This window comes from Mytilus galloprovincialis, chromosome 7, assembly GCF_965363235.1.
Source record: "Mytilus galloprovincialis chromosome 7, xbMytGall1.hap1.1, whole genome shotgun sequence".
Classification (NCBI taxonomy): Eukaryota; Metazoa; Mollusca; class Bivalvia; order Mytilida; family Mytilidae; genus Mytilus; species Mytilus galloprovincialis.
The window spans coordinates 39,929,936-40,218,293 of NC_134844.1; the positions used below are offsets into that span (position 1 = coordinate 39,929,936).

The following is a 288,358-nucleotide window of genomic DNA, read 5'->3' on the forward strand; positions in this document are numbered from 1 at the left end:
CATACTGAGGTATAATAAATATATACACAAATATAAATACATGAGAAAATATGCAAACGACTTTTCAAAAAAATTGATGTGTTTGACATCTAACAAATGTCTGCCTCCACAAAAAGCCAACAGTGCTGAAAGAGCTGGTTAATAAAATACTAACAGTCAATCATCAAAACGCCTAGCTCTGTTCTTGATCCATAAAAACGCATCGGGCGCATGAAACTTATGAAGACTTAGTGTTGTTTCGATTATTTTTTTTTGACAGCACTGGGTTCATACCGCTGATGGTAGACTATAAAATATCCACCATGTTATTGTCAGGTTATTGTCATTCAAAAGAGAGTAGTTCTTATTTTTTAAACACTGGTAAACTATTGCTCCCTAAATTTTAAAATTAGTTGAGGTATTAATGTTAAGTTAATTGCACCTTTTTATTATCAATATGCTACGGTCATTGTAATAAATTTTTGGAATTCCTTGATACTAGAACCAATCATGTGAGCAAATTCTTACTGAGAAATTATTACCTCAATATGGATTTACTGATTCTTTCTTCAGTTCTTATAAAATACCAAAGATGTTTCCTGGTCTTCCCTGGTTTTTCAGAAATTAGAAGTCCATTTAAAAGTAAAATATGGAAAAAATGGATTTATTTTTTTACAAAATTTACTTCTGGATACTATCTTATGATCATAAACAAGCTTCTGTCCAAGTTTGGTACAAACCCAGGATAGTTTAAGAAAGTTATTAAATTTTTAAAAACTTTAACCACAGAGTGAATGTATGTTTCCCCGCAGAAAAACTAAGTCCATTTATAAGTAAAATACGGAAAAAAATTTTTACAAAATTTACTTCTGGATATTATCTTAGGATCATAAACAAGCTTCTGTCCAAATTAGATAGAAATCCAGTATAGTATAAGAAAGTTATTAAAATTTCAAAAACTTTAACCACAGAGTGAATATTTGTGGACGCCGCCGCCGACGACGACGACGACACCGACGACGACGGAATGTAGGATCGCTTAGTCTCGCTGTTTCGACTAAAATCGAAGGCTCGACAAAAATGAGTTTAAGATCAGATGACACCTGCCAGTTGGACATGTACACCTTACAATCATTCCATACACCTAATATAGTAGACCTATCGGATATAGTTTGAAATATTGACTTGTCCCCGAAAAACTTAACCTTGTTTACTGATCAATGAAATGAAATAGAGGTCATGTGAAATCTGCCTAACGGGCATGAGAACCTTGCAAGGTACTAAATACTAAAAAATTTAACTTTTTGAAGTAGTCACTGAACCATAACAACGAAATCAAAGACTATAAAGGATCCAGGTATTTCCTTCTGAAAAATTTAAAAGCTTTCAAGAAATATGTTTACACCGCCGCAGCCTCAGCCGCAGCAATTGTCGCCTGGATCACTATGTGGAGCTTTCTGCGACAGAAGTCGTAGGATCAACATGATCAACACTTATTATCTTGTTGCGTTATGTAAATGCTTGCAAAAGTATTTCTGTAGAACAGTTAATTGGTTTTTATGTGTGTTTTGTTGTTCGAAGGTTTATTTGTAGTAGTTTTCTTACAAATTATTAGAATTTAAGAGATGAAATTAAAACCAACTATAACCATGATAACATTAAGAACGTGGTATCTAAAATTAGCTAAATAAATTCTATCATTATGTTTATTTTTAGTTCACATGATTCAGGTAAATGACCTTTCTTTGTGTAAATTTTTCATATCAGGAAGTTTAAATAAGTAGAGAAAAGATGGAGTCCTTTGATAAATTGAAAAACGTTCTCAAGTCATTCAACAGAAAAGACTTTACCGAAGACGATATCGATCAAGCACTCATGCTATTGGATTCAATCCGTGCTTATACTAAAACTTTGTCTGCGGGAATAGTACGTTATATCAACGTAAATGATCTAGATCAAGAATGGACAGAGGTTGGATCTGGTCATTTTGGATACGTGTACGCTAGTAGATATGGGGGATCGAAGGTGGCAATTAAGATATTTAAAGAAGAACCAAAATCAAAGATGCGTGAGGGAAAGATACTGCATTCCCTGAGCCATGAAAATATTATAGCATTTCGAGGAATCGGATACATATCACAAACAAAAGCGAAAAAAATAGATATACAAGTAAGTGACGAGAACGAGGGTGAAATGATGTTTCTAGTCATGGAGTATATTGATCAAAATCTATTAAAGTACGTAGATGGGATGAGAGTCCATGAAAGGAAAGGACTTCGATACGATATGGTTTGGGATATTGGACAGCAGATCATTAGTGCATTGAACTATCTTCACAACTTCAAAATCGCGCATCGAGATCTCAAACCAGATAACATTCTTCTAGAGGTTGGACCAAGAAGAATTGTCGTAAAACTGGCAGACTTTGGGCTGGCAACGGACGGAAATCAAATAAACACCAATCCTCCTCGAGATAAAAAAATGAATGGGTCCAGTTCCAGCGTTGCAAATGTAAGATGGGGTGCACCTGAAGTATTTCAAGAAACGTTTGGTCGAGAATGGTCATTCGAAGATTATAAAAATGCAGATATATATTGCTTTGGAAATGTCTTAACTTTTATGCTAACCGGTGAGCGACCTTATTGTAAAATATCAACGGGAACACTGATCGACTACAATGATCCAACGGAAAACTTATCAAACCCAGATTTACCAAAAACTCTTACTGGTCATTTGAAAAACGTGATTTCTAAGTGCCACCTAAAGGATCCAACGGAGAGACCGACATCCGAGAACATTTTGAAAGATTTCTTCAGTTCGGAAAATAATCCATATATCTTGCAGACAAACCCGGTAACCGCAGCAGAATTCTTTAGTTGTGGTTTCATGGATAAGACAGACATATTTGTTGCTGACTCTTGTACTGACAAGGAGGCGTCACAAATGGGTTTTTACGAATCTGGAATAAGACCTACCGGATATGACCATTGTAATTTAATTTGTCAGATTGAAGTAGAAAAAGCTCCATATCGAGACAGACCAAATGAATGGTCACTTGAGATTGATTATAACGACAGTTCAGATGAATTCCATACAATGGCAAAGAATAAAGTAATAGATAATAACCCCACTGTAGCTTTGAAGGGATTGACATTTGCAAGAACAGGCGAAGAAGAAAATCAACTTATTGAATTCAAATTTAAAGAATCTGATTATGTTCATCACAGGGCTATGAGAAAAATATGGATTGATTTTTCAAATCAGCAGAAGATTGAGCAACTTCCTTCAAAGGCAGACGTGCATCCATATTTTAGTAACACGTTTGGTCTGCATGTGGCAGTCCTTACAGATGAAGGTCCTGGCAAAACTCAAAAATTTTTGTTTCCACGTCGTGCACAAAGAGAGGGAATGGCTGCTCCTGGAAAATTTACTTGCGGTGCCGTCGAAAGTGCATCTAAACCAGACTACAAGATTCAAAATGGTAAAACGTATGTTGATTTAGTCAATACTGCTGCACGTGGACTGAAAGAGGAACTCGGTCTTGAACTTGTGGGGCGAGACTTAGATGCAATATGCTTGACCACGGTATACTTAAAATTCGACACACATGAATGGGGACTGTGTGGTTTTGTCAATTTAAAAGATGAAAGAATACAACAAAAGCACAGACTTAGTGCCAATAGTTTGAAAGATATATTCAGCACTGGACCAAAAGACAAATTTGAACACCAAACGCTTACGTTTATTGATTTTGATTTAAAAACAATGGTTGCATTCGTTTTTAATAACCATGAAAACTTTGCAAGCTCTGCAAAACTAGTCGTTGTGAAAGTTTTGCAGGCATTCTATGGATGGCAACGAGTACAACAAGAGTTTGACTTTTTGCGCTATGGGAAATAGAAAGATAAATCTTATTATACATACTTCCGTTTGAGTGTAGACATAAACACTTAAATTATATATGTTAGTTGAAATATTTTAAAATCGAGAGTTGTTTATCTGTCAAATTCATTGTTAAAATTAGATATTTTTATTTATATGTTTAAAATAAAATTTTAGCAAGTTTACATTTGCCCTAAACATTGCAACAAGTAATCAAGTACACAATAATCAGAATGTTATTAAAAGTCACTTATATTATATTTTCAAGTACATATGTTAAATTAAATCCATTGTGAATAAAATATTGTTTAAACCAAACAGTGGGTGTACACATTTGACTTCTTTTCCATGAATAGACGTTTGTGCAATCCCTTATCACCAATTGTGATAATGTGTAATCATTTTGACATTCAATTTATTGTCAAATCAAATCAAATCAAGTATTGTATTATAATCTCATCTCTCTACATGTACAATATAAACACGAATACAAGTTGCTTTCTTTAAAAAAAGAAATGCAATCGTAAACCCAAAATGCATGTTTGGTATTAAATATTAGATATTTTTTAAGAAAAGAGTTGGTTTCTAGGCTTAATAACAAATTAATGATTTTGTGCTTATAAAAAAGAAATGCAATACGTGAAATTTAATAGCTGTTTTTATTGGAATTTGAGATACACAACAGCCAGTGTTTGATTTTGTTTTTTCCACCTGTCCACCCGTGGCCACTCTAGCTATAACCTCTTGTTTGTAAAAATATTGATTACAAATGCTTATCTGCTTTTTTTAAGTGATTGTAGTTGCATGTTTTTTTAGATTAAACAAAAGGAACTACATGCCCACTCATATGGGTGGGCAGAGTGTACAATGTAGAATTTTTGCCCACCCGGTGCCCACTCCTTTGGTGGGCCGGTAGACAAAGCAGAATCAACCTGAGCTGTAGTGTATGTTCATAGTTATTTGAACAAGGAAAATTCACAATTATGAAAATTGTAAGGTGTTCCTTTTATATTTGAACATGTTCTTTCATTAACTTTTAAAAAGTGTCTTTTACATGGTATAGTTACATTAATGTTTTATGGTATGTATGTAAGATTTTTTAAAACAGGTATATTCATAAGCACATGTTTTAGTCAGAAGCATGTTATTTGAATTGTTATAACAGTGTTTTTGGTAACCTTAGTAGGATGCAGTTCAAAGTGAGCCAAATATTGAAGGCTGTATTATAACCTGTTAGTCCTTGCTTTAACTACACTGTATCTTACTGGAGAGTTCTCTTTGGTATTCCTACCACTTCAAAAACACATTTTCTCTCTGACATTTGATTATTTCATTAGAATAATCTAAATATTTAAATTGAACTGAAGTAGCCTTGTAGGTTTCTTATATTGACCTATCCTTCTTCTCTTATACTAGTCTAGTCATTTGGGTGCACTGTATAACCTACTGATCACTGAGATGGTTTGTATTGAAAGAAAACAATGTAACCTGTAAATTTACGTTTTGCCTAATTGTACCACATTGTGTCTTGAAAGGGAGTTGTGTCAATGACATTCATACCACATCTTCTGAATTTTAAAGTGAATCTGTTTTGAATGAAAAATTAATTGATTTCCAATATTGACCTATAATGGTTTATTTTTTTAAATTGTCATTAGAATGGAGAGTTGTCTCATTGGCACTCTCACACCACATCTTCCTATATATTTTAAGTGAAAGAAAAAGTAAATGCAAAAAACAAAGCAATTTAATATCAATAATTTTATTTTAAACAAACATGGCAAGTTTATTTAAGATAATACAAAAGCTCTGGTATAACAAAATAATAAAGATTCATATAGCCTTTCAAAATTAAGAATCTATTGAAACTTTCAGACACATACAACGTATCAATTTATATGCAAAGATATTACTTGAACAAACTTTGATTTTGAAATTTAAAAATTAATTGGAAAAGTGTTTAAGTAAGAAATTGGCTAAGATATTGATTTTTTTAACCGGTTAAGAAATCCTTTTCTCTGACAAATTAATCATAATTAAGCAATAAACTTGTATTCTAATAATCTTAAACACTTGTGTCCTTGGTATTATTATAAAGTGCACTATAAAGTACAAAATATTAACACTCAACAATTAAAGTAAGGTTCAATTATATATTTACACTTATTTTATCAATACTTTAACCTTAAGGATTAGGTATGTTTTAGCATTTTATAATTTTTATCTTTATATATTTCTAGGATTAAGTGCTTGTGCATAATAAAACGGACTTATCTTTCTCGAAATCCAACTCCAACCTCATCGTTGGTGAGCTGGGGACTAATACTAACGGAATGAGAACTTATATTTGTTAATAATTTAACAAATTATAATTAAATAAGTATTATCATCTGTATTTTACCTGGGTTTACCTGTCAAAAAATGCGCGCAATTGTAATCAAAAGCTGCGCGCAAATGTAATGGTAATGCGCGCAAACGTAATGCATCGATCTGCATCTGTCATCACTCGGTATCTGAAAATAGACATTTGATATCTTATCGCTGACCCTATTAAGTCTACCGAAATTGCATGCATGATTAATTTTAAGATTTATGATTAAAGCGGCACTTTTAGGGTGCAATTGTTTCTAACTAAAGTTTTGAAAACGTTTTGAGGCGTTTGTTGTTATTTTCTAACTGCTACAGAAGTAGAAACAGCGTTTAATAATTCTTTTCTGACCCTAATTGAACTTTCAATAATTCATGCTCATGTTGTTGAAAAACATACTTTTATAAACGTAGAAACAAATAATCTTAAACAGGTTGAAGTTAGAAACAAATTAATGTTTGCACGTAATGCATTAACAAACGAAAAAACGAAAATTTGCATAGTCAAGTGTATTTTTTTTTAATATATTTTAGTTGTAGGTTTCCGTTTTATTTTATTTTTTCATATTCAATATCTATTTAATTACATTTTTAATAACCAATTTTTTTTTTTATTAAAGTCACAAAAAATCATATGCAAGAAAGACTTCCCTTTAATTTCAATATAAAAAAATAAATAGCTTGCTTTTTTACATCATGTACATCTTCCCTAAACTTAAAATCTAAAACAAAATGCTACTAATACTTTTTTTAAAGATTGTATTTTAAATTATTCTCGTTCAGAATATAAATCGCATTGGTTACATGAAATCTGATCTAAACACAGCTGGTTTCAACGTTTGACTCTAATTAAAATACACGCATGTAGGTTAATATTAGCAGCTTGTAATCGTGTGCAAGGAAATATTATATCATAATAAATTTCAGATCATACGTAAAATATCTCTATAGCAACTTAAGATGCTAATGCTTATTCAACAGATTAGTTAGCTATTGCGCATGTATTTGAAAGGTGGTCATAGAAGCTATTGCGCATGTATTTGAAAGGTGGTCATAGAAAGAACAGAAGTGTTCCGAATAACATCCGGTGTTCCGAAAGACTACAGATATCAGGGGTTTACGCAATAATATCTGCATAATGTTTTAATTAAAAGTACAAAATAAAACCATTCGAGAGCCACTCTCAAAAGAGTTATGAGAGACTTTTAAATAAAAATGGACAAATCGATAAAAATGAAAAACACTTTGTTTTAACTTAATAAAACATTCTTCTTTTGAATTAAAATATCATGGCAGATTTTGGCAGAATAAAAGCACAAATTTTCATCTGTAAATAGGAATATTACCAATTCTCAACAGATGATGGACATAAGCCCCAAATGAAAATTGCAAAACAGTTCAAACGAGAAAAACTAACAGCATTTAATATGTACAAAACGATCAACGAAAAACAAATATTTTGAAACAGACGAAAGCAATCGAACTACGAACTCTCTACATTTAATATTTACAAACAGAATGTGGCGAGGTTAAACTTGTTTGCGGGTGCCGAACCTTTCGCCTAACCTGGGGCAACGCATGCACTTGTGGGGGACAGTTACCGAAACATACCAAAATAACTAAAAGGTTTTATCAGAAATATTACAATTCAATACAATAATAAAAAGGTCAAGGTATTCATAACTTTATAGATAAATATTGCATACTTACATTAATTTTTGTTTTAGTTTAGATAAAAGACTTATCTGCAGGTAAATGTTTCATACAAGAAAATTGGATCACATGTGTGAAGTGGAAAATATGGAGTCGTTCGATAAATTGAAAAGAGTGATCGAGTCATTTAAAAGAAAAAATTTTACTGAAGAAGATATCGATCGATCACTAACACTACTGGATTCAATCCATGACTATACAAAAACGTTGGCGGAGGAAATTGTCCGTTATATCAACGTGGATGATCTGGATCCAATATGGGTAAAAGTTGGATGCGGCCATTTTGGACACGTATACGCTAGTAAATATGAAAAATCGAAGGTGGCTATTAAAATACTTAATGAAGGTTCCAGATCAAGGAGAAGTGAGGGAGGGTTACTGTATTCCTTGAGCCATGAAAATATCATAGCATTTCGAGGTTTAGGATACATAACGCACACAAAAGCGAAAGAACTAAATTTACAAGTGAGGAAAACAAACATGGTTGAAATGATGTTTTTAGTTATGGAGTATATCGATCAAAATCTTTTTAAATACGTAGAAGGGATGAAAGTTCATGAAATAAAAGGACTTAGCGATGATATGGTTTGGGATATTGGACAGCAGATCATTCGTGCATTGAACTATCTTCACAACAAGAATATTGCTCATCACGATCTTAAACCGGACAACATTCTTGTGGAAGTTGGACCGCGAAGAGTTATCGTAAAACTGACAGACTTTGGACTTTCAAATGCTGGTCATCAAATTAACACCAATCATCTTTCCGAATCAAGTATATCTTCTGTTGTTGGTGTTGCAAATAAGATATGGGATGCACCTGAAGTATTTCAAGTAAGATTAGGTTGTGAGTTGTCACTGGAAGATTATAAAAAAGCCGATATATACTGCTTTGGTAATGTATTAACATTCATGCTGACAGGTGAACAACCTTGTGAGAAGATATCAACAAAAACATTAGCACTCTCTCTGGATCTAACAGAAAAAATAGCAGATCTAGATTTGCCCAAAAATCTAACTGGTCACTTGAATGATTTGATTTTTAACTGTCGTCGAGTGGATCCAAAGTACAGGCCAACAGCCAAAAACATTTTGGATTTTTTCTTCTGTTTGGAAAAAAATCTACATCTCATGCAAGCAAACCAGAAGACTGAAGCAGATTTTTTTAGTTGTGGCTTTCTTGATAAGACCGACATATTTGTTGCTGACTCATGTACTAACAAAGAGGCGTCGCAAATTGGTTTCTACGAATCTGAAATGAGACCTACCGGATATGATCATTCAGATTTGAAATGTCTCGTTGAAGTTGAAAAGCTCGCATATCGAGACATACCAGATCAATGGACACTTGAAGCAGAATATAAGGACAATTTGGAAACATTTCAAGAAACAGACAAACATCAAACTGTAGCTTTGAAGGGGTTGTCATTTGCAAGAACGGGTGAGAAAGAGAATCAACTAATTGACCTTATTTTTAAGCAGTCTGATAGTGTTCATTACATGTCTATGAAAAAAATATGGAAAGATTTTTCAAGTCACCAGAAGATTGAAGAACTTCCCTCGAAAGCAGACGTACATCCCTATTTTAGTAACACATTTGACTTGCACGTGGCAGTCCTTACGAATGAAGGTCCTGACAATCCTCAGAAAATTGTATTTCCGCCTTGTGAGCAAAGAGATGATAGAACTGAACCAGGAATTATTTCATGTGGTGCCTTCGAAAGTGCATCGCACCTGGATTACAATGTACAAAATGGTAAAACCTATGTTGATTTAGTAAATACTGCAGCACGTGGACTAAAAGAAAAACTTGGACTTGAACTCTTAGGGAGTGACTTAAATGCTATTTGTTTGACAACGGTGTTCTTGAAATTCGATACCCATGAATGGGGACTATGTGGTTTTGTCGATTTGAAAGATGAAAGAATAAATCTAAAGCACAGAATGAGTGCTGATAGTTTGAAAGATATATTTAGCATCAGACCTAAATTTAAACATCAAACGCTTACGTTTGTAGATTTCGATTTAAAATCAATAGTCGAGTTCGTTTTCAATAACCATGAACACTTTGAAAGTTCTGATAAACTCGTTGTTGTGAAAGTTTTGCAAGCATTCTACGGATGGCAACTAGTACAAAAAGAGTTTGAAATTCTGCGCTATAGGAAATAGAAATATACTGTCGCTTTAACATACATTTAAATAGAAATATGTGGAAGAAATCTTCTGATAACACAAGTTATTTCTTTATGGAAATATCATCAAGTAGAGATTATCTTATCTGTAAAATAAATTGTTTACTCTAGATCGTTTTATTCATCTATTTCAACAGTATACTTCCCCTCCTTTTATTGTGTTTAATGTATTCTAGTAGACTTAACTAGACTGATTCTGTCTCTTTTATGTGTGCAATTTTTTTCTCGTCTGTCTATGTACTTAAAAGTCGTAAGGGTTCCACGGAACCCAGTGTCCCGCCTACTTTTGCTGCTGCCTATGCCTCAAGTGTGATAAAAGAATGCACATAATAGATTTACAGTTAATGAAATATGATCCAGGATGGTGTATGAATCTAATAAATGTTTAAAAACTTTAACTTTTATGAACCACATCAACAAACGACAACCACTGACCATCATGTTCATAAGAAAAATAAGATAAAAGATAAAACCATCATATATTCAAGGATTCAAATTCAGTACGCCAGGCATAGGTTTCGTCTACAAAGACTCATCAGTGACACCAGAATAAAAAGACTCTAAAATACCTTTGTCACTCATCTGTGCATCTTGATTTATTTGTTTATCCCACCTATCATTTAATGTGTTTTTCAAGTGTCTGTCATTTAAAATTCAGAAATTGTTGCCATTTTTTTGTCATATCAATTCATGTGATTCGGTAGGCAATGCATTCAATTACATATGTCTGTATGCAAATTTTATCGAACTTGCAATAATCAATCTTGCATTTTTGTCCATTCTTCCGAACTTATAAATCATTTCATAATTTCAATGTATTTCAAAATTGACAAGATATTATGCCAAAAAGCTAAAAAAAAAATGGTAAAAATTGCCATTGAAGAGCAAGATCTCTAATAAGTCAAGTGAAGATTTTGGCCATTTGTATTATTTGTTGTTTTTTATCTTGCTAATCATTTTATAATAGAAATTGTGTTTCTATTTATTATAGTTTTCAAGATAATAGGCAAAAACACTATAATTTGGTAAGAAGAGACAAAGGATATCAAAATGATATGCAAATAAAAATAAAATTCATCATTAAAGAGTGAGCAGTCATTGGATGATTTTAGTCATGTTGACTTATTTGTAAATATTGTCTTGCTGATAATTTTTGCTTATTTCAGTTTCTATCTATCTATCATAGTTTTTAGATATTTGGTAAAAAAAATTAATTAAAGGACAATAACGCAAATAACAATACCCAAATGATTATTGTGTCCAAGTTATGTTAAATTTCGCCTAGCAGTTTCAGAGAAGATTTTGTAGTAGTTTACTGATGACAACATATGTTGGATGCCAAATGATGAGAAAAGCTAAAAACCAATGTTACAATGATCTTTAATCATTTTAACTTTTTAAAGGGGCACAAGCTGTCAAATTCATGTTCATCGATTTTAATCAAATTCTCATATTTGATTTATAACAATGTAAAACATTTATCCAAACTATCAAAATTCTTAAATAAACAATTAACAGGCCACGAGCATAAAAATATGTAGCTTCGTTTTGCGTGTATTTTAGAGGCCATCTAATTAACTATCAAGTTGAGCTCTAAAGTCATCAGATGACCATATAAGCGATGTAAACATAAATATAGATATAAATAGATTAAGCAACATGTGCTTTTGGATTTATTTAATTTCATATTATAGATAAACAAGAGGCTGTCACAACGACAGCAAACCGGATTTATTAACATTTATTTGTGTCCTGGCAATATCACATTAACCATAACTGATGAACGGGGAAAGTGAAAATCGTCAAATTTGACCTGCATTTTGTTATCAGTATCAACATATTAAAATTTGAAAGAGCTTAGGTTGAATGGTTGAATGGTTCATGAGTAAATGCAATGAATGGAAACGCCATTTTTTTTATCTTTCAAGAACCATAACTCCTGAACGGTAAAAGTCAAAATCGACATTATTAAACTTGACCTCCATTTTGTCATCAGTAACAACATATTAAAATTTGAGAAGCTTTGATTGAACAGTTCATGCATAAATGAACGGACACGACTGGAAACACCATTTTTCCATCTTTCAAGAACCATAACTCCTGAACGGTAAAAGTCAAAATCGTCATTCTTGAACTTGACCTCCATTTTTTCATCAGTAACAACATATTAAAATTTGGGAAGCTTTGGTTGAACAGTTCATGCGTAAATGCACGGACACGACTGGAAACGTCATTTTTCAATCTTTCAAGAACCATAACTCCTGAACAGTAAAAGTCAAAATCGTCATTCTTGAACTTGACCTTCATTTTGTTGTCAGTAACAACATATTAAAATTTTAATAGCTTTGGATGAACAGTTCCTGAGTAAATGCACAGACATTTGGTTGACGCCCGCCCGCCCGCCCGCCGTACATCCCCAAATCAATAACCGACATTTTTGTCACAAAAATCCGGTTAAAAATAAATGTTTATCAACGTTTTTACCTGCATATGAAAGATTTTTTGTGGATCGAATCAATCAATCAAATGATTTACCTTTGTTTCACTTCAATGTTGACATTCTTTTTTCCTTTAAATAACTTTACACATACAATTCACATGTTATCAATCTCAAGCTTATGGGTTAAATTATTCACTTGCAAGTGAATAATTCATAATCATTATTTTTTAGCTTATTTTGATAGAATTAAACCATACTGGCTGCTAAAAGCGAATTATTATTTCACTATTTCAATTTCATTAATGATAGAGCAAAAAAAATAATATATTGATTTTTTTTATATATCTATTAGCTAGACTGCCCCTTTAACACTTGCTTAAAATAAAACGAAAAACAACAAAAACAATGATTCCATTCAATTTATTTGATTGAGAAAATCAAGTACCACAACCATGTGCAATACATCAATGACAATGTTATGTTCCTTCATAAACATGCTCTAAAACAAGGTAAAATTATAACATAAAATATAATTAATAAAAACTCTCTGCATGTTACTCAATTAAAAGTTGTTTTTATTCAGAACAGATTCAGAAATAAAGGCAGTTGGGGTTGGAGCACACTTTCTGATTTACCTCATCATGCAAAAAGAAGAATTTGATGTTTGAAATAGGATGTTAAGAAACAGAACTAATTTATCGAATTAGCACAAAACAATATTTGAACATCAGCAACTTGCTAACAAACATGAAAGTGTTATCCTTTAAAAATGAATACTTAAACCAGTATTTTTGCTTCTATTTGTCATTGCTTTATGGCATGGAAATAGGCAAACAGGAAACAGATTTGTCTGTCTAACTTTCTCATAAGGTCATCAGATCTGTGAAAAGGATTCAAATTATTTATCCATTATTTACATAACCAATCTGTGGTCAGCACAAACATGGCAAAAGATTACCCTAGACCAGATGATTTCTATAAACCGTGACATATTTTTGTTGTTGTTTACTACAACAACAACAATCATATATTCAAATTGTTATTGAGTGGTTCAACTTAATGATTATTTGATGATTTTTTTCAAAAGAAATTACCCTCGACTGAACATTTCTGAGAATCAGGACAAAAACTTGTGAATCTTTTAATAAACATAGAAATATTGAAATATATAACTAATTGAAAGTTAAACTTAAGCTATTTTCCTAATACTTGTAATTTAAATGTTTCGCTGGCTTGCCTGCTAATTTGCTTTGTTTGTATAAATGTTTGATGAAGGATTTTTAATAAAGATTGACATCTGCAATCTAAAGATAGGCATAGCTTCAGCTTGTATACATTATACTTAAAACATCTAATAACATCTATGAGTATAATGTATACAAGCTGTAGCCCTGCCTACCTATCAATTTCAGATGTCAATCTTAATTACAATGCTTGAGCAAATATTTATACAAACAAAGCAAGCCATCCAAACCTTAAAAATACAAACATTATGAAAATAACTCTAAAATACTCTACAATGCTGATTTCTTTCTCCTCCGTCAAAACATATGTATATACTAAACTAACAATTTTAGCTATTCTACTTCACTCTCTCTCTTTATCATTTTATTTTTCTGACAACAGGTTTACCATTTAGTTAAAATCTTTTAAAAACACTCACAAAAATAGCACTTAATTTGAGTTTTCTTTTCAATAGGGTAGCTTTGTCATGCTGGTTAATCTTTGTATAAAATCAATCCTTATAAACAAATTATCAATACTTTACAAATTACCATAAAAAATTTATAATTTATTGGTAGATTTCATTAAAATTTTTGATGTTAATTTTGATATCCTATCCAATAAATAGAAGACAAATATTAATTTTATATTTCCATTAAATAAAAAATAGCAGAAACTGTTTTTTTTTCAAATAAGAGTTCATTTGTGAAAAGTCAAACTGTCCAGAAACAGATGCAAAAATGAAACATTACATAAAAATATCATGAACAGTTATCCTTGATTTACTCCTTAAAAAGTAAACATATAAAACATTTCTATATAATTTTCTATAGTTACTACAATCTTTCTTTTTGTTTTATACTAACTAAGCCCCTTTAACAAATTATGACATTAATGCACCAAATCTAATAATCAGCCGTTTTCTAGAATTATACAATAACAAATAAACACTAAGTCTTTCATCCACACTGATATTCATACAGCTCCATCTATGTAAAGAGTAAACAATTGTATTTTTCATTACCCTAAACATGAATCTAAATTCAGCAAATGTTATACAGAAAATTCAGAAATTATTGCATGTTTTTATTAATGCAAATAAAGCAACTTGGTGATTTTCGCAATATTAAATAAGAACACAATAATTAATCTCCCATTTTAGATCCGTCTTCAGAAATATCATTAATAAATGCATACAATAATTTCTGATTTTACAGTATTTCCCAGCAGAAAACATGATATATGTATAATAATTTTCACATACAATCACAACAAAGAGCACCAAATATAAACTAACTAATGATGATCATCTATAATTAGATTGCAATGATTCTATTTATAGCATTTACAGCATGACAGGTTTTCCAATTTAATAGTTCAGTTACATAATTATACAGGTACTTTCCACCAAATAACATCAATATCAATGTACACCAAGAAGTTAAATTTTAACCTTGATGTTCTACTCTCCCTCCTTGGATTGTATCAACACTGTCAATCAAGGCTTTCAAAGTCTTGGTGATAAAGCTGACCTAAATTCAAACATTATGGGGAAGGAGTCTGTATGCCTACCTCAGTCATGGCAGAAATTCAGTATGTTGATTTGGCCATTATCCAGTTGAAACACTTTAACCAACTGATGTTATTTGATAGTTTCAACTTTATAAACATGCTGATTAAACATAGAAGGCCTATAAAGAATGCTGTAAAATTTTACAAAGTGTAGGACATATAACAGATACAGTGGCGGATCCAGAACTTTTCCTAAGGGGGGGCCCGCTGACTGACCTAAGGGGGAGCCCGCTCCAGTTATGCTTCAATGATTCCCTATATAATCAACCAAATTTTTCCCACGAAAGGGGGGCCCCGGGCCCCCCAGGGCCCCCTCCTGGATCCACCTATGAGATAATATGACATATCTAAGTAAACAAAACAAAATTGTGACTGTCCTTTGGAAGTACACAAGAAAAAATAATCTAATTTGTTAAACTAACTACATCACAAGCATCAACTAAATGTATATGCAATGTCATTCATACTCCTGAACTGTTTCAGGGATAAATATAGAGGATGGAATAAAATTATCTTAATTTAATCTAGATTTATACTATATCAAAAGTTAAACTCTTAAAACATGCTGTAAAATAAACTTCCATAGGAAGAATGTCACTCACAAAAGCATCTTCCGTGGATGTCTTCCTAGAACATCACATAGTTCTAAATCTAAATCACTAACAATTATTAATCAGCATAAAAATAAGAAGATGTGGTATGATTGCAGATGAGACAATGTTTAAGTTGATGTAAGCAGTTATAAGATCTTATAATCAAACTCATTAATAAGTTATGATTCATTAACATTTTTTTTCTAAAAGCAATATTTATTACAAGTATTTCATTACAAATTCAGACAATGTAATATCATTTATCCAACAGCAAAGTTATAACTGTACAAAAAGGCAAACTTCTAAACATCATTGTATATATATAAAATGAAAAAATCAATTTACATGGAAATCAATGGATGGACTAGATAATAACACAAAAATGTCTTTCTTGCAAAATTCCTGAATGACTGCCCTAGGTAAAAAAAAATCATTTCAAGAAATATAAAATTATTAAGTTTTATTTGTTGAATTTAGTCAATTTTGAAAGCATAGAATGATGAACCTGCTTTGATAAATAAAAGTTTAAAGTAAAAGATTGTTTCTAGGTCACTTACTTGAGGAAATCTGCTCTTAAATTAATAAAAGTGTTCATATATAAATGATTTTTGTGAATTATCTCCCCTAGTCGAGGGAGTTTTCTCATGGTATTGTATATACATTTTATAACCTAAATAGGTAACTAAGAATATTTTTGCACATTACTGCAAACTGTGGATATCTAATACAGAGAAAATGTTGGATAATTTTTAATGAGACAGCAAGACAGTGAACCATCAACAAAATTTCACAAACATTACATATGTAGATCTCAACATATAGTCTTCACCAATAGGATAGCTCCCATACCATATAGCAAGCTTCAATTTGCCTATATTCAAAACTGGTACACAGCATCTTAATAATCATACCAATATTTTTGGAAAAAAAGGAAATATATAGAGTTGCTATACACAGAAAAGGGAAATTAAGGATCCTTTGCATAGAAAAATGTTCTTATTAAAAATTCTGGACACAATCAAACCATTTCAAGGATATTTCCTTAATACATCTTCATATCATACATGAATAAAAGGAAACATGAAATAACTGTCTGAATAAGACAGCAAGTCAACAAAACAATACAAGTTAACCATAATAAACATACAGTTAATCAAAAGGTCTTCATAAATAAAAGTGACCACATAATATGGAAGATTCTAAATTCCCCAAAACATACAGAAAGAAGACACCATCAACCAAGTCTCTTACACAAACTTAATTTTTCAATAAATTAAAACAGGTACTACTGAATTCTAGATCTACTCTTGTGAGTTCTAAGACACTCATCCAAATGAACAATGTAAAATTTACACATGATTTAAAAATAAAAACAGTATATTAACTTCACAAATGATCTATTTTTGTTGTTTAAAGATTGTGATTAAAAGAAAACCTATCAAAAGAATAGCTATCCGGCATTTCAAGCTTAGATTCAAATTAGAATAATATGATTTGTATTTTTAAAAACTGACAATCCCTTTTTTAAATACTTGTTTTAGGTATGCCCAATGAAATAAAACTAGATTAGTTCATCTATAATATGACTAGTACCTGACAATTGAATTTGGTTTTACAACCGAGATCAAATTAAACAATGTTTGAATGAAGGATTATTTAAAAAAACATCACATGTTAAACATTTTTTACATAATAATTACAACCTGCAGACGGAATAAATCATTTAAAATACAATGCATTTATATACTATATCCTCATGATATTCCTGATATCTTCTTTTAGCTATATTCCTAAAGGACATATTCACACAAAGTGTTCAAAGTCTTCTAATAAAGCTTAGAAAATAATAAGGAATATCAATAATAAAAGTCAGATAAAATTCAGCAAAAAAAAAGAAGAAAAGAAAACAAGAAAGCAAATTAGATTCAATTTAGGGCTGTTCCATAAAAAAAACATACATGGGTCCAGAGAAGGCCCTTCAAAATCTCAACTATGGGTGGATGTCATCTATGATTTTACATAGTGGAAATGCAAGTGCAAAATTAATTTGCCTCTGTAGGTGGTTACTCTGTTTTTAAAGTGCCTTCCTGAGTACTATATATGTTTTAATGGAACAGCCCTTACAGTATCATATGTTTTAATGGAACAGCCCTTACAGTATTTATCATATGTTTTAATGGAACAGCCCTTACAGTATTTATCATATGTTTTAATGGAACAGCCCTTACAGTATTTATCATATGTTTTAATGGAACAGCCCTTACAGTATTTATCATCATTGATATATATTTTGTACTGATGGAAGAACAGTATTTGTTATCATTGAAACATAATTTGTACTGACAAAGATTTTTTTCATTTACTTACATTTGATTGTTTATACTATGACAATAGCTAAAATATAGACTAAAAAAACACTGTTTGTCAAAATGTGTAATGCCATGTTAAAACAAGCACCTGCTTTCATTTGTAAATTTAAAATACAATGTATTACCGATAAAAGCAACAAATCAATTTATTTCAGCTCCTAGTAAGTACATTTACTATAAACAAAACTTAAATTAAAAATGCCCTATGATTAAAATGAGTAATTTTATGAGCTAGTTGACCTCCATGTCTAATATTTTTAAATACATAACCATTACTGATCTAACCATAAAGTTATGTGTACTATAATTAAAAACATCTTTCCATAAAAGCAAGCAAGTATTGTTTCTCTGAAGGTATATCCCCTTGTAAATCATCATCTTCAATATGAAAACTTCAAATTACAGGTCATGTGACAAAAAATAACCATACATTGAAAAAAATTCTATACACAATGTCACATTCAAATAAACTGTAAGATTTTTGCTTAGATCTGTTCTTAATGAAAACAAGGTTTAGAAAGCACTGATAATAGACGGGAATCAAACAATTACTTGAAAGATCAACAATCCATAATTTCTAATTAAAATACATAAAAGACTGCTATTGATTGGTAAAATCACCAGTGTTTAACCTTGGCCTTGGTCTTTCACCAAAGATGTATCTTTCATCATTATGTATGCTCTGCGCCAAAGCTTGCATAGATGCTGCAATATTTTCTGGGTCAGTGGGGAGAGACTGAAATGATACACATACATAGATTTTTTATTTATTTAGATAGATTTGTAGAAATATATCTGTCATCAAAAAGTTCAAAATTTGTTTTGTTTTCAAATCAATGTGGAAGTTTTAAATCATAAATAAAATCATGGCTTTTCATTCCTATTTACAAAATACATTATACCTGAAATATAAATAACAAGTATATGTGATAATAAAATTGAGAAAGGAAAGCATAGAGCATCATGCCATGCTTGAAATATCATATTTTGAAGTTAAGTGACATTTTTATAGTGATTAATATTATAACATAATGTTCACTGCTGTACCATATTTTGGACATTTTTACCTACTATGTCTGCACACATTGTTGTAACTATAATGGACTTTTATGCAACTTTTATACAAGTGAAAGGTTCAACTAGCTATAAAACCAGTTTTACAAATGTTTATGCCCCAACTACGATAGTAGAGGGGCATTATGTTTTTATGCTCCACCTACAAAAGTAGAGGGGCATTATGTTTTCTGGTCTGTGACTCCGTTTAGGTTAAAGTTTTTGGTCAAGGTAGTTTTTAATGAAGCTGAAGTCCAATCAACTTGAAACTTAGTACACTTGTTGCTTATGATATGATCTTTCTAATTTTAAAGCCAAATTAGACTTTTGACCCCAATTTCATGGTCCACTGAACATAAAATATGAAAGGGGAGTTTCAGGTTAAAGGTTTTGGTCAAGGTAGTTTTTGATGAAGCTGAATTCCAATCAACTTGAAACTTAGTACACTTGTTGCTTATGATATGGTCTTTCTAATTTTGATGCCAAATTAGACTTTTGACCCCAATTTCACGGTCCACTGAACATAGAAATTTAAAGTTGGAGTTTCAGGTTAAAGTTTTTGGTCATGGTAGTTTTTGCTGAAATTGAAGTCCAATCAACTTGAAACTTAGTACATATGTTCCCTATAATATAATCTTTCTAATTTTAATGCCAAATTAGATTATTGCCCAATTTTTACAGTCCATGGAACGAGCAAAAGGATAGTGCAAGTGGGGCATCCGTGTACTTTGGACACATTCTTGTTTTAAATAAGGAAATGCGTGTTCTGAGTCAGGAATATGATTTATTTGATGTGTTTGAGCTTTTTATTTTGCCATTTGATGGTGGACATTCTGATTTGAATTTACCTTGGAGAAGTTGGAGTCTGGTATTTTTTTGTGTTTTACTTTTTGAAATCAGTTCTTAAATGTATTTAGTTTTTGTTTATCCTGTTACTGTGGAAATTAGACTTACTCCATCTTCATCAAACTCTTCAATGTCACCAGTATCCCTAATACCGGGGCACCAAGTGGGGACTGAGATTGGCACAGATGCTGAATATATTAACTTATTCTTTTTCATTGTTGAAGGAGCTTCTCTTTCACCTCTATCACCTGCAATAAAGTTGACTATATTAATATTGTTATTTAATCAATAGCATACTAGTAGCTTAGATATTTGTTACTCTGTATAAACTTCTAATAAATGTTCTAGTTGATTAGTTTTGAAATTGAACAGACCTTTATTGTATTGATTTTTGTCATGAATTAAACATCATATCTTTACTTGATCATTAAAAGAGCATTTCTTAAGATTTGTGCAAGCAAAACTTAATTGAACCTTTGCAAAAATCCCAATAGTTTTACAATAACAATTCCAAGTGATACGTTTTTGTATTTCTATATTTATCATCTGTATTTCTTCTTTAAGAACTTACTTCCTTCTTCAGATTCTGATTCATCGTCTGACTGATAAAATTGTTCCTCACTGTCAACATCACCTCCATCAAACATAAACATACCTATTAAAGGGAAGTAATTCTTATAATTTTATCCAGATTCTTATAAATTAATGAATTCTAAAGACATTCAGTTAGTTACTAATGTACACTAAAAAAACTTCCTCTATTATATAGAAAACATGTACGGTGCAGTCCGGTGTGTCCACACACCTAAGACTTATGACTTCTCTTCATTCATCTGATAAACCCAACAATTGGATAATAATGTGTGATCACATTCAAAACGAACTTTTATTTCAGAAAATCTTGGTTTCGTCCTCAGCTTTTGTGTAATGTGTGTCCAAAATTAGGGAAACTCCTGCTCTGAGAGTTTCTCAAATGTCCGGTGATTCTGTGCATGCCTTCCAAAAATAGCTTATTGTGAATAAAGGAAAGATTTTATACTTTGAAGTATAGTTGACTTTGAACTTAACACTGCCAAGGATACAGAACAAAAATTATTTCAATCTGATATATATTTGACTTAAATAAAAAAAATATTATCTGATGATGCAATTTTTTAATGGAAATTGGCCAAATATGGTAAATCATTTTATTTGTGTTACAGTGCTAATATGACGATATCTGCTAATGCACGATATTACCTGCAGCTAGGACACCAGGGACTCTACTGTACACCAAAGATTTAAAAAAATAAATAATATCCTATAAAGTTATGTGTTTGTGACAGATAAGCTTAATTTTCTTTATTTAAAGAAATTCTAATTTAAATGAATTACAAACCATCAGTATTTTGATCATAATCTTCCAATGATTGTCCTCTAGGGACTGGTGTTGATTTGGCCCGTGAAAGTGCAGTTTTCTGAAAAGAAATTAAAGAATCTCTTTTTATCTCTCTGTATCTGTGTCATAGACAGAAAAAGAAATTATCCTCTGATTGAAATTTTTTTTTTATTTTATTGTCAATGCTTGTCTTCCGTTACAAAAAATCTTTGGCTTTATGTATTTTTAACTGTGATCACTAAAGTGTTGCAATCCAAAATTCTACAATTTACTTGAGATTCACACCCTATTCCTCAAATTTAAAACTAAAGTGTTCATGCACTACAAATATTTTTTTTAAAATCTGCATTAATATCATTACAAGTAACTCTTTTTATATCAATATCTTGCAAAGTTTCTCTTTGAAACACAAATTTTTAATAGGACTCAATTTTCTAAAGATTCAAAAAGAGTCATCAACATTCTACTTTCCATTTGCTCACAGTTATTGTAGATGATATTCCATTAAAATAGACATGAAGGAAGAAAAAGACTTGCAAAACACTTACCAAACAATATCCTTTTGTTTAGTAATTCAAATTGATATACAACCAATAATGTAAAAAAAATCCCTTTTTATCTCCCCATTTTTTTAAAGCTTACTTAAAGCATACCGTGGATTCATCATTAATCTCTGGATAACAATTATTATGGATTTCAAAGTTCGAGGAAGTACAAGTTTTCAATAAGTTTCTATAGAGACTCTGGCTTAAATACTAGATAAAATATTTACAAAAATATGATTTTTGCTCAGTCCATAAACATTGGTACTCATGAAAATAATTTTATTTAACAGTATATCATTAGATTCATAGCTTTTTTTACTATTTTCATCTTTCCAGTATAAAATTATCATCACATTCCTAGACACCCTTTAAGATCTCACGTACATGTTACTGTAGACTGGCACACCAATTGTTTTGTTATTTATTCCATAAAAGTTTTTGACACCAAGACATACCTGTGACACACCTTTTGGCTTTAACCTTTCTGAAGTCTTTGAAACATTTTTTGACCCTAAAAAGTAATTAAATGTTAAAACATAGTAATAACTAATTTGAACTAAAACCAAAAGTTGCAAAAGGAGGTGAACCAACGCCTGGTGAATCTGTAGTACAATAGAGTCCCTAAAGTGGATACCTGGGGTATGCATGGTCGTTATGATAAAAAACATAAAATGTAGAAAGTCTATAACAAGTACACTTTAGGGACTGCTGCAGAAATTTATTGATCGACATGTTTCGGTGCCTAGGGCACTGTCATCAGGATAAAATTAAAACATAAAGTCATGCTGAAGTACAAAAATTTAAACGTCACAATGTTACTATGGTAAGTAATGTAATAAATAGCTACAGGGGTTTATCTGGGTATTTTGGGAAAAAGGACCCTGGCCAGTTTAGGGAATTTTTTAACGCGGTTTTCAATGAAATTGGGAAAAACAACCAATATACCAGATGTTAGTTTTAGTGTGATTAGTTCATAAAATTATTTGTTGTTGGTGAAAATAAAGTAAGGACTACACCTTCTTTGTTTTTTAAATATAACAACATGGCATTTCAGTTTATTTGAGTATCAAAATAATGAGTTCCAACTTCTTAAAGGATTGTTACATTTTTTTGATTTTGACATGAAAATTTGTGAAATAAAATATTTTAAGTTCTGTATAAAATATATCCTGTTTCTATTTTCTTTTTTATATATCTTTTAGTTTTCAATTTTAGTGTTGCTATGATAGCTGTCACATGTTTGGTTCTTTTCATTTTTTATTTACTGTATTTGATTGACAAACCCGGATTTATATACTTGTCCGTTTCCGGATTTGACCTGGTTTTAGTTTATTCCCACACTTCCTGTTTATTTATTTATGGCAGCCATTGTTTGTCAATGTGGTTTTCATTCAATATGTTTCAACTTGGATTTACAAATTACTTGTTGGCGATTTTTTTTTACATAAAGCTAGCGGTTGAATAAAAAAAACGTCTCTGTCAAGAATAATAAAGATTAAAATGAATTTTGTGATCATTTGGGAATTTTGCTGCCAAAATTGGGAAAAATGTAGGGTTTTTGCCATTGGGAATGGGTCCGAATACCGGACCCTGTGGAATGCTAGAAAAATCCATGTAGCTACTGAAAGTGAAAGTGAAAGTTCATTGTAAGTATGTAAGCAAACTATAAAAAGAAGTTTAAATATAATGTTTTTGTTGTAAAAATTTTTGTTAAAATTATTCTGCCAAAATTTGTTTGTCCTCTTGCACAGTGGAACAAATTATACAATAAGTTGTCAGGCTGTGTATAGGTTTTGTGTTCATTTTAACTTTTTCCCGAAAATAGACGACATTTTACTAGAAATTCCGTACCATTTTGACTGGCTTCCCTTGGCCAGAGGTACTGCTTCCAATCATGTCAGGAATGCTGTAAAATGTTTTGGCCACCAGGAATAAAGAACAAAGTATAAATATCCCTAGTCTATGCTGAATTTTAACTGTGTGAACTTTAGCCAATCAAAATAACACATTTCCATTGAAGACCCCAAAATATTATAAATCAAATAGTAATTTTGTCACCAAAAATGATTTTGTATTTACAAAGCCAGAATAGCTATAAAACTTTTCTGATCTGAAAAAACGTACCTGTATTATCACCAATACCTTTCATCTTTTGCTTTTGTGCTTCTAGGAGAACACTGTAATTACAAATATCAAAATGATAATATAGTGCCTTCAGTCACTTGATATGCTCTAAATGGTCAATACAGAATTTAAAATACTTATAATTTTCAATTCAGCAAAGTTCTCAAACAATCCATACAAATGCAACATTATTTGTGATTTTAGAAAAATGCTACATTATTTTAATTTTAGTTTCTTGTGTACAATTTGGAAATTAGTATGGCGTTCATTATCACTGAACTAGTATATATTTGTTTAGGGGCCAGCTGAAAGACGCCTCCAAGTGCGAGAATTTCTTGCTACATTGAAGTCCTGTTGGTGACCTTCTGCTGATGTTTTTTCTATGGTCGGATCGTTGTCTCTTTGACACATTCCCCATTACCATTCTCAATTTTACATAAAATAATGCTCAACTTCTTTTACTCAGTATATTTTGTTTACAGTTTGTACTTTACCTTATCATTTTTTTCTTGTCTTTCCTCAATTTCTCTTGCAGTTGCTGAAATAGTATTCTCTGCTCCTCTTCATAGTGTCTACAATACAAAACTTGCATAATATTTCTCTTTCCTTTTTATATTGAATGCATGACTCAAATTTGTTAAAGGAATTATTCTTTATTTTTTGTAGATGAACACTGGGTCTTTTGCAAATTATTACAATTCTCTCAAGATATCATTTTTTTTTAATGCATTATAAAGAGCAATCTTTTTAAACCAAAACCTAGATGTTGTTATATGGCATACAGCTATTTATGTCCAATAAATTTACATATTTATTAACAAAAATTCAAACTGATTGGCATGGAAAAGACAACGTTTTTTTTTAAAGGTGTAGTGTAAATTTTCTTGTGCAAGACATGATGTCATACATTTATGACTTACTGAATTGACAATATTAAATTTTGTCAACCAAACTAACTGAGTATGATTTAGAATCATAAATATAGCTCTTGTACATGACAGTAAGTCTTTGGTGATTTCAAGTGTCAGACATGAATTCTTGATTTGGAGAAGCCAAAATGTGAAATATTTTTCTAATATACAGGAGAAGGAAAATTGAGAATGTCTTAAATAATTTTGTAGAAAGATTCATAAGTGAAGGTAACTGGTAAGTGTATCCATAAAATAATACTTCAAAATCAGAATATTTTAATAGTAAGCTACGTTTTGTTAACAAATTTGAGCATTTTACAACATAGACCAAAGGTGATGAATTGATTTTAACCTCAACATCCAAGAAAAAATTTCAAGACCAGTATTCTATAAGATAAAAAGTCACAAAAATAAACTTCATTTTACTGTTACAACATGTACAAGTCTATCTATGATTATCAAAATAATTCTGATCTTTATAAAATGTTTTACTTGATTCTGTTTTCCATTTCAGTTTCCTCTTGTATTAGGTAGTTTGTCAACTGTTCCTGTACCATATTTATTTCACCCTGTAGAGATTCAAATTGTCCAGATGATCGATCTGAAAAAAAACCCTTAAAATAATTGTTGAAGAAAAATCACAAAAAATTTAAATATTATGCCAACAAAAACAACTTAGATTCAAAGAAATTTGCTTAATACTTTCTAACACAAGTAACAGGTACAAAACATAAATTTCATCTGTTCATTGATTCAATAATTCATCTTTAAATAAATGAGGAATGTGTCCCATGGACATAGATGATGCCACTGCTTGCATCTAACGTTAAAAAGGGACATAACTCTAGAACTGTAAAAGTGACACTATCCATTTTTTAATAGTATTTTGTATGTGTTTACCTCTTGTTTCACATGTGAATGTGACAGAGTGTTTTTAAATAAAGCATATTGTATTGTACTTGATCCATAAAACCAGTTTTGTTATTTATTGACATGACTTACGTATGTACCTTCATATAGGTGGACAAAGGTTAAACTAAATGCCCCCTATGGGCATAAAAATGAATTGAAATCTTATAAAATCTCCCTCTAAAATCATTATTAAAAAATTCAAACCTCCAAATGTGTTGATGGGTCTTACAACAAAGTAAAGTGAACAAAAGGTAAAGAGAACAAAAAAAATTACCAACATTATTCTTGACTTCTATATACATGAATGCAATGAACTCCCCTTTAAATTAAATCTAACTGAACTTAATTTCCATCTTTCAATCTTAAAGCCTTACCAGGTATAGTCTGAAATGGTGTATCTTTTTCTGGTAGCACTAGCTCAAATACATCAGAATAATTAGGGTGGTGATGTAATCTATCTATAACTGCAGGATCATACTGTAAAACAAAAAGTTGCCATTAAAGATCCCGTAGAATTATTGTTCTTTGTATAGAAAAGGCACCACATTATGTTACAAGTACTATTTTTTGAAAATTTGAGATATTACATTTAAAATTTTTACACTTGATTGATTTAGAATTGCCAATAGCTGTATCATAACACTTCAATAATGTCCACTATTTCTCATGGTAACAGGCTCTGGTATTTTGTAGGGGAAGGTCCTTATTGTCATGTTTGAATAAACATGATGTTAGAATGTTAACTGCCTTGCTATGCCACTACAAACAGTATGACAGGTTTCTTTTGTTCACAAAAACTATATATAAATATACTAGTTATATGATTCTTTAATTAAAAGTAATGCTTATCAGGACACTTTTCACCCTACAAGATATGTTATAAACATTGGCAGATTTGTGTTTTTAATTTCTGAAATCAAATGGACATCCAACACTATTAAAATTGATTACACATTTTCGGCAATGTCAAGTTGATCAGTCATTTACACATACCTGCACTTTTTGATTAATAAGTAATCTTGAAGATCTTGGTTTTGTTGCATAGACATCTAGCCCACAGTTCAAGCAGCTGTGAACAAGCCATTCTCCAATAGGCTGTCGATGAACAAGGTAATCTTGCTCCTTGAAAAAAAAATAATCATGACATTTAAAAATAAATGGGGAATGTGTACATGGGATGCCCCCACTTGCATATCATATAAAGCTATAAAGGGAGATAACTTTAGGATGGTTAAAGTGACTCCCTCAAAATTCAAATCTGTGTGTTATGGTATTAAACATTGTGTGTAAGTTTCACAACATTTGGTTGAGGCAAACTAAAGTTAGAGAACGGAGACCAACTTTGAGACGTACACCCATACAGATGTACAGGGTTAAAACATAATGCCAACTCTCCTATGGCCGGGGCATAAAAATGTAAGTGCTCTTTCCCCAAAAATTGAAATACTGCACATGGAAAGCCTACTTTATTGAAAGATAATTCATGCAATAGAATTTTTTGGTCATTAAACTTGAATGCATGCAAAATAAGATAATGTAGCATGCAATTCATAGGTATAACTAAATGTATTTTCCTGTAATTTTCTGAATATTAGTATTTCATTATAAGTTTTGAGGAAAGTTTTACCAGGAAAGTTTTACAATTATCATGATTACATACAGCTCAAACAAGTAGGATTCCTAATTATCCCATTCAATCATGTCTTGTCAGTGGTTTATGTCTCTATTAAAATAGCCAGGAATGTGTGCTGATTATAGAGTCCTTTGAGCAGATAGAGGAAGATCTGTAGTACAAACTCTATTCATCAATATAAATTGGGATCATTCTATAATCTTTTTTGATAATCTTACATTGTACAATTCCTTTAAAGAACTACTCTCAATTAAGAAATTATTGCATGCATTAATTATTGCAATTTATGAAAATTCTACATACAGATGCGTTTATCAGATATCAGAATTCAAATTCTAATCATTGCGATACTAACCCAACTATTTACATTAATAAAAATCTCACAGTAATTTCTGAATTTACAGTACATTTGTATGTCAATTTAACATTATATAAATTTTACAATTGGTGACATATGAATAGCTGGACATCCTTTCAAAATGTTTTAGTTCTGAGGAAAACTGATAATATACAAATACATGTATAAATTACACTAAACATGGTAATACAAAAATAAAATCAACGTTTATCTTATTTCATAATTCAAGCTTTTCATTATAAGGGAGGAAACCTAGACATTTCCCCCTAAAAATTAAAACAATGTTCACCATGATCACAGGGAACATTTATTATACAAAATATTATCCTGACTACTCTTAAATATTTCATCAGTGCTGTGTACTTACATATCACTTGACTATAAGATTAAATAAGTCTTACACTTACAATAGTAATTCCTGGGTCAATAACTTCTACTAGTAACACTTTATTTGGGTAAAATGGTGTGTTTTCTGATCCACTATCTGTAATATATGCATACAAATTTTATTAAACTGACCACTAATTTCCTAATAACATAGAAATGATAAACTTAATATGAAATACTGTATAATTTCCATAACATGTGTAAGATAATTATAATAATTCTACCTAAACGTTCACCAATACAGAATAAATTAAGAATTTTGCCATTGTGCCATCATTTACCAGCTTTCTATATTTACCAGTCAGGGAACTTACTTAAATGAGTGAATTTCTAAATCACTGATTCAAGTAACATTATGTTCATAAAGGTTGAAAGTAAGAGTTGTCTTTCTTTAATAATCACCTATTTAAGTACATTGAAGTACAAATTTATCACTAGACTAAGTGATTTAATTTTTAATAATATTCATTATACCTACCAGTGAAAATTGACATTTATTAAATTAGAATATAATTCGTGTTAACTAGTTCTCATCGCAAACATCTAGGTGATCTAGAAATAAAAACATCCCTAGGATGTCCGATCACCTTACCTGTGTAATACACCCCACTACAGGTAAATATACAGGTATTCTCATCAGTTTTAATTTTTGCGAGCTAGCGAACAGATGTTCTCGTCGCTGCAAAGTTTTCAACAAAATTAGAAATTTAGTTTTTTTCTATTGAAGACTTCTTTAGATAACAAAGTTTTAATAATATATCGTTTAAAAAAGGGATATACTTGGTGATATTCGCTCTGACAATGAGTCAGATAATGAGAGCGAAATTAGATTTGAGCAGTCAACAGGTAGTGTTGCTAGAAAAGGTGAAAGGTTTATGAAACATGTACAATTAAAATCTGTTTCAAATGATGTAAACAAAGATGTTGAGTTAAGCTCAGACAATATAACTAGACATAATGTTTTGTCAGAATTGTTTAGTGAGGATATTGCCTCAAACAATGATAAAGGTAGTGTTGGGTTGATTATGGATCAGGCACAAGTCACTATTTTGGAAAACTCCTGGCGGTGTCAGCACCCAGAGAAACTTTCCGCTCATAGAGAGGAATACAGGAGTTGTTTTCCTGTGCATGATAGTGCTGTAGAGTTCTTGCAAGTTCCTAGTCTGGACGACTTGCTAGAGCCAATGATGAGAAAGAATCATGGGCCAAAGGCAGTAAAGTCATGGGATACTGGCCATAGGCAATTATATACACAGCCTTTAAAACAAATTGAAAAGCTTTCATATCAAGGGCAAATGGCGTCTCGAATGAATGTGATTTCAGGCATGTATATGCAACAGACAATGGGTACTCTGCTTGGGAAGCTTGAAAATTCTCCGTCTTTAGAGCATGAGGAGAAAGAATCATGTTGTCAAATTGTGAAAGATTTGTTCTCAATGTCAACTAAGTCTTTGGACCAGTCGGGTAGGACTGGTGCATTCTTTCATTTAGTCAGACGTAAGGCTGCATCACATGAATCAGGTCTTGTGAATTTGTCTGATATAAAAGACAAAACTCAATATTTGCCTCTATCAGGAGAAGGTGTTTTTGGGAATGGTCTTAAGACATGCCTTGAAAAGCGCAAGGAACAAAAAGATCAATTGAATGATTTATTACCTGAACTAGGTCAGGGTAGGAAGAGAAGGGCAGATTTTGACAGAGATTGGCAAAATAAAACTCCCAAGTTCAATGTTGAGCATAATATTGTTAATGCCAATAAGACTAGAGGCTCAAATAACAATAGGTTCAATGTGCCTAAGACATCAAATAGTGGGAGACAGCCACAAAGAGACAGTCAAGGCTATAAGGGTCCTGCAAAAGAGTCAAATAAGGACAAGACCAACAAGACTGGTCAGAGTAGCTGGGGTTCTTTTCGGATCCCCAGAAAGAACAACAGTTGACTCAAAGGTAGGCTCATGTTTAATGATGTGTACAGAGATTCCGGTAGGGGGGCGTCTAAAATATTTTCTTCAAAATTGGAAAATGATAACAACAGATCAGTGGGTACTTTCTATAATAGAGGAAGGTTACAAACTGGAATTTCTTCAAAGACCTGCATGGACAGGCATCAAGAAAACAATACTATCTCACAAAAACGCAGATATATTTTTGGCAGAAATAAATTCTTTATTAGAAAAAGATGCTATAGAAAAAGTATTTTTTCCGGAATCTCTCACAGGTTTTTACAGTACACTATTTCTGGTGCCAAAGAAAAACGGGAAAATGAGACCTGTGACAAATTTAAAACCATTAAATGCACATCTAAAGAAAGTCCATTTCAAGATGGACACAATGAGCAAAGTCATAAATCTAGTGAAACCAAAAGATTGGGCAATTTCAATAGATCTGAGCGATGCATATTTCCATGTACCAATTTTTCAGAAACATCGTCCGTACACGAGGTTTTGCATAGCAAATCAATGTTATCAATGGAAAGCAATGTGCTTTGGCCCAACATGTGCTCCTCGAATTTTTACAAAACTGGTGTCAGTAGTAGCTGCATATCTGAGAACTCAAAATATCAGAATGTCAGTATATTTAGACGATTGGTTGATAGTCAATCAAAACCAACAGCAATTAGTTCAGGATTGCTGAAATGTCTCAATCTGTTGGTTTCACTAGGCTTTATGATAAACATAGACAAATCGAGCCTAGTTCCAAGTCAAGTGATAACTTACTTAGGGGGAGTTTTTCATTTAGACAAGGGCCTAGTTTATCCAACAATGGAAAGAATAGAAAAATTACAGATTTTACTAGAAAAAATGCTTTCAGGTCAGAATTTGGCTCTAGATTTTTTGAAAATTTTGGGGATGATGGCATCGTGCATCGAATTGATTCCCAATGCTCGTCTGTTTATGAGACCCATCCAACTTCATTTGTTAAGTTTTTGGAGACCAGTCAGCAAAAATATGTTGGCACATGTTCCATTGACACAACATCTGAAATCCCATCTTTTATGGTGGAAAAATTCAGCCGACACGCTGAAAGGCCGATATTTGCAATTGCCGAAAATCAATGTGACCATAACGACAGATGCTTCAATGAAAGGTTATGGGGGTCATATGGGAAAACAGATTTTTCAGGGAGTTTGGAACTCAGAACAGAAACTTTGGCACATAAATTGTTTGGAAATGAAAGCTGTAACTTTGACAGTTCAGCATTTTCTGAAAATTTTGAAGGGAAAATGTGTTCTGATAAGGAGCGACAACACAAGCGTAGTGCAATACATAAATCGTCAAGGGGGGACGAAGTCACCAAATTTATGTTACTTGACTTGGGAGCTATGGCAGATAGCAATTCAAAACAACATAGTATTGAAAGCAGCCCATATAATGGGCAAGAAGAATGTTTTGGCAGATCATTTGAGTCGGGAAAAGGTTTGTCCCACAGAATGGTCTCTGAACAAGTCAATAGTGCAGCAGATTTTTCAGATATGGGGAACTCCTTTGATAGATTTGTTTGCGTCATGGGAAAATCGCCAGACAGAAATCTTTTGCACTTGGATTCCTCATCCCAATGCTTTAGCCTTGGATGCTCTGACAATTCCTTGGGAGAACATGTACGCGTATGTGTTTCCCCCAATTTGTCTGATTCCAAGGATTTTGCAATATATGAGGCTGTTCCACTGTCAGATTATCTTGATTGCGCCCCAGTGGCCAAGGAGACACTGGTACACAGAGATTTTACAGTTACTGATAGCATGCCCAATAAGACTACCAGTAATGGACAATTTGTTGTCTCAGTCCAAAATGAAAATGTTTCATCCAAATCCAGAAATATTAAATCTGACAGCATGGCTTCTTTCGACAGACGTTTTAAAACAGAGGGATTTTCTGAATCAGCAAGAACATTGCTCTCAGCTTCATGGCGCGATGGTACAAAAAAGGACTATTCCTCAAAATTCGAAGTTTAATAGCTGGTGTGGTGAGAGACAAATTGATCCATATTCAGCAAATTTAAATCAGATTGCCGATTTTTTGGCTTATTTATTTCATTCTGGTTTGCAATATAGGACAATAGCAGGTTATCGATCTATGTTATCTGCAGTGTTACCTCCAGTGCAAAATTTTCCTGTCGGCCAACACCCTGACATAGTTAGAATTATCAAAGGTGTTTTTAATTCTAGACCTCCTAAGGTTAAAATTCTGCCTGAATGGAACTTAGAATTATTGTTACTGGCTCTTGAGAAGAAACCTTTTGAGCCTATGCAAGAAGTTGATTAAAAGCATGTAACTTTAAAAACAGTGTTTTTAGTTGCCATAACTACATTCAGAAGATGTAGTGATTTGCAAAGTCTCCGTATTGATGACAAGTCAATGAGAGTTCAAAGTAAGGGTATTACTTTTGTAAGACATGGCTTAGCCAAGCAAGATAGACAAAAACATTTTGGAGAAAAATTATTTGTTCCCAGTTTTCCAGAGAAAACTTTAATAGATCCAAAAAGAGCTCTTTCAGTTTATTTGGATAAAACTAAGAATTTTCGAGGAAAGTTGAGTGAATCAGAAAGAATTAAGCTTTTTCTGGGAATAAATGAACCGCACAAACCGGTATCAACAGCAACTATTTCAAGTTGGATTGTACAGGCTATTAGAATAGCATATAATGATGACAATATGAAAGTAAATGCACATTCCACACGTGCTATAGCTCCAAGTTGGGCTTTGTACAAGGGAGCTTCTTTGAAATCAATTCTAGATTCTGCCGACTGGGCAGTTGAATCAACATTCGCAAAGTTTTATTTGCGAGATTTTGATGCCACTAAAGTTTTAGAATAGGATATAAGCATACAAATTCATTTATTTGTATGATATTTTATTTGTATTTGCAGTATAACATGTAGCTGTATATAGATGTAAATAGTGGGTTTTTTTGTTATGGTGGTAGTATTTTATCCTGTTGGAAAGATATTTGTTTGTGGATTTTTTCTTGAAGAAAAGGAAATTCATCCACCACCGTTGAATGAATTCAACACTGCTTTGGAATCAGTATGTATTCTAATTTAATAAATGTCAATTTTCACTGGTAGGTATAATGAATATTATTAACTAGAGGCTCTAAAGAGCCTGTGTCGCTCACCTTGGTCTATGTGAATATTAACAAAGGACGCAGATGGATTCATGACAAAATTGTGTTTTGGTGATGGTGATGTGTTTGTACATCTTACTTTACTGAACATTCTTGCTGCTAACAATTATCTCTATCTATAATGAACTTGGCCCAGTAGTTTCAGAGGAGAAGACTTTTGTAAAAGATAACTAAGATTTACGAAAAATGGTTAAAAATTGACTATAAAGGGCAATAACTCCTAAAGGGGTCAACTGACATTTTCGGTCATGTTGACTTATTTGTAAATCTTACTTTGCTGAACATTATTGCTGTTTACAGTTTATCTCTATCTATAATAATATTCAAGATAATAACCAAAAACAGCAAAATTTCCTTAAAACTACCAATTCAAGGGCAGCAACCCAACAACAGATTGTCCGATTCATCTGAAAATTTTAGGGCAGATAGATCTTGACCTGATAATCAATTTTACTTCATATCAGATTTGCTCTAAATGCTTTGGGTTTTGAGTTATAAGCCAAAAACTGAATTTTACCCCTATGTTCTATTTTTAACTGTGGCAGCCATCTTGGTTGGTTGACCGGGTCATGCCACACATTTTTTAAACTAGATACCCCAATGATTATTGTGGCCAAGTTTGGTTTAATTTAGTCCAGTAGTTTCAGAGGAGAAGATTTTTGTAAAAGATTACTAAGATTTACGAAAAATGGTTAAAAATTGACTATAAAGGGCAACAACTCCTAAAGGGGTCAACTGACCATTTCGGACATTTGACTTATTTGTAAATCTTACTTTGCTGAACATTATTGCTGTTTGCAGTTTATCTTTATCTATAATAATATTCACGATAATAACCAAAAACAGCAAAATTTCCTTAAAACTACCAATTCAGGGGCAGCAACCCAACAACAGATTGTCCGATTCATATGAAAATTTCAGGGCAGATAGATCTTGACCTGATAATCAATTTTACTTCATGTCAGATTTTCTCTAAATGCTTTGGTTTTTGAGTTATAAACCAAAAACTGAATTTTACCCCTATGTTCTATTTTTAGCTGTGGCGGCCATTTTGGTTGGTTGGCCGGGTCACGCCACACATTTTTCAAACTAGATACCCCAATGATGATTGTGGCCAAGTTTGGTTTAATTTGGCCCAGTAGTTTCAGAGGAGAAGATTTTTGTAAAAGATTACTAAGATTGACGAAAAATGGTTAAAAATTGACTATAAAGGGCAATAACTCCTAAAGGGGTCAACTGACCATTTTGGTCATGTTGACTTATTTGTAAATCTTACTTTGCTGAACATTATTGCTGTTTACAGTTTATCTATATCTATAATAATATTCAAGATAATAACCAAAAACAGCAAAAATTCCCTCAAATTACCAGTTCAGGGGCAGCAACCCAACAACGGGTTGTCCGATTCATCTGAAAATTTCAGGGCAGATAGATCTTGACCTGATAAACAATTTTACCCATGTCAGATTTGCTCTGAATGCTTTGGTTTTTGAGTTATAAGCCAAAAACTGCATTTTACCCCATATGTTCTATTTTTAGCCATGGCGGCCATCTTGGTTGGTTGGCGGGGTCACGCCACACATTTTTTAAACTAGATACCCCAATGATGATTGTGGCCAAGTTTGGTTTAATTTGGCCCAGTAGTTTCAGAGGAGAAGATTTTTGTAAAAGTTAACGACGACGGACGACGACGGACGACGACGACGACGACAGACGCCGGACGCAAAGTGATGGGAAAAGCTCACTTGGCCCTTCGGGCCAGGTGAGCTAAAAATGGAACAATTTGTTCCCAAGTTGAGATTTTTAATAATAGAGTTATACCTACCAGTGAAGGGGCCACCACCATCCCCCAGATGAATTTCGAGATACATGTAAGTGTAGATTGAAGGAACATGACAAAAATCAAAACTGATGAGAATACCTGTATATTTACCTGTAGTGGGGTGTATTACACAGGTAAGGTGATCGGACATCCTAGGGATGTTTTTATTTCTAGATCACCTAGATGTTTGCGATGAGAACTAGTTAACACGAATTATATTCTAATTTAATAAATGTCAATTTTCACTGGTAGGTATAACTCTATTATTAAAAATCTCAACTTGGGAACAAATTGTTCCATTTTCAATGATTTTATTGTAGTTTTAAATATAGAATACTAATGATCCAGGGACTAATTATGTTTCTAAACTTATCAGAACCAACATCTGTGTTGTCTAGGATGACCAGGTCATGTCAGGTGATGACCTTGTACTGAATCTAGGATAATGATATAACAAGAGGCTGTCACAACAACAGCAAACCGGATTTATTAACATTTATTTGTGTCCTGGCAATATCACAAGAACCATTACTGATGAATGGTGAAAGTGAAAATCGTCAATATCAAATTTGACCTCCATTTTGTCATCAGTATCAACATATTAAAATTTGAAAAGCTTAGATTGAAAGGTTCATGAGTAAATGCAACAACGTGAATGGAAACGCCATTTTACGATCTTTCAAGAACCATAACTCCTGAACGGTAAAAGTCAAAATCGTCATTATTGAACTTGACCTCTATTTTGTCATCAGTAACATCATATTAAAATTTCAAAAGCTTTGGTTGAATGGTTCATGAGAAAATGCACGGACACGACGGGAAACACCATTTTTCAATCTTTCAAGAACCATAACTCCTGAACGGTGAAAGTCAAAATCGTCATTATTGAACTTGACCTCCATTTTGTCATCAGTAACAGCATATTAAAATTTCGGAAGCTTTGGTAGAACAGTTCATGCATAAATGCACGGACATGACTGGAAACTCCATTTTTCAATCTTTCAAGAACCACAACTCCTGAACGGTAAAAGTCAAAATCGTCATTATTGAACTTGACCTCCATTCTGTCATCAGTAACAACATATTAAAATTTGGGAAGCTTTGGTAGAACAGTTCATGCGTAAATGCACAAACACAACTGGAAACTCCATTTTTCAATCTTTCAAGAACCATAACTCCTGAACGGTAAAAGTCAAAATCGCCATTATTGAACTTGACCTTCGTATAGTTGTCAGTAATAACATATTAAAATTTTAAAAGCTTTGGTTGAACGGTTCATGAGTTAATGCACGGACAAGATTTGATTGCCGACCGCCCGCCCGCCCGACCACCCGGCCGCCCGCCGTACATCCCCAAATCAATAACCGACATTTTTGTCACAAAAATCCGGTTAAAAATCACTTGTTTAAGTATCATACCTCAATTTCCTTCCAAAAAATCACTTCTTTAAGTATCATTATTCTGACAACCCAGTCTAATTTCAACACCCCCGAACAGTGAAATTTTGATGGCGAACAGTAGAATTTTATTATATAATCTGAAAGATGAAACCTTGAACTTTACAGGAAAAACACTTCCAATGCTGGGAAAAATCTGTTAAGAAAGTATCAGTTCATTAAGTTAAGCCATTATTATAGCATTTTTTCCAATAAATAGAATTTACAGCTAAATGATAGCATCAAAGGCATACATTGTTGTAAACCTTGCTACTCAAAAGTGGAAAAAAGTTCATTTTTTTCAATTTTACTAATGAAAAGATATTATCTAAACCTATGTGTTTAAAATTTTAGTAAAACTACAAAATCACAATTTATGACAAAATTTCAAATTTGCTACTTAAGGTAACACGATACCGAATGACGTTACGCCATGAGTTATCGTTCTTGACGTTATCGAATAACGTTCACACATATAAGCCAATGCAGCAGGTTTTGTGTAGCATTTTCAACAGTAACTTTCCCTAGATGCAGAGTGCCAAGAGTTTTTATGCAATACGTAGCGGTTATTTGACATAGATTGTTTTATCGTTTTCCGGCAATCATTCTGCTCATTGTTAATCTTTAAAAAGTATTACTTTACTTTTTAAATATTCTGTTTCTTTGATATTTAAGCATCTGCACACTTTATCTATACATGTTCTTATGCATAACAGACACACTTTTATCACTTTATTTTTATCCTTGGTATAGATATAGGAAGATGTGGTGTGAGTGCCAATGAGACAACTCTCCATCCAAAAAACAATTTATAAAAGTAAACCTTGGTTTATTTTTTGCAATAAGTACTTATTCATGATTCACACCGTATCCCCATGAAATTTTGTTTTGAAAGTAGAAATGTAATTCATAGAAGCTTAGGATGATGTGTGAAAAAAACGGGGAATTTTACAACTATTAATTCGTTTTAAAATGGTCATCAAAAACACCGCTCGGACAAAATTGAAATTTATTTGGATGAGAATACAGATATAATTAGGGGGGAAAGCACAATACAAGCAGACGTTGAAAATCATACAGAAAATAGTTTGTTTGTATGGAATGTAAAAAAGTGGTTATTTAGCCGAATAACTTTTCCTGTGTTCCATGTGTAAACAGTCTCTGAAATTCATTGGTCTGTACAGAGTAAATTCGATATAGTTTTGGAAATATTTTAAAATACATCGCCAGCTTTGTAATCGTTTAAACCACGTCTACTCAGGATGGACAGCAACATTGGAATGAAGCATTAGAAAGTTAACGAAGGCTGAGAAATACATGTGCACTTGATTCGGCAGAAATAAAATAACAAAATTTAGGTTCCGGTACAGTCTAAATAAAGCCAGCCCCCAAGTATCCACTTGCGTCTACAAACACAAGTTGATAATTGGGGCTGGCTGTAGTCAGACAGGTTCCGTGTTCCCTGATTCCGGTATAATTTTTTTCTCGAAATTTACATGCAAACGGCTGACTTTTTATCATTCAAACGGCAAGATTGTATAAAAGCTAGATCTTGAATTCATTTAGATTTTATATTCGTGTTAATTTATGCTTGCATGGGTATTCGGTGTTTTTTTAGTTTTGAGTTTGAAGTAATGTACATGTACAAGTTGGGAGACAAAACGACTGAAAGAAAATTAACAAAGTTACCTTTTAGGGCTCTGCGGGCCATACTGCTCGCATAATAGGCGTCGGAAAAGGCCCGGAAAGTTTCTTTCTTAAAATTAGTTTTTAGAACAAGTATACAAGTATATATATACATGTATAGCGTCAGTTTAAATTTTCCCGACCATCATCGCGGATGCCCTGACTCTATTGCAAAACCTAACTATTGTATTTATTGTTAACTAGTTCTCGTCCTGAACATGCATGAATTATTTCCACTGGACGTTAACCAACCAATAATCAAAGCAATCAATCCTACAATTTCCCCCCGTCACTTGGAACTTTAGTTGTTAAAATTTAAATCATTGCCTCTAATTTTTTCAAAAAATTTGACAAAGTTTAAACGCAAACCGCGAGGAAGACCAAAATTGAACAGTTACGCAAAACTAAATATCTACGTTACCGCTTGCTCATTTTGGAAGTGGGGTAACATGAGACTTTATTTGTAAAAGTACAAGTACAAATAAAAAAAAAAATGGTGTACATGTACATGTTATTTGTACAAAGTTGGCTGATAGAATGATAAATGGAGATATGTGATATGCAATTTATAAGATAGCAACAGCTGGGCATTAATTAATTGACATCAACACCTTGAAGACATCAAGAAAATCGTGACTAATGCTAATTGGAATAGTATCTTTACACTTCTTATTTGTAGTTTTAGTAAAAGTTGGAAAATTTTGAGTATGTGTAGTATAATTGTCACAGTAACATTTCAGTTTCTTGGTAAATATTAGTTTAAGTCTTAAAACTTTTGCTCTTCTCTAGAAAATTCAAACCATTATGAAATATTATATAAGGAGATGCGGTTAAATTTCCAATTAGTCAAGTTTCCACCAAAGACGAAATGTCGGAAATGCTATCCTTCTTACATTGCTACTACATTTCAGATCTCCAAATTACCATTCCATTATATGAACTGCATATTCAAAAATATGCATTGTCACCAAATTACTTATAGAGCACGTATCATCATATTGTTTTACATTTGTCCGTTCGACCGTTAATCCCGCACTTAGTGTATATATATAGTTAATTCGGCTAATTATTTAGAACTACAGTAGTTTTGCTTCAGCTTTAAAACTATGTACCTGGTGTTACTACTCATATTATAGGTGCGCATATCGTCTGGAGTTTCTTTTTTGTTTCATGACAGGCTGCTGGATTAGGCATTTTGATAAAAATACAAAGCACACAGAGTACAGACTCCGGTTTACATCTGATACAGGTTGAATTTCAAGCTGGAACTTTTAAATTTCGCAGTTGTTTTACTTATATAAAGAATGCATATATGATCTCAAGATTTGTTATGTAAATAATTTTTCACAAATGACAGAATTTGTGAAATTTTGCATACAGTTTGCTAACCCGAATAATTCAGTCCCTCCCCGTAATCGATCTCTCCTACTTACGTAATGTAGTAAGCGGAATCCTATAACGACTGAATTATTCTGGTTAACAGTTTGCAAGTTTGTCCGACTTGCTGAGCAAACAAGTAACACATTTACACAACGCAGAGTACACTATACTACATGTATTGTATGTACCAAGTCAAAAATATGACAGCTGTTTATCATTCTTTTGATGTTTTTCAGCTTTTGATTTTGTCATTTGATAAGGGTTTATTCGTTTTTATTTTTTCTTGGAGTTTTGTTATTTTATTTTTTGGAATGTGTATTTTATCATGATTATTATTTTTCCTCATAATTTCTACAAAATCTTTCTTGACTGGTGCATCAAATGTGTCTTTTATAAACAACTGTATTCAAAATTGTATTGTATCGTCCCGAACATGCATGAACTATTTGCCACTGAACGTTAAACAACCATCAAACCGAACAATTTAAAAACTGTTAAATGAATCAATTTTTTTAAAATACTATATTTCTGCATCACAGGATGAAGTGATGATACCACCATTGTCTAATATGATGGAGTTAAAAATCAGTAATTCGGATGAATCTCACGTGAAATGATTCATTTAATTTTCACGAAAACTTAACAAAAATCTGAAGGTATTTTTTATGGTTTTAATCAAATTTTAGAATAAATATATTATTTAAATAATTTTATTTCAAATATTTACGTGAATTTAACGTGTACAAAATTCCGGTGATTTATGCATGAACTATTATCATAAGATTCACATGGAACCTGTTCACGCAAGTTTCAAGTCATGATATGCTCGTTTGATGTGAAAATCGGACGATATTGATATTAATTCATATGAGTGAAATTCCATGTGCAGGACGAAATAACATTATATCTGATTCAGTAGAATTTTATATTGCATTACTAGGAACCAAGGGTCCGGAAACGGTCATATTTGCCAGTCATGTCCTAAACTGAAACTATAATGTCCTAAACTTTTAATTGGGATTTAGGTCAAATTTTATTTTTCAACCGTAATAATTTCGGTCATTTCGTTGAGATCGACTTTCAAAATCGCCATTTTGAACATATTTTTGTTTTGTTATCGACTTCCTGTAATTAAACTGCCACTTCATTAAAGTGTTATAATCCTGAGGGCCCTCCTAATAACTATATTAATGCCTCGGGGAGCTATTGGCTAATGATTGCTAATCTCTTTACCTGTGTTTTTAATTCACACCTGGCAATTAATCACAAGCTCCAAACTATTATTATAAAGAAATAAAAATTCCATACCAACTGGCTTCATTATTTAATTACTCAACAGGTCAGACAATTGTCAATTATGATTTAAAATTAAATTAAAACTTGGTTTAATTTCATAGAAAAAAATATTTTTTTACTTCTAACACACGTGCTTTGTTTACTATGTAATACGCATGTTTGAAATTCTCTTCCACAGATTTAGACAATTAATTGTAAATATAAAATAATTTCATCCTAAATAAAGCTAGTGCAACTATTTTAATTAATATTCTTACACTATTAAAGGTAAAATATTAAAAAGCCTATGATTTCCTGTGATTTGGATAAACAAAACTAATCCCGGAAATGAGTCCGGAATTGTTCGTTTTAGTATTGTCGCAGTACATCCGGTTTGAATTTTGACTTCAGAATCAAAGGAAACGTAAGCAATAACTGAGAATATTATCGTTTTGAGTCATTAAAATCATTTTATTTATAAACTGTTGCCTTCCCTTAATTGCTCTTGAACGATTTTTGGAAAATGGTAGGACAAATCATGAAGTAAATGCGATGCAACAGTGAAACAAGTTTGTTGATGCTACGAACATGACGATCGAGTATGAGCATACTCATAATGAGTCTCATGCAGTAATGTGATTTTGACAATCATTTTTTGAAAAGGGGCATCAACTTTTAAGTTGTATGAAAATGACCGAAATTAGGTGAAAAAATTTCCGGATCCTTGCTAAATCACTTATTTCAGTAAGTCCCCTGACTGTTTACATGAATAGAATATGACAAAACATGTACTATACTTATTTTTAAGTGAAAATAAATGGTGTTAAATGTCCAGTAGCAAATTTATATCACTGGCACCTCAAGATAAAACTAGATAATATGATATGAATATACATTGTAAGTTTTGCTTTGCTCTACATGTAGATCAATATATGGTGAGTCAGATTTTTAAGGGGATACTTCACAAGGTGTATTTGATGGAAGACAAGTCTCACTATCATGACTAGTTTCAGGCAGTGTTCTCCCCAGGGTCTTTTAGCATCATGGTATTAAATGTGACGCTATATTAATCCTAAATGTGATGCTATCTGAAGTGGTGTTCTTATAGATTATGTTACAGATGTGATGCTATAATTTTGAGAAACAAGATGGTATTTCAATTTCCCCTGTTTACCAGGATGCTAAATGAAATATCTAGGGAAAACACTGATCAGGGCACATTATTCCGTCTTTGAGCTGAGCAGGTTTTGCTCTTACTTTTGCATGTTGCAGGCTTTCAGAGGGTTTCAAGTGTAAAAATAAAGTTACCTGTCAAGAATTCAAATACAGCTGTGTTTGGGTTTTGTTTGCTGCTCAGTTTAACATTCAAACAGTTACATGTAATCACAACCATCTAAAATAAAAGTAAAAGAATAAAATATCGCTGCCAAGCAGTTTCTGACATAATCATGATTATATATATTCAAAACTTTAAAGCATATTATTTTTTAATCAGAACTAAATGTTTGTATATTTATTACTGTCACAGACTCATGAGACTGTATGAGTTTCAGAGCATTTGGTTGAGGCAAACTAAACATGCTTAAGCTACAGAAACAACAGATTTAGCATGTTTTTATTTATAAAGGAGCATAACTCATGAACTGTAAAAGTGAAACCACCCAATTTACAACTAGAACTGTGCTTTGTAATAACAATTAAGCATTGTGTTTAAGTTTTATATTGGCAACCCAATTTCAAACTTGATCTACATGGTGTTTTTGTGGTAATAAGCATTGTGTAAAAAAATTAACATATCTGTGTCAGAGGCAAACTATAGTAAGAGAATAGAAACACAACATAAAGCATTTTTTATGTTAATAAAGGGGCATAACTGATGAACTGTAAAAGTGAAGTCACTCAATTTCTGACTTGATCTGTGTTTTTTTGGTAATTTGCATTGTGTATAAGCAATGATAAGTTTTTTACTTTAAGTTGATACAAGCTTAAGTAAAAGAAAGGACGGAAACGAAAAATTCAGCAATATTTATGTTTTTACAGGGGCATACTCATGAATGGTTAAAAAGATCACACCCAATTTCCATCTTAATCTGTGTTTTTTGTTCATAAATCTATGTATATAGATATAAATAAGAAGATGTGGTATGATTGCCAATGAGACAACTCTCCCCAAGAGACCATGGCCAAATGACACAGTAATTAACAATTATAGGTTACCATATGCATTGTGTGCATAGTGTATAAGTTTTATAATATTTGATTCAGGCAATCTAAAGTTAAAGAATTGAAAACAATTTTGGGGATGTTTGGGATAGACAGATGGGACAAATAGACAGTGTAAAACTTAATGCTCCTTTGTTACAGCAGGGGCATAAAAATTAACACCCCCCCCCCCACATGCTACATGTAAATGCAGACTAAATAAATGCTCTGGTAAGTAGGTAAAGTAAGTAGTGTCTTTATATTTAGAGTTTAAAACTAATCTTCCCCAAGGCCATCTCACAAATCAATTCAAAACACAATGTATATCATGATGAAATATATAAAAGACACACTAAAGTACAAATACAAAAATTTTTGACCAATCATAATGTCTGTGCTCAATGTGTAATTCAAAACAACAAGATTTTTTAAATGACCTTGTCTACCCATGAGGGACTTGCACTGCTAAGGAATTAATGTGGTAAGACATTACAATGATACAAGTTAACTTGCTTCCCAATTTTGTACAGAGGCCTTAAAAGTGGCACTGTACCCAGATCTGAGAGTTTAATTATTAGTAATAGCATGAATAGCGGCACCATACAATAATCACATTTGTCGAAGAACTATATGGTAGCATATAAATGCCTATTTTGGTCCAAAAAATAATTGTGTTGCCACTGGAAAATTCATAAGATCAGCAGACAATATAAAAATAACTTCAAAAACTAAAAAATAGACCAACAGGCATGACAGGTAAGCTAATTAACACCATGATTGGATTTATTTTAGATGAAATAACTTACAATGAAAACTAGTCCTCCGCATAACCAATTCTGTAAATTATGACCATTCCCATAACTCAGACATGAAAAGTTTGCAGTAGAAATAATATCATGTAAATGTCTATATCCTGAGGTCAGAATCTAAGTTAAGGACTCTTACAGAATTATATAACATGTACATATCTATATATAAGTGCAATCGTAATATGATGATCGTTAACACAAACCTTTTTATGCATCAATTCGAATATCAGCTGATATAAAGTACATGTTTATGTATTTCTATACCGATAAAATAACTGTTTTGTTTGTTGCCCTACTTTTTATTTGTGTGCCTGTTGTCACATATATATATATATCATCTGTGCATAATTTCGTCATTCACAACTGTGCACTTACTATTTGGCTAAATTGCCGATAGAAGAATCTTAAGCCTTCAAACTGTTCCTATTTTGATTCGATGCCGTTTGACATGATCTAAAAAATCTCGGTTAAAGTCATCAATCAACTGCGGTCAGGTCAAAGCACATGACCCCTTTCGGAACTTTTCCAAACAGGTACTCGGTAGTTTCGCATTTCATTCATTGTAAATTTTGTAGTAAACATGACAACGAGACAAACAGATTGTAAGGTATTATTTAGAAAACATAAAATTCAAATATGAATTTCAAAGGCGGATAAAAAAGTAAATAGATTCTCTAGATTCGAAAACAATTCGTCTGCTCGGTGTCTCACTAATTAGCGACAAGAAGAATTTTAGCGACAAGAAGCGACAGAAGCGTGAAGAAGCGACAGAAGCGTGAAGAAGCGACAAGAAGAATGAATTAAAAAAAAATATTATTAAGATGAATATATTAAAAAATATGCATTGACATTTTTATTTTAATATACGGGCATTAACAAAGTGATTTTCTTCCTTTTTTTGCATTATGCATTATTCGTGAATAAGTGTCCAGAAAAGAAAATGTTATTAAAACATGAATATTTTATTTTGTGTATTGACTTATTAAACGATATTTATCATGTTTATGCTGTATCGCTAAAATAACTAAATCGCAAGTTAGACCAGAGATAGAAGCTGGTAAATCAGTCAATTTTTTTATTGTTGATAACTTTGACTCTGAAATCAGCAACGTTACTCAAAATATGTTCAGCACGTTAATTATTATATATATATATAAATAATTTAAGAAAAATCCTTTAAACAAACAAAATATTGCTGATGGATGATGCAAACTGTCATCACTATTAATTCTGCCAAACATCCTTTTTTTGAAAGAAATTGTTCAGACCACAGCCGACAAACCACCAAGTGTTACCTTGACTCATTAATTCATACCTTTGACTTTGCAGAAAACAGTGCATACATGATCTTAAACATATTTTATTTAATAAAAACTATAAAATTCCTTTCTTCTTCACGATGCTTAATTGTATTTCTATTAATATAAAAAAAATAACTGTAATACTGCCCGTATATTAAAGAGGGGGCGTAAAGGGGAGTACATTTATCCTTTCTCCCACCCCTTCTCTCCTTTCTCCCGCCCCTCTTCTCCTTTCTCCCACCCCTCCTCTCCTTTCTCCCAACCCCTTTCTCTTGTCTCCCACCCTGCATCATGACAAAATAGTCTACAGGATGCTAATTTTTAAAGAAATCGATCAAATGTCTTATTTTTATGGTTCCCGGTCCACGTCTTGTCCTCTCACAAGATAGAAGTGTTGTCTTGCTGCTTCAAGAACCTCTATTACTTTTTACTGACTGTGAAGCTGTCTGTTTGCGTTGAATTTGTAACTCTGATGCATCACGCAATTTCCCGGCGATGATTTTTTTAAAAGTATAAATCCAAACTATAGAAACGCAGGATAATATGTTAAAATACGGGGAATTTTTGTAACACTTTTAGTGCAATTTCGTTAAGAAACCAATTCGTTTAAAATGGTTGCCGAAAAACGCTGCTTGCAAAATTCTTTTGGAAAATAATACAGATATAATTTATCAAAAATACATAGTACTAGCAGTCGTTGAAAATCAGGCAGAAAATGATTTTTAGAATTAAAGCTATTTTGGCGCACAACTTTCCCTATATGTTCCAAGTGTAAGCATTTTTTGAAATATTATTGGACTGTACAGAAAATATGGTTCCGGAAGCTTGTAAGAAATAGATTGTCAATACTGTAATCATATAAGCGCAGTTTACACAGGACAGCAACATCGAAATGAGGAAAAAGTTAACAAAGGCCTGTCATTTTGGGATGTCAACACTTAATTAATGCACACCCGTTGGGACGAAATAAAATTAGATCATTCAAACCCCGTTACATATTTTTTCACTCAATTCCGTATTTCAAAACAAATCATTTCTTGAAATTTACAATCCAACGATTCATCAAATAAAACCCAGTGGCCAACAATAAATGAATAATCGGTGTTTTGATGAATTAAGTTAAACCCAGAAAAGCGCTCTGAACGCAAAAAAAAAAAACAAAATAAAGAGATATGATTGTTTGGCTATATTTCTTCAAATGCAGAAACCAACTGAAAAAAAATTACATTTAAACATCATTTTGGTTCATGTTAATTTACACTTGGATATACAGGGATGGGTGTGTTTTGTTGTTGAGTTTGACATGATGTACAATTGATGATTTCCGAACTATATTCCACTATGAACTACTTATTCAAAAATAAATGTTGTCACCAAATGCTTTGAAAAAAAGAACACAAATACAATCATAAACGCTTATTATATGTTTTGTTCCCTCACAAAATGACGCGATCATACTGTTTTGCCCGTGTCCATTTGGCCGCCTGTCCCTCACTTAATCGGTATAAACATAGGCGGATCTAGGGGGCCCTGAGGGGCCCGGCACCCCCTTTCGTGGGAAAAATTTGGTTGATTATATAGGGAATCATTGAAGCATGACTGTAGCCCCCCCCCCCTTTAGGTCAGTCAGCGCCCCCCCCCTTTTAGGAAAGGTTCTGGATCCGCCACTGATAAAGGATGAAGCTAAGGGTTTATACAACTTATTTCGGAGTGCTATATTTTTTTATGTCAACTTTAGTATAAATATATATACCAAAAGCCCGCATATTCAGCCAAGACTTTTTTTAAAATTTTGTTGTATTTTGAAAATATATAAAGGCACGCAGAGTCCGACTTCCTCATCTACAGTGTACAATTTCAAGGTGGAACTTTTATAATGCATCGAGTGTTTTACTTATAGAGGATAGATATAGGAAGATGTGGTGTGAGTGCCAATGAGACAACTCTCCATCCAAATAACAATTTAAAAAAAGTAAACCATTATAGGTCAATGTACGTCCTTCAACACGGAGCCTTAATTGGCTCACACCGAACAACAAGCTATAAAGGGCCCCAAAATTACTAGTGTAAAACCATTCAAACGGGAAAACCAACGGTCTAATCTATATAAGATAAAAAAAAAAAAAAAAAAAAAAAAAAAAAAAAACGAGAAACGAGAAACACGTATAAATAACATAAACAAACGACAACTACTGTACATCAGATTCCTTTTACATCTGACAGGATGTTTTATTAGTAACCTTTTTGATGGCTGCATTAGACACATTAAAATTTCAAATTGTAATGTATCGTCCTGAACATGCCTGAACTATTTGCCACCGGACATTTTTCAACCTCAAATCAATCAATTCATATTGTATTTAAAAATCACTGTTCACTCAATCAACTTTCTGAAGCTGAATGTGTACCCTGTTAGTTGGAAATAAAACTAAAGTTAATGTGAATCGAATTCGAATTACGTGTGAACTCAGCATTTATAATAGGAAATTTACGAAAACCAGATAGGTTAAAACAAAATAACAAACACCATTCAGATCCCGTTACATATTTTTCAATACCTCTCAGTCAAAAAAAAAAAAATGTTACTCTATATATTAAGTAATGTCATAATTTTTCTGCCAAATTCTATGCATATCGGTCATCTTTGAAGCACTTTATCTAAAAAAAAAACAACAAGGATGGTGACATGTCACGGTCTCTATACATGCACGCAGGCTCACAATAAAATCCAGGAAATTGTTAGTTTTTAGTCTTTCTCCATATATAAGAGATCGTAATGAATTATAGTGACGACGTTCGGAATATTTTTTTTTGTTACTATGCCATTTGGGGAATTTTCTGCGACTGTCCCAAGTGAGCCTGAGGTTCGGCTAGCCATAAAACCCGGTTCAATTCACCATTTTCTACATAAGAAAATGCCTGTACGATTCGGAATATAACAGTTGTTATCCATTTGTTTGATTTTGCCGTTTGATTTCGGACTTTCCGTTTTTTAATTTCCTTGGAGTCGTTTTTTTTGTTGTTGGTTATTTTACTTTTTATTAGCACTTTCTTTAATCTTTTGCTTAACTCATGTATTAAATAATTGTTTTCCTGCTAAATTTTAATAATTTAAATATACATTTTTGTCTCCTTTTTTACCCCTTTTCTCCTTTCTCCCGCCCCCTTTCTCCAGGCTCCCACCCCCTCTCTCCCTGTCTCCCTTTACCCTTTCCGCCCTCTCATTAAAATAACAATGTCAATGCATTTTTTTTAAATATTTTTATTTTAATAATATTTTTTTCAAGTTTTCTTGTCGCTAAATAGTCTTCTAATCTTGTCGATAAATTTATTCTTCTTGTCGCTTTTTGACGCTTCTTGTCGCTTCTTGACGCTTCTTGTCGCTAATTAGTGAGCCCCGTCTGCTCTCACGAGGTAAACATTGGGTCCGTAGTTTAGCCTGGATACCTGGCAGTGGGAAAGCCAGTGACATTGAAGAGCTACTTCCGGTGGTCACGCGGGAAAGGGGAGATAATCTAAAAATTTTGAGGTGGCGCTGTAACCAGCGTGTAAACAAAAACATAGCCTGTGCTTCAGACAATAAATTTATTAAAACAACTAAACATCCATCAGTATTTGAGGTTAATTTTTCATTAGAATAGATTTTGTCACACGACTGCCAAAATAGGTATTAAAATAAGTGCTGCGTTACTGAAATATGATAAATCAAAAGACGTCCTCCGTAGATTTCAAAAAAACCGCGGGTAATCCCCCTGTTTGTTAGGAACTGACACAAATGCATCCTAAAGCTTTTCATTGGTCGAGATATAAATAAATGTGACCCAGAAACATATGGGCACATGACTATGTATAGGATTCCCCGTCACTCTGAGTCTTGTTTACATAATAAATACTTCAACCGGAGGTCAAAATTCAACACTTTTCTTACGTTTTTGGAGTTATTTCGGCGCAAAATTAAGCAAATTATGTCATATTTTACAGTTTTTAACCACGAAACTGATTGAGACAATGAAGGGTGATGATGATTCCAGGATTTTAAATATATTTTACTTAAAAATGATGATCGGTTGAAGGCTTTAGGCAGCAACCATTTGATTTTCTGGGGGGGGGGCTATGGGTTTTTTTTCTGGACAAATTTTTTTTTTCGCCTGCGGCGAAAAACAATCTATTTTTTCCGCGACAAGTCGAAAACAATTTTTTTCTTTCAATTTTAGCATTACATATAGTGGCAGCTGAGGGTGAAACAAACAATTTTTTTTTCTCAGAATCAAAAACAAATTATTTTTTTCTCCAAAAACTGGAAACAAACTTTTTTTTCCAAAAAAAACCATAGCCCCCCCAGAAAATCAAATGGTTGCTGCCTTACACCATCATTTGTTGATGTTTTTCATGTTGCTCAGACTGCTCAAACTACATTTTCTGTAGTTATTTAATTGTGCTGCAGTGTGTAACAGATGTATGTAGTACATTGAAACTAGGTTAATCTATGAACGAATTTGTCCATATAAATGACTTAAGTTGTCTGGAAGAACCCCCTTTTTTTCCCCAACTTTTCAAAAATTTCAGCTGAAGGGGTAGACAAAAGTTATTGTCTGGATAAAAATCCTACGCATGTGCAAAGTGTAAGCACTCAGTTTATCTTTGTTTTAAGCCATTTTTTGTAGGGTAATGGTTAGTCATTCTTTGATTCAGTAAATATTAATCTGAAATTAACTTGTCAATTAAAAAAAGTACCAATCAACAAATATTAATCTGATGTATCTATAATTTTCACTTGATTTTAAGTATTCGTTCTTGTTGTTTATATAAAAAAAACTAAGCAAGTTGGAAGTTGACACTCACACATGTTTATAACTTGATGTCTGTCCTGTCCTTATCATGCATATCAAGCAACATGGTGTACACTAACCATTCATGTTTGAGTGTGTCTGGGTCGTGGGGCATGTTTAACTCTTGAGAACTTGAGATTAACATTCAATAGGAATGCACAATGCCTAGTACATCCAATTCTTAATACATGTCAGAGCTATATGACAATTTAAAGCATTAACAAAATGCTGTATCACTTCTAAGGTCTACTTTGAAATTTGCATATGAAAGTCTCACTCTGATTTTGGGGGATCCTGTTTTGTTGCATTGATATTAATGCTTGACCCACATTTTTATTTTACACCAATCTACAAGAAAACAAAGCTTGGACACAGGATCTATAGTTTAATCAGAATCATACCATTCCTATATCTGTGTGCTGATTTTTATGCAATATAATACTTTTTCACACATTTTTCTCCATTCTTAAAAAGCACACAATTGCAATAATTTGCAAAATCATGTGATAACATATAGGAAAAGAGCACCAGGACATCTCATTCCTAATACTACACAAGGAGCAGGATCTACTTACTCTTCCAGAACACCTGATATCAATTGTATGTTATGGGTTCAAGTTGCTCAGTTTTCTTTTTTTTAATTTGAATATTAGTTTAGACTTTTCATAAAAAAAAGTATGAAAAAAAGAGAGACTACTGAAAATGATTTATTTAGGTGCAGGGGTTACCACACTTCAGAAAAACAGTGAAAAGTCGTCATGATAGGCCATTTAAGAGACCTCAAGGATACCTCACTATGTCTAGGAGAACTGAACAATTTTAAAACCTTTCTATTTCAGTCCTTCACACCTAATCAATCATTAAAGACCATCAAGTTTACATTTTATATCTTTGATTTTTTTATGTCTCAAATACTACAGTACATACATGTATATGCCTGATATCAGTGACGGATCCAGAACTTTTTCTAGGGGGCTGCTGACTGACTTAAGAGGGGCCCGCTCCAGTGATTCCCTATTTAATCAACCACAAAAGGGACCCCTATGAATATGCTAGCTTTGCATCTATGAATAAGTTTTATTGTATTGCAACCATGGCAACAGCATTATTGTCTCATGTACATTTACCCCACGTTATCAATATAAAATGGTTGAGTGTTTCACATTGTATATTTAAAAATATAAAAATGTTTAGAAATAAACGTTTATTAAATGATAAATAAATACAGTCATAAAAATAATGTTAAAATGAAACATACGTATAAAATATTTTAAATAATTTAAGAGTATTATTGTTAAAAAGTCCAAGTTAAAAGTAAAATCAAGTCAAATAGTCCTCTGTCCCATACATGTAAATCCTCAAAATAGAAATCCTGCTCTTCTTATTCCTATTGTTATCTGAAAATATATAATATATGCAGATGATATTATCAAATGAAAATAATTTCGAACTTTTCTACAGTTGTTATATGAAATTATAATATATTTTAATTGTCTACAAATTTCTATGTGGTCCAAGAATGAGAAGGTTCACATTTAAATTGGAATTGAATGCTTTTTATTTGAATTTTACTAATGGAAAATTAATCAGATGTGAATAATTGCCAATGAGACAACTATCCCAAAATACTCATTTGGAGTGGATATATAGGCATTTTTTTGCTACATGAAAGCCTTTAAACATGAGAAAATCTCATAATGTATATACTATGATTGTTTTCAGATGTGTGTTATCATTTCATTTAAATTGAAATCTTTCTTATTTTAATCTTAAATAATCAAAAGGAGGTTTATATGATTCAAGAAAAATAAAGAAATTATTTTAGACTTTTGATGTAAATAATTGATATATTTTTACTGACTTTATATTATATGTCAAAGGAGGTGGGGATGTTGCAGGGGTCCTGATCCCAAAATCCCGGGCTAAAAACATGATCTTCTGAGGTCCCAAATTTAAAAAAAAAAATCACGAAAGAAAATCCTGAGCTTAAAAACACTCAATCCAAACGTCCCGAAAAAGTCCTGCCCTCCATCAAGAAAAGTTAATAATCATATACAGCAACACAAATTTTCTGTTTATTTATTCATTTACTTCAATATCTTAAATCCATCAACATAATAACATATCAATCTTTTTAATAGGTATATTAAATAATGTTTAAATAAAGTATTACTTAATATGCAACATTAAATTATCTTACATATGTATCTGTTATTTAATAAAAGGTAACTTTTCATTCAATCATTCATATCTTAAATTCTTCATACCAGTAATAGATATTAAATGTATCCACCACCAATAAAACCTGGCCACAACACCTAGCCAATACTGAATGGGGCAATAAAATTCAACAATAAATCACATAATTTTTTTTTTTTGCATGGAAGGAGGGACAGAATTTATACTGTCCTACTGGTTAATATTTCATATACCTGAAATCTTTAAAAGATATTTTACATAGATATAGGAAGATGTGGTGTTAGTGCCAATGAGACAACTCTCCATCCAAATAACAAATTATAAAAGTAAACCAATATAGGTCAATGTACGGCCTTCAACACGGAGCCTTGGCTCACACCGAACAACAAGCTAAAAAGGGCCCTAAAATTACTACTGTAAAACCATTCAAATGGGAAATGCCTATATGCACTATTCAGCAAAAAAAATAGTTCTGTTGTTCAGATAAACAAGGGTCTGGATGGGGTGTTTTCCATTACTTTATCATTTATTCTTTACGCTCATTTGTCTCTAATTTTTTTTATACTTTTTGTCCATCATTTCTCTTTTCTCAATATATAAATTAGCACATCAATAGTTCAAATAATATTATGACGTCTGGCTAGGATGTTTTATAATTTTTTTCTGGGATGCGTAGGAAGGCGTCCTAGATAAAAAAAAATAAAATAGCCTTGTCAGACGTCATATTATTTTGACTAGCATGTCATTTGCTCTATTCCCTTATTACAGTCAATTTTCTCTATTCTTTGTTCCTTTAGTCATAGTTCTCCAATTTTTTTTTATACTTTTAGCCATAGTTCCCAGTGGCATATCCAGGGATAGGGTTCCGGGATTGGAATCTCCTCTTTTTATGGACAATCAATGCTTTTGAAAGGGGACATTTAGTTGGAACCCCCCTTTATCCTGGGTAGGGAACCCCTTTTCAAAATGGCTGCATCCACCCCTGGTTCCCTATTTTGTGAACCCTCACCCTGTACTATCTGTAAGAAATGATGGATAGAGGTTTAGGATAAAATTAAACTATACTTATGCAGTTGTTATATTTTTCCTATAATTTTATTTTGTTTGTTTTTGTTTTTGTCACACACTTTTTGGGTTCAAAAATAATAATATAAAACCATTTAATTAACCTTTATACTATTCGAGACAACCAAACAAATCAGCACAATTGCTTAACACAACCGTAATAATTTAATTAAAATTATAAAGCTAACATTGACATGCCAAAATTCAAGTTTTAATCAAAATTGAAGTCTCGGGCTGAAAAAGGGGCGTTTATTTCGTGTGGTCTGGGGGAATTTAATGGATTTCAGCATCCTAAAAGAGGCAAACATATAGCCATAACCCGATCTGATCAATGACTTATGTTATGGATAATGTTGATATCTTTCTACTAACCATTAAAAGTAAAAATAGTAGGATTTCGTGAGCTCAGAAACCTTAATCTGTTGAAAATGGCGTCGATTTATGTGCTTCCTTTTCGCAGCCTCAGTTACAATTTTATAAGGAGTGATGGGTATTTATGCAAATATTTAGGGACTCCTATCATCATAGATACTATTTTTGGTCATTTTATATTTAAATAGCCAATAGGATGCGAATGTGTCAGTTATTTTCAGAAGCGGAAAACACCCGCCATATTTTTATCTTCCAAAATAACAACGTGTCTTGCCAGTTTCAGATGTTTGTTTCTTGTAAAATAAAATCTCCTAAGAAGAAAATATAGCATAGTCACCTGTAAAACGTACCTATATAACTAATTAATGATGAAATGACACAAGTTTAATTGTCTTTAATAGTAAATTTCTTGAAAAATCACACGTACACGATGTAAACAAATTACCGAGATGGCGCGATACTGTCGCCGTCTATGTAAAAATCGCGATTGTCGCCCTTGATTTTTTGGCCGTTACGTCATATGGAAGGAGGCGCAGAACTGATCTGTGGCTTTCCCACTGTGGCCCAATCGTAGTTGTGATTTTTATGTAAGGTATTCTAAGAAATTGTAATTTAATAGACTTTTGTCGATTGGTAAGATAGTCTATGTCAATTGATGTAAACTCTGCGTATGGGATTAAGGTTTTGGGACTTTTTATTGTAAGGTTCAAGAAAGCTTGTCAAAGTTCGAGGTCGAGGTAATTTAAAGGTTAGGTAAGGTTGGGGTTAAGGATAGTTAAGTATAGCTCTCAGGGTTTGAAATTAGCAGGGCCCACTCGCCAATGGCCCCTAAAATTTGGTGTGGGCTCCTAAAGTTTCTGCTTTTCGTGTATAGACATGCATATTGGTCAAGAAAATAAGCTGTGGGCTACCATTGCCCAAACCTTAACTTCAATACCTGGCTCTATATGGGATGGGACCCCTAAAGGAAAAAAAAGAAGGCCCTTTTAACATGTTTAATTGCCATATATCCATTGTTTGAATATACCCCTATCTTTTTAGCTTAGGGCGTCCGTTGTCTATCGTCGTTAACTTTTACAAAAATCTTCTCTTCTGAAACTACTGGGCCAAATTCAACCAAACTTGGCCACAATCATCACTAGGATACCTAGTTAAAAAAAAATGTGTCCGGTGATACAGCCAACCAAACCAAGATGGCCACCATGGCTAAAAATAGAATATATGGGTAAAATGTAGATTTTGGCTTATAACTCTGAAACCAAAGCATTTTAAGCAAATCTGACTTGGGTTAAAATTGTTTATCAGGTCAACATCTATAGATCTGCTTTGAAATTTTCAGATGAATCGAACAACCGGTTGTTGGGTTGCTGCCCCTGAATTGGTATTTTTTAGGAAATTTTGCCGTTTTGGTTATTATCTAGAATATTTTATTTTAGATGGAGATAAACTGTAAACAGCAATAATGTTCAGCAAAGTAAGATCTACAAATAAGTCAGACATGACCAAAATGGTCAGTTGACCCCTTAAGTTTTCGTAAATTTTTGTTATCTATTATAAAATCTTCTCCTCTGAAACTTTCTCCCTGAAATTTTCAGATGAATCAGACAACCAGTTGTTGGGTTGCTGCCCCTGTTATTTTTTTTGTTTTTGCTTTACTCAGAAAAGGGGTTGTTTCGGTGTTGACAAATAGAAAAAGAAAAACGAAAATTATAACATGAGAACTCTCATTTTGTTACTCTGCTTACACCTACAATTCTCATTGGATCAGTGAAATGAAATTTATTTCAAAAAATTTAAATCAGCAATATCTTAAACAAAATGAAAGTGATAGATAAATTTCCAGTATATGGACCTGACCGAGACCTGACCATGGGCTTCTTGCCAGTTTTTAATTGGCAATTGTGTTCTTAATTTTTGAAATCTTAAGGTTAAAAACTAAATAGAAGACCTAATTTTCAAAATAATAACAACTTGCTAGATGTATAATATATTTCAAGTATCTTAATAGGTGAAAATCATTAGATAAGAAAGTTAATTTATTATTATTTTAAAGTTTGTCAGGGGTTAAGAAATCCACTAGCCCGACGCCCGGGACTACAACATTTAGACCTCGGGCAACCAAAACTTGTAACCCAAAATGCCCGACGGACTAGTAACAAAAAATTCTTGGAGTTTCTAAAATTGAAAGGGGAAAATCCCCTCAACACTTTTCTATCTTATCCAATCAGATTCAAGTACGTCATCCAGGATTCCCAGAATTTGAACTGATTTTGTACAAGTTTTAAAATAGAACAAATAACTCAGGGTGGATCTTGTACTTTCAATATCGATGTGTCAGTACAGACTACAGGGGCGGTATTGTACATTGCTTATGCAACCTGATTTTACCTCCTTCTGATTAATTTATTGCAATATAAATGTGAATCCCTTTTGGCAGCAGAAACCTGACTTTTGTCAGATATAAATTTGAAACATGTGCTGATAATTCTTTTACACAACCGTGATGATGCTATTGTATCTGATAAAACCCCCTCCAATCCTTTTACATACCCACGTATAGCAGTGGTCAAGACTTGCATCATCCTCGGATTTGGTCAACTCAATATATCAGAATTTTCAGTGAATATTCAATTATCGATTTATTGAATATATATGCTAATGGAATATTTTTTGCTGATATAAGTTTTGAATATCCAATTTGCAAAAATCTACTGTACAATGCTGTGAATAGATAACAATTGTTAAGTTTTAAGAATTCATTGTTATTGCAGCAAACTCTGAATTTGTAAGGCATACTAGGGCTAGCAGGTCAGTTTTGTTGGGCAAGTAGTTCTTCCAACAGGGCTAGTAAAATCTTGCAACCAATTAGCCCTGGGCTAGTGAGCTATAACAAAATTTCTTAACCCCTGTTTGTTGTATTGGTTTTACTGCAAGGTAATTAATATCATGAATAAACTATGCAAATAGAGATGAGTATCTTTATCATATCAATAATAAAGTACATTGTAGTTTAATTTTCTAAATGGATTTTTAAAATCTCTGAATAAGTCTGTCTTTATGTAGTTTAATGGGTATTTAGAGTAATCAATGCAGCTTTTATTCCAATGTGTAATTAGAATATTGAATTATCTATTGGTCCCAGGTAAATACAAAACCAAATATTTTCTAAAGATCATTAGATAATTAATCATGTTAATAGATTACTTTAAAAAGTCATGAAAGTTGGACACTCTGTTATATGCTGGATGAAAGTATAAATAATTAATTTTAAATATGCTGAACTCCTAGATTCAAGGTTGCAAAATTTAAACAGCAAATACATTACCTTTGTTTTGTTGTATAACTTTAAGTCATGTTCCTTTGCAGAATCTGGCTATACCATATATATAGAACATTCATGCAGTCTATGTGTTAATGATATAAGTGAGTGCTTATTTATCAATTATTTATGTAATTTCTCTGACAGTATGTCACATGGTTCATCAATTTAAGCAGTAATGACTTGTTTACTTAGTAATTAAATTTGTCTAAATGAAATCATAATCATGATTATGTTATTCTGAATGAGATCAAAAGGAAACAATATAGCGTTTGGTAAACAATTATAATCCTTTCACTTGATTTGCAGAAAAAAACTTTCAGCAGTAAAGCCTGCAGGCATGTCATTCATTTAATGACAATTTAATTTAATCAGATTTTTTTTTAACATTAACTCATAAATTGCTTACTTTTGATCTTATTTATTACTTATAAACTTGCATAAACAATAGTCATTTAATAGGATGTGAAATGATTTTTTAAATTGAATGATAAAACAGTAATTTTGTTGGTTGAGATTTTATGAATGAAAGAAAGAAAAGTATATGTGGAGGTCAATGTTTGAATCAATTAAGCTTATACAGTTGGAATAGAAATTGAAACATATACATTAAAGTTAATCTTTCAGTCTTTTAGTCTTTTGATTTTTTAAGCCATCTTCCGTCTCGTCTTCCGTCTCTTCTCTTAAAAATTCTAGCCTTCTTTTTTGTCGAGCCTGCAACTTTGGTCGCAATAGTTAGACATAGCGATCCAACATTCTGTTGGCTGCGTCCACAAATATTCACTCTGTGGTTAAATTAAAAGGCTGAAAATGTTTAAATATCAACTTGTGAATTATGACAACTCTGTCTCATGTTTGCATCAAGTACAATTTACTTCAATATGTTTATTCCAGTTGCTACATACCTTAAAATATTAACTAAATCAAATGAAGAAAAAGTATTTATTTCTCTCTGACTTGATCTTTTGTATTTCAGTATTACCAGCAGATGAGGAAGTGTCTACGGACAAGACACTTGTACATAACAAGTATTAAATTCAATAATTTGTCTGCTTTGGAACTTAAATCTTATTTATAGGTGATGAATGTTATCTATTCAAATTAAAACTCATTATTTTCAACTTAAATATAGTCACAATTAATTCTAACAGATTGTTTTTTCAACTGAAATTTTCTTGTCCATAGACATTACCACAATTAATGTGTATCCAATTTCCTTGAGTTCAGCCTAATTTGATAGATAAAATGTATGTTATTTTTTCAAGAGAAAGCATTCAACTATGTCAAAATTGAGTTTAATAATAGTTTGATTGTTTTAAACAGTCAGATATATATGGATTTCAGTTAAAAGAATCTTCATTTTGGCTTAATCAATAAATTATTGAGATATGTCATTGTATGTAAAGAACTGGTACATTTTTATATTTTGCAGAATCTGAAAAACACAGCTTAAAATTTAATTGGTAACTTTAAACATGTTAAATCTTAACTTTAACAATCGTTTTTGAAAGCATTTAATTAAAAATCAATAAAATGTCTTGTCCGTAGACATTATCACAATGTATTTGTTTCCATTTTCCTCCAAGTTCAGCATCATTTGATAGATAAACCTGTTAAAATGTATGTTTTATTTTCAAGAGAACATGACTTTCAACTATGTCAAAATTAGGTTTTAATAATGCATTTCATTAAATATAAATACAATGTCTTGTCTGTAGACAAAACATACAAATTGTATTGCTAAGTTTGATTGTTTATCAAGTTTATTGTAAGAATATGCAACAAGTTATTTTAATGTTCTATACCCCAAAAGAAAGGTTTTTTTTGGAAGTTTTGTTATTTAAGATTAGTTTAGGTATAGTTTGATCAGATAAGATTAATGATCAAAGAAAGCTACTGTTGTTTGAAATAACTGTGAGTTGAACATGTTCTTGTTATTTATTTTTCAATTAAAATGTTTGATATCCAATAATTCTAAACATATTTAGTTGTCTCTGTCATTGACCAAAAATCTGAGACCATGTCTTGAAGGCAACCATTAAAGAAAACTAGACAGTTTTTAAACACCATTTATTTTTAAAAATATTTCTTCCAAAAACTGCATGTAATTATATAAATGCTTCCAGTGTTAGTCTAACGATGGCTATTTTTCATAATTTAAACCATTTCTGTTCCAAAATATCAAAAGAGTTTTTTCCTAATTGTGATATTCATTTTTGACTTCATGTGAAACACAAAATGTACATCTGGTTGTGGCTAGGCTGAACATTGGTTTCAACATGGCAAATCATTAAGAATTTTTCATGTTTTATGTACTTTCAGAATGCTGAAAGATGCAGTGCTGCAGTAAAGGTCACCATTTTTACTTTGTATGTGAACTTACAAGACAGTTTAGGAGTCATATAAAATTTCAATGTAGAAATCTATTAACTTCAAGCAGACTTGAGAATCAATCTAATAAACTGCTTCATCAGCCAGAAAATATTGTTCATAACAAACTAACACTTCCTGTAAAATTCAAGTCAACAGATCCACATAAAGTAGAAGATATTGCTGTTCAATTAAATGTACAGACCATATCCAGACATGATGCATCCCCAAGTGATCCGGTTGTCTTAGCATTACATGGTATGCCAGGTGATGGTGGTGACTTTCACAATCTGTCATTACAGTTAGCTCAACATGGTATGAAATGTATTGCACCAGATTTTCCAGGTAAGATTTCAAGTTAGAACAAAATTTGATGCCCATAGTTTGAGCGTCATTATGTCTGTTCTCATTTTTCTCTATTAGCCAATCATTTGGTCTGTTTGTCCCATATCAGGTTAAAGTATGGGTTGGTACCAAACACTTTGACTAAATTGATTTGGCTTGTTAATTTTCATAAAATTTTGACAAAATATTAACTTTGACCAATTGACATGATTGACAACACATATTAAAATATCACAAAACTTGAACCACACACTTATCAGATAAATGTCATCGGATATATAGCAGTTTGACAAACACTAATTTTGATCAATCAGAAGCTTAATGTTTTCTTAACAACATAATAGGATTTAGAAACATTTGAAACATTTTATTTCACTAAAGGCCTCACATGAGGCATGATAGTACAACAATATAACAAATAAGATATAATGCATGAACAAACATATTTACAAATGCATGAATAAATGGGAAGGTAAATATCATTTGTAAATTGACATTACAATTTTACAGAACTTGGCTAAGCCACTTGAACAAATTTATCTTTGCTGTTCATTAAATTAGAGAAACTCATAGTATTTTTAACTTTACAAATATCTGCAGGCAAAAATTTCAGCCTTTCAGCATTAAAGAAAGTACAATCATATATATAATGAAATTCATCTCCTAGCACATTGCTGTTACATAAATCACATATTCTTTCTGATCTATCAATGCTATAAAATCTACCACATTCAATAGGTAACCTATGACTACTGCACCTATACTTACACAAATTAATTCTTAGATCAAAAGGCAATGTCGTTAAATAATCTTCAAAACCAAACTCAGACTTGTACATTCTATAATTTAAACATTTTGAGGTATTAAATATCTGAGCCTTCCATTCATTTACAAACAAGAGAGAGGACGTCTCTAATGTTGTTATAACTTGTGTCCAATCCCTTTTGCTACATTTGCAAATAAAATATGTTTAAACTTAAACAAACAAATTGTGGTAATACTGTTTCACATTTTTAGACAACTGACAATTAGTATCTATATATTGATCATTCCAGGCATTAATAAAACCACATTCAGATTATATAATATCTTTTACACAATTCAACCACTTAGAGAGGTAAACATTACCAGAATCAAGTTTATATAGCATTTCATACAATGTACGAGAAATTTTCTTTTTTTTGCCAGTAACAATACGTTTCCAAAAACCAACCATTCTTGCTTTAATATTAACAGACATTGGTACTCTACCTAGTTCACCATATACAATGCATTTAGGTGTACATTTTTTAACTTTCATTATATATTTACAAAATTTTAAGTGCAATGATTCAATAACATCATTTTTCTCATACCCCCACACTTCTGCACCGTACAGAACTTTCAGCTGATTTTTACAGAGTTATCTCCCTGTAGTGTCATGTACCACCTTAAGATTATTACAGAGTTATCTCCCTGTAGTGTTATGTACCACCTTAAGATTATTACAGAGTTATCTCCCTGTAGTGTCATGTACCACCTTAAGATTATTACAGAGTTATCTCCCTGTAGTGTCATGTACCGCCTTTGAGTATTTAAACATGAAGTTGAGGTCACATCCTAGAAGGAGTACACATGCTCGTTATGAATAAAACTTCTAAATATAATTGTCAATGTAGATGGTTGCCATTACCATTGGTTGCTGACTGTCATATTTGTTTTTCCTTTATTGTTTAATCATAAGTCAGGCTTCTGAAAATTTGTACAATTTGTCATATAGGCCAATATAGGGCCTTTTATGGCTTACTCAGAGACAAAACTTAAAGGGAGCCCAGTCAACCATTGCTCCTAGATTTTTAGCTGGGCCCCTAAACTTTCAGGTAAATTTTAGTTAAACATATATATAGAAACTAATTATGAAATATCTGGTCTGGGCTCCCAGCTTGAAGTTTTCAAGTTTAGTCCCTGTATATTGATAATACTATGTATACAGAGCACCTATACTTGATATGGGTTTTGTTCATTGTTGAAGTTGGAATAGTGACATGTCCATCTCATTTAGTCTCCATCCAATAGTTGTCTCATTGGCAATATGCTTGAGTTAATCAGGTTAAGTTTTGGTACAATGTATGAGGTAATTTACCATAATTGTGTGGTCACATTGTAAGCATAGTATACATGTTCCGTATGATGTGAAATTTTTATAATATGCCCTAAAATTTGGTAACTCATATACTTACATAATAATTAAGATTTTTAATATCTGAATAATCTTTTGAATTATCTAAATAGCATAATATCTCTCAATAGGTTGTGGTGAAAGTAGGCTACCAGCAAATGAAGTTTATAGTATTGATTATAGTCCCACAGGAAAAGCAGATATGCTTGATAGGATTTTGGATGAACTAAAACTTGAAAGGTTTGTATATAGATGTAAAGAGATGTGGTACGTTGTAAAGGGCCCCAAAAATGACTAGTGTAAAACCATTCAAACATGAAAACCAATGGTCTAATCTATTTAAAAAACGAGAAATGAGAAACACTTATAAACCACATCAACAAACAACAACTGCTAAACATCAGATTCCTGATTTAGGACAAGTGCAAACAAATGCAGCAGGTTTAAACGTTTTAATAGGTACCAACCTTCACCCTTACCTGAAACAATAGTGTAACATCACAACATAGGCATTATACATGTTATATTATTATAATTTAAAATTATAGTTTGTCAAATTATTACCTTTAGCTTTATTTGAACTGTATACAAGTAATTATTAAAGGATTTAGAACCAAGCAATGACGATCAATTGCAAACAGCTATTGTCTCTCTGTCCATCTGTCTGACTGTCGGTCAATAAATTTTGTAAGCAGGATGACTCCAAAAGTATGGATACACCTACATTTTTATTTCAGGGTAGACATTCTTATCTCACACAGTGCTGGATCATTTCTAGGATTTAGAGCTGCAGCTGAAAATGATAGAATAAAATCTGCAGTCTTCTTAAATTTTTTAGGAGGTAAACCACACAGGTAAACTATCATACATACATTATTTTAATATTGGTGAATGAATATAAATTTTTGAATTGTTGCAATGGATTTGAATATTTTCTGTCAGTTCATCTGATTTCATTTGATCATTTTAATTGCAGTCATTGAACTTTGACCATTGCGACACAATGACACTTTGTGCATCCTCTGTAACAAATTTCAAATTTGGTAGAATTAGTTTTTGATACAAAAAAAAGTCATGTATGTGTAGTTTATCGTGATTTTGTTTAGACGCTTTTTATTGGAGTAATGGAAATTTGTGTCTTTGTTTGTTTCTATTTTACCACAATGACACCTCTCTTTGATAAATTTTTGTCAGAGACCTTTCAATGTGAGAATGTGTCAGAGAGAACAACTCGCCAAAGATAAGAAAATAGCACAAGGCCACCATTTGCGAGTATGGTCTTGAGAAACAATGATAGTCAGTCAGAAGGGGATGATAAATGGCTGACCAAGGTTAAGACAGAGCCATATCTCTTGCACGTTAAAGATACCCTTGCAGATTACAAAAAAGAGTAGGCTAATGCTGCTACAAGGCCATAAAGTGATGAGGGATTAATATAAGTTGCAATAACTTGTTTCCAAATCCACTATAAATAAGTATGTTTAAACTAAGGCCACCAATGTGTCTTCTACACAGCAAGAAAATTCAGAAACGAAGAGGCGCTTTAACCTGGACCCTAAACAATTATGTGTATAATGGATAATGGATGTCACTCTGAACTCAAAAACTTATAAATATACTAAAATTAAAAAAAAAAATACAATACTAACAAAGGCCAGAGACGTCTGACTTGGGACATAGTCACTGTTAATTGTATGTTTTGACTGAGCCTACTATATTGTTAGCTGTATACTTCTTTGTTTTTGTAGATATGCCAGACCACACAATGTTATACAGTTCTTTTCAAGGCTTCTGAAGAATCCAAGATTACAGTCATTTTATTCACCTCTGTTGCCAAAGTTTTATGAATTAATTGGTAAAAACATCTTTATATTTCTAGTAACATTTTATAATGTTTAGCATGGTTTAATAAGGTAATGTTTAAAAAAGGCTACCGGTACTTTAGATTTGATGTCATAATGATAAGCAACCATCACATCATTTTGGATTTACCAGTTTATTGCATGAGACAATTAAAACCAAATTTGGTTTAAATTTAATTATTCAAATACATGTACAGCCTGACTCAAAGTTGAATAAAACCACCAACTAATGGAGAAAATAATTTTAAATAGCATTACATTTAGAAATAACTATAAACAAAATGCACTGCAATATGAGGCCTTTTTTTAGCTCACCTGGCCGAAAGGCCAAGTGAGCTTTTCTCATCACTTGGCGTCCGGTGTCCGGCGTCGTCCGTCGTCGTCCTGCGTTAACTTTTACAAAAATCTTCTCCTCTGAAACTACTGGGCCAAATTTAACCAAACTTGGCCACAATCATCATTGGGGTATTAAGTTTAAACTAGAGGCTCTAAAGAGCCTGTGTCGCTCACCTTGGTCTATGTGAATATTAAACAAAGGACGCAGATGGATTCATGACAAAATTGTGTTTTGCTGATGGTGATGTGTTTGTAAATCTTACTTTACTGAACATTCTTGCTGCTTACAATTATCTCAATCTATAATGAACTTGGCCCAGTAGTTTCAGAGGAGAAGATTTTTGTAAAAGATAACTAAGATTTACGAAAAATGGTTCAAAATTGACTATAAAGGGCAATAACTCCTAAAGGGATCAACTGACCATTTCAGTCATGTTGACTTATTTGTAAATCTTACTTTGCTGAACATTATTGCTGTTTACAGTTTATCTCTATCTATAATAATATTCAAGATAATAACCAAAAACAGCAAAATTTCCTTAAAATTACCAATTCAGGGGCAGCAACCCAACAAAGGTCGTCCGGTTCATCTGAAAATTTCAGGGCAGATAGATCTTGACCTGATAATCAATTTTACTACATGTTAGATTTGCTCTAAATGCTTTGGTTTTTGAGTTATAAGCCAAAAACTGAATTTTACCCCTATGTTCTATTTTTAGCCGTGGCGGCCATCTTGGTTGGTTGACCAGGTCACGCCACACATTTTTTAAACTAGATACCCCAATGATGATTGTGGCCAAGTTTGGTTTAATTTTGCCCAGTGGTTTCAGAGGAGAAGATTTTTGTAATAGATTACTAAGATTTACGAAAAATGGTTAAAAATTGACTATAAAGGGCAATAACTCCTAAAGGGGTCAACTGACCATTTCAGTCATGTTGACTTATTTGTAAATCTTACTTTGCTGAACATTATTGATGTTTACAGTTTATCTTTATCTATAATAATATTCAAGATAAATAACCAAAAACAGCAAAATTTCCTTAAAATTACCAATTCAGGGGCAGCAACCCAACAACAGGTTGTCCAATTCATCTGTAAATTTCAGGGCAGATAGATCTTGACCTGATAATCAATTTTACTACATGTCAGATTTGCTCTAAATGCTTTGATTTTTGAGTTATAAGCCAAAAACTGCATTTTACCCCTATGTTCTATTTTTAGCCATGGCGGCCATCTTGGTTGGTTGGCCGGGTCACGCCACACATTTTTTAAACTAGATACCCCAATGATGATTGTGACCAAGTTTGGTTTAATTTGGCCCAGTAGTTTCAGAGGAGAAGATTTTTGTAAAAGTTAACGACGACGGACGACGACGACGGACGACGGACGACGACGGACGACGGACGCCGGACGCCGGACGCAAAGTGATGGGAAAAGCTCACTTGGCCCTTCGGGCCAGGTGAGCTAAAAATATGTCCGGTGACCGGGCCAACCAACCAAGATGGCCGCCATGGCTAAAAATAGAACATAGGGGTAAAATGCAGTTTTTGGCTTATAACTCAAAAACCAAAGCATTTAGAGCAAATCTGACATGGGGTAATATTGTTCATCAGGTCAAGATCTATCGGCCCTGAAATTTTCAGATGAATCGGACATTTCGTTGTTGGGTTGCTGCCCCTGAAATGGTAATTTTAAGGAAATTTTGCTGTTTTTGGTTATTGTCTTGAATATTATTATAGATAGAGATAAACTGTAAACAGCAATAATGTTCAGCAAAGTAAGATTTACAAATAAGTCAACATGACCGAAATGGTCAATTGACCCCTAAGGAGTTATTGTCCTTTATACTCAATTTTCAACAATTTTTATAAAATTTGTAAATTTTTACTAACATTTTCCACTGAAACTACTGGGCCAAGTTCATAAGTAAGATGTACAAACACATCACCATCACCAAAATACAATTTTGTCATGAATCCATCTGCTTCCTTTGTTTAATAGTCACATAGACCAAGGTGAGCGACACAGGCTCTTTAGAGCTCTAGTTTTAGGTTTTATTAACTTAGCGATTAGTAGCATTTGTCTATCAAACAATATTAGTATTTGTCTTTCAGGTTTTGCCAGGTATGATGTTCAACCATTACAAGTGGCTGTTGAAAATGTTGCTACTGCTGAATTTGAGAAGGTGATTACTCTATACAATTTTCGATTTTTCTACAGTATGATCATTGTAGGATCTTTTATCAAGTCCAAATGTACCAATATGTGCACTTTTACATTGTATTTTGATCAGACCTTTATAATGGCCTCTTTTAATTTTCCAAAGGTACATTTTAAATAAAGGTTGTGCTATAACTAGTTCTTTTTTCTTTGACATGATTCTAGTTATATTCTGCACTATTTGTAGAGCGGCCATATTAGTTCTATTAGAACCATCATGTGATCATTTCCAAAATTAAAAGTTATTAAAATTTTTTAAACTGATGGGAAAATAGTGTTGCTTTTAAAGTCTATAACTGATTTACATGAAATTATATTAGGCAAGTTGAGTGTCTATACTACTTACATATGGTAAAAAAAATACATATCAAATTCAGAGACATGAAACTGAAAGGCAGCTGAAATCAGATTCAGTAAGTCTGTTAAATATGCAATGAGTTGAATTTTTGAATAAAAGTACATTTATTTCTCAGAGAGAGTGTGCATTATAGCAAACTTAAACAAGTTTGGTTTTTATATTTCAGATATTAGATCATGTTGAAACAATTAAAAACAAGAAAAAGCCAGCCATGTTTTGCTTTGCCACAACAGATAAATTAGTTGAACTAGACATTCCATACAACATCCTAAATCATGTCGGCATTAAGGAATCTGACATCATAAATCTATGTAGAGAAAACAGCATTAAAGAACCACCAAGGGAAATAACTGCAGAAATTGGTATGTTAATATGTAAAAAAAAAAAAAAAAAAAAAAAAGAACCACAAATAAATGTTACGGCCTACAATTTTTTTTAACAAAATGGAGGTGTTCTCAATAATGTGCAAGGGAGACAATATTACTTTATAAATTGTAGTTCACACATTTAATTCTGACAGCTGCAATGATTTTGAATTTGTGGCAATTCCCAAAATGCTATATAGCAAATGTTTGTTTTTGCCTTTTTTTAATAGTTTCTAAATTACATTTTTTAGCTCACCTGGCCTAAAAGGCCATGCGAGCTTTTCTCATCACTTGGCGTCCGGCGTCGGCGTCGTTAACTTTTACAAAAATCTTCTCCACTGAAACTACTGGGCCAAATCAAACCAAACTTGGCCACAATCATCATTGGGGTATCTTGTTTAAAAAATTTGTCCGGTGACCCTGCCAACCAACCAAGATGGCCGCCATGGCTAAAAATAGAACATAGGGGTAAAATGCAGTTTTTGGCTTATAACTCAAAAACCAAAGCATTTAGAGCAAATCTGACAGGGGTAAAATTGTTTATCAGGTCAAGATCTATCTGCCCTGAAATTTTCAGATGAATCGGACAACCCGTTGTTGGGTTGCTGCCCCTAAATTGACAATTTTAAGGAAATTTTACTGTTTTTGGTTATTATCTTGAATATTATTATAGATAGAGATAAACTGTAAACAGCAATAATGTTCAGCAAAGTAAGATTTACAAAAAGGTCAACATGACCGAAATGGTCAGTTGACCCCTTTAGGAGTTATTGCCCTTTATAGTCAATTTTTAACCATTTTTCGTAAATCTTAGTTATCTTTTACAAAAATCTTCTTCTCTGAAACTACTGGGCCAAATTAATCCAAACTTGGCCAAAATCATCATTGGGGTATCTAGTTAAAAAAATGTGTGGCATGACCCTGCCAACCAACCAAAATGGCCGCCATGGCTAAAAATAGAACATAGGGGTAAAATGTAGATTTTGGCTTATATCTCTGAAACCAAAGTATTTAGAGCAAATCTGACAGAGATAAATTGTTTATCAGGTCAAGATCTATCTGCCCTGAAATTTTCAGACAAAACAGACACCCTGTTGTTGGATTGCTGCCCCAGAATTAGTAATTTTTAAGAAAATTTTGCAGTTTTTGGTTATTATCTTGAATATTATAATAGATAGAGATAAACTGTAAACAGCAATAATGTTCAGCAAAGTAAGATCTACAAATAAGTCAACATGACCAAAATTGTCAAGTTACCCCTTAAGGAATTATTGCCCTTTATAGTCATTTTTTAACAATTTTCATAAATTTTTGTAAAGTAGAATATATTTTCCACTGTAATTACTGGGCCAAGTTCATTATAGATTGAGATAACTGTAGCAAGAAGAATGTCCAGTAAAGTAAGATCTACAAACACATCACATCACCAAAACACAATTTTGTCATGAATTTATCTGTGTCCATTGTTTAATATGCACATAGACCAAGGTGTGCGACACAGGCTCTTGAGAGCCTCTAGTTATTGTTTTCTAATCTACTAATTATATAAGTACTTTAAATGCAGAAATTATTGTGATTTCTGGAAAATTATTGAATTGTTGCATTAATTTCTGAAAAAAACATAGTTTAATTCAACACTGGAGATTGTTTTTGATTACACAGTTTTGGAAAATTGTTGCCTTTAAGGATGTACTTAGGTGAGGTAAGGTAAAAATTATAAAATCAAGAATTTAAAATTGATAGTATAAGCTGGTAAAGCATTTGTTAAGGATAAAAATAAGCTAAAAATATTGATAGGTCATGGACCTCTTTTTCGAGATATTAGTAATTTAAAATATGGCGGGAAAAGGCTGACTCAGACTTTTACCTTATATTTGCATTGGTATTATTTGGGTCTCAAAACAAAAGAAAGAAAATCAAGAATCTTCAAAAATTTTGGTAAATGATGTTTCATGAGCTATTTAGTCTAATATGAAAAAAAAATGGGTGTTATGGGGCAAAATATTTTACATTGTGTTGTATGGAAAAACACCAAGGAGTCCGAACATTTGACACAAATTCCAAAACCTCACCTAAGTACATCCTTAAAATAGCAAAACCCATGATGTTAGGTAATCAATTTCTATTAAAATTATTGTCATATTTTTCATAACTTTTTTCTGATATTCTTCCTTTGTACTATGTTTTCAAAGTAATAATATATGTATCAAAACTATTTACAGACAAATTACTTCCAGAATGGTACTACAAAGCTGTACAGTTTGATAGAGGTGGACATTTGTTACAAAAGACACAGATTCCTGAATTGACAAAACATATAATAGATTTACTCAAATATGTGCATAGATAATGTTTTTAAATAGATAAAAGATTTTAGGACATAACTTATAGAATTTATTTGAATTCATAAAATTAACAAGACAACAAAATAAAAGGTCTTTAGAATGAAATCCCTAAGATGATGCAAGAAATTTGTCTGTCAGATATGAGTTATAAAATGTTCACTTTAACTTCTGTCATTTATTAATTTGAAATTGTAAGAATTGTCAATTTGCATTGGAACTTTTAGATGTTTACATAAATATTCAAATATTAGCAACGGTTTTACTACAAAATTTGTATGGGAATATTTTATTGCCTGTAAAATATGTTTGATAATTTGTTTTACAAAAAATCTATATGTAAAATGGTCAATAGGTCATATTTGTCGAATGGACAACTTTATGATTTCTCAGTGACAGAAAGATTTTTCAACAGCCCATACTATCAGCTGATTCGTTTATTAATAATATTAAGATGGGGTAGGACCTTTATCGGGACTCTGGGAATGAGTGTTTTTAAGCTCAGGATTTTGTGATTGATCATTTCATGATTCTGGAATTTTTTTTTTAATTTTGGGAGGTCAAGATTTAAATTTGGGACCTCATGATTCCATGTTGAAGCTCAGGATTTTGGGATCAGGACCCCTCCAACCCCCTCATTAAGATAACTGTGAAACGATGGGTAATTTTACTATTTTTTTTATTCCCATTTCTATTTTAAGGAAAGCTATTGGTAATGGCTTTTACCAAATTTATCTTCTCCTTGGAGGTTTACCAAAGATGATAAACACATGTAACCAAATACTGAAAACAAAGGACAATCAAATTATTGTGATCTCATATTAATTGTAGTGTTATATCAGTTTCAATATATATTAGTTTTAGTAGAAATCAGTTTCAGTAGATTTTTTTTCTTATATTTTTAATCAGAATGTACATCAGCATTAAGGTGTGAAAGTAGATGTGATAACAATATAATCTAACTGGTAAGAGTATTAGCTTAAGATTTTCTGATACAATTTATTTTATGTGTTGTGATAGTTGAATCAGTTTGATATATATCATATACTGAACCTTGTTTAAATTATAGTGATATCCAGGATTGTCAAAATTAAGTATTAATTTTCCTGCTGTTGTTCTCTCTGGGACTCTGATCTCCTCCATTAATCAAGACTGCTGCCATGAAATTGCCAAGAGTGCTGACAGTGGCATTAATCACAAACAATCAATCAATCAATCAAAATGAAGTTAGTGGCTGAATCATCATAGGTAAATGCAATGTATGTTGTTTACCAGGTACCTTCATTTACTTTAAACTAATTATAAGTCAAGAGTAGGAGTAGTAAAAAGTGGGAGGGGGGACCAAATGCCTCACCTCATTTTCATTTTTCATTAGATACCCCTGATAAGTAAATTCTCAAAGTATTCTCCACTTATAGCAGAATCTGTTAATTCTTGTGATGTACCTCCTGAAGATTGACAGTTTAATGTACAATTTAGATGTAGATGTGTGTGTTCACAATAATATGATATATTCTATTTACCGGTGATATATTCTACTCTAAAATAATTTTTAGTTGGTCTTTCTGATTGAATTAGGGGAAAAAAATTATACCATAAAAAATATTCTTTCTATATATTTATTTTGTAAGTTATTGATTGTTGAAGTTTTTATGAAGATTATTTATAAATAAAGATTTATCATAATATATGCTTTTGATTGTGATAAAAAGTATGGATATATTAACATAAGAAAACAACTCGAGGCATAGTAAAATGTGTTACTAAAAATATTCAAAGGAGAAGACACCATCAAGTTCCTGTATATTCTAGTAATGTGTTGACATATAATGAAAGCAATATGCAGGAGAGATCTAAGTTTAACATTTTTGAGGAAGTTGGAACCCTAAGTTTTTTTTAAATTTCAAAATCTTTCACATTTATTATTCACATCAAGTGATAACAGTAAACATAACATGTAAAGAACATCACCAACAAACAACGTAGAACACTAATTATATTGGTCCTGATAGTGAATTTGATACTCTGAGTGAGGCACAAAATGTGGTTGGATTAAACAAGTGTTAGATGTGCACAAACCTCCCTTTGCCTGAACTGAACCAAACGATTTAAAAGTTAAACCCACATTAAAACTTGCAGAGTGCAGCTTCTAGCAGTATGGCCTGCATAGATATAAGAATATGAACAAGGACATAAAATATGTTGGTTTTTTTCAGAAAGCAAGATAAAAATATATAATATATTAAGTAGATGTGTTACTATGCCATATGATTGCTCATGAGACAGCTATCCTTCATGATTCAAATAAAGTTGATATATTTAAGCACCTACAGATCACAGAATGAACTTCAATAATGAGCAAAACACATTACCATATAGTCAGTTCTAAAAGGTCATGACTAGAAAAATATGTTTACTGCAACAGGAATCTAGTAAAAGGTAACCACAGCAAGCACTAGTATTTGTCAAAAGAAAAGACCTCACAGTGTTGAATTGAGCACTAAAGAATAAGAGGATAACAGTTGACCTGTAATGGTATTAAGACCTGTGGTAATAGATCAATATACATATATGAATTTTAGCATATTGAAAAAGTCTTAATTTAAATTGTTTGAATGCTGCTTCATAAAAAAGAAAGTGTTTATAAACACCAAAACTTTGGAAAGGCAATGATGCATTCATCAATATACTTAATTTATATATTCAAAATTGTATTTTAAAAGAATAAAAGAAATATCTAGAAGCTGAGCTTGCCTTGTGAATTGCAAATTTTATTTTTTGTAAAAGAAATTCTGGAAATTATTTGTTTATAATGTATAATAATTCAAAATATTTTACAAATATAGTTAATGTCATAATGCCAAAGCACTGCATGCATGACCACTGAGTAGACATCTGCATGAACATTTTTGATACTAAAATTTTTGGAAAATGAAATATTTGGCAATGGAAAAAACAAAACAAAACAAAAATCCTTACAGCCAAAATAAATATAGATTGAAAATTTAAGGTATCAGGTCTTTTTGAACCCCTCATTGATCAGTCCCAAAAAATACCTAAAAATATTCTGCAGTTTCAATTATAGAATTTTGATTTAAAATATAATGTTTAATATCCATTTTACTTATGAGAAACTTATAATGGTCAGTCCAAAAGTCAAAGAGCATGCAGATAATGACTAACTGTTCAAATGAAAATACATATGTATGCTATAATTTATCCTGTTTAAAATAGCTAATTTCTTTCTTTATATTGTATAATTTATTGTTATTTTCTTTTCATTAAAATATTAAAAAGTTTTTTGTAGGTTAAACTAACTGTCAAGAACAATATTAATTGAACTACCGCAAATTTACAATAAAACTTATTTTAGTTCGTGTTAGTTTATCTACTGCAATCTGTATTTTTGGTTATCAACTAAACTTTTAAAATTTTGCAACATACTTGAACTTTTTATTATGCATTTATAAATTAAATATTAAATTATCCCTGTGAATATTTTTATTCTAAGGTCAACTTAAATCGGACGTTCTAAAATTTTAGTTTAAACAAAGTCATAAATCATTCATACCATAAACCGTTCTCCTTAGGGATGTAAACAATGGCGACTAAAGCAAGTGCTTTTACGTTCAGCACGTACAAAAACGGTAAGTTAGTGTATTTTAGCTGAAAGTGTTACTTTGTATATTTGTATATTAGAAAATAGTGGTTATGCAGTGGAAATCGGTTATTATACAGAAAAGGAGGTTGAAGATGTAAACGAGATATAAAATTTAATATCATTTTATTTATGAGAAACTTATTCTCAGATCCGGACATCCTGGCATTTAAATTTTTCAAGGGGTGATGCAGATAGGATTCCTCTAGATTTTTCATCTATTTGAAGGTGTTCAACAATGAGCAAAGCCCATACCGCATAGTGAGCTATAAATGGCCCCCATAAGACAATGTAAAACAATTCAAACGAGAAAACTAACGGCCTTATTTATATAAAAAAATGAACAGAAAACAAATATGTTACACATAAACATATAAACAAAGGACAACCACTGAATTACAGGCTCCTGACTTGGGACAGGCACATACTTAAATAATGTGGCGGGGTTAAACATGTTAGTATACCTGAATTCATTGAAGTTTGCATGTCTTTCCTAGAACTTAGAAATAAATGCATGTTATAAGTCTTCGAGCTTAACCCCACAAGTCCTACAGCATTGGCTTGTAAAACTGCTTTCAGGATTGTAAAATTCTTCTCTACAGCTAACAGAATAGACCAGTCCTGGGATTTGGTTTTCAGACAAATCTGTCGTGTGACTTCCATCACCACGTGACAAAAATGTATGCATTGTCATTTCCAACACATGTTGAGCAAACGGGGGAAAAGTTTGATTTTATACTGCACCAAATATTTGGGAAATAAAAATTTAATCAGATGGTCACCCTCCCTCAGTTGTACAGGGATCAGGATTATGTACTTACGGAACATGTATTATTTCTATACTACCCTACAGAATGATGATTATGAAAGTTCTTGAAATTTTAAATGGAGCAGGAATACAGGTGTGCCTTCTATCTGCTAAATGATGTCATAAAGGTGTGCGAAATTGATGATCTTTTCCACTGAAAGACATGATTCCAAAAATGACGTATCCAACTTAATTTTTTTTTTAATTTGAGCTTCTGGCTTGTTGACTCAAAAGTTAAGGGAGTTCGTTTCTCAATTTCAAAGTAATTAACTTTTCAAAACACTAGTTTATATTGATAAGGAATTAATAAAGGAATCCAAAGAGCAAAAAAGATATATAGGTCACCGTGCTTGTTTTCGAGATAAGAGCCATTGAAATTTTGGCGGGAAAATATTCTCTCTTGACTTTTCATAGCTTTATCATTGACAAGTTAAAGTTCTCAAAAACTGTTAAAAAGTAATTAAAATTTTATAAGACTTTTACAGATGGCTTATCATTATACATGTTAAAGAATTTCAAAAAGAAAAATGGGGGTCACCGGGCAAATTTTTTCAAGGCATTCAAATGGATAAAACCAGAGGATTCCGAAAATCTGACAAAAAATCCAAAACATGACAAGCCAGCTTCCTTAAGCACAAAGGCTGTGTTATTTAATTGTGAATTTTAATATATTTGTTTCCCTAATCAAAGAATTGGGTACACAGGTAAACATTTGTGGGACAAGGTCTGTCAATGCATGCACTCCCATAGAAATGTAATCATGTCCTTCAAAATACATGTACACATAGTATGTGTATGTCAGGGAGGTGGGGGAGGGGGTGCAAAAGGCACAGAACTTTTTCTTATAATGTTTAGAATTAAAGTATTTTGATATGACTAATACTATATATTTTTATTTTTCACATATAAAGGAGATCCACAAGATGATGATGACAGACCAAATGCTATGGGCAAATCACCACTTGGTTTAGCATGTACATATGGGCAGTTAGAAGAGGTTGAAAAACAACTAAAAGTAAAAATTTTACATCATGTGAATACCAAAAAAAAAATGTCTGAAAATCAAAGAATTTAGGCCAATATCAGTGGCTAAAGAAAAATATCAAGTTACTGTTTAACAATAACAACCTATTATCCAAAGCAAAACTATAATAAAAAAAACAATATACCAAACTCCCCAAAAATTTAAAAACTGAAAGTCCTGATAAAAAATGGCAAATTCAAAATCTCAAACACATCAAACAAATGGATAATATTTTTCACATTCCTGACTTGGTACCAGAATTGTAAAAAATAGTGGATGAAACCCAGTTTTATAGCTAGCTTAACCTCTCACTTGTATGACAGTTGCATAAAATTCCATAACTAATGTAAAAGTATATGTTGAATAACTTGTATCCTGATCACAATGAACTATAATTCTGTAACTCTTTTTTATTCTAAGTGAGACTTACTTTAAATACATGTATCATGTGTATTGTTATGAAATACTTTTAATATTACCTTCAGAAAAAAATAATTCTTCCATCTTTTTTATGCACCCACTGTTAGTTAGACCCTTGTCCCTCTATATGTATGTCCCAAAAAGAGCTTCCGTTCTCTAAAATTCGCAGTCAAATTAGTAGATTGATTGTTTTTTATTGATTTATCTACTGTAATTGGGGACTTTGTTTGCATATAACTAGTTTATATGGTGTAAAAAATTGTTGAATTTATTAAGCTTGAAGCATCAGACCATCCATGAAAAGTTGCCCCACATTTTCATAAGTAAAAAATAAATATTTTTCCTCCATTAACCAAAATTGGTATCCACAAAAAATAATTTAATTTTGGATGTAACGCGTCTTCTGATTGGCTGACGTTATTTTGTTATCAGCCCATAGACATAATTTAGTCATGTGACCATGACGTCATCAACGTTTTTCATGGTTTTCTACGGTTTAAAATGGAATTTAGAATTAAATTATAAGCAATGATTGTAATATTTTCCCTATCTATTCGAAATAACATAAAAAATGTGGTGAACACTGTTAATTAACCCGCTACGCGTGTTATTCAGTGTGCACCAAATTTTTTTATGTTATTTCTTCATAGACAGAAAAAATATTACAGTCATTCCTTAAATAAAATCCACAGTAATAATCTAATAAAAATGAATGATCTATCTGTGTATCCCATTTTTTCAGGCAGGAGCTAATCCTTTAGATAAGAGTGTAAATGGTAGAACAGCTCTACATGATGTTGTTGTTGGAGGATATAAAGACTGTTTAAAACTCCTGCTAGACTACACAGCAGAGGTCAATATCAGGGACAGGGATGGAATGACACCAGGACATGTGGCAGCTTTTAATGGAGAACTTGGATGTATCAAAATTTTACAAGATAGAGGTAAATAAAGCTACTGTTGAAAATGTTTTTTAGTTTTATGAAATTGTACAGTACATGTAAGGTACCATATTCTTGGAAAGAGGAGGAGGGCAATTTTTTTCCAGTTTGAAGATGATGTTGCTATGCTTGTTTATTTTTTCCAACCTTTTGCTGCATGCAATTTATTTTTGCTGTTGATTCCATCATTTGGTGTTGCAGAATATTTCTTTTGATCCTGTCTTGTGCAATGTTATTTACTCTTGGTTCCAGAAAACAAATTGTCATCCACCACTTTGTCCACTTACACCCTGTTAACACATCATTTTAAACATTTGGATTATGTTTGTTGAGATTAAGATTTATACTAATTACATTGTTTCCCTATGACTAAAATTTCATTCTGTTTCAAAATGTAAGTAATTTAAATATATTGCAGGTGGCAGTTTAGTATCAGAAGATAGGAAGGGGAGACAAATAGCCCATTATGCTTCCATGAGAAACCATAAAAAGATTCTACAGTATTTATTTGATCAGCGAGTAGACTTAGATTGTCGTTGTCATCTAGATAAAACTCCAGTTCATTATGCTGCCCAACATGGTGGTATGTTTTAATTGACATTTCATATACAAAAAAATGCCTTGTCATATGCTTTAGAACATTTTTATATCTACAGTAAACAAGTATATAAAGGTAGCCATCAATACCACTGACAACTGATCTTATGAGAGAAATAATGGTTCAAAGTGCATTGGTTTTATTATAGTGAAAAAAGAACAGGTTGATAGTAAGAAAGGTTTTTTGCTAAATAGAAGTGACTTTACAATAGGTTTGACAGTAACCCATTGGGAGACTCAGAGTGACATTTAGATTTACTGTGAGCTACATGTATCAACATGTCTGTTGTTCCATCTGTTCAATGTAAACATGGCACATGTTATATTTAAGTATATCAGATTTCATTTATAACAATAAGGAGATGTGGAATGATTGCCAAAAAGATACCCATATTGTATAGTCTGCTATAAAAGGCCCTGACATGAAAAGTATGATAATTAATTAACAATAACAAGTCTGATTATCCTGTACAATTTTGATACTTTATTATTTATATTGTTGTTCAAAAGATTAGGTCTTTGAAACGGTGACAGTCATAAATATGTTATTTACTTACTGTAGCATGTACTTCTTTGAAATTTTATAGATGATACGAATATTTGAAAATTTCTATACTTTGTGAAGCGTTATACTGTTGTTCTTTGAGACTTAAATTTGACTTTGACTGCTCCAATATTCTTGAAGAATGAAGAAAAAGGCTGACCAATTTTCTGTATCTTTTTTTTTATTATTCATAAGATTTGAGAGTTTCTCTTGTTAGGGAATAATTAATCATATGTTGGTAAATTAAAAAAAAAAAATGTTAAGGGAAATTTATTATTTGTCTGTTTGTCCTTTTCATTTTTAGCCATGGTGTTGTCAGTTTATTTTCAATTTATGAGTTTGACTGTCCCTCTGGTATCTTTCGTTCCTCTTTTATTTCTTATTTTGTTGTATTTGACTCATAAGTATGGCTAGATTTTAAACTTTTTGAAATTAAAATTAATAATATACAATGTAATCTGATTAAAATATTAAAAAAATTGTGACCTGCTTTACATAGAATGTTTTCAATAAAATCATACACAATGCATAATAATTAGAAATGAACAAATAATTTAGAAATGTTTTTTTTGGCAAACCAATTCAGAGAATTATTATATTCTTTTCATGTTTTAGCTTTGGATTCAGTGATTTTATTAGTACAGAGAGATTGTGATATCACTATAGCAGATAATAATGGATACTTGCCAGCCCACCATGCAGCTAAACATAATAAAGTAGACTGTTTACGATTCTTAGTTAAACAGGGAACACCATTAGAGGCTACACAATCTGATGGAAAAAGTCTTGCACATGTGGTAAGTCTAACATTCAGATAAACACCAGTACTTATGCTGATAAATAATTGGTGGAATTTTAAAAATTTGATGGCTGAAGGAAGGCATCCTCCATTCTATTACAAAAGGATCAGATTCTTATTTATCTAAATTTGACCAGACAATGCTTTCAGTTGAAAGACTTTGTCAGCATTCTTTTACTTAAGGGAACTTATTATTCTTGAATTATGGTCCATTTTAAGTTATACTTACATGTAAGTCGAAGAAAGGTTCAAGTTTTTTTTTTAGAATGAATTTAGTAAATATGGGAGGCAAACTTATGCACTTTGAAATCCATTATACAAAAAGAGTTAAAACTTCTCAATTTTATACTGTATTACATCCTCATTTCAATATTATAAATTTAGTTTACAGTTCCTGTACAATAAATTTATTAGAAATTGTATTTTTTGCTATTTTTTACAGGCAGCCCAGTTTGGAGCATTAGATGTTGTACATTGGTTGTTTGATAAAGGAGCAAACCCAAATCAGCAAGATCGTAAGTTTTGGAAGTGAGCTAAAAATGAACTTTTCTGTATTGCCATCCTTTATTTTTAGTGCATACAAAAATTTACAAATTAAATCAAATAATAGTAATTTATATGAAATGGCTTTTTTTCCTTCTGAATTAATTTTTCTCTAATTTTTGTGCTTTTTCACATTTCTTGAGCGGTGTGAGCAAAATATTTCTCCTCACTAGTCTGGAAATGTCTGTTCTCTGCAAATGATTAGTTGAAACTTTATGATTTCGTCTGCATTTTCCTATTGGGAAGTCATGAAAAAAGGCAACCATGCCTGATGACGTTGCCTATAAAAAACACAACTTTCTGAAAATCTTTGAAAAATTAGGAAAAAATCAATAGAGAAACAGATTTCGACAGTGACTTAAATAAATAAATTGTGTTAGTTTTAATTATTTAAAAATCTCCGCAAGCCTAGCGCTTTAAATAATAAAATTTAACTGTCTCAAGTGGAGAAATATCGTAACACACTTGTTGCAGTGTGGGAATCTATATGATCACACTTACATTATGGAAATATTGGAATTGTCACATTGCTGTCAGTTTTTAATTTTAAAAGGTTGTTAAGAATGTCATATAGTAATAAAAGTTACTTTTTGAAATTTACTAACAACATTGAACTAAAGCCTGCTAAATCTTTAGAATGATAGAATCTCTAAATTGGATACCTTGGGTATGCAGGGTTGTTATGATAAAAACACAAAATTTTAAAGTAATAAGTTATAAAGACAACACAAATTTATATAAAAAAACTGTTTTATTCAATTTGATTAAATGTAACTGTTTAACTGTTCTGAAATTACAAATGACATTATTTTATTCTATTAATTTTTTTAATAGATTTTGGTAATACACCTGGTCACTATGCCTGTGAGGGAGGAAAACCTGAATGTTTAAGTTGTTACATTTTCCATGGAGGTGAAATAGACATACAAAATATAAAAGGAGACACACCCCTTGATTCTGCTAAAAAGTCTGGTCATCCATTACTAATGGAGAAAGCATGTAAGATAATAATAGGTTCTAAACTCCAAATATTTATGCTACTAATTTTGAGATTTTGTAATTAAAAAAGAGAAGTGCTATTTCTAAATACTTATTTTGTTACAGTAGAAAATTTTGTCCATATAAATAATATTAAAATAAATAGGGATATGTGGTGTGATTGCATAAGACAACTTTCCATCAAAGTCAGGATGGCTGAAATGTAAGCAGCTATAACTATATCTCATTTCATTTGCCCATTTGATACACAGAATTTATTTACAGTGTACACTTAGAAAGATAAATTATATAAAACATTAATTTCAGAAAAAAATGAAACAAAAGTTTGAGTGTAGAAAGAACAGTAAAATTGCCTGTGAAAAAATATCACTGTTGATTATTAGCTATATTAAGGCTTTTGATAGTGAACAGGAGAAAACATAATTTATATACCCTACTATCCAATACCCCATAAAAAAGAATGGGGAATAAATCACCAAGGTCAAAATTTGACACAAAGAACTCTTCATGTTAAAAAGTTCCTGAAATCATCATTAATCAACACAATAGTTGAAAATGAAAGGATACAGTATATATATATATATATATTTCCTGGTAAATCAATGTCCCTCCATATACAAACACACAGATTAAATTTGTTGTTATTTAATTTATTCTAGTGACAAGAGAGAAGCCCTGTGATACATGTTACAAGAAGCATAAAAAAGTAGAATGGGATAGATCACATCCTCTGGCTCCAGTAGAGAGACAACTAACCACAGCAAAATCTGTAGCATATAAAAATCCTGTTCCAAACCAAGAGTAAGTGACACCACAATATACTCAATGTCCTCTCATATACTTTGTTTTAATTATTATTCGTGGCATATCAATTTTGGTTGATATCTTGGGTATAAATATGTTCTAATTGACACAATTTGTGCAAGAGATACTTCCCTTTAGTTTTGTTGCATGTTGGAAGTATAAGTGTACATTTTCATTCATAGGTCAGCCATATTCAATTTGTTTAACTCTGACTGCAAGAATTTAGAATCTGTTGTATTCTGAACAATTTGAATTTCTTTTAGCCTAATGCTCTCGCTTGATTCAATCTTATAAGGGTATTTTATTCAAATTCTTTGTATGACATGTTTTAATTTGTTTCGTTAAATAAGAAAATCAACCATTTGTTTTGATGAAAAGGGCCAGTATATGAGCTTTAGCAGTATTTTGTTATATTTAATCTATTTAGGATGTAAGGAATTGTACAATTATTTTAAGAATTTTTAAACAGTGCATTTTTTTTTTTAATGTTCCTATAGAAGTTCTTTTATTTATCAATTCAAATTAAAATAAATATCTTCTATCAATTAGGAGAGAACCTACACAGCTACAGATCAACTTAAAGAAAAGAGAGAAAAGATTAGAGAAGTTACTTCCTAAAAAGACAGGTCCTGAACGTGATGTGGGAGCTAAGTATTTTGGAGAATTTTTAGATCCACTTGATGTGTTCGCCTATAAATCAACAGAGGATGCCATTAGATTTTAACCTGCGAATTATACAAATTGATCTTTCCACATGCTCCAAAACTTCATCTTAAGACATATCTTTTGTATAGCATGCATGCTTTATACCTTAATTTGAAGGGAAAAAGTTGAGATATTAGTTGCAGGTAATAATATATCATAAATCTTTTTCAACTATGAAATTCTGCTAAAATCAATTCATTTCTGTTATTTGTGCCTAGAATTCACGGAAAGTTTATCATTGATGTTATAGTGACCGTTAATCTACTGAAATCTAATCATTTCTGTTATCTGTACCTAGAAAACTATAAAGGACTCATCCTTGGTATTATAGTGACTGTCACAGTTGTTTTGTGTACATTTTGCATGTAAATGAGTGTTGATCACAATTTGTTGTGAATGTTCACTGAAAAAGGTTGTAAATTGTTTAACTTTATTGAAAAACCTTATCATTTGTCATAAAAATTTACTCATTATTATTTTTTAACCATATTATCAAGATTCATATTCATTATTATTTGTTATTTTATATAAATGTGATAATTTTATTACTCTATTGTCAATAATAATTTTCTACAAATGTGATATTTTTTGTTATAATTAACCAATGCCATTTTATGTTTTACACAACTGCTGACTTTTTTATTTATTTTAATAACTATCAAGTAAATATAAAAGTTATGTACATCCATGTCAATTGGTCACTCATTGTCAATATCCAATTTTTATAGAAATTATCAGCTATGTTAAAATTCATTTTTGAAATTAATTAGAAAAGCATGTCTTCATGTGTATGAACAAATGGAGGTATATATATAAAATGGATAGACAGTTTTATGCCAGGCCACTTTCAACTCTCTTTCATCTTTTTAGATTATCAACATGTTAAAATGCAATCATTATTAATTTACAATTCAAAACTTCAATTTCTAAAAGTCTTTTGAGAAAATAACAAAAAAGACAGGACTTAGTTCTAAATCATGCTGAACACAACTTTTTTGAGATTTTCTTCCAAATTATTTCCCCTGAAGTCAATTTAAAAATTTAAGTTTACTTTGCATATATTTGTATCTGCATATTATTCTTATAATATATGTTATTTTGTTTATCACTTTGTTGTTGTATTTTGAATAAAATATTTTTATTACATGTATTTCATTTGTTTATTTATAATCTCTTAGATGGGTTATATAGGCTTGTCTTTTGTGATGGAAACATACTTCGCCCCATCAATATCTAGTTGAAGAAGCAGTCATTATTCTGCTTTTGATAATACAAGAGTACCAAGGAAACTGAGAGCTTTATTAAACATGAAAAATCTCAGCACTTACCTGTATCCATCGATCTGAAAAAAAGAAAATATCCAATTAAACGGATTACGTTAGTTTGTTGACTTATTTTAGGATGTTACTGCTTGAATGCAAAGTACATGTAGCTGCCAGAAATTATGCCTGCTTTATTTTTAGAATTCCATCCCATTCTAAGTGATCATTATTTTACTTGTGAATATTTTATGTGATTTTAGGAGTGAATTTTAGGTATACCCTTACAAATGTTTAAATGAATTTAAACATGTGTGTGAAAGCATCTTTTTTTGTTACAGTCACTATATAGACATATATATTTGATACATTGGCATGTTGACCTGAAATTTTAGATTTTTATAACTCAACTGCCAAGGACTTGTTGACCTTCATGGAGGAGCCTTGTCGGCCGAGTGATCTAAGTAGTCTAACTACTATATCACTAGCCTGTCAACACTGAGGTTGTGAGTATGAATCTCACAAGGGGCAGGTGTGCTAGACTCAAATCTTGATTAACTAGGATTGTCAGTTTTTAAACCAAAGGTCATGGTTCTTTCTCTCTTGGTACCATGGCTTCCTCCACCAAAACAATTTTAACTGCCATGAAATAGCACAAGGGTATTGAAAGTGGTATTAAATACCAAACAATCAAATGAAATCCCTTATTGTTAAATTTTCCTTGAAATCTAATTCATCAGCACTGACTTGACTTTGTTCTGTATACACATGAAATATTTGCCATCTGACATTACATAACCAATAATATTTACATTACTGTTTGACCAGCATCTTTAAATGGATAATCAAATTTATTATATCCAAATATATGTAATATATAAAGATAATCAACACTTGCTTGAGACAATTGCTTTGCTCATTGTTGAAGGCCATAGGGTGATCTATAATTTCTGTGTTATTTGGTCTCTTGTGAAGATTTGTTTCATTGGCGATCAAACCACATCTTTTTTGTCGAGCCTGTGACTTTTGTCCCAGAAAGCTCAACAAAGGTATAGTGATGCGGCAGCGTTGGCGGCATTAGCTAACTTCTCAAAAGCTCTATATTTTAGAAGGTGGAAGATCTGGATGCTTCATACTTTGTATATGGTGCCTTATGTTACAAAGTTTCCATCAGTCACATGTTCAATGTCCTTGACCTCATTTTCATGGTTCAGTGACTATTTAAAAAAAAAGTTGTTTTTGTAATGTTAAATTCTCTCTTATTATAAGTAATAGGTATTTTAGAAATATATCCTTATATATAAACAAGAGTGCACTCTCTGAAATGTCGTGCCTTTTCTACTAACCATTGACATTATGTTGATAGTTCTTAATATAAAGCTTTTAATACTACAACTATTACATTAACTTAACATAATCCAAGAAAATGAGATGAAGGTCATATAAACCAAACAAGAAATACATGTACATCTTACAATCATTCAATACACTAAATATAGTTAACCTATTGCTTGTAGTTTCTAAGAGACAGACCTAACCAAGAAAATTAAACATTGACATGGCCAATGACCATTAAAATGAGATCAATGTCAGATGAACCATGCCAGGCAGACATGTACAGCTTACAATCCTTTCATACAACAAATATAGTTGACTTATTGCTTATAGTTTGAGAAAAAACAGACCTAAACACAAAAACTAAATACTGAGCAATGAACCCTAAAATGAGTTCAAGGTCAAATAAAACCTGTGAGACCGACATAAACATCATAAAATGCTTTCATACACCAAATGTAGTTGACCTATTGCAAAAAGTATTAGAAAAAAAAAGTCCAAAACTCAAAAACTTAGCTTTGACCATTGAACCACGAAAATGAGGTCAAGTTCAGATGACACCTGCCAGTTGGACATGTACATCTTGCAATCATTCCATACACCAAATATAGTAGACCTATTGCATACAGTAAAAGAAAAACGCGCCAAAACACAAAAATTCAACTATAACCACTGAACCATGAAAATGAGGTCAAGGTCAGATGACACCTACCAGTTGGACATGTACACCTTACAATCCGTTCATACACCAAATATACTAGCCACATTGCTTATAGTATCTGAGATATGGACTTGGGTACCAAAACTTAACCTTTTCACTGATCCATGAAAAGTAGTCGAGGTCAAGTGAAAATGTATGATGGGCATGAGGACCTTGCAAGGTACGCACATACAAAATATAGTTATCCTATTCCAGGGTATGATAATTTGACCAAATATACTATACCAGGATTACTTCATATTCTTTTAGAAATCAGTAGTTCATACAAGAGGAGATAGCTGTAATTTCCCTCTGCATTTACTGTGCCTATCCAATAACCTTTGTGGTAGTGAATTACCTATTGCATGACCAGTTTAAAAAATTGTCAATACAATTTTTCCATTTAAATTTTACAACAGGTATTGTGAGAGCTATTATTAACAGGTGGTCATTTAACTACCTGTAGATTTACCTGGTTTGTCTTTGACAGAGCTAATTTAAATGAATGATACATGTAGCTAGCTTGCTTTCCTCATGTTCAATGTCCTGAATGGACATTTTACATTTAATACACTATTTGTTCTTTCTAATAAAGATATTTATTGTAAATTTATTTATTTTGCTTACAATCACAAATAAATCATTGCTGGTAGATCCCACTTTTATAATGAAGAATAAAGCACTGAAATTTCTATTCACTAAGCCATTTGTACTTTTTTTGATATATTTAAAATAAATTTTTAACAGTAATTCCAATTGAAGTAGATCCTGAATATTAAATGAAACTTAGCATCACTACTATTCCATTTCAGGAATCGTAATATAACATGAAAAGATATCCCATTAGAAAACACCAAGCCACACATAATTCATCTTGTAGAATTATTCACAATTAGATGGGCTATCAAAAAAAAAAAATCCATTTCACAAACACTTTAACTCCATATCAGGCAGGAATCAGAAACTTAAAATACATCCCACATTAAAAACACCATGAAGCAAACATATATCTACTTTTTTTATAAACTAAATTCCCTGTGTGAAATTTCCATCTTGACTATTTAGAGACACACAAAAAAATGGCTTAAAATGCCCCATATCTAAATAGAATAGTCTATTCGGGACATTGATCATGATACATGAGGAAAGCAAGCTAGCTATCAGTCACATAAATTTTACCTTTTAGGAATAGTGAAGATTTTTTACTGGGCAGTTAAATGACCATCTGTTGACGAGCTCTCACAATACCTATTGTACAATTTAAATGGACAAATTGTGTTGACAATTTTTTATACTGGTCAGGCAATAGGTATTTAAATACCTCAAAGGTGATTGGATAATGACAGTAAAAAGGAGGAAATCTTGAACTAGAAGATAACAATTTTTTTCACAGATAAAGATTCCTTATCTTCTAAACCATGACAGTCCTATTTTGTTCAGTAATGTTGAACATTTGTGACTCAGTGAGCATATGAAAATAACCTTGGATATACTATTCTGGATCATAAGCTGCTCAAGGGATACCAGTTGATGTAGAATAACCTTGACCTTCAAGTCGATTCGGTGCTGTTTCAAGTGTCATTGCAATGACTACAGGATACAGAATCGTCAGGAATGGAATCACATTGAGCAAGTTCTCATAAGTAAATCATACCGGGGTAAACAAAAATTACTACTTCAAATTAAAACGTGGGAATTTATTAAAAAAAACAAAAACAAAACAAATAAATTTATATAACATGTTTGTTAAGGTATTTACTTAACAAGGGGTATCTTAGTTATGTGAAAGTATGGACAAAACTCTATGGAGCATGATAAAAACAACTTCTATATTTTCTCAGTTTAATCTTTTTTTTTCAAAATGCTTTTTATATATTAAAATCTGATCAAAACAATGAAAATAACAAAACAATAAATAAATAAATATATACATAAATTCATTACAAATTCAACAAAATACATAATGTAGATACTGCGATAAAAAAAAGTATGACTCATGACTTAAAAATAAAATAATAATTGTGACTGAAACATTTATTAAAGTTAGGAATGTCTGTTATAATATTTTTTTTAAAATGAAATGAGATCTGATTTATGGACATTTGTTATAACATTATTTTTTGTTATCACAACTCTGTACAATAACCTTGTTTATCTTTTTAATTTGACTAGTGAATGCAGGTACGTACAATCTTGTTTCTATTATTCTTAAACAATTTATTCTTTACCCAACTTCAGTTATTGTAAGTGTGTTTTGTTTGATCTCAGTTCTTCAAATTTTCTTACTTTCTTTTAAATTTCCTACTGTTATTTTGAAGTCGGGGAAAAATGCAACCATGTCTGATGATGTAGCATAGAAAGAACACATCTTTTTGCAGATCATTGGAAAAGAAGGAATAAGTTTGTCTGCATATCTGCTAAAAATCGTTAGAGAAACAGATTCTACCACCAAATCTCATGCAACTTGATATTTCTCCACTCTAAAAAGTTGAATTTTCTATATTCTAAACCCTTGGTGAGCCTCAGGACAGAAATATTGCATCACACTCAATGCAGTGGTATGATCTATATTTACATTTTTATCAAGTAGGCATGAGAGAATATAATGTGTGTACTCTTTAAGAGTCATGAAATATACACAATCTGCTGTTTTTGTAAGTACAGTTTATGTTCTTCACAACACTATGAAAACATCCAAAAAGGATATGTAAATGAAAACAGATGTACAAGTGTTTTGCAGCCATAGTTTGTAATTAAAAATACACAAAATATGACTTCAATATAACAAGTACCCTTTGTTATGCATAAGGAGCAAAAAATTTGTTGCAAGTTTCAAAGGTGAAAAAGAGAATGAGTGAGTTTTATACACATCAAAAGATGGTAAGTTAAATTATTAAAACTTCATATGAAATTCTTACTTTCAAAATGTGAAGATGTATCTTTGTTGCTATTTCATGTCTCAAGAATTTTGGAAATGAAAAAACACACAATTTTGATTTATCATGATAATCTGTTTCAAAGAATTGGTATTCAATTGCAAATTTAATAATACTGATTTTTTTTAATTTTCCAGTTGGCTATCTTGGCAGATTATCCATCATAATTATCCTGATTTTCACAGACTTTGTAATTTCAAAGATATGATACTTTTAAACTGTTTTGATTGTTTGCAGCACAACATAACATAGAGATTAATACATGGCCTTTTCCATATCAGCCTGGGTATCATCCCGAGAACCCCATATCAGCCCGAGACGGAGTCGAGGTGCTGAAATGGGTCGAGGGATGATACCCAGGCTGATATGGAAAAGGCCATGTATTAATCGCTTTATCGTATACTTCCGACAATAGTTTTGTGTAGGGCAAATAAATAAATGCAATAACTAAAACAGTCAAAAACTTTATAAAGAAGTTAAATTATGAATCAAATATACTATACTTGTCAAACAACAGCATCACTACCTCCATATATATGTATGGTAACATTTCCTATAGAGGCATTTTGGAAGATTGAAAATTTGGAAGAGTTTTATGATCATTATTACTCCATGTTTGTTGTACTATAAAATGATTCATAATTGTCCACGGCATTTGTTAGAAAGTACTAAACTATCCCCACAAACGTTCCCGTAAATTTTTACGTCGTCATAAAAAATATCTGACGTCACAATTGAAAAGTAAACAACCGATACCGGAAACACCGGAAGTTACTTGCACGAGAGGCACTATTATGGGTTTTGTGCACGAGATGCACCTGATATGGGTTATCAGCCCGGGTGGGAAATTATGGCTTGTGTACTTCCGCTCATTACACATATGCAAAAGCTATCATATCAATGCTAAGTGTATGATAAATTAAATTAAAATATACATCATACATGTAATTCAGGTCATATTTAAGATATGGAATGTGTTACCTAACAATTGACCAAAATGAGACATGTATTAAAACAAATGAAATTGTGTTATCTGGTTATCATAGGTGCACATAGAAATCAAACATGGAGAAAAGACTTTGTTTTCCTGATTAAAAAAATGTTTTGGCATAGAACAGAACAATGTTATAAAGTCACAAAGAAAAGAAGTGAGTATATTTATATATGAAATATTGAATGCACTTTCAGCCCCAAAAAAATCTGTAAATGCATTAAATTGCATGCAAAATCAGACAAATATAATTTAACATGTTTCTTTAAATGTAGATTTAAAAAAAATCTTTGCTTTTAAATCAAAGCAATGAAATTGCTATATTTTCCCTCCAAAATGATCTGGATTTACAGTTTTCAAGTTTTAATCCCATTATTAAATCACACAATTTTTAAAAGCTTTCTGCCTATATAGATAAAGTTATTCTGTTAGATACAAAAATAATATTGAGAGGTTACTAAATAATAAATAAATTATCAAATCATTGCACTAGATATATTTCAATAGCACCTTCTTTTAATATGCATTAAAACAAAAAATTAAAAAAAAAACACAAATATGTATACATAAATAACATTTCAAATTAGTACCTCATAAAATGCTCCATATAACATTCATATAACAACAAATGGATTTCAGTGAAAAGCAAAGATAGCCAAATAAAAAGCATTGCACAAATACAACATCTTGAAATAAATATAATACATGGTCCCTTATATTTTTAAATCAAAAAGTCTCTGTTTATATTGTACAAATCAATTATAGAAATATGTTTATTCTAAGATAAAACTTAAAAAGTTAAAATCTTTAAAGAATTTACTATCATTGTTATCAGTGTTTTGCATGTACCAATCATTATAAACAAAATACACAAAAAACATACATTAATTAAGAGGGTCTATAGATAAACAACCAACCCTACTCCCTCCCTCCTTCCTCCAAAAAATATAAAGGATTAACTTGATAGCAAGAGAATATCCCATAAACAAAAGGGACATTGATAATGTACTCAAACCAATATAAATTCTAGCAGTTCAGGATATCATTTGAAGATTTAGGCAAATGGTAATTCAAATTTGAGCAGACAACCTAAAGCAATCTCATAACTTATTTTATACATAAAAAGATCTTTCAAAATCACTGAAATAAAATCTTTAGATATTGATGAATAAGATTTCAAACCTTTTTCACACAGCCATATCTTGTTTTTTAAAAACTTACACATTTCTTAAACCAGATGCTCCGCAGGGTGTAGCTTTATACGACCGCAGAGGTTGAACCCTGAACGGTTGGGGCAAGTATGGACACAACATTCAAGCTGGATTCAGCTCTAAATTTGGATTGTGATTAAATAGTTGACACAGCATAGGTTTCTGACACAGAATGAATGTGTTCTAATGAACTTAAAATTTTTGTTTTCTTTTAGAGCAATTCACTATGCTGTTGAATATTAATCCTCTCAAAAAAATGTTTGAAGAAATTTTCTTTTTTATTTATGAAATTTCAAATGAGAAAAATTGAACCCAATTTTTTTAATCACATCCCCCTTTCCCTTATTCCAAAACTAATCTCAATTAAAATTTCTAATGGAGTTTGCAACAATAACTACTCATTTAAATACATCATAAAATATTAAGATGTAAACCAGGTGCTCCGCAGGGCGCAGCTTTATACGACCGCAGAGGTCGAACCCTGAACAGTTGGGGCAAGTATGGACAAAACATTCAAGCGTGATACAGCTCTGAATTTGGATTGTGATCAAATTTTTGACATTACATGGGTTTTTTTTACACAAAACAAATGTCAAGATTTTACAAATCAATTAAAAATTTCTTCTTCAAACTTTTTAAATCTAAAATTAAATAGTTGACACAGCATAGGTTTCTGACACAGAATGAATGTGGTTTAATGAACTTAAAAGTTTTTTTTGCCTTTGAGCAATTCACTATGCTGTTGAATATTAATCCTCTCAAAAAAATGTTTGAAGAAATTTTCTTTTTATTTATGAAATCTGAAATGACAAAAATTAAACCCCCCCTCCTTTTTTTCACATCCCCGTTTCCCTTTTTCCAAAACTGATATCAATTCAAATTTCTAATGGAGTTTGCAACAATAACTACTCTTTTAAATACATCATAAAATATTAAAATGTAAAATAAAGTGCTTGTTATCACTGAATGGTAAAGATTGGTTGGTAGTAAAAGTGAATATACATTGTTTATTGTATAAAACAATAAAAAAAACTTCATCAGCAACATTTTATATTGGCAAATTTCCAATGAAGTTATTTACATAAAGTTATTGGCAAATAAAAATAGAAAATGACATCATAGTCATGTCTGGCAAATGTCCAACATACATTATCTAAAAACATTTTAGATAAGATAAGGAAAAAAAGCTTCATCAGCAACATTTTATATTGGCAAATTTCCAATGGAGTTATTTACATAAAGTTATTGGCAAATGAAAATATAAAATGACATCATAGTTATGTCTGGCAAATTTCCAACATATATTATCAACTACTATTCTATACAAAGAAAGATAACTCCAATTGAAAATTAACTGCTATTGCACAATATTGTGCAATTAGATATTTCTTGCTATTGTGCAATACTGTGCAATTGAAAATTTCTTGCTATTGCACAATACTTGATATGGAATCCTGATTTGGACCAAATTGAAAACTGGGCCCATAATCAAAAATCAAAGTACATATTTAGATAAAGCATATCAAATAAGCCCAAGAATTTAATTTTTGTTAAAATCAAACTTAGTTTAATTTTGGACCCTTTGGACCTTAATGTAGACCAATTTGAAAACTGGACCAAAAATTAAGAATCTACATACACAGTTAGATTTGGCATATCAAAGAACCCATTTATTCAATTTTTGATGAAATCAAACAAAGTTTAATTTTGGACCCCCATTTGGACCAACTTGAAAACTAGGCCAATAATTAAAAATCTAAGTACATTTTTAAATTCAGCATATCAAAGAACCTAACTGATTCATTTTTTGTCAAAATCAAACTTAGTTTAATTTTGGACCCTTTGGACCTTAATGTAGACCAATTTGAAAACGGGACCAAAAGTTAAGAATCTACATACACAGTCATGACAGTTAGATTCGGCATATCAAAGAACCCCAATTATTCAATTTGGATGAAATCAAACAAAGTTTAATTTTGGACCCTTTGGGCCCCTTATTCTGTTGTGACCAAAACTCCCAAAATCAATACCAACCTTCCTTTTATGGTCATAAACCTTGTGTTTAAATTTCATAGATTTCTATTTACTTATACTAACGTTATGGTGCGAAAACCAAGAAAAATGCTTATTTGGGTCCCTTTTTGGCCCCTAATTCCTAAACTGTTGGGACCTAAACTCCCAAAATCAATACCAACCTTCCTTTTGTAGTCATTAACATTGTGTTTAAATTTCATTGATTTCTATTTACTTAAACTAAAGTTATTGTGCGAAAACCAAGAATAATGCTAATTTGGGCCCTTTTTTGGCCCCTAATTCCTAAACTGTTGAAACCAAAACTCCCAAAATCAATCCCAACCGTTCTTTTGTGGTCATAAACCTTGTGTCAAAATTTCATAGATATCTATTAACTTAAACTAAAGTTATAGTGCGAAAACCAAGAAAATGCTTATTTGGGCCCTTTTTGGCCCCTAATTCCTAAAATGTTGGGACCAAAACTCCCAAAATCAATACCAATCTTCCTTTTGTGGTCATAAACCTTGTGTTAAAATTTCATAGATTTCCATTCACTTTTACTAAAGTTAGAGTGCGAAAACTAAAAGTATTCGGACGCAGGACGACGACGACGACGACGACGACGACGACGACGACGACGACGACGCTGACGCCGACGTGATAGCAATATACGACGAAAAATTTTTCAAATTTTGCGGTCGTATAAAAAACTGCTTGTTATCACTGAATGGTAAAGATTATTTTAATTTATCAGTTGGTAGTAAAAAGTGAATATACATTGTATATTGTATATAACAAAGATTTAAGTTGATTCTGGACAAAGAAAGATAACTCCAATTAAAAAAAAATCTTGCTATTGCACAATATTTTGCAATTAGATATTTCTTGCTTACTATTCTGGACAAAGAAAGATAACTCTAACTAAAAAAAAATTTGCTATTTCACAATATTGTGCAATTAGATATTTCTTGCCATTGCGCAATACTGTGCAATTGAAAAGACTTGCTATTGCACAATACTTAATATAATAATTTTAGATCCTGATTTGGACCAACTTGAAAACTGGGCCCATAATAAAAAATCTAAGTACATTTTTGGATTCAGCATATCAAAGAACCCCAAGATTTCAATTTTTGTTAAAATCAGACTAAGTTTAATTTTGGACCCTTTGGACTTTAGTGTAGACCAATTTGAAAACAGGACCAAAAATGAAGAATCTATATACACAGTTAGATTTGGTATATCAAAGAACCCCATTTATTCAATTTTTGATGAAATCAAACAAAGTTTAATTTTGGACCCCGATTTGGACCAACTTGAAAACTGGGCCAATAATCAAGAATCTAAGTACATTTTTAGATTCAGCATATCAAAGAACCTAACTGATTCATTTTTTGTCAAAATCAAACTAAGTTTAATTTTGGACCCTTTGGACCTTAATGTAGACCAATTTGAAAACGGGACCAAAAGTTAAGAATCTACATACACAGTCATGACAGTTAGATTCGGCATATCAAAGAACCCCAATTATTCAATTTTGATGAAATCAAACAAAGTTTAATTTTGGACCCTTTGGGCCCCTTATTCTGTTGGGACCAAAACTCCCAAAATCAATACCAACCTTCCTTTTATGGTCATAAACCTTGTGTTTAAATTTCATAGATTTCTATTTACTTATACTAACGTTATGGTGCGAAAACCAAGAAAAATGCTTATTTGGGTCCCTTTTTGGCCCCTAATTCCTAAACTGTTGGGACCTAAACTCCCAAAATCAATACCAACCTTCCTTTTGTAGTCATTAACATTGTGTTTAAATTTCATTGATTTCTATTTACTTTAACTAAAGTTATTGTGCGAAAACCAAGAATAATGCTTATTTGGGCCCTTTTTTGGCCCCTAATTCCTAAACTGTTGAAACCAAAACTCCCAAAATCAATCCCAACCGTTCTTTTATGGTCATAAACCTTGTGTCAAAATTTCATAGATTTCTATTAACTTATACTTAAGTTATAGTGCGAAAACCAAGAAAATGCTTATTTGGGCCCTTTTTGGCCCCTAATTCCTCAAATGTTGGGACCAAAACTCCCAAAATCAATACCAACCTTCCTTTTGTGGTCATAAACCTTGTGTTAAAATTTCATAGATTTCCATTCACTTTTACTAAAGTTAGAGTGCGAAAACTAAAAGTATTCGGACGACGATGACGACGACGCCAACGTGATAGCAATATACGTTGAAAAATTTTTCAAATTTTGCGGTCGTATAAAAAATGATTGTTTTTTAATAAAAAAATCTGTTGCACTGCTAACCATAAAGCTGCCATATCAATGTTTTTTGTTGTCCTATTCTTTCTTCTTTCTTTTTATCTAATATACACATTCATAGTCATTTACAGGGCACTTTGTCTCACATGCAGTCATGTAGAAAATCCCTGATGATCTGTGATATTAAAAAGACATGGAACTTTCAACTTGAAATTGATAATACACTGTTGTTTCTAAGAGTTAGAACACTAGAACTGGCTGTTGTCGTACATCTAAAACATCTAAAATATAGAAAAAATAATGTATAAATATGTATTCATGTTCATATTCATGGTTGTTGTTTGTTGATGTGGTTCATATTAAAGTGTTTCTCATTTTCTTATATAGATTTTTTCCTGTTTGAATGGTTTAACAATAGTCACTTTTGAGGCCCTTTATAGCTTGCTGTTCTGTGTGAGCCAAGGCTTTGCATTTATTAAACATGTTTAAGATCGTACTTTGACCTATAATAGTTTAATTTTACAAATTACGACTTGGATGAAGAGTTGTCTCATTGGCACTCACACCACATCTTCTTATATCTATCTAGAACCGGGCAGATTGACACGTTGTAAAGTCAGTAAAGACATTTTACTGTTGAAGACATCTTTTGACAGTCATTAAACATTTGTTGAGAAATTACTGTGTCATTGAATTAAACTTCATTCCCCACATCTCCTTTGATCCATATTTTCTTTCCAACAATTGCATCCTAAACCAAATATATAATAGATTGATTATAAATACCTTTTATTCAAACAAATGGGTACCAATCTCAAATCATTATTTTTTCTATGGCATCTTTAATTTCATCTTTTTATTTTTTATATCACAGAAATTGGTAATTTTGTCATGCTACTGATTTTGATGTGTACCACTTCATTATTAACAACAAAGCCTTAACTTACCACCTATTATTCTATACCAGGGTAAAGTCACATATGTCAGATATGCATTTAATGCCACACTGTTAGCTCTTTTTCTTTCTTTAAATAAATGCCATGCTTGTCCAAATGTCCTTCCTATAAATCCAACACTTTCTTCACCATTTTCTAATTCTGAAATACATCATTAATTAGTTAAAAGTCCATGTGTTTAAACAAAAAATTATTTAACAAGTTCTTAAACTTTTATGACTTCAACAGAACATACTTTGTTATACATTTGCAAATAATTAGTGTTCAATTGAATGAAGTAACAATTACCAAGTTTCAATTTTAAGTGATGAGTTTTCTCCCCTCTGAATTTACAATGCCTCCTTTCTATACTATTAAACGAGAAGACCTCATTTTGTGTGTCGCTTCTTTTCCATCCACAATAAATTAATCATCATGCCTCTGTGTTCTTTAGGTAACATGCATAGTCGCATTTGTCATCCATTCTTATGATTATTCAGATTTAGTTATTTTGGAAGAAAATTGTTTCCGTTATCAGACTGACTTTTAGTCATAATTAGGACTTCCTGTTTTGAACATGCACAAGAACAACCAATCGTATGATAGATTACAAATAAATAAGCCAATCAGAGCGTTCTCCATATCATGGTCTTTAGATCGCAAGAACCACAACTATTATACCTCATTAGAGTCAATTATGTTTTCGCGTTTATCAACCTGTAAACTACGATTATACTACTATAATATACAGAGACTCGCTGTATTCTGTCTACATTTTTCTGAAATATTTACTATCTAAGGGGTCATACCAGTTGCATATATATATATTGAAATTAGTAAAACATGTGGAAAAAAGAATGTGTCCATAGTATACGGATGCCAAATCAGCAATATCATTTACTATATGTTTAGTGGACCGTGAAATGGGGTAAAATCTCTCATTTGGCATTAAAATTAGAACGATCATATCACAGGGAACATATTTACTAAGTTTCGAGTTGGTTGGACTTCAATTTCATCAATAAGTTACTCGACAAAAACTTTAACCTGAAGCTGGAAAGACGGACGAACCAATGAACAGACGAACAGACTAGAAAACATAATTCCCATAAATGGGGCATACACATTTATTGTTGGAAGTGAAAACTTTAGCCTGGATCCGGACAGAAGGACGGACAAACAACGAACAGACTAGAAAACATAATTCCCATAAATGGGGCATAAAAATTATTGTTGAAAGTGAAAGTAGGGTAGAGATTAGAGGGAGGCGGGACTTATTCGGGATGTCAGGATCAGGTGTTTTTTAAACTCGGGATTTCGGGATTGATCTTTACGGGATGCGAGAATATTTTTTTTTTAATTTCGGGATGTCTGGATATGAATTTCGTTAAAATACGCACCTCGGGATTTCATGTTTTTAAGCCCGGGATTTCGGTATCAGGGCCTGTCCAAATTTAAGTGACAAAATAGATATGAAATACTTTTGTCGTTTTGAAAACCATTTAGTAAATTATGAAAATCATGAGCGCTAGGAAAATCACTGATTAATTGCTATATAATTCTAAGAAATCCCAACAGATTGGTACATATATATAGAATCAATTTTCATACAATTTTGTCACTTCTTGATTTACACTTTATAGTGGCATCTACATGTTATCTTATGCCTGATCTTACATGTCAAAGGTTTAAGTTGTACCCTTTTCTCTTCCCTCAATACATCACTCAGAAAATAAACAAGTATCAAATATACCTACCATCATGTACAGAGCTAGCCTCTACTTCATGAAAGCCGTCTGTCATGTCATTATTTATCCTTTCAGCTTCTGACCTTGACTTTTTCAAACTTAATCTTTTTATACCACCTCTGACAAGAGAGCCAAAAGAAGCATTTGGATCACTCATTCTTCTCTGTGTATACTGGTTTTCCTGTTAAAAAGATAGTACATGTAATGTAAATTAATACTTGCAATATCAGAAACACCATGAATTTAAAGTTATCTAATAAACTTATCATAATCAATGTGTAATGATGAAATCCATACTTCAATAATATTTAAACCAATGAATAAATAGAGAATGTTTCCATGCGACAAAGATGATGCCCCTAACTAGCATATATCTTTATGAAGGGACATAAATAGAAATTTTAAAAGTAATGCCACCCAAATTTGAACTGATAACAGGCATAGTGTTGAATATTTTATAACATTTTATTGAGGCAAAATAAAGCTAGAGAACAGAAAAGAAAAATTCAGCAATTTTTCCATTTATAAAGGGGCATAACTTGCGAACAGTAAAAGTGACACCTCCTAAATTTGACCTTGATCTGTTTTGTGGTTATAAGTATTGTGTATCAGTTTCATAATATTTGGTTGAGTTAAACTTAAAGTCCAAATAGCCTATTATTTATGCGCATCAACTAACGCAACTTGGTAGTGACATAAAAGCTCTATGACGTTGTTTCTAGCAATGAAAAAACGTCAAATAATAACGTCCTATTTCGCGTTTTTCACGGATTCTAACATGGTGTACGCTTAAAAATATGTCTCTCAAGAAAAGAGGAACTAAGCGTCGCGCTAATATCTTGTCGAAAATGGACACAAAAGGTACTACACTATATTCAACCATCGTCCTAATAAAAATAATAAACAAGAATGTGTCCATAGTACACGGATGCCCCACTCGCACTATCATTTTACATGTTCACTGGACCGTGAAATTGGGGTCAATACTTTAATTTGGCATTAAAATTAGAAAGATCATATCATAGTTAACATGTGTACTAAGTTTCAAGTTGATTGGACTTCAACTTCATCAAAAACTACCTTGACCAAAAACTTTAACCTGAGCTTCACACTATCTTCTTCTTTGTTCAGTGGACCATGAAATTGGGGGTCAAAACTATAATTTGGCATTAAAATTAGAAAGATCATATCATGGGGAACATGTGTACTAAGTTTCAAGTTGATTGGACTTCAACTTCTTCAAAAACTACCTTGACCAAAAACTTTAACCTGAAGCGAATGGACGAACGAACGAACGAATGAACGGAGGCACAGACCAGAAAACATAATGCCCCTCTACTATCGTAGGTGGGGCATAAATATGAATTTTGATCTCGACTTTTTGCATGTGCGCCGATCTGCATTTCATTTTTTTCTTTCACATGCGTAGATTTTACCTTATACTTTCGCCGATCTGCATTTCATTTTTCTTATTCTTTCTCTTGCGTAGATTTTGTCTTTCATTTGTGCCGATTGTGTACATGTTAATTAGATAGGTGAAAGTTATTTTTATGCCCAATATATGGGCATTATGTTTTCTGGTCTGTGCCTCCGTTCGTCCGTTCGTTAGTCCATCTGTCCCGCTACAGGGTACATACATGTACCTATATATGAAGATGTCAATTTTAATTTCAAAGCTTGAATAAACATTTATACAAACAAAACAAGGAAGCCAACCAAAGTTTTACTCTACGTGCATTAGGAAATTAGCTGTAAGGCAAAACAAATTAATAAAATTAATACTCAGCGAATGTGAATTAAAAATTTTCGGTGTTTAAAACTAAATTGTTGATAATTTAACTTATGTCAAAAACAATTGCTCCAAGAATAATATCAAACATAAGATTTAGCTACAACTATGACCGGAAAGATTGAAAGTAAATTCTGATTTCAATGCCGGCAACATTCTTGTCTCTGTTTTAATTTCCAGAATGAGCAACTTAGATTTACAATATTTTATCCTGTTGAAGAAATCTTACTATGTAGTTTTCAAATGAAAATTATTTCTAAATTAATTTTTGAATTTAAAACTTTTTGTATTTTTTATTTACGGTCTCGTTTATTCAAAACACATGAGTTAGTAATAACAGGGATTGCATTTTATGATAGATGTTTAACGTTTTAGAATCAAATACTTTACCTATAATTTTGATTTCCTTAAATCTTAAATATTCAGAAATAATGAATTCACAAACTAGATGGAATAATTTCTATATGTCGTAGTCGGGTAAAATAATAATAAAAAGAAGTACGTCCATGCTTTTGTATGTCCGTCTGTCAACAGCAGCGAATGCGTCGTTACGGCAAACTTCTGAAATGGACGCGAAAAAAAAAACACACATCTAGTCTGATATAGTCCAATACTCTGTAATTAAGCCAGTGCCATCTTTTATTTTTTATTATTTTCAAAAATTTTGCTAATGAGGGGCAGAGGCAGAAAACAGACTTTCCTAACAAAAGTGGCGTGAAAGGTTATTTCAAACAATTTTCCATTCCGACGGATGGGTGTTTCTAAAGGTTAATATTGTACGGCAAAAGATCATAAGATCTGAGACTGATACTGGTACATGCGTTTAATCTCTTGTATTACCAGACAATATAAAGAAGTTGAAATAATTCCCTATAGTTATAATTCTGGGAAATTAAGATGTGGGTTTCAAACGTCCAGTTTGCGATTTTTTGTAAATAGTGCGCCAGCAAGGAAAGTTTGTACTATGACGTCAGATACAATGTTCTGAAGAAAGACAACTCTTTTCTTCAAAACGAACGAGAAAAAAACATGAAAATCACTCATAACTTTTTTGAGAGGTCGGTGACATACACTTTTTATTGCTTTATTTTGAATAGTACACATGGCACTTTCCGTCTTGAAATTTTTATGAAGAAATCACTGGTAGATATTTTTTTAAACACTGGTAACGTTTTTCATTTTTACGTTTATTTTTGGCGGGAACGAAATAAATCATACTTTAAAAGATCAAAACTATACGAGTCTTACACTTTTGAACCTGTATTTGATAGATAAAAATCTACTGTTTGACATGAAACAAGAATTATGCTTGTAGGTTTGATATAAAGGAATTTTTTTTTAGAGTTTGGATAATCAGCAAATATTATGTTAATATTCGGGAAAACACCAAATTGAGGTTGCTATAGTGACAAAACAAAGTCGGTGACCCCCAATTTTTTTCATCATATTTTGTTCCTCAAATCATAAAATACCTTCACACAAAATTTTGAGGAAAAAATCACTGGTAGAAATGAATAGGCTGTTTGGTCTTTAAGTTTATAGAGAATAGAAACTAATATGAGGACGTAGGTATGGATAGATAAGGGTAATACTTAATGCTATCTCTGATGCAATAAGATCCAATCAACATGTTTTTCCTTCAGCTATCAAAAGCATTATCAATATTTTGTTCTATAATTTTTTAGGCAAAAATAACCATGCAAATCTGAGTTTGTTTTTTGTTGTTTTTAAGCTGCTGTCACATTGACAAAATACCAAATCTCTAGGTCCTCTCAAATAATGCTGTCCGAACATATGATGTATTCAAGCTAGCACCTGAATCATATTTTTACCGTAGAAAGGGTTGTATAGTCCACGTTTTTTTCCTCCAAAATTGGACCTTCCAGAAGGGGTGCGGACTATAGAGTACAATAAGCAAGAAATAAGAGAACAAGTTCAATTTCGTGGTCGAGGTGGTTTGTTTACATTCCGCCATCTTTGTTATTGATATTGTAGAGGGCGCTCTCATCATTTTTCGAACTAATAATTTTAACTCATCCATATTAATAAGTTATTTCTATTCAATATCAAATTAATACTGATAAATATAAAAACCAAACCTTTCATTACAAATTTCATGTTTCTTTTCAATGCATTGGTAAAAATAAATTGATATCTGATTAATTGAAACGATACAAACATAGTAAAAAAGACAACCATAAACCAGCTTAGAATTTGTAAACTACAAAACGTAGTCGGTTAATGTTTATTCCGTTTTGGTGTTTCATACTGACTAATATGGTTTGTATTAGCTTAAGACCCTTCAAGCATTAATGTGATAGGTATATTAAAGACTGTTTTACAAAAGGATGGAACTGTTTTACTTTCAAAGTCGTATTATAGTGATATCTGTCATGTACGGATTTCGACTCTCACCGGTTAATTTCTTCTTTTACACGTGCTTTTTAAACTTCCTGTTTAAACATACACAAGTTTCTAAATTGTTTTTTAAGTGAATTAAACTTATATTTACAATCATGAAGCGTTCTAGAATCATTTACAAGAAGTTTCAGCTTCTGTTTGATGATGGAAAACAGGTTTTCCCAAGAAAATACTGCAAACGATCGCACAGGATTTGAAATTACTGGAGTTTCATCAGACCTTTTCTAACAGTTACAAAAAGTTTTTTTACCTAAAATTTCGTGGTGAGAAGGGGGTGCGGACTATGTACCAGTGCGAACTATACAAGCCTTTCTACGGTACTATTAGTCCTTTACCTCTTGTTGACTGTCTAAGTCTTCAAAATCATTGACTGGGAAGTTTTCAATGTCTGGTGTTTCTGGTCCTGACCCCTTTACTCTACTGACAGCCATCTCAGCATGACCTTTACTATGTGGACCCCTCATTCTTACAAACTCTACTCTCTTGTGGGACTTTGTCAACCAGCCTAAGGACATGGACTGCACCACTTTGGATGTAAGGCTTGCCTGTAACAAGATATAGTATTTACTGGTTTATGGATTATTTTAAAGATTTTTTTAACATTTATGAATCTTATATTGTACAAGTAATGGGGTAAATGCCAATAGGAAAAGACAATTTCTGATATATGTGTTATGGACCGACTGATTGTTGGTGACACTGATGTCAACAATGATAATGCAAATTGACTACAGTAACATAACAAATTCATATTCAATTAGAAGTTGATTTATTATAATTATTATTTCAGAATGCAAACAGCATTTCTATGAGATTTATATAGAAAAGTAAGCATAGTTATATGCTTGTTCATTCAATTTTAATGTTTCGTGTCTTTGGGTATCTCACCAGTAGCTGTCTCACAAATCACTTCAATGATAACTTTGTAACAATAGTTTTGGGGAAATTCAAAACCACCAACAATTTGCAGAAAACAAAAAGTAGCTAAACAACAGACGTCTCATAGTACTGTAAGACTTAACAGTATAAAACTCTAGAACTAATAGGAAACAAGTAAGACTGTAAGCAACTGCTCACTGATGATAACCCTGCTGCAACTGGATAATTTTAATTGTGTAAAAATATGCAAGTGTTTGGTAAACAGGAAGCTGTTGAGTGATGAATCTGAAAAAAAACATCACACGATATAGCTGACTCAAATTAACCATGCAACCAAATTTCAGAAATCCTTGAAATGTAATTCCTGAGAAAAATGTGACAGGAAATTTCAACATTGATGTGATGTGTAAAATGATGTAAGTGTTCGGTAAACAGGAAGTTGTTGAGTGATGAATCTGAAAACTCATCACAAGGAATAGCTGACTCATATAAACCCTGAAACCAAATTTCATAAATCCTTGAAAAGTAGTTTCTGAAAAAAGATGTCTAAAGAGGTCTAATTGGCACTCACATCACATCTTCCTATATTTAATGATAGATTTAAAATTAATTATACAGTTTAGCTTGGCTTGGTTTAGCAACAATCATTCCTTAATATGGAGCAGAGTAATACTTACAAGATTTTCAGTAAAGCATAAATGATGAATGCAGTATTTGTTTGCCAAAAAATTACAAACTTCTTGGCAAATAATACGATAAAACTCTGAAATCATATGCAAAAACAAAGAATAAAGTTTCCCTTTTACAATTCATATTCATTTAGTAATTTCCTACTAGAATACAAGTACTCACTCTGGCATCATAAACCTTTTTTAAGGATTCATATCTTATAGAACCAAGAAAGATAACTCCTTGAAAAACACCAGTTCTATCAGCAGCTTTTAATTCTACACAAACCATTTCACTATCTCTTACAATGATATCTGTAAAGGCCTGGAAAATAAATATAGTCTGAAAATACAGCTTAAATAGCTCAAACACTGAGCAGAATAAATAAAATAGGTTAGCAAGTTTCAATTAAGTCTGCAAAATTGTTAAGGATATTTGCAAACTTATTAATAGAGTTTTGATATAGCGTTTGTATTGTATCAATTTTGCTCTTTTATTTGTTACATTGTCATTTTGCCAATAGTCATAAAATTTACCACTGTCAATATTAGTGACTCATTTTATCAAAATTCACACAAGAAATTACTGAAAAGTCAGTCTTAAGAATTTTAGTGAACTGGTGAATTCATGGATGAGGGACAAACCTTGTTGCACTAATTAACATTTTCAGAACAAAATGAAGGATACCATTATTATTTTTCCCCAAATCAGTGACATTCACATCACAAATATTTTCTAACTTACATCATCAAAATTATCAACAGTAAAATATATATTTGGGTAGGCAATTTCTTCATGTGTTCCTTTACTATCCATCTGTCTTTTACTTGGTGAAGGATATACACGCTGAAATAAAGATATTGCAAAAGTATTAATTATCTTTTTTTTCATTAGGGGTAAAATATAAGATTTTTTTTTAGAAGTATAAAATAAATGAATAGATAGATGCTACAATAAATGTTATTTGTTTTTTTGTAAATTGTTTTGTTAAAAATAAGGCAGTTACCGGTAGTTATTTTGGTTTGAATTGTTTCACTTTTTATGTTGTGGCTTTTTATAGCTGACTATATAGTATGATTTTTTTTATTGTTCAAGGCCGTACAGTGACTATATTTGTTTACTACCACTACATTTTTAACTATGATGGATAGTTGTTTCATTGGCAATAATATAACATCGCCTCATTTTTATACACGTAAAATATAAATAAAGATAAAGTTTTTATGACAAATCAATGGAAAAACTTTACTATACTATACAAGAGGATTGTAGCAATTAAACATCACTGACATACCATCAATACTTCTAATCACAAACAAAAGAAATGTATTATTAAGTGACCACAGGTTTACAGAAATGTTTATTGTAAACTATTGCTATATTAATCTGGTTATTTTTAATCAAACATACCTGTGAAAATTTCTTCAAAATCTGCAACTCTTTGTTACTAGTTCTTGTACACACTGCACATGTAATTGTGTACTCAAACTAAAATTGAAATAAAACTTAATATTTTATTATCATTTTTTTGCTGAAGCAAAGATAATTAAGAAATAATTGATGCAAGCTGTACTTTATTGTAGTTTTAACATGGGTAGGCATTATATTCGTGATTATTTTTGCCTGAGCGATAGCTTGCATCAATTATTTCGATTCTGATAAGGACAATTAAGGTAATTTCTATGTCCGATGTGATTAGGTGTAAAGCGTTTGTCTACATCTATTTAGTTTATGTTATACCTGGTGTAAAATGATATTGAGGTAAACTGTTTCTTCCCAGTCCACACTTTCATCTTGTAGTGATGGCTTCAACTTGGAATCTTTTCTGTAAACTTCAATCTCTGGCTACAATAATCATCAATATTGATAATAATTTTTTAATCAAATTAGAAAATGATAAGATCAACATATGATAAAAAAAAATTCAACAAACACTGACTGGTGGATGCTGAATATCCAGCAACTAACATTACATGCATATTCAAGATGGTTACATATTAATATTCCATGTGTTCCCTTTTATTTTAGTATCATCAATTCATTATATTGAATTTTCTAATCAAGTATCAAGTCTGAAAGTTGACAACTGAGCTGGAAAGATATTGATTGAAATATTGATTGTTGTTTGCAAATAGTCTATTGGCACATTTATCTGCATATCCAAGCAGTTGAAAAAATATCATAAAATGATTCAATTACTTGCAATGTGTGCACATTTTCTTTTTTAGTTTAAGCATATTGGAATGGTTTAAATATCTATAAAATAATATGATTTTTCCCCCAAACAATTAAGTTTAAAAAGACTTACTAACCTTTAAGAAAGACTTGTTTTTCAAGTCTGGTGACTTTCTAATATAAAATAACATATCATCTCTACCGTCATCACTTCCAAGTGAACTCTTCAAGAAATATTTGGAAAACAGTTCAGTCCAGAATTTTGATACCTCGTTTGTAATCAACTCAAAATCTGAAGAAGAAAAAAACACAAATCAGAAAATTGAATAAATCAAATAAATGAAAGTGTTATAAGCACCGTCAGCTAGAATTCACAATGATTAATTTTTGAAGATTAGATGCATGCAAAAATCTCTGAAATACTGACACATCAACATATGTTTGACAATAAACAAACTACCCATCTTATAAAAAAATCTGGAGTAGGAATTTTTCGCATGCAAACTAAGATGACCTATAGTTTTTAATTTCTGTGTCAACTAGTTTTGTTAAGAAACAAGGGTCAGCCAAGACAACCAAATTCTTCAAATGTGGAATCTTTGGCCATTTGGTCGTTTCGTCCATGTACCATTTGGGCAATGTAATAAAATTATAGTTACAGTCATAATATATTATTTAAGATCAAAAGAGTTGTTGTTGTATACACAGTATATGCGTGGGTGTTTCTAAAATACTAAGCCTAAGGTCGACGGTTTTATTCAATTCGGACTCATTTACCACCACTTATGGAAAAACTTGGCTTTGATCGTTCTTTCGTTATTGAATCAAGCATTTGTTGCAGTGAACTGCTCTGTTTCATTTCGCTGTTAGTCACATTTCCACGATTTGGTTCCTCATCGTCGTCTGCCATTTTGAATACTGTTTACTTCCGACGAATGGGTCATTCCAATATACAGGAGAGAAGTTTTGTAAATTAAAATGACAATCTATTTATTTATTCTTAAGACTGATTTATTATACTTCTGCTTTGAATTTTGTTACTTTTTTCATCTTAAAACCATTAAATTCCTTGAAAGTGAACATTTATTCAAATATGTGAAGAAAGAATAGTATCCTTTCCTCCTAAAATAATAATGGAAGCGTCTTCAAAACATCACATGACACAGTAAAGTAAAAATAACACGTGATACGATATCTACTATATTTAGCTCCCTTTTTTTGCAGCTCTGATGGTTTTCACATTTCTTACCTTCTAAGTGAAATGACAACCAATATGGATTGTTGAAAATAGATTCCACTCATGTTATCACCAACAATGGATGCAAAAATATCTTTAGAACTTGATAATTGTATAGTATGTCCAGTGTGTTCTACCAGGTAAGCCTATATATAATTTCCATTCTCTCTATCATTCTGCTGTCTGCAGCTGTAAATAATGAGAAGAAAAAAACCTGGTTGGAAGATATATTTTTTCTTGTGGTAGTCGTTTTGTTTAGTCATAAGCTTAAAACATTTGTATATTCCACTACAGTGGTCTTGTGGGTATACTGGGACCCTTATCTTTCTTCTTCTTCTTCTTCAAGGTAAGGAACCTCTGAATGTTATTGGTTCTGTGGGAAACTTTGCACAGTTTCAGGCTACACAAAGTTCTCTCTTGGCTATTTACATTTACAGACGTTTACAATATAATACAATTAATACCCCTCACCTTCCAAAGAGGGTTGTAACTTAATGGGATACCTTCATCACAAATAATGGTAAAAATTTTTGTCAAACGATGTTATTAATTAAACAGTAATTTTTGGTTCACAACAATAAAATGTACACTTTCTTTTAAAAGAAAAAAAGATCAACTGATTTTGAAAAATCACAGTAAGATTTTAACCAATTTGATCAGGTTGGGAACAAACCCTCTGTATGGTGATTATACCTGTATCCTCTAGAGGGATTATCTTTCTATAGAGGGATAAAATTATCCCTCTATAGAGGGGTATTTTTGTTTAGACTGGATTTATATCAAAATAGGGCAGAATGGCATGTTCTACTTATTATGGCAGTAACCTGCAACAGTTGATGCACCAATTGGTGTACTTAATTTAATATGCACATGCCCAGTTTGCTGCTTATCAGACTAAATATACAAACTATTATTCACCATGATTGAAAGCTGTGATGATCAGGTAAACTCCACTCACTTATGCCTCACTGAACAGAATTTCTATGATTAGATTTAACATGAAATTTAAAGGTCAACTATTCCTTTTGTTGTTGATCAGGCATTTTGTCAGATGTTCAGACAGGTATACAATAGATTTCAAGTTTTGTCACTTTAGCAGAAAACTGGTTATCCTAATTTTTAGTAAAGTGCATACATGTATGTTGCTGTTTGTTCCCAACCTGTTGATTGTGACGACCATTGTCCTCCTCTAATCTTATTGAGGCACGCTTCCCTTTCTTTGGGCGTTTTCTCCTAATATTACACTCAGTGCAACTAGGGACATATGCCCTAACGTCAGACTGTATACCAGGCCAATAGTAAGACTGACATATCATCTCTCGAGTCTTATGCGTACCTAAGTGACCAGCATACTCTGTCTCATGGCAGTATTCTGATACTTGCTTGCGCTCCAACATTGGAATACTGCATGTAATTTCACAATGTTCCGTTCCCGATTGTCGTGTCGTCTGACTGCTACATCACTGTGGACCTCTAAACAACCAAACTGACTTCATAATCATGATAATGACCTATTGTACAATATAATTATAATTACGATGCAGTTGTTGGAAAGAATATTATAAAAAAAGAAGTTACACATGAATCTACTATAATTACTTAATTTGAGAAAAACAAATGCTATTTCAATTTAATGATCATGCAGTATGAAAATGATGGTGAACTCTTATATATGAATGTATTTTTTTAATAGGCATCTTTGTGGAAAAGATCAGACAAACGATGGAGTTTTTGCAGGCAACTGTGAAGGTTGTGGATATTTTTTCAAGTTTCGTGTGAAGTCTGATATTAATTCAGAAATCTCTATAACTATAAATGGACAGAAATATACAGGTATTTAAAAATAAAATAGTGTGAAAGTTCAATGCTTGCAAGTTAAAAACTTCAAATATTTGATTGCACAGCATTATAATGATGAATGTCTCGTCTACATACCATGCATACAGAATTTACTCATTTTTTTAAAAACTGCAGCTTATGTAAAAAAAATTTTTTTATAAAAAACACAAATTCTGTTTATGAATAATTTAAAATAACAAAATATGCTAACTGCTACTATTTAACTTGGGGATTAAACATGAAAAACAAATAAAACACCCTGATTATAAAATTGAGTTAAATTTATCCACCTTGCAGTATTGATATGTAAATTACTGGTAAGCTAATTTTCTTATATTAAAGTTGGAAATGAATACCCACCATGGACTTCACTGAACTCATATCTAAGAAAAGAGAGGATATCTGTTGGTACAAAGGTCATGTGCCGTGAAGGAGGATGTGGTATTTGTATGGTGGAGGCCAAGTTATATGAACCCATATCAGATACCATGAAAAGTTATCCAGTTAATTCTGTAAGAACTGATGTATCAATGTAAATTTGCCTTGTTTCAGATCTATATGAAAATGTTTGAATGCAATTCTTATCTTTATGTCATTATCATGATTAAGATAACAAGTTCTTGTAATTTTTTGAACTTCTTAATTTAGTGAATACAGAAAAAAACCCACTTGAAACAAACAAGCTGCTGGATGTACAGTATAAACTATTGGAATTATTTTTATAATTTTATGCAGAGTTAGTATGAATGGATGCTTGATATAGGGATAGCAAAGGACATACAATTTAGAATATATTGTTAATAGCAATGAGTGCCTAGTCTGAGATGGATGTTTTCACATAAATACATTTATTGATGTCTCACAATAAGAATTTTAAGTCCTGAAAAAGATTGTCAGAGACAATTATTTCACATATCATGGTAAAGTGAACAAATAGGATTACACATTTATTATTTCTGTTTGTATAGTGCCTATGTCCATTGTTTATGTGTGATGGGATGGAAATTACTACTATAGAAGGTGTTAATGATGTCATACCAAAACGACTGGCCAAGTATAATGGTTCTCAGTGTGGATATTGCAGTCCAGCCCAGGTCATGAATATGCATGCGTAAGTATGATATTTTTAAATCAACTTTTGTTTGTTATCTCCCCTTTTGACATTATTTTATCATTTTTCATTGTCTTGAACAGAAGGAACTAAAACGTAAATTCATACCAAAATATTAATCATTGTTTAAATTATTATTCAATTTGTTTAATATGCAATCTTCAGAGCTAAATTTCTTCCATTCAGGGTTATTATTACAAGCCTTTTTGTGATCTTTTATTCATGTGTAATGAAAAAGTTGTGCTTTTCAGTTTACTAGATTTCAAAAAAGGATCAGTATCAATGAAGGAGGTAGAAGATGCTTTTGATGATGTTATTTGTAGATGTACAGGTAGGTAGAAGATATGCAAGTAATCAGATACATGTGTTTTAGTTATTTGATGATGCAATTTGTAGAAGTAATAATACATTTGCTGATATTTTGATGCACCACATTTATAAAGTGTTATTCTCATTTCTAATAATATTCCTGCTGGTGGACTGCTAGTTGCCAAGTATTTTTAGCTCACCTGGCCTAAAAGGCCAAGTGAGCTTTTCTCATCACTTGGCGTCCGGCGTCCGGCGTCGTCGTCCGGCGTCGTTAACTTTTACAAAAATCTTCTCCTCTGAAACTACTGGGCCAAATTTAACAAAACTTACCCACAATCATCATTGGGGTATTTAGTTTAAAAAATGTGTCCGGTGACCCGGCCAATCAATCAAGATGGCTGCCATGGCTAAAAATAGAACATAGGGGTAAAATGCAGTTTTTGGCTTATAACTCAAAAACCAAAGCATTTAGAGCAAATCTGACATGGGGTAAAATTGTTTATCAGGTCAAGATCTATCTGCCCTGAAATTTTCAGATGAATCGGACAACCCGTTGTTAGGTTGCTGTCCCTGAATTGGTAATTTTAAGGAAATTTGGCTGTTTTTGGTTATTATCTTGAATATTATTATAGATAGAGATAAACTGTAAACAGCAATAATGTTCAGCAAAGTAAGATCTACAAATAAGTCAACATGACCGAAATGGGCAGTTGACCCCTTAAGGAGTTATTGCCCTTTATAGACTATTTTTAACCATTTTTCGTAAATCTTAGTAATCTTTTAGAAAAATCTTCTCCTCTGAAACTACTGGGCCAAATTAAACCAAACTTGGCCACAGTCATCATTGGGGTATCTAGTTAAAAAAATGTGTCCGGTGACCCGGCCAACCAATCAAGATGGCTGCCATGGCTAAAAATAGTACATAGGGGTAAAATGCAGTTTTTGGCTTATAACTCAAAAACCAAAGCATTTAGAGCAAATTTGACATGGGGTAAAATTGTTTATCAGGTCAAGATCTATCTGCTGCTAAATTTTCAGATGAATAGGACAACCCGTTGTTTGGTATCTGCCCCTGAATTGGTAATTTTAAGGAAATTTGGCTGTTTTTGGTTTTTATCTTGAATATTATTATAGATAGAGATAAACTGTAAACAGCAATAATGTTCAGCAAAGTAAGATCTACAAATAAGTCAACATGACCGAAATGGTCAGTTCATCCCCTAAGGAGTTATTGCCCTTTATAGTCAATTTTTAACCATTTTTCGTAAATCTTAGTAATCTTTTAGAAAAATCTTCTACTCTGAAACTACTGGGCCAAATTAAACCAAACTTGGCCACAATCATCATTGGATTATCTAGTTTAAAAAATGTGTCCGGTAACTCGGCCAAGCAACCAAGATGGCTGCCATGGCTAAAATTGGAACATAGGTGTAAAATGCAGTTTTTGGCTTCTAACTCAAAAACCAAAGCATTTAGAGCAAATCCCCCTAAGGAGTAATTGCCCTTCATAGTCAATTTTAACAATTTTCCGATAAAACTTGTAGATTTTCACTAACATTTTCCACTGAAACTACTGGGCCAAGTTCATTATAGATAGAGATTATTGTAAGCAGCAAGAATGTTAAGTAAAGTAAGATCTACAAACACATCACCATCACCAAAACACAATTATGTCATGAATTTATCTGTGTCCATTGTTTAATATGCACATTGACCAAGGTGAGCGACACAGGCTCTTGAGAGCCTCTAGTTATTGATTCTAAAACTTTAAATGGCTTAATTTGTTAAGTTGTATTATTAAAACCTTTGATAAAAATTAAACAGATAATTGGTATGATAATCAATTATTATGATTTCTGGAAAGGTTGTGTTCAAATTATGCCATCAAAAGTTGAAACGGAAGTTTTTATTTTTGCTAAACCCATTGCATAGCAATTTCTGAAATAAATTGAAGCTATGAAAACATCTGAATTTACTTTTCATGTATATTTTCAGTTTTATGTATTCATGTACATCATATATTGCATTTTCCTAGTAAATGGTGTTTAAGATTTTACAGTAAACTATGAGATCTTTGATTTTCGATTTCCAATTCCTTTTTAAGGGAACTAAGATCAAATGAAGTGGTTTTTATTTTTTTACCATTCTTAGTATCTTACGTTGATGCTTATAACGTTAATATTTGATCTCCGACTAATTTTGATCTTTCTGTAACATGGATACACACAAAATCTTGTACTTCTAGCATGTCTAGTTCACAAGGGTATAAAAGATGGGACATTATGTTTTTCTATTTTTTCTATCTAGGTTACAGACCAATATTAGATGCCATGAAATCATTTGCGACTGATTCTTCATGTAGAAGTAAGACAAGCATTGCAGATATTGAGGTAAGATTATATACTTTTTGTTTGTTTGTTTAATTGTTTGTGTTTAATAAACACCAGTTTCAGAGGTAATATCATAGCAGCAAATGTTTATTGGAGGGAGCCAGAGTGCCTGGTGAGAAACACTGACCTTCAGACGTTAAACTGTATTGAGTTGTATATTGTCTATATAGAATTTAGGTTATAGATACCCTCATATGTCATATAAATTTGTACTATGCATGCTTTTTCAATGGAAATTGTAAGGTCACAATGCATTCTAAATATAACGAAAACCTATAATCTGAGGATATGATTGTCAATGAAAAAATATCAAGCAAAGACTAAAGGTTGTGGAAATGGATAAAAACATACAAAGGTCATTGCATAACTTAACAATAAACATTTTTAGCATAAATTTACAAACTGACTTTTTTTCATTTTCTCAAAGGAATTAGGAAAGACTTTTTGTCCTAAAACAGGTCAGCGTTGCCATGGTAAATGTCACCCTCAGATGGGACAACAACTACAGGTGATTGGTGCTGATACTGTGTGGTACAGACCAGCGACCTTAGATCAATTATTTAAGATTGTTTCAGACAATCCAGGAAAGAAAGTTAGATTTGTATTTGGCAATACTGGCTCAGGTATCTATAACATATGATACTTATTTATTTTCTAGTTTGATTGCAATATGGGTAAATGTATTTAAGGTAACCATATAGAAAAAAAATACTTTGTTAAAACAAGTAGTCTTTATGTTATGTGTTTCAGTGTATGTGTTTGCAAAATTTCTCATTTTGCCTGAATCCCCACTTTTCCTATTAACAGGTATTTTTAAAAATCGAAATGGAACAAAATTTAGATTTAAATTAGGGTGTGTCTTTGCCTTCATAATATTTTTTAATTTTCAGAGATGAGCTTTATTAGATGATAAAAAATGTACAAATATTTCTTGGTTTTGCAGTATAAACTACTCATGATACTAAAATGATATAATTTAAGATCTAAGCATATTTTAAATGCAAATAAACATAAAAATATGTTCCTGTAAAGATCTATGCCAGCTTTATATTTGTAGGTGTATATTACAGAGATCTTGGTCTGGCAAACTTTGACATACTAATAGACCTCAGGGGAATCAAGGAATTATATGGTGTTGATGTAAGTGTTATATTTATCCATTGAGGAAGTACTCTGGATTCATTTATTTTTTTCATAGATTGAGGAAAAATTGCCTTTTAGTAGATATTTGATTTTTTTGTTTTCCAAAAGTTTGCTTATAACCCTAAAGAAAATGTGTACTGATACTTCTTAGAACATTTAAATTGTTACTTTACCTATACATTGTGTACTAAAAAATTCCAGGAGAATTGATATCCAACATATAATTGTTAATCCATAGAAATCATGCTGAAACTTTTGATTGCTGTTTGTTATGGAATACCGATAGCATTATATATGTATTGAAGCAAAATGGACTTTCTTTATTTGATTTGACCATGTTGGAGCAACAGTTATCAATATGTTTTTAATTTGCAAAATGGATTTTGCCATATTTATTCAAATATGTCAAAATTTTTATTATGAACTTTATTAGCTGTATTTCTTGTTTATTAATTATGTCTCCTATGTGTTGAAATAACCTTGACCAATTTCTACTTTTACAGCACATAATTCACTTCCATTAAAACTCATTAGATATTTTTGTAGGTTGACTCAACAATAATCTTAGGAGGTAACCTGTCTATCACTCAGCTGATTGAGGTTTTCACAAGATTCAAGCTGGCATCATCATACGCATACTTCACACAGCTCATAAATATGTTACAGAAAGTTGCTACTAGATCTGTACGCAGTGTGAGTTATTTAAATGTTTTCTTTATGCTCTTAGTTTGCCAATATTAGATTCTATAAAAGTAAATATTTCATAGGCTTTGAAGCTTTAAAAATGGGAAAAATTGTTTATTAACATTGAAAAGCTCTAGAATCATACTGTTTTTTTTAAAGTGAAAATTTTTTGCTGATGATCTATTTTGTTGTTTAAGGTATTTGATGTTAATGGCAGATCTTTGATACCAATAGTCTCTATAAAATTCATTTTCCACCAGTGATTTAAAAGTCATATGAAACGAGTGAGTGGTGAAAAATTATGTTTATCCAATTCTTGAACCAATGCAAGAATATATAATAAACTTAGTCTTCTGTACACGATTTTCTCATTTTTTACGCAAATATATCGTATAATCGTCAATTTTTTTTCTCTCTTTCTGTTATGATTTAACAAATATGGCTGCTCATTAATTACCGTGTTTTGAAGCCGAGGTTTACCGATTGTCACCTTATAGCAAACAAATAACAAAAAACATATGAATTGAGCATGTGTTTAACATGTACAATCAGATAATTGTTTATTTTAATGACAGATCCATGCGTATTGTAATCATTGGATTTTTACGAGGAGGGTTACGCTCAGGTCACTATGCATATGGAAAATATGTCGGCGAATTGCTTCCAGAAGGAAGCAATTAAAAATAAGTAAACTTTTTCTAAATGTGGACAAATTAAAGAATTTTCCTCAGAAAAAAGTATATGTACATAAGTTGTATAATGAAAACTATCCATTTAGTTATAAAAAACATATGCATATTTTTTTTTAATTAGAGGTTTCTTATGACTTTAACAAACAATTGTGCCACCAAAAATTGCCCTAAGTCTGTAGTTAAATCTTCAAATAACAGACTTTCACCATATATTCAATCATATTAAGTAAAGTAGACTGTGAAATCTTGTCATTTAATATCAGATCTCTAAAATGTTCTGATGTCTCATGTATTTGACAGCTTGGATGCTGGGCTGGTAATCTGATGTTAAAACATCTACATCCAGAATTCCAGTCAGATATCTATGTTTCTCTAGAAGCTGCTAATGTAGGACTTATGATTGGTGAGTAAATGTTTTGTTGTTTGGAATGATAATGATTTTATATGAGTTAAATCTACTTCAAAAGTTTGTGTGTAGTTTAAGCACTATGTCAACTATATAAAAGATAAGAAGATGTGGAATGATTGCCAAATAGACAACTCTCCACAAGAGACTAAATGACACAGAAATTAACAACTATGGTTTGTTTTCAGATTTATGTATGGTGTTCATGCCTATCAGGCATTGGTTCATTTAACCATGGCCTGCTTTTAATGGTTCATTCATCAACATTTAGTTTTCCATAGTATATGTCTGTTTCTCAGATGCCATAAGCAATAATCGGGTAGTCAACTATTTTGGGGAAATTAACTGATTGTTAGGTGTACATGTCTAATTGGCTGGGTTCATGGTTATGACTTTATTTTCATGGAACATTGACAATGGCAAATTTATTTGAAATCTGTTGTAAAACCTTCAACTTAAAGATTTTAGTGTTTTGACCCAGATTTCATGACTCACTGAACATTGAAATGTGATTTTGTGAGTGAGTCATGAGGGGTCATATGAACACATACTTTTGTTTACTATGATAGTTTGACATGATAACCCTTTTCACAGCTGACAAAACAGGATCTACCCAAGTACCTATTGGACAGTTTCTGAAGACAGATATGACCAACAAAGTTATAGTAGCCATGATATTACATTCCATGAGTGATGACCACTTTATAAGGATGTACAAAGTGGCACAAAGAGCAGAGGTTAGCTTTACTTGGATTTACACTAATGATTAAAATTTGTAATAGGAAAATACAATGACTGTCTTAAACATGTAATCTACTTTTAAATGTTTATTAAGATCATGGATTCCATTTTAAGGTTATCTTTTTATTTTTGTGTTTTGTGACATAATAAATAGTTGTAGTCATAATAATTGTGGAAGTTGATAAAAAAAGTTACATTTAGATCCTGAATGAATTGGTTTAAAAACCCTTCCTCAAATCTTACTTCAGAGATTTTTTTTCATGTAAAACCTACAAATTTGTCTTGAATTCAGCCTTTCGAAGATGGAACACTTATACCACCTCTGTCCTGTCTGTCCTTTACAAACACAGACACTCGCACATTTTGTTAAGTGAAAGATAATGCCAGCTTGCATCTTTACAGCCAATTGCATTGAGCGTGTAGGTAAAGGTCATATCTTTGGTTAGCTTGCTTGCTTGCTGAACTGTGAATTCATTATTAGGTTAGGTAAACTACCCTACACACTTAATGCAATCGGCTGTAAATGAAAATATTAAAAAGTCATCTGGAACATTAACAGCATATTGAAATTAATATACTCCTGAAAGAATTTTATTTGACTCTCTGAAAACTTCTTGTCCACTGCATATGAAATATTTAAGGGATCTATTAGGTATTCATATATTTACTTTTTATCTTTCAGAATTCACATTCATTTGTAAATGCTGGAATAAGAATGAAAATTGACAAGATTAACAAGTTTGTTGTGAAAGAAAAACCATGTATTATTTTCTCAGGAATATCTAAAGATTTTGTAAGTAAAAGTCTGAACTATTATTTTCCATATAACTGCTAAATGGTTATATAGCAATATGACGATACATGTGAAATCCTTAGGTTATTAATAGAAGGAAAAATGCTTTGTTTTTAACTTTGCCTTTTTTAGGAAAATGATTGTTGAATGAACTTTAGTTGAAATGGATTTGAATAATAAGTCAACACAAATTGTAAGCCGAGGAATAAAAAAAAAGATTGTCTATGTAAAAGAGAAGGCAGGAGAGGCAAACAGTATTTTATTCTTAATAAACACATAATATACAGAACAGTAGGAATATCAGGAACAAGCATTTTAGATTTATATTATTCTATCTGACTTGCTTATTTTGATTATGGGAATATTTTAATCCAGCTATTATCTTATATAAAGTACAAGGATTCCAAATTTTATATATGAGCTTTGTTTTTCTCATTTCAAGTTTTACTCTTCCACAGGTTCATGCTGTACAAACAGAGAATTATTTACAAGGAAAGGAACTCAATGATTTGAAAGTTATTCAAGGTTTGTTGCAATTTATTTATGATTTCAGTACATCTAAAATAATCACATTAGACGTCACGTCAATGAAATAATGCTTCTTTAATACTGTTACTTTGTTTTTTATGTGGAAGAAGACTTCAAGTCTTCTGAAGACCTATGGTGCCGACTTTAAAATCATTGAACCTCTGTATGCCGCATTCGTTTCTGTGCAGTACAATTTCATAACAACTTCCGATTCTTGACACCGATTTTTACACATGATTAAGCATCTGAATCATTTAATTTGTAAATAAGGATAGAAAAAACAATCACTATCGTAAATATATACCCTTTTATTTATGTAAATTATTAGATTTCATCTCATCTACATGAACGTTGTTTGTTTACTTGTAACTGGATGTTTTTAATGTAGATATTTGTAGTACGCATGCATGAATTTGGTATCGGGTCGACTCGCCCTGTTTACATGTTTGCCCTTGGTCTGTTCGTCCTGAGTTCTTTCGACCATATAGTACGTTCGCCCTGTGTTCCTTCTCTTCACTCTTATCAAGGACGTTTATAATACGTCCTTGCATTTATTAAAAAATATTGATATTAAGGGTATCGTTAAAAAACCCCTCTAAAACACGATTTAGTGAAAATCATCTGTTCCCTATTTTGTTCACAAGGTAAAACAATCGTGTTCAGCCCATCAAATTCTGTGTTTCTCATGATCAAATTAATAAGCCAATCAAAAACGTTTTCTCTGAAGATTATTCTAACATGCTAGATTTTGAACTTTGTTGAACTTTTGAACATGTTAGAACACATGAAAACGTGAATATGGCACTGCCGCAGGTGAATTTTCATCTGCAAAGAGTGTTCTTACACAGCTTAAGGATAAAAGCATGGCTGATTGACAAAATTCAATGATGCAGTACCACGATAAAGATAATACTGAATAGTATTTTTTTCACTAATTTATTGACATAATACGTCATTTTTGTATTCAATTAAATCATTTAAATCACAATGTACTATTCTTTTTTCACAAAGACCAACAAACAGGTCCCCCCCCCCCAATTATGAGTGGTGTCCCTATATATGAATATAAAGGTGCTAATTTTTTATAGTGGGTTGTTATACACCGGTTAAAATTTTGACGGGATGTATTATGGTATACAAATGTCCGGTGTCTGTCCGTCTGTCTGTCAGGCGTAAACATGTTGCACCGTAACTTGAGAACGACTTATCCAAATTTCATGAAACTTAATATAGTTGTTTCTTATAATGGTCAAATGATCTGTATACTTTTTGGTGAAAATAAGATTTAAAGTTTTTGAGTTACGGCACTTTGTAACTAAAACAGGGGTGTGGTTTTTGTCGAGCCTGCAACTTTTGTTGCAGAAAGCTCGACATAGGGATAGTGATCCGGCGGCGGCTACGGCGGCTACGGCGGCGGCGGCATTAGCTAACTTCTTAAAAGCTTTATATTTTAGAAGGTGGAAGACCTGGATGCTTCATACTTTGTATATAGATGCCTCATGTTACGAAGTTTCCGTCAGTCACATGTCCAATGTCCTTGACCTCATTTTCATGGTTCAGTGACCACTTGAAAAAAAAGTTCAAATTTTTTGTAATGTTGAATTCTCTCTTATTATAAGTAATAGGATAACTATATTTGATATGTGCGTACCTTGCAAGGTCCTCATGTCTGTTAGACAGTTTTCACTTGACCTCGACCTCATTTCATGGATCAGTGAACAAGGTTAAGTTTTGGTGGTCAAGTCCATATCTCAAATACTATAAGCAATAGGGCTAGTATATTCGGTGTATGGAAGGACTGTAAGGTGTACATGTCCAACTGGCAGGTGTCATCTGACCTTGACCTCATTTTCATGGTTCAGTGGTTAAAGTTAAATTTTTGTGTTTTGGTCTGTTGTTCTCATACTATATGCAATAGATCTACTATATTTGTTGTATGGAAGGATTGTAAGGTGTACATGTCTAGCAGGCAGATGTCATGTGACCTTGACCTCATTTTCATGGTTCAGTGGTCAAAGTTAAGTTTTTGAGTTTTGGTCTTTTTATCTAATACTATATGCCATAGGTCAACTATATTTGGTGTATGGAAATATTTTATGATCTTTATGTCAGTCGCGCAGGTTTTATTTGACCGTTACCTCATTTTCATGGTTCATTGCACAGTGTTAAGTTTTTGTGTTTTGGTCTATTTTTCTTAAACTATAAGTAATAGGTCAACTATATATGTTGTATAGAAGCATTGTTAGCTGTACATGTCTGCCTGGCATGGTTCATCTGACCTTGACCTCATTTTCAAGGTTCATTGGTCTTTGTTTAGTTATCTTGGTTAATGTTAAGTTTATGGTACAGATGTTATAAAGCTTAGCTTTATACTTAGGACTATCAACATAATATCAATGATTAGTATAGAAGGCGAGACATTTCAGCGTGTGCACTCTTGTTTTCACATGTCGCACCGTATCTCAAAAACGATTCTTTATTATTGCTTAAAACTTTACACACTTCTTAGTTATATTAATCTTAATTATCGTATACTTTTTGGTGATGATTCAAAATTTCATTTTTGAGTTCTTGAGTATTTTGTAAAAAAGGGAGGGTTTTTATTCGCCTGTCAAAATTTTGACGGGACGTATTATGGTATACAAATGTCCGTGTTGAATGTCTGGAAGTACCTATCAGCCACGTTTGCCTATTCTCCAGGACCCAACACATCGTGTTTCTGCAGTACAGAATAGGACAAACTCTATAATATTCCGTGGCTCATATGAAGGGTGGGTGCTTCATCAGGGGTCCTGACCCAATCCTTTATATTGTACTAAGCTTTGACTACCGATCTAGTCAGTATTTCTTTTAAGTTCCGATGTCTACTATACGCCACCATTGGTGGTTTTGGAAATAGCTCCCTACATTTCGCATTGCGAACTAGTTTTTTATAATGTTTTCGTAAAGCTTTATTTATATTTCCTAACGAGAAGTGATATTTAGTTACAAATACTAGTGGTTTCTGCTTGTCAGATTCTTGTTTAAAGCGGAGTAACTCTGGTCGTTCGATATTGAGAGCCGATTCACAGTTACGAAGTATTTCAAGGTCCTCATATCCCCTTTGCTTAAGATGGCCTTTGAATTTACAAAGAGTATCTTTTAAATTTTGCGTGTTGCTGTTGTTTCGGTGGTGGCGAATAGCTTCCCCTTTTATAAATCCGGAGAAGACTGTTGGGTTATGCATAGACGTCCTATCTAAATATTGAAACGTATTTGTAGGTTTGGATTAGCTCTTAATATCAAGGATACTGGTGTTCCTGAACCTCAACCCTTTATGTACGACTGTATCGAGAAAGATAATTTCTTCGTTTGAAATTTCAAACGTAAACTTTAACTAGAGGCTCTAAAGAGCCTGTGTCGCTCACCTTGGTCTATGTGAATATTAAAAACAGGACGCAGATGGATTCATGACAAAATTTTGTTTTGGTGTTTGTACATCTTACTTTACTGAACATTCTTGCTGCTTACAATTATCTCTATCTATAATGAACTTGGCCCAGTAGTTTCAGAGAAGAAGATTATTGTAAAAGATTACTAAGATTTACGAAAAATGGTTAAAAATTGACTATAAAGGGCAATAACTCCTAAAGGGGTCAACTGACCATTTCGGTCATGTTGACTTATTTGTAGATCTTACTTTGCTGACATTTATTGCTTTTTGCTTTTTACAGTTTATCTCTATCTATAATAATATTCAAGATAATAACCAAAAACAGCAAAATTTCCTTAAAATTACCAATTCAGGGGCAGCAACCCAACAACGGGTTGTCCGATTCATCTGAAAACCTCAGGGCAGATAGATCTTGACCTGATAAACAATTTTACTACTGTCAGATTTACTTTAAATGCTTTGGTTTTCGAGTTATAAGCCAAATACTGCATTTTACCCCTATGTTCTATTTTTGGCCATGGCGGCCATCTTGGTTGGTTGACCGGGTCATCGGACACATTTTTTAAACTAGATACCCCAATGATGATTGTGGCCAAGTTTGGATTAATTTGGCCCAGTAGTTTCAGAGGAGAAGATTTTTGTAAAAGATTACTAAGATTTACGAAAAATGGTTAAAAATTGACTATAAAGGGCAATAACTCCTAAAGGGGTCAACTGACCATTTTGGTCATGTTGACCTATTTGGAAATCTTACTTTGCTGAACATTATTGCTGTTTACAGTTTATCTCTATCTATAATAATATTCAAGATAATAACCAAAAACAGCAAAAATTACCTAAAATCACCAATTCAGGGGCAGCAACCCAACAACGGGTTGTCGGATTCATCTGAAAATTTCAGGGCAGATAGATCTTGACCTGATAAACAATTTTACCCCATGTCAGATTTGCTCTAAATGCTTTGGTTTTTGAGTTATAAGCCGAAAACTGCATTTTACCCCTATGTTCTATTTTTAGCCATGGCGGCCATCTTGGTTGGTTGGCCGGGTCACGCCACACATTTTTTAAACTAGATACCCCAATGATGATTGTGGCCAAGTTTGGTTTAATTTGGCCCAGTAGTTTCAGAGGAGAAGATTTTTGTAAAAGTTAACGACGACGGACGACGACGACGACGACGGACGACGGACGACGGACGACGGACGCCAAGTGATGAGAAAAGCTCACTTGGCCCTTTGGGCCAGGTGAGCTAATAAAGGGTGATGATCCGTCCGTCTGTCTGTCCATCTGTCCGTCGTGCCGTCTGTCCGTCTGTCCGGCGTAAACATGTTGCACCGTAACTTGAGAACGACTTATCCAAATTTCATGAAACTTAATATAGTTGTTTCTTATGATGGTCAAATGATCTGTATACTTTTTGGTGAAAATAAGATTTAAACTTTTTGAGTTAGGCACTTTATGACTAAAACAGGGGGGGTGTTTTTTTCACATGTCGCACTGTATCTCAAAAACGATTCTTGATTATGACTTAAAACTTTACACACTTTTTAGCTCACCTGGCCCGAAGGGCCAAGTGAGCTATTCCCATCACTTTGCGTCCGGCGTCCGTCGTCGTCGTCCGTCGTCCGTCGTCCGTCGTCGTTAACTTTTACAAAAATCTTCTCCTCTGAAACTACTGGGCCAAATTTAACCAAACTTGACCAAAATCATCATTGGGGTATCTAGTTTAAAAAATGTGTGGCGTGACCCGGCCAACCAACCAAGATGGCCGCCATGCCTAAAAATAGAACATAGGGGTAAAATGCAGTTTTTGGGTTATAACTCAAAAACCAAAGCATTTAGAGCAAATCTGACAGGGGTAAAATTGGTTATCAGGTCAAGATCTATCTGCCCTGAAATTTTCAGATGAATCGGACAACCCGTTGTTGGGTTGCTGCCCCTGAATTGATAATTTTAAGGAAATTTTGCTGTTTTTGGTTATTATCTTGAATATTATTATAGATAGAGATAAACTGTTAACAGCAATAATGTTCAGCAAAGTAAGATTTACAAATAAGTCAACGGGACCGAAATGGTCAGTTGACCCCTTTAGGAGTTATTGCCCTTTTTAGTCCATTTTTAACCATTTTTCGTAAATCTTAGTTATCTTTTACAAAAATCTTCTCCTCTGAAACTACTGGGACAAATTAATCCAAACTTGGCCACAATCATCATTGGGGTATCTAGTTTAAAAAATGTGTGGCGTGACCCATCCAACCAACTAAGATGGCCGCCATGGCTAAAAATAGAACATAGGGGTAAAATGCAGTTTTTGGCTTATAACTAAAACACCAGAGCATTTAGAGCAAATCTGACATGGAGTAAAATTGTTCATCAGGTCAAGATCTATCTGCCCTGAAATTTTCAGATGAATCAAACAACCCGTTGTTGGGTTGCTGCCCCTGAATTGATAATTTTAAGGAAATTTTGCTGTTTTTGGTTATTATCTTGAATATTATTATAGATAGAGATAAACTGTAAACAGCAATAATGTTCAGCAAAGTAAGATCTACAAATAAGTTAACATGACCAAAATGGTCAGTTGACCACTTTAGGAGTTATTGCCCTTTATAGTCAATTTTTAACAATTTTTCTTAAATCTTAGTAATCTTTTAGAAAAATCTTCTTCTCTGAAACTACTGGGCCAAATTTAACCAAACTTGGCCATAATCATTATTGGCCTATCTAGTTAAAAAAATGTGTCCAGTGACCCGGCCAACCAACCAAGATGGCCGCCATGGCTAAAAATAGAACATAGGGGTAAAATGCAGTTTTTGGCTTATAACTCAAAAACCAAAGCATTTAGAGCAAATCTTAGTAATCTTTTAGAAAAATCTTCTCCTCTGAAACTACTGGGCCAAATTTAACCAAACTTAGCCATAATTGGGGTATCTAGTTAAAAAAATGTGTCCGGTAACTCGGCCAACAAACCAAGATGGCCGCCATGGCTAAAAATAGAACATGGGGGTAAAATGCAGTTTTTGGTTTATAACTCAAAAACCAAAGCATTTGGCAGGAAGTAAAATTGTTGATCAGGTCACGATCTATCTGCCCTGGAATTTTCAGATGAATTGGATAATCGGTTGTTAGGTTGCTGCCCCTGAATTGGTAATTTTGAGGAAATTTTGCTGTTTTTTTTGTTATCTTGAATATTATTATAGATAGAGATAAACTGTAAACAGCAATACTGTACAGCAAAGTAAGAACTAAAAATAAGTCACTATGACCAAAATAGTCAATTGACCCCCTAAGGAGTTATTGCCCTTCATAGTCAATTTTTAACAATTTTCTTAAAATTTGAAGATTTTCAATAACATTTTCCACAGAAAGTACTGTTATAGATAGAGATAATTGTCAGCAGCAAGAATGTTTAGTAAAGTAAGATCTACAAACACATCACCATCACCAAAACACAATTTTTTCATGAATCCATCTGTGTCCATTGTTTAATATTCACATTGACCAAGGTGAGCGACACAGGCTCTTTAGAGCCTCTAGTTAGTTATATTAATCTCAATATCTGTATACTTTTTGGTGATGATTCAAAATTTCATTTTTGAGTTATTGAGTATTTTGTAAAAAAGGGTGAGGTTTTTTTTACATGTCGCACTGTATCTCAAAAACGATTTATGATTATTGCTTAAAACTTTACACATGTTTTTGTTATATTAATCTAAAAATCTGTATACTTTTTGGTGATGATTTAAAATTTTATTTTTGAATTATTGAGTATTTTGTGAAACAGGGGAGGGTTTTTTTACATGTCTCGCCGTATCTCAAAAATAATTTATGATTATTGCTTTAAACTTTACACACTTCTTTGTTATATTAATCTAAAGATCTGTATACTTTTTGGTTTTGATTTAAATTTTATTTTAGTAATATTTAGTTTTTTGTAAAAAAAAAACAGGGTTGGAGGTTTCACATGTCCCGCCGTGTCTCAAAAACAATATATGGTTATTGCTTAAAACTTTCTCAGAAACTATTTATGATTATTGCATAAGACTTCCACGCAAGATGTTGGGCGTATCATGCGCTTATGGCGCAGCTGTTTATTTTACATGTCGCGCTGTATCTCAAAAACGATATATAATTATTGCTTAAAACTTTACACACTTCTTTGTTATATTAATCTAATGATCTGTATACTTTTTGGTGATGATTCAAAATTTCATTTTTGAGTTATTGAGTATTTTGTAAAAAAGGGGGAGGGGTTTTTTACATGTCGTGCCGTATCTCAAAAACGATTTATGATTATTGCTTAAAACTTTACACACCTTTTTGTTATATTAATCTAAAGATCTGTATACTTTTTGGTGATGACTCAAAATTTTATTTTTGAGTTATTGAGTATTTTGTAAAAAAGGGAATGGTTTTTTAGCTCACCTGGCCCGAAGGGCCAAGTGAGCTTTTCCCATCACTTTGCGTCCGGCGTCCGGCGTCCGTCGTCCGTCGTCGTCGTCCGTCGTCGTTAACTTTTACAAAAATCTTCTCCTCTGAAACAGTACTGGGCCAAATTAAACCAAACTTGGCCACAATCATCATTGGGGTATCTAGTTTAAAAAATGTGTGGCGTGACCAGGCCAACCAACCAAGATGGCCGCCATGGCTAAAAATAGAACATAGGGGTAAAATGCAGTTTTTGGCTTGTAACTCAAAAACCAAAGCATTTAGAGCAAATCTGACAGGGGTAAAATTGTTTATCAGGTCAGGATCTATCTGCCCTGAAATTTTCAGATGAATCGGACAACCCGTTGTTGGGTTGCTGCCCCTGAATTGATAATTTTAAGGAAATTTTGCTGTTTTTTGGTTATTATCTTGAATATTATTATAGATAGAGATAAACTGTAAACAGCAATAATGTTCACCAAAGTTAAATTTACAAATAAGTCAACGTGACCGAAATGGTCAGTTGACCCCTTTAGGAGTTATTGCCCTTTTTAGTCCATTTTTAACCATTTTTCGTAAATCTTAGTTATCTTTTACAAAAATCTTCTCCTCTGAAACTACTGGGACAAATTAATCCAAACTTGGCCACAATCATCATTGGGGTATCTAGTGTAAAAAATGTGTGGCGTGACCCGGCCAACCAACCAAGATGGCCGCCATGGCTAAAAATAGAACATAGGGGTAAAATGCAGTTTTTGGCTTATAACTCAAAAACCAAAGCATTTAGAGCAAATCTGACAGTAGTAAAATTGTTCATCAGGTCAGGATCTATCTGTCCTGAAATTTTCAGATGAATCGAACAACCCGTTGTTGGGTTGCTGCCCCTGAATTGATAATTTTAAGGAAATTTTGCTGTTTTTTGTTATTATCTTGAATATTATTATAGATAGAGATAAACTGTAAACAGCAATAATGTTCAGCAAAGTAAGATCTACAAATAAGTCAGCATGACCAAAATGGTCAGTTGACCACTTTAGGAGTTATTGCCCTTTATAGTCAATTTTTAACCATTTTTCTTAAATCTTAGTAATCTTTTAGAAAAATCTTCTCCTCTGAAACTACTGGGCCAAATTTAACCAAACTTAGCCATAATTGGGGTATCTAGTTAAAAAAATGTGTCCGGTAACTCGGCCAACAAACCAAGATGGCTGCCATGGCTAAAAATAGAACATGGGGGTAAAATGAAGTTTTTGGCTTACTCAAAAACCAAAGCATTAAGAGCAAATCTGACAGGAAGTAAAATTGTTGATCAGGTCACGATCTATCTGTCCTGAAATTTTCAGATGAATCGAACAACCCTTTGTTGGGTTGCTGCCCCTGAATTGATAATTTTAAGGAAATTTTGCTGTTTTTTGTTATTATCTTGAATATTATTATAGATAGAGATAAACTGTTAACAGCAATAATGTACAGCAAAGTAAGAACTAAAAATAAGTCACTATGACATTTTCCACATTTTCCACAGAAAGTACTGTTATAGATAGAGATAATTGTAAGCAGCAAGAATGTTTAGTAAAGTAAGATCTACAAACACATCACCATCACCAAAACACAATTTTGTCATGAATCCATCTGTGTCCATTGTTTAATATTCACATAGACCAAGGTGAGCGACACAGGCTCTTTAGAGCCTCTAGTTTTACATGTCGCGCCATATCTCAAAAACAATTTATGATTATTGCTTGAAACTGTACACACTTCTTTGTTATATTAATTTAAAGATCTGTATACTATTTTGGTTTGATTCAAAATTTTATTTTAGTGATATTTAGTTGGTTTTTTTTAAAACAGGGGGGGGGGTTCACATGTCCTGCTGTGTCTCAAAAACAATAAATGGTTATTGCTTAAATCTTTCTCAGAAACTATTGATGATTATTGCATAAAACTTCTACACAAGACGTCGGGCGTATTATGCGCTCATGGCACAGCTGTTTATTATGTTCTTCCAATGAGGGTTACCCTAGTCCAAATAATTATGACGTCTGGGCGTCCCAAATTTTTTTTTAAAAAAGCCTTGTCAGACTTCATAATTATTTGGACTAGGGTTACCCCTCATTTGGAGTTTTGTTCACAACCTGTAAAAGGTCCATCTTCGTGCATAATTCAAAATTTGAAATTTCAACAAGCATTATATATTCTTACACAAGAAAATAAACCCTGGTCTGCTAGCTACATAATCATCTTTTCTACTGATTTAATAACTAGAATCATGCAAACAGACTTAAGAAAAAGGCATGTAAGCTCATCATACAAATATGACACTTTTTCTAGACAATCCAGATTGTGCAAAATACTTTGCTAAAAATTGTTGTTGTGCACTAAAAAAACCCATGGGAACTTTCAAAAGTTGGCAGGTATGTAACAAGTCTTCCTATTTTTATGCCCCATTTATGGGCATAATGTTTTCTGATCTGTCAATCCGTCCTGCTTCAGGTTAAAGTTTATGGTCGAGGTAGTTTTTGATGAAGTTGAAATTCAATAAACTTGAAACTTAGTTCACACCCTTATGATATGATCTTTCTAATTTTACTGCCAAATTAAAGATTTTACCTAATTTTCACGGTCCACTGAACATGGAAAATGATTGTACGGATGGGAAATCCATGTACTTATGACACATTCTTGTTTGAAGAAAAAAAATATGTCATAACGATAATGGAACAAAGCAGGCTGGGTTAGTGGGGCTGCTTTTATGGTAATTCAAGTTACCTTTAATTCACATTCTTCCACCTCAGAGCTATCAGCTCTTTGATTAAATTACACAATGTATAGAGGGCATTTCAATACAGCAGTATCTTAATAAGAGCAATGTCACTATGTTTCATAGAATTAAGGCAAATTATACGGAGGAGATTATTTGCTTGTGTATGTGAGCAAAAAATGTATGATGCAATTTGTAGCGATTTATAGACTGTGTTATTTTTTTTAAATTGTACAATATTTTGTAGGAGCTTTAACAACTCTAGCATCAGAACTGAATCCTGACCCAAACATTGACTCTGTGGAACCAAGTGCTGGATACAGAAAAAATGTTGCCATTGGATTCCTGTACAGTGTATGTCTTTTTTTCTATTTATAGTCATCACACTTGCTTTATCCATGTAAATATGTAGTTTAATTTAAAATTATCTTTACTTATCTATATAGCAATAAAGGATTTGGAAATACAAGGTTTTAGCATATATGTCCAGCTGTTTTAATTTTTTTTACTGATTTTAGATAAACTAACTTTGATATATCTTTTAATTTTAGGAACACATAAAGAATGTGCTCTTACCGACTTTTCTATATTACCTTTTGTCAACTCCATTTCCAGTGGTCATTGTCTCTTTAAGGGCAGCTTGATATTCAATATTAAGGCAGTTATGGTAGTAGTTTCATGATAACTTTTTATTAATAATCAGTTTCACAATGAACAGTAATTTATTATTAACATATATTCTAGTCATTGTAAGCCATATTATTGTAGTTGTTTTATATTTTTTTCAGTACTTTTTAGAGGTACTAGGTGATAATGTTGCATCTAAATTAAGAAGTGGTGCTATGCCGCTACAAAGACCCCTATCTTCAGGACAGCAGTCATATGATACTAAACCAATGGAGTGGCCCCTTACTGAACCCCTGATGAAAGTAGAGGCCATGAATCAGGTAATGTAGATTTTAAAACACAGTTAGATTTAGTTTTTTTCACAGTGAAAGTAAAATGTCCGGCAAATCCTAAATTAAATTTTATATATAAAAAAGAAGATGTGGTATGATTGCCAATGAGACAACTGTCCACAATAGACCAAAATGACACAGACATTAACAACAATAGGTCACCGTACGGCCTTCAACAATGAGCAAAGCCCATACTGCATAGTCAGCTATAAAAGGCCGTGATTAGACAATGTAAAACAATTTAAATGAGAAAACTAACGGCCTTATTTATAGTATATTAAATATATAGAGAGAAAAGGTAACGTGCAATTCACTGTGTACCAAGTCTGTGTAAACATGATTCTAGAAAAATGAATGAGTGACTGTCAATTATCTATTAACTGAGGGGGGTAGGAGGGGTCCTGATCCCGAAATCCCGGGCTTAAAAACACGAAATCCTGAGGTCCTGAATTTAAATAATTTAAATCCCGAAATTGGAAAAAAGGATTCTCGGATCACGAAAGGGTCAATCCCGAAATCCTGAGCTTAAAAACACCCCATCCCTGAGTCCCGATAAAAGTCCTACCCCCCTCTTAACTGATATCATTATTTACAGTTTTATAAACTCAAAACTTGTTGAGGATTAAAAAAAATCTGCTTTCTAAGACCATGATCATGAAATGAAATACCTAATGTACAGTTTTAAAGTTCTATTGCATTGTTTTATGAAAAAAAAATACAGGAAAATTAATTTAAACCATCAAAAGCATTTACCACCAATCATAACATTAGCATCCTTTATTATTTTGTTTTCCAGGATTGAAAGGGTAAAAATCTGTCCTTTATTTATCTTAGTCTAAACATGATATAGTTAATTTCAGACAACTGGTAAAGCCCAGTATATAAATGACATACCTCTACATAAACCGCTGTATGCTGCATTTGTTACTAGCACTGTTGGTAATGCTAAATTACAGAGTATGGACCCTTCAAAAGCTCTGGTATGTTGGATTACATTATTTTACCCTTTATTTTATTGTATTTTTAAGGGTTATTGGTAATTTGAATGATTGATTGTTATAATATAAAGAAATGTGGTTTGATTGACAGTGAAACAACTATCTGCCAGAGTCAGAATGTTGTAGATGGAAGCAAGCATAGGTCACAATGCAGCATTTGGCAATAAACATAACCCATACATATATTCAGATATAAAAGTTTCTAACATGACAAAATGTGAAACAATTGTAACAAAAAAACCCAACAACCTGAATTATGACAAAACAAAAAACAAATATGGCAGGAAGCAACCAGGTTTTGTAATGTCCAGTGGCAAATATTTAATACATATTCAGCTAGATACGAACAAATTCAAAAGAAAACTAATTTTATTAAAGTAGGTTCTGCACAGTGGGGATGAGGGGTGGGAATTGAAGACTGCCCGTGAACAAAATGTTTGCCTTGCAACATCCTATCTAGAGATTTTGTTTCTAGAGTCTTTTTTGGTTACACAAATGTCTCCATAAGTTTTTCATAATTGTAATTATAAATGTTTATTCTATCAGTAACAGATTTGATATAGATAAGTTATTTTCCGAAATTTATGAACTTATTGATAGACAGAGATACTTTTATATCATTCTTTGACAAAATGTCAAGTCTACTTTATCTTCATATTATGACATTATATGATATTCATAGAATTTCAAAATAAGTTTTAAAATTGTCTTTTCCAGAATTTGCCAGGAGTTTTAAAGTTTATTACAGTGAAAGATATACATGGAGAAAATAACTGTTTTCCAAATTCTATGGCAGAAGAGGTAAGTTGTTCTTTTTAAAGTGATGCGATTTGAAATGCAAATATAGAAAAAAAATCTGGTTAGTCCTCTTTATACAGCTTTTTTCTTATACCCTTTTCAGAAAGGGGATAATCAGTTCCTTCTGATGCATCTATATTACCATAGCTGTAATGATGAGGGCACTATAAAAAACAATATCTTCATTGGCTCATTATATCACATAGATTGTTGCTAAAAATCTGAATTCCTACAAATTTAAGATTAATTATTGTTTAAATAGTGTTGCTGGGAAGCTTTCTCATTTACCCAAATTGGTTTAATATACCAGAAAATGTCTTATTTGTATTAAATTATTTTCAGAATTGCTGTTAGAGATAGTTCTTGACTTTCATTATTCAACATGGTAAATTATCAAATCATTCTATTTATTAAGTATAACTTTTTTATTAATATCATACTCAAAATAATAAGATATCTGTTTTTGAGGAAAAAATGTTATAAAGAAAGCAGCTAAAAGAAAGTAAGGTATGCATGTATGCACCAATGGGTCACTTAACTTATTGTATCAACTATAAAATGATTTAAAGAGCATACAGTACTTTTGATCATTAAATGGTATATTTGTATTCATCTTTATCTTGTAAACTATATTTAATTTTGTAGGTTCTATGTAGTGGTGATGTGGTGTATGCAGGACAGGCCTTGGGGATAATAGTTGCTGGTGTGTATTTTCATAAAATTAAAAAAAAAATGATCATTAAAAATTATTATCAATTTTGTACTTTGAGGACAGAGTACAATTTTATGAACAAGGTGAGATCTTTTTTTTATAATAATGTATCAATTCTATTGTGAACCAATTTTCAATATGATTTAACCATAGAACTTATAAAGGCAAAGTCAAAGACCATATGCCTAATTTTCAATTCAGATGTTTGTTGACTGCATATAATAAGATGTTTGATCATTTTCATAATATAAAAGAGTGGCGAAAGATACCAAAGTGACATTCAAACTCATATAAGTCGAAAATAAAAGAACAAAGCCATAACAAGTAGACAAACAACAGTTTACTAAATTAAAACACAGCATAAAAAACTAAAAACTGAGCATCACGATCTCCACCAACTTCTTGGACTGATGGGTTGATGTTTTTTAGTGAAGATTCAGCTATGAATGAAGATTGGTTTTCAATTAAAATTGCATGAATGTAAGACTAGTACCCAGCCGTAGTTGATAATCTTGACAATATTTATATATTCAGAAAGCATACTGAATACTTTACAGAGGGAACCAAACTACATGAATGTAAAATTGATTTTTTAAAGTATTAACTGAAAACTATAGATAGATGTTTCATTAAAATATACCACTGTTTGAATATATAGATGATGAGGAAACAGCAAACAGAGCTGCAGGACAAGTGGAGGTGACATACTCAGACCAACAACAACCAATTCTTACTATAGAGGATGGTATTAAAGCTAAATCTTTCTTCCCAAATCCTGGAGATGTGGTTACAGCTGGGGATGCTGATGGTCGGTATAAACTAGAACAGAAAATTATGACTGAAATATATTTGTTTAAACAGTTCTTTAATAAATATCAGAACTTATATATGAAAACTTGACTTTCATTGTCATATCCAACAATTATAATGATATAATAAAAATAGACAATCTCTTAATAACAATATTCAGAGGTGCGATTCCCAACTAGTCAAGATAAGTAATTATTATTCCACATCTGCATAATAACTATATATTCATTGGACAAAAACTGAAATGTATTATCTTTCTACTGGTAAGTGACATTGTTAGATACTTGCAAAAGGTAGCTAGTTTACCTTGGGTAACCCAGTTTTCTGTAGTACTAAAACTAAATAGTTTGTTCTTGTACAAAGATGATCTCATCTCTTGGTGTTTATTCCTTCAATATAGTATTAGGGCTTAAAAGTATGAAATGTCTAAGTTTTATTCATTTTTTAAAAATTCATTCCAGCTGCCATTGCAAATAGTCCCAAAAAAATAACAGGGAGTATTAGTTTTGGAGAACAACAACATTTCCAGATGGAAACTCAGGTAAATATTAAAATTAACTTAAAAAAGGATGAGTTATGAAGAAATACTTTTCCAGTTAGTTACAACAATAAATTTGAAAAAGGGTCATTATTTGTTTAGTTTTATCATTTCCAAATTGATTTAATAAATATTTTTTTTAAAGATGAAGTATCAGTTTATGAAACCAACAAATATCCAGAAAACTGTGGAAAAGCAAAAACTGTTTTGTTAGATACTTTTAAAGAGCTTATTGTGTTGAAGTGGCCTTAAATTTAGTTGTACAACCTAATTCAGATCAGATGTTCAAACTTACGTACGATCCTACACAGTATAGTTTGATTTAAGGATGCATCTAAAGGAGTAAAATAGCACCCATAAAATCTCCAACACAATTAAGGAATGACTGTAATATTTTTTTGTCTATGAAGAAATAACATAAAAAATGTGGTGCACACTGAATAAGGCGTGTAGCGGGTTATTTTAAAGAGTGCACCACATTTTTTATGTTATTTGAATAAGACAGATAAAATATTACAGTTATTTCTTATAATTTAATTCTTTATTCCATTTAAACCAGGGTAAACCATGAAAAAACGTTGATGACGTCACGGTCACATGACTAAATTATGTCTATGATAAACTAATCAACGTCTGTCAATCAGAAGCCGCATTACATCCAAAATTAAATTATTTTAGTTTAGATCCAACTTCTCAAAATATTATATTAGGATGTACCTGCAGGAGAGTAAAAGTTCCCAATAGAAATAAGTCATCCCTGACTTAATTTCAGCTTCACTGACTTATATTTATAGACTATCGTTGATCATCTCAACGAGATTGATTTTTCTCGCTTGAGCTGGTACTTCGAAAGCGAGAAAAGCAATCGAGTTGTGATGACCAATGATAATCTGTTTATTGCTATTTTACCTATGACGACGATGTCAATTTTATGTTAATTTCCTTAGCAACGCCACGTGCCTCCTTAGTTTCTAGCGATAATTCTATCTCAAGCGAGTAGCATGATATGAAAAATTATCACAAAAAAAGATCAAAGGAAAAATGCACAAAATAGCGATAATATGCTTTACAGCCAAGTTAATGGAAACTTCATGACCCACATTCTTGTCTTCTTAACTTTGAAGTTGAATTTCTATGACATATTAAAATGTTTGAATTATGACATAAGTTTTAAAAACACTTTTTGGAAACAAGGCAACATTTGTAGTCAAAGATAAACCTATGTGCAATTGGCATATTTTTTCAGAACAATGTATCTTTGAGTTTTAGATTATTTCGTCTTGTGATTAAATTTTACATACATGATTAAGTTATTTATGATGCAATGTATAATGATTACAGATCAGTATTTGTACTCCAACTGAGGATGGTATGGATGTTGAAGCTTCTACACAGTGGATAGACTTAACTCAACAGTCTACTGCCATGGTTCTTGGGGTACCAGAAAGCAGGTATATAGTCTTCAGTAGTTTAATATGAGTTGTCCCAGTCTGAAAATGAATATTGAAAAGTTACAAGGGTGTATTTGAAATGTAATATATTTTTTATATAATTCAATTTAAACCACTAACATATTGTTCACTTTTTAGCTCACCTGGCCCGAAGGGCCAAGTGAGCTTTTCTCATCACTTGGCGTCCGGCGTCCGGCGTCCGTCGTCCGTCGTCGTCCGTCGTTAGCTTTTACAAAAATCTTCTCCTCTGAAACTACTGGGCCAATTTTTACCAAACTTGGCCACAATCATCATTGGGGTATCTAGTTTAAAAATTGTGTCCGGTGACCCGGCCAACCAACCAAGATGGCCGCCATGGCTAAAAATAGAACATAGGGGTAAAATGCAGTTTTTGGCTTATAACTCAAAAACCAAAGCATTTAGAGCAAATCTGACATGTGGTAAAATTGTTAATCAGGTCAAGATCTATCTGCCCTGAAATTTTGAGATGAATCGGACAACCCGTTGATAGGTTGCTGCCCCTGAATTGGTAATTTTAAGGAAATTTTGCTGTTTTTGGTTATTATCTTGAATATTATTATAGATAGAGATAAACTGTAACAGCAAAAATGTTCATCAAAGTAAGATCTACAAATAAGTCAACATGACCAAAATGGTCTGTTGACCCCTTTAGGAGTTATTGCCCTTTATAGTCAATTTTTAACCATTTTTCGTAAATCTTAGTTATCTTTTACAAAAATCTTCTCCTCTGAAACCACTGGACCAAATTAAACCAAACTTGGCCACAATCATCATTCGGGTATCTAGTTTAAAAATTGTGTCCGGTGACCTGGCCAACTAACCAAGATGGCTGCCATGGCTAAAAATAGAACATAGGGGTAAAATGCAGTTTTTGGCTTATCACTCAAAAACCAAAGCATTTAGAGCAAATCTGACATGGGGGTAAAATTGTTTATCAGGTCAAGATCTATCTGCCCTGAATTTTTGAGATGAATCGGACAACCCGTTGATAGGTTGCTGCCCCTGAATTGGTAATTTTAAGGAAATTTTGCTGCTTTTGGTTATTATCTTGAATATTATTATAGATAGAGATAAATTGTAAACAGCTAAAATGTTCAGCAAAGTAAGATCTACAAATAAGTCAACATGACCAAAATGGTCTGTTGACCCCTTTAGGAGTTATTGACCTTTATAGTCAATTTTTAACCATTTTTCGTAAATCTTAGTTATCTTTTACAAAAATCTTCTCCTCTGTAACTAATGGGCCAAATTAAACCAAACTTGGCCACAATCATCATTCGGGTATCTAGTTTAAAAATTGTGTCCGGTGACCTGCCCAACCAACCAAGATGGACTCCATGGCTAAAAATAGAACATAGGGGTAAAATGCAGTTTTTGGCTTATCACTCAAAAACCAAAGCATTTAGAGCAAATCTGACATGTGGTAAAATTGTTTATCAGGTCAAGATCTATCTGCAACAACAAAAGAGATTTTTTAACGACCTCAGCTGGCTATACAACCCTTGCACAATCAACTGAATTTTGCAGAAATCATTAATAGGATAGATTGCCCTTATATGATAATTTTTTATTACCTTTTTGTTTTTTTTGGCAAAGGGGGAGCAGGGGGTTGCACAACAACAAAACAACTTCACAACTTTCTCATTACTTTGCATTTCTCGTTAGATAAATTTTACAAAATTCTCCCTTGAAACAACTGTCAAATTTAAACAAACTTGGTTTAAATCACCACTAGGATATCCAGGGACCACTGTGTATGATGACCCTGCCTGCCCACATGGCTGAAATAAAACAGGTTTCAAATGCACTTTTTAGTATTATATCTCTGAAACTAAACGACAGTACAACAGTTGCATTTATCATGCATCAATTGTAAATAAAAATATCAGGTGAGCGACACAGGGTCCTTGGACCCTCTAGTTATGTAATAGAATACATCATTTTAAGAGAGGTCTGTGTAATACATTAGCATTAAAAGAAGCTGTAAAATAGGGGCTGTTGTATTTACAAACATTCATTAAATGTTTTAAGCATTATGCATAACATCTTTATATTGACATAAAAATGTTAATTTTCAGTATAAATGTCAGAGTGAAGAGACTTGGTGGAGCTTATGGCAGTAAGATTACTAGGAATTTAATTGTGTCAGCTGGCTGTGCTATTGCTGCTCAAATCATGAAAAGGTATGAGTTTTTACATCCATATGTTTTCAACCAGAATAAGCAATAAGCATCTTATTCCAACTTCAAGCATGTATCTATAAGATTACATACACATTTAGTGTAACTATGAATTTTGAAGTTATTACATATTTCTTAAATTTTTCAATATAATTTTGGGAGGATTTGCTGTTTGGGGCATAAGCATAGAAATGTAAAGGTACAATACAAAATTTGTAAATTTTTCCATCTCTCATGGATGCCAATTCAGTGTATAGTCAAGGAAATGCACAGAATTGTAGGAAGTTATGGCTGTGGCAGGATATAGATGGACTTGATATTTAAGACAGTTATATTTATTACAGTAGAAAATATACTGTAAATTCAGAAATTATTGCGTGCATTTATTATTGCAATTTTGTCATTTAAGACTAATATGCGATTTTATCTTTACGATATTTATAAAAATCCTGTTTATTCATATACATTTTGTACAAAATTTATAAATGCAAGTTTAAATTTTTGTGATTCTCACCCTGTCACATTTTTTGCAATAATAAAAGCTTCTCAATAATTTCTGAATTTACAGTACCCACTCCAGCACTCCACCAAAGCACTAAACATAATCCTAATAGGTTTGATTCATATAATTTCCATTACCAGAAATACTCACACTTTACGCTAATTTTTCACGTCATTTTAACATTTTATGAGCTAACTGGATCCCTGTATAATTGAACTGATAAAGCATTTGTGACAGCTTGACATTTTTCAAACACCAGTCTCAATTCATGTGTACATAATCAAACCCACATAATGAAATATATGCATTCTATAATTTAAAACCAGTTATTGAAGCAGTCATGATAAAGGTATCCCCATTAGAGTATTCATCCCTTAGCTCTATGTACTGATGTAGATTTTATGCCCAACAAACTTACAAATGACATCAAATAACGTGAACTAAAACAGAACACTTTGACGGAAGAGTAATGCTTCAAAATCAAGTGTATAATGTAGCTAGTTGATCTCTTTTAAGAACTTTCATTTTAATTTAAGGACTGTGAAGTTAAATATGGAATTTCACACCAACATGAAAATGGTTGGAAGACGATTTTCTTACAGAGCAGACTACACAGTATGTAATGACATAAGCTTTTATTCAATACTTAATCATAACATTCAATTAGTCTTTACACTAAAAACATAACATATAGTCATGCTTTCTTCATTTAGCTTGCAATTATTTTGCAATTATTCAAGTATTTTACCTGCAATACTTTACTAAAAGTTATAACAGTGTTGTCCCAAGTCAGGAGCCTCTGGCCTTTGTTAGTCTTGTATTATTTTAATTTTAGTTTCTTGTGTACAATTTGGAAATTAGTATGGCGTTCATTATCACTGGATTAGTATATATTTGTTTAGGGGCCAGCTGAAGGACGCCTCCGGGTGCGGGAATTTCTCGCTACATTGAAGACCTGTTGGTGACCCTCTGCTGTTGTTTTTTATTTGGGCGGGTTGTTGTCTCTTTGACACATTCCCCATTTCCATTCTCAATTTTATTGAAGGTAAAACAAAAATCAACAGCAGTTATTTGTTTGTTTCATTTGATTTTTTGCAGAAGTGTTAATTCTTATTGCATTGAAAATTCTTTGCTTTTAGCATACCAATCTTACATTCTATGCAGTGTCATTAACAATCTAAGCTACGGTAAATTTAGAAATTATTGTATGCATATATTATTGTGATTTTGTCAATATAGATTAATATGCAATTTTAATTTTTGCGATATTGAGAAAAATTTTGTTTAATTAAAAAAAAAATTTTAATTTGAGTTTGAATTATTGCAATTATAACCTAGTCAAATTTTTTAGCAATAATAAAAACATCGCAATAATTTCTTAATTTACAGTTACATAAATCAGCCAAAGCTGATTTTACTTACGTTTAATCAATCCTTTAAAATATCATACTACTTAACAATGGAAACATGTCTTTTGAAATATTTTAACAAACTGAAGTTAAATAAGTATGACATTTTGTTTTAAGGTTTCAGTGTACAAAATGTTTTATCAATTCTTTAATTAATATGATATTTTGTTGTAGGTTGGTTGTATGCAAGTTGGTAAATTGAACGGAATAAAGATTCAGTTGTATTCTGATTTGGGATGTTTACCTAATGACAACAACCTCCCTGTGGCATTCACGTTCATAGATAATGGTAAAAGGCCTGTATTAAAGAATTATAAATCATATAATTCTTTTTTAAAAAAATAATTGAGCATGGAGTAACAGTGTCATTATTTTAAAACTTTGAACAGATTTTAATAGTAAGATAAAATGAATTTCTGTTAAAGTTATAATGGTAAAAAAATTATAAAAAAAAAAAAACATACATGTAGATTATTCATCTGAAGAGTGAGGGAGTTTCTCTGTTATAATCTCATGGAAGGGCCTTAGTCCTGAAATGAGAGGAGCAGAGAAACTTTCTTGAGTTTTTAAATATCATAGATAATCTGTTTGTGGCTTATTTTCATAGGCAATGTCACTGACCAATTATCACACAGAAAAATCAAAGATATATTTTTAAAAAAGATAAACATGTTTATCAGTGAATATATCTAAATAACTGTAGTGAAATGTATTGCACTGCATTGTTTTGTAATTATTTTTCTACGACTGCAAAAATTAAAAAAAATTTGGTTGCATATTGGTATCTCGTAGTCGTCATCTGCATCGTCGCCGTTGTCAGCGTCATCCAAAGACGGATGATTTCCGGATAATAACTTTATTATAAGTAAATAGAAGTCAATAAGATTTTAACACAAGGTTTATAACCACTAAAGGAAGGTTGGGATTGATTTGGCGGTTTAAGTCCCAACAGTTTAGGAACAAGTGGCCCAAAAGGGGTTAAAATAAGTATTTTTCTAGTTTTCAGACAATAACGTGTGTGTAAGTGTATTGATCTTTCTGAATTTGTACCACAAGGTTCCATTCCAAAAAAAAGGAAGGTTGAGATTGATTTTGGAGGTTATGGCCCAAACTGGTTAGGAATTAGGGGCCAAAAACAATACTTTTCTAAAACTTTGTATAAATTGCTTATTTCTTGACCAATTTCAATGGGGTTTTATTCTTGAATTCATGGGGTTCTTAGATATGCTAAATCTAACCGTGTACTTAGTTTTTGGAATTTGGTCCCCATTTTTAAATTGGTCCACATGAGATCCAAAGGGTCCAAAGTTAAACTTTTTGTTGGATTTCATCAAAAATTGAATTATTGAGGTTCTTTTATTATGCCGAATCTATCCATTTATTCATTTTTTTTTAATTTTGGGTCCCGTTTTCAAATTGGTCTACATTATGGTCCAAAGGGTCCAAAATAAAACTTAGTTTGATTTTAACAAAAATTGAATTCTTGGGGTTCATTGATATGCTGAATCTAAAAATGTATTTAGATTTTTGATTATGGGCCCAGTTTTCAAGTTGGTCTAAATTGGGGTCCAAAATCAAAGTTTGTTTGATTTCAACAAAAATTGAATATATGAGGTTCTTGATTTGCTAAATCTAACCATGTAATTAGATTTTTGATTTTGGGGCTTTTTTGGTCCACATTGAGGTAAAAAAGGTCTAAAATTAAACTTTGTTTGAATTCATCAAAAAAAACAAATTATTGGGGTTCTTTGATATGCCAATTCTTACTGTGTTTTTAGATTTTAAGTTTTTGGTCCCGTTTTCAAAAGGGTCAAAAACTGAATTCTTGGGGTTCTTTGAAATGCTGAATCTAAACATGTATTAGATTTATGATTATGGGCCCATTTTGACCATAATAGGTAAATTTAAATTTAAGTTCATTAGACCACATTCGTTTTGTGTCAGAAACCTATGCTGTACGTGTCAACTATTTAATCACAATCCAAATTCAGAGCTGTATCAAGCTTGAATGTTGTGTCCATACTTGCCCCAACTGTTTAGGGTTTGATCTCTGCGAACATATAAAACTGCGCCCTGCGGAGCATCTAGTTTTTGTGTATTAAATAAGATCCAGATATTTTAGACAGATTATATATATCTGTTTAAATCATTTCAGCTTATTATTGTGAAAACTGGAAGCTAACACCAGTAGCAGTGAAGACAAATAAACCAATGAATACATATTGCAGAGCACCAGGTATAAACTTGAACAGAATCATCCCTCCTCCCTAACATATGTTCATGAAAACAAACATCTATTATTTACTAGATACATTTTCCCCTAAATTATGAATTACACTTAGTGTATTCATTTGAAATATGAAATACTCTTTACATTTATAAGTGTAAAAATGCACTTTATTGTCAGGTGTCAAATGGTCATTATATAGATACCAGATTTTATCGTGATTCATCAAAATATCCTTATTGTGATCCATCAGGGGTCTACAAAATAATCAGTTACTGTTATTTTTGGAAAGAATTTAACATGATTCGACAAATTGAGTAATTTTTTTTATCGTCAAAAAGAAAATGTACATTTTATCGTAATGCACCAAAATTTATTGTTAATGTCATATGGCAAGATATTTTACCATTATTCATCATGAAGGTACCACCATTATGACCCTCATTTATGAGTTGATGCACTTTTAACATCACTGATAAATTCAGCATAACTAAAGCAATTTATATTGGGTCTTATTTTTTTGATATCATTAATATAGAAATAAGAAAAATTTAGTCTTTATAGCATAATTTATATAGATCTTAGATACATTAGAAAGATGTTTTGGAAAATGACCTTGAAAAGTTTACTTCTGATTGAATAGGTTCTACCCCAGGAATTTTTGTGATGGAATCAATCATGGAGCATGTTGCTAAGGAACTTCATCTTGATCCTACATATCTCAGAACTGTCAATCTGTACAAAAAAGGACAGGTATTTATAAATATTTTTTACTCCATTTTGCATTAATTTTTCTAATTATTGAATTCTTCATTTTATAGCACAGTGCACAATAAATTTTTTCATATAAATTACTAGTATATAGATATGTGTTTTGTTTAATATGAGCAGCAACTGTCCGTTTGCTAACATGCAAAAAAGAAGGTCATTTGGGTATAAAATAACCAAGAAAACTTATTTACTTTATATACACATACTCTCATAAAATTAGAATAAACCAAAACCTAAAGCAGTTGCTGAAACCCAAATTAATTAGCATGTATTGAAACATCTAGAGAAAGACTCATTACTTGTTTGTATTTTTTCCTCATTTGATCATTTGAATTTTTCATAATTTGCCATTGAAAATCTACATTTATGGCAAAGGTTTCAGGTTTTTTTTAGGTTGTTTTTTTTTGCTTCTAAAAGGTGCAAGAAAATGTATTATGAGTTGAAATGGTTTTTTCTTCTATTCATATTAAATTTTCACAATTTTTTTAAGTTCCATAAGTTGTGTCTAGATATTAATTGTGTTTTGATATTTTTTTCCAACAGAAAACCCCTTTAGGTGGTACATTGAAGTATTGTAACATCATAGAACTTGTAAATGATCTTGCGACTTCATCTGATTTTGGAAAGAGACAGATGACTGTTGAGGAGTTTAATAAGGTATGTTCTATAAATACACTTTACTTGCAATCTTTTAGTTTCTTTATACAAAATGAAAGCTTGCTAATGAAGTTCACTATTAACATTTTTATACCCAACCTACAATAGTAGAGGGGCATTATGTTTTCTGGTCAGTGTGTCTGTTCATTCATTCGTCTGTTTGTTTGTCCGTCCGTCTGTCTGTCCCGCTTCAGGTTAAAGTTTTTGGTCAAGGTAGTTTTGGATGAAGTTAAAGTCTAATCAACTTGAAACTTAATATACATGTTCCTTTTGATATGACCTTTCTAATTTTAATTAAGAGTTCTGACCCCATTTTCACGGTCCACTGAACATAGAAAATGATAGTGCGAGTTAGGCATCCGTGTACTATGGACACATTCTTTTTCTGATAGTTTTGGCTCTAGATAAATAAAATTGTCAGCTTCTGAAATTCAAAGTTAAAAGTGATTTGAAAGGTTCCTGGAAGAATCACAGATTTTGGGTAGCATTCTGTATGAATTTCATTTATATTTTTTCTTCAATAAGGCAAATAGATGGAAGAAGAAAGGTCTGTCAATTGTTCCTATGAAGTTTGCCCTGACCTATGTTGGAGTACATTTTAATGCCATTGTAAACATCTATGCTGGAGATGGCAGTATATCTATATCACATGGTGGCATTGAAACTGGACAGGGGATCAACACTAAGGTAAATATATAAATATATAGGGATTAAAATTACTAACTAGGAATGATCCTCATGAATAGTTGGGAAAGTTAAGTTTACCAACTTAGAATATAATGATTAAACAGTTTCTGATGGAGAAAGCAGATGATACAAATCTCTTAACTTCCCTAGGGATATAGCATATTTGAAGACTGTTCAAATTGAAAACCGTTAGGACTCTAAATTTGTATGTATTGGACCAGATTTATGTTTTAATTGGTTGAAATTATACAGTATTAATTGGTTGTCCTGGTATATTATTTCAGAGAAAACAGGTTTCTACTTTACATGGGATTTGTGTAAAAACGGTTTCACTTCATGTCAAACACTGATATAAGGCAAAATTGCATGAAAGGAAATATTGGGTATATGTCAAAGAGAAAGTAACCCAACAACACAAGTAACCAAAAGACATTTAGAGGTCAATATATTAAAAAACAATTGTTTATCTCTAAATTGTTACAAGAGTTGATGAAAGATTACAATAAGCAGAAGCTAATTTGTGGAAATCATGAGAGATCTTGCTTTTAATGAGATACCATTAAAACAGTTGTCTTTATTTCAATTTTTAATGTACATTAAGGTAGCACAAGTATGTGCTTATGAACTTGGTGTACCTATGGATTTGATTAAGATCAAGGCCAACAGTTCCTTAACCAATGCCAATGATTATACAACAGGAGGTAGTATTACCAGTGAGCTCTGCTGCTTGGTGAGTAATATGATAAATATCTTGTAGCATTACAGCCGATTTCAATGAGTATGTAGCTAAAGGTAATATCTTTGGTTAGCTTGCTTGCTAGCTGGACTGTGAAGTCATTGTTAGGTTAAGTAAACGACCCTCCTTTAAGAGTAGACTAGTCTGACAGATAACCAAACTATCTGTCTGCAGGACTAGGGTATTTCGAAAGGAGGGTAGCATACCTAAACTTACAATGACTTCATGGTTCAACTAGCAAGCAAGCTAACCAAAGATATTACCTTTAGCTACATACTCATTGAAATTGGCTGTAAAAGTAAAAATATTCTTAACCTAAAGCGCTTTTTAGAAGAAAAAAATAAACAGAATGGCAGCATATTTGTCCATCAGAATTACAGACATGAACAAACAAATATTTTGCAGTGTTTAAAGGTTTTTATTTTGTTTTTAGATAAGTTATAAAAAAGATCTTTGAAAAATAAAACGCAATTTTTGAAAAAAAACTCAAATCAAACATATCACATTAGACAAAATGTGTATAAATGGCTTAAGCGACTGGAATAATTTTAGACAAAACAAAAATTTAATGGAAAGATAGGACTAAACAGAAATCCAATAATTTAAAGATTGTCAAAAATTTACAAACTGCAGTGCATGTATAATGAATAGTTTTGCTGACAAAAGTAATTGATATACCTAAATGTTTTTTAAAAAGGCTGTGATAAACTGTTGCAAAGATTTGAAAACAAGAATGGCACCAGTGAAGGCTAAAATGAAAAATCCGACATGGAAAGAATGGACACAGAAATGTATAGAAGACAAAGTAGATTTATCTTCAAGATATTGGTAATTTATACATTATTTTTAGTTTTGATAGCTTCTAAAATGAATAATTTAAATACCTTTGTATTTGTCCACTAACAAAGTCATAGAAAGGGAGATAATTTGTTGCACTGAGAGAAATGTATCTACCATTGTATTAAATACAGAAATCTAAATATATCCACTAACAAAGTCATAGAAAGGGAGATGATGTTTTACATCCAGAAAAATTTAACTGCCATTGTATTGGCTACAGAAATCTTAATATATCCACTAACAAGTCTAAGAAAGGGAGATAATTTGTCACACAGAGAAATTAAACTAACATTGTATTAGCTACAGAAATCTAATATGTCCACTAACAAGTCTTAGAAATGGAAATAATTTGTTACAATGAGGAAAATTTAACTAACATTGTATTAGTTACAGAAATCTTAATATATCCACTAACAAAGGCATAGAAAGGAAGATAATTTGTAACAATGAGAGAAATCCGCTATCATTGTATTAGCTACAGAAATCTTAATATATCCACTAACAAAGGCATAGAAAGGAAGATAATTTGTTACACAGAGAAACATTTAACTTCAATTGTATTAGCTAAAAAAATCTTGATATATCCACTAACAAAGCCTCAGAAAGGGAGATAATTTGTAACAATGAGAGAAATCAGCTATCATTGTATTAGCTACAGAAATCTTAATATATCAACTGACAAAGTCTTAGAAGGGGAGATAATTTGTTACACTGATAGAAATTTAACTACCATTGTATAAGCTACAGAATTCTTAATATATCTGCAAACAAGTCTTAGAAAGGGAGATAATTTGTTACACAGAATGAAATTAAACTACCATTGTATAAGCTACAGAAATCTTAATATATCCACTAACATTGTCATTGAAAGGGAGATAATTTGTTTCACAGAGAGAAATTTAACTACCATTGTATTAGCTACAGAAATCTTAATATATCCACTAACAAAGTCATAGAAAGGGAGATAATTTGTTACACAGAGAGAAATTTAACTACCATTGTATAAGCTACAGAAATCTTAAAGGGGCACTAGCTGTCAAATTCATGGTCACCGATTTGACTCAAATTCTCATATTTGATTTATGACAATGTAAAACATTTATCCAAACTATCAAAAGTCTAAAATAAACAGTTTACAGAGCATGGGGTAGATAATATATAGGTTCGTTTCGTGTGTATTTTAGTCCAGACGCCATCTAATTACCTATCGATTTGATCTCAGATGACCATATAAGCGATGTAAACATAAATAAAGATATGAATAGATTAAACCAACATGTGCAATTGGATTTTTATAGGTCTGTTTGATTTTATTTTATAGATTAAAAAAAGATGTTTCTCATTGTTTTTAACCGTATAAGAATGATTTATGTGCATCCAATTAGTAATCAAATGATTTACCGTAGTTTCACTTTCATTGTTGACATTCTTTTTCTTTAAATAGCCAGTACAAGTACAATACATGCGTTGTCAATCTCTAGCTAGGGGTTAAATTGAAGTTCACATGAATACGGATTTAAAGAGGTCGACTCATTCACTTGCAAGTGAATTACTAATTATCAATGTTTCTTAGCGTAATTTGACAAAATTGAACCTTTTTGGCTGCTAAAAGGGAATTGTTATTTCACTATTTCACTTTCATTATTGATTGAACAGAAAAAAATCAAACTTTAGATTTTTTATATATCTCGTAGTTAGTGCCCCTTTAATAGATCCACTAACATTGTCATTGAAAGGGAGATAATTTGTTTCACAGAGAGAAATTTAACTACCATTGTATTAGCTACAGAAATCTTAATATATCCACTAACAAAGTCATAGAAAGGGAGATAATTTGTTACAAAGAGAGAAATTTAACTACCATTGTATAAGCTACAGAAATCTTAATATATCCACTAACAAAGTCATAGTAAGGGAGATAATTTGTTACACAGAGAGAAATTTAACTACCATTGTATTAGCTACAGACATCTTAATATTTCCACTAACAAAGTCATAGAAAGGGAGATAATTTGTTACACAGAGAGAAATTTAACTACCATTGTATAAGATACATAAATCTTAATATATTCACTAACAAAGTCTAAGAAAGGGAGATTATTTGTTACACCGATTATAAAGAAATTAAACTACCATTGTATTAGCTACAGTATACTTAATGTATCCACTAACAAGACTTAGAAAGGGAAATAATTTGTTACACTGAGAGAAATTTAACTACCATTGTATTAGCTACAGAATTTTTAATATATCCACTAACAAGACATAGAAAGGGAGATAATTTGTTACACTGAGAGAAATTTAACTACCATGTAGCAACCGAAATCTTGATATATCCACTAACAAGTCATAGAAAGGGAGATAATTTGTCACACAGAGAGAAATTAAACTACCATTGTACAAGCTACAGAAATCTTAATATATCCACTAACAAAGTCATAGAAGGGAGATAATTTGCTACACTAATTTCATTCTGACAGTATGATGGTCGGACTATCCTACATATTTGATCTTAATGATGAATTGATCTGGTAATCACAAGTCATTGTCCTCCATTGCAAAATCTGTATCATAATAATATGTTGTTAAATTTGATTCTTACATCTCATCTTGTTCAAAGAAGATTAAATCAATGCTCTGTAATAATTGTGATTTTAAATATATTTCAGTGTATTCCAGCCTGGTACAACTGATCCTTATTACAACTCATATGGAGTTACCTGTACAGAGGTAGAATTTGATGTGTTGACAGGGCAACATTTAATCACCAGAGTAGACATACTATATGATTGTGGAGAGAGGTAAAGGATTATTTTAATGATACATTAAATATTCATGGTAAAATACCTGTTGATTATATAAGTATTTTTCTCTATAAGTTAGATGTTTTGTTTGTAATAATGTAAATCACATGATATTAGTTTTGCCAATTTTTAAGAACAAATCGGCAATAGATTTTAACAAATTCTCCATGTTATTTTTCTGTATTCAACTGGTCAATTAAACATGAATATTTTGGTAGTCAGTATAACTCTTTTACATAGACAGCAACATTTAAATATGGGACACAGGGTCCGTAGAATTATTTTCAATTTATTTTTATAGAAACTACATTTTTAGTACATTCAGGCTTTGAATTCCCGTTTGAAAGGTTTTACACGAGTAATTTTTGGGCCCTTTATAGCTTTTTGTTCGGTGTGAGCCAAGGCTCCATGTTGAAGGCCGTACATTGACCTATAATGGTTTACTTTTATAAATTGTTATCTGGATGGAGAGTTGTCTCATTGGCACTCGCACCACATTTTCCTATATCTATTTGATTCATTTCATTGAAGATTTTTGACTGCAGTATTTTGGTTTTGTATTTATTTCAAGATAGTTTCTATACATATATTGACCCTACTAAAGGTACTGTTACGTCAAACCTCATGAAAAGGATAAATATTTGACATAAAAACAGAGCATTTGTACTGGTCATTTGATACTGCCTTACACAATTATAATACATTGTACATACCCGCCAACTGTCACAATTTGCGGGGGATTTCCCCCATGAAGGCTCCCAAGTGGAAATTTTGTAAGAGCAATTTTGTCCACTATTTTAAAGAAAACAATTAATTTATCAATGGCTATGAGCTTGTTAAAGCACGAAGAAACCAAAAAAACACATTAGAATATATTTGAAGGTCCCTTGAAGGTTTTGTAGGACTATAAGAACCATCTTTCACGTAAAACCCTCATGGGCATTTTGTAAAGTTGGCAGGTATGATTGTACTTCTTGATATTTTTAGTATGAACCCAATGATTGATGTGGGACAAGTTGAAGGTGCTTTTGTAATGGGACTTGGATATTGGCTGACAGAACAAGTCAAGTTTGAAAGCACAACTGGTCAACTGTTGACTCGCAGTACCTGGGTTAGTCCTTATAAAAATTTGACCAGAAAGTAGTTCTGTTTTAATATTAAAAAATTTATAGTCAAAGATTTATAAGTTTTATCTGATGGTTTGAATGATAATAATTACTACTGTAAATTCAGAAATTAATTTATTATTGCTAATTATAGAATAACTAATCGAAGAATTCAAATAGAGAAAAATATTCAACGAGTGACCGAACAACACATTAATTCACAAATGGGCGTAGCGCATGAGTTAATTATCAGTGTTGTTCGGTCATGAGTTGAATATTTTTCGATATTTGAATTCTTTGATTAGTTATTCTTTTTATTACATTGGCAAATGGCTCTTTTTTTATGAAATTAATGTAGAAAATGTAAGGAACTATATGTTTTTCCTACGCATGTTTTGATCCGACGTTATCGACGTCTTGACAACGCCTTTTGTTGTATGACGTAAGAGAGTGAAATAACCACGTTTATTTCACATGTGAAATTATCGGTTTTTATTTGACTGGGAAATCAATGTAATTCATTACAACCAATGTAATAATAACTGATAATCATACTCACACCCAGAAATAAACCAATCAAAGTACTTCATTCAATGTTTCTAGGACAAGTTTTATACTCTGATTACTAAGTACAGTTTTATGACTGTTAGGCCCTGACATACTAAATATATTCACAGGAGTACAAACCACCAATGGCAAAAGACATACCAATAGATTTTAGGATACAGTTACTGAAAAATGCACCAAACCCAGTAGGAGTTCTGAGGTCAAAAGGTACTTTTTTTTTTGTCTTCCAAACATAAAATTCATATTGTTATAGCTGGATATATTCACAGGGGAAAAGGGCTTAATCTAGTCATTGTTTTAATGTTACTTGTTAGTTAACTTGGTTATATTTTTATACATGAATGGTACCTTGTTTTTATACGACCGCAAAAATTGAAAATTTTTTAGTCGTATATTGGTATCACGTTGGCGTCATCGTCGTCCGAAAACATTTGGTTTTGCACTATAACTTTAGTAAAAGTAAATTTAAATCTATGAAATTTAAACACAAGGTTTATGACCATAAAAGGAAGGTTGCGATTGATTTTGGGTGATTTGGTCACAACAGTTTAGAAATTAGGGGCCAAAAAGGGCCCAAATAAGCATTATTCTTGGTTTTCGCACAACAACTTTATAAGTAAACAGAAATCTATGAAATTTTAACATAAGGTCTATGACCACAAAAGGAAGGTTGGGTTTTATTTTGGGAGTTTTAGTCCCAATGGTTTAGGAATTAGGGGCCAAAAACAGGTCCCAAATAAGCATTTTTCTTGGTTTTTGCACAATAACTTTAGTATAATTTAATAGAAATCTATGAAATTTTAACACAAGGTTTATGACCACAAAAGCAAGGTTTGGATTGATTTTGGGAGTTTTGGTCCCAATGAATTAGGGGTCAAAAGGATCCCAAATTAAACTTTGTTTTATTTCGTCAAAAAATGAATTATTGGGGTTCTTTGATATGCCAAATCTAACCGTGTATTCAGATTCTTAATTTTTGATCCTGTTTTCAAATGGGTCTACATTAAGGTCCAAAGGGTCCAAAATTAAACTAAGCTTAATTTTAACCTTGAATTCTTGGGGTTCTTTGATATGCTGAATCTAAACATGTACTTAGATTTTTGATTATTGGCCCAGTTTTGGTCCAAATCAGGTTCCAAAATTATTATATTTAGTATTGTGCAATAGCAAGAAATTTTCAATTGCACAGCATTGTGCAATAGTAAGAAATCTTTTATTGCACAGTATTGTGCCGTTTTCAAAATGGTCTACATTAGAGTCCAAAGGGCTCCCAATACGGCAAAGGGTCAAAAAGTAAACTTATATTTGGGCCTGGTTATCAAATTGGTCCACATTGAGGTCTAAAGGGTCTAAAATTGAACATTATTTGATTTCATCAAAAATTGAATTCTTGGGGTTCTATGATATGCTGAATCTAACCATGTATTTAGATTTTGGATATTGGACCATAATAGGTAAATGTCCAATTTAAAATTTTTAAGTTTTTAAGTTTAAGTTCTTAGACCACATTCATTCTGTGTGTGTCAGAAACCTATGTTGTGTCAACTATTTAATCACAATCCAAATTCAGAGCTGTATCAAGCTTAAATGTTGTGTCCATACTTGCCTCAACTGTTCAGGGTTCGACAATTGCGGTCATATAACACTGCGCCCTGTGGAGCATCTGGTTATATCTATTCTGGTCGATAAGTTGAAATCTTTTATTATTACAACAGTCTTATAAGTGAATGTAACACTGAGCTTTCTGTGACAAAAGTTTACAAAAAAAAATGTAATATGTACTGTATGGAATTAAATTTACAATACAAGGGCTGAAAAATAAAACTTTATGTCCTGTAAGAATGCAATCAACAGTTCATGGCATTGGTTATTTATTGTTTATTTTTGTCTTGAAGTCATTGTGATATTTTAATCATTTATATGTGTACTCATCATCATGCAAATAGGTTAAAAAAAAAAATTAGTAAAAATTATTTAAAAAAAAATGAATATTTTCTTCTTTCTTTGTCTTTATGTAAACTCACAGGTATATTATTCTTTTGTCTCCGGTTGTGTAAAATTTCAACTCAATGCAAGGTGTATTTCATTTTGATTTTTTCAGCTGTTGGAGAACCACCATTATGTATGAGTTGTTCAGCTTTGTTTGCATTGAAACGATGTGTAGAAGCTGCCAGGCAAGATATACAGAACAACACATTCTTTGCACTCGGTAAGTTCAAATTCTTTGCTCTCAGTAAGTTCACATTCTTTGCACCTATTTTTCCTATATTTACATAAAAGATCACTTTTTGAAATTGGGATATTTCCTGAAATGCAAGAGTATTTCACTTAATTTTCTCTATTTGACATATGCTTCTTTAATGATGTCTGACAGAAAATGCTGCATTCCTATTCAGCATGAGAATAAATTGGTTTATAAATCAGTTAGTTAGGTTATATAAAGTAATGAACAGGCTAACTGTAGAAATCTAAGAATCCAGTTTATTTTGTACAAGAAAGTGTATCATCATCTTTTTTCCTGATTTTAAAATTTATAATTTCTGGATTGATTAGTTTTTACCTTGACATTTAATGTCGATAATCTTTACTTTCAGATGGACCAGCCACTGTAGATAAATTACAGGAACTTTGTCTGGTGAATCCATCTCAATTTGTAATCTGAATGTGTTAACATAAGCAATCAAGTGATCTGGTAATGGTGGGCATGATGTATATATAGGACTTATAACATGTACTGCATCCTATGAAATATTTGCCATACGAGTGTTTTGACCCATATTTTATGGTTCACTGAACATGGAAATGTGATAGTATGACTAGGACCTGAACACATATTCTTATTAAATAACCAATCAAATTGTTTACGACACACTCATGTATTTCTTACATAATTTTATGCATGTTTAATTGTTTTGTATGTTTACTTTGCTAGAAAGTACATTGTTTACACAAAACTATAAGTGATTAAAGCCTTTTATTTCTTAATCTTATTATTATAGGATTAAAATCCTTCTTTAATTTGAATGATCAATAATTTTATATTTTTATAACTTGTAGTTTGTACTCTATATTATATGTTTAGATTTATTCTTTATATTAGATATATATTTTTTTATTGTGTGCCATATCAGTCCTTTTTATAAGTAGACTGGTCAGTGTTGTGCCATATTATTTTCATTTGTCTTGAATGTTATGTTCAAGCCAATCTTAATATGTTATACCTCCTTTTATATAATGCCCAATTTTTTTTTTAAATATTTTTAAAAATTGCTTTAATCAAATGCTTTAATGTATTTCTTTAAAGTCATAAGAAACCTCAAATCCAAAAAAATAATGCATATGTTTTTTTATAACTCAATGGATAGTTTTCATTATAAAACTAATGTACATATACTTTTTCTGAAGAAAATTCTCTGATTTATTAATCTTTAGAAGAAATTTACTTTATTTTAATTGCTTCCTTCCAGGAAGCAATTCCCCCGACATATTTTCCGTATGCAAATTGACCTCAGTGTGACCCATCTCGTAAAAATCCAGTGATCACAATACGCATGGATGTCCTTAAAATAAACTATTATCTGAATTTACATGAAACACATGCTCAATTTCCATGCTTTTTTGTTGATTTTTTGTCGATTTTTGACAAACAGGTGACAATCTTTAAACTTCGGCTTCAAAACACGAACTTTAATTACCTGCCATATTTTCACAACCTGTTTCTAATGACCTTAAAAGCCTCTTAACATTGTCTCCCATATAAGACAATCTAGATCAGTTCTCTTGATTACTTTCCTCAGTTAAACATATTTATGGATTATTGTTATTGAAAGCTGTTTTGTTACCAATTTAATACATATTACTAAGATGACAGTTTTCATTGCATAAGGTTACAAACAAATCTCTATAGCCTCTACCATATTTTGTGAGAATACATAAATTAGTGCTTTGAGGTTTATATTTGTTTCAACCTATCTATAATCATGTTACTGTATAGTAACTTATAACTGATGTATCTGCTCAGGTATCTTATTTACTTCACTCTATTTACTTGTTATTTATCTATGATGTAATTACAACTTTTTAAAGATATGTATTTTTCAATGTTAAACATTATTTGATCTAATAAAATATTATCAGGTACATTTGTACTGTACAGTTTATATCAGTTTATCACTCCCATTGAGGCCAAATAAAATAATATGTGTGGTTCAAGTTATATCTAAAAAAGCATGTATGGATAGGTAGGTAGGGCATTCTTTTAGTAAATGTTTTTTTTTACATTGAGTCTATGAAAGCAAAATTCTGACTTTAATAGTGCTTAATGATAATGACAAAAAAAAAGTGTTTAGGGTAGGCTATAATTACGACTGAAAAGAATGGAAGGTAGGGTAACTGGAACCACAAATATATTTTTATTTGGCCTTATAGATTTTTAAAACTTTTACAGTATTGAAGTTTCACATCTGTGAGCAACCTAAAGGAGCCACACTTGTTTGATGATTCTTGATATCAGGCATTAGAGAAATAATATTTGCAAACTCTATCTAGTGTAATGGTTCTGAACATGCAATCAATCTATCTTATAGAACTCTGCTCTATACATGTTAAAGAACCTTTTTAAAGCTAAATTGCTGATTGTTAAAACCCATCCTTGCCAAAACTAAATTACCAGTAACTATTCCTCAAAAAATTTCTGTCCTTTACAGCACATTATAATGCTACTCAAGTGTCAGTCCCAATTTTTACAGCACTAAGTCCATACCTCTGCTGATGCACTATCAGTCCCTCAGGGTATCACCATCTCAGTAGTCAGTACTTTGTACTCACATGATTTTAAAAACAAACCTTTTAAAAATTGTCTGTTAATAGATTTCGAAAATCGTTAGAAACAAGGGTTTTAACTTCCTAAAGCAAAGTTGACCTTATATGGATTTTGCCATTTGTTTAGGTCCTTTTTGGTTACTGTGAATTCATTTATTGTCAAGCCTGCACAGTAGGCTTGACAAAGGGACAGTGATCCAGTGGCGACTATTACAGCTGCGTTAGCTAACTTCTTAAAAGCTTTATATTTTAGAAGCTGGAAGACCTGGATGCTTCATACTTTGTTTATGGATGCCTCATGTTACCAAGTTTCCGTCAGTCACATGTCCAATGTCCTTGACCTTATTTTCATGGTTCATTGACTTCTTGAAAAGAAAGTTAAGATTTTTTGTAATGTTAAATTCTCAGATACTATAAGCAATAGGTCTTGTATATTTGGTGTATGGAAGGACTGTAAGGTAAACATGTCCAGCTGGCAGGTGTCATTTGACATTGACCTCATTTTCATGGTTCAGCGGTTAATACTAAAGTTTTTATGTTTTAGTCTGTTTTTCTTATACTGTATGCAATAGATCTACTATATTTGGTTTATGGAATGATTGTAAGATGTACATGTCTAGATGGCAGGTGTCATTTGACCTTGACCTCATTTTCATGGTTTAGTGGTCAACAGTAAGTTTTTATAAGACCGCAAAAATCGATAATTTTTTGGTCGTATATTGGTATAACGTTGGCGTCGTCATCCAAAGACATTTGGTTTTCGCACTATAACTTTAGTATAATTAAGTTAATAGAAATCTATGAAATTTAAACACAAGGTTTATGACCATAAAAAGAAGGTTGGGATTGATTTTGGGAGTTTTGGTCTCAACAGTTTAGGAATTAGGGGACAAAAAGGGCCCAAATAAGCATTTTTCTTGGTTTTCGCACAATCACTTTAGTATAAGTAAACAGAAATCTATGAAATTTTAACATAAGGTTTATGACCACAAAAGGAAGGCATGTGCACTCTTGTTTTATTTATTTTCATGGGTATCAATTTTCGAAATCCATGAAAATTGGTATCCAATGAATATTAATGAATCCACAGTATATAGGTCTTCAACTGTTTAGGTTCTCATAATTCCTTGGCTTTCAAATATTTTGCTGTAAACAGACCTGATGAAGGAAGGCCAAGATAAGCGCTTTGGACACATGCAATTTATTACATGTTGTATTCATTTATATTCCTTCGCAAAAGTTTGCATGAAACTATTTTATTGAATATCTGCAAATTTCAATAGATCATGCTGCAAGTCCTGAGCATGCTTCAAACAAATGTTGGCTGTGATAGGGTTATCATTCAAATGTGTATGTTAAAATCTTTGTCATGTCTGCTTGGATCTCCATTGTTCTCGTCACAAATGGTCACAAGACCAAAGTTAATTTTCCTGACCTTGATCTAATTTATATTTGAAAGTTCAACTTTACCATGCCAATGAGACAACTATTCAACAAAGTTTAAACAAAGTGGATGCTAGCAAATATAGGCAACTGTGCAGCCGTCAACAATGAGAAAAACCCATACTGTATTGTTGTCTATAAAGGCCCAGACATGATAAATATGAAACAATTCAATTTAGAAAACTAACAGTTAGGGTCTAATTTATAACAAAACAATTGATGAAAACCATGAGAACCATAATAAACATATGCCAAAAAAATTAAGACTGATATACACCCATACTTGCCATATGATGATAAACTTGACAGTAAAGACGGGAAAAAAAATAAAGACTAAGAAAGATATATAAAGATGCATTTAAAAAGAGTAGAAAGCAAAATTTCTCAGAATTAAAGAAACTTTCATTAAGTAAGTGTGAACTAGAATATCACTGAAATTCCATATGTCCCTGTTGTCGAGGATGCTGTTCAAATTGATGAAAAGCTACAACTCTATCTAGCAACTGAGGAGTGCTACACTGTTTATATAAAAGCAGCACATAATCAGTAACAAAAAAGGCTGTTAACTTGTAAATTTTTAGACAGCATTAATTTTGGAAATTAAAATGTTATCAAATTTCTGAAGAAAACATAGAAACTACTCGAACGAAAAGAGAAAACTGCACTTCCATTAGACCGGTTCATCAAGCCCTTACAAAGAAATTAAACATTCTCTCACTCTTTCACTCGCTCTCATAACTTGCTTCTTTAAATACTACTTTCAATGTTTTTCACTCATTCTCTCAATTTTTCCCTTTTCTCCATACAGATCAAACATCTTAAAAACAGTCCATGTATACCTTCACCCCTCAATTCTTCCTATTTTTCCCTTTAGAACATACATATTTACAAACACTCAATGTTGACCCGCACCCTCATTCTCTCCCTATAAATCAAACATCTTGAAAAACACTCAATGTTGACCCTTACTCTTTCAATTCTTCCTCCCTCCATTTCTCTCTAATCCATACTAATCAAAACCATCTACAAAATTTTTACTCTATCATGAGTTAGGATTCCCCAAAATGTTTACTCTATCATGAGTTAGGATTCCCCAAAATGTTTACTCTATCATGAGTTAGGATTCTCCCAAATGTTTACTCTATCATGAGTTGGGATTCCCCAAAATGTTTACTCTATCATGAGTTAGGATTACCCTATGTTCAGTTTGTTAGTTGATGAAAAGATTTTAAGCATGAAGTACTGGGCATGGAAGGATAAATATTTCAACTCTGAAAAGATCAAAACTTTTTGACATGAAACATGAAATTTTTTGTTTATATTTAGCCAATTTTGAAGATATAGTTTTTATTTTTTCAAAATTAAATAGTTATCCCAGCATTTTTTGAAAATCTAAATTAACAGCCAAAGTTACAACAAGCCAAAATGTGTGATGTAAATTTTACAAATAAAAATTATCATTGGATAACCATTATTCAACCCAAATGTGTATTCGAATGAATAATATTAAAAAAAAAATAATAATAAAAAAATAGAAAAAGATCAAAGTCCTAAAGTCAAAATTGCCAAAAGTTTAAAAAATGCCAAATGGTACACAAGTACCTGTCTGCTTGTACTAGCCAGCTGGCCTGTGGGTTATCTGGACTTTAAGGTACTAGTTCACCAAGACAAATGCCCGCAGTCAAACATCTGCCTCTTCCTTTCGGAGTACCAGTTTTGAAGTTTCTGATTTTACTTTGGCATAATTATAAAACAGCCAAGTTTTAAAAAAGATTAAAAGGTAGGATAAATTTGATAAAAACAGTAAAAAATTTACCAAGGTTATAATTTGATTAAAACAGTAAAACTTCCCTCAGGTTAAAATTTGATAAAAACAGTAAAACATCCCCCAGGGTAAAATTTGATAAAACATTAAAAATTTGATAAAAACAGTAAAAAACTGCCTCCACAATAAAATTTGATTATAACAGTAAAACTTCCCCAAGGTTAAAATTTGATAAAAAGGTAAAAACTGCCACCAGAATAAAATTTGATAAAAACAGTAAAAACTGCCACCAGAATAAAATTAGATAAAAACAGTTAAACATCCCCCTCCAAATTTGGATAAAAACAGTAAATCATCCCTCTTTAAAATTGGATAAAAACAGTTAAACATCCCCCTTTAAAATTTGATAAAAACAGTAAAAATATTCCCATTAAAATTTGGGTAAAAACATCCCCCTTTAAAATTTGATAAAAACAGTAAAAACATTCCCATTAAAATTTGGGTAAAAACACCCCCCTTTAAAATTGGATAAATACAGTTAAACATCCCCTTTAAAATTGGATAAAAAACAGTAAAACATCCCCATTTAATATTTGATAAAAACAGTAAAAACATCCCCCTTTAAAATTGGATAAACTCAGTAAAAACATTCCCATTAAAATTTTGGTAAAACCAGTAAAAAATCCCCCTTTAAAATTGATAAAAACAGTAAAAATATTCCCATTAAAATTTGAGTAAAAACATTCCCCTTTAAAATTTAATAAAAACAGTAAAAACATTCCCATTAAAATTTGGGTAAAAAGATACACATACCTCTTTAAAATTGGATAAAAACAATAAAACATACCCATTTAAAATTGGATAAAAACAGTAAAACATCCCCCTTTAAAATTTGATAAAAACAAATAAAATATCCCCCTTTAAATTTGATAAAAACATTTAAAACATTCCCATTAAAATTTGGGGTAAAACCGTCAAAACATCCCCCTTTAAAATTGATAAAAACAGTAAAAACATTCCCATTAAAATTTGGGTAAAAACATCCCTCTTTAAAATTGGATAAATACAGTTAAACATCCTCCTTTAAAATTGGATAAAAAACAGTAAAACATCCCCATTTAAAATTTGATAAAAACAAATAAAATATCCCCCTTTAAAATTGGATAAACACAGTAAAAAAAGTCCTAAAGTCAAAATTGCCAAAAGTTTAAAAAATGCCAAATGGTACACAAGTACCTGTCTGCTTGTACTAGCCAGCTGGCCTGTGGGTTATCTGGACTTTAATGTACTAGTTCACGAAGACAAATGCCGGCAGTCAAACATCTGCCTCTTCCTTTGATAAAAACAGTAAAAATATTCCCTTTAAAATTTGAGTAAAAACATCCCCCTTTAAAATTTGATAAAAACAGTAAAAACATTCTCATTAAAATTTGGGTAAAAACACTCTTTAAAATTGGATAAAAACAGTAAAACATCCCCCTTTAAAATTGGATAAAATGCAGTAAAACATCCCCCTTTAAAATTTGATAAAAACAGTAAAACATCCCCCTTAAAAATTGGATAAAAACAGTAAAGCATCCCCATTAAAATTTGATAAAAGCTTTCATTTAAATCATTACAACTGAAATTTCCATTAGAAATACAAATTTTAGCATGGGTGTCCTGAAAATTGGACATTTTTTTGAAAATGACCCATATATATATAAATCCGAAATAATGAGGCCCCTCATGGGGGGGGGGGGTCCTAGTAATCACATAATCACCATTTTTTTGCCAATATAATCACATAATCATTAAATATTTGCTTATCTTTAGTAATCAAATAATCATAAACTAAAAATACAGTCCTAGGTAATCAAATAATCATGAAATATTTGGCTTAATAATCAAATAATCATTAAAAAAACGGCCAAGTAATCACATAATCAAAAACCCCATGAGGGCCCTCAATAATCAATTGAAAAATGGAAAAATTTTGTGGAAAGAAATCTAAGAAAATTTGAAGAATATTTTATTTTCAGGGAAAATGTACAATTTCAGAGAGTTTCATAAACTCTAATTAACACATTGATGTATGGAAACTTGAAAAATACTCGTTTTTGCCCCTAATTACTAAATTGAGACAATTAATTGCCTCCCAAAATCATTACCAACCATCCTTGAACCTTCTGGTAAAATTTCATAGAGATCCATTCACTTCTCTTGTATTTGATTTTTTTTCTTCTTTTTTCATATCTTTTTTAAAAATGTTTTTGAAATTAATAAGGTGCTGATGTTAATTTATGAAAAGTCTAGAGAGAATTATTTCCCGCCAAATTTTCAACATAGAGGAATTATCAAGAATATGGCTTCTAAATATATATCAATCACAAGCAAACAGATTCCCAGACAATATTAATTGGCATCTGGAAAAATTAAAGATAGAAATTGACTAAAGTCACGTACAGCATTGAATTATGACAAGATTTGTGCACCATATAAAAATATTATCTGTCAGCTGATCAAAGGTCATAATATGTGTCATCCATTTATTTACAAACTCGTGCTTTGAACACAAAGTCGAAGGATGGATAAAAAACAGTCATCCAAGCTGGACAATTGTATTGTATGTCCTGTCTGCAATTCTAGGTAAGGAGATATTAATGACAAAAAAGTCAAATCACAAAAATACCGAACTCGGAAAACAGAAAGTCCACTTAGCTGGGACTAGTTAGTCTAGTATACTGTTAGTCTGTTAGTATAATAGTCCCAGGTCTAAGTTATGAAATGCCAAAATCAAACACTTTTAACACAAAAGAATTGATAACAACTGTCATATTCCAGCATCCTGTCTGGGGGTGGTAATGGGGGTACGTACTTTGTACAGCATGTTCAGGACGAATAACTGTAACCGGAGAGCATGATTCTTCATGCAAAATTGCGTGTCTACACCAGGACTCGATCGAGCCCAATACCTCTGTGTTACAAGTCAGCACGTTAACCTACTGAGCTAAAGAAGTACTTCCTTAGCTCAACCGCTTACGGCTGACTAAGTATCTACTAAGTTATCTAAGGGAAGCAATCCCGTCACATAACAGTAAAATAAAGTGCAAAAATGACATTAACGATAAATTTTTATGCATGACAATGAAATGTACACTTTCTTATAGACGATATAAAAAGCAATTGATTTTAACGAATTATGTGAATTTTTTTCTAAAAATCACAGTAACAATAATTATTTTAGACCAATTGACGAATCACAATTAGCCTATATTTTGACACTAAAGGTAGAGGAAAATGACTGTTTTGAAGTCTAGTAAAGGGCATTACTACCCTCCAAGTCTTCATGATGAATAACGGTAAAAATGCTTGCCTTATGATGTTAACAGTAATTTTTGGTGCATCATGTGACCCGACGATAAAATCAAGGATTTGGTAAGTAAGAACCATCTTAATACATTATACAAATGTACAAGGACAGGCATTTATTTATAAGTTTGATTAACTTGTGTCTCTGATTCCTTTTGCATAATTTTAACATGTGTAAAAGCAAATAAGATTTAAATTAAACTAAAAGGAAATTATGCCTGTCGATCAAGGCATTGATAATAATTCTGTGTTTTCTAATGGGATTGTAGGGGTACATGCAGTCTGAGTTCAAACCAACAAAATATCTTTAACTTGATTCCTCAGAGTTGTCAGATAATTATTGTTACCATTTTTTTAGGTAAATGGTAAAGAGATTCGTCAAAATCAGTCAAGTTTTTGTTCTTCTGATCTGATAGAAAGTGTTCACTTTATTGTCATGCAGTTACCTTTACTGTCAATCAGCAAGATTTTTGACCATTATTCATCATGAAGGTACTTCCATTACAACCCTTAATCAACTCTTGACTCCTTAGGAAAAAAAAGTTAAACAAATGTTATATCTGTATGTTCATGTTGTGTTTACGCTTATCTCCACAAAGCTCGAGTTATAAAATATTATCAACCAACCAAAAATGACAATGAAGAACGCACTGCTAGTCCAGAAAGCCTGACCTAGAACAGACACCAAACTCGGTTGGGGTAACATTATTTCTTGAACATTATACTTTTGTACATTTGACACTAAATATTTATCCATATCAACATTTTTTGTTATTTTAGACATTTGTTCAAAAAAGAGAAAGTTGACAATGGAGTGTTTGCAGCCAACTGTGAATGTTGCGGACATTTTATTAAATTCCGTGTGAAATCTGATGTCAACTCTAAAATCACAGTCACTATCAATGGACAGAAATATACAGGTAAAACTTTAATTTAGAAATTGTCTTCAATATAAAGACTTTGATAACCTAAACAAATCCTTTTACATTTTGTACTTTAGTGTTTATATTGGTACATTTTGTAATTCATTGTGTGTCAGACTTCATGCATTAGATGTTTTCTTCAAAATCTCAGGTGTAACGAACGCAGAACTGTTCTAGTTAAATGCTAAATAAATTTAGCTCCAATTAGAATACCATACTTTGACCTATAATGGTTTTCTTTTACAAATTGTAACTTGGATGGAGAGTTGTCTCATTGGCACTCATACCACATCTCTTACATGCACATCTATTTTATTATTTTCCCCAAAAAAATTTACCTTATGGTTTGTCATGGGATGATTTCTTGATATTGTTATTAATATATTATTTTTTTTCCAAAACAAACTTAAAAACTTCATAAGCTAATTTAAAATAAAATTGATTCAGGTTTTTTTTCTTTTTTTTCCTAATTGTGTTTTTAAGAAAAGTTTGTTGAGGCGTTGTGCAGTATGAACTAAAAAAAAACTTATTAACTTTTGTGGAAGTTTGAATTAAGCACTTACATAAAAGTAAGCAGAATGACAGTACTTTGATTCTAATATACTTTTATTCCCAGTTGGAAATGAATACCCACCATGGACTTCACTGAACTCATATCTAAGGAAAGAGAGGATTTCTGTTGGTACAAAGGTCATGTGCCGTGAAGGAGGGTGTGGTATTTGTATGGTGGAGGCCAAGTTATATGAACCCATATCAGATACCATGAAAAGTTATCCAGTTAATTCTGTAAGTAATACGTATAATGGACTCTATTTATATGTTTGGACTGAACAAAAATCATAGTGTTTGCAATATCTATCTCTATGAATAGTGAATCACAAATTGACTGAACTTCAAGGTATACTACAACTTTGCGATCTTTAACACCCCTAAGGGTCTCACATGGTTGGTTATACAAGGTATATGAAAATATCAGTATGCATGTATATTTGTTTATGATATTGGCACATGTTTAAGTAAAAATATTTTTTGTTGAAACTATTAATGAATTCCACATTTGGAACAGGTTTTGGTACTTTAGAAAGTGATAAAGTTGAACCAAAACTTATGGTGTGATGAACTTTACTATTTCATGACAATCCTTTTCTGTATCAATTGAATGTGATCCATTGAGATAAAAATTGATATACAGTATGGAAGATTGGCTGATGAAAGCTTTACATACATTTAATGCATATGATAATATTTTGTATTTTTTAAACTTGAAGTCAATATATATATGAACCAAAGTGGGAACTTGTCATAGCAGAATTTGAATATGAATTTTAAGAAGAGTGCATTTTAAAGACAGTGATAAATTGTAGATAGTATGGGATGTGATCAATGCATGCATTTATATATTCCTTTCATTCTCAGTGCCTTTGTCCATTGTTTATGTGTGATGGGTTGGAAATTACTACTATAGAAGGTGTTAATGATGTCATACCAAAACGACTGGCAAAATACAATGGTTCTCAATGTGGATATTGTAGTCCTGCTCAGGTCATGAATATGCATGCGTAAGTACTTAAAAGTTGTTTTGATAAATGCTCATTTTTAATGATTATGTCAATTGAATCAGACAAAAACTCAACATCACAAAAAACATACCATGCACAATTGATAAATCTATCACTTATGATGTTTTTTTCATTTTTTTTCAAGTAGTAAAGACTGTATTTTGATTTGATGGTTTTTAATAATGATAAGTCAATATTCTCTACATGTATTAGTTCTGACTGGCAAGAGATGTCAAATATGTCTTGAAATTGGTCACATGATAAAAGACTATGTGATACTGAAATAGTCCAAAGCCATTCCAATATTGAATTATATGTCTAAACAAAAAATCAGCATAAGTTCCTCACTTTCGATCTATGTTTCAAACTCTGAGTCCTCAAATTTATTTTATGTTTCCTTTTCAGTTTACTAGATTTCAACAAAGGATCAGTATCTATGAAGGAGGTAGAGGATGCTTATGATGATGTTATATGTAGATGTACAGGTAGGTAGTGGTGACAAAGGATCAGTATCTATGAAGGAGGTAGAGGATGCTTTTGATGATGTTATATGTAGATGTACAGGTAGGTAGTGGTGACAAAGGATAAGTATCTATGAAGGAGGTAGAGGATGCTTTTGATGATGTTATATGTAGATGTACAGGTAGGTTGTGGTGACAAAGGATCAGTATCTATGAAGGAGGTAGAGGATGCTTTTGATGATGTTATATGTAGATGTACAGGTAGGTAGTGGTAACAAAGGATCAGTATCTATGAAGGAGGTAGAGGATGCTTTTGATGATGTTATATGTAGATGTACAGGTTTGTAGTAATTCATTGTGCTTTTATTCATATGAAAATATTGGGTGATGAAGTTGAACTTGTATCCTATCTAATATGAAAAAAATCAACTGGTTTTTAATCAAATTGTGGTCTTTTTTGCCAATATAAAATCTGTCATGCCTATACACTGAGAAAGATGGTAAATTTAAGCTAAAACAAACACTAGAATTTAGCACTTACATAAAAAAAAGTGTTGGAAAACTTATCAAAGGAATAAGTGTATTGTACAAAGAGGCACTAATCTTTGTCGATTCTATTAATCAAAATGATCAATTGAAGTCATGTAGTTTATACATAAAACAAAGGGGAGATAATTTCAAAGATTTACCTACAGATTCAAATATTATAAATAACAGATATTTTTACTTTCAATACAGAATTGTTTAAAAAAAATGAAAGATGAAAATAAACACATGTGACCATCACATTTCTAGCATATATATTTCATTCAAAATATGAAAATCACTTGCTTTCAATTTGTAAAATTTTCAAAAGACAGCTTTCAATTCCAGGTGCGAGAATTTCTCGTTGCATTGAAGACCTGTTGTTGACCTTCTGCTGTTGTCTGCTCTATAGTCCGGTTGTTGTCTCTTTGGCACATTCCCCATTTCCCTTCTCAATTTTATAATTAATATATCTTTATGAAATTCACAATACATAGATTTTGAATACAGTCTTAAAACTTCTAATATTGTTTTCCTCATTTAGAATGAAAATTATATGTTTAAAGGATACAGGCCAATATTAGATGCAATGAAGTCATTTGCAGTCGACTCATCACAAAAGAATAAAACCACAGCAACAGATATTGAGGTAGTCTCTTTATAATATGTTATAATATGTAATGAGTATGTATGTTTGCTGTTCAATTTTTTCAATTTTGTTTATTTCATTTTGACGTATTTCTCGTTGTACATATGGAGACTTACGGTGGTAAATAACTTAACAGGGAGATAACTCTGTTCAGTGGTTAAGGAAACATTTAGCTTCCCTTTGATTAAAATATTTTTTTCAAACTGCTTTTTATCCTACAAATTTTTTCAATAAAATAAGTGTTTCAAGTATTTTGAAATGTTAATATTTTTGTCAAAGGATCAAAGTAAATATTTTGTAATAATTTTTATGAAAATCAAAAGAGCCAATTTAGTTATAGTCAAGTTGTTTGGTTCCACCTTAAACTGATTTATATGAAGAAGAAAAAATGTAAACTTGATAACAAAATTGTCTCAATTAATAGAATATTAATGTAGTTGAGTCTGTTCACAAAACTAGATTTATATAGTTTTAACGTTGATATATTGTAGGAATTAGGGAAAATGTTTTGTAGTAAAACAGGACAGCGTTGCCATGGTAAATGTCACCCTGAGATGGGACAAAAACTACAGGTGATTGGTGCCGATGCTGTGTGGAATAGACCAGCGACCTTAGATGAACTTTTCAAGGCCATCTCAGATAATCCAGGAAAGAAAATAAGATTTGTATTTGGCAATACTGGCTCAGGTATGTATCATGTATATTTATCATTGGAACTGAATTATTTTGTAAAAAGAGTTGTATGTAATAATTAAAACATATCATGCATATGATGTACTAATCTTGTATACATTGCTGAAATGCATGTATTGTGTAGTCTTTTCACTATAGTCCCATATTTAAAAAAAAAATCAAATAGAGACCTATGATGAACAATCAAGTCATGTCTGCATACCTTTCAAGAATAATTTAGTAAATTTAGTTTGAATAATTTTTTAAACCCCTGTCAAACTATCTAATTAGATAATGTTAGTGCCATGTCTTGGAAGTCTATAGTTTCTAGAGGGACTGATACTGTACTTTCATATATTATAGGTGTATATAAGAGTGACCTTGACCTTGCAAACTTTGACATACTAATGGACCTGAGAGGAATTAAGGAATTATATGGTATTGATGTAAGTTTTATATTTAATTTTGAAGGTACTTGTTTACATAGGTCTCCTAATAGCTATTGAATAGAGATATTGTAATGTACTGAAATTGTTTAAGTAAAATCGATTTTCTTTAATAAGATTTAATACGCATTGAATAAATCATGTGTAGTTAAATTTCATGAGAACCTTTTTGCCATAATAGCACTCAATCCCTTATGATACAAGCTCAACTAAATTCTATTATAGTTTGACCCAACAGTTGTCCTAGGAGCTGGTCTGTCCATCACTCAGCTGATTGATATCTTTACAAGAACCAAATTGGAGCCATCATTTGGATATTTTACACAGATTAGAAATATGCTACAAAGAGTTGCTACTACATCTATACGCAGTGTGAGTACTACAGATACATTAACCATTTAGATGCCATTCTGGCCTAGTGGTCTAAGTAGTTACTACTGTAATCACTAGCCAGTCAAAACTCAGGTTGTGAGTTCGAACCCTGCTTCTGCGGGTGCACACAACTCCAATCTTAATCGACTAGGATTGTCAGCTTTCCTATCGAAGGTTGGTGGTTTTCTACGGGTACTCCAGCTTCCTCCACCAATAAAAATTGGCGGCCACGAAATAACTTAAATGCCGTGCTTCAAAGTGGCGTTAAAACACCAAAAAAAATCAAGTTGGATAAGAGATGTTCCTGATTTTGAACTTATTTTGTTTATTTCCAAGACATAAGAAGCTTTAAATATTCTTTATATGCCTTCACCTTATAAATTATTAAACTCAGTTGTGATGACACATGGTTAACTATATATGTGAAAGTTGACATCTTAATTATAAGAATTAGGATTGAAGTTTGGAAAAAGTTAATATTCAACTGAATATAATCCTTGAGAAAGATCATTATTCTTATTTATTATCAACCATTTTATTGTCAATACCTTGTTTTTTGGAGTGCTAATGTGCATGCATTATTAAAAAAAAGGCTTGATATCAGACTACTATGAAAAGTCAATTAGAGAGCCATGTCACCCCTCACTAGGTGATTAGCTTTGTTCCAGTTCAAAAAATGATAGCAGGACCAATATGAAAAAAACCTGTAATGACCTATTAGTGAAAGATTGTCCTTGCATAAATTACAGAACTATAAAGAAAAGAAAGGATATGGGGTACCCATTCATGACACAAAATCATTATGTGCACAGCAAAAAACATAAAAAGCAAAGGAAGAGCTCTTTTATGACTGTTCTTCATCTCGAAGTCACAGTGAGGCAATCAACACAGAGTTAACAACTCCTATCTCATTGCAAGTTTAAGATAGCCCCAGTAGCACTAGTTTGAGTTAAACCAAGATAGTTATGATGATAGAATGTTTTACCTTTTCAATTATATTTTACAGCTTGGATGCTGGGCAGGTAATCTAATGTTAAAACATCTACATCCAGAATTCCAGTCAGATATATATGTTTCTCTAGAAGCTGCTGATGTAGGACTTATGATTGGTGAGTTTACTTTTATAATTTATTTATTATTTGCATAGAATTCCATTGATACAGCAGTTAAATTGAGCGCAGAATATCTCCATTAAAAATGAAAAGTTTCAAATCTTAATAGAAATCAATTGCTCAGTCTTTTTGTTGTATGACGTCAGAGAGTGAAATAACAACGTTTGTTTCTCATGTGAAATTATCGGTTTTTATTTAACTGGGAATTCAAAGTAATTCATTGCAACCAATGTAATAAAACATTTTAACATAACTGTATATAGTTTAAAATTTGAAAGTAACTAGTAAAAATGCAATAAACATTTAATTATAGCTGACAAAACAGGATCTACCCAAATACCTATAGGACAGTTTCTGAAGACAGATATGACCAACAAAGTTATAGTAGCCATGTTGTTACAATCAATGAGTGATGACTACATTATAAGAATGTACAAAGTGGCACAGAGAGCAGAGGTGAGTTATAAATACCAGTCCATTACATTATGAGGATGTACAAAGTGGCACAGAGAGCAGAGGTGAGTTATAAATACCAGTCCATTACATTATGAGGATGTACAAAGTGGCACAGAGAGCAGAGGTGAGTTATAAATACCAGTCCATTACATTATGAGGATGTACAAAGTGGCACAGAGAGCAGAGGTGAGTTATAAATACCAGTCCATTACATTATGAGGATGTACAAAGTGGCACAGAGAGCAGAGGTGAGTTATAAATACCAGTACATTACATTATGAGGATGTGCAAAGTGGCACAGAGAGCAGAGGTGAGTTATAAATACCAGTACATTACATTATGAGGATGTACATTATTGTCACCAAGGGGAGAGCTAAGTGACAAATATTTCATAAAGGTCTTTAGAATTTAAAAACTGGTCTATTTAACCATTTTCAGCACTTGGAAACTGAGGAGACATTTGAATAGTATCAGTGGTCCATAATAACATTTAAAAAACAATGCCCAAATTCGCTTGTTCAAGCAATGAGTAGGTTAAGTTAATAGTTGGTTATGTTACAGGTCACACTATTTGCTTATCCTGTCTCTTAAATGAAAATCTTCATACAACATCTTCTACTTTCTATACCTTTGGAAAAATATCTAAAGCTAAGACCTAAGTTAATTTTGATATTCTTATTTCATCCAAAATAATTTACAACCAAATAAAATAATTAGCATATATGTATGTTGTAGAGAAGTGTAGTTTATCTTCTTTTCTCTGTAATCCATGGTTTGAACATATATATAAATGGCATTATTTTGCATATATTTTGACGTTTGGATTATTTGTTAAAAATTGGATTTCCATATGTTTATGTTTATAATATTTTTTTAACTTTCAGAATTCACATTCATTTGTAAATGCTGGAATAAGAATGAAAATTGACAAAAGTAACAAGTTTGTTGTGAAAGAAAAACCATGTATTGTTTTCTCAGGAATTGCAAAGGATTTTGTAAGTAGATTACTAAGTCTTTTACATTGTGTTAGTGATGTCATATTTATTTACATTTAATAATTCCAATGATAGTCGTGGACAAATTCAATCACACACTAATACAATTGAAGACCCATTGGTGGCCTTCGGATGTTGTCTGCTCTATGGTCGGGTTGTTGTCACTTTGACATATTCCCCATTTCCTTTCTCAATATTAATTAATTATTTGTTAAAAAGATATAACATCAGTAATTGAGCACAGTGTCTTAAATCATTGGAAGAGTAAGAGGAGACCAATATATAGCTTTGACCTTGACCAAGGCTAATGTGTAAAATAGAGTAAAATGTATCTTTTTCTGATTGATAATTAAGATATTTCTGCTGTTTATGTTCTATATAAGACAACACAAATATGATTCTGTTTAATTTTAATTATGAAATATTGTATCTAGGAAGTTTTTCTGTTAAATACACAAAGCATCAATTTACCACTTTAAACAGGTACATGCTGTACAGACAGAGAATTATTTACTTGGAAAGGAACTTAGTGATGTGAAAGTTATCCAAGGTATGTTACACTTTATTTTGTTTCTAAACCTTTTTATCCTGTAATCAACTAAGAAAACCTATGGACACAGAAGTCGTCTTTTATTAGATCACTTTAAATTATATTTTCAAAAAATTAGGACAGAAACCTTTGGTATTAACTATGGCCAAAGTTGTAATAGATATAGGAAGATCTGGTATAAGTGCCAATGTGCCAAGTCACAATTTTTAAAATTAAACCATTATAGGTCAAGGTACGGTCTCAAAATGGAGCCTAGGCTCACACAAAACAGCAAGCTATAAAAGACCCCAAAAATTACTAGTGTACATCCATTCAAACGGGAAAACCAACTGTCTAATCTATATAAAAAAAAACAAGAAACGAGAAACACTTATGAACCACATAAACAGACGACAACCCCTGAACATCAGATTCCTGACTTAGGAGACGTGCAAACAACTGCAGCGGGATTAAACTTTAAATAGAACCAAACCTTCACACATTTCTGAAACAATAGTATAACATCACAACATAGAACAACACACTATAAGATATCAATTGGAATGGCTTAGCTCAATCAAAAAACTTAATTAGTAACACAAATTAAATGATTGATTTGTTTGCATCCACCTCATGGCAGGATTTTGATGGTCAAATATTTCAGAGAATCTGTATGTAAGCCTTATTTGATCGTTGCTTCTTTTTGGAAAATTTGTCCTGAATGTTGTAAATATAAATTGGGTTCAAAACAACTTTTATACCGATGTGTCTAGCATGGTAGTTAAAATTTGAGTACACATATTTTTGTTTTTAAACATTTTCAAAAATTGTATGCATTCAGTTTATATAACAGGCATGTATTTATAATGTGTTTTGTTTTTTTTTATTTCCTAACTGACTTGTTGATTTTGAAAAAACTTACCTAGACTTTTAACTGATTTTGAAATAGAAATGACCTACTTGTATGTACAATCACTTGTGAAGCAAATGCCACTCAAAAGCAACAAAAGAAAACGGCAACATTTGGTTCAGATTTTTTTTCAAAATCTACAGTTATGTCCCACCAAACCAGTAAGGTCTCAGTTTGAATTTGATCATATCAGAGCCAAATCAGGTATTCATTGACCTTTTATTTTACAGGAGCAATGACAACACTTGCAACAGAGCTAATTCCAGACGCTGACATTGACCCTGTAGAACCAAGTGTAGGATATAGGAAAAATGTAGCAATGGGATTTCTGTATACAGTTAGTAATTCAGAATTTCATATAGTTTATGTCAAGTCATTTGTATTTATGATTAGTAAACTAACTTAATTTTTAGGATTGTATTTTGTATTCAGCTCTATAAAGCTTATTTCTAGGGATTTATTGTTGCAATTTTACAATTTTGTTTTGTAAATCAAAAGATCTTAGTTATCATATTTATCATAGTAGCAAACAAATATTTATGCATTGTTGTTTTTTCTATTTATTAAGGTTGTAAGAATTTACGGGTATCTTGAAAGTTTTAGTGTTAACAGTACTTGATTCTTTTTAGACATTTGATTGTTGTCTTTCCTTTATTAAAAATTTCAGACAAAAATGGATAGCAAATTTCAACCAGAAGGACCTTTTACTAAATCACTTGACATGTTTTTTTAGAAATAGAGTAAAATACAATAGTAGGAATTCAGATCACAATGGCTTACAACAGTTTCATCACTCCATAGGTGCTTGCTGAAAATTGTCAGTTAATTATTGAATGCTAAGCTTTAAATACTGTAAACCAAATAATTTTGGCGCATGATTTATTTTTGCGACTATCGCGAGAAGATAAATAACGCAAATATAAAATCGCCTTGAAAATATTAAATTTTGATTTTACTTATTTAACTGCATCAGATATGTATAAAAATCATGAAATTAAATCACTGTGAAGTGTGCTAGAAAGGACACACTGCAAAAAAAAGTATCCTTGAAAATAACTTGTTTTACGGTAGTTACTGAATTTATTTCATTTTATATTTTTCAGTACTTCCTGGAGGTGCTAGGAAATACTGCTGGATCTAAATTTAGAAGTGGTGCCATGCCCCTGCAGAGACCACTATCATCAGGACAGCAGTCATATGATACCAAACCAATGGAGTGGCCCCTTACTGAACCCCTGATGAAATTAGAGGCCATGAATCAGGTTAAGGAATAATTTAACACTCTTTACAGTTGATAAAAAAATTTTACTGAGACTTTTTACTGAATGTATAATGGTTAAAAAGTCTGTTTTAATATCATGGGTACTGAATACATAAATATACCTGAGATACCTGAGAAGCAGAATCAGATGGTTGCTTTCTTAAATTTCTTTATATGCATATCACTTCACAAATTTACAAAAAAGACATTTAAGTTTTAAATTTAAAAACTCTGTAGTATTATAATTGTTGCATCATACATTTCAGACAACAGGTAAAGCCCAGTACATAAACGACATACCTCTACATAAACCACTGTATGCTGCCTTTGTTACTAGTACTGTTGGCAATGCTAAATTACAGAGTATGGATCCTTCTAAAGCTCTGGTATGTAAGATTTAGCAAACATGTTTAAGCTAAGCAGTGTGTAAAAAACTAAACAAAGATGGTAGGCTTGAATACACCGATCTGTAGTATAGTTGTTTTTATGCCCCATCTACGATAGTAGAGGGGCATTATGTTTTCTGGTCTGTGCCTTTGTTCGTGCATTCATTCGTTCGTCCGTCCGTCCGTCCGTTCCTCCGTGCGTCCGTTCGCTTCAGGTTAAAGTTTTTGGTCAAGGTTACTAAGTTTTTGAAGAAGTTGAAGTCCAATCAACTTGAAACTTAGTACACATGTTCCTCATGATATGATCTTTCTAATGTTAATGCCAAATAATAGTTTTGACCCCAATTTCATGGTCCACTGAACATAGAAAATGATAGTGCGAAGTTCAGGTTAAAGTTTTTGGTCAAGGTAGTTTTTGATGAAGTTAAAGTTACATCAACTTGAAACTTAGCACACATGTTCCCTATGATATGATCTTTCTAATTTTAAATCCAAATTAAAATTTTGACCCCAATTTCATGGTCCACTGAACATAGAAAATGATAGTGCGAGTGGGGCATCTGTGTACTATGGACACATTCTTGTTTTATGAATGAGTAACACTTGTTTTACCCAAGGTCATTTGGTGACATAAGTGTAAATGATATCATTGAGTAATATGTACTTCTGTGATGTTATAACACAAGCATTGTGACATAAATATACAGAAAAATTCATGAATTCCAAAGTAGTCTTTAATGAAGCAAACATTGGATTTAGTAGACAATAAAAATTTAAAATGATTGTGTGTGACTACTCATTTTTAGCTCACCTGGCCCGAAGGGCCAAGTGAGCTTTTCTCATCACTTGGCGTCTGGCGTCGTCGTCCATCGTCCGGCGTCGTTAACTTTTACAAAAATCTTCTCCTCTGAAACTACTGGGCCAAATTAAACTAAACTTGGCCGCTATTATCATTGGGGTATTTAGTTTGAAAAATGTGTGGCGTGACCTGGCCAACCAACCAAGATGGCCACCAGGGCTAAAAATAGAACATAGGGGTAAAATGCAGTTTTTGGCTTATAACTCAAAAACCAAAGCATTTAGAGCAAATCTGACATGGAGTAAAATTGTTTATCAGGTCAAGATCTATCTACCCTGAAATTTTCAGATGAATCGGATAACTCGTTGTTGGGTTCCTGCCCCTGAATTGGTAATTTTAAGGGTATTTTACTGTTTTTGGTTATTATCTTGAAAATTATTATAGATAGAAATAAACTTTAAACAGCAATAATGTTCAGCAAAGTAAGATTTACAAATAAGTCAACATGACCGAAATGGTCAGTTGACCCATATAGGAGTTATTGCCATTTATAGTCAATTTTTATCCCTTTTTCGTAAATCTTAGTAATCTTTTACAAAAATCTTCTCTGAAACTACTGGGCCAAATTTATCCAAAATTGGCCACAATCATCTTTGGGGTATCTAGTTTAAAAAAATGTGTCCGGTGACCCGGCCAACTAACCAAGATGGCCGCCATGGCTAAAAATAGAACATAGGGGTAAAATGCAGTTTTTGGCTTATAACTTAAAAACCAAAGCATTTAGAGCAAATCTGACATTGGTAAAATTGTTTATCAGGTCAAGATCTATCTACCCTGAAATTTTCAGATGAATCTGACAACCTGTTGTTGGGTTGCTGCCCCTGAGTTGGTAATTTTAAGGAAATTTTGCTATTTTTGGTTATTATCTTGTATATTATTATAGATAGAGATAAACTGTAAACAGCCATTATGTTCAGCAAAATAAGATTTACAAATAAGTCAACATGACCGAAATGGTCAGTTGACCCCTTTAGGAGTTATTGCCCTTTATAGTCAATTTTTAACCATTTTTCGTAAATCTTAGTAATCTTTTACAAAAATCTTCTCCTCTGAAACTACTGGGCCAAATTAATCCAAACTTATCCACAATCATCTTTGGGGTATCTAGTTTTTAAAATGTGTCCGATGACCGGGCCATCTAACCAAGATGGCCGCCATGGCTAAAAATAGAACATAGGGGTAAAATGCAGTTTTTGGCTTATAACTCAAAAACCAAAGCCTTTAGAGCAAATCTGACATGGGGGTTAAATTGTTTATCAGGTCAAGATCTATCTGCCCTGAAATTTTCAGATAAATCGGACAACCCGTTGTTGGGTTTCTGCCCCTGAATTGGTAATTTTAAGGAAATTTTACTGTTTTTGGTTATTATCTTGAAAATTATTATAGATAAAAATAAACTGTAAACAGCAATAATGTTCAGCAAAGTAAGATTTACAAATAAGTCAACATGACCGAAATGGTCAGTTGACCCATATAGGAGTTATTGCCCTTTATAGTCAATTTTTAACCATTTTTCGTAAATCTTAGTAATCTTTTACAAAAATCTTCTCCTCTGAAACTACTGGGCCAAATTAATCCAAACTTATCCACAATCATCTTTGGGGTATCTAGTTTAAAAAATGTGTCCGATGACCCGGCCATCCAACCAAGATGGCCACCATGGCTAAAAATAGAACATAGGGGTAAAATGCAGGTTTTGGCTTATAACTCAAAAACCAAAGCGTTTAGAGCAAATCTGACATTGGTTAAATTGTTTATCAGGTCAAGATCTATCTGCCCCGAAATTTTCAGATGAATCGGACAACCCGTTGTTGGGTTGCTGCCCCTGAATTGGTAATTTTAAGGAAATTTTGCTGTTTTTGGTTATTGTCTTGAATATTATTATAGATAGAGATAAACTGTAAACAGCAATAATGTTCAGCAAAGTAAGATTTACAAATAAGTCAACATGACCGAAATGGTGAATTGACCCCCTAAGGAGTTATTGTCCTTTATAGTCAATTTTCAACAATTTTTATAAAATTTGTAAATTTTTACTAACATTTTCCACTGAAACTACTGGGTCAAGTTCATTATAGATAGAGATAATTGTAAGCAACAAGGATGTTCAGTAAAGTAAGATGTACAAACACATCACAATCACCAAAATACAATTTTGTCATGAATCCATCTGCTTCCTTTGTTTAATAGTCACATAGACCAAGGTGAGCGACACAGGCTCTTTAGAGCCTCTAGTTTAATGCACCCACAACTTTTATGATTTATAGCATAATGTACTGTAGGACGAGTTTGAAATGTCAACAAGTCAACAAGTGGTAAACAAAAATTAAATATTACTGTATGATTCAAAACAGTACATGGTAAGTGCCATATATCTAGATATCTAGCCAAGAACTGTTCTTAGTTAATGTGGGACAGATAACATAATAATTTTTTTTCATTATGTAAGAATAATGTAAACTACTGGAACTTTTGTCACAGGTTTATTAAAAAGACTAAATAGTTCAACATCCTGTCATTTTTTAAAACAGGAAAAACAATTTCTGCATATACATGAATGAACTGCCTGAGTTTAAAAACCAATGTTCAAAGAATTTTTTTCTAGAGCATGCCTGGAGTGTTGAAGTTTATCACAGCTAAAGATATACTTGGAACAAACAACTGTTCCCCACCCCTAGACCCAACGTTTCTGCCAGAAGAGGTAAGAAAATTAAAGTTAATTTGTGTACATGCAGTAGTTTGATTGGTTATAATTATAATTAAATAAATGCTTGCCAAGTGTCATATTTGAAAAAAATAAATTAAATTTTAACTGTTTTTATTATATAAATATTTGTTTTTCAATGGATGCAATACATATTGTAGAATTCATATTTATTGTAGACATAGATAATTTCATTGATTCAAATTTTTGTGATTTCTATGCATAAACTTTTTTCAGGGGTTAAAGTCATGCAACAATGTTAATTTCACATAACATGCCATTATTGTTGTTAACTACAAACTATTTGGATATATATATTTTCATGCATTTTACATAAGCTGTTACAGACAAAAAAGAAATGAATTAAGAAATACTTTATGAAAAACTGTAAGAAGAGTGAAGAACAGTTTGGATGTGAATATATAATATGTTATGTTGAAAGGGGTCAAGATTGAATGTTTATGCCTTTCATGTTTCAGGTGCTCTGTAGTGGTGATGTAATGTACGCAGGGCAAGCTTTGGGGATGATAGTTGCTGGTATGTATTTCAATGATTGTCTATGGTACAACAAATGTTTGTTAAGCAAAATTAAGTAAATCATTAAACAGGGCTCAAGGAAATGTGTGAATAACATTTATTTGATAAACTAAAAACATGTATGTGAATAGATTGATTGATTGTAATTAACAAAACTTTATCCAAAATATCAGTGAAAAGAGATATTTAGTAATAGTCAACATTGGATAAATACAACAATCCAGCTTTACATTATAAAACGAGAGCTCAATATAAAAAGGTCTTAAATTTCTAACTTTTAAAACTACGGTAAAGGTATATTGTTCTTTGTCAAAATATTTTTATACTGGTAGTACTTTGTTTGCAGTTTTAAAAAATAAATTAGAATAACACATTCCATGCAAATATACTTTATTCAATTTGAAATAAGGGTTGGATTTTATTTTGAAAGCATGTATAATATTATAAGAAAAAGGCCTGTAAAGAAAAATGCTTCATTGTGCTTGCTGGATGGAAAAAACTTATGCAATTTTATTCAATAAGCATGCTATAAATACATAAATTAATCAATGATATTAATTTCAGATGATGAAGATATAGCAAACAGAGCAACAGAACAAGTACTTGTGACTTACTCTGACCAAAAACCACCAATTATGTCAATAGAAGATGGAATTCAGGCAAAATCCTTTTTCCCTAAACCTGGAGATGTATTTAAAGCTGGGAATGCTGATAGTAAGTATAGGATAAGAATAGATAATGAGTTTGGAAAGACAAAATTATTCAGGATATATCAACTTCATTTAACAACAATACATATTCATTGTTATGAAATAAATTTAAAGAGACTGTATCTGCTCTTTGGGCCGGTTGTTGACTCTTTGACATATTCCCTATTTCTATTCTCAGTTTTATTATCATATTTGCCTCATCATGGACATTTATGTTTAGGATCCTTTCCACACTTCCCCCTCTTCTAAAGTAAAAAGTAAAAAAATCGACACATCTTGTTTTTGATATCAAACAGAAAAGGTAAAAAAAAATAGAAGTTAGGCATCCTTTTTAAAAAATAAATATTTTGTTTTGTTATATTGCAGCTGCCATTGCTAATAGTCCTAAAAAAATAACAGGGAGTATCAGTTGGGGAGAACAACAACATTTCCAAATGGAGACTCAGGTATAAGAAAAAATCAAATGATTACAAATGTTTTGGTTAAAAATACTGTGGATTCATTATTATTAGTGGGATATCAACTTTTGTTGATTTTGTGGGTATAGGTGCACCACAAACAATGTTTGACAAAGTATAAATTTTTATAAGTTTGTATGCAGAATTTGACAAAACAATGAAATCAAATATCCACAATAGCATACATGTTCCCTCAATCCACGAGACTTATTGATACTCATGACTATAAATGAATCCATAGTAACAGGAATATCTGTATGCAAAATTAACAACATTTTCAGATAAAACAGTTTTGGGAGCTTTTTTTCTAAAACATTTTTCTTCAGATTTCGTTCCTTCCTTTATTCAGCCTTAATGAAAGAACATAAGATATGGAAAAAGTCTTTTGCCTAAATTACACATTGCATGTCTTATACATTAGGAGACAGAATATTTACAGTATTATTATTTATTTCTAAACCAATAATTCAATTATTTATAATGTTATGATTGCAGATCAGTATTTGTACCCCAACAGAAGATGGAATGGATGTTGAAGCCTCTACACAGTGGATAGACCTAACTCAACAGTCTACTGCCATGGTTCTAGGGTTACCAGAAAGCAGGTATTCAGTCTCCAGCGATATATATCTTTTTGAAAGCACAGTTCTAAAATATTTTACAATGTAAAAAAAAAATCATCACTTAGTTATTTGAATGTAGAGAACAGAAGACAAAAGATATAAAAACTTATTCAAATTATTCAAGTGAACATTAAAGAAAGTAGTGACAGTCATAAAGAAGATTCGTTTCATGGGACAGGCATGTAGACCAAATTAAAATGAAAGGTTTACACATTACTTCTGCTTCCATAGTCAAGAGCAGAATAAATTGACAGGATAAAAAGAATGGTTTGCATGTATTCAGTTTTTATTGAAAGACAATCAGTCTAAGGAATAACGAATTCATAGGATTTAAAGATAACTGAGATATCTTCGAAACATTGATTGCTTTTTACCATATGTGTAATCAAGTGCACCTTTAAAGGCAAAAGTAGTCTTTGTGTGAGTCACTTATTTGAAAACTGCAATCTGTGTTTTAGTTATTCATTTGAATCTAAATTATTTTCAGTATAAATGTCAGAGTAAAGAGACTAGGTGGAGCTTATGGCAGTAAGATTACTAGGAATTTAATTGTGTCAGCTGGCTGTGCTATTGCTGCTCAAATCATGAAAAGGTATATTCAATATATATGTAGCAGAAATCACTGACTATTTTAAAAATTTATTTCAAATAAATATGTGTTGATCATGAAGATTTAAGCCTGGCTAGATACACAGATTTATAATAAAGACTTTCAGCATCAAAAAATTTGCTGATTCATTGCAAGTGAAGTTAAGTTTTAAGAATAATTACAAGGTTAGTTAAGTCTCCTGATATAAGCTAATTCATCTATATAATATTATATGCTTAACAATGACTGTATTTAATAGCCATTAAACAAGTTGCAAAACAAACAGGGAAACACATTTATTGTTTTTGCTATAGATGCATAGTTTTACTGTAGATTGTCATAGATTTTTTTTCACATTTGACCTTTGCTTGAGGCAGAAGAGCTTTTAATTCACACTGCACAATAATGATCAGTTAAGCTTTTAGTTTGTTAAACTATCATAATTTTTAGAAAAAAATGTGTATTTTAAAATTTTTATTCTTATGTTAATATTATGATTTTTTGTATTTTAAATGTTTTAGGACTGTGAAGCTTAATATGGATTTTCATACAAACTTTAAAATGGTCGGGAGACGCGTATCGTACAGAGCTGACTATGATGTAAGTTATCAACTCTATCATAAAATGTTTGTTTACCATACCTGTCAACTGACCCGTATTCTGCTGGTGTGACCCGAGATTTTCACAAAGTTGAGGGATCACCCGGAACACCCGCCGGGTCATTGAAATAACCAGGGAATTCCGAAAATGACCCGATTTCACCCGTATTTCTTAGCCTTGAGATTGATTTAAGTAATATTCCTTTGAAATACGGGTAAATTCGTAATTCTTCCATGAACAGGAAGTTCATCTAGCTATGTAAACTGTCAAATTTAGTGACCCATTAAGTGCATGGCTTCACTTGACAGCTTTGGTGTCAAACACACTGTTAATTAACACCAATTACCTTAGCTTTAGGTCGTAAATAAATTGCACCATTGGTTTACAAACTGAACTAGAGTTACTTCCCCTTATTTGTCACCATTCAAAATTATTCCTTATATTTACGTTTTATGGGTGAAAAAGATTAAATCATAAAAATATAAAATTCAAATACATATTGAAAAATAACTTTTCATTATTTTTATACCTTTATACAATCTTTAAAAAAAAAGTTGAAAATTATTTTTTACATTTATACTTCCTTTAACTGTATTACTATATTTTTATCATAGTCTAATTTCCTTGAGAATTGAAAAATTTCATGGATGAAGGCTACATAGTCAATACACTCAAACACTGAAGAATTACATTAAATTCTAGTGTTTGATGATTGTAGTATTTTTTCTCAACAAGTAAAGCACATAAGACTGAGAGTTACACAAATTTATGAAAATCTTTAAAAGTGCAATGAAATAATATTTAATAAGATTTAAAATGACTTAACAAAGTGAACATGCATTGATGTTTTGGTATCTTTGGTATACATTATAAGAAAATGTACCATAAATACTGAAATTCAGCTCGAAAAAGTTCGTACGCGTTATGACCTGAGATTTGATTTTTCAATGCAGGTCATGACCTGCATTTTCATCATCACAGGTTGACAGGTATGGTTTACTCAAATGCTTGAATTGACTGACATTAGAAAATTTTGAAGAAAGCATCATTTTACATTTGATAGTCTGTGTAGTCTGTAGTTCATTTTATAAGTTTAGATTATAAAGTGGCATTTATTATTGAGAATTATAACAATAAACAGTACAACTCAACATATTAGTCGAATACCAGAACCTAAATCAAGTTTGGAATTTAAAATCTGTCTCCTGAAAATTAATTTGACCCCACCACATGTTGATATGAGTATGAGTCTGTTGTTGAGTTGCCTAATTGGTTTATATATCCCAGATCTCTCATTTATTTATATTATTTATTATAAATTGAATTTTTTAAACTCTTCTAAAAGTGTAAATAAAAGTATTTTCGTGTAAAATTTCCATGAAATATCCAGAAGATTTTAAACAAGACTTTCAATTTTCCTTTCATGACAGGTTGGCTGCACTAATGATGGGTTGTTAAATGGAATCAAAATACAGATATATGGTGACCTTGGATATCTCCCTAATGAAAACAGCCTACCTGGGATTGTCCCCTGGATGGACAATGGTAAGATGAATTGTTGTATAATATATTATGGTATAGTTGTTTATTTTATCTAGTGATTGATTCAAGCTGTATTGTTTTTTCTGATATTTTTGAGGAAAAAATTATACTTTGGTTTGAGATATTTCCCGCAAAGTGGAAAGGGATTAATATAAGTTGCAAAACTTGTTTCCCAATCAACTATAAATAAATATGTTTAAATTAAATCTTTCCAAAATATAAGACAAAAACAGTTGCTACCATGCTGTTTGTGAAGAAATGATGCTTTCGATACAGGATTTTTGTTAAAAATTCACTTAGCTTTCTGCATGAAAGAAAAAAGAAAGACATGTCATGAGTTTTATTTGACCTTGAATAATATTCTGAATCCCTAGATTAGTCCAATTGATATCAACTCTCAAAATTGAACTTTGAAGCAGTTTTTTTTTTTAAAGAGATATGGGTTAGTTAAAAAATCTTCAAAAATTATAGACTTTAGCGAATATTATTGGATATATTATCAATAATGTATATATATATATATATATATAAGCTTGTATTCACAGATTATATTAATTTTCCATCTACCTGCCCATGTAAGATCTTGTATCAACTACATGCATTTAATATCATGATGTTTCAAAGATTATTTTACCACGGTTGTAACACATAACTCACCTTTGTTATTTTTTGGAATAGGGAGATCTTAATATTTATGTGCACGTATTCTAGTAGCTCTTATTTTCTCATTTCAGCATACTTTTGTGAAAACTGGAAATTAACACCTGTGGCAGTAAAAACAAATAAACCAATAAATACAGCTTGTCGAGCACCAGGTATGATAACGAAGTTTTTATTTTGTTTACACATTTTAACTTTGAAGCAGGTCATCCAAAATGCTTATATTCAATACTAGTCAAGTTTTCTCATCTTGATGACTAAATAAGAGGAGATTTATCTATTTTTCACATGTCCTTTTTTGTTCAACAGGTTCTACACCAGCCATATTCATGATGGAATCTATTATGGAAAATGTTGCTAAGGAACTTAACCTTGACCCTACAGCATTTAGAACTCTCAATCTGTATAAAAAAGGACAGGTAAGGTAGATTTGTTCAAATTTTATGCAGTTTATGTACTGAAAATGAATATATGATACAGATTTCAGTTTACACAACAAATAACCTTCATTTGGTGTGTTAGAATTAAAATGTTAAGGGTCGAAATACATCTTATGTAATTTATTCAGAGCTTTAGATGATGTGATTAAATGTTTAGTTTATTCAAGAAATTAACGTAGTTGAATATATTGTATGATTTATTCTTATGTTAATAAAAAATTAGCAGGCACTGTTTTGGTACTAAAATCCCATGATATACTTGGACATTTTCATATCAGCCAACAGAAACTTTAAGGGGGACAATTCATAAAAGTACTGGTAATTGTCATATTACAATTCTTTTTATTTGTTTCTGATAGAAAACACCTTTAGGAGATGTATTGAACTATTGTAACATCAGACAACTGGTTCCACAGCTTTTGGCCTCATCAGATTATACAAATAGAGCTGCAGCTGTACAGGCTTTTAATCAGGTATGTTATGTGTAATTGCAGAATAATATAGAAATAACCCTGGATATATGCATACCTGCCAACTTTTCAGAATGCCCATGGGGGTTTTACGTGCAAGATGGCTCATATATGATATAGTCCTACAAAACTTTTAAGGGGGCCTCCAAATATATTTTAATGTTGTGATTTGGCTTCTTTATACTTTTACAAGGCTATAGTCATTGTAAATTTAATTGTTTTGTTAAAAATTGTGGACAAAATTGCTCTTTCAAAATTTCCATTTAAGAGCCTCCATGGGGGAAATGACCTGCAAACAGTGACAGTTGGCAGGTATGTATATGTTATGACTTAAATTGAGGAAAGTAACTTTAATATTAAATATTTCATTTTGTCAAGTGTTTATCATTTTTTTTTATTAAATTGAAAATAGAGGAAATTCATCCAGGGAAAGAAGGATAATGAATGGACAAGTTAAGTGACATCATTAAACAATTTATAAAAAAAAATGGTAGAGGATATTTTAATATCAATTAATTCACTTAACAAACACATTTTTACTTAGCAATATTTACTACAAGGTATTATCCATATAATTTTTTTTTTTAAATTTGAAGAAAGTGTTGTACAAAATCATTTTTTTTTATTTTTGAAGTAATAATTTTAGTATTAGTAATATAAAAATGAAACATCTTTTCAAATTGATTTTGTGTTAATGATGAATGATTTATGTCAAGATAGTTAAAGAAAAAAGAAGGTAGTAAAAGTCAAATTAAACAGCAACCAAACATTTTTAAACCAAATTCATGGTGGTATCTTTGTAATTTTGTATTAGAGTTCTATGTGTAGTGCATAACTCAGTAATCTCTTATAAATATTTTATTCTTTCTTATGTAGGCAAACAGATGGAAGAAAAAAGGTTTATCAGTTGTCCCTATCAAGTTTGGCCTATCCTATGCAGGGGTCCATTATAATGCTATTGTAAATATCTATGCTGGCGATGGCAGTATTTCTATTGCTCATGGTGGCATAGAAATGGGACAGGGGATCAACACTAAGGTAGGTAAAAACTACTGAAATTACTGTGGATTCATTTATTATTTTGTGAATGAATGAAAACTTGCATTTTCATGGATATTTTATTTCGCTGATTTTCCACAGTTTGTCAACAGACCTTTAAGAATCAATAGTATATAAGATCAAATTGTTATGAAGTAAAGTTTTTCAGTACATACCTACTTCTACATGTACTTTTAATTTTCGATTTATCAAACATTCATGCAGTTCAGTTCATCTCCTAAATTTTTGCCATTAATTGTTTTCCTCCTGAGTTTAAAGGGAATATTTGCAACAGTTCATTGAAAATAACAACAATAAAGGAGTTGTAATTAGGAAATAGTAATTGATGGTCATTTTATTATTGTTTGACAAAATTGATTGAAATGGTATATTTAGAATATTAACAGTACTTACTAACTGTAGCATGACAAACAAAAGCAGGCATATCCCTAATATATAAAGCTGTGTGTATCCAGTTTTATTTATTTTACCTCATTAATCTTTGAAATTTTAACATCATCTCAAACCAATTGTCCCATCAAAACAAGACTGTACAGGACAACCATAGAATATGATCAATCAAGAATGTAGCCAAGACATATAGATTTATTTGTAGTTCATGTATCAAGTACATATAGTATGTGTAGTAATATAAAAGTGATATATTGGATGTTGATTGCTTAAAATCCAGTGGCAAATATTTCATGCATGTTCAGGATGATAATATATTTGTGATATATGTATGTCTTTCAACAAGTGGCTGAGGGTATAATGTGTGCCTCCCTTCAATCAGTCCAGTCTGTTATGCTATCACCTTCATTTTGATTTGATTGAAGGTTTCCACTCAACAAAAACATGCATCAGTTCAATAATCAGAAAAATCTGAATTGGTGAACCCTTTATTTGGAGGTATACTTTTAAAAGTATCCCATATTAATTTTTGTTGTCAGGATAAAGCCTTCATATATTATCAGATCCTCTGAAAGTTTTTGTTAAGGCTATTTCCCTTTAAAAAATCTTTGACATGTCCCATAATAACACAGATCTTAAATTTGATTGATATTCAGATCCATATTAGTTCTAGTTGTTGGAGGATGTCTTTATTTTTTGCTTAATCCTATTCAAATGAGTGGGACTTATAAAGATATCCAATGTGAATTGTTTAGTAACAAGCGTACTGTCTTCATTTCTTATTAGTCTGAGAACGTCCTCAAATTTGAACGAATTTGATTAACAAAAATCTGAAATAAGTAGATATAGGAAGATGTGGTGTGAGTGCCAATGAGACAACTCTCCATCCAAACAACAATCCAAAAAACCAAACCATTATAGGTCAATGTACGGCCTTCAACACAGAGCCTTGGCTCACACCGAACAACAAGCTATAAAGGGCCCCAAAATTACTAGTGTAAAACCATTCAAACAGGAAAACCAACGGTCTAATCTATATAAACCTTTCAAATCCCCAAGCTATATAATCCATATCTATGTTGCTTAAAGTCATATGAAACAAGTGACTGGTGAAAAATAATGTTTATCCAATTATTGAACAAATGCATGTATATATCATAAATTTAGTCTTCTGAGCACGATTTTATCATTTTTTTCGCAAACAACGTATAATAGTAAAAAAAAAATCTTCTCTCTGTCTGTTATGATAAAAATATGGCAGCTAATTAATTGCTGTGTTTTAAAGCAATAAGTTCCTGATGTCAACAATCAACAAAGAAGCATGGTTATTGAGCACGTGTACAACATGTTCAATCAGATAATAGTTTATTTTAAACACAGATTCATGCGTATTGCGATCACCAGATTTTTATGAGAAGGGTCAGGCTAAGGTCACTTGCATACTGATGATATGATCGGCGAATTGCTTCCTGGGAGCAAGCAGTTAAAAAAAAAAAACTTCTTCTAAATGTGGACAAATTAAAAAAAAAAACAGAAGAAAAAAGTATATGTACATAAGTTTTATAATGAACACTATCCATTTAGTTATAAAAAACATATCCATCTTTTTTTTTTAATTTGAGGTTTCATATGACTTTAAGGCAGGGATTCTTGGAATAAAATAGTTTGAATTATAATTGTTTTTTTTTAATGTAGGTAGCACAAGTATGTGCTTATGAACTTGGTGTACCTATGGATTTGATTAAGATCAAAGCCAACACTACCTTAGCCAATGCCAATGATGTTACAACAGGAGGTAGTATTACCAGTGAGCTGTGTTGCTTAGTGAGTACTATGAGACAAAAAAAATTGCAAACAATTGAAATTTATTTTTGTTAAATTATTATTGTAGATGTAGTCAAAGTGGAAACTCTATAATGTGTATATTTAGAGTCGATTAGTTTTTGCAATTTCTATAAGTCATCATCTCTGTTGGGGGTAAAGCAAGAAAATATGAAGACAGTTGGAGAGAGAAATATTGCAAGTGTTAGACTTGTTTTATTTATTTTTTGATACAATTTTAAGATTGTTTACTCTCTTGATATTTTTTTATAGTGCCTTCTAACATGTCTAATTCAAATGCTTGCTTATGAAAGTGCTTGCTTTAGTGCAAATGCTTGCTTATTTAAATGTATATGATTTAAAAAGACTCTATTGTAGATTATAGCTTTCTGATATTTTTTTCATAGGCTGTAATAAACTGTTGTCAAGATCTGAAAACAAGAATGGCACCAGTGAAAGCAAAAATGAAAAATCCAACATGGAAAGAATGGACACAGAAATGTATAGAAGATAAAGTAGACTTATCTTCCAGATATTGGTAATTTAATGTTCATAAGAAGAACACACCCAGAGTTCACGAAATCTTTTTTTTTCCTGCTGGTCCTCCTTATTATTTCTACTGTAAAGTTCATAACTTGTGTCTGTCCTTAGTAAATTTTCGAGAACTCTGGACAATCAAAATATTAGCTTTGATAAATTTTCGTATAAGTCATTTTGCAGTACACAGTTTATTTGTGTCAGAGTAAGTAGTAATGCAATGCCAAAAATTACAGCTATGTAATCTAAATAGTTTTAAAAGTTTAAATTCAAAAATAGAAAATAACCACCAAATCACCAAATAAGGTACCATAGAAATAATAAAAATTAAAAAATTGTATACTAATATAAAGCTGTATCCCCAGCATGTCTTGATACTTTTCATCATGAGAACTAGAAAAAAAATTGAAATATTTTTTGTTGATAGTAAAATGAATGATAACAACAGTCTGTACCACGAAAGGCTGAGATAGTCCTCAGGACTATGATATGCTTAGCCATGTGAGATTGTCAATTGCTTAAAGCTGTAAAACATTTTGAAAAATTTAAATGAAATGGTTTTAAGGAGGATACAAATTTTAGAAAAAAAATAAACATTTGTTTTTCATTACAAATTTTATTAATTACCTTTAGTAGTTGTTACTTTATCATATTGTACAAAAATCATTCAAAAAAATCAATTCGTGTTGTGATGACTTTTAAAATGTATATATCATTGAAAAAGTTCCAAATTATCTCCCTTTGGTGGAAAACTGCCATTTTTTGGCATTAAAATTGAAATATCTTTTTTAACTCATTGGTGACCTATATGGTTTTTTTATAATTTCCAAATAAGCTGTACTTAAACTAAACTATTGTAATATATTTCTTTTTTATTTCGTTATTACCTTTATTTCTCCTATTAGTTCAACAGGAAAAAAGGACCTTTACAAAAAAATGTATGCTTCTTTCGAAGGCAAATTGTGAGCGCAAATGGACGGTGACCCCATTTTTTAATTTTATTTTTCTATTTTAAAGTTCATCTATAGAAAAATATAGAGAAATCTTACATTAAATAAAAAAATTGATTTAGACCAGCGAGCCCCCTTAAGCTGACGAATGTAAAACTTCCTGGGGTTTATATTTACAAATAAATTATTATGGATTCATTTATTTTTGTGGGTACCAATTTCCATGGATTGAGGAAAACTTACATTTTCGAGGATATTAAATTTTGTTGTTTTGGCAAAGTCTGCATACATTCCTTTAGAAAATTTGTAATTAGTTGAACAGTTTAATTTGTTGTTCCCCTGTGCCCACAAAAATTGGTATTCAACAAATATTAATGAATCCACAGTAATACACTTTCATCTTGCCCTGAGGTTTATAGTGTACCTATTGAGATTTCTTTAGTCATTGTTGAGTTCTGCATGCAAAGATTGAGATTCTTGAAAAAGGTAGGTTCTCTTGTTCTCTGCATATAGTAATCATTGATTGTACATTTATATTTAGTGTGTTCCAACCAGGCACAGAGGATACACGTTACAATTCCTATGGTGTTACCTGCACTGAGATGGAATTTGATGTCCTGACTGGCCAACACCTAATTAACAGGGTGGACATTTTATATGATTGTGGAGAAAGGTAAATCTTTGTCTTTAAAAACAAACTGCTTTTAAAAGCCTTACTCTGCTTAGCTATTTTTTTTGTACTTCATGACTGTATTGCAACCTAAAGTATTGTCAATATGTTGTCTCTGACATTGCATTGGAAGAAAGTTAAAAACAAGTGAAAAAACTAAGTTTTTTTCATCTTTTACTTTAGACTCACATTAGATTCCTTTATGATAAAACAAATTCCCAATTCAACAACTTAACCAATAATATAGGTATAAAATTCATGACTGAAAACTATTCTAATATTAACTCATGCACTATGAGCATTCTTAAATTGATATGTTTAAATAATCCATCACTAAATTATATATCCTGTTGCTGGTTAAGTGAATTTTTCTAAATAAATACAATTAATAGACTTTTTATATATGATACTAAGTTTAACATTGGTCATCTAAAATGTGTGCTTATTTTACTTTTTTATTTTCATTTGCCTCAAAAGAGAAAGAGGTTGCTTTAACGATTTCTCCTATTTAATCTTGTTTTGATATTTGCAGTATGAACCCAATGATTGATGTTGGACAAGTGGAAGGTGCTTTTGTTATGGGACTGGGATACTGGCTTACAGAATCAGTCAAGTTTGCAAGCACAACAGGGCAACTGTTGACTCGCAGTACATGGGTTAGTCTTGCATTTTATTGTTGGTTTCACTAGTGCATTTCATTTTCTTCACCAGTTAAATCCAAATGTTTATAGCTTGCTGCTCAGACTGTGCCAAGGCTCCGTGTTGAAGACTGTACCTTGACCTATAATGGTTAACTTTTATGAATTATGACTTGGATGGAGAGTTGTCTCATTGGCACGCATACCACATGATGCACATCTTATTATATCTATGAACAAATAAAACTGACATCTTTCAAAATATACAGATTATAGGACTATATACAACAATGGTTTAAGAAGTCTTTGCATTTTTCATTCAATCTAAACATAATTTGATATATCTAGTAAGAATGCAGGTTCACTTCTTCGATTTATTTGTCTTAAACAATTACCTTGAGGTTATGGTCTTCAAAGAAAAGGCAGATGTGTATCAGAACACTGAGATTATTGTTGCATTATGGTATGCTGAATGCCTTAATATCCTTAATGTCTTAAAATTGAAAAAATCCTGTATTATAAGCTCTCTTTCTTTAAAAAAAAACATTAAAAAATTTTAAAATCTTAAAATAGGATGAAATTCTTACTTAAATCAACTTCTTATATTTCACAGGAATACAAACCACCAATGGCAAAAGATATACCAATAGATTTTAGGATACAATTGCTGAAAAATGCCCCAAATCCTGTAGGAGTTCTCAGGTCAAAAGGTAATTACAGGGACGGTCTTGCATATTGAAATATGATGAATGGACAGTAAATCATAAGTCTAGAATGTCAAAAAAATGGAGGACACTGCATAGTACTCATGTTTTAAAAAAAGAATTACTTATTTTGTGTGCATGAAATAACTGAAGTCTGTGAAATTTAAGGGAAACCGTGAACATGTATATCCAACTGATTCCAACATAATAAAGTAGCCCAAGGATTTTTATCCCTTCCTACAAAAGTTTTTTTTTTTTTTAAACTTACTTTATTTAAATTTTTTCATAGAGGTACATAAGCTGGAGTTTTGTAATTTATGTTTATATTTTTGAATTTATCTCAAATTACTGCTGAAATTTATTTTATTTAAAATTTTCCTAATGAAAAATCATCTTTAACTGTAAACCAACTAATTTTTTCCAACTTGGAATTTCCTAACTTCAATACATCAATGAGACTCCCACAGGGTACCGCCTCAGGTCGCAAGATCGCTTTTAAATTCGTCGAGAGGTAGTTTTTAATGGAAATGAACAGGTCGCAGGTCGTTTTTCCCAACACAGAGGATGGAAGTCGATCGGAGGTCGTTTTTAGAAGGCCCTCAGGTTGGAAGTCGCCTCTATAAAAGCCCAGAGGTCGCAGGTCGTTTTTGACCCTGCGGGAGCCTCATCAATCAAATTTGAATGTTGCAAAATTAAGTAGCTGCGAAATGGGCTGGTAAGGGTTAAATGCAAAATAAATAATCCATGAAAATTAATTGGTTTACAGTATATTTTTGCTATTAGTAAAAATAATTGTTTGTATAACATTAAAATAATGCTTTTCTTTCAGCTGTTGGAGAACCACCATTATGTATGAGTTGTTCAGCTTTGTTTGCATTGAAACGATGTGTAGAAGCTGCCAGGCGAGATATACAGAAAGATACATTCTTCCCCCTTGGTAGGTTGATTAAATAGTTGGTGTTTTTTAGTATATAGATATTATCTAGTCAAATGCATTAAATACGATTACATGTAAGGTCTTTTTCTTTTCCACCATAGAAATTGTGTATTATGCCCCCGCTTTAAAAAAGTAGGGGTAAAATGTTTTAACTCTGTCTGTTTCAATTATTCATCCATCTGTCCAATGAATATTTTTCGACACATCTTTCTCAGTAACTACATCATAAGGGTTTCTTAAATTTGGTGTCAGGATTTATACAAGTCAGCTATACTGTGTGATGCGTTTTTAGATTCATCACTCTACAGCTTCCTGTTTACAGAACTCTCACATATTTTTACCCTATTATAATTATTAAGTTGTGGGGTGGGGGTATACTCAGTGAGCAGTAGTTGGCAGTTTCACTTGTTTTTTATGCTTGATTTTATGACAGTTATCTACCAGTTAGTTTAGTTTGCCTACATTAGGCCATTTCCAATGCCAGAGAGCAAGGATTGTAAATTCCGTTTCCTTGATTTGAATAGGGCATTATTTCTACTTATTTTAAATGATTGGTATATTCCTTTTGATTCTCACAGTATAAATGTAAAGAATAACTTCACTTGATTGCATTGCTCTCTTTCTTAAGATTCCCCTTTAAAACTTTTGTGAAAGAAGCCTTTTTGGAAGACTATTTTTTAGTGACAAGAGGGGCAGACTGTCAAGACATTTAATGATATTTTTTTTACTTTCAGATGGACCAGCAACAGTAGATAGGCTACAAGAACTTTGTCTGGTAGATCCATCTCAGTTTGTTATCTAAGAATAATGAATGCCATATGAAAGAACATTTGCTGTACATCAGGAAATATGTGATTGGCTGTATAATCAAGATGTAGTCAGATGAATTAATATATATTTTATAAATTATTTTCTGTTTCATACATTGACTGTATGAATGATCTAATTAGTCAATCTATGACCTTGGTGTGAAAATACAGTTTCATTGATACTTAGCTTCTACCTTATAATGTCTTACAGACTTTAAACATATATTAAACTATTGCACCTTATAATGTCTAACAGACTTTAAACATATATTAAACTATTGCACCAGTATAGAATAAATTAAAAGAAGATACCAAAATAGAATAAATTTATTATATTGTTAATTCAATTATTTGTTTAATTGTATGACGCTATGTGGGGTATGCCTTATACAGGTTTTTAATTTTTTATCCCTTAATATGTTATGTGCTTGTGTTAAATAAAATATGGGTTTCATGTTGTTATATACCATATTTTATACTTGTTTGTCTTTCATGCTAGTCACATTCCTATACTGACAAGTTCATTGTCACTCACTTAGGGCATAATTCAAAGAAAATGCATTGTTATTAATTTTTAAGAAGTCTTGTTTGATGGTTACGTTTATTATATATTTTGCATTCAATGTAACAAAAAGAAGCATGCTTTAGGAGTCTATTTACTATTAGTATCATGCAATGCAAGACATGATTTACTGTACAAATATGTGTTTGTACTATTTTAATTCAGACAGAGCAGTAACGGTAGATAAATGAAGAATTATTTTTTCAAAATATTTATTGCTTGAAAATGCTAACCGAAACAGTACCAGATAGCATAATAAATTTGTAGCTTTTCCCTTGTTATCAATAAGTTTATCATCAGAAAATATTTTTAACTGGAATCTAGTTTCTACCTTTAAGATCAGTGTGCATCACTAAGGATATTTTTTACATTCTTTTTACAACTGGTAAGAGGGGGAGTAGTAAATTGGGTTTGATTCAATGTACACTATCTGTAGATATAAAAACATATATATTCTTGAAAATTGAGAGTTAGAAACAAAAGAAAAAAAAATTATCTGCCCAATATCACAAATAAAATTTAAAAAATACAAATTTAGCCTTAAAATTACTCATGAATGGCATGCTTTTTTACATATTAAAAAGAGGTCAACTATTTTGGGAAATGTTTATGTCGTGCAATTAAGAGTACAAATAATTAATTATGCTTACATGTTGTTTTTTTATTAAATGTGTGCAAATAATTAATAACAGATATATCTGTCCACTTATAAGAACACCTTTTGAAAATTAGGAATAAGGTTTTACCTATGAATTTTGTTGGTGCTTTTTATAAATAATTTATTTGTTATTTCCAACATACTTACATGTTATTGTTGATACATATTATTTAAAAATAAATAAATCAATCAATCAATCATTTCATATTTTCAATATTCACAATAGGAACCTGATGTTCAGTAGTTGTCGTTAGTTGATGTGGTTCATAAGTGTTTCTCATTTTTATACGCCCGTCAAAATTTTGAAGAGACGTATTATGGTATACAAATGTCCGGTGTCCGTCTGTCCGTCTGTCTGTCCAGCGTAAACATGTCCCACCGTAACTTGAGACGCTTTATCCAAATTTCATGAAACTTAATATAGTTGTTTCTTATAATGGTCAAATGATCTGTATACTTTTTGGTGAAAATAAGATTTAAACTTTTCAAGTTACGGCACTTTGTAACTAAAACAGGGGTGTGTTTTTTTTCACATGTCGCACTATATCGTGCCATGAGAATTATACTGTTATATGTCCGATTTCTGCTTAATATGAGTTTAAGATTTTAAAGACTTGTACCTACAATGATATATCTCCTATACCTTGCATATAATTCTAAAAGCAGCTTAAAACAGTTTCATTAACAATATTATACTGTTATATGTCCAATGCCTTGTTTCCACCTTAATCTTATACTGTTGTATGTCCATAGCCAATCATATTGGACCTACCATACCATGTGATAAAAGTTAAGCATGGAGGGCAAAATGAACAGCATTGCTGATATGTATGTACACTAGTATAGCAATTAAGTTTAGAAAGTGAGTTTTTAGAACCAATCTATTGAATTTTATAGACTCATGCTTCCACTTTTACCTTGTCTAACCATTTATTTTTTGCAAATGACAAATAAATCCTGAATATTTCTTAATTAAAAGCCACACATGATGGAGATTGTACAGTATAATTCCAATCAGAACCTGACCATGTGCTAATTATATAGTTTCTAATCATGACATATAAAAACATTGAAAAGAAAAATACATACTATTTGAAGCATCTGTATTTTGTTACAATACTTGATCGTACATGCATATTAAAGCTAGAAATCTAGAACTTACACAATGTGCTGACACAGTCACATCAAACGTTTTCCTCAAAATATATTAAATAAAGTTACTATTCTGATTTCATTTATATCCAATTAGTAAAATTTTACATTTTTTCAGTTTTCAGCTGACTGATCTTCCGGATCTACCTTTAATTCATATTCTTTCGTATATTGAATTAGAAGACCTCCTATGCTATGTTAATAGGACATGCAAAAGGCTTTATAATATCATTAAAAATACACCCAGTCTATGGAGGATTCTTAACTTCTTTAGTCCAATTTATGTAGAGGAAAAAGACCTTGAGTACATTTTTCGCTTTTCTCAACAGTTTAGAGAATTTGAGTTTGCATATGCAACTTACTATGGTGATATAGCCAGCCTTGACTACAACTTTGCTGTAGGACTAAGCAGATCCACCCAACTAACAGAATTGAACCTATCTCAATGTGCATTATCGTCACTCTGTTTTTTGAAATTCCTTCCAAATCTTGAGTACCTCAACCTTACAGAATGTCAGAACCTGTGTGATGCAGATTTCCGAATAATTTCAACACTCCCCAAATTAGAATCTATATACCTGTCTTTCAACTTCATATCGGTAGAATGTCTGACACAGATTGTCCAAAATAAACCTGATCTCACAGTCCTAGAGATATATGGAATAGGGCTGACAGAAGAAGATTTTAAAAGCATTGTTGAACCCTGCTATAGAACCTTGAATCATATATATTTGAGTTTAGCTCCACATGTGAATGAGGATCACTTTTTTGTGATGGTACACACTCAGTACATTGATTTAACACCACGAGTCTATAAACTGGACTTTTATAGTTGAGAACATACATGTATTTACTCATCACCTGGACTCCAATTTTTATTTGATTTGATAAGTCCTCACCATGTCTGATTTAGAACTTAATACAGATGTTGAATTTGTACAAGTGTCCAATGATGAGGAACTTGCATCTCTTCTACAATGTACTGATACTGACACAACTGTTGTTATATTACATGATGAATGTGAACTAAACAGTTTTGATTTTAATAACTCTCTTCCCTTTGAAAATGTTGATATGTTAAATGAAAACCTAACTTTGAAAAATGAAGTTAATCATATTATCAAATGCATGGTAGATACTGTTGTTGAAAGTGCCGATTCTAATGACTCTGCACCTTCGACAACAGAAAACAATGAGCCCAGAGGTAGAAAAAGAGGAAGAAAAACAGAAATTTGGAAACAAAATATAAGAAAAAAAAGAAGACAGTCTGGGAAAGAGTACATTGATGTTAAGGGGGAAAAGGTTAAAAGTAAAAAAATCAAAGGTGATTGTAAAGGACAGTGCCGATTTAAATGCAAAACACATTTTTCTGAAAAAGAGAGGAAGGAAATTTTTGATCATTTTTGGTCTTTAGATGATGGACAAAAGAAAATGTTCTATTCTAAAACTATAGTAAAAAAAGAAAAACAAAGAAAAAGGACAAAAAATGAAAGTTCAAGAAAAAAATATTCTTTTGAGTATCATTTGACTGCATCTTTAAAAGATATAAGGGTGTGTAAAGAATTTTACTTAAGTACATTGGATATAAGTAGTAGGCGTGTTCAATGGTTTTTTGAACAGTCTGATAAATCATTTAATGACAGGAGGGGTAAGCATACCAAAAAGAAGATTTCATTGGAGGCAAAAAATATAATTAGGGATCACATTAAATCTTTCCCAAAAATGCCTTCACACTATTGTAGATCAAAAACAAAGAGGGAATATTTAGAACCTAATTTATCAATAAATAAAATGTATGAACTGTACAAGGAACTCTGTAGTAGTCTTAAAATAATTCCAGAGAAGAATCATTTATACAGAAATATCTTCAATACAGAATTTAATTTGGGTTTTCATATCCCGAAAAAAGATAAATGTGACACATGTGAAGAGCATAAAGCTTCAAAGTCAAATGACGTTACTGGTCTTGATGACAAATACCAAAATCACATAAAAGATAAACTTGAAACTAAAATTGAAAGGGACAAAGACAGGGGGGATAATTCATATGTTTTGTGTTTTGATCTTGAAAATGTAGTTGCTTGTCCTCGAGCTGAAGTGTCAAATTTTTTCTATAAAAGAAAAATCAATACATACAATTTAACAGCCCATTTTTCATTAAATAAAAAAGGTTATAATGCTGTTTGGAATGAAATGGATGCTGGAAGAGGAGGGAATGAAATTGCAAGTGCAATAATTTCTATTTTAAGAACTATATTGAAGGAACATCCAAATATTGATAAAATTTGTCTTTGGTCAGATTCTTGTGTACCACAAAATAAAAATTCTTTCATGGTAACTGCTTTGAAAATCCTCCTCTTTGAGCATCCAAAACTTCAAGTTATTGAGCATAAATTTTGTTCTCCTGGTCACTCCTCAATACAAGAGGTTGACAATATTCATAGCAATATAGAAAAGTCACTAAAAGTGTGTGAAATTTTTAGCCCCCAAGGATTTATAAGAGCTTTATCAAAAGTTCGACCAAGCTTCATGAAAGTGTTAGAATTGAAATATGGAATGTTTTATAATTACCAGAAAGCTAGTAAATCATTTAAATTTACAAATGTGCAATTTACAAAAGTAAAGCACATCAAACTTCTTCGTGAAAAACCTTCACATGTGTATGTTAAATATTCTTTTTCTGAGAAGGAATTTCAAGAAATTTCTGTATTAGGTCAGATAGGTAAAATTGAAAAGCTTCTGAAAGTAACAAGATTATCAAAAAAGCCAGTAGTGAGTAAAGAGAAAGTAGCGGACATTAAAAGTATGCTTAAATATATGCCTTTACAGGATCACGACTATTATAAGTCTCGTCTGAAAATTAAGACTTGAATTGTCAGTAGTGAGTGCACAGAAAACTTATGTAGTTATTCCAATATTATTTTGCTAATTATAAAGAGCATTGACAGAGTAAAATGCAATATTTTCAATTTATTTGATTTTCATTTGATGTGAAAATTGTATGCATGCTAACCTCTATGCCTTTAGAGGAACAAAACTTTTATAAGTTTTGGTTTGAAACTTTAGAGTGAAGTCGTCAGTTATTGTAGTGAGTGCATAGATATTGTCAGAAAACTTAAATATTGTTCTTTCTAATATTATTTTGTCTTTGAGCATTGACAGAGATGAATGCATTATTTTCAATTTATTTGATGATTGTTTAACCATGATGATTGTATGCTTGCTAAACTATAAAGAACGACCAATTGATTTTGGGAGGTTGGTTTGTATTAACTTGTATTCTTATCCTTTACTTTGAGAATAAATCTGCCATATTTTCAAAGATAGAAAACATTTTTAATGACAAATAACAAGAAAATACTGTCTTGTCTTTTTTCCTATGAAAAAAATTGATTCTTAAAACACAAGGTTAAAATAATAGAAAAACAAAAAAATATCAGCCTTTCCAATGCTATTTGTCAGTCCTTAACACAGAACTGAACTGAATTGAATTGTTTTGTGCTTGTATATTGACTTTATTCATATTGAAAAGAACTAATAAAAGTTAGAAATTTATATGTATCAGTATAATTTTTTTCATACGGCACTTATAGAATTATAATGTCCCATCTCCATAGTACAAATTTTGGAGTTATGGATTTATTGTTGGTCATTCATTATCAGGACATTATGTTTTTGATTAACCAAGTTATGACACATTACATTGCATTTCAATCATCTTCCTGAATAGCAAATGTGAGGAAAATGAAACTTCTAAACTTTGTTCTTTGAATTACCGAAATGTAATAAAAAGGATATATAACAGTTTAATTCTGAAGGCACGATATCTCAAAAACAATTCTTGATTATTGCTTAAAACTTTACACACTTCTTAGTTATATTAATCTTAATATCTGTATACTTTTTGGTGATGATTCAAAATTTCATTTTTGAGTTATTGAGTATTTTGTAAAAAAGGGGGAGGGTTTCTTTACATGTCGCGCTGTATCTCGAAAACGATTTATGATTATTGCTTAAAACTTTACACACTTCTTTGTTATATTAATCTGAAGATCTGTATACTTTTTGGTAATGATTAAAAATTTCAATTTTGAGTTATTGAGTATTTTGTAAAAAAGGGGGAGGGGGTTTTTACATGTCGTGCCGTATCTCAAAAACGATTTATGATTATTGCTTGAAACTTTACACACTTCTTTGTTATATTAATCTAAAGATCTGTATATTTTTTGGTGATGACTCAAAATTTTATTTTTGAGTTATTGAGTATTTTGTAAAAAAGGGGATGTTTTTTTTTACATGTCGCGCTATATCTCAAAAACAATTTATGATTATTGCTTGAAACTGTACACACTTCTTTGTTATATTAATCTAAAGATCTGTATACTTTTTGGTTTGATTCAAAATTTATTTTAGTGATATTTAGTTTTCTGTAAAAAAAAAAAAAAAAAAAACAGGGTGGGAGGGGGTAGGGGGGTTTACATGTCCCGCAGTGTCTCAAAAACAATAAATGGTTATTGCTTAAAACTTTCTCAGAAACTATTGATGATTATTGCATAAAACTTCCACACAAGACGTCGGGCGTATCATGCGCTCATGGCGCAGCTGTTTATTTATATAGATTAGACCGTTGGGTTTTCTGTTAGATTGGTTTTACGCTTATTCATTTTTGAGGCCCTTTATAGCTTGGTGTTTAGTGTGAGCCAAGGCTCTGTATTGAAGACCGTACTTTGACCTATAATGGTTTACATTCACAATATGTGACTTAGATAAACAGTTGTCTCATTGACACTCATATCACATCTTATATCACCTGAGATCACCCCTAGTTTTTTGGTTGGGTTCGTGTTGTTTATTCTTTAGTTTTCTATGTTGTGTCTTGTGTGCTGTTGTTTGTTTGTCTTTTTCATTTTTAGCCATGGCGTTGTCAGTTTGTTTTAGATTTATGAGTTTGACTGTCCCTTTGGTATCTTTCGTCCCTCTTTTAGTATTTTCTTGGAACAGCAATTTTGAAACAACATACTGTTTAGGAATCCTGATGCACAGAATGTTCTCAGACATTTGTAAATATGATAACAAATGGTTAATCATATGAGATTTGCACCAATAACAGAAGATATTGTATGTAGAATCTGATCTATCAATTAAAGGAGGAAAAATAAAAATCAGCTTCTTTAATCTCTATACCACAGGTCAGAATCCTATATTTTTTTCCATGTAAGCAGATATATTAATTAATAAGTAAATCTCACCATTGAATATTGTTTTCCTGTTTTTAAAGACTTTTCTTGAAAGTGGGCATTTGGTGATTCAATTTTTTTCGAAATGATTCGAAAATAAATTACTATCGTTTACTCTTGCATTAAAGGAATAATTGCATGCCTATTGATGTCTGCTCTATAGTCGGGTTGTTGTCACTTTGACACATTCCCAATTTCCTTTCTCAATTCTATTTCACAATTAAGACATTATTTCACTGACTTTTTATATCCCTTTGTGATGTTTTTTAACACTTATGAAAATATCAATTACCAAACTTTGAACTCAAATTTTAAATGATGCACCATTTTTCAAATCTACGACCAGGCAAAATTTAAAGTTTAAAAATTTCTCCAAACAAAAAAATCTAAATTTAGCCTGCAGGTAGGGTGGTCCATTAAAGTTGAAAATTAACTGGCTAAGTTACTCCACTAATATTTCAAACTAGAAAAGAAGCTAAGAAGCAAGCTGTAAGCACACACATACAGAGAAAGAGATAGAGAGGCCATTGTTTTCCATTTCAAACAATTTGGACATTTGTTTACTAGTATGGCCAAGTTATTGTTCATCTCTGTCTTCTATATTAGTTTCTGGTGTTTGAGGGGGTGTACTAGCGGTATATTAGATAAAGTAAAAGGCTTTGGAAAGTTTACATATCTATTTCGGAGCCATATATTTCAATCATCCTAACATAACTGAATAACAACATAAAAACAAATACCAAATACAAATTCAAGGACTTATTGATATGCGGAAAATGAACCAAATATCATGATATCAATTAATATAAATTTGCATTTTGCCGAAAGCGGGAATTACAAAGTAAAAGAGGGACAAAAGATACCAAAGGGACACTCATAAATCTAAAAGAAACTGACAACGCCATGGCTAAAAATGAAAAGGACAAACAAACAACAGCACACATGACACATCATTGAAAACTAAAGAATAAACAACACGAACCCCACCAAAAAACTAGGGGTGATCTCAGGTGCTCCGGAAGGGTAAGCAGATCCTGCTCCACATGTGGCACCCGTCGTGTTGCTTATGTGATATCAAATCCGGTAAATAGTCTAATTCAGTAGGTCACATTCATGAAAGGGAAGGGGATTGTAGTTACGACGTAAGGAACATATCCGATATCATTTGTGAAACGGTTATTCCATAACGGTCAACCAACTCGTTATGGCATCCGTAAAATTTACGAAGGGATGATTTCAACTTCACCATTACGAACTCCTGGTTTAATAGCTTCCTTGTGAGCAGCAACCCTCTATCAAGAAAATCATGATAGGAAATGCAAGCACGCGAATATCGTATCAATTGGGAGATACATACCCCGTATGCAGTAAATATGTTTTGTATCAGATTGTCATTCTTTAATCATTAATGTAGATGAAGGATATCAGTTAAGCGTAAAATACACGCAATTTGTAATAATCCAAAGACAGTTGCCACATGTGGAGCAGGATCTGTTTACCCTTCCGGAGCACATGAGATCACCCGAGTTTTTGGTGGGGTTTTGTGTTGCTTAGTCATTTAGTTTTCTTTGTTGTGTCTTGTGTATTTTTTTTGTTTGTTTGGTAGTCATGGCATTGTAAGTTTATTTTTGATCTATAAGTTTGACTGTCCCTCTAGTATATTTCGCTGTCTTTTAGATCGATAAGAAAAATCATGAAATATGAAAAGAAAATCAATAATAATTTTTGACCGAACAATTTTCGTGTCATACTACATCAATATGTTTGATTATCATAACATCTCGTTTATGGATGACATTGATGACATATTATCAACTGACCAATACATTTTGATATGAACGGTGTTGTCATTAACTTGTAAACTATTTTCAAAGCATTTGGCCGAGCTGGATAATTGTCTTGTATGCCCTGTCTGTAACTCAAAGGTATTTTGTAATTTTTTTAAACAGCATTGTTATCCTACATTCTATGCTTAAATGTTTTTTTTGTTTTGGGGGGGGGGGGGGGATTATAATTTAATATTGAAATATCAGAGTTTTTTGTAGTTATATTTTGGAAATCTTTACTTCTTCCTTTTGGTATATGACAATTACCCCACAAGTTAAGGCTTACATGATAAGTCATTGGAAAAAATATTTTAAAAAAGAAAACATAACATACAAAAGAAAACAAGCAACAAGAAAAAAGACCAAACACAATTTAAAATATTTTAGTGCATTTAAATGAAATAATTTTCATACTCATAACGTTTTAATACGAAGAATATTGTTTTTATGAACAGCATAAGAAATATTCGTAGATTTTAACATTTTGTTATTTGATCGTCACTGATGCGTCTTTTATAGAAGAAACGCGCGACTGGCGTAAATATAAAATTTCAATCCTGGTATCTATGATGAGTTTATGTCCTGTTGCCAAAAAAGCAGAAAATGTCACTGTTTCCAACAATATTGACATTTGTTTGTACACTAGATACACATCAATATGATAGATTTATATATCATAATATCTCGTTTTGAGACGACATATATTATCAATTATCAAAATTATTCTCTACCTTTTAGTTCTTATAAAAAGAAAAGAAAGGTTTATCAAGAGAAGAATAATGGTGATGTTAAAATAGAGGCAACGGTAGTATACCGCTGTTTAAAAGTCATTAATCGATTGAGAGAAAAACAAATCCGGGTTACAAACTAAAACAGAAAACAAATCAACTATAACAGGAAAAAACGAAAAAACAGAACCACTGAAGAGCACAAAAAAAAAACAAACCCGACAACGTAACATACTTAGAAACAAACTATTAGATAACAACTGTCCTATTCATGACTTGGTACAGGACAATTTTAGCTGGTTTTGTAGCTAACCAAACCTCTCTATGACAATATTAAAACAACTAATGTTACATTTAAGTTACATTTATGCATACTTCAAGAAAAATCAATGTAGCACTTGCAGTGAAAAGAGTACATACAAAACCGTTTTTTTCTTAATTCTTTGATTTTATTGTATTTAAAAGTTTATATTTTATAGAATCTAATTTCATACGCAAAATATTGTTTTATAAAAAATTTTCGTTAAATTATTTTCATTTTGCAAAAAAATAAATACATCACTGACAGAAAAGGTCATTGTTTCCCTACAATCTGGCCGTTTGTTTGCTCATTATCATGCTATATAGACATCAATAAAATTGATAAACTATTTTATCTCATAGATACATTATCAACTGTCCAATAAGTATAAATATATACTGTGTTGTCAATAACTTGTAAACTGATGCTCTTGAAAGAATACGATGGATTCAAAGCATTTGGCTGGGCAGGATAATTGTATTGTATGCCCTGTCTGCAACTCAAGGTATTTTGTCATCTTTTAACATGTTTAAACAGTATTGAATCTCACGTTAATATGCATCTACCATTTGTGTATTACAACTATTCCACAAGCTTACACGATACGTCATTGCAAATAACGCTATAAAAGATAAAACAAAACATAAAAAAAACAAATAAACAAACGACCAAGCTAATGTAAAATATTTATCTGTATGTAGATTAAACTATTTTGGACTCGGAATTTATTTTTGAACAGACACTTTAAAAAGATTGAAATGAGCAAATTTTTTGACAAAGGAACGTAAACAAATATACACATGCATATATCGTAATTAGCGAAAATGAAACCTACGAAAAGAACCAAAAAATATTTCAATGACTGTGTTACGTATACAACTTCATACTCGTGCTTTAACTTTAAAGTATGAGTTGAAAGAAAACAAATGGTTTCATAATAAACATGCGATATGTATGGTAAAATGGTTTTGTAACTTCTAATGATAACAGCAGTCTGCGATAATAAAGTCTTCAATAAAAGCATTTATCAATTTGAAATCAGTAATGACGGGAATTATTGAAATACCCTTAAGTATTTAGTGTTCTTTCTAAATTGTGTTTATTTATAAAACGTTAGTGCTAAAAGGAATACAATTTTTCTCAACCTTTAAGCTCTAACTAAAAAAAAAGGTTGATATAGATAACTGAACAATAACGAGATTATCAAATACGATTTCGTCAAATAGAAAACGACTTTATGCAAGTGCATGTATACATGTAAATATTAAAGAATTTGATTGATTTATTAACATTTAAATACGAAGTAAAAGATGGATTTTGGCCTCTTTTGTAGGGTTCTTATAACAACTTAATTTTCAAATAGTTACAAACTTTCCGTAGAGATGTTTTATTTGCCCGAAATATGTTAACCGATACATTGATATTTTAAAAGGTTTAATTCTATATGACGCAGCTTATATATATATATATATAGAGTCTATAAGAATCTACCAACCAGTAAATATATATGATACGCATATCGATCAGATTAATTTTATTGAGACAGCCTCAAAATAAAGGGTAATATACATCATCTTAAAGTCTGTATACCCAAGTAAACTCATATGATACTTGTAAATTCAAATGGAGGTATAGTCAGACTCAGACCAAAAACCAAAAAAAAAAGCGATAGCAAGTCGTTCTGATTTTGATGTTTTGCCCGATATGCTACCAAGAAGTAAGTTTCACAAGCAACCTGAATGATGACATAAAATGAGTAATATCAAAGGTTGATTAAATGTCACAATAGTGTAAACAGTGAGCAGTAAACAACACCTAATGAGTTACTTCTGTTCTTGAAAAGAGTTCTACTGAATAAAGATTATAAATTTATGGATAGTTCTGATAACGGTGTATATGGAGTTAACAATTACACAGAAAACTTTATCAATAAAGGATTTTCTATAAAAATGCAAAATATCATTTATACTACTATACGACTCATTTTGTTGTGTAGATTTGGTATCAATTTACTATCTAGTAGATACCAATATTACTGGGTTGTATGATAAATTGGAACAACATAGATATAATTCTTACCAACCGTCATATATTTTCACTCTATTTATCAGATGATAGTTCAATTTTTGTTACTAGTTATTGATATTTTGTGCTTCAACAAGTTCATATGTTGGTTTATCTTATTTTCTGTTTGTGTTACGTAATTCTGTATCGTATTTCTGTTTTTATTTTTTTTTATTATTTGTCTTGTTTTGTTTTGTTTTTTTTTAATAACGAGAGAGAGAGATTTGATAATTTATATCACGACATCACAGTGGGTTTGCTTACATATCATTTTCATATTATTAACTTTTTACTTACCAATTTTCCAGACTGTCGATCATTTGCTATTAAAGTAACATGCAAACTTCAAAATCAAAAGTCTGCATACCCGTTTTTTTTTTATTTAATTATTATTTTCATTAAAAAAAAATGCTTGAGTAATATAATTTCATACGAAAAATATTGTTTTATATTCGTTATAAAAACTTTTCGTCGAATAAGTATAAGTCCTGCACTAAAAGGTGCATGCCAATTATCTGCTGTTTGTTTTTTTTTTTATTACAGACATTTGTTTAGAAATGACAAAGTTAAGGCAGGAGTGTTTGCAGCCAACTGTGAAAGTTGTGGACATTTCATTAAATTTCGTTTGAAATCTGATATCAACTCTAAAATTACAGTAACTATTAATGGACAGCAGTACACAGGTAATGTAAATGTACTTTTCATGTAAGCATATATCACGGTAGGTATAGTGTCCGGCTAGGATCGTGGTTTTTCGAGTGATTTGGTCCATTTTTTTCGAGTGTAGTTCGGGCTTTTTCGAGTGATAAAACATGCGATAAGTTCAATTAACGGGTATTTCGTAATTATTACAGTTTTTAACATGACTTCCCATCTTATATTGAATACTATATATGTTTTGATCAACAGAGAATCTCAATTTCCTTGTATTTATTTAATGAATCAGTGTTTGTTATTGTCCGGTTTTTTTCGAGAGCAACTGTGATTTCGTCCGGGTTTTTAGACAAATGGTCCGGGTTTTTTGCAGAAAATTTTAAGGTATTCTAGGCTTTAAAAAATGACTTTTTCAAGTTTATAACTGTAATTAAGTGAAGGACAATGTCATATTTTCCCAATAAGTCATCAAAAACATCAAAATGATTTTTTTTTCAATTTAATGCAAATATTCTGTTTGGAGAGCGTTATATTTTCTACTTTCCAGTGTTCATTTAGATATAACTTGATCCTTAACAAAACGGTGTCTCGAACATTATGCAGGGGTCTCATTTTCATTTTAACTTCCTTTCATGCTACTTTTGATTTTACAGTTAATAATATTTCTTGTGGTGAACTCCGAAGATTAATAAAAGAAACCTATTAATAAAATAACATAAAAAAAACACACACACTTAATCCCTGGAATTTTATTGCCATTGCACATAAAATGTGAATAACATTTCAGATAAAATCAACAATGAAATGAATAGATCATTAGCCTAAATATGATCCTTTAGCAATGATAGACAAATACAAAATGTGTATATCATATGCTATCACCAGCTAGATTGTCCAGTGCATCGAACGACACTAGGAACAACATTTTAATATCTTGATTAATATTCATATTTTCCACTTTTTAGACACTTTTCTTTTACAAGGGGGTTATCATGGTGTTTAGTTGCTGTATACCAATTATTATATTTGCATAATCAGACGCCTCCTCACAGTACTAGCATTTAGTCATTTTCGGTTTCCATTTCTTAAACAATAGAATAAATAATACAAGATACAAGACAAATAGATCATGAAATATATCCTAAGATGTATACTCTTTTAAGAACATACATCTCATCTTATACAATATATGCATGTACGTCTCAGTTCGATTTGTCTATGCTTATGTTCCGGACCATATGAGTATTAGGACCATACGCGTATATATTTTATATGGTCAAACTGCAAACTGTACGCGTATGTTCGGACCATATGATAGATATAGGAAGATGTGGTATATGTGCCGATGAGACAACTCTCCCTCAAAATAACAATTTATAAAGGTAAACCATTATAGGCCAAGGTACGGCCTTCAACGCGGGGCCTTGGCTTACACCGTACAGCAAGCTATGAAGGGCCCCTTAAACTACAAAATGTAGTTCAAAACAATTCAAACGGGAAAACTAACGGTTTAGGGATGGGGTGGGGTAGGAAAAAAAATTTAAACGAAAGATATAGTTATGTTATTTATCGAAAAAAGTAATAAAGTGGCAAAAAATATATTGTTTTGGGGATAGAAGGGCGAAAAAATAAGTGCCCAAGGGAAACTCTAATTTGGAAACATATATGTATATCTTCTCATATATGTTATGATGGTATGATACCAAACCCCTAACGGGAAGAATTTTGCCTGATATTCACACGATGAAGACATAATCTTTCAATCAGTTTAATTGAAGTCTGGAGCTGGCATGTCAGTTAACTGCTAGTAGTCTGTTGTTATTTATGTATTATTTTAATTTTTTTTTTTTTTTTGGTTTCATCTTTTGGTTTCATCTTCTGACATCAGACTCGGACTTCTCTTGAACTGAATTTCATGTGCGTATTGTTAAACTTTTACTTTTCTACATTGGCTAGAGGTATAGGGGAGTTGAGATCTCATAAACATGTTTAACCCCACCGCATTTTTGCGCCTGTCCCAAGTCAGGAGCCTTTGGCCGTTGTTAGTATATATATATGTTTAAGGGCCAGCTGAAGGACGCCTCCGGGTGCTGAAATTTCCCGCTGCATTGAAGACCTGTTGGTGACCTTCTACTGTTGTCTGTTCTTTGGTCGGGTTGTTGTCTCTTTGACACATTCACTATTTCCATTCTCAATTTTATACATTAGAAACGATTCAATAAAACAATAGACTTATCTATAACAATGACGGTTACATGAATTGTATTAATTTTAAAGTTCAAAGGCTACACAAAACAGCACAAGTTACAAGTTGAAACCCATTGTCTTTCAATTAATTGTCTAAGTTGGGTGTATCTGTTTTCTGTCCGTCTCTAGTATCAATTATTAGACTCTTTATCATATCGATTTTTTTTGTCAGTTAGTAAAACAGTTGAACTCTTTGTTTAATAGTTCATTAAGACATTTTTGGAAGTAACATGTATCTTCCAAGTCGACAGTTCAGTAATAGTCATCCAATGAGGTCCAAATACTTATATGGTCCGGAACACTCACAATGCAAGTTATAAGATTGAGAAAAAGAATATATATACAAATGAACGATACTGGTTTCATGATAAAATGCAAGTATTGATATACCATGTGCCTTGAAAGTACTTAATTTGAGCCTTTATTTTATAGTTTTTAAACGTAAACACATAAGATTTTTAGCTATAAGAAATGTGTATAATCACTCGATAAAAAAAGGACACACTCGAAAAAGCCCGGACTGCTCTCGGAAAAACCCGGACATGAAAAACTGAATTTGCTCTCAAAATGTCGTTTTCAATGCAATAACAATAATTTTTGTAAAGTGTCTGTATATCTAAGGATACAGAGAATCCATGTATGCATTTCCGTCGACATTTGCATTGGTATGTGTAAGAAAATGGCTTTATTCGGTACTTTGGAATAAAAGCATTTTAAGTTTGAATTTAACTTTTTAAACGAAAATTAATGTCATAATGATACTATCTTTATATCTCAAATGTTAACATATCATGTACAACCTTGTTTATCAAACTGAAGCTTCTATATCACGTCTTGTTAGAAAAGAAGTCTGTTTGTTTACATTTTTGATCATATTCACTCGAAAAAAAGTGGTCACACTCGAAAAAGCCCTATCAAATCACTCGAAAAACCAAGATCCTAGCCGGACACTATGCCTACCGTGTATATACTCATATAATAAAATTAACGGTACCAATTTTCTTGCACCAGATGCGCATTTCGACAATACATGTCTCTTCAGTGATGCTCGTGGCCAAAATGTTTTGAAATCAAAAGCTTATATAAAAGATGAACTATTCCCAAGACTAAACACAATTTCTTATTTGAGTAATCATTAAAAAGTGCTACAAAATATTTCTAAACTAAGTCTTTTTACTTGAAATGACACAGATTCATAAAAATGTAGCAAATTTTCTATAACCTTTTAACCTTTTGAAAATACATTTCTTTGGAAGGAGTTGTTCCCTTTTCTATAAATGTGTGCAAAAAGACCAAGTTTACGAGTTTTATTTGTATTACAAAGCAAAGCACCGCGAATCGTTCTATCGTTTCCTAGACCTAACATAAATCACGCATAAGAAACTATGCATGAACATATATCTGTTGTTTTAAACCCAAAGCAGAACATTTACGTGAATGATGTATGTTATCAACATTTTAACGGAGGTGTCAACCAAGCGTTGACACAAGAATAATCGAAATTCGGTCAAAATGATCCACACAACACATAATTATTCAAGCAATTCATCAAATCTGAATAAAAGCATGCTCAGACAAGAGGGATCAACAAACTCATTATAGATGCCAGGATTGAAATTTTATATTTACGCCAGACGCGCGTTTCGTCTACAAAAGACTCATCAGTGACGCTAAATAATTGAAAACGATATCATACTATCTTTCATTGCCTGTCTTGATTCAAAGAAAAGCTTTTGGATGTTTTTGTATGCATACTTTAAAACATTTATAAAATCTCACAAATTCAATATGCTTTATTGGGTGTACTTGTTTTCTAATTATAGTTGGAAATGAATATCCGCCATCAACTAAACTTAACACGTACTTACGGAAAGAGAGGATCTCTGTCGGAACCAAAGTGATGTGTCATGAAGGCGGCTGTGGTATCTGTCTTGTGGAGGCAAAGTTATATGAACCGATGTCTGATACAAAGAAGAGTTACCCTATCAACTCTGTAAGGACGAATTATCTTTTCTTTCTGATATCAATAAAAGAAGATAATTGTTATATTACACACTAACAAAACAAAACATAATAATTATTAAAACACTTTTTTGATATCATTTTAAGATATAAGAAACATTATTTTGTATGTTAGTTGTTATTATTATCATATAGGATAGGTTAAAACATTTTTTTATTATCAGGTTTCATTTCTTTAAATTACATATAATTTATATATGTGTCCACTCAACATATTTCTTTTTTAAATTTTACAGTGCCTTTGTCCATTATTCATGTGTGATGGGTGGGAGATAACTACCATAGAAGGTATAAGTGACATTGTCCCAAAACGTCTGGCCAAGTACAACGGTTCTCAGTGTGGATTCTGCAGTCCTGGTCAGGTCATGAATATGCATGCGTAAGTGAATCAGCTTTTTATACATTTGAATCAATATACACGCATAGGTATAGCTACATTGTATACCACAATTAAGTTATAATACAATTAATTAATTTGAGTGATGTTTGATATCTCTTGTTTAAAAAAATTCCCACTGCTACATTAAATTCTGTTTTTAATTTCTACATGACACCAGCAATTTGCTGCTTAAAATAATCAATGGTTGAATAATATCGTCGTATTTCCTAACTATGGATTAGAAGGATGTATCGTGACAGTTTTTGACGACTCCCCTCTTTTGAATTTACATTTGAGTTCGGTATTTTAGTTATACCTTTTTCACTCTGTTTTCGCCTGTATCAGCTAATACGTTTGCATTAACAAAAAATCCCTTTTCAGATTATTAGAACAAAACGAGGGAAACGTTTCAATGAAACAAGTGGAGGATGCTTATGATGATGTTATTTGCAGATGTACTGGTATGTAAATATAAAAACATAAACGTATTAGACAGATTTCGTTTTAAATTTGAAAAAAAGAATTTGTTAATTACTTATATTGAGCTTTGAGCCAGCATTTAGTGAATACTAGAACGCGTTTTGCTAATTTGTATTGATATTTATGGAATATTGATAGATAGTCTCATTTCAAACCAAAAAACGAACTGGCTTATATTTTCAAGAAGTGAATTTGAAATGAATTTGCAGTGTTATCCCTATTTTTACGAACGGATAAAAACTATATATCTGGCATTTTTAGTAGCATAACCTTATACACAATAAATTTATTGGTATAATTTGTTTTTCCTTATTAAATTTTTAAAATCTTTACAGGTTATCGACCAATATTGGATGCCATGAAATCATTTGCACAAGACTCTCCAGATTTGAAGAAAACAACTACTGTAGATATTGAGGTAAACATACGAATTGAAAAATCAGAAGCAAGTCACTCTGTTAAAATCAAAATTTTGAATATATCAGATAGCAGTTAGAAATACTACTTTTACGAAGGTGTTAATTGACCTTCACAAACGGGTGTCTGGTACCGCCATTGATAACACACAATTAACGATGATACACTGCAAACTAACAAACCTTTCTAGATGAGTACATATCCAAAAACCACATCGCTATGAATCGATTGATTGTTAATGCGAGGCGAAAGATACCAAAGGAACATTCAAACTAATTATTCGAAAACAACATGTAAATGTCATTGCACCAAAAACAAGAGTGGCTCAGGTGCCAATGAAGGATAAGAAGATCATGTTCCAAATTTGCCATCCGTCGTGTGGCTTGTGATCGTACAGACCTCATGATAAGTCTCAATCGGTAGATCACATTCGTGGAAACGAGTGTAATGTGGCTATGAAAATAAATGAGCTGATCATCTGTGAAACGGTCAACCAAGGCATGAGTTCAAACTTCATCTCTTGGAACTTTTGTTTAAAAAGTTGTAATTTAACAACGTATCTGACGTATTGGCTGTTTGACGGCAGTTAAAAACATTCTAAGACGAAATGAGTAATGTTCACTGTCATGTATACACAAACATTATTAATTCAAGCGTATTCGCCTTAAAAAATGTGTATGTTTTGTCTACCTTTATATATTGATGCATATGCTTGTTGGACGTGTTTATCATTATTTAATTTTAAGAAGAACATATAATTTTCACCCCAAATGACTTTTTTGAAACACTAAGGATTTTTTTATCCCAGGCATAGATACCCTTAGCCGTATTTGGCACAACTTTTTGGAATTTTGGGTCCTCAAAGCTCTTCAACTTTGTATTTGTTTGGCTTTATAACTATTTTGATCTGAGCTTCACTGATGAGTCTTATGTAGACGAAACGCGCGTCTGGCGTATTAAATTATATTCCTTGTACTTTTGATAACTATTTACACTTGCTTGTATTTGTATCACTTATTGAGATATATCTTGATATCTTGTAAGAAATACCTCTTTACTGTACACATCCGATAGTAATTATTCTAAAATTTACAATAGGAGCTAGGAAAAACTTATTGTCATAAAACTGGTAAGCGTTGCCATGGTGAATGTCATCCACGAAAAGGACAACAACTTCAAATTGTGGGAAGTGATGCTGTATGGTATAGACCTGACACATTTGATGAACTTTTCAAAATATTAGCAGACAACTCTGGAAAGAAAACCAGGATGGTGTTTGGTAACACCGGACAAGGTACTAAAGGGGAATAAGCGTTCATGAAGAAATCTCAATATCTCAAAAACTTCACATAAAAGTAAATAGCACCAAAAACTCTCATTGACGTACAAGTACAAAGTGATTGATCTGAAAATTTAAAGACAAAATTTAACATTTGACAAAGCAGAATAACACATTATAATTTTCAAGCGTCCGAAGTAATTTTCTGGATTTACCTTCATAAGAAAAAGCTAAATGACAAACAAGGACATAGAAATACTAGCTAACTTCATTTTGAGGTCAACTTTGCATGAGGAGTTAAAACCTTTAGTTCCTTAACCATTTCTGTGACTTCGTGAAAGGTTTGTTATAAATCATGTCAATACCGAAGTACTGACTACTTATGCAAATAACAATAAGAACACTCCATGAAGAAATTATTGAATATTTTAAAACTGAAATTGTATTTCATGTTCACTAATTGTGCAACTTATACACGGTGGGTATGGTTGTCCTACGAGAGAACGTTCTGTGCTGGTGATTTGGTCCTGTCAGGTGCTGGTGGGTCCTGATTCTGTGCTGGTGGGTTTGTTTACATTGTATCAGAACGGCAATAAAACGACTGTTTTGTTGCTTAATTTTTCTCTGATGCGTCATTTGTACCATGCAAAGTATATTACAACAATATTATATTGCAAAAGTCGTGCAAGTTCGTTAAACGAAATTGTCCTGACGCTGTGCTGGTGATAAGAAAAACGGTCCTGGTTCTGTGCTCCTATGTCCTGGTTCTGTGCCTTTATATTTTAGTTAAAAGTGGCATATATTCAAGATCATTGATGCTGTACTGTTATTGACTAATTAGCTGGTGTCTGCTTTCTTGTAATTGACATTGTTGTGAATCTGTTTACTGTTATTATGAGAGAAAAAAATACCCCTATTTTTAATTTTTTTTTTTAAATTAACTGTAATCTTATTTATAGGCCTGTTAATGGAACCCTTCTTGCCCCCTTTTAAGATAAGAAAATATGTTTACGATTTTCGGGATTACGATCATTTTGCAAGATCACGTTTGTTGTCAATGGACAAATGTCCATAAGAAACCAAAGGAAGTATGTGTTAACAACCACACGTCATCGTACGACCTTCAACAATAACCCATAAAATAAAAATGTAAAAGGTTTTGCATAAAAATGAAGAGCAAAAATATAGAACAAAGGACTTTCTGAGCTTTTGAATCATACGTCTTTAGCAGCTTAAAACACATTTGTTTGTGCACAATTTAGTGCTGACTATAAGAATGACAATAGTATTGCGGGTTTGTTTGTTTGGTTTTTTTTTTTGGAGGGGGGGGGGGGGGGGGGGATGGGGGATAAGTTAGAGCGAGGTTACAGTGAAAGTTTTAAGCTTGGAATAGTTTCCCGTAAGATTTAAAAGTTGTATTTTAAAAGAAAAATGTACCTTATAGCTATTAAGAATCACTTGCTGTATCTGTAAGATTTTTTCAACATAATTGTTTTGTCTGAACGGTTATCAGGTATTTTGTTTCGAAAGTTCGATAGAACACTAAAACAAAATTCACTATTTTATGAAAGGGCAGACTAGAATATGTCAGAGAATGAAGACGAGTTAACCTAGAGAACATTAACAAAACTAAGATTTCTTAGCTTTTTCATTTCAAAATTCCAAAATAAATAAATATTTTTGATAAAGAATTACGGGGAGGAAGTGAACAATGTGTCCTACTTTTCTATATTCAAATATTTTTTATGAATAAAAATCAAATGTGCCTTAATTATAATTGAAAATGAGTAAATGGAAAAAAATACCCAACTAAAATACATTTTTATTTTAATAATGGTAATATCACTAAGCTTTTAAGTTTTGTGTGTCAAACACACCATCTCTGTAATAATGACTCCTTACTAAGATATTCCACTTCATCCATTTTTTTGTTGCGTTTTTTGATATTTTGAATTCTTAGTATTATTATATTAAAATGTAGCCTTAATTTATATTTAAAAAAACTGAATCTGAAGCCAGATATATCAAACATTTTTGTTTCCATCTATCCGTTTTCAGGACTTTAACAATCAACGTAAACACGCCTTGAAAGTAAAATACGTACTCGGGTGTCTGTAATCGACCATTTTTAGACACCCTCCTAAAAAAACAAGCCGGGGCTGGGGTTAAGAGATGCAAATTAAGTACTTAGATCAATAATTTATCTTTTCGTGTATGGTTTATGACCCCTTCTTTGGCCTGTCAACAGTACGAAATGTGCAAACTGCAATAGTATCAAAACAGCACAGACAATGAATAATAGAGATATAATTTTGTACATATATCAAGGGGAAACTTCTTGCAAAGCATTATTATTGATAGTTCATTATTGTATTAAGTAGAAAAAGAGAATTTGGTGAAAATAAAATCACTATTTTTGTAGAAAATTCATAGACTTTTGTACAGAGATGTGTGTTATGTTTAGCATGGGATCAACACAAGGGTACATTGTCCTTAAAAATCTATTTAAAAGTATTTGAAACTACCGTTTGCTTTGTTAATTATGCCTTCAATTTCAAAGATTAAAATATCTCGTAGCTTCATACTAACAATTGAGTATAAAACAAGTATATAAGTTTAAAAAAGAAATTCTTAGATTAAACACCTACATTTAACTTTAAAAGGGCATAACAGTTTAAAACAATAAAAATCTACACACACAAAAAACTGGCTTAATTTCAACTGGTTATCAACCCGAATCGCTATAAGATCATATATAAGCTCACCTGTGTCGAGGGGTCGTGTGAGGTTCATGTATTGTCTTGGCGTCCGCAATTATAAAAAGATCTTTTCTGAAATTACTTGACCAAATGTTACCAAATGATTTTTCAAGAGTGAATCTAGGAAAAACAATATTCATCAACAAACATGACCACTGTCTGTTAAAATGTATTCGAGTTTTTAGTTACAGCCGATTCCATTGAGTATGTAGGCAAAGGTAATATCTTTGGTTAGCTTGTTTGTTAGCTAAACCGTGAAGTCATTGTTAGGTAAGGTATACTACCCTCCTTTCGAAGTAGCCTGGTCCTACAGACAGAAAGATGTGTCATTTGTTGGACTAGTCTACACTTAAAGTAGGATAGTTTACATAACCTAACAATGACTTTTCTGTTCAGCAAGCAAGATAACCAACGATATTCCCTTTGTCTACAAACTCATTGAAATCGGCTTTAATAATGCAAAAGTTCAAACAATTAGGGCAAAACTTACCGAGTAAAAAAAATCAAAAGGCAAATGTCTATCTACCTTGCATATTTCAGAAAATTCAGATCAGATAACGAAACTGGGTCCAGCAACATTTATAAGCAATTTAAGATTTTGACCCTCACAGCTTCCATTTACCACACATATTCTCGTTACAACGAAATTTGACACATAAAATGAAATATATAGTATTGTGGAATTTTTAACTTGTGTTCAATTCATTGGTTACATCTTTTACTAGGATAACAAGTATGAGCTGGGTAAAATATTTCAGAAAAGAAGATGGAAATGTGAAAGTTTCCGTGCGTCAGGTGCGTCAGGTGCAACAGCATGCGAACAGCTAACATGCCTCGTCATGGTGGAAGCTAAAAAGTCCACGAAAATTTGATTTAAAACCTTTATTCGTTCCAACAGAGTTATTGAGATTTTGTTGAGGATTTAACCATCTACGACAACAAGATTTTTTTTTAGAATTTACAGCTCTTGACTTCTATAAATATATGCAAAGCAAACCATTGATCAAATTGCTTGCTATGATTGTTTGGATGTTTGTAAACGACAGGTAAGTAGTCTGTTTACTATATACTAGAATTTGTTTGGACAATAAACATTAACTTCAATTCCTGTCAGTTTGTATTTGTCCAATCAAATCCCAGTATGTATTGAAACTCCGCCTACCTATTGTTTGAAAACATCCAAGCAAACATAGCAAGCAATTCAATCAAAGTTTTTTTGCATGCTTTTATAGAAGAGCTGTACTATATAATGCAAAGAAGCGTTTAAGTCTTTCGCCAAAAAATACTATCAATTTCGTTTTGTCCTATGTAAACTTCCGTACCATTTCCTTCCATTCATGATCATTAAATTGAACTGTAAAATATGTCTTGGTACCTTCTTTATTCCTTTATAAGTCTTATGTAAACATAATTATGACAATAACTGTTGTGAGCACAAGAATCACTGCACACTTTTAAAGTTCTGCTTCATCAAACATTAAAATGTGAACTTAAGTTTTGAGACTTTTTTAATCGACACGATTGGGATTTTTGTATATGAGAACATGGTTTATCTATTAGTTGAAAATGCGGCTTTGAACTAGCTTTCAGTACCTGCGAGCATTCGTTGTTCAATAATGTGTGTCTTTGTGTTATTATTTTATGTGATAAATTGTTGTGTTGCACTGTAACAATGAAGGAGGAAATGAGGAGGGTTGGTTGGGTGGAAGTGGGGAGGGGTATGCGGAGCGCTAACAAACTTGTCTATGCGGCATGGGCTTTGATGTTGTTGAATCATCAATGTAAGGGGCATTTAATATCTTAATAAAACTATTCTTATTTTAGATACTACATGTATATATTGTTATCTGATATTGGACGAAAGATGTTGCTCTTTTATGTAATTATGTAATACAAGTTACGATCATTTGAAAACACATATTAAACAGCCAAATGGATGCATAAGAGCTGAAATAGGAGTCATATATCCTATTGACAACAATTTTCTGCCCAATTTTATTGATTTTGTAACATTTGTTTCAAATATGACCAACTTCTTATCCAAAATCACCAGCACCGTATCAGGACCCACCAGCACAGTGACAGGACCCACCAGCACAGTATCAGGACATGAATAAATTGAGAAAATGCTAAATTTTAATAAATTGCAATGTTTTTTTTCACAAAATAGTTTTGTCGTGTGGATTGCGGTATAGAAAGCGGACTCTATGAGCATTTTTGTTTTATTTTTTCAGTTCTAGATTTTCTGAAAATGAGCATTTTTGTGTTACATTTACTGAAACAGTTTAGAGGGTCACCTTTTTAATAGTTTACATATGAACCTATAAGAAACAAAATTGAAAAATCTCAACTGTTTTCTTCCATTTTTTATGAATGAAAACGTCAAAAATCATCATTTTCGTCTTTGTTTACATTTTTTCATTGATCACCAGCACCCGTCAGGACCGAATCACCAGCACAGAACGTTCTCTCGCAGGACAACCATACCCACCGTGTTATACGTGGTAATAATTAATTTTGAAGAAAATTGAAATCTGTATGAATTGATCTAAAGTTGTATACAATACATTCAGGGATATACAACCAAGAGCTAGATATGGCTGGGTTTGATGTCCTGGTTGATATCAGAGGAATACAAGGCTTATACAGTGTAAATGTAAGTAAGATTTTTCGTTTTGGAAACATTAAAATGCATAACATTAAAATTTAGTTGGATAGCACTTCTCTTGAGCTCGTTCGATCCATATCGACGAAAACACTAAAGACTGCTGTATAATTTGAATCACAATGCTGAGGAACCACATATTTTCTATTAACTTGATAATCATCTATTACAAAATGCACAAGAATATTGTTAACTTATATAACTCATGTGAAAACTTGGGGACCATTTATCCGATTTTTTCAGCATTGAGAAAGGCTGTGCACTAAGCGAATCATTGTCGCAACATCTTGATATCTCACTGCTGATTTGGAATTGTGTATAATTTTGAATTTACCTTTTATACTACTAATAATATATAAGCATATTGTGCATTATTTCACTTGCATTATCATATATTGTCGATATTCAAGGTATATTGTAAACATTCAGTATATATATTAAGCCAGAGTTTAATTCCCTGTTTTTTTCCGTTTTAGTTTGATCCTACAGTTGTTTTAGGAGCAGGTTTGTCTATTACCCAGTTAATAGATATCTTTACCAGAACCCAATCAACACCTTCTTTCGGATATCTAGCAAACATCAAAGAAATGCTAATGAGAGTAGCTGGTAGATCAGTGCGCAGTGTAAGTTGTTTATATCTCATTAAAATGTAAACTTCAACTTATTTTTCTAAATTTTCGCAAATTATATATAAGAATAAAATGTTTGAAAATTTGCTGATCACAGACATGTAAAGACATACTTAATTGCATATTTGCCTTTCGTAAATGATAAATTAAAGACATAATCCCTCTAGAAGTGTTTGACAACTACATATCTTCTTATGCTATCGATTAATTGCAAATATTTTTCTTTTATTTCCAATTTATAAATTAAACAGATGGCCTCTTGGGCGGGTAACCTCATGTTGAAACATCTTCATCCAGAATTTCAGTCAGATGTCTACGTTTCTTTGGAAGCAGCTAATGTTAAACTTATAATAGGTAAGCTATCTTTTTTCACAAACAGATTCTTATTGAAAAAAGATGAGTATGGTTTACTTCAATGACACCGCAAACCAACACAGAAAAACAAGGAAAAAACCTAAATATTGTTAAATAATGAGTTTGCAACAATAGACGAATGTTCATATCATATCACAACAAATATTGTCCATATAATTTCTAGATGTAATGTTATTTGTTTGAAGTCCAATTGTTGTCAAATCTGAATATGAGTTACTATATAAAAGAAGAGGTTACTTAATAAAAACAAGTAAAATTCTTTTAAAAGTAAAGCTACATTTTGTCTACTGGATACAAATAAATTCATTATGGTTAGCTATGTTCACCAATGCCATACTCATGAAACATTTGCATTTTTTAAAATCAAAGTGCCGTTCACACCAAAAATGAAACACGAAAGTAACAGTATGATGATTGTTCTTAACACTTGTTTGTTTATTACTATGTACATATATTAGGCCGTTAGTTTTCTCGTTTGAATTGTTTTACATTTTTCATTTCGGGGCCTTTTATAGCCGACTATGCGGTATGGACTTTGCTATTTGTTATAGACCGTACGGTGAACTTTTGTCTCTTGTAAAGAGATGTCTCATTTGCAATCATACCACATCTCCTTTTTTATATTAATGGGTTGACACGGTAAACGTATCATGCAGATATGTATTCACCGACCACCACTCTCAGTTGAATTATTACAGTCCTTAAAATTGTGGATTAGATGACAAATCTAAGAACATAAAACATGTCGCTAGTAATTGGCCGTTTCAGAATCTAAAGCATCATGGGTAATTTCATTGTTCGTACCCCAAAGTGAAAATAACGTTACGTCATTGGTTGAATTTCCATTGTTTATAACGTTTTAAACCAATCAAAACGCTTTGGTGTACGCTTTTGAAAATATTACCCAGGATGCATTAGATTCTGAAACGGCGAATTGGAGGCAGAGACATATCGTATCATTTGACAGAGCCTTAGACAAGGAATCCTAAAGTGAACACATCTTGTATATATTTATACATAGAATTAAAGTGGAGAAGAGAATAATATAGAATTTTTAATCTCCTAGAAAGGACTCTCAATGGTTATCTTTATATAATGTATATATTTAGCTATAATACTATGAAACTACAACAAGTCTTTACTATTATGTGTTGACATAAGCTTAAAAAATCATATTACCCAGTATTGCCCAGTATTACCTGGGAGTATTGCCCAGCCTGGGAAAACCCGGGTTTCCCCGCCCAGTAAAACCCGGGCGGGTAATACTTTGCCAACCCTGTTTGATAGTATGTATATTTCAACTTTATAAATGAAACACATACAGTGGAAATTGGTCTTACCTCCGTCTGGTCAGAATAAATACAAAAATAAATGTTTTTATAAGAGACGACAAAAAAATCAAAATTGAATATGCTGCATTAGTCTCAAATAATATTTAACTGTGAGGGCAGCTTAAAATTCAGTTGCAAAGAGTACTTCAATATTTGTGGAATATTACACATATAAGAACATTTGCTTATTATTTTTGTCTCTTTCCAGCGAATAGTGCTGGTTCTAACACGATACCTATCAGCCAGTTTCTTAAGACAGATATGACAAACAAAGTGATAGTTGCCATGGAGGTACCAGCTATGACTGACGATTACATTGTCAGACTATATAAGGTTGCTCAAAGGGCAGAGGTCAGTAGTTAATTAGCTATTTCAAAAGAAATAATTCCATAAAAGTCATTACATAGTATTTCTATATAGGATCACAAACTTATTTTACAAATCGCAGTAGTCTTTATATAGATCAAAAGTAAATTTCATATGTAAATGTGGATAGAATGTGTGAATTAAATTTACAAAATGTGAAAAAAGAAGAGGGACGAAAGATACCAAAGGGACAGTCAAACTCATAAATCCAAAAGAAACTGACAACACCATGGCTAAAAACGAAAAAGAAAAACAAACAACAGCACACATGACACAACATAGAAAACTAAAGAATAAACAACACGAACCCCACTAAAAACTAGGGGTGATCTCAGGTGCTCCGGAAGGGTAAGCAGATCCTGCTCCACATGTGGCACTCGTCCTGTTGCTTATGTGATAACAAATCCGGTAAATAGTCTAATTCGGTAGGTCACATTCATGAAAGGGAAGGGGATTGTAGTTACGACGTAAGGAACATATCCGATATCATTTGTGAAATGGTTATTCCATAACCGTCAACCAACTCGTGATGGCGTCCGTAAAATTTACGAAGGGATGATTTCAACTTCACCATTTGGAACTCTTGTTTTAATAGCTTCCTTGTGAGCAGCAACCCTCTATCAAGAAAATCATGATAGGAAATGCAAGCACGGGAATATCGTATCAATTGGGAAATATATACCCCGTATTCAGGTGGTGGTGCTGGAATGTTGCTACTTAGAAATGGAAATTTCACAATTGGAAAGCTGAAATCATCTCTTTTGTAGTAAAGTTTTGTTTTCAACCGACCCTCATTGTAAATTTCTAGATGTAAGTCAAGATATGAGGCCGACTTAACTGTATCTGTAGTATCCTTTATCTCTAGCTCGATGGGATAGATGCGTTCCACATAGTCATCAAATTTTGAATTATTTAGTGAAAGAACATCATCTATATAGCACTTATGTTACATGTTAACTTCCTGATAAAACTTATTCCGTATTATATATGAACTAATCTTTTTCATACTTTTACAGAACTCACATTCCTTTGTAAATGCTGGTGTTAGAATGAAAGTTGACACAAACAATAAATTTCTAGTGATGGAAAAACCTTGTATTGTCTTCTCTGGAATTTCCAAAGATTTTGTAAGAAAACATATTGTTATTTATTATATGCAAAATTACACAAAAACATCCGGGTAAAAAAATAAGATTTCCAATTTAACACCTATCCACCTCTAATCAAAAAGTAAATCACAAAAATACTGCACCCAGAGGGAATTTCTAAACGGGAAGTCCCTAAACACATGGCAAAATCAAAAGCTCTAACACACCAAAAGCTCTAATACATCAAAAGCATGGGTAACAACTGTCATATTCCTGACTAGGTACAAACTTTTTCTTATGTAGAAAATGGTGGATCGAACCTGATTTTATGGCTAGCATAACCTCTTACCTGTATGATAGTCGCATAAAAAAATCAAAAGAAATAAAATACTATTGTATGAATCAAAATCACTGAAATGAACTGAAACTATATTTGAATTTCACAGTGGAACAAGCTTTTAGATACAAGTAGTGCATGTTTAAGTAACACACTGCGCTCTAGCAAATTAGTTGTAATAAATGTAGTTTACTGACTTTACAATCCCATAAATCCATAAATCCACTAAGGGAGCTACCATTTGATTTTTAGGGGGGGGGGGGGGGGCTAGGATTAAATTTGAAAAAAAATAGAAAAAAAAGAGTTTTGAGTAAAAAAAAAAAAGGCAGGATGAGACGCTTGCAAAAAAAAAAAAAAAGTCAGGACGCCAATTTAGGTAAAAAAAAAAGTCAGGATAAACTAAAAAATAAAAAGGCAGGACCGAACAGAGTGAAAAATAAAAAAGGCAGGACAGAGATTACAGCTAAAAAAAAATGCAGGACACAATTTTTCATCCTAGCCCCCCCCCCCCATAAAAATCAAATGGTAGCTCCCTAAGAGGATACAAAATAAATCAAGGTAAAAATCTAAAACTGAGTGGATCGAATGAACTCCAAAATGAAATATGACTCATAATTTCGAGCGTCCTAAGCGCGTTTCTGATCTAATCTTTTTCTTGAATATTCAATCTTAAAGATTCCAAAGCTTGGTATGCATATATACAGATCAGGACAAGGTGCGTCGATAGGGTAGGCGTTATACGTCATGCATATATCACCCGCCCGGCAAATACATATAGGTTTTATTAGCTAATGTTCGTCAGTTGAGCACTGGTTAAAATCAAGTTAAATGGAATTAATCCAAATCTCGTAAACCCAAACCCTGTGGTGAAAATTATATAATAACTCTAATTTTTAAGATTCACGCAGTACAGACTGAAACTTACCTCGCAGGCAAATCATTGGTAGACCCATCTGTAATACAAGGTAAGATGTATCTCACAACATACCTAGCAAGCGGGTATAATATTTACAGATATATACAGAGAATTAGGGAATCATAAATCCAATGTTAGCCATTGATGAGTCTCATGTAGACACAAATGATCATCTGGCGTTCCAAATAATGAGAATTATTTAGGTTTGTTTTGTTTTAACCTTCCAAACATACTAAGACACTGAAGACGAATAATTCACAGTGTACTCTAAAAACTAGGTGTCTGTCTTATAAATAAGCATACTGAAGTGAATAATTGCAAAATTCAGAGGCAAAAAAGGAGTTTAACGATTTCAAATCTCATATATCCATGAAGAACATGCAACTCCAGCTAAATATTTGTGTATGTAAACGCCATACGATAGGGCAGGTGGTATGTCACTGCTACGAATTGAGAAGTTGACAATTGTTGAAATTTAATCATGACTTTTGTCATAGAGTCTAGTTTGAAGTCCTCCGTCTGTATTAGAATCAAATAAAAATAAAACAACTCCTGTTTTCATGTTTATTAAATATATGAGATGCAAGAACTCACTGAAACGTTTATTAATGAATGACAGCGCATCATCATTGTATCTGAAAGAAAAACTAAAAATAAATTTAAAGATACATTTTCTTTTTGTATCCGTGAACTAAACCTAAACTGTTTCTGTAAGTTGATTGGCTGTGCTATTAGTTGGTAGAGATTAATCAATTTTACGGACGCCATCACGAGTTGGTTGACTCTTATGGTATAACCGTTTCCCAAATGATATCTAATATGTTACTTACGTCGCAACTGCAATCCCCTTCCCTTTCATAAATGTGACCTACCGAATTAGACTATTTACCGGTTTTGTTATCTCATAAGCAACACGACGGGTGACACATGTGGTGTAGGATCTGCTTACTCTTCCGGAGCACCTGAGATCACCCTAGTTTTTGGTGGGGTTCGTGTTGTTTACTTTTGAGTCTATGTTGTGTCATGTGTATTATTGTTTGTTTTTCTTTTTCATTTTTAGCCATGGTGTTGTCAGTTTATTTTCAATTTATGAGTTTCACTGTCCCTCTGGTATCTTTCGTCCCTCTTTTAATCATTTTAAATTATTTGCTTTATCTGCAGGCGCATTGACTACTCTTGCATCTGAAGTTAATCCAGATCCTAACATTGATGCTGTTGAGCCTAGTGTCGCATACAGAAAGAACGTAGCAATAGGATATCTTTACAGTGTAAGTGATTTTATTATCCTAACTTTCTACATATACATCGCCTTGATATAGCCTTTTTTGTACTGATACAGCGTAAAGCAATAACTTATCAATCTTCATGTGCCAATGCGTGGTTATAACCGTGCATTCTCTACTGAAAACTGCAAAAGAAATAAAAACTAATTAAAAATATGTTGCATCATAACTTTTGTTATTATTTGGTAAAAATATAACTATCATATCTTCATTTGTTTTTGTATAAAACAAATTAGAAAAAAGCAATCTTTTATTAAACGAATTAAGTAATTACTCTGGTATATAAATATAGTACATTAAATTATTCATCGAACTTATCGTTCATTTTGTCAAATTTAACACCTTAACGGGGTAAAATAATTAGCAACACATATTTTTAAATAATTAAAAATATAAATTAATCAAATTTTGTACATAACTCGGGGATTCGGTTTTCTACTATCATTATAGCGAATGGTCTTAATGATCTATCTAAGATATGAATTTTTGTCGATATGATTTGCTTCATGTGACACTGAATGATTCTATAGTAGCCAACAGATTAAATTTGGGAATTTATATTCATCATATACTTGTAACATGAAGACAAAAAAATCCCAAATATAGTCTATAGATTATATCGATAGTATCATTTAAAAATATCCTGAAATGATGACTTTCTTTGTTAATTCATTCTAATGAGACAGTTTTTGTGTATTTACCTTGCATTAAGGGAAAAAAACTGTTTCTAAGATAGCTTCCTATTTATTAGCAACAATACGGGCGAATATAATTCTGTTTACAAATAATGATAATAAAAATGAAAAATGACGGAAAACACGAAAAAAAGAGGAAACGGTTGCCACCTTCCTTTATGACAGCCTTTGTTATATTAGATTGAACAAGACGATTCTTAACTAAAATATTTTGAATAAATACATTGTTGAGGGAATTGTAAAGAACGCACATAAGTTGGCAAGGAGTCCAAGACTGTTTTTAGATATATAGATCGATTAACTTCAGAAAAATATTTCAAACATGTCAGTCAATTATTTTTCATTTGAGATAATCTTATATTTTCAGTATATTCTTGATGTGGTAGGTGATACCGCGAAAGGTATTTATAGAAGTGGTTCGACACCTCTTATTAGACCGCTTTCATCCGGACAGCAGTCATATGATACCAAGCCGTTGGAATGGCCACTTACTGAACCAATGATTAAGTTGGAAGCTATAGACCAGGCATGTTTTCTTCGTATTTTCTCCTTAAATGCTTAGGGGTAAAGGTAGATAGTCTGCTACAATGGATTTCGACCATTGAAATCTTCAGATTAGATATTACATGTAAAATGATTTTCCAATCTGCTATAATTCGCAACTTTATATTCACAAAAGGAATTATTTTAATTTTTTTAATTTAAATTGAGTGTATAAAACGAGCATGTAAATAACACAGTTGATCAACAACTGAACCAAAGTACAAAAGACATATAGAGGTTTACAAATGTAGCAAGTAACATACACTTATTAAAATAATAACTAATCAAAGATACCAGGTTTAAAGTACACAAGCTGTGCGTTTCGTCCTCAGAACACTCACAAGTGGCGCTCGATTCCAAACAGTTAGAAGACCAACTCCAATACGAAGTTGCAAAGCAGTAAAAACCACTTGTCGTTAAAATACAACAATCAATAAATAAATTTAGTTCGGGAAAGACTATGTCATACCAATTCCAGACTTGTGACACGTGATATCTTCTTAACACCAGGATGCTATTAAGATTCGTTACTATATTTGTGTTTGTGTATTTTGACTCTTATTGGTTAATTTGATTATGTATATGAACAGACCACTGGCAGAGCAGATTATATCAACGATATTCCAATAGAACAAGGTACTCTGTATGCTGCTTTTGTTATAAGCACCGTTGGAAATGCAAAACTTCAGAGCATGGACCCATCCAAAGCTTTGGTAATAAATAAATTGAAATGAATTGTTATATAATATGTACTTGAATATATATTTTTTTACTTATCATTGCAAAGTAAGATTTTGCTACATGAAACCAGATTATGTTACATGTCTTTTGTTGTAAAACTTTTGATTTAAATGTCAATGGGTATTGACAACAATAAAGTGATTTTTTTTTAAAAATCTAATAGAAAAAAAAAAACACAATACATTTGAAATTTAAAATAATTTATTATTTCACATTAAAATAACAACAGCAATTGCGTTGTCTACTGTTTACATGTTTTGCGTCAACTTGTAAATTTAAAACAATAAGTGATAGAAAAAATACCCGACATTTATTTGTGTTCATGTCAACCTTATGAAATTGAAAACTTTACCAACATCAGCAAAGCAACGAAAAACGAACCTTACTTAACTAAAGCAGTTAAATTATTTTTTTTCTGGTATTTCAATTCTAATAGTTAAACTGATATGTCGGAAAGTTTTAACGTTAAATCGCATAATTTTGGAATTTAAGATAATATTTTGAATTCAGAGCATGCCAGGAGTATTGAAATTTATAACTGCAAAGGATATTCCTGGACAAAATAACTGCTTTTCTTCAATAGCATCCGAAATCCCTTCTGTTCCGGAAGAGGTGAGTTTATTAATGAATTTCTTTTCAGGATAATTAAATATTGTTATAAATAGTAAAAAGGCTGAGAACAGCGATAACTTTATAAATCTCCGGGAAACATTGTTTTAGTTTTTAATTTAATTAAACAATTAAGGGAACAATATTTGATTCTACGTGATTGACTTGAAGGAAACGCTGATATTACGAAAACGGTAATATGAGGTATCTTAGTATATCATTGATCTTCTTAGTTTAATTGGCTACCACACAGGGGCAGAAGGAACAAAAAAGATATTCAAACTCATCAAGTAGTCGCAAAAAAACTGAAAACGACCTGTCAAAAAAAGGAAAAACAAAACAAAACAAAAGACAAGACAAACAACTGTATAAACATACAAAATATCAAACTATCAACTATTCAAAATTCAATTGAACTATCTTTACTCTCTAGAATATACAGAAATATTACAGCTTAAATTTATAAAAATATATCATTTGGTTTTACTGTCTTTTAACACGGATGCCTACTTGTTTCTGATTATTCTATTTAAAGGTATTATGTGGAGGCGATGTTATGTATGCTGGCCAGGCTTTGGCAATCATTGTTGCAGGTTTGTTTTGCTTTTAAATTTAGCGAAGTGGTGTTTGTATTATAGATTCATACAAATAAAAGTTTCATACAAATACAAATACTTGATTAGTAATAATTTCACTTAATTTACTAACTCATTCTGATTGTGTAATATTTAACTTCCTTACTTTAAATACATGTAAGTTATCTTAAGAACTTGTTTTATACAAACGACGAAACCATTAATTCATATCTTAATTTGAATAATTTTATAATCCTTTGGGACGATCTTTTGACTGGACGACCATTGGTTATGCATTGCCTAACTGGTCAAATAATTTTTAAATAAATGAGATACTCCCTGATTGTACCATTAAAAAATATTTATATGACGACATGTTATGAAGGCAATTTGGTTTTGTACTATTTAATTTCAGTGGACGAAGAAACAGCAAACAGAGCTGCCAAACAAGTTCAAGTGACATATTCTGATAAAAAAGCACCAATTCTGTCTTTAGATGATGGGATAAACAAGGGATCATTTTTACCAGACATTTATCCTCTTACGAAAGGCGATGCTCAAAGTAAGACACAATGTAATTCATGTTCACATTTGTTAGTAGCTGACAACACTTAAGCGTAGGTGGTAGATGTTATATGTTTTCCTTTTAAAAAACAGTATAATATGTCAGTAATAAATAAAACATAAACTGACAGCTACAGTTGTAAGGCATTTTGTGGTCCTGTTTTTTTTTTCTTTAGGCTTTGAAATTGTTCAGTGTTTCAGTTACATCTACAAATGAGAGGGAACGCTAGTGGTCCGACACGTACACAAATGGAAACAGATCTACTTACCCAACCGGATAACCTAATACCATCCCGGTTTTTAATGGGGTTTGTGTTGCTTCATCTTTAGTTTTCTGTGTTGTTTTTGTGTACTTTCATTTGTCTTTTTGTCAATTTTTGTTTTTTTGCATGGCGTTGTCAGGTCGTATTCGACCTATGAATTTGAATATCCCGATGGTATCTTTCGCCTTTCTTTTGCTGTTGAATATATATAATTTATCAAAAATGTAAAGCCGATAAACAGCGCTTTACCATCAGCTGATGATAACTGACATCGATATGCTTTACATTTTGTGATTGATTTTTTGGATGAAAATTTTTCACAATATTCATTGCATCTGTAAACAATCGGAAAGGATATCAAGAATAATTTATCACGATAACTATATATCAACAAAGCAAAACTATTTGATAGCTGCAGTTCCTCTGAAATATTTCATACAACAATGCTATCAACAGATTGAAACATTTCATGAATATACATGTTACACTGCATACCATTATTATTGCATTACCACAAAGATTAGTTATGGAACATGTACATACATGTATATAAATTTTACACTTTATTTCGTACAATGCCAAACAAAATTTTGTAGTTTGCACTGTAAGAATGTAGACTTTACAATGGACAATACGAATTAATTAATCATCATGCGAAAGATTTAAATTTAGTTTTATATTCTAAACCATTTTGGATTTACCTCTTACAGCTGCAATCACTAATAGCACCAAACAAATAACTGGAAGCATACAATTTGGCGAACAAAAACATTTTCCAATGGAAACACAGGTATGTATGAATGAACTTTCTTTTTTTTTTTTTTTTTTTGGATTTTAGCGTCACTGATGAGTTTTTTGTGACGAAACGCGCGTCTGGCGTATATACAAAATTTAATCCTGGTATCTGTGATGAGTTTATTTCTATCAAAACTTTAACAAATAGATATATCAATTCCCTATTCTTAATAATTTTTTCAGTAAAAATGAAAAAAATATAAAAATAAGTTTTTCTAAGTTGTGTGAGAAAAATTCCATATTTGAATGTTAATATATAAAACAGATCAGTTACTGCAAACCTACACCCGAAGGAATGGACGTTGAGACGTCTACTCAGTGGATTGACAACTCACAGAGAGCTGTTGCATTGGTTTTAGGAGTTCCCCAAAGCAGGTAATTTTTTAGCGGTATAGTATAAAACGTATTATGGTAAATTATCATTACACATTAAAAACTCGTGAGTCGTGAACATGCAATACAAAGGAGTCCTAACAGATGTTGTAGATCTCACACACCTTTTAAATCAAAATCTACTTTTAAAATTTGACACACACCATGAACATATTAATATACCACAGAACCTTTAGTTATATGTTTGATTTTGTCTTTGTTGTCATATTAAGAGTTTACAATGGTAGGCCTTTTGCAATCTAAATTGTAACTTGATTAGTATTTGTCATAACTATCTATTTAGATTTTGTGTTGCTGTAATATAATTATTATTTACATTTATTTTCTTTCTATATTGAATACATAAAATGTTTTCATCTTACTGACAACTATACAAAACATAACAGAATTTGATAAAGAAAAGGAAAAAAAAACCCAAATTAGATTCAAATTCAATAGTCTTTAACGGGATAAATATTATACCTTGATTTGGCTCTCTGTTTAACATAATATAAAAAAGAAGATGGAGTATGATTGGTATTGCGAAAATCCCCCACAAGACATCAAATGACAAAGAAATTTACATCTAATGGTCAACGTACGGCTTTCAATAAAGAAGAAACCCCATACTGCACAGTCAGCTATGAAGACCCAAAATTTACAAAAGTGAAACAATTCAATCGAGAAAACCAACGGCCTAATAAGTGTACAAAACAATGAACGGAAAACAAAAAAGTAACATAGCAATAAACGACAACCGCTGAATTACTGGCTCCTTACTTGATAAGATTATCAATTAGTCTACCGAATAAAATTGTTGGACGCAAAATATATACAATTTGCAAGCATTCAATGTCAGTTTTGCTAGTATCGTTCTTTTATTAATACTTATATACTTAATATATTTCAGAATTAATGTAAAGGTTAAAAGAATTGGTGGAGCATTTGGATTTAAAATAACAAGGAATTTTATAGTGTCTGCGGGTTGTGCGCTGGCAGCACACATTTTGAACAGGTTTAGATAATTCTCATATTTCATAATTTATTATATGTTTTTAGCTTGAGTCATACGTTTTAAAATATCAATGAATACATAACATGTAAAAATGATATGTTTGATCAGAGAGAAGATCTATACGTCATATTTCAATTACGTGTTTGTCTTAAAATCCTCAAAATCATGTTTCGTTTTCTAATAAAAAGGAACTAGATCAATAAGTAACATATTCCCTTGACATTTCTGTATTGAAAACTATGAAACGAGATCTTTAAAGAAAACTTCGAGAAAGATATATTTAAAAAAAACCATCCAATACTATTTAATTCCAGGCCTGTTAAACTGAATTTGGAATTTCACACTCAAATGAAGATGCTTGGAGGACGACTTGCCTATAGAGCTGACTATACAGTATGTCTTATGTCATGATATTTAAAGGAGTAGGTCCGGTAAGGGCCGATTTTAACCTCAAATTTCAGGTTCATCTAACGAAATATTTTGAACACTTTTTAAACACTAAGTGTCTATTTCAATTGATTCAATTATTTTATGTGAAAGATTTTAACTGATTAAGTCATTAAAAACGCTCCGATTCAAGCTTAAATATTAAAAATCTATCATATATGCAAAAAAAACATCACTTTTAGATGGCTTTTGTCAAAAATGAAAATGGCCGTATCCTTGTTCATCCTCAATCTTTAAATACGACTTGCATTTCAATATTATGAATGAACACGAATGCGGCCACTTTCATTTAAGACGGAACCGTCTAAAATTTAACTAAAATGCTGAAATTGTAAAGATTGCAGTATTTTAGCATGACTTTATTATGCTAGCACCCGATATATGTGCATTGTCTTGTCAAAAATAGCCAATATTTATGTAGCAGAAGCATTCTTCTTTCCAATAAATGGATTACATTTTCACAACTTTGTAAAACTGCTATATTTTGGGGCCAAAAAGGGGTCTTACTGAACCTACTCTTTTCAGCGTTCTTATGTATCAACAGAAGCACAAAAGAAGATGTCTTTCTTTCTAGTGGAAATGTTTCCCCCAATTTTTAACCATATGGTCATACTCATTCTTTATAACATCGTCCTTAACACTTTATATACTCACGGAGCAATTGATTTAAAGAGTAAAATCATAAAAATACTCAACTCCGAGGAAAATATAACACGAAAGTCCTTAATCAAATGCCAAAATTAAATGAAAAAACACATGAAAGGAATGGACAACAACTGTCATATTCCTGACTTGGTACAGGCATTTTCAAATGGATTGAACCTGGTTTTATTGCGCTAAACCTCTCACTTGTACGACAGTCGCATCAAATTAAGATAGTAATTCATATTTTGTCAGTTGTTCTTTAGTTCAAATAGTATTCATTTGCAGATTTGACTATACCGGGAGCCAGTTTTACATGAATATTAATGGCGAACAATAGTAGCTGGAGACAAAATTATATTGGGATAGTTGAAATATTTGAAATGTTTGTTATCTTTTATGAGGATATTTTGTAATATGTACATAAAAGCTCAAAATCCAATGTATAACTGTTTTAAGCTTCCTTTCGGTCTAGGCATCAGATAAATTGGAAAATGTATTCATTTGCAGATTTGACTATACCGGGAGCCAGTTTTACATGAATATTAATGGCGAACAATAGTAGCTGGAGACAAAATTATATTGGGATAGTTGAAATATTTGAAATGTTTGTTATCTTTTATGAGGATATTTTGTAATATGTACATAAAAGCTCAAAATCCAATGTATAACTGTTTTAAGCTTCCTTTCGTTCTAGGCATCAGATAAATTGGAAAATGTATTCATTTGCAGATTTGACTATACCGGGAGCCAGTTTTACATGAATATTAATGGCGATGAAAAGTAGCTGGAGACAAATTATATTGGGATAGTTGAAATATTTGAAATATTTGTTATCTTTTATTAGGATATTTTGTAATATGTACATAAAAGCTCAAAATCCAATGTATAACTGTTTTAAGCTTCCCTTCGTTCTAGGCATCAGATAAATTGGAAAATGCATTAAACCATTAACCTACAAATGTAACACTCTTACTAAGATTAGAGAAGCTCTATGCATTGATTCTTATGTTAACACCTTCATTTCTAAAAGTAACTTTAAGTGAATAACATTATCTAACATTAGGTTGGATGTACTGACCAGGGGAAATTGAATGGAATCAAGATGACACTGTATGCAGATGTAGGATACAATGGAAATGACAGTACCTTATATTCTGTATATGGATTCATCGATAATGGTAAAATGAATGCTCAATAGTTTTTATAAGAATAAGGGTTTTTCATTGCTGTGTCAATTAGCTAATATTAGATATTTTGGAAGGTTATAATTGTGACCTTTGTCTTTATCGATCGCCTGTTGTTCTGACAATTTTCTTTCTTACATTTGATGTCCAACAAAATGTAGTGGCAACTATCGACTACCATTTACAATTACAAGATAAGAAAAAAGTATATAAAAATACAGATAACAAGCATTTCACTTTTAGTCTTCATTTAGGAAGTAAATATTCATAAGATTACAAGCTTCTGTTCAGTTTTTGCTCCATTAGGAATTAAGAACATGTTTTTTTTGGGGAAAAAGGTGCAGTTCAAAAACTATTTATCACAGAAAATATTGGTCATATTTTCTTTTAGTTTCATAAATTTCCATTTACTTTTACTGTAGATTAAGAAAAAAAAAAGAAAAAAAATTGTTCGGATAAATAACAGTAAATCAAATTTAATGTGTGACTCTTTGTCAAAAACATGATCTGAAATGGTTGTTGTTTCAGAGCCATTTATTTATAAGCAATCTACAGTAAATTTTACAAGTTTCCTTTTGTTCAATATTATTGATACCTGATTTATATACATATTATATGATTAAACAGTATACTTTTTGTTAGTGTCATGTTATTAAATGTACACAGACACATTTTTTTCTATCTATAAATTAAGGAAACATCCTTTATCATTTTATATCGAAATTGTATTTACTGTTTTTTTTTGGTAAAAAATCATATGATAGTTTTTTTTTGTATACAGCTTACTACTGTGAGAACTGGAAAATTAACCCGAAAATTGTCAAAACAAACAAACCTTGTAATACGTACTGCAGAGCACCAGGTAAGAGTGATATTTCATTTAACCAAATTTCAAAAACAATGCCCTTATTTATATATTGATGTTGGCGAATGCCCATACCCATAGAAATGACAATTGAATCTGTGAAAGAGTTAACAACCCAACAAAAGAGCAGGCAACAGCCAAAGGTCAACAATGGGTCTTCAACGCACCGAGAAAAACAGTTGGCCCTTAAATAAAACTGTGTACTAGTTCAGAGAAAAGAAACATTACACTGAACTCCAAAACATATAAATCAATTAAAATAAAAAAAAAACACACATACAAGTCTAACAATTAAAGGTCAGAGGCTATGTGTTCGTAAAAGTAAACCCTTTTATACGAATCATGCTATCAATAACACAATCAGTGACATTTTTAGAAATAAAATAATTTTACATGATATCATTCATATCAGTTTAGTGAAAACAAAGCAGTGCACAGCTTTTACAGACATCTAAACAGTAAAAAGATTATACTTCCTGACCGATTTCCATATAAAATTCCACCAATTGTAATATTCCCTACGTGCGATTGCACATCATGATATATTTGACTTGAACATAACAGCGGAGTTTGTTTGTATATATTTTGATAGAGAGAGATACCCCAAACCCATTGTAATATTCCCTGCGTGCAATTGCACGCCATGATCTATTTGACTTTATATTAAAATGTATATACAAGCGACTTTTGTGTGTATATATTTTGATAGGACGAGATACCCCCAACCCATTGTTATAATCCCTCCGTGCAATTGCACGCCATGATATATTTGACTTAATATAAAAAATGTATATACTAGCGGCTTTTGTGTGTATATATTTTGATAGGAAGAGATATCCCTAACCCATTGTAATACTTCCTCCGTGTGATTGCACTCCATGATATATTTGACTTTATATAAAAATGTATATCAAGCGGCTTGTGTGTGTATATATTTTGACCGGAAGAGATACTTCTTACCCGTTGGTTGGTCAGACAAATTTAGTACACCAGCGTACAATCTCTCAAAAAGTAAATAACAAAATAATCAAACTCAAAGTTAAACTCAACGGAAAGTCCCATATCAAATGGCAAAATTGTAAGCTCAAACACATCAAACAAATGGAAAACAAATATCATATTCTTGACTTGGAACAGACATTTACTAATGTATAATACAGTGGATTTAACCTGGTGTTATAACCTCTCACTTGTATGACAGTCACACACAATATCATTATATTTACAACAATCCGACGAACTTCAAGAATTGATTTGAAAGTACTTTATGACAATAAATTATTATATGATAATGGATAATTGTAAATGCCTTTATATTCAACAGGTTCAACTCCAGGTATATTTATCATGGAATCAATAATGGAACATATTGCAAAGGAACTACAATTGGACCCAACAGATGTCAGGGTTCTGAATTTGTATCAAAAGGGACAGGTACGTTAATTTAACATCTTTTGAGCAATTCCCTGCCATTTATTGCACATTCAAAATAAAGGTGAATAACACTACAAAATAAGAAAAGCAAATAATTCCGAGCTTCAAGTAACTTCGTGGAGGGGCTTTTGTAATAATTTCTCGTTTTTCTATGTGACCAATGTATTCAAGAAAGTGTTTTGAAAAAATAAATGTCTAATCAATTCGCCGTTTCAGAATGTATTGCATTCTGGGTAATATTTTCAAAAGTGTGCACCAAAATTTCGTGATTGTTTAAAAATGTCATAAACTATGAAAATTTAACAAAGGACATGACGTAATTTTCATTTTGGGGTACACACAATGAAATTACCCATGGTTCTTCAAATTCGGAAGCTGCCAATTGCTCCCTTTGTTTTTTTTAACTAAGAGAATTACACGGATTCAGATGAAGTGAGTAACACCTCTAATAGAAATGAGTTTTGAAATTGTGTCATGTAAACTGATAAAAAAATGTGAAAAGAAAATCGAATCAAGTGCGCATTGTGTTGAAATGTTTCTTCTACAATATATGAAAACATAATGATCAATAGATAAACTAACAATCCCAACTAACTTCGTGAGAGACTTCTTTTAAATTTTATCCAATTGAAGTTTATCAACAAGATGCAGTCTGTATATGGTTATATGCAATAAGCAAGAATTTATTGGTTCAGTACGAATAACGTCTTATACTTGCAGACAACACCCCATAATAGGCCACTCCCGTATTGCAATATCAGGCAATTGACCACAGACTTGATGACATCAGCAGGAGTAAAACAGAGACAGACATCAGTCCAGGCATTCAACCAGGTATTTTACATTAATGCTAATCCTTCAATCCAATTTTTTTTAGCATTTCTCATATCAGTTAATATTGATTTTGTATCAATAAAACAATCAAAGATTTGTTATATAGGTTTAAAAAATAAAAAAAAATGAGATTTTAGATATAGACCAATTGTATTATAACCGACTACAAAACCCTCAAAAAGGATCAAAAACGTGGTTTTAAACAATAGGAAAGTGCAGGTATTATACATCCGTTTAATAAGTACCCAGAGGTGATAACTTTAAAATATACTTTGTTGTACTGTTATATCACTGTCCCAGGTTAGGGGGAGGGTTGGGATCCCGCTAACATGTTGAACCCCGCCACATTATTTATGTATGTGCCTGTCCCAAGTCAGGAGCCTGTAATTCAGTGGTTGTCGTTTGTTTATGTGTTACATATTTGTTTTTCGTTCATTTTTATTACATAAATAAGGCCGTTAGTTTTCTCGTTTGAATTGTTTTACATTATCTTATCGGGGCCTTTTATAGCTCACTATGCTGTATGGGCTTTGCGCATTGTTGAAGGCCGAACGGTGACCTATAGTTGTTAATGTCTGTGTCATTTCGTTCTTTTGTGGATAGTTGTCTCATTGGCAATCATACCACATCTTCTTTTTATGCCCCACCTACGATAGTAGAGGGGCATTATGTTTTCTGGTCTGTGGCTCCGTTCGTCCGTCCGTCCGTCCGTCTGTGGTTCCGTTCGTCCGTCCAGGTTAAAGTTTTTGGTCAAGGTAGTTTTTGATGAAGCTGAAGTCCAATCAACTTGAAACTTAGTACACTTGTTGCTTATGAGATGATCTTTCTAAATTTTAAGCCAAATTATATTTTTGACCCCAATTTCACGGTCCACTGAACATAGAAAATGAAAGTGGGAGTTTCAGGTTAAAGTTTTTGGTCAAGGTAGTTTTTGATGAAGCTGAAGTCCAATCAATTTGAAACTTAGTACACTTGTTGCTTATGATATGATCTTTCTAATTTTAATGCCAAATTAGATAATTACCCAATTTCACGGTCCATGGAACATGGAAAAGGATAGTGCGAGTGGGGCATCCGTGTACTTTGGACACATTCATGTTTATATATTAGACTGCGTAAGATATGCCAACCACACCATAGTCATTTAAGGATGTACTAAGGTGAGGTCTTGGAATTTGTGTCAAATGTTCGGACTCCTTGGTCTTTTCCCATACAATACAACATACACTATTTTGCCCCATAACACCAATTTATTTATTGATATAAGACTTCAATAGCTCATAAAAGGTCATTTACCAAAATGTAAGCAGATTTTTGATTTTTTTTCTTTTGAGACCCAAATAATACCAATACAAATATAAGGTTAAAGTCCGAGTCAGCCTTTACCCGCCATATTTTAAAAATCAAATATCTTGAAAAGGAGCTCCATGACCTATCAATATTTTTAGCTTAATTTGTTTCTTAACTAATGCTCTTTCAACTTATAGTATCAATTTTAAATTCTTGATTTTTCTAATTTTACCTAACTACATCCTTAAAGACGATCTGATATAACAAAAGAGAATCATTTGTGATGTTTCTGTCTATTGCCTGTATTTAAAAGGAAAAAAAGTGTATGGTAGTTATGTAGCAATCCAATTAAAAACCGATCTCTCATCGCTCCCGTTTTATGATATGTCGCGTAGGACAAAAATACTGAACACCGAGGAAAATTCAAGTACCTAATTGTATGAGAAAACACATCAAACGAATGGATAACAATTGTCATATTTCTGACTTGGTACAGGCATTTTCTTTTGTAGAAAATGGTGGATAAAACCTGGTTTTATAGCTAGCTAAACCTCTCAAATAAACTCATCATAGATACCAGGACTAAATTTAGTATATACGCCAGACGCGCGTTTCGTCTACAAAAGACTCATCAGTGACGCTCGAATCAAAAAAAGTTAAAAATGCCAAATAAAGTACGAAGTTGAAGAGCATTAAGAACCAAAATTCCTTAAAGTTTTGCCAAATACAGCTAGGGTAATCTATGCCTGAGGTAGAAAAGCCTTAGTATTTCAAAAAATTCCACAATTTTAATTTGTAAACAGTAAATTTATAAATATAACCATATCAATGACAATTCATGTCAGCACAAAAAGTGCTGACTACTGGGCTTGTGATACTCTCGGGGAAATAAATCTCCACCAACAGTGGCATCGACCCAGTGGTTGTATATAAACTCATCATAGATACCAGGACTAAATTTATTATATACGGAATTATCGACATAAAGGCTGGCATGAAGGTCTAAAATGGATAGTTTTAGCAAACACGCTACAATTTATAAAACAATGGGTGATGCTTTGCCCCAAATACAGAAACTATTATTGCATTTTAAATAAATTTTATTTGACGGGTGATATAAATTAACATAATATTACAGGCAAACAGATGGAAGAAAAAAGGATTATCCGTTGTTCCAATGAAGTTTGAAATAAGTTATATTTACATTCATTACAATGCAATTGTAAATATATATGCCTGGGATGGAAGTATATCTATCGCCCACGGTGGAGTTGAAATGGGACAAGGGATCAACACAAAGGTACTCAAGTTGTTTGCTTCATGAAAACAGGGCAATGTTTCAAACTCCTAAAATGAAAATAATTGATAGGCAAAATTGCAAAAAATAAATGACAAACGTACCGAATTCCAGGAAAATTCAAAACGGAAGATCTCTAATTAAAGAAAAAAATAAAAACTCAAAGAAACATTACAGACCAAAAAATTTAGTTTACAAATAAACGACATCCTTCGGTCTTCCAAATGAAGAGAACCATTATGTAATGTGAGCTATCAAATATTTGACAATTAGATAGAAAGAACTAATGGCCTGATTTAATTTTCTTATGAATTCATTACCAGTGCATATTTTCAAGGTTATATATATTATATAGGTTTTATACGACCGCCAAAACTTATTATTGTATACAATTTTCATTACATCAGCAGATCGTTTAATATACGGTAAAATGCTTTGATAATACTTAAAAAAAATATGAAAGAATGAAGACGCATGAGGCAAGTTTTGTTGTCTTGTTTTTCGGCTTTATTGGACTTAAATATCCACTAAAGGATTTATCTAGAATGTTTTGTTTCTTTTACCAAAAGCCAAATTATGGCTTTACAGTATTATTTCTCATTTGATAAGCATATCATATAACCTTTTGATAAGTCGACAAATCTAAGTAAAAAAGACAAGTCTTATAAAGTTTATCTTCATAAGCTTTGTATATTAAATAATATTCTGGAACAGAACGACGTGAAAAGTTTTTTGACTTTTAATAGTCAGGAATTATTATCTTACCTCCCATACATATTTAGGAAAATGATCGATTAAAACTTACAAAATTCATGAAGACCGTGCATATTTCATATTTGTTTAGTAGGCGCAGCTTATTTTAATTCACGGTAAGTAGTTGTGTTACGTACCTTTATAAAAACAACACAGTGTTGAGCAATCTGAAAGGTTTCAAAAGACGAGTGAATTCATTATGAACGATTGAAATAAATTCATAAAACACATTTAGAGCTCACAAATTGTCATTGTTTGCATTTGTTTTTGCGTGGACAAAAAGAAGTATGTTTTTATGCTATTAAGAATTGTAGAGTTAACCACTTTGATAGGTAACTAGTCTAAATAACATAGGTTAAGATAGTCAGTACGATCAAGCCGTTAAACAGTGTGCAAGTGACAACATATTTATCGCATTAGGTTAGTAGCGCACTATGTAACTAATAATATCAAACGAAAATATGGAGTAAGATTTATAAATCTTAAACATTATATCAACAGCAATGCATATATAGGTATTCAATTGCAAGCATGCACATAATATGCGTTTATGAACTATGTCAGTTCATTGAAAAACTTAGGAACAGTGATGACCGTGCAACCGCGCAGATACTGCATGACGCCAATGTGTTCAACTTGTGTTTGGATAGGGTCCTTTAGTTTTGTAGTATTTAATGTTTTATGCCATTTTTCTCTATTCTTTATACCTTTAACCCGCTATTATCTATTCTTTATATTCTAATTCGCCAGCACAAACGAATATAAATTATTTAATAAATAAAACTCATATTCACACCTTCTCGTTAAGTGTTTGATATTTAGGTATAGGGACTTTAGTTTGAGTATCAGGTGTGAATGTAATGCCCTATATGCAGAATTTCGCGTTCCGCAAATGCAGGAAAGATTTGCCACTAGGCCTCAAGCAAGTAAAAATAAGTTTATGTTAATTACATTGTTATGTCAAGGAAAGAGGTATTCGTGTCTCAATATTAATCATTCAATGAAATTAGATCTAGACAACCATAAATATATAAATGTTTTAAAATAATAGTACAGTTTTCTATTCAAATCATATATAAAATCTATCATTTTTTTCAAAAATATCAGTAGTATATAGATTTCAAAACTAAAACAATTATTTTATAAACTAGAAGTGTCATTATAAAATTATGAACATGATTATTTTCATTATTTATTTTCAAGGTAGCACAAGTCTGCGCATTTGAGCTCGGTGTACCAATTGACATTATAAGTGTTAAATCAACCCAGACAACATCAAATGCTAATGATTTTGTAACCGGTGGAAGTATTGGCAGTGAACTGTGCTGTTTGGTAAGGACAATACCGTTCGAAAATTGGGACACTTAAATGTTTGATAAATATAAAAACTCCTGTTTAAATTTCTAAGTCATTTTAAATTCATATATTTTGTTATTAAAGATGAATTTTGATGTAATGCTTAAAATATCGAATATGAATATATATATGATTATGCGTACTTTCAGCTAAGACATTCAATTTATCAATTCTAAGTTTTTAGTAAAGTTGTTAAAAAAATGATTTTTATTTAACATGCAAGAATGTTGATCTTTTTCCAAATCCAATGATATTCAATATTGAATTGAAATGAAAAAAAAAAATCGATGATATATATCTACTTAATACATCATGAAAAATGGTTTTGAATGGTTGCAGGCTGTATTGAATTGTTGCACGGCATTAAGATCAAGGATGGCACCAGTGAAAGCTAAAATGCAGAACCCTTCATGGAAAGACTTGACCCAAAAATGTCTATTAGATAAAGTGGACCTGTCTGCCAGATATGTGTAAGCATTTCTTTGTTGTCAATAGTTGTCTTTTGTTTTATTTTAGGTTTCCAAGTGTCCCTCTTTTTGTATTTACCTTCTGGTTTTAATTTGTTCATATTTTCAGTTAAGAACTTTGATGCTTTAAGACGAATTAAGGATTTTTGAATGTTTGTAACTACTTCTTAGTAATTCCCATATAAATGTTGAGACAAACATTTTACAAACGGAACGTATAGAATTAATGTTTCGATGTAAACATAGACAATAATGAGCAAAAAAAATTAGACTACAGTTTACGGATAACTTACATACCAATTAAATTGAACAAGATTAAAAAACAATAATATTGTAACACATTTTCGATAAATGTATAGCCAAATATTTATATTCCAGTGACTAATGCACTTGTATTTTCACTAACAACTTTCAGCGAAAAGTTCAATTGAATGTTTTAATCAACGATTCAAATAACAGAAAATAGTATGCATGATCGACTCCGAAGCCTATTGGTTTATGCGTACAAAGCTACAAATAACGTTAATTAACATATACTTTACTTATAGTACATTCGAGCCTGGGACGCTTTTAGAGGAACCACAATACAATTCTTATGGTGTTACCTGCACTGAAGTCGAACTAGATGTACTTACTGGACAATACCTTATCAATAGAGTAGACATGCTGTTTGATTGCGGGGAAAGGTATCTCATATCAAACTCCGAAACAGCGGTAACTTCATGTTGACTACACTTCGTTGACTTTGACAACAACGTCACCACAGTTTCGGAGTTTGATCTCAAATATTTTAACTTCATGAAATTATCTATTCCATAAACTAAATACAGATATTGTGTTATTTTAATTCTCTATTACAAAATTAGATGTAATGTAAATTAAGGAATACATATATCTCCCTCATGCAAAGCTTTCATTCTGTTCCTCGGCTTTGGTAATACCTTACTTGTAGTAAATAATCTGAAATCGTCTATTCAAAGTAAAATTACATTTCCACTTTTTCCAATATTTCCAGTATGAATCCGATGGTAGATATAGGACAAGTTGAAGGTGCTTTTACAATGGGACTTGGATATTGTCTGTCAGAAAACCTCAAATTCGATCCTCAGACTGGTGAACTATTAACCAATAGTACATGGGTGAGTAGATGATTCTTAATCAAGTTACCATTTAACATATTCATACATTGTTCTTATTCATAATAATTTTTTTCCTAAAACGGAAACTTGACATCTTGAAATAAACCTTTTGGTAGTGGGAAATCTGCAACCCTTGATCATTATGTCACTCCTTTCAAAAAAGGGTGATATATTGTTATTCTACGAATTTTTCTTCAACCCTTTTGTCCAGCCCAGTTCTCGTAGATGCCTTGACATACATTTATAAAACTGCACCATAATGACAATCCCCATGTGCAGATGTGCACCTTGGGTTTGGAATTTCCAAGATGGCCGACGTTACCATGGTAACGGCAAAAATGTAAAAAGCCGAAAAATGGTCCAAATTAAATGAAACTTGATAACTAATAACTCATCGTTAGAAGGCATGTCATCCATCTTAAGAACTTTTAAAATGGCTACCGTTGTCATGGAAACAGTCCAAACGTGAAAAAAACGAAAATAAATCCTTAATTAATTCATAGAAAATCAAACGTTACAGATACGACCAAAAACCTGATCTTTGAAACAGTAGTATAAACTGTAGAATTCATTGCCTTGGAATTTTTAAGATAGCGGCTGTTACCATGGAGATAACGCTAAAAGTGCACATTGGAAAAAAACGTCAAAGTAACATTTTTTTACAAATTTTAAGTTAATTCCCGGTTATATGCTATTGCAATGTCATCTATTTTTGAAATTTTCAAAATGGCCGCTGTTGCCATGGAAACCGCTAAAAAAAAATAATAACATAAAAAAATTCGAAAATTTGAGAAAAATTCTGTGATTATTAGAGTATGTGCAAATCATTTTCTAGAATATGCTAGAAGAAAACGAATATATAATTTAACGTGCTTCTATTCTATACAAAAAATCGTGCTCTGAAGAGGAAATCGCCACTGATCAAGAGAGAAACACGAAGAGTACACATAATTGACATTTCTGCACTTGCATTTAAGTACACATCCGTTAATCGAACACCTGCAAAAGTATACATTAGCTGAAATCAATCGATGAGCGTGTAATTAAATTGTACAAGATAAGATTTATGTATCGTGTGATACGCGAGATATTGAAGAACAAAATGAACAGTTAGTATGCCGCTCTGTCAATATATACACATGTTGTCTGTTCTGATGTCCCCTCTACAAAGACTAGTAATGTAAGTCCACGATAATATACTTCAGTATCACGTGACGCCACCTTCCTCCTCGCGCGTGTGTCTAATTTAAGATTTTAAAGAGTTCCCCAACTATATATAGACATCACTCTTATTCTACGAGAAGAAAAAAAGGGGGGTCAAAGACATGCATACTAAACGTGCCATGTGACATTGGTACACTCAAACTGGTTGCTGCTACTGTGACAATGTCCAGAACGGGGTGACATCTTCCGCTATTGCTTGCAATGGCAAATCTAGTTTATTTTCTAATTAGTTTATCTAATGACGCCTCACAGCGATCTATCATGCTTTAATTCGTCAGACATGAAACTGTGATGTCAAAATTTTATGATAATGTCTTTAATATCAAGTAATGACGTACAACATTTGACAAGTGGGATTAAGATCGTCCTAAATTGTTATCACAGAACGAAGAGATCTTTCATACCATTACTGTGATGATCTTGTCAAAGGTTTCTCGAATATATGTTTTAATATCATTGTTTATTTTTTTAATTCGTTTTGTACCAGTAAGAAAACTAATTTTTACTTCTATTATTTTTTTAATGCTAGGAATACAAACCTCCGATGGGTAAAGACATTCCAATCGACTTTAGAATTCAACTGCTGAAGAATGCTCCTAATCCAAAAGGTGTCCTCAGATCGAAAGGTAAGAATATATACATGAAGAAACACATAGGATTCAATGGAGTAGCATACAGATACCCTTATTCCAGATAGGTTTGATATGGAAAATATTTTAACATGTTGATATACTACACACAAAACATGTTTCTAGTAAACTAATAACATAATAACGGGTATAAAGTAACGACCAATCAACTCGCTAAGGACTTTAATATTCGTCCTTTTTATATGAAATAAGAAAATGTGGTTTGATTTCGAATGAGGTAAATCTCTACCGAAGACCAAGTGACATAGAAATTAACAACTATAGGTTACTGTTTGTCCGCCAACAATGATAAAACACAAACTGCATAGTCAGCTTTAAAAGGCTAAAAAAAAATGTAAAACAATACAAACAAGTATTTGGCTTATGTTTTTCCCTTGCTTCTTGCAAACTGACCAAATACAAACTATGTAGGTTAAGATGAATAATATGTATTTACTCAACAATGCAAATTTAGATATTGAAACAATTATCGCAAATGTATCTTATTCAATTCTGATCTTATCAGCTGTAGGAGAACCACCATTATGTATGAGTTGTTCAGCTTTGTTTGCTTTGAAACGATGTATAGAAGCTGCCAGGCAAGATATACAGAAAGATACATATTTTCCACTTAGTAAGATTTTAGATAGATAAAATTAGTTCTGGTTAGAAATCAATAGAAATGAACTGTATATTATAAAAATATCATGGACTAAATTATTTCACTATGTCCTGAATATCGAATAAATGTTTAAATGTGTGGTTTTCCTTTTTTGAACTTAATATGAAGAACAAATGTTGTATGGATGGTTTAAAAGACAACTTACTAAAAGAGACTGAGTGACATAGAATTCACCAATTAGGATTATCTTAAGGCCATCAACAAGCAACCAAACCCATACTACATAATAATAGTAGATTTACCTGTTTTGATATTAAAGTTTAACTATCAAACAAATGACAGAGCTCATTTAGAAATAACAAAAGACAGCTACTGATGAGTTCCCTAATTTTGAACAGATAAATAAATGTATTGTAGGGTTTAATTTTTTTTTTTTTTTTATCAAAAAATGAAATATGCAGGTTTAATGAATAAATAATAATAAAGTTTATGTGAAATTACACACTCTTGCAAACCTAATGGATCATCAAATATTTTTCATTTTCGAATGGACCTATCATCATATTTCTGATAAAACCAGATTACATCAATAATTTTCTTTATTAGAAAATGTCTGTTCCAAGTCCGGATTATGACAGTAGCTATCCATACATTTAATGTGTTTGAGACTTTAATTTTGCAATTCTATTACGGACTTTCCGTTTTGAATTTTACTCGAAGTTCGTTATTTTATTCATTTTTTCGTTTTTTCATGTTAACATCGGTTCAAAAACTTCGCTTCCCATGTCGCAGAAACTTGTACTCTACATTATACAAAATTTGATCTTGAAAATAAGTTATAAGGATGATTCCCTAAACAATAACGTTATTGCTGCTGGCATAGACAATATGTGTTCGTATGATTCGGGTTTCTCTCTCTTAAGTCCCATAATGATACTCGTTAACTCTAAGATCTTTTGAAAAAAATGCAGATTTTAGTTTACGTCATATTGTATAAAAAAACACGAGATATACTAACTGTACATAAAACTATTTCTTATTTTCAGATGGACCAACTTCAGTTGATAACTTGTGTGAGCTGTGTCTAGCAGACCCTTCTCAATTTGTGATATAACTTTATAACATTATCTGTACTCTATATATAAATAGCTAGATGTACAGTGTTGAGTCTGGATGGTGCAATGTGTCTATTTGATATATGAAGGTTATGTTGAGTTGTGAAAGTTTGAAGAGATTACTCTTAACAATCTTTACTTTTTTATCACACATAAACAGTGAAATTTTTTGAATGTCTAATTGCTACTTATTATTTATATGCTATACAAATGTTTTTTTTAAATATGATATAACTTGTAAGAAATGCATTAACTGATATTTTTAGAACTATATATTTTTAATTCAATGTATTCAGTGAATATATATTATAGACAATAAAGAATCTGAATTTTGTATATTATCGTCACATGTTGTGTATTCATAGATATAAGAAGATGAGACAATGAGACAACTCTCAATCCAAGTCACAATGTGTAAAAAGTTAACAATTATAGTACAGCCTTCAAAACGGAGCCTTGGCTCACACTGAACAGCAAGCTATAAAAAAACCCCAAAATTACTAGTATAAATGCATTCAAACAGAAAAACCAATGGTTAAATCTTTATAAAAACAAGACAAACGAAAAATACCTTTAACCACATCAACAACTCCTGAACATCAGATTCCTATATTTATGCATATTTGTATTATCCCACACCACATGAAATATGGTTCTTAGTTATTTAAAGGTATCATTTTCAAGCACAATCCATCAAGACTAAATCAGACCATGCTGAGCAAGAAACAACTGTTCACATGCTTCTTAACTAGTACACTTTGTCTTATCTCTGCAATAGCAATCTTAAACCAAATAAAATATGGACGTGATAATAGGATACACGGTAAAAATTACCACTGATGATTATTATTTGATGTAAATATTCGTTGAAAAAACAATTATATAGATATGTCAATTGTTTCCTTTTTACTCAGTTTATAGTTTTGTATGTTGAGTTTTGTATCTTGTTTGTCTTTTGATCGTTTCACGTTTATTTTCATAGCATTGTCAGCTTGATTTCGACTTACGAATTTGATTATTCCTTTTGTATCTTTATCTCTTCTTTAACAATAGTGCATGCCTACAGTTTGTACATTTATTTTGTTATATGAAAAATGTATTAATGTCTCATTGACATTTACTGCAACTTTTTTTTCTATATAAAAGTAAGTAGCAATATCGTCAATGAGACAACAAAGCATCACTGTTTTTGACGTTCACTTCTAAAAGAAAATAATTTTGAAACATAAAAAGCTCCCTTTTTAAAAATGCATTGCCCATAGTTGTGCTATCTTCCGAATGAAAATAAAATACAGTGTATACGAAGAAAATGAGTGTTGTCTTTCTTCGTAAACAAAAAGAGTAGTAGCGTTTTGAATCAAAATATTAATGTGTACAAGTATTAAACGTACGTGAGATGTTATTAGTAAGCTGATATGGAATTTACTGACCCCATATATACCGCATTACGTCACTAGCACACTATGTAACGAATTTATCTTACCGACTATCTTAACGTGTGATATTTTGAATAATGAGCTATAAAATGGGAAAGTCTTCAATATCATTACCATTAATAGCTACTTCCATTGATCATACAAAACACAGACGCAATCATTACAAGCTTGTTAGCATTAAATGATTTTGAATGCCTTTCCTAAATTTTTTTAAATCTTCATCACCACTTTCTTCGTCTGTTGAAACCTTTAAATCTTTTTTCAGTACCATTTTGTTTTTATAAAGGGACGTAACACCACTAGTAATCGTGTATTGAAATAAGCCCCTCCTCCTCATTTTGGTCTCTTGTGGATAGTTGTCTCATTGGCAATCATACCACTTCTTCTTTTTTCTAACATAATATGGAATATACACGGTCTTCACGCGGACGCTTTTAACAAAGCATATTCCTAGAAATGTATATGTGATCAAATAAAAAAGAATTCTCTGTAGTAAGACATGTCGATAATATTTTTTTATTGCCTATAAATAATACTGATGGAATGTATTTATTATATTGTGAGGGAAATGATATGAAAATCATAAATTTGAAAAGATGAGAAGCTCTTGTTTTCTTTATTCTATTCAAGTAATAACATTTGAATGTCAACCCTTGGTATCTTCCACCACTTCGTTCACATATGATACGATAGAGAATTCTATGCAATGCATTGCTGAAATCATGTACATTTGGAAGGAAAGATTGTAACACATATCACCCTAAATCAAAGTTGTCTTTAAACGGTTCAATAATTTATGGTGTGTTTTTCTATGTTGTGATGTTATGCTATTGTTTCAGAAGAAGGAAGAAGGTTTGGTAAAATTAAAACGCTTAATCCCACTGCAAATGTATGCACCTGTCCTAAGTCAGGAATCTGATGTACAGTAGTTGTCGTTTGTTTATGGAACTTATACGTGTTTCTCGTTTCTCGTTTTTTTATATAGATTAGACCGTTGGTTTTCCCGTTTGAATGGTTTTACACTAGTAATTTTGGGGCCCTTTATAGCTTGTTGTTCGGTGTGAGCCAAGGCTCCGTGTTGAAGGCCGTACATTGACCTATAATGGTTTACTTTTTTAAATTGTTATTTGGATGGAGAGTTGTCTCATTGGCATTCACATCACATCTTCCTATATCTATATAAGCTCTATTGTAAAGGTCTCGCCAAAAATAAAATCACAAAAATACTGATCTCCGGGGAAAATTCAAAACGGAAAGTCCCTAATCAAACGGCAAAATCAAAGGATAAAACACTTCAAACGAATGGACAGCCAACGCGTACCCTTATTTTAATACACAGCTCCGTGTCTCGTTCACTTTGCCATTCAACTCGGCTATTTCTCACAACTGGTTTGATTTTCTAAACGTTATGCACCCCAAATCGTTGGATCGCGGGATTAAATAGTAACGAATATTCCACAAATGTAGAGCGGACTGAAATTTATTTTGCCTTCAATATTAATAATTCCTATTGTGTAACTTTATTTACAATTTCTTGGTTTTGAATCGAAATTATAATTCACAGTAATAATGTACACACTGATTAATCAAAATGTTTTTCTGAACAATAGCAAACACAATCATCAGTAACTTTCCCTTTAAACTAAATCAACACTTCAATTACTTGAAATTAGAACTCATATCATTCCTGCAATAGAATGACCCTGAAGACAAAGAATGTTCTATTTGAAATTCAGACGCTTATTTATTCATTTTTCTTGGCAGTGTCATTTGATTTCAAATGGCCACCCTCAATATGTCGCTTACTATCAGTAGGTTATCATTTAATAGATATCAGATGTTGAAAGGGTATACATGTACATAACATGTAAATTTACTTATTTGATGAACTTTTGATCTACAGTATGGATTCAAAACCTTCCCCTGATCTGGATAACTTCATTGTGTGCCCTGTTTGTAATTCAAGGTATTTACTATACAAAGCATATACAAAAAAGGGTTAATTTAAAACAAACAATTGCTTTCATGGAAAAAATCTACATGTAGATAACTTTTAGGTTTTGTTGTTATGATAGGTAGGTGTCGAGTTGAGTTATTCACATGCCTCTTTTTATACGTATTTTTTTATGTTTTATTGTTATGTGTTATAGTTAAATAATAAAAAACAAGATTGAGTTGAAGATATGGTCATGAAAATGTGCACACCCTTAGTGTATACTTCTTTCGCATGCATTTTTAAACAGGTGTAATTTGTATTGATCTCCCATATAACTTTTTACATCACTGGTACGATACCTCTGTTGTTGGACTGTCAGTCCTCGAGGGTATCATCAGCTCAGTAGCCAGTACTTCGGTACTGACATGATTTAACAAAAACTGTCCGTTTATAAATTTGAAATTATTAAGAAACTAAGGTTTCAACTCCCTCAGGCAAAGTTGGCTTTAGCTGAATTTGGCTATTTATTTTAGGTATTTTTGACATATAGCTCTTCAACAGTATCGCTACTTCGGATTTCAAAAAAATTGGCTTTGAGTGTTACTAATGAAGGTAAATCCAAAAAATCGCTTCGGATGCAAGAATTATCTAACGTGTTGTTTTCAATTTTTTAAGTAGGAAAGAAAAACGAATTTGTCTGACAGTGATGTTCCGTGAAAAACATTTTTACAGAATGATTATTCTAGAGGTTGTTACAATATTCATGAGTTTGCAGTAAGATTTTACATTTCAAAGAACGTAACATTTTTATACACAAAATCTTTTATAAGAAATATGTTTCTTGTATCTAAAATATTTTGGTTTGTTGTGGAACTCTGATATTAAGAATTGCAGGGAAAACTTAAACGGCAAGCTGTTAACAGGTCTAATTCTTATAGTGCACACCATTTAAACATTATATTATAAATCTTTCATTTTGGTTTTAATGCTTAATTTAAGTTATTGAATGTAAGGGTGTTTATTCACTGAATCTTGTATTTTAGTAGGGTATACTTATTAATTTATTTGCAAGTAACGCAATATTTCTTTAGATATAAAAATAGAAGATGTGGTATGAATGCCAATGAAACAACTGTCCACAATAGACCAAAATGACACAGACATTAACAACTATATGTCACCGTATAGCTTTCGACAATGAGCAAAGCCCATACCGCATAGTAAGCTTTAAAAGGCCCCGATATGACAATGTAAAATGATTCAAAGGAGAAAATTAATGGCCTTATTTGTATGAAAAAATGAACGAAAAAAAAATATGTAACACATAAACAAAGGACAACCACTGAATTACAGGCTCCTGACTTGGGACAGGCACCTACATAAATAATGTGGCGGGAGTAAACATTTTAGCGGGATCCCAACCCTCCCCAAACCTGGGACAGTGGTACAACAGCACAACATAAGAACGAACCATAAAGAAATCAGTTGAAATTGTTTGGTCGTTTGAACTGAACAAATACTTCTGAACAAAAAAAAAATGAGTTTTCTATTGTTGTGCAAATTGGTCGTTTGAAATGAACAAATACTTCTGAACAAAAAAAGATAATGAGTTTTCTATTGTTGTGTAATAAGTGTATGCAACGCAGAGATCGATATTAGAGTGTAAGAAGAAATGTGAATTATTCTATTGCAGTATATTCTTTGACACATCTTGCAAAAGAGTGATATTTTTTACACTGCAGAGATGAAAAATGTGAGAGTATAGCTTTCTAAAACTAGTTTTACTCTGCAAGTCATTTTGAATAGCCTTGTTATTGCCTGTATGCGTTCTATTTCTTAATGCTAATTGTTTTATGTAGCACATTCATTTATTACTGGCAGCAGCATTAAACAAATATATTTTGAATTGCTGTAGAAAATTTCTACCTAAAACATTAATAGCAGTTATCATATGTTATCATCTATTATCATATTTTATCATGTATGACATACAAGGTAGAACGTTCTACTTAGAGGTTGATTTGAAACATTTAATTACTTCCACTCTAATATCATTACTTTCCCTGAGCTATAATAGCTTGTACAACTACTAACAGTGAATATTTCTTTCTTGATCAGTCGATCACACCACTAAGAGAGAAAATTATTAAAGTATACATCATATACAAATAATTATATGCGGTATGATTACAAATGGTAAGAGACCGAAAAACGTAGATATTAGAATATATAGTTCATAATATGTCCGTCAACAATCAGCAAAAACACATACCATGAAGTAAGCTATATGATTTTAAACATCAAATAGTCGTTAAAAAGTATGATAATACACTGAATTCATTAAATGTTTAACTTATCTTTCGAGCAATGCACTGACATTAGAAAGAGAAGAGAACTCAGTATGACTTCTCTACAATAAGTCAATTATTAGAGTGTACTGATTGATACATTTATCTGGTAAAGCATGGGTTATAATTATCTGAAATTTTGACGTTTAATTAAGTTTCAGAAACTGCAAATGCCCTTCGATTGGTATTATGTTTATCATTATATTATTATGATTAGGGACTTTCCGATTAGATTTTCCCCGGAGTTCAGTTTTTTTGTATTTGTACTTTTTACTTGTTTTGATGTTAAGTACCGATCTAAAGAGCCAATTCTGTTCCAACTGATTTCTTTTTTGTTAAGGTGTGATATTTCAACACGGTTTATGTTAGGGGAAGATTAAGCAATAACAGACATATATAATTCAGTCTAAGTTTTCGTGTGATTGTACCACTCCAGGAACTTGTAAACTATAATTATTCTAGTGGTTGCTGTTGGTCTTAAATTTCTTTTTTTTAATTTACTTTTGTTGCTTTTCTCATGAATAGCTTCACTTTTTGCATGTTATAGATTTCTATACGGTGTGAATGTTTTGTTTGCTGAAGGTCTTTGACCGTTGATTTTTATGCACAGTTGTTTCATTTGTAATCATATCACATCTCCGGATTGTTTATAATACATTAATTGATTACTGATAATCAAATCAAGCATAGATAATAAATAGAGCGAAACCTGTTATAACACTATTAGAATCCTATTTACGAAAAATCTACTTACTTTTATCGCAGTATCAAACTGTTTATCATGTTATAATAATATTTTATCATGTACAGTATTGTAGGTAGATCGTTCTACCTGACAGTTGATGATGGTGCCATTGTACTCATTTCGTTAGCTCATTTTATATTCTTTTTTACTTAATATATTAAACTTGTTAGTGTCATAAACAATATTAAGACGGGTGTAATTTGGGTTGCAATGCAACCCTTCACACCATCGGAGATATAAAACGCAAAATCTTATGTATAAATCTAATATCGAGACGTAAAGTTATACAAGAAAAACAGCAAAATGTTGACATCTTAACAAATATTTCTGATAAAACGGATATTAAGCTTAATATTTCGAAATCCATATTTTAGTTAAAAAAAACCGAAAAACTCAATAAAACCTTTTACGGAAAGGGTCAAATTTTTATCTGTATGGCCTTTATACGCATCTCTGCAGTATGATTTTTTTCACATTAAAAAGCTGTAAGACGTCCTCTAACAGTTGACATATTTGATCTTTGGTCTTTATTGACTTTTTTGCCACAATTGAGTCTGAAAGTTCTCCCCAAAATCTATCTGAAAGTCCAGACGGCAAAAATGGCTTCAGCGTTATGAAGTCGTAGAAAGGCGTCACAGAAAAAAATCAGTAAAACAGCCTTTCAAGACGTCATTATTATTTCAACTTGGATACAGGTAGATGATTTACATTCTTTAACTTTATAACATAAACTCAAAAGACCAAAAAAGATTGTCATTATTCAATAGTTATTACGTACAAATAAGTCAACAGAAGTTGAAAATAATTTGTATGGATTTGACTTTATAAACCCTGAAAATGCACGAGATATATTTGCCACTGTATGTGAAGTAAATTTATCAATAACGTTATTTATAGCATTCTCAATGACCTGAATAAGAGTAAGCATAATGGAATATATTGTCCATTTACTGCAACATGGTTATTTGAATTCAGGATGGTTGTAAATATGCTTAACCTTTATTTTAAAAGAAACATACCCTAACCGTTTATTTGCCGAGTGTAAATACTTCGAAAATGTTTCAAGAGTCGTCAATTTTGATTTCAAAACCGAAACTTTGTTTTCATACAGTTTCTGCATAATGAATTAATAAAAACATTAACTGAAATATGATCAATATTTTTAATTTTACAGACATTTGTTCAGAACCAATGCAATAAAAATGGAGTATTTGCTGCCAATTGTGAATGTTGTGGACATTTCATAAATGTTTCAAGAGTCGTCAATTTTGATTTCAAAATCGAAACTTTGTTTTCATACAGTTTCTGCATAATGAGTTAATAAAAACATTAACTGAAATATGATCAATATTTTTAATTTTACAGACATTTGTTCAGAACCAATGCAATAAAAAATGGAGTATTTGCTGCCAATTGTGAATGTTGTGGACATTTCATAAAATTCCGTGTGAAAACAGACATAAACTCACAAATCACAGTCACTATCAATGGACAAAAATATTCAGGTATTTTAAACAGTTCTTTTATTTTACTTTCATGTTTACAGGCGATGTTCTGTTATTTAACACCTCACTTTGGATGAATGCTTATATTCCATATTTCACCACGTGAACTTGATATAAGGAGACTACCGAAAGAAGAAGGTCTGTATCATATCTTGTTCTTTTTCTCAAAAAGGAAACAGATATACGACTTTAAACTTAAATCTTGGATAAACGTGATTATTTAAACTCTTCAATTGTGAATTTTCTATTTCTCGGCAGTAACATACCCTCCGTCCTGTTGTATGACGTTTTCATCACTTCATCTGGAACCATGTAATTCCCTTAGTTTTTGTCGTGACCTTGAATTTTATGTTTTTTTTAACAATTCACGAGATTTGTACATCGGTAAACTACTGTCACTTTAATTTAAATTTAATAGAACTCAAATTGATAAAGTTTACCGAAATTATGCTTGCGATTACATAAATTTCCAATTTGGTATATGGATTGTGAACCTTTGGTTCAATTGTACGTGAGAAACTTACTATCACACTTTTAAGTTCAATTATTGGAATGACAATATGTTTGCAAAGGAGCATTACATAAACCCGTGGAAAAAAGCACCTGTCATCAACATTTATGTTTTAACAAATTTTACTTTTGTATCATTAAAAATATTTTTGTCGAGCAGTTGATAGTTTGAAAAAAGGGGATAACAGTTTAGCAATACGACGGGTGCCACATGTGGAACAGGATCTGCTCACCCTTCCGGAGCACCTGAGATCACCCCTAGTTTTTGGTGGGGTTCGTGTTGTTTATTCTTTAGTTTTCTATGTTGTGTCATGTGTACTTTTAATTTTTAGCCATGGCGTTGTCAGTTTATATTCGATTTATGAGTTTGACTGTCCCTCTGGTATCTTTCGTCCCTCTTTTATTACAGTTTTTCTATATTTGTACACACAAACAAACTTAAATGGTTTTCAATGTTTAATTCATTTCTAAAAAAGAAAAAACATGTTTGCCTTCGTTTTTCTTTTAAAAAATAAGTTTAGGGCTGTGCCTTTGGAGTAGTAAAGACTCATATAGTTTGAGTAAAAGATCGCAGCTTACAACCAAACAGATGTCCATTAGCGGTAACAACCACCGGGAACCTTGGTAAACTCTCACATACATTTTAACTAACACATTTACTTATAGTTGGCAATGAATATCCACCATGGACAACACTAAACACTTATCTAAGAAAAGAACGGATTTCTGTTGGTACCAAAGTGATGTGTCATGAAGGAGGATGTGGTATTTGTATGGTGGAGGCTAAGTTATATGAACCTATGTCTGATACGAGAAAAAGTTATCCTATAAATTCAGTTAGTATTGAAAATGCACACACAATGCAAATGTCTCAAATGTTAGAATTATACCAATTTCAACTAATCTTTTTTTAAGCTGATTAATATTCTTTGTCATACAATTTTGGCTGGAAAAAGATAAGGTAAAAGGTCTCAACAATTGCCAGTTAACTTCAGTTGTTTTTTCAACTTCAAAATAGTGTCCATATTTTAAAATGTTTTACAAGATATATTCAAAATTCAATACACTTACAGTGAAATTGAAATAACGTTTGAGTTTTTAAAATAGACATTTGTTGCATCGAGTTACAGATGCTATCTTGTAGTTTTGTGTTACAATGAGCATTCAACGTTTCAAACCATCAATGTTTTTTTTTTATTATTTACAGTGCCTCTGTCCATTATTCATGTGTGATGGCTGGGAAATAACAACAATAGAAGGTATCAGTGACGTCATCCCAAAACGTCTAGCCAAATACAATGGTTCACAGTGTGGATACTGCAGTCCTGGTCAGGTCATGAATATGCATGCGTAAGTTTATAAATAAACATCACAGATTCGTTTGCGTGTTTAAAGCTTCCAGACCTGTTTCGGTAACATCATAAGCATTACGCGTTTTGTCTTTACTATTACCCGATTATAATATGATAAAAACTAATATATATTTCTTCATGTAAAAACAAGAAGATTTGGTATAATTTTCAAGGCGACAACTCTCTAATAGTGCATATCATAGGTCAGGAATCTCATATATTGATGCCATGGCTTTCTCAAACGTTGTTCCTTTTTATGATTTTGGCAATGGATGTCAAAGGAAGATCCTTGATACATGTACTCTTCCTTCAATGCAATCATAACTACTTTCGACTCTGGAGATTTAGAGATTGTCATATCGTTAAAGCCCTTTTCTTTTGTGTAACACTGAGTTATGAACACAATATGTCTTTTGATTAATTTTCTGTGTAAATCAGCTGTTATCTCATTGACGTCTAACATATATCCTATTTAACTAAGGTTAAATGAAATAACTAAATATTTCATTTTTTTAAATTTTTTTTAGATTACTGGACTTGAACCAAGGTCAAGTTACCATGAAACAAGTAGAGGATGCGTATGACAATGTCATCTGCAGATGTACAGGTATATATTCAAGTCTGCTTTCAAATAGAAACTCATTAAATACATGATCAATCCAATTTATCTTTTCTCATTTTATCTCGGTCTTAATGACTGTTTCCTACAATTTTGGCAACCTTTAAGGGATTTATGCTGCAATACTCAGACATTTATTTTATTTAACTAAAATTATTAGGTCTGTTTCCTTCTGTAAAACACTGGTAACGCCTTTCGACCAAATGATCTTTGTTATAAAAATGATGATGTACATGAGTAAAACTACAAGCCTGTTAAATTATGGTAGTGTAATGTAGATAATGTCATTATGATCAGATACTTGACAAAGTCGAAATATGTTTTTTAGGATATAGACCCATTCTGGATGCAATGAAATCATTTGCACAAGACTCTCCAACCATGAAGAAAGCTTCAACTATTGATATTGAGGTGACATTAGCTTTAGACATACTGAATTCGAGTAATCTTTCAAGTTACAAAAGTAAAGTTCTATTCAACACATATCAACCTTGGCCAGTACTAATGCATCACTAACATGAACAAATACGTGTAACATTGTTTTAAAAACTTTGTCATTAAAGTTACTTTTTCATCTCTGGTACTAGTTTATATAATCATCCTAGTCGCCAATACTTCGGTACTGGTATGAAAATACGGATTTTGTGTTATAAGAATTGCTATTACATAATTTTTGAAATAATTTTAAATGAAGGAATGTATCTTTCTCTTGCGAAGCTCTTAGTCCTTGCCCGACTTTGGCTTTATTTTTTTGTCGTATTTGGTTTATAGCTCTTTATCCCCTTTTAAAATAAGCTTTTGATTTCAAACATTTTAGCCTAATGCATCACTAATCAGACATTGATTGTCGAAACGGTATATGGTGCAGACAAATTGGTACCGTTTATCTTATTATTTAAAATATTCATTTGTTGTATTAAAATGAGACATATTTCATGAAATTGAACTTTTCTCCGAATTTTTAGCACCGAAAATATTAATTTAAATTGAAGTATGTGCTTCTTGCAAGTTATTAAAATTTCTTGTTAGTTTTATTTCCTTGGGGTTCAAAATCGTTTTTTTTCTCCCATGACTTTTGGTAGCAAAGAAATGAAATTCATTCTCAAATTCATAACCAGCGTCTGGTTTGATACTAGAAAGCGTTTTGATTATCTGTGGTAAAGCTAAAAAATAAAAAAAAAAAGATTATTTTACTGAAATTCATAAACTAAAATTAATGTTTGCCATAGCAATTATCATCATTTAAAAAAGAATTAAAAGGCAAACAGACAAACAATAGTTAACAAAACACAACAAATAAGACTAAGTAACAAGTGAGCCATCAACAACTGGGGCTGATCTCAGATGCTGAGGAACCAAAGGCAGTTCCTGCTACACATGTGCATCATTCGTGTTGTTCATTTGAGTACAAACCCGGTAACAAGTCAAATTCAATAAATCACATTATTGAAAATAAGACGCGATTGTATTTACGACATTAAGAATTTATCTGCTATCATCTGTGAAACAGTTATTCCATAACGGTCAACTAACTCGGGATGGCGTCCTTGAAATATCAAATTAGTTCTTCTCCTGAATTCATCAGTTTTGATCTATAAGGATGTTTTATGCGAAGATAATCAATTCAACTTGATGAGTACTGCATCCTGTTTTTTTCTTTTTATATAAGATGCATTTTTTGAGAAAAAGTAATGTTTGCAGGAACTAGGACGAGCCTTTTGTTCAAAAACTGGAAAACGTTGCCAGGGAAAATGTCACCCACGAGCTGGTCAACAGCTTCAGGTGGTAGGCACGGATTCGGTATGGTATAGGCCTGACACGTTTGATCAACTTTTCAAAATATTAGCAGACAACTCTGGGAAGAAAACCAGGATGGTGTTTGGTAACACTGGGCAAGGTACATGTTTTGTAAAACTTATGTCACGGTCAAAATACTGCATACATTTAAAGACTTTTCTAAAATATTTTACCATTGAAGTGAACCTTTAAACTATAAACAATGTGGTGTCCCAAATTTGAAAGTCAATGGCTACATCAGTAGTGTCATTTTGAAGGACATTCGAAGGTTCTGTTGAATTTTTTTTCAAAATATTATAATTTGTATCAAAGTCTAAAATAAAAGGATTTGAATAAGTTATCATTGTATTGTCACATAAACATAGCTGTAGATTACATTAGATTGAATTAAAAGGATAAAAAGATACATGCATCGTCTCGGCTTTTCTTCATTGGTATAGTAATAGCAATCCATTATCAAATCAATTGGTTTTTAGTCCTTATCATTTTATAATAGATCGTGTAACCTTTTGAATGTCTGAGCCAGGAAAAAAATATTACAACTAAAAAAACCTTCATATGTTTTAAGGTGTCTACTACAAAGACTTGAACCTGGCCAGTTTTGATGTACTTATCGATATAAGAGGAATACAGGGTCTGTATAGTGTTAATGTAAGTATTCCATGGTACTGTTTAAAACATGTAAATGAAAAGACCCTACATAAGTATGCATTATTAAGTGCATATACAGGACGGGAACATGTTAATGTAATATTAATATAAAACCTGCTTTGTATAAAGTGACACGCTGGGTCTGATTTTTAACGCGCTAGCTTTCAAGATAACAGTCCGCAGAAAAATATGTCATTCTTATTTGCTAGACATATTATTCTGATTTCAAGCAAACCAGTCTTTTTTTAATTCAGTAATGAAGATAGTTGATATTCGTATACAACATTTTAAAAAACATTTTACTTTTAACAACAACCATAAAACCTTATTTCCCGTATCAAACATAAACTAAAAGAACTAGCCAAGGAATTTGTGTTTGTCCCGGCTGATAAAGCTGCTAATAATATTATTATTGTTTGACGTAAATTTTATATTGAGGTTATGCAAAAGGAAATCACGAATTCACCAACATCCCAACTGACTTCATTTTCAGAAAACGACATCTGTAATAAACATAAACTTTTAGCTACTTCTTTACAAGCAGAACCAACTACAATGAAAGTCCCAACTTTGTACTGGCTTCCGAAGCTACACAAAAAACCTTACAAATATAGATTCATTTCATCTTCAAGCCATTGTTCCACTACTAAATTGTCTATTCTACTTACTTGTACACTTGGTACAATATAAAACCTGATAATAAATTGTTCAAATAAGTCCTTTGAAAAGAATGGAATTAATTACTTTTGGAGGGTCAAAACCTCAATGGAAGTACTTGATAAATTGCATGCTATATTGTTGATATTGAATCTGTTCAAAGTTTTGATTTGTCTACCCTATATACCATTTTTCCTCTTATTCTTATTAAGAAAAAAATCACATCCCTAATTAACTGGGCATTTAAAAAGTCAGAATGCGAGTACATATGTTCAAACTCTTTTAGGTCATTTTTTAGTAGCAATAAACAAAAAAACTATGTCAATTTGACATACTTTGATACTATATCTGCGCTTGAATTTTTACTTGATAACTTTTTTTGTACGCTTTGGAGATTCCGTATATCGTCAAGTTATTGGAATTCCAATGGGGACTAACTGTGCACCACTTATTGCGGACCTGCTTTTGTATTGTTATGAGTTACAATTTATGACTAAAATTAGCAAAGACCCATCGAAACAACATTTGATACAAAAATTAAACAATACTTTTAGATATTTGGATGATATATTGGCTCTCAATAATAACAACTTCAGTATGTATACTAAAGAAATTTATCCTGTTGAACTTACTTTAAATAAAGCTAATACTAACAATTGCCACTGCCCTTTCCTCGGTCTTCATATCTTTATCATAAACGGGAAGCTTAATGCAAAAATGTATGATAAAAGAGATGATTTTTCATTTCCTATCGTTAATTATCCATTTTTAGATGGTGACGTTTCCTTATCACCATCTTATGGTGTTTATATATCTCAACTTGTACGATTCGCTCGTGTATGAAACAACGTATTAGATTTTGGCGAGAGAAATTTATGTATTACTAGAAAAAATTATTACACCAGGGTTTTCGATATCACAAACTAGTCAAAACATTTACTAAATTTTATCATCGATATAAGGAAATAAATCGTAAATATAACTCAACATGCAGACATCTTATACGTTCAGGTATTTCACACCCAATATTTTATGGCAATATTCTTTACAAAGCACAAAAATGTCAGTATTCACCTAAAAACTTACAAAACCTTTAAACAGACTTATTAAGAAGGGATATAGTTACGATACTATTGTCAGATCATTAAAGGTAGCATATGTTGTCTTTAATATTGATTCACTTATAGGGTCTTTGCATCGGAACAAAACACTTTTTTTTAAACAGTTGTTGGCATGACACGGGTTATGTTCTTCTGATATATTTTATGATAGTATGATACTAAACCCCTGACGGGAGGGATTGTGCCTGATATTCATATGATGAAGACATAATCTTTCAATCAGTTTAATTGAGGTCTGGAGCTGGCATGTCAGTCAATTGCTAGTAGTCTATTGTTATTTATGCATTATTGTCATTTTGTGTATTTTCTTTTGTTATATCTGTTGATATCGGACTCCGACTTCTCTTGAACTGAATCTTAATATGGGTATTCTTATGCGTTTACTTTTCTACATTAGCTAGAGGTATAGGGGTAGGGTTGAGATCTCATAAACATGTTTAACCCCGCCGCAATTTTGCGCCTGTCCCAAGTCAGGAGCCTCTGCCCTTTGTTAGTCTTGTATGATTTTTAATTTAAGTTTCTTGTGTATAATTCGGAGTTTAGTATGACGTCCATTATCGCTGAACTAATATACATATTTTTTAAGGGGCCAGCTGAAGGACGCCTCCGGGTGCGGGAGTTTCTCGCTACATTGAAGACCCATTGGTGGCCTTCGGCTGTTGTCTGCTCTATGGTCCGTTTGTTGTCACTTTCATATATTACCCATTTCCTTTCTCAATTTTATTTTGTCTTACTCCTAAATGCCAAGCGCTAATCAGAGAAGCAGCAAATACGAAGGTCTTATGCTTGACTCAACCGGGGTGGGAACCCACGACCTCCCACACTCTAGGCGAACACGCTACCATGACACCACCGACACTGTTAAGAGATATATGTTCATTCTATCTGAATTTACTTATTTACGTTGGAACGGCACAGTCAGTTTCTATTTTACTTATTTAATTACGCAATTTTGGATTGGATAACTGTATAAGATTGTATTAAAACGAAGTTTGTAACTTTCATACGTGTCATAAAAAACCTTACTTAAACATTTGTGTTAAACGGTTTTTGTTGTTCATTAAAGACCTCTTTTTATTTAGTTTACTCTGCATCAATTAAATATATTTAGCTTTAAACCTTTAGTCACGAACTATCTTGATACATTTTATTATCCAGAAAAAAAGTTTGGTTGTTAAACAACCAACAATCCACAAATCTTGTGTACATACAGTAAGCATAAACAAAACAAGAAATTATTATTTAGTATAGTTTATGACGTAGTTTGTTATTCTCACTGTAAAACAATTCAAACATGTGAATTTTGATTTTAACACAAGAACATAGTGTTGTTCAAGACCAGATTGAGACAATTCAATCACCTAAAAGCAATTACATATAACTGGCTTATCATTAATGACAAGGTTTATGATTGTAGTTTGATCCAACGATTGTTCTTGGTGCTGGTTTATCCATTAACCAATTGATAGATGTATTAACAAGGTCCCAACAAGAACCGTCACTTGGTTACCTTGTACACATACGAGATATGCTAAAAAGGGTTGCTGGAACATCTGTCCGAAGTGTGAGGATTTGTATTTTTTAATCATTTTTACTACAAATTGTTTTGTGAATCATGATGTGGGTCAAGCATATTAATGTAATCTAAGGTAGTTTAATTGATTAAATACTGTAGCTGTGCTACTGAGCAGTCAAATTGCATTGACCGTATATTCTTATGTGATATACAGTCACTGACCATATATCGCCATGTTTATTACGTTAAAAATGCGTTTCTCCGTAGAGTTTAATATATGAAGTCAATAAAACATACAGCCTCGCTTTTTACCTGTTTCTAAACCTTGTACAAATAACATTGATATTTCGAGTCAATGTATGGTTATTCTTTATTAACACAGCTGTCCTTGTACCGGTATAGGTCTATTTTGTTCAAATTTGTAACTTTTAATTTTCGTTTTTACACACGAGTTAAAGAAATTATGAGGTTTACATCAATTAGACAGTAACCAATTAACGTATATATCTAAAAATACACCTTACTCTTATAACGAGTAAATTCAGTAAAATAAATGAGTAACTGATAAATATTTGTAAAAACGAAAGTTTTTTTTATATGACAGTAGCATTCCATTAAATACTCATACGAATATTTTTACAGTTATATGAACATTCCAAAAGTTATCCATAAGTGTAAAAATCCCTATATATATTCGAATTACTCATAACAGATGGCGTCCTGGGCAGGGAACATAATGATGAAACACCTCCATCCAGAATTTCAGTCAGATGTCTACGTTTCCTTGGAATCAGCAAATGTCAAGCTTATCATAGGTACATTGAACCGTTTTTTCATAAAAGAGATCGGTTGCTAATTGTAGTAAAATATCATATTTTAACTACACATGCACATATTTTTTTCTCTTACCGTTTAAACGAATCATTTCCCTGTCTAAAAGTAAAATAGCGAAAATACTGATCTCCGATTTCCATAAAGAAAGTTTCTTTTAAAGGTAAAATTAGTAATAAAAACATCCTTCAGTCTTCACTGCTACATGACCGTTTTGATTATTAACAACTGACAGCTTTTAGTTCCTAAATAGAAAAAGAATTCATTTTACCTAATGCAGCAAACAAACAGTTGAACACATGCATATATTCCAGTTTTTAAAATTGTTCCATAATCGCTTCTGTCATTTTAGTAAACGTATTATACGGTTAACAGTGTGTGATTCCATATGGATAAAACCTTAGTAGGTTTTTCTTTATGAATTGGATTATAAATAAATAGGCATATTCAAATGCAGAAAACTTTTATTCACCGCGCAAAAGTCGAGTGCTTATATGTATGTTTCTGTTCAAATCGTTTGATGTACAATTGGTTTTGGGAAATAATAGTCATTACATACATTTTTCTCGGTACAATACTAGTATCACAATATGAAATAAAACAATTACTGTTTTTTCTTTTGTTAAATATGTGGTTTAGTTGACTTTTGAAAAACTGATATTCATTAAAGCCAACCGAAGTGAATATCAGTTTTTAAAAAGTTAATTAAACCACACATAAATTTTGGCCGAAGTGAATATTGGTTTTCAAAAGTAATTAAACCACATTTTACCTCATCTGAAGACAGTAATTGTACAGTAATCTCCATCCTCGTTTAATGAGGTTGATAGTTTTGCATATCTCATATAACATTTTACTAGACATACAATGTATATTAATTAATGCATTTTCAAATTACGATTCAAACATTACTTTCACCTATTTTAGCGAATAGTAGCGGATCTAACACGATACCAATCAGCCAGTTCCTTAAGACAGATATGACCAACAAAGTAATAGTTGCCATGGAGGTACCAGCTATGACCAATGATTACATGGTCAGATTGTATAAAGTCGCACAAAGAGTAGAGGTTAATATTTTATAGATATCTTTAAGTAGTATACAACCAAAGATGTATGATATAGAAATAAGTACTGCTAAAAACATTTTCTATTATGGTATGTGTCAAATTGTGGAGAAAACGTGAATAAAGTAAAGCAACAGTAGTCTACCGATGATCAAATCTCACTAATCGATTTAGAAGATACCAACCAAGTTAATGCACAAAAACTACGGGAATCGCATGAACTTACCAAGAAGTGAGGCTGACATTGTGGACATGGTAGGGTCCTCTGCTATACAAGCGCTTTATTGCTTTCATGTAAAAGTGGTATTATACATATGATAAATCAACTATCTTTGGATTGTTTCTTTAAATAAACCTTATTTGGGAGTGCTAATTTATCATTGAAAATTAGAACAATGCATCCATGTTATGTTTCTTTAGACAAACCTCATTCGGAAATGCTAATTAGAGACAAATGTTATTGAAAGTTAAAATAACGCATCCATGTTAACTATACAAAAACATATAACAACGCGTTTTACTTACTTAAATTGGTCTATAGGAGAGTGCTTTATAACATATTTTTGAAATTATTGTCTATGTGTATTACTCTTTAATTTCAGAACTCACACTCTTACATTAATGCTGGTATTAGGATGAAGATTGCAAACCCAAAAGTTATGGTGGCAGAAAAGCCATGTATTGTTTTCTCTGGAATAGCGAAAAACTTTGTATGTTTCAATTATTATCCTTGTTTCAAATAAAAAAAAACAAAAAACAAACCAAGTTTTAAACCTTTTTGAACGTTGCTTGATCTAGTCAAACAGGAATTCATGTTATTCATGTTATATTTACTGTAAAACAGACTTTATCAATGAAATGTTTTGTTAATTTCTGTTTTTCATCTTTTCACGCATTGTTTTTTTTTGTGAATACAAATACCATAAAATATAGTGAAGCTAACATTTAACTAGGACATTATTTTTGTTTTTATTTAAAGGTTCATGCTGTACAGACAGAAACCTATCTACAAGGAAAATCGCTAGCAGATATCAATGTTATACAAGGTATTATCATTTTTTTTTAAACTTAAAAGGACATATTTGGGGTTTGGAAATATAAATGGCTTGACTTTGTAGTAAAACATTTAAAAACGAATTAAAAAAAATATGTAACTCACATATCAAAGGAATACCTTTTTTGTTACCATTTAAAACAAAATTCAATTATTATATTTACAGGAGCTCTAACAACACTTGCGTCAGAACTAAATCCTGACCCTAACATCGATGCTGTAGAACCTAGTGTGGGATACAGAAAGAATGTAGCAATCGGATACCTCTACAGCGTATGCATAATTAATTTATAAATATTAATTGGTTTATCTACAATTGATTGAGTATATACCTTTCAAGAAGCAGTTATAGTGGTCAATTCATAAAAAGATTTATGGAAAAATAGTGGAAATAATGAGTTGACATCAAAGGCATATCTTCTGGTCGTTGATACACTGACAGTCTAATTAAGTACTGGAAATATATAGTGCTAGTCTATATTTTAAATTTGTTTCCTCTTTTGTGTTATTTCTATGTTTTAGATAAACTCCACTTTTACGGTTATTATTCCAAAAATGTTAGCGTTTTTAGATTAATCTTTTCAGTTAAAAAGTAAATAAGATAACAATAAAGAATGATACAAATAAAATAGATATTGTGTTCAGTTTATTCTAGAAGCTGTTGGCGATACAGCAGGGGCTATGTATAAAAGTGGTGCAATGCCATTGTTAAGACCACTTTCATCAGGACAACAATCATATGACACAAAACCAATGGAATGGCCACTTACGGAACCATTAATCAAATTAGAAGCTATTGATCAGGTACTTATTCATTGATTATTCATATACGAGAAGATGTTTTACTATTTTTTTTACGAACATACGACATGATTAGCAATATTGTCTTATTTTTCTTTTTACCACATTGCACATTTCTATTTATTTTGGATCTGACTTTTCAGCTTCAATTTTATACTCGATGTTTTTTTTAAATATTAAGGATGTTTGATTATTGTTTTGCAAGCTAGTTGCAATTCTCTGCTTCTATCGTAGAATTGCCACTTTCAATTTGCCGCTGAACACAACTGTTCTTTTCATGATTTTAATGAAAATAGTTTTAAAAACTATTTACAATATTTTATGAAAAAAACTTGTTATTTGTTCATAGTTTTTAAAAGAAAAAAGGTGCCAATGTCAAATATTTGGAAAATCTAGAGTGATTCATTACCCGCCACATTTCCGATAGCTTATATTTCAAAACAAAGAAGCGAATATATTTTTTCGCTCTTTTTGTTCTATTATCTATATACTGTCAATTTATAACAGTCCTTCAACAGCTGGTCATTTTTAATCAGTGGTTCGAACATCCGAAGATAATTATATATTTTTTCAAGAGTAGATTACCTTAGCCGTATTTGGCACAACTTTTTGGAATTTTGGATACTCAATGCTCTTCAACTTTGTATTTATTTGGCTTTTTAACTATTTTGATCTGAGCGTCACTGATGAGTCTTATGTAGACGAAACGCGCGTCTGGCGTATAAAATTATAATCCTGGTACTTTTGATAACTATTTACACCACTGGGTCGATGCCACTGCTGGTGGACGTTTCGTCCCCGAGGGTATCACCAGCCCAGTAGTCAGCACTTCGGTGTTGACATGAATATCAATGATATGGTCATTTTTATAAATTTTCTGTTTACAAAACTGAATTTTTCGAAAAACTAAGGATTTTCTTACCCCAGGAGTAGATTACCTTAGCCGTATTTGGCACAACTTTTTGGAATTTTGGATACTCAATGCTCTTCAACTTTGTATTTATTTGGCTTTTTAACTATTTTGATCTGAGCGTCACTGATGAGTCTTATGTAGACGAAACGCGCGTCTGGCGTATAAAATTATAATCCTGGTACTTTTGATAACTATTATTATATATAACACTGAGTTATTAACATCTTTGAAATTCATCTTGACACGATGACTGGAATTAAAACAAAAGTCTTCGTTTGAGATCTGAATAAATTTAATAAGTTTACTAAGTGGAAAGTTTTATTGTCAACCAAAAAAATAAATAGAATTGGTAAACCTCATACTCTTTTATTCATAAAAAGTACACGAACTGATTTCGCAGATCGATTTTTTTTAAAGAATGCGGTTTTATTTTTATATGACAGTTAAGACACTTGATATAAAATAATTAAAAAAAAACATTTGATTGGCAGCATCCACACCATTCGTAGTGTGTACCAGTTGTGTTAAACCAACACTGTTGAAATCTATTAATAATAAATTGTAGTAGTTCTAAATCCTTGATTTTACCAATTTTAAAAAAAAAAGTTTTTTTCAAACAGTGCACTGGAAAAGCAGAATATATCAACGATATTCCAGAATATAAAGATACTTTGTATGCTGCGTTTGTCACTAGCACTGTTGGGAATGCGAAACTACAGAGCATGGATCCATCGAAAGCATTGGTAATTTAGAAATTTAGTAATTTAAATTCCATAAAAATGAAAATAATCCTTAAAAAATGTGGTACGACATTATAAAGATGTCCTGACACACATATTGCCAGCTTTGAATTATACTTTATTTATCAGATATGAGACATTAAATAACTCTTTTGTCCTTCGTCGATTTATGGTTTTGATTTAAACCTTTTGAATCTCCTTATCCTTTTATACTTGAAATGCAAGTTGCATTTCAATTAACAGCAAAATTAGAGTTTATCGATATACAAATCTTATTATTCGATCTAGAAGACAAATGAAGGAAACAGTAAAAAACTTGTATGCATTCCTTAATAATGCGCGAGATCCCATGGTTAAACTCTCCTGTTTTGCTTGCACCATCCACCATGCGAATCGACATAACGTCAAAATTCAATAATAGAGAACAAAACACATTCGTTAAAAAAAAACAGTTTACACGGTCGTTCTGAGACATCAAAAACGTGTCACTACACAATTAAGAGCCGACATATCATATCGATCAAATAATTGATTCTGATCATCAACATAGTTTTCATAGAAAAAAGAAGACTTTTCAAAAGTTAAGTGTAGAATATAATACAAATACATTTAAACGAAACGTGTTTTAAGAAAGAAGGAAGTTATTCTGGGGGTATTGTTATACCTGGTTTATTATTATTTGATTTGACAGGCCATATACCAACATGATAACGAGCTTTGCCTTATTTAATTTTTCCTCTTTTATAATGTGTATTATCTTTATTCATGTTTGTTTATTTTAGTAAATTCTAAACATTGAACTTCTTTGTAACAATTTAGAGTATTCCTGGAGTATTAAAATTCATAACAGCCAAGGACATACCCGGGAAAAATGATTGTGTTGCATTAGTTCCAGGCATTCCTACTTCTCCTGAAGAAGTGAGTGAAACGTTTATCATAGCCTGCTCATTAAAGTTATACATCCATCTTCTGTTAGACTACAGGTGTTCTCCTGGTCGCTAGATTCGTCTTGCAAAATATAGTTCAAGTGGTATTGATATCCAATAAATATCATACAAACAAATACCTGCCCACAAATTAAATGATAATGAAATTGTGAAATCATCATGGCATGTTAAAGATATATGACCTTCATTTTGACATTAAATACCCTGGCTCGTAGCATATGCACATTGTAATTTATTCAACTGTGTAATCATGGGAAGCATTTTGTAGAAAGCTAAGTATTCCAAGGGAATCAAAATATCTTTTTAATCTGTTTTTCTCTTCAAAAATCGACAGATGTTGTCGTCTTTTAATATTCAAAGGTAATGCAAAGTTGTAGGACCGGTTTTCGAAACTCTAGATAAAGGGTACGTCCGGTGTTGCGCGGTACATAACCTTATAGGTACAAAATAAAGGGCCTTAAATAATAGAACGTTATAAGAAGGCTCAAAGCATTAATTGGAGTACAATAGTATATTACTATTAAGGTCCAGTAAAATCAGTTTTGAAAAGTGATATATAAATGTATCCATATTTTGGCGACATATTGCATCGGCATCTTACAAATACTTTATTGGAAACTGGTGCAACGGGTCTATCTAAAACTAGTAAATATTAAATGCCCAACTAGGAAGTGAAAGATTATTGAAAAAAAAACCACTGTGTATTTGCTTTGGATTTTGCAGATTTAGCAAATCATATACATTGGTTGCCATTCAGTTTATGTTTTATTTGTATAGATTCTATGTGGCGGTGATGTCATGTACGCTGGTCAAGCATTAGCAATAATAGTGGCAGGTATGTTCTCCGGGTCCGTTATAATTAAGAAATAATTCATGGAAGCCATAGATTGTTGGAAATTTACACATGGCCTTGGCCGTGATATCCGAATTTTATCCTGAGCGTTACCTTTATAAATATGTAACTTGCGTAGGTTATTTCGAGAATAACTGCTAGAAAAAAACTTTTTAATTCTTAAAGTTCTCAAACCCAACATTTGTCATTTTTAATTTACATGTTTTTCTCGTAAGCTTCCGTCAAATCAAAAGTTGACATTTTGTAAAAGTAAGGAGCCGCCATGTTGACTTGCTGAAATGGGTAAATATGCGAATAATGCAATAAAATAGAAAATAAAACAAAACCTACCTCAAAAAATCAGTTTTAATACAGTATCATACGAATTCCGATGGTTCACGTTACAGAAAACAGAAAAGTTTAGCGGTTTCATTTGTATGACGTCATGTTTTGAAATGACTTAAATGCGCCAAAAAGATTAATAGACTTTAATTTTTATTTTACGGTTGATTTCTCCGAGCTCTTGTGCATTACTTCTTTTTATTATGCATACGAATAAGAATAAAAGTTATTTTGTCTTTTTTAATACCACTTTTTAAAACAATAAAATCGGCGAAGGATCTGCAAATAGGTTCCAATACATGTAGATTTACGTGGGAAGTATATTGTAACAGCCATTATTATGCATATCTCTGAGTCTGCGCTAAGTATATTTTATCGAGAATTTTATCACAGTGTTGTTTACAAAGCTAAAGAAGCACGTCATATTAGAATAAAATTTAAATCTATAAGAGAAGATACTGTACTGATAGTATTCGTTGATTTGGTTATGAAAAAGAAGTTATAATATATATTTACAATTAACAGTTACCATCATTTTTATGAATTCTAACTAATTTAGAACAGATTCAAAAATCTGTAAAAGTAAAGATGAATTTAATTTCATTTACTACGAAATAGCAGCTGTTATTATTTTTTATCGAATTAATATTAAATTTTAGTGGACGAAGAAACGGCCAACAGAGCTGCTACACAAGTACAAGTGACGTATTCAGACCAAAAGACGCCAATTCTTTCTATAGATGATGGCATAGCACAGGGCTCGTTCATCCCAAGCATTATTACAAAACCATTGGTAAAAGGAGATGCTCAAAGTAAGATGTAATTTTTATTGAAGAGTCTTATATGTCTGTCTGTTTGCTGAAAAATTTAGAAACATTGGTATTGAATAATGTGACTTCTAGTTATATTGGAATCAGTTCTTGGCAAAACTTTAACATTATTTGAAACTAAGGAATGTATCTCTCAAGAAAAGCTCTTTTTGTTTGAGTAGTTTTGACGGGCATGCTATGTTATTCCTTTCGATATTTGTCAGCTCTGCAACGTTTCTGTTAGGTTTTGGTTTTGAAATATTATATCCTGGAGAATAACTGATGCCAGTAAAATATCAGTACAATTATTATCGTTTATTCCATTTATTAAGTGATTTTGTATTACAGTCTAATTGTTATTTATCAATCGTTTAATGATATTTTTAAAATAAAATGTATATTTACAATTTTTGTACAGTGAATTGGTAAATGAATTTTGAATTTTGATGAATTTTATTAGTTAACTATCAAAGTATTTTCACGAACATTTTTAGATCATTCAATAAATACAAATATGTTATTAAACCCAGTTTGACTTATTACAGCTGCTATCACAAACAGTACGAAACAAATTACTGGAACCATAAGTTTTGGAGAACAACAACATTTCCAAATGGAAACACAGGTTCGTAAAAAAGAACAGTAGCTCATTATTTAAAGATAAAATGATAATTTTACATTCGAAATTTATTTCAGATCTTTGTTTATAGCAGTGTATAACATTTGATGATTGTTATTTTCCAACTCAATACACATATTTTTGCCCTCTCGAATATGTTAATATCCCTTATTCGCCTATGTATTTGATGTTTATATGTCAAACTTTTCTTGAAGTTTTTATTTGTATTATTATACTTTTTGTCTTCATCATATAACTTTTATTACTATTCATTTTCTAGATGCTATACATGCAAGTCCAGCTTTAGTCCGTCACAAGCAATGATCAATATTGTATTTTTCAATAAATAGAGGAAAACGTCATAAGCTTTCCAAAGATTCTATCTTGTTCTCCTTAAAACGATTCCGAATTGTTGTATATTTCAAATTTTGAATTCAAGATGATTCCAATTTGTGTGAAGAAGAAAATATATAGATCTCATCCATAGCTGAGTTTGGCGATAATTCATTTTAAGAGCCGTGTAATCAGTGTTTGAATCTGTTTTTTTCAATTTTTATATTAAAAAAAAAAGAATAAGCAAAATATATAAAATTGAGAATGGAAATGGGGAATGTGCCAAAGAGACAACAACCCGACCATAGAAAAAAACAACAGCAGAAGGTCACCAACAGGTCTTCAATGTAGCGAGAAATTCCCGCACCCGGAGGCGTCCTTCAGCTGGCCCCTAAACAAATATATACTAGTTCAGTGATAATGAACGCCATACTAATTTCCAAATTGTACACAAGAAACTAAAATTAAAATAATACAAGACTAACAAAGGTCAGAGGCTCCTGACTTGGGACAGGCGCAAAAATGCGGCGGGGTTAAACATGTTTGTGAGATCTCAACCCTCCCCCTATACCTCTTGCCAATGTAGAAAAGTAAACGCATAACAATACGCACATTAAAATGCAGTCCAAGAGAAGTCCGAGTCTGATGTCAGAAGATGTAACCAAAGAAAATAAACAAAATGACAATAATACATAAATAACAACAGACTACTAGCAGTTAACTGACATGCCAGCTCCAGACTTCAATTAAATTGACTGAAAGATTATGATTTCATCATATGAACATCAGGCACAATCCTTCCCGTTAGGGGTTTAGTATCATACCATCATAACATATATGAGAAGAACATAACCCGTGTCATGCCAACAACTGGTTTTTGAATAAATGTGTTTAGTTCCGATGCAAAGACCCTATAAGTGAATCAATATTAACGCCAAAATATGCAATCTTTAATGACCTGACAACAGTATCGTAACTATATCCCTTCTTAATAAGTCTATTCAAAGGTTTTGTTAGTTTTTGAGGTGAATACTGACACCTTTGTGCTTTATAAAGAATATTTCCATAAAAAATTGGATGTGAAATACCTGAACGTATAAGAAGTCTGCATGTTGAGCTATATTTACGAATGATGTCCTTATACCGATGATAAAATTTAATAAATGTTTTGACTAGTTTGTATGTATTTATCATCAACAGACTGAACTAATTCTATCAAATTTTACCATAGATCAGTTACTGCAGACCAACAGCTGAAGGGATGAATGTAGAAGCCGCTACGCAATGGTTAGACAATACACAAAAAGCTGTTTCAAACGTTTTAGGTGTACCGATAAGCAGGTATATACAACAATGTCTCAAGAAGTTCATGCGTTATATTTTCTTTTTAGCGCATTGTAGGGGAACAAGTTCTGCATCTGAGAATCTGAGATCCCATTGCTTTTTATATTGGATTTTGTGTTGCTTAGTCTTTATTTTTCTGTTAAATGTTTAGTAGGCTGTCGTTTTCGTAGGTTTTGTTTTAGCTATGTTGTTTTATGTTTTTCGTCAACTTATAATGTTTAAATGTGCCCATGTGGGACCTCGCTTACCGAGTAAATCACATTTATAGCATGACTCGACTGTCTACCCTGAGCTTGTGAATTCGGAGTTTAAAAATAAAAATAAACGATGAAAAGACAAAAAACACACTTCGAAAACTTTATAAACAAAAGTCTGAACAAAACGAATGCATGAATGAACTTTGTTTTGATAAAACTACATGTCTCATAGTGTTTTAAGAAGATACATCAGATCAAAGCCGGATTTTTTTCCTGCAAATATTGCATACTCAACATGCTCAAGGTATCTTAAAAAAATAAAGCTTTTTGAAAAACTGAGTAGATGGTTCGATCCATCTAATCTAAATTATATTATAATGTGCTTTGACAGTGACATTTGTAATTTTTCGGTTTCGAGCTTCACTAAATAAATAACTATATCGAAATTCATATCTTGTGCAGAAACAAATGGGTTATTATTCAAAATGCCAAAGCTTTCATTATAAAGATTAAGAACGTTTTCAGGGTAAATGTGACGGTTAAAAGACTTGGTGGAGCATATGGTTCAAAATTGACTAGGAGTGCTATCGTAGCTGCAGGTTGTGCATTAACAGCTCATATTATGAATAGGTATGTAAATATTGATAAGGCATTGTCATTTGTACATATAAAATGGAAAAAAACATAATTCGGCCCTTGAAACTAGGGCTCAGTCTGAAATCTGTATAATATAGACTTAAATCTTTGCACCTGTCCTAAGTCAGGAATCTGATGTACAGTAGTTGTCGTTTGTTTATGTAATTTATACGTGTTTGTCGTTTCTCGGTTTTTTATATAGATAAGACCGTTGGTTTTCCCGTTTGAATGGTCTTACACTAGTAATTTTGGGGCCCTTTATATGTTGTTGTTCGGTGTGAGTCAATGCTCCGTGTTGAAGGCCGTACATTGACCTATAATGGTTTACTTTTTTTAAATTGTTATTTGGATGGATAGTTGTCTTATTGGCACTCACACCACATCTTCCTATATCTATTAAACTAAAGTTTATAAAATCCCAATTGCTCTGTTTTATTCATCTATAGAGTTATCGTTAAATGCTCTCGAATCAAAACACTTGGAAGCGTCAATTGAGAAGTGCATACGCTGACAAAGGCTATATGTGCAAGGGTTAACAAATTATTGGTATAAAATTTAAAACCATCCGAATTACAATTTTTAATTTGCAATGAACTCAACAAAGATGATAGACTTATGATGTTAAATTCTTCCTAATATTCTCTATTGCTGGAAGTGAAACAGCTTGAAAATCCGATCAATTACTTACGTGAATGGCATTTTTACTTTTCTCAAAATGTTCTGTACCAAGTCAGGAATATTGCAGTTGTTATCAAATGGTTCGTTTATATGAAAGTTGCCGTTTGTTTCTGTGGCACTTCAGTGTTTCTGTGGTTCTTGAGTTTTCCTCTTATAGATGAAGTGATTTTCTTGATTTTATTTTGTAACCCGGATTTGCTTACTCTCAATCGATTTATGACTTTTGAACACCGGATTACTACTGTTGACTTTATTTATGAAGTGTAACGAGAGAAAAAACCCACAACGGTTAACAACTGAAAGATACATAGTTTCGGTTTAGTTATTTTTTAAATCTGTTTGTTGTTGTAGTAGTTAGAAGTTTACCGATGTTTTAATCTGTTTAAACGATTTAAAAACGACGAATCATGGTAGCAAACACAAACTGGGGAAACTTCATGAACATAAAAAAGAGCGAGACCGCGTTAATTGTCTTGTGTTATGCAGAAACCACTCGCGATGCATATCCACCTTAAGTCAATATGTCACAGTATGGAATCACAATCAGCAGAATATACTGGCATTTACAGTTAAAATAATGAAGCATGCAAACCAAGAGTTTAAGTGCCTTGCTTGTCAACTTTGTATGGTTGTTTGCTCAGGCATTGAAACTAAGATTGACACCTAAATTCATAGTTTGCATGATTTATTATTTTAACTATAAAGGTATAAGGACGCGTCAACATGTCGTTTGTGAGTTGAAACCAATATATCGTATTGATGAGCCAATTCGTGACCTTTTTTTAATTTTTTTGTGTTTTAACGTCACTTTTATTTTTCAAAAAACTAAGGATTTTCTTATCCCAGGCATAGATTACCTATTTGGCATAATTTTTTTGGAATTTTGGATCCTCAATGCTCTTCAACTTTGTACTTGTTTGGCTTTATAAATATTTTGATATGAGCGTCACTGATGAGTCTTATGTAGACGAAACGCGCGTCTGGCGTACTAAATTATAATTATGGTACCTTTGATAACTATTAAGCACTGCATTTAGGCTATTTCGTGTCGGCCAGTTTTTATAGGTGGACGAAGACGCAGTGCCCGGAGAAAACCACCGACCGTCGATAGGAAAACTGACCATCCTAGTCAATTAAGATTGGAGTAGAGTGCACCTGCATGAGCGGGGTTCGATCTCACCACCCCAGTGTTGAATGACTAGTGATTACAGTAGTAACTAAGACCACTCGGCCACCAATTCGTGACAAGGTATCGAGTTAAGACATGACCATGACCATAATGATTTGTATATTGGGACGATACCCAATCGAGAGTGTTGGATTTCCCTCCCCTGAGTATAGGTTTCAAATACATATTCTAATATCAAAAATACATGTGTGTAAAAAGTCATTTGCTGCATCTGAAGATTTAAATAATTTTAATAATAAAATGACTGGCCTAAATATAGTCAAATATATGTTTTGTTAATGCTTTAACTTTTATATAAGTTGCAATCTCTATTTACACATCTATTTACTAGTATACCAAAATGATTGATATTTGTGACCACATCAAGTTTTTTGTAAATAGTGCAAAATGACAATGATAAATTATGTCTAGGCAATCCCAAGGCAATGGTACAAAATATATTTGTAGGCAATCCCAAGGCAATGGTACAAAATATATTTGTACCATTGCCTTAACTTGGGATTGCCTAGACACAATTTATCATTGTCATTTTGCACTATTTACAAAAGACTTGATGTGGTCACAAGAAATATCAATCATTTTGGTATACTAGTAAATAGATGTGTAAATAGAGATTGCAACTTAAAAAAAAGTTAAAGCATTAACAAAACATATATTTGACTATATTTAGACCAGTCAAATTGAATTTGGAGTTTCATACAAACATGAGAATGGTCGGAAGAAGATTTGCCTACAGAGCTGATTATACGGTACGTGTTATTCATGTTTTTAATCTGTTTATTTTTTCTTTAAAAGCATACCAATATTTCCATTGCTTAAAATTGTTTTCACTTTTAAAAAACATAAAACATATAGCACTTTTCTATATTTTTCTTTGATATTATGAACATCTGATTTTAAGCTACAGACATAACACAATATTGACATGAACACGAATGTTGTCCTCTGTGTAATGCATATGTCTTTTTGATTAACATATCTTCATTATTCGTACAGGTTGGGTGTACCGATCAAGGAAAGTTAAACGGTATCAAAATGACAGTTTATAGCGACTCTGGTTATCTTGGAAATGAAGATCCGCTAAATGGTGTATTTGGACATATCGATAACGGTAAAAACAATTATACCAAAAATAAAAAAAAAATTAGTGGCTTTGATAATTGTATAAGCATTTTATCCTTTTTGAAAGTATTTAAACATTTAAACATTTACTAAACATCGCATTGTAACTACATATCGAGACAAGGATTAACAAATCATTTTAGAAGAATTACCAAAAGACTATGTCAGAGTCAATGTCTGGAAGTCTAAGGAAAATATTATTGAGGAAAAACGAACAACTTTAAATTTTCCAGAACTAAATGCTGTTCAAACCCTATTCTTCTGTCTTTTACGAGTCTACTCACATGGAATCACAGGTGTCATTGACCGACAGCCTGAAATATTGAGTACCTCCGTGGATCTGTGGATTAAAAGAGAAATATATTCGACTTCCATTAAAATTACAATATTTAACTATATACATTTAGGCCATTCAATAGAAATGGAATTTTGTATAAAATACTAAGCAGGTCTTTCAAATTTATCAATAGTCTACAGAAAAAAGTAGCAAAGACGATTCCATTTACTTTTTACAATTGATGAGTAACAAAGTGCCATTGTTATGTTTATACAGATATTGTGCATGCCAAAAACAGAATTATAAGTATCGTGTTGTTCCAATTGGTAAAAGAGACAAGATAGCTTTTCATTGCAAACATCGCAATTTTACGCCTCATTTAAAAGCTGTAAATACATCTTGTAGTGTACCAATCCCATCAGTATTCCGTCACAGCAAAGATATATATAAAAAAATGTACATTACATGTCTGTAATGTTTGGTTTTAAATGAATATCAAAGTCAGGTATGTAAATCTGACTTTCAAATATTGAATACGTACTATATGTCACTGCAATCGTTTCAAAGAACGCAACATAGCAAGATTGTCTAAATGTTCAAATCTTTTCCGAGATGTTTACCCATATTTTCTCTCCTAGAAAGCAATGCTTTCAAAGATTTCCATTTGGTGTTAATCTAATATTGTTTCTCAAAGTTCCCAAATTTTAAACGAATAACTTTAATAAATTTCAGATATTTCCTAATGTAACCTCCGGTCATTTTGAAATAGCATCTTCTAGAACAAATTTAGCGTCAATTTCATGTTTAAGCTACACATCTGAGGTATTTTGAAAGAACGACTGAAACTATGTCTTAACAATATATTTGGTCTTCATGAATAATTTTTATAACAATACCTTTTTTTTTTTATCTCGCAAAGGAGATGTGGAATAATTGCCAATGAAACAACTATACATCAAATTAACTGGAATGGATCAAACAATTCTTTTTATTTTATATAGATTAGACCGCTGGTTTTCCCGTTTCAGTGATTTTGGGGCCCTTTATAGCTTGTTGTCCCATGTGAGCCAAGGCTCCGTGTTGAACGCCGTACATTGACCTATAATGGTTTACTTTTTTTTAATTGTTATTTGGATGGAGAGTTGTCTCATTGACACTCGCACCACATCTTCCTATATCTATTTTAAAAAATACTTAGTATATCAATACTGTTTTACTCCTACAGGATACTTCTGTGACAATTGGAATGTAACACCAAAGACTGTCAGGACGAACAAACCTGTTAGTACGTTTTGTCGAGCACCAGGTAAGACTGATATTAGTCAGCTGACTAGTATTTATCTCTTAAGCATAAAATTTATTTTTTTGCAATTATCGTGTGAATAATTTTATTTGGCATTGGACCCATTTTGTTTTAAGTGTTCCTTTTGTACCTAATGAGATTATTATACCTTTTTTCGGGACGGATACCATAAAGTTGAGGACGAAAACGCTGCCGATACGAGTGTTTAATGGAAGAACAATATTTACCATTTAACAATACTACCAATAAAAAAAAAACTAGGCGAATATATCGCTAGAAAATGTTTCCTTAGTGAATCCAGGTGTCAAGTATTTTCAAATCGTTTGCATACTGTGTACGTCGTTGAATTGATATATTGGGTAAAACAAATGTAAGATTAAATGAACTTCAATAACAAGAGTACTCATGTTTCGTTGTTCCGGTACGAGATAAGGCAAGCAAAACTTAAATGTAACACGTGTATGAAAGCTTGGGGGCATTTCCTTTTTATCTACATTCGAGCTTGTTTGTTAATGAACTATTGGTCAGGTGTGAAATAATAAACTCATCATAGATACCAGAATAGAAATTTGTATGTGTGCTATTTGATAGACACTTTGTAATGTTGTAATGACTACATGTACATTTTTTTTTATCTTAGATTCTGCACCAGGAATTTTTATCATAGAATCAGTTATGGAACATATTTCCAAGGAACTGAATCTAGACCCAACAAGTGTTAGGGTACTGAATCTTTATAACAAAGGACAGGTAATAAAATTATGCAATTAATTTTTTGTTAAATGCGTAACATTTTCTGGTAGGATATATATCAACAACATTATTAAAATTCTTAATAAATAATGCAGAATTTCAAATGTAAATATCTGAAACAAATTCAGACTGTGTTCGATTTAATTATATTTTTTTCATATATGTAAAGCATGTCATAGATATGAGAAACAACACCTGTTTATCGATGTTCAAATCTCATTATTTGATCTAAGATATTAATTAAGTTAAAACAAAAACATGAAAACAATGCATAATTTAAAAAGAGGCAAAAATACCTATGTTGAAATAGTAAGCGTCTCGTGCTTTGCATGAATATTCTATCCTTCGTTAGAAATTAAAAAAAAAAATAAAATAAACATTTGATTGCTAATAATCATGTATAAGGCTATTTTACTTGTTGACTTATGTTATGATGTTTTACATGAAGACCACACCTGCAAATAGACCATTGCCATACTGTAATATCAGACAACTAACAACAGACCTAATGACATCCGCTGGAGTAACACAGAGACAAGACTCTATTAAAGCTTTCAACCAGGTGATATATTTAGGAAAATCCTTTATACTTGTTTCTAACCTTTTACTGTTTAATGCTAGTTTGTATTCTTGGACAGAATTGTTCAAATATAAGTTGGTGAACATTTAAATATACATAAACATAATACTTAAATTGTAAACTGTGTTTATTTATAACCTGTTTAACAAAACTAAATAATAACATAAACGTTTCTTGGCATATTAAAATCTATTCTAATTTCTTTTCAATATTATAATATAGGTTAATAGGTGGAAGAAAAAGGGTTTGTCTGTAGTACCAGCTAAGTTTGGAATAGGATACGCATACATCCATTACAATGCCATTGTAAATATATATGCCTGGGATGGAAGTATATCTATTGCTCATGGAGGGATTGAAATGGGACAAGGAATCAATACAAAGGTACACAAATATTGTATAAGAAATCTGCAAAACAATTATTGACACGTGAAAGGAAACAAGAAAGATCAATGTAAACAACAAGAGAGTTAACACTAATGATTGAAATCGTATAGATACATTACTTTTAATTGTGAAATAATTATGATTTCAGCATTCATAGTTTTTAAACACTGCATCGGATTTAAAATACAGAAAAAACGAAGTAGTATTAGTTCCAAACTTATGTGTCTCCTCTTATCTGGACAAAAAAGAAAACTCCACAAGGCGGAACCCTTTATTTATTTAAAAAAACTTTTACTTTTACTTCACATACATTAAAAATAAATTTATATGCGCTCTTTATATATATTTAATGTGTGCTTGATATGCAAAACGAATGACACCGATTATTTAATTAGTATTTCAAATCCTGTACATATTTTATATATATTTAGATAAATTTGATACCTGTAGTTAGAAAATTACAAAACAATGTATATTCATCTGTATTTAAGGTAGCACAGGTGTGCGCATTTGAGCTTGGAGTGCCTATGGATATGATAACAGTAAAATCAGTCACAACAACATCAAATGCCAATGATTTTGCCAGCGGTGGTAGTACAACTAGTGAATTATGCTGTTTGGTAGGTGTTAAATGATTATGATATTTCAACATTATTTTTCCTGTTTGAAAGCATCGTATGCATGTATCTTTTTTGACGTTTTTCCCACAGACGAAAGTTATGTTTTCTTAATGGGTATATTAAAAATAAACGCTTATCTATTATACTTCAGGCAATTCCAAAATTATATCTATAAAAAAAGAAGATGTGGTGTGATTGCCAATGAGACAACTCTTCCCCAGAGACCAAATGACACATAATTTGACAACTATAAGTCTCCGTACGGTCTTCAACAATGAGCAAATCCCACACCGCATAGTATACAAAAAGATGAATGAAAAATAAAATACTGATTAACAGGCTCCTGACTTAGGACAGGCACATACGTACAGAATATGGCGGGGTTAAACATATAAGCGTTCCAAACCCTTCCCCTAACCTGGGACAGTGGTGTAACAGTACAACATAAGCACGAACCATAAAAATCAGTTGAAAAAGGCTTAACTCATCAGATGGAAAAAAATAGAAATACATCTTACAATAACACAGAGTGGACGTAGCCGGATACTTGTACATCCCAACTACAAAAAGACACTAAGTACAGATCGGAGAGTACATGCAGTTACTCATAGCTATGTCAAAGCCAGCAACAACTAATTAAAAAAATATCATGCGTCTTAGACTACTAGTAAATTATCAATCAGTACACACTCAGTTTTTGTCTAGTTTGCATTTTTTATTTGAAATAAAAGACGGCTATGCAAATGTAGTTGATATTTTATAGGCTGTTTTGAACTGTTGTCAGACATTAAAAGCAAGAATGGCTCCAGTAAAAGCTAAGATGAAAAATCCAACATGGCCACAGTTGGCACAGATGTGTCAACATGCAAAAGTTGACTTATCGGAAAGATATTGGTAAAATTGGTTAAACTTGTTCACAAGATATACGTTATCTCCTTTTTAAAAAGTATCAATGAGTTATATTTACTTGTCTGCTACACAGACATGAGTTCACAATTGGGAAGCTTAAATCATTTTGTCGTAAAGTTTTGTTTTCAACCGACCTTCATTGTCTTTGTCTATATGTAAGTCAAGATATGAAACAGACTTAACTGTATCTGTTGTATCCATTATCCTACGTTCGATCATAAAGATGCATTCAAAATAGTAACCAAAGTTTAATTATTTGTGAGAGAGTATCATTTCTATAGCGGAAAGCGTATTCAAAGAATTCTGATAACTTCTGATCTTTCTTCATTTACTTATCTGTAATCATTTGAAAACTAACTCACCTCTCTGTAAAAAAAACAAATGCTTGTACATTTTTAAAAATTATTTAATTTAATATTTTGTTGACAAGGAAAGTTCATCTTACGTGGTATGTTCATAATTCATTTTTTTGTTGACAAGGAAAGTTCATCTTACGTGGTATGTTCATAATTATAAATTAACTGTTAAAAACAGATTGAGTTTTTAAAATACTAAGGCTTTTTTACCTCAGGAATAAATGACCTTAGTTGTATTTGAGAACACTTTTAGGAATTTTTGGTCCACAATGCTCTTCAACTTCGTACTTGATTTGGCCTTTTAAACATTTTTTGACTTGAACGTCACTGATGAGTCTTTTGTAGACGAAACGCACGTTTGGCGTAAATATAAAATTTTAATCCTGGCTTCTGTGATGAGTTTATCTGTGCATTAAGATATATGTATAGATAATGCCATCTGAATTTCTTCTGATTTTCTGTGTTGTACTAATCAATATCTTAGGTAATTATTGTTTTCCTTTGTGATGTATTATAAAGTCAAAATCAAATCCTGAATCATACTGAATCACTTTTGTTATACGATATGTATATATTGTATGGTATATATCTTTTGCCAAATAAAAAGACAGTTATGAAATTCTTGAGCATAAACTTTGCTAGTACATATATAAAAAAAAGAAGATGTGGTATGATTTCCAGTGAGACAACTGTCCACAAGAGACCATAATTACACAAACATTAACAACTATATGTCACCGTACGGCCTTAAACAATGAGCAAATCCCATACCGCATAGTCAGCTATAAAAGGCCCCGATATGACGATGTGAAACAATTCAAACGAGAAAACTAACGGCCTTATTTATATAAAAAAAAAATGAACGAAAAACAAATATGTAACACATAAACAAACGACAACCACTGAATTACAGGCTCCTGACTTGAGACAGACACATACATAGATAATGTGGCGGAGTTAAAAATGTAAACGGGAACCCAACCCTTCCTCTAACCTGGAACAGTGGTATAACAATACAACATAAGAACGAACTATAAAAAGCAGTTGAAAAAGGCTTAACTCAGCAGATGGACAAAAATACATGTAGACGTGACCGGGTACTTGTACATCCCGACAACAAAAAGACACTAGGAACAGATCTGAGAGTACTCGCTGTTATCTGACAGCTAGTTCAAAGCCAATAACAAATAAACGCCATATAAAAACGATGCAAAATGCATTATAGGTGCTTTGAATGAAATTTTTCAGAAACGTTAACATATTTTGTTGAACTTGAATTAAACTATTTATGTCTACTGATATTAATGATTTCCTGTTACATTCCATAGTGTTTATGAGCCTGGTAAGGCTGAGGATGAACCACAGTACAACAGCTACGGTGTCACATGTACAGAAGTAGAATTTGACGTTCTTACTGGTCAATACCTTATTAATAGAGTAGATCTACTGTATGACTGTGGGGAGAGGTAAGACAAACGGTCTCTCATAATATCTAATTTTAAACGTTTTATACTGCAACTAGTTGTGTTTATTTCCTATATCTTGTGCAATGTCAATTTCATCATGAATCACTATTTTTACAATCAGAGGTTCATTAAGGGATGATAATAAGTTAGAAATTAAATTTGTAATTCAAAAAGATATCAATGTATTGGTTTAAGTTGCAGTATAAAAACAATATTAGGTCATTGTCAGAAAAAAAAAGCAAACTCTTTTGTATTCGGAACAAACCTGGAGAAGGGTCGGTAAAACCTCTCCCTTCCCCAGCTTCTCAGCCTCATACAAAAAAATATATTTCTCTGAAATTGACGTAATCTGGTATATTTATATTCGCCGCCTGTTGTGTGCTTAGAATTACATACACACCATGAAGACTGTTATACGAGTTTGAAATTAAGCTATCTATGAAACCAGGTTTAACAATATATTTTTATCAGAAAAAATCCAATACAAAATATAAAGGAATATAACAGTTGTTTTTCAATTGTGCCGTTGGTTGATTACGTTTTGACTTTGTCATTTTTTACTTGAACTTCACCCTTTAAGAATTCGATGCTAATGTTAATAATGTTGGTTAAGGCCTTTGTGAATTTATGGTACCTTTTAGTTAAAGATTGTTTAGATCTTTCCCTGTCGTTATGCCAAAAAAAAAAAAAAAGAGGCAACAGTAGTATACCGGTTTCTTAATTTACGTTTGTATTTAGCAAATGAATAATAAGAGGCAAAATAAAAGATTGCGCTTGAAGTCAAAAAGAAAGAGCATGGTTTATAATCTGATGACAATAGAGGACATAGAAATTACTGTTCTGGTGATACTAACTTTAAAAATAGTTGAACACGGAATTAGTAAAACAGATTTACAAACTATTTATTTTATTATTTTTAGTATGAACCCTATGGTAGACGTAGGCCAAGTAGAGGGTGCCTTTGTAATGGGTCTTGGATACTGGCTGACAGAACAGGTTAAGTTTGATCCTCAATCTGGTAGACTGTTGACCGATAGTACATGGGTAAGTTATAAAAATACAGCAATACATGTCCCTTTTTTATGAATGAGTTGCGTCCTTGGACTTTCAATTCTTATCGTGACGTTAAACTTTGATCAACTGCAAAAAAAGGAGCGAAAGATATCAAAAGAACAGTCAAACTCATAGATCGAAAATAAACTGACACCGCAATGGAAAATGTACAGAAAATAATGCACAAATTTACAAGTGGTCAATGGTTAATATTTAATGAAATTATTTCCAGTAGACAATTTTGTATTTATTGTATGCTAGTAAAGTGTGACTTAATAAGAACAGTTTATTTGGTGGTACGTGTATGAAGTCAATATTGACAGTGCATACCTGTATATCGTTTCTCTTTACATTAAGAGCGCCAGAAACTGAATATTTCTTCAGTGCAGCCTTTTGCCATAAACAAAATCAAATAATGTCAATTAAAAAAAAAAAATAACTAAACAGGTATTTTCATTTCCAGATTTGAAACAAGGACTAAGATACACGATGAGTCTCTGCAATAAGCTTGCAAAAAACAGTTATCGTAACCAATTTTCAATCTATACAAGGACTTATATCTTACTATATAAATCTTTGATCTATGCAAGTTATGCTCTCTAGTATAAATAATACTAGAACACACCCGCGAAATCGCGGGCATATACAGCTTGTGAACTGTTAATTGTAGGATGATTTTTTGTAAAAGATATTATGTGTGGAGAATTTCATAAAAGGTATCAAAAGCCCTCTCCCTTTTTCCAAAGTCCGATATTTGTTTCCTTTCTATTAAAATCAATTATTTTCGTGTTTCTGGCCTCATACAACAATTATTCTTCTCCTTTTCTACAATGCATCTTTTAGTAAAAGTCAAATTAAATCAAAAACTTGTACCACTTCAAACATGAAATAAATGTAACTGCTTATATATAGACCATTATTAGTCTAATAAAATATGCTTTTAGGACAATAAATCAGCGCTTTTTCCTTTGAGAACCTTATTAACATCCCAATGGTAGGATATGAATCTTGCATAAATGATTAAGACCGACTTAGGCTAAGTTGAGGGGTGGTCGGAGGGATCCTGATCCCGAAATCCTGACCTTCAAAACACGAAATCCTGAGAATTTAAAGAAATTCATATCCCGAAATCCTGAAAGTTGAAAAATATATTCCCGTATCCCGTAAGAATCAATTGCAATCTCCTAATCTCGAACTTAAAACACCCGATCCCGACGTCCCGAAAAAGTTCTGCCTCCCTTTAATCTCTACCCTACATTCATTTTTGCCAAATCATTACTTCCACCTTCAACAGTAAGTTTTTATGGCATAGCAGTCTCTTCATCCTTGCGTTCCTTAGTTCGTTCATCCGTCCGTCTGTCCCGCTTCAGGTTAAAGTTTTTGGTCGAGGTAGTTTTTGATGAAGTTGAAGTCCAATCAACTCGAAACTTAGTAAATATAGTGCCGATGTGGCATCCGTGTACTATGGACACATTCTTGTTTCAACATGTTTTACTTATTTTAATATATATATTTACAACTGGTATGACCCCTTCAATAGTAAACATTTCAAAGAAAACAGAAAACAGAATACAGTCTCTCTATATATATAAAAGTGGTATAATCGTAGTTTACATGTAGATAAACGCGAAAAATAATTGTCATCTCTAAGGAGGTATAATAGTTGTGGTTCTTGCGATCTAAACACTATGATATGGAGAACACTTTGATTGGCTTATTTATTTTTCATTTTTGTTATCTATCATACGATTGGTTGTACTTATGCATGTTTCAAACCGGAAGTCTTATCTATGACTAAAATTCAGTCTAATGACGGATTCAATATCCGGACTCCTTTTTTGTCGTTTTTCTCCAAAAATAACTCAATCTGAATCATAAGAACGGATGACAAATGCGACTATGCATGTTACCTATAGAACACAGAGGCATGATGATTAATTTATCGTGGAAGGAAGAGAAGCGACACACAAAATGAGGTCTTCTCGTTTAATAGTATAGATCTATTTTATGACTTACATTGAATGAGATCGACAAAAATTATGTATCGAATTCTTTTAGGAATACAAGCCACCGATGGCCAAAGACATTCCAATTGACTTCAGAATACAGTTGTTAAAGAATGCACCCAACCCTAAAGGCGTTCTACGATCAAAAGGTAATATTTTGCATTACACATGTGTAAATATGATATGATTAACTTTTACATGTTTAAATTCAAGTTACGAAAATAATGTTCTCGCAATATATTCGGAAAATAAACTCTTATTGAATGAACGAATCTACAAAACAATGAGCAAAACCTAAACTTCTACAACAAATACAAGAGGCTTGTCTGATTTGCAGGTTACGTATTTAGGTTGTGAAAGTGAATATATATATTATATATATATATATTTCACCAATACTATCCCATCAAGTATATATATATATATATATGACCACTCTTTCAGCAGCACAGTAACAAAGCAGCGATACAACATCTATGTTACATCTAATTGCAAAACGGAAAATAGTATTTATATTCTTACTTGTGGAACTTGCAAGCTGCAGTATGTTGGTGAAACAGAAACTACATTCAACATCAGACTTAACAATCACCGGTCGTTCTATACAAAAGGAAGAAACTGTCCAATTACGAGACACCTCTTAAGAACAGGACATACTTTTGATAATATCACCTTTCAAATAATTGAGGTAAATCAAAATTGGGACTCCGAAAGGAGAAAACAGAGAGAAAGGTTCTGGATGCATCAGCTACGTACTCTTGAACCTGATGGACTTAATGAGAGGGATGAAAAACAGTTCTACCCAAAACCAAAGGAATAAATCATGAATTTCATTCTATTTAACTAAAACAACTATTTGTTTAGATTTAAAAATTGTTATGTACAATAAACGGCAAAAATATCTTTTATATACCCCATCAATCAATATTTTAAACTTTTACACAAAAACGTCAAGCTACAAAGATATTTTTTGTCATGCATCCGATTTCACCTAGATAGATGCACACGCCCGATGAAGCTAATTTGTTTAGCGAAATATTGCGTGAATAATATATAAAATATAACAACTAATTTTATAACACTCATTAGTGTGTTAAAGTTACATTCTTAGACACTTATATATATATATATATATATATATATATATATATATATATATACAACTCGTCTAAACATCAACCCAACAATGTTAGATCTGTAAATTTGCTTTCGCAAATTTTTGGTTCTTCCCTCGCCGGGATTCGAACCCATGCTTCTGTGATATCTTGACACCAAATCGCCTGCACTGCAGCCGTCCCGCTAGACCACACGACCACCTGGGCTCTTAAAAAAAGAGCTTTCGCTGGCCGTGTGTTACCTTTCCACGTCAGTTTTAATCTAGCGGCGTACTGCAGTACATGATATATAAGGCATGAAGATGTTATTGTTACAGATCAGCTAAATTATCTATAGTAAAGGATCCTATAAATTAATGTAAGATACAGTCACAGAATATATATATATATATATATTTCACCAATACTATCCCATCAAGTTAAGATATATTAAATTCGTATTACATGTATGATGATATACATTTTCTGTATTTGATTTAATTTTGCATCTGCATTTTATTCTGAATAACAAGAAAAGCATAACAACGCAAAAGAAACAATACAAAGGCTATAAAAAGATACCATGATTAAAAGAAAATAATAGAACAGTTTCAAAAAGGTAGATCCAGAAAATAAGTTTCGGATGCATGCAATTTATATAACGTGTTGTGACCACTTTTAAGCGTCATCATATATGTCAGATCCTATACCTATTTATCCAAACGAAAATAAAAAACGGAGAAAAGCAGCAAATTATTAACGTTCGTAGTTAAGTTAATCCATATCAGCTATTTGGACGCTCAAAGTATTATTTTCGTTTGTTGTTTGTTCACTGATACTAGAGGCCAAAATACTGGAAAACCAAAAAACCCTACTAAAACAAGCGCTACAGAGTTTATATAACTAAAAATGTACCAAAGGAAATGCGGACAAAGAATACGTTTTATAGAGGAAATGTTCATGCAGTCCTTATTTAGAAAGAATCTCACAAGATGTAACGGTATACAGGTTTCTAGCATATCTTGAATACATTCATGATTGTGTTTTTGGATAGGATTTAGAGAAAGGGTGTGTGCTAAACAGTTATTTTTTTATTTGGAGTTTCGTACATAATTTAATACCACAACATTAATACAAAAACTGAAATCAATCTGGTTTTATTACATTAGCTGTAGGAGAACCACCATTATGTATGAGTACTTCAGCATTGTTTGCCTTGAAACGTTGTGTTGAAGCTGCAAGGAAGGATGTACAGAAAGATACATTCTTCCCGCTAGGTATTTTAAAAATTTATGTTGATAGTAAATAAAGCTCAAAATGTTGTTTTATACAAAATATATAAATATAACTTGTTTCTGCAAAAAAAGTTCTTTGCAATAATTACACTTGTTCTTAATCTTGTCCACAAAAATGTGTTCGAAGTCTTATGTTGCATATAATTAATAAGGTCAGAAGTCAAAGAGGGTGCGTTAGCAATTTCACAACACGTTGGTATAATACTGTAATTGACAATCAGACGTAATTTAAATGATGATCTAAATTCGTAATGCAACAAGCATACACGAGATGCAGCAAATCCAATTTTGAAGTCATTGGTTTTTGATTTGACGGACAGGGATTGAAATCGCGACAGAGACGTTCTCCAAATGTAAACGATACCTTATACTACCAAGGCGATCATAAACAAAAGGAATCACTGCACAATGAGATAGTTTGATGCTCTTGAAGAAAAGTGTCCGTTTTAAAAAAGTAATCTACATTGTCTCTTTCGCTGTAAATTTAATGAGCGATACATTTAATTGAAGAGCATTGGTGACCTTCAGCTGTTTTCTGATTTTGGTCGAGTTGTTGTCTCTTTGACACAATCATTCCTAATTGCCATTCTCAATTTTGAATATCAATTTATATAGCATAAAAAGTGTAATTATAGCAATTTATTTCTCACTTTCAAATAAGTAGGATCAATGAAATGGTAGTTCAATGATAACTTTATTCTTAGTTTCAGTGTGTAGTTTTTCAATATTGTTCATTGCAATGATAAACAAAACATCAGAATTTATTTCAATGCATGCAAACAATATTTTCAGGGTTAACGATTCTCAAATATCTTTTTGTTATGCTTCATTGTTAATTAATTTATTGTACATCAGTCTATATAGAACATTAGCAAACATAAGCTGGTGTATGTGTGTATGTTATTTTCACTTATTAATTGTGGTTTTCTTTTGTAACTTATTTTTATTTTTATTTTATTACAGTCATTTTCTATTTCTTATGACCTTTAAACATGTTAAAGGATGTATCTTTATTTATTTCAGATGGGCCGGCCTCAGTGGATAAACTGTGCGAACTTTGTCTAACAGATCCATCCCAGTTTGTTATATAGTATTATTTTAAAAGAATTGCTTAACCTGAATTTAATCGTTAGTTATACCTGAATGTAACTTGTTGGACTGAATGTTATGTATTGATATTGTCATGATCACATGATATATATGATGAAACGATACTGATGACAACTGCTCTCAAAATTTTTGTCTTAAAAATGTAAATATAAAGTTATTATTGAGTGGAATTGTATACATGGAATATTTTCAAATAACAAAATGAAATTATTTAACGTTGATTAATTGCGGATTTCTCTTTAAATTTTGAACTGAATTCATTAGTTTAGTTGATGAATTGATATTGTCTTATAGAACTGACGTTGTGCTCATTTTTTAACTTAAAGTATAAATGTATCCTTCAAGAAGCCTTTAAGTTAAACTTACTTAAAAAAAGGCGTATCAAATTTTTAAAGTGATATAAAACTGACAAATCTTTAAAAACTTCAAGAAAAATAAAATTGAAATCTCTGATATTAAAATTGCATTGCAGTTATAACAACTAGTATTTAAGGGTTAACTATCAATGGTATTTGATCTTTAGTCAAACTGTTATATTATACATTTTTTTGCCACGACGTGGTCAGTTTATTTCGACTTATGAGTTTGCATGACCTTATATTATCTATTACCTCTCTTTAACTTATATTGTAACATTTGCTTAGTATACAATTGTAATTAAATAATATGTATAATTCCTATAAATAATTAAAATAATTAAATGAAATAAAACAAATGTAATTACTCTATATGCTTTATTTACACTATGGCTGTCTGCTTCTCATAATATATCAGGTTTTTTTCTAATCATCTTCCAAAAGCAACCAAATGGCTTCCCATCCAGACAGGTCAACACATGAGTTGAGACAAATAAGTGCAGATTTATAACATGCTTTCTGACAATAGCACTTCTCTTTTGATGCCAACTGACCACATACTCCGATACACGAGAAGATGTCTAGTCTGCAGCTGTCACATGTGAAGGCATGTAACGTCCCTACTGTGCACAGGACGAGAATACAAATAAGAAGAATATTCTACAAAAAAACCACATTAATTTCAATTATTCAAATTTTAAAGTATAAGTATTTAACACCATTGTCTACATAAGAAAATGCCTGTACCAAGTCTTGAATATGAGTTGTTTTCGTTTGATGTGTTTGAGCTTTTGATTTTGCCATTTGATTAAAGTATTTTCGTTTTGAATTCCACCTGAGTTCAGTGCTTTTGTGATTTTACTTTTTGTAACAATGTGACGTCCGTTTTAAGAAAAATAAACTGTAGTAATAAAAAAATATGCACAACTATCAAACCGTTTTCAAAGCAGTCGATGGAGTATTAACAATAGTTTTATTTCTGTATATATTCTCTTTGAACAGAATAATCTACAATTGGCACAAAATGAAATATGGAATGTGCTGAAAGCATGTATGTGATATTTGCCTTCCGGATTTTTCGGGTCAACACTGAATGGATAAATATTGTTGCGGTGTATTCTTCTTCGCATAAAGCAACAACATAACACAAAAACGCATAGACATATACAGGTCTAAACGCTGTAAGTGTCTGTTCAATATATCATATTCTTAAATTAAATCCAAAAAAATTCAGAATACACACAACAGAACTGTGATGTTGCCCTCAAAACCAAACTCCATATATTACAAGAGACCAAAATCAATAACGGATGATTTGCAACAGACATATGTTTAGTACTGTTAATTATCTCTTATTTTCTTAATCAATAAAATAACAAAAAAGGTGTCTAGAAGATAAATTTATCAATGGATTTCCAATCGAAATGTAACATTTATTGTTTACCCAATCCGTGAATCATTTTGGGGTCCTCTTTGCTGTTCGCGT

General features: G+C 31.7%; 10 protein-coding genes across 20 annotated transcripts; 8 read left to right on the forward strand and 2 right to left on the reverse strand.

The window, feature by feature from the left end:
* Nucleotides 1-1,770: 1,770 nt before the first annotated feature.
* On the forward strand, nucleotides 1,771-4,099 carry LOC143082972 (uncharacterized). Its single transcript, XM_076259022.1, has one exon. It carries the CDS (start codon nucleotides 1,771-1,773, stop codon nucleotides 3,877-3,879), a length of 2,109 nt encoding a protein of 702 aa, XP_076115137.1. The 3' UTR covers nucleotides 3,880-4,099.
* Nucleotides 4,100-8,015: 3,916 nt separating this feature from the next.
* LOC143082974 (uncharacterized) lies at nucleotides 8,016-10,243 on the forward strand. The gene has a single exon (XM_076259023.1). The coding sequence runs from the start codon at nucleotides 8,029-8,031 to the stop codon at nucleotides 10,108-10,110; it is 2,082 nt and encodes a 693-aa protein (XP_076115138.1). The 5' UTR covers nucleotides 8,016-8,028; the 3' UTR covers nucleotides 10,111-10,243.
* A 2,735-nt stretch (nucleotides 10,244-12,978) lies between these two features.
* Nucleotides 12,979-57,373, reverse strand: LOC143082977 (uncharacterized). 4 transcript variants are annotated; one of them, XM_076259030.1, is made up of 13 exons: nucleotides 57,304-57,373; nucleotides 42,510-42,594; nucleotides 28,499-28,575; nucleotides 27,094-27,222; nucleotides 26,475-26,577; nucleotides 25,681-25,789; nucleotides 24,772-24,849; nucleotides 24,278-24,330; nucleotides 22,609-22,664; nucleotides 21,609-21,687; nucleotides 20,802-20,885; nucleotides 20,339-20,478; nucleotides 12,979-19,067 (listed from the first exon to the last, which is right to left on the reverse strand). In XM_076259030.1, exons 2-13 carry the CDS (start codon nucleotides 42,592-42,594, stop codon nucleotides 18,933-18,935), a joined length of 1,128 nt encoding a protein of 375 aa, XP_076115145.1. In that variant the 5' UTR covers nucleotides 57,304-57,373; the 3' UTR covers nucleotides 12,979-18,932. The 4 variants fall into 4 exon arrangements, with proteins under 4 accessions (XP_076115145.1, XP_076115143.1, XP_076115142.1 ...); XM_076259028.1 differs by lacking the exon at nucleotides 57,304-57,373 and adding an exon at nucleotides 44,588-44,746; XM_076259027.1 differs by lacking the exon at nucleotides 57,304-57,373 and adding an exon at nucleotides 44,416-44,544.
* Nucleotides 48,912-71,344, forward strand: LOC143082978 (uncharacterized). Of its 5 annotated transcripts, XM_076259031.1 has the most exons (10): nucleotides 48,942-48,961; nucleotides 54,539-54,565; nucleotides 57,345-57,401; nucleotides 59,620-60,012; nucleotides 62,302-62,410; nucleotides 62,908-63,024; nucleotides 63,919-64,025; nucleotides 66,484-66,554; nucleotides 67,114-67,309; nucleotides 69,535-71,344. In XM_076259031.1, exons 4-10 carry the CDS (start codon nucleotides 59,631-59,633, stop codon nucleotides 69,660-69,662), a joined length of 1,110 nt encoding a protein of 369 aa, XP_076115146.1. In that variant the 5' UTR covers nucleotides 48,942-48,961; nucleotides 54,539-54,565; nucleotides 57,345-57,401; nucleotides 59,620-59,630; the 3' UTR covers nucleotides 69,663-71,344. The 5 variants fall into 5 exon arrangements, with proteins under 5 accessions (XP_076115148.1, XP_076115149.1, XP_076115146.1 ...); XM_076259033.1 differs by lacking the exons at nucleotides 48,942-48,961; nucleotides 54,539-54,565 and adding an exon at nucleotides 48,912-48,927; XM_076259034.1 differs by lacking the exon at nucleotides 57,345-57,401 and having other exon boundaries at nucleotides 48,925-48,961.
* Nucleotides 71,345-73,180: 1,836 nt separating this feature from the next.
* LOC143082976 (uncharacterized) lies at nucleotides 73,181-82,646 on the forward strand. The gene is made up of 9 exons (XM_076259025.1): nucleotides 73,181-73,301; nucleotides 75,032-75,135; nucleotides 76,307-76,508; nucleotides 76,924-77,088; nucleotides 78,262-78,443; nucleotides 78,888-78,960; nucleotides 79,823-79,987; nucleotides 80,647-80,788; nucleotides 81,341-82,646. Exons 1-9 carry the CDS (start codon nucleotides 73,256-73,258, stop codon nucleotides 81,513-81,515), a joined length of 1,254 nt encoding a protein of 417 aa, XP_076115140.1. The 5' UTR covers nucleotides 73,181-73,255; the 3' UTR covers nucleotides 81,516-82,646.
* Nucleotides 82,647-94,288: 11,642 nt separating this feature from the next.
* Nucleotides 94,289-105,756, reverse strand: LOC143082975 (uncharacterized protein KIAA0930 homolog). The gene is made up of 10 exons (XM_076259024.1): nucleotides 105,599-105,756; nucleotides 104,959-105,113; nucleotides 104,387-104,491; nucleotides 104,057-104,134; nucleotides 103,391-103,492; nucleotides 102,830-102,970; nucleotides 101,434-101,643; nucleotides 96,898-97,069; nucleotides 95,153-95,302; nucleotides 94,289-94,486 (listed from the first exon to the last, which is right to left on the reverse strand). Exons 1-10 carry the CDS (start codon nucleotides 105,729-105,731, stop codon nucleotides 94,446-94,448), a joined length of 1,287 nt encoding a protein of 428 aa, XP_076115139.1. The 5' UTR covers nucleotides 105,732-105,756; the 3' UTR covers nucleotides 94,289-94,445.
* Nucleotides 105,757-106,015: 259 nt separating this feature from the next.
* On the forward strand, nucleotides 106,016-151,440 carry LOC143082979 (xanthine dehydrogenase-like). Of its 2 annotated transcripts, XM_076259037.1 has the most exons (35): nucleotides 106,016-106,198; nucleotides 107,752-107,891; nucleotides 108,240-108,409; nucleotides 108,866-109,008; nucleotides 109,260-109,339; nucleotides 111,625-111,707; nucleotides 112,135-112,330; nucleotides 112,765-112,847; nucleotides 113,397-113,543; nucleotides 114,527-114,629; nucleotides 115,227-115,369; nucleotides 116,056-116,166; nucleotides 116,625-116,691; nucleotides 127,564-127,670; nucleotides 128,105-128,263; nucleotides 129,136-129,255; nucleotides 129,991-130,074; nucleotides 130,717-130,774; nucleotides 131,442-131,591; nucleotides 132,055-132,134; nucleotides 133,473-133,582; nucleotides 135,682-135,786; nucleotides 136,822-136,900; nucleotides 137,869-137,983; nucleotides 139,850-139,930; nucleotides 140,565-140,674; nucleotides 141,236-141,349; nucleotides 141,875-142,036; nucleotides 142,638-142,766; nucleotides 143,470-143,600; nucleotides 146,282-146,413; nucleotides 147,404-147,527; nucleotides 148,200-148,296; nucleotides 150,191-150,298; nucleotides 150,684-151,438. In XM_076259037.1, the coding sequence occupies exons 1-35, from the start codon at nucleotides 106,122-106,124 to the stop codon at nucleotides 150,749-150,751; spliced, it is 3,966 nt and encodes a 1,321-aa protein (XP_076115152.1). In that variant the 5' UTR covers nucleotides 106,016-106,121; the 3' UTR covers nucleotides 150,752-151,438. The 2 variants fall into 2 exon arrangements, 1 of the variants encoding a protein (XP_076115152.1); XR_012980525.1 differs by lacking the exon at nucleotides 148,200-148,296 and having other exon boundaries at nucleotides 150,684-151,440.
* Nucleotides 151,441-158,627: 7,187 nt separating this feature from the next.
* On the forward strand, nucleotides 158,628-190,844 carry LOC143082980 (xanthine dehydrogenase-like). 3 transcript variants are annotated; one of them, XM_076259040.1, is made up of 36 exons: nucleotides 158,628-158,746; nucleotides 160,250-160,389; nucleotides 161,009-161,178; nucleotides 161,809-161,951; nucleotides 162,357-162,396; nucleotides 162,634-162,673; nucleotides 163,504-163,586; nucleotides 164,078-164,273; nucleotides 164,622-164,704; nucleotides 164,930-165,076; nucleotides 166,083-166,185; nucleotides 166,502-166,644; nucleotides 167,529-167,639; nucleotides 168,123-168,189; nucleotides 169,309-169,415; nucleotides 170,182-170,340; nucleotides 170,606-170,725; nucleotides 174,190-174,285; nucleotides 174,768-174,825; nucleotides 175,390-175,539; nucleotides 175,902-175,981; nucleotides 176,489-176,598; nucleotides 177,104-177,208; nucleotides 177,727-177,805; nucleotides 179,236-179,350; nucleotides 180,082-180,162; nucleotides 180,317-180,426; nucleotides 180,807-180,920; nucleotides 181,794-181,955; nucleotides 184,062-184,190; nucleotides 184,595-184,725; nucleotides 186,216-186,347; nucleotides 186,877-187,000; nucleotides 187,596-187,692; nucleotides 188,516-188,623; nucleotides 189,358-190,844. In XM_076259040.1, the coding sequence occupies exons 1-36, from the start codon at nucleotides 158,685-158,687 to the stop codon at nucleotides 189,423-189,425; spliced, it is 3,963 nt and encodes a 1,320-aa protein (XP_076115155.1). In that variant the 5' UTR covers nucleotides 158,628-158,684; the 3' UTR covers nucleotides 189,426-190,844. The 3 variants fall into 3 exon arrangements, with proteins under 3 accessions (XP_076115155.1, XP_076115154.1, XP_076115153.1); XM_076259039.1 differs by lacking the exon at nucleotides 162,634-162,673 and adding an exon at nucleotides 162,713-162,752; XM_076259038.1 differs by lacking the exon at nucleotides 162,634-162,673 and having other exon boundaries at nucleotides 162,357-162,436.
* A 9,425-nt stretch (nucleotides 190,845-200,269) lies between these two features.
* LOC143082981 (uncharacterized) lies at nucleotides 200,270-242,996 on the forward strand. The gene is made up of 35 exons (XM_076259042.1): nucleotides 200,270-200,401; nucleotides 202,504-202,643; nucleotides 206,685-206,854; nucleotides 207,120-207,262; nucleotides 207,644-207,723; nucleotides 208,078-208,160; nucleotides 209,258-209,453; nucleotides 214,771-214,853; nucleotides 215,339-215,485; nucleotides 215,743-215,845; nucleotides 217,406-217,548; nucleotides 218,580-218,690; nucleotides 219,887-219,953; nucleotides 221,066-221,172; nucleotides 222,250-222,408; nucleotides 223,016-223,138; nucleotides 223,677-223,778; nucleotides 224,311-224,368; nucleotides 224,766-224,912; nucleotides 225,888-225,967; nucleotides 226,238-226,347; nucleotides 227,255-227,359; nucleotides 227,674-227,752; nucleotides 229,515-229,629; nucleotides 230,417-230,497; nucleotides 231,825-231,934; nucleotides 232,655-232,768; nucleotides 235,197-235,358; nucleotides 237,312-237,440; nucleotides 237,804-237,934; nucleotides 238,480-238,617; nucleotides 238,947-239,070; nucleotides 240,824-240,920; nucleotides 241,450-241,557; nucleotides 242,592-242,996. The coding sequence occupies exons 1-35, from the start codon at nucleotides 200,340-200,342 to the stop codon at nucleotides 242,657-242,659; spliced, it is 3,975 nt and encodes a 1,324-aa protein (XP_076115157.1). The 5' UTR covers nucleotides 200,270-200,339; the 3' UTR covers nucleotides 242,660-242,996.
* A 3,003-nt stretch (nucleotides 242,997-245,999) lies between these two features.
* Nucleotides 246,000-287,232, forward strand: LOC143082982 (uncharacterized). Its single transcript, XM_076259043.1, has 35 exons — nucleotides 246,000-246,062; nucleotides 250,491-250,630; nucleotides 251,807-251,976; nucleotides 252,348-252,490; nucleotides 253,020-253,099; nucleotides 253,440-253,522; nucleotides 254,813-255,008; nucleotides 255,477-255,559; nucleotides 258,755-258,901; nucleotides 259,566-259,668; nucleotides 260,612-260,754; nucleotides 261,354-261,461; nucleotides 261,731-261,797; nucleotides 261,972-262,078; nucleotides 262,451-262,609; nucleotides 264,140-264,262; nucleotides 265,079-265,177; nucleotides 265,984-266,041; nucleotides 267,040-267,192; nucleotides 267,735-267,814; nucleotides 269,373-269,482; nucleotides 270,208-270,312; nucleotides 272,856-272,934; nucleotides 273,182-273,296; nucleotides 274,810-274,890; nucleotides 275,528-275,637; nucleotides 276,089-276,202; nucleotides 276,443-276,604; nucleotides 277,099-277,227; nucleotides 277,991-278,121; nucleotides 279,821-279,958; nucleotides 280,879-281,002; nucleotides 283,070-283,166; nucleotides 285,281-285,388; nucleotides 286,430-287,232. Exons 1-35 carry the CDS (start codon nucleotides 246,001-246,003, stop codon nucleotides 286,495-286,497), a joined length of 3,975 nt encoding a protein of 1,324 aa, XP_076115158.1. The 5' UTR covers nucleotide 246,000; the 3' UTR covers nucleotides 286,498-287,232.
* Nucleotides 287,233-288,358: the final 1,126 nt, after the last annotated feature.

Coding starts and splice junctions, on each gene's coding strand:
- LOC143082972 (XM_076259022.1), top strand. CDS start 1,771: ATGGAGTCCTTTGATAAATTGAAAAACGTTCTCAAGTCATTCAACAGA.
- LOC143082974 (XM_076259023.1), top strand. CDS start 8,029: ATGGAGTCGTTCGATAAATTGAAAAGAGTGATCGAGTCATTTAAAAGA.
- LOC143082977 (XM_076259027.1), bottom strand. Junction 27,223..28,498: donor TTGACCCAGGAATTACTATT/GTAAGTGTAAGA, acceptor TTTTTTTTCAAG/GAGCAAGATTACCTTGTTCA. Junction 19,068..20,338: donor AAGAGTTTGATGAAGATGGA/GTAAGTCTAATT, acceptor GTATCATTTCAG/TCTCTCCCCACTGACCCAGA.
- LOC143082978 (XM_076259033.1), top strand. CDS start 59,631: ATGCAGTGCTGCAGTAAAGGTCACCATTTTTACTTTGTATGTGAACTT. Junction 60,013..62,301: donor TATTGCACCAGATTTTCCAG/GTAAGATTTCAA, acceptor ATCTCTCAATAG/GTTGTGGTGAAAGTAGGCTA. Junction 66,555..67,113: donor CTACTGCTGAATTTGAGAAG/GTGATTACTCTA, acceptor TTTATATTTCAG/ATATTAGATCATGTTGAAAC.
- LOC143082976 (XM_076259025.1), top strand. CDS start 73,256: ATGGCGACTAAAGCAAGTGCTTTTACGTTCAGCACGTACAAAAACG. Junction 76,509..76,923: donor CAAAATTTTACAAGATAGAG/GTAAATAAAGCT, acceptor AATATATTGCAG/GTGGCAGTTTAGTATCAGAA. Junction 77,089..78,261: donor TTATGCTGCCCAACATGGTG/GTATGTTTTAAT, acceptor TTCATGTTTTAG/CTTTGGATTCAGTGATTTTA.
- LOC143082975 (XM_076259024.1), bottom strand. CDS start 105,731: ATGGCAGACGACGATGAGGAACCAAATCGTGGAAATGTGACTAACAGC. Junction 104,135..104,386: donor TCAATATCATTTTACACCAG/GTATAACATAAA, acceptor TTTCAATTTTAG/TTTGAGTACACAATTACATG. Junction 94,487..95,152: donor CTGGTATAGAATAATAGGTG/GTAAGTTAAGGC, acceptor TCTATATTTTAG/ATGTTTTAGATGTACGACAA.
- LOC143082979 (XM_076259037.1), top strand. CDS start 106,122: ATGTTATCACCAACAATGGATGCAAAAATATCTTTAGAACTTGATAAT. Junction 130,075..130,716: donor CAAATTCTATGGCAGAAGAG/GTAAGTTGTTCT, acceptor TTAATTTTGTAG/GTTCTATGTAGTGGTGATGT. Junction 142,767..143,469: donor CCAGTGAGCTCTGCTGCTTG/GTGAGTAATATG, acceptor TTTTTTAAAAAG/GCTGTGATAAACTGTTGCAA.
- LOC143082980 (XM_076259038.1), top strand. CDS start 158,685: ATGGATAAAAAACAGTCATCCAAGCTGGACAATTGTATTGTATGTCCT. Junction 160,390..161,008: donor CAATGGACAGAAATATACAG/GTAAAACTTTAA, acceptor TTTTATTCCCAG/TTGGAAATGAATACCCACCA. Junction 184,191..184,594: donor CCAGTGAGCTGTGTTGCTTA/GTGAGTACTATG, acceptor TTTTTTTCATAG/GCTGTAATAAACTGTTGTCA.
- LOC143082981 (XM_076259042.1), top strand. CDS start 200,340: ATGGATTCAAAGCATTTGGCTGGGCAGGATAATTGTATTGTATGCCCT. Junction 209,454..214,770: donor GTTTGGTAACACCGGACAAG/GTACTAAAGGGG, acceptor CAATACATTCAG/GGATATACAACCAAGAGCTA. Junction 217,549..218,579: donor AGGTTGCTCAAAGGGCAGAG/GTCAGTAGTTAA, acceptor ATACTTTTACAG/AACTCACATTCCTTTGTAAA.
- LOC143082982 (XM_076259043.1), top strand. CDS start 246,001: ATGGATTCAAAACCTTCCCCTGATCTGGATAACTTCATTGTGTGCCCT. Junction 255,009..255,476: donor GTTTGGTAACACTGGGCAAG/GTACATGTTTTG, acceptor ATATGTTTTAAG/GTGTCTACTACAAAGACTTG. Junction 277,228..277,990: donor CTAGTGAATTATGCTGTTTG/GTAGGTGTTAAA, acceptor GATATTTTATAG/GCTGTTTTGAACTGTTGTCA.